Source organism: Anser cygnoides, chromosome Z (assembly GCF_040182565.1).
Source record: "Anser cygnoides isolate HZ-2024a breed goose chromosome Z, Taihu_goose_T2T_genome, whole genome shotgun sequence".
Lineage (NCBI taxonomy): Eukaryota > Metazoa > Chordata > Aves > Anseriformes > Anatidae > Anser > Anser cygnoides.
Genome location: NC_089912.1, coordinates 36,007,831 through 36,296,188, shown reverse-complemented (window position 1 = coordinate 36,296,188; position 288,358 = coordinate 36,007,831). Strand labels below are relative to the sequence as shown.

The window sequence follows — 288,358 nt, the reverse complement described above, 5'->3', positions numbered from 1 at the left end:
ACATGTTCTTTCTATCACTCTTCTAGTCACATGGCCCTATTACTCTCCTACACTCATAAAGTGACATATAACTGACATGCTTAAATATAACGGCAAGTGGCTTTTTTCTTTTTTAACTTGAGTATATATCTCCCCCAAAAGGTTCCAGATATTATTATATTATACGTAGAAATAAAAATAAAATACATCACTTTTTGAAACACTTTTACATCTTCAAGTCAGACAACTGATATTATTAGTCATATTATCTGACCACATTTCATTATATGGTCTTTTTTTGTAATAGAGTTTATGCTGAAGGAATTTTTTTCATTGATCAATATAAGAGGCAACCTGTAGCAAAGGAGAGTAATCCCTTAAATTTTTTACTGTCTTTAGAAGTGTAGAGTTTCACAGCAGAGTCTTCATTTCATTCTTCTGTTTCACCACACTCTTCAGAAGGGTTATGACTACAGCTAGTGCAGATAATACAGCTACTGCATTGTCTGTTTTTATTTCAGGAAACGATGTGTAACTACAGCAGATCTAACAGAAACAAAATTAACCAGAGTAACTCTCAGCAACTGAACTACATTCAGTCAACAGGGGGTTTCTCATAGACTACTACATCCTTTTCAAAGTATTATAAAATATTATATATTATATTACATATTATATATTATATAATAATTATTATTATTATAAAATATTAATTTATTTGGACATATTTTTGCATACTGTTATCTTCAAATAAGAAAGTGATCTGAAAGGACAGACCAACTTCCGAATAACTTTCAATTAACTTCCAAATAACTTCCAATTTGCAAGAGGCTTTTAAAAAAAAAAAAAAAAAACTACTTCCTTCAATAGCGTCAGCTCTTAGAACACCGGAGTGTTAAAACTTCCAAAAGTCTGAAGTACAAAGCAGCCAGAAGTAAAAGAGTCATCTCTCTGCTTCCGTGTGCTTACAGTTACACAAAATTACTCATGGTAAGTTTTATATGGACAGCAATTTATCTTCAGTATTACATATATGTGTACACACACAAACATATGCATACACAAATTTTCATCTATTTCATTTAAAAAATAATAATCCAGCATTGCCACCCTTTTTTGTTACAAGGGCTTTCAGCTGTTCCATCTTCTCCAGTCCAACATTGCTAGAAGGGTGTAAGATGAAGACAGTGTGCTCATACTGCAGAGGATGTGGCCAAACCACCGAACCACTCTAGCCCAGCAGAGAGCTTCAGGACTTTGGCACCAGCTGAGGACAGCCACCATCTCATCTAACAGGTCAGCACAACTGTTATACGTTCAGGGCAGCTAACCTGCCACCAGAGGACAACAGCACAGTGTGAAGGTTTGTAAAGTTTACTGAGGAGAAAATATTACTCAAAGCATGCAGAAATACTGAAAAGTTTACACCGTGGTAAAGAAGTCAAATCACTCATCCGAGCTTAAGAAAGCAATAGCTGAAACTGACAGTGTCCACCTGTGGCATATAATGGCATGAATAACATATAAGCACCTTCAAACAATTTAAGAGTAATACAGCTTTGAAAAACTAAATGCAATTCAATGTGTTCCATGAAAAAGCTTCAAGAATAAACTTTTGGTAATCCCATACCAACTAATTCATGTTTTCTAAAAACATACTGAATACATGCAACTCTTGTTTTCAATAAAATCGCTCTTTTCTGCACTTAAAGGCCTTTTTATTCTTCACTTCAGCCTTCCTATTCTTCACTTCCTCAGACTATTTTTCAAATATACATAAATAAATTAAAGAAACACTGAGAAATTTCCATAAAAAGTCAATCTGACTCATTTAGAGTCAGTTTTCTTGCTCACTCACCCCTCAAATGGCTTGTAAATTTCTGGAATTAAGTTGTAACAGGCTTCAACTTATACAGTGATAAATTCTAAATCATTCTTAATTATGCCTAAAAATTGGTTTCTTGTTAAGGAAAGAAGGAAAGAAGGAAAGAAGGAAAGAAAGAAGGAAAGAAAGAAGGAAAGAAGAAAGAGGGAAAGAAAGAAGGAAGGAAGGAAGGAAGGAAAGAAAAAGAAAGAAAAAGAAAGAAAGAAAGAAAGGAAGGAAGGAAAGAAGGAAGGAAGGAAGGAAGGAAGGAAGGAAGGAAGGAAGGAAGGAAGGAAGGAAGGAAGGAAGGAAGGAAGGAAGGAAGGAAGGAAGGAAGGAAGGAAGGAAGGAAGGAAGGAAGGAAGGAAGGAAGGAAGGAAGGAAGGAAGGAAGGAAGGAAGGAAGGAAGGAAGGAAGGAAGGAAGGAAGGAAGGAAGGAAGGAAGGAAGGAAGGAAGGAAGGAAGGAAGGAAGGAAGGAAGGAAGGAAGGAAGGAAGGAAGGAAGGAAGGAAGGAAGAAATTATTTGGAGACAATTAAAAAAAAAAAAAAAACAACAACAAAACACAGAACTTCAGAGAACCAGAATAGGCATGTTAAGTTTTTCTGCATGAAAAGCCACATATGAACACATTATTTAATGTTCAAAGATTTTGCTCCTGTAATGAGAAAAGTGCATTTCTATCGAACTGTTCATAACATTCTTTTCTGTGTTTTTATCATGCAGTAGATATGACCAGAAATATCTAGGCGTCATTGATTTTTTCAATGAGAGAAGCTATATTAATATTTCCCTCCAAGGAGTAAGCTGCAAAGCTTTAATAAGGTATATATGCTTCCCCTGTGACAGCAACCAAGGAAATACTCTGACAAAAATTGTACACTTGGGATCATACCAAGAGGACTAAAGAATAAAGAGGGGAAAACGACAAAATGAAAGAGGAAACAAAACAAAACACAACAACAACAAAATTGTTGGGATGAAATGTGATTGTATTTCTCATAAAAAAAAGTGTAACATTTGCTGTGCTCCTTTGTAGGCAAGAAAACTGTCCTGGTTTTGGCTAGGATAGAGTTAATTTTCCTCCTACTAGCTGGTAGGATGCTGTGTTTGGGATTTAGGATGAGAATAATGTTGATAACACACTGATGTTTTAATTGTTGCAGAGCAGAGCTTACACTAAGCCAATGACTTTTCAGCTTCTCACACTGCCGTGCCAGCGGGCAGGCTGGGGGTGCAGCAGGGGATGGGAGGGGACAGAGCCAGGACAGCTGACCCAAACTGGCCAAAGGGGTATTCCATACCATATGGCATCATGCTGAACAACTGATATGGGGGTCTGGCCAGGGTGGGGGGATTGCTGTTTGGGGATAGGCTGGGCATCGGTCAGCAGGTGGTGGGCAATTGCATTGTGCATCACTTGTTTTGTACACGTTATTAGTATTGGTACTATTATCATTATTACTTTCCTTTCTTTTCTGTCCTAATAAATTGTCTTTATCTCAACCCACAAGCTTTCATTTTTTTGATTCTCTACCCCACCTCATAGAGGGAGGGGGAAGGGTAAGCAAACGGCTGTGTGGTACGTAGCTGCCAGCCAGGTTAAATAAACCACAACAGATTAAGTTGTTTTAGATTAAGACTTAACTTTGCTATGAAATAAAGGAAGAATATCAATTTCTATTACAAAACTGTAAGTTTGCATTTCTTTCCTGTTTTAAATCCAGCCAAGTCTGCTGGCCCACTTTCTTCCGCTTACCTCAACACTGGTGCAATCAGCAGAAAAGGAAAACCTGCATGTCTTTAAAAAAGAGACAACAGCTATTAGCCTTTTATAAAATCACCAATACTACAGGACCACAACCCCTAACTGCAAATACATACTTACTAACAACTGCCATTACAGAAACAATTTCACTCAGATGTCAACTGTTCATTTTCATTCTTAATACATTTGAGTCTGCTGCATATATATTGACAATTTGTGTTTGCTAATTGTAACATATTTTACAACATACTCCATCCTAATAATCTCATAAACTAAATAAGCTTCCTCCCTGTCCCAGGACACACACACACACAAAAAAAAAAAAGGCTAAAGGAGGGCAGAAAAGTCACCCTAAAAAGGACCCATGACTTAAGGCCAAATAGTTGAAGCAAAGCCCTTGTTCAGCTTCCTAGAGATAGAATGTTGCTGCAATTTGATATTATCAAAATATGCAAGCCAAAGAGTTTGTACAAATGTGTTTTCCTTAGTAAAAATTACCAAAAAATTGAGATACAAAGAAAAAGAGATTGTATTTGAGATACAAGAAATCTTGGTGGAATATTTTGAACTCCTGAAAGGTTCCATAATTCTATTTTATGCCTGCATCAAGTTTACAAACATAAAAATGACAGGGCCAATCAATACAGCCAAACAACACATGCCACTTAAAACTGTAGTCAAAAGTTAGATGTTTTTGTATGGTTTTTATAAGGCTCCACTCTGACTGAAAACAGGATTTAGGCCACTGACATATCATTCTGCCTTTCTCTACCTTAAGTCTTTTTTTTCCTCCACCTTTTTTTTAGCAAAACCTCAATTTTACTGAATATTTTGGGAAATACTACTCCCATAAGTTTATTATCATAAACTGCTAGAAATTCTGTAAACAACCTACTTTTTCCACTATTTTGTTGTCAAGTAAATTTCTGTCAGTCCACAGCTACTTTTTGGAGAGGTAAATGTGCTTCAGGAAACACACATATTACTGAACAGATACTACTACAGCATGGTGTAATAATTAGGAGTCATCCAAACTTACAAAAGATGTGATAGATGTAATGACACATCACCCAAGCAATTCATAACCTGGACTGATCTCCCAAGCACCAGACATCATCCAAGAATAACTATTGGCAAGGGACAGCATCTTATCCTTTTGGTACAGATCAAAATAGTTCCCATACATGCTAATTGTTGTCCTTTCATGATAATTCCCCAAATTCTCTAATTGTAGATCAATACAACATTGAATTAAATATATATATATTGTATTCTTGAGTATTTAATAGAAAAAAATGAAAACATCACAGAGGCAACAACATTCTGCTAAGATGTACGTACTTAACATTACTATTGCCAGCAATGCCTAAAAGAATAGGTAAAAACTTTTATATTCTTTAATACTAATGAATTAAAACTACTGAAACGGGATTACTATTCAGTTGTTCAAATTATACATTCAAAATATTTAATTTGCCTTACTTGAAGGTCTCGTCACATGAAATAAAGCAGAGAAATACACATTATTAGGCCAGTAAGTAATCAAGAAGAGTACATCTTTCCTTTGTCGAGAAATAAAGAGCTGGTATCTAGAGACTGTGAAAACTAACATCAGTGACCTACAATACTTCGTTCCTACTTTTTACTGTTTAAATAATAAATATCAAGCCTGCATTTGTAACCCACAGAACAGACCTTTCTCATCTACTTAATATTTTTCCTATTGAAAAAAGTACATATTTTTGCACACTTTTTCTACACATTACTTAACCTAGAGTACTTCCCTCCAAACAGTATTGCAATCCAAGCTTCCTGAAGTTACTTACTGTTTTGTTGTTCTTCCCATTAATTCAGCTCAGTCACAAAGAGCAAGCCTACTTACACATACAGTCAAAAGCACTTTTCATACTAGATTAATTTACGGTCATAGGGATATACTATGTATACAAGCTGATAACCACAACACAATTTTTTCCATCTTAAACATTCTGCCTCTCTAGGCCACGCAAACCTGAACACCTTCACTGAGTTTCAGTTCCCTGAAGAACCACAGTAGTATTTTACTGGTGTCCAGCGTTATTTATTGGACAAGGAAACTGATAGCGCATTGAATTAGTTACCTTCTGTATATGGACCTAAATTACCATATTGAAAACCAGCAGCCAGATAAATCCACCTTGATTTAGATATTTTTCAGGGACTGTAAATTGTCATTACAAGATCAAAACCATTTTTAGCATAGATTTTAGAATAAATGTGCCTTCTGAAAATACACAAAACTGCATTAAACCATCCTTATTGAATACAAACATTGTAATTTTTATTTAAAGAATGCAAATTCTAACTTATCGTCCTGGTTCCATGTGAATTATATCATCTGCTGTAGCTTGACAGCCCACAAAGAAGTTAAAGTCCAGTGTGTTAATAACATAAAAGCATATTCTAAAAACATTTGCAATTAGTTAGGCAATTCAAAACGTCAAGAACATGTCAAGCATGGCAAAAGATATCAGCTTTGACAGAAGGTTGAAAAATAAAAGAAGAAAACAAAGAATTTTTGGAAATAAAGAGCTACATTAATCAAAATCTCTTTCCACTCCCTTTTCATATTCCCACACCCACTCCTATCCTGATGTTTACTTTGAAACTAACAGTAACTAACATTATTGTAGTACTGAAATTCAGTTAGATAGGTCTTTATTCAAAAATTAGGTATATATATACATATATATATATATTATTTATTTTTTAACAAATGCTGTTCCGTGTGGAAAAAAAGTGAATTGATGCATGGAGACTCCAGTAGGTGTTTGGATTAGTTTCTGTCCTGGTACTACAGATGTTTAATAAAGTTACAATTCTGTTAGAAGCAGCAAATGTATAAAAAAACAGCCTGCAATTTTTAACACATCTCACACATACTTTTCTTCGGGAGCTGACTATCTGAGACACTATACAACCAGAGCTGGTTCAAAGGCTATTACATTCCACTCCATAGCTACCTTAGGAGGGTGATGTAGTACAAACGTGGACCCCAAGTAAACTCACTTAAGTCTCAAGTTGCGTCAGTGGAGCTCTAGCTTGGCTATTACGAATAATTTCTTCACAGAGAGGGTGATCAAGCACTGAAACAGGATGCCCAGGGAAGTGGTGGAGCCCCTGTCCCTGGAAGTATTTAATGGACAATGGACGTGGCACTAAGGGATGTAGTTTAGTGATGGGGCTTGGTAGGTAATGTTGACAGTTGGACTTGATAATCTGGAAGGTCTTTCCTAACTTTGATGACTTTATAATTCTATGACCTCACCAACATCTATGATGCCCTGTTTCTTCCCTGCGCTTTCAAAGCATCCTTTGTTCACATTCATGATTTTCTGCAGGGGCTTAGGGGACCACCCAGCCCAACCTCTGGCTTAAAGTGCATCTTGGAAACCTCCCTCCATGGAGGCTACACAACTCCCTGGGGAACCTGTCCCACAGGTTTCCCCGTCCTCCTTGTGGAAAAGCTTCTAATATCCAACCTGAACATTGCATACCACAGTTTAAAATAGAATAGAATAGTTTGGTTGGAAGGAACCTTCAAAGATCATCTAGTTAACTGCTTGACCACTTCAGGACTAATCAAAAGCTACAGCACGTTACTGAGGATATTACCCAAATGCCTCTTGAAAACTGACAGGCATGGGGCATAAACCACCTCTCTAGGAAGCCGGTTCCAGTAGTTGACAACCCTTACAATAAAAAAAATCTTTTCCTAATAACCAGTCTGGACCTCTTCTCAGTGGTGCAGCTTTGTGCTGTTCCTTCGTATTCTATCATGGGTTATCAGGAAGGACTGGCACCTCCCTCTCTTTCCCTCCTCAGGAAGTTGTAGTAAGCAGTGAAGTCACATTTTCTCCACACTAGACAACCCAAGTATCCTCAGCTCCTCCTCACCGGATGTGCTTTCCAGCCTTGTTACTGGCTTTGTTGCCCTCCTCTGGACACTTTCAAGTACCTTAACATGCTTTTCGTATTGTGGAGCCCAGAACTGCACAGAGAGAGAGACAGAGAGGGAGAATCACCTCTTTGGACTAGCTGGCTAGGTAATGTTTAATGCAACCCAAACTGCTTTGTAATAGCTGTTCTGTTCTTATAGCTGTCTTAGCCGTCTATACCCATTAAGAAGAGCTCACTTCCATCATCTCTGTAATGCCCTTCTAGTATCTGTAGGCTACTCTTAAATTTTCCTTTAAAATTAGTCATAATTCTTCCAGCATGGAATTAAGGGTAATAAATCTTCCCTCAGTCTATTGACCATGCTCTTCCTAATGTACACAAGTATGTGGCTTGTGTAATTAGCAATGGGAGCATACTTTTGGCTGATCTTGGCATCCCATATAAACCTCAAGTCTTTTTCTGTCTCTTCTTCATCCAGTCCCTTCTCAGACTGTACTGATGTAGTACACTATTTTGCTGTCTGTGCAGAAAATTGCGATATTTCTTGCTTAGCTCATGAGGTTTCTGAAGGCCCAGTCTTCATCTGTCTCAAAGCTACTATTACAATTCTTAAAATTGTAGTGTACTGCACGTCACCTCTTTCATCTGTCAGCCCCTCACAGAATCATAATAGAATGGTTCAGGCTGAAAGGGACCTTAAAGACCACCTAATTTTAAACCCCCTGCCATGAGCAGGGACACCTCCCACTGGACAAGGTCCATCAAAGCCCCTTTGAATCAAGCCTTGAACACTTCCAGGGATGGGGCATCCATAGCTTCTCAGGGCAACCTGTTCTGGTGCCTCACCACCCTCTAAGTGAAGAATTTCTTCCTTATATCTAAGCTAAATTGACCCTCTTTTAGTTTAAAGCCATTACCCCTTGTCCTACCACTACACCCCCTGACAAAGAGTCCCTCCCCAGCTTTCCTGTAGGCCCCCTTTAGGTACTGGAAGGCTGCTATAAGGTCTCCCCAGCGCCTTCTCTTCTCCAAGCTGAACAACCCCAACTCCCTCAGCCTGTCTTCATAGGAGAGGGGCTCCTGCCCTTTGATTATCCTCATGGCCCTTCTCTGGACTCACTCCAACAGGTCCATGTCCTTCTTGTGCTGGGGTCCCCAGAGCAGAACGCAGTGCCCAGGTGGGGTCTCACAAGAGCAGAGCACAGGGGGAAAATCACTTCCCTCAACCCACTGTCCACATTTCTTTTGATGCAGCCCAGGATACAGTTGGCTTTCTGGGCTGTAAGCACATGTTGCTGGCTCATGTTGAACTTCTCATCAATCAACACCCTGAAGTCCTTCTCAGAGATGCTCTCAATCCATTCTCTGCCCAGTCTGTATTTGTGCTTGGGATTGCCACGGCTCAGATGCAGGACCTTGCACTTGTCCTAGTTGAACCTCAGGAGGTTTGCACAGGCCCACCTCTCAAGCCTGTCCACATCCCTCTGAATGGCATCCCTTCCCTCCAGAGTGTCAACTGCACCACACAGCTTGGTGTCATTGGCCAACTTGCTGAAGGTGCTCCCAGTCCCACTGTCCAAATTGATGACAGATGTTAAGCAGCACCGGTCCCAATGCCAACCCCTGACGGATGCCACTCATCATTGATCTCCACGTGGACATCGAGCAGTTGACCGCAACTCTTTGAGTCCAATGCAGTGCACTCAAATGAAGAATTCCCTGCTAACTTGTAAAGGGAAACTTTTTTTTTTTCCCAGCAACCAAGTTCTCAGTAAAGATATCAAACAATATCGTATTAGACACCTTGGGTACACCACTTTTCCCCAGACACTAACTAGATGTTGAACTATCACTTAGTATCCATTAAGTCCAGGAATTTTTTCAGGCTACCTACCACCCTGTTCATCAAGCCTATACTTCTTTAGCTTACAAATCAGAATGACTCTGAAGCACCAAGCTGTCTTCTAAAGTGAGAGTATACTCAATCCAGCACTCTCACCTCATCTGCAAAGCCTGTTGTTTCATGAAGGCAATAAGGCTGATCAAGCATTACTTGCATTAAGAAGATCACCTCTTTTTAAAGACCCTCTTCTTCTTTGGATGTTCTCTTCACTATTTATCTCTTGTAGGAAATGTACTGCAGTCATCCCTCAGGGTTCAAGCTGTCTTAGTAGCGTGCAACACCTGCTCATCCCCACACAACTGGAGAACTCCTTCCTGCTCTGCACACCTTGTAAATTCAGTTGTCTCTGGGTTTTCTGTGTTGGTTTTTTTTTCTGTTTTGTTTTGTTTTTGTAGCTTTTATATTTAGCACATCTAAACATAGCACATAAGTAAAGAGACTACTCAAAATCACAAAAAAGCTATTTAAGACTAAAGGAAAGGAAAAAGAATGCCTCCAGGGAAAACATTTCAGGCTGACTTTCAAAAGAGGTAATAACTAGTGCATAAGACAGAGAGTATTACAGATTACTATTCAAATGGTAGTGACAGCTTTCAGAGTTCATACCCATTACAGCATAATTTTCATTAGCAAATACTGATGCTATTTAAATGACACAGGAGTAATAAAATAATAATAATAATAAAAAAACAAACATGAAAACCAAAATATTGACAAAATGGAACTTGCAAAAGGATAAAATTAAGAGAATTACGGAAACCTTTTTTTTTTTAATTAAAAATGCCTTTTTTCAGAACTCCATATAGAAAAGCATTTTTTTTACAATCTGTATTAGGATTGCCTGAAACTATTTCACCGCTGAGAGAAAACATATAATACAGAGATTATCACCGTTACTGTTTTCATCATGCGGTTTTACTGCATTTTCTGCAATAACAAAGAATCATCTAACTTCAAAACAAATATATGAAGTAGTTTTTTTTTTTTGATCTATCCTGCTCTTCTGTCTTAATAATGAACTGAAATAAAACTCACTTTGTATATGTAAATGAATGTAAGATACAATGTTTGTAGCCAAGACTTTAGGAGACATTATAAATAATATGCTTTGAAACTAATTTAAATATTAACTGCCTTTTGGGAACAAAGAGGACTCTTCCACAATCATGGCTGGATTCTGATGTAGACAAAGCAAATTGTTTGCATTTGCAACAACTCTCTGAATATACAGAATACCATCATGAAGGACATTTCCAGCCTTCGTTAGAGATCTTTCAGCTGTTTTTTTTTTTCATTTTTGAAGTTTTCATATATTTCCATCTTCTCCAGTAATAACACAAGAGAACTAAAAATGTATCAAAAGTATATGTATTAAAGCATTCCTTCATTTTAAAAATGCTAGTTGTGAAGTGGTTTTTTTTGCATGGCTATAATGTAGCTAGTAAGAAAAAGCATAGCATACACAACACAAGGGCTTGCAAAGAAAAGAACTATATATGCATTGTATAAGTAAAACTAGCAGAATAGTTTTTTTGTTTTGTTTTGTTTTTTTACCAATCTTTTTAGAGATCACCATCGTAAAACCATCTTTCGAAGAATAGAGGGGGAAAAAGACACATAGGAATTGTTGATTAGAACTGAGTGCACTAGAAACAAACTAATCTAATTTGAATAGCTAAATCACTGCCAGTGAATTTATCTGATTTTTTACGGAAGTCTGTCAGAAACCAAGAGATACCACCACTGAAAGTATAACACTACAGGAAACGTCTATCCAACTCTGCTAGTGTTCAATACAGTTTAGTACCAGTTCATCCTCTGCATACTAGCCAAAAGATTAGATTTATTCTCTGTCCTTCAAAGCTAGAAAAGTGAATCAATTCATCCTTCAACAACTGCATAAGCTAATTATTGCTCTTAGTCCACCAATTTCCACTTATTTTAATCACAAAATGATTTTATCCCTCATTTTTGACCAAGTAAATAAAATCAACATCTGCCCAAATAAAATCTTGATAAATCCTCAAAATACATCTGAGAAAGGGAAACCTGTTAAATCTATTCATTATTGCATAAATTGCTACAATACTAAATTCTAGGCCAATGGTCTACAAATCTCAGGAAGCTGCCGGATAACTACCATATCATTAAGTATAGTGGGAGAACATCGATAATTTAAGCAACAGGAACACTTCCACCAGAAGGAGAAAGCTGCAACACTTTAGCCCAAGGATCAATAGAAATAATTAATAATAATAGTTATTATTAAGCCAGAGCTATGCTGTCATTCCACCATGGTACAACTCATAGAACCTATGACTAGAGCAGTCACTATGAGTACAGCATGCCAGAGCATACTGTTCACAGATGCAATCATCGGAGCACATATTCATAAGTAGTGAACATACATATGTATATATGTTCTTCCTGCCATCTGCATACAAAAAAAAAAAAAAGCTACCATTTCTAGACACAGAAATCCTGCATTTAATAACATTGGTTTACTTATCAAAGAAACACAAATTGTGGTTACTCAAACTCAAGGCTGACATGGTTAAAATTAGTAGGAACTTTAAATAAAAGGGGCAAGTAAAACCTTGCTTCCATGAGTGAAATGGTCTGGCAACATAATCTTGAAGCAAACAAGTGCTCAGAAAACTAAAGTTGGAATCTTAATTTACAATTGACTAAATTATTTCATTTTTTTCTTTCTATGCTTCTTAGTCAGATTAACAAAAAAAAAATAATTAGAGGAAAGAACCATGCATTTTCTATTATTAAAGAAAACTTTGTGAGACAAAAATACTCAAACTTGTTTGTGGAGCTGCAAGGAGTAGCAAGACCATGTTGCGTCACATACATCCCAGGTATTTTAAAATATTCAGAGATTAAAATTTAGAATTAAAAAAATATCCTACTTCTTAAAGGGCTGGCAAATCGCAGTCATGAGACAAATCTTTGGCATGGTGAATATGAGAGAATATAGAAAAATGCTTCCAGTAAAGCCCCTATCTAGCAATCCTCCCCACTCCCTTCACAAAGGGACACATTATTTTCCTCCTATATCACATTGACTGAAGGACCACCTAAACGTGACAATGCTTCCACACATACGCAGGATCCCAGAGGATGACAATAAGCAGGGTGAAGGGAGGAAAAACCTACCAGAGCTGTACCAGTTATATACCAGCATATACCAGTTTCTGGCTAGTTACAGACAAAAAGGTAAAACACGTTCCCACTCCTCTCTGGCTGCAAAAAGGAAGGCTCCTGCATCAAAAGCAGCATGGCCAGCAGGTTGAGGGAGGTGATTCTCCCCATGCTCTGCTCTCATGAGACCCCACCTGGAGCACTGCGTTCAGCTCTGGGGACCCCAGCACAAGAAGGACATGGATGTATTACACTAGTCTAGAGGAGGGCCATGAAGATGATCAAGGGGCTGGAGCACCTCTCTTATGAAGACAGGCTGAGGGAATTGGGGTTGTTCAGCATGGAGAAGACAAGGCTCTGGGGAGACCTTATAGCGGCCTTCCAGTACCTAAAGGGGGCCTACAGGAAAGCTGGGGAGGGACTCTTTGTCAGGGGGTGTAGTGGTAGGACAAGGGGTAATGGCTTTAAATTAAAAGAGGGGGGTTTTATATTAGATATAAGGAAGAAATTCTTCACTCAGAGGGTGGTGAGGCTCAGGTTGCCCAGAGAAGCTGTGGTTGCCCCATCCCTGGAAGTGTTCAAGGCCAATTTGAATGGTGCTTGGGCTACCTGGTCTACTGGGGAGTGTCCCTGCCTATGGAAGGGGGGTTGGAGGTATATGATCTTTAAGATACCTTCCAACCCAAAGCATTCTGTGATTTAATGATTCTACTAAAATCTGAGTTGCTTTTCAGCAAGCTTATTGAAGGTTAAACTGTTGAAAGAAATGAACTGCAAGTGCATATTTTAAACTAAATATATTTTGTGTTAAAAAAGAAGATTATATGCAACATAAGATATACTGGGTTAAATATAATATGTTATGCCTCACCCCCACCCCCAAAAAATTAAGTTAAATTAAAAAATCACACAATCAAAAATTGACTAGAATTTGACAATGCAGCAAAACATTAAAACTGACAGAATAAACAGGAATACATTTTTCAGTCATTTTATTTTTTCTATAGTAATTTTGCATAGAAAGAGAAAAAAACAGCTGAAAATATGTATTCATGCAAGGCAGGACATGTCAGATTAGTAGAGAACAAAAAAATATACATGGATCTGAAAATCTGAAAAATTGTGTTTTTTCTTTTCCTTTAATAACTATTAGAGTGTTCATAAATATCCTAGACAATTCACAAAACATAAAATAAAAGTAGGTCCCAAGAATAATATAATCTAAACTCTTTGCATTAGAAGTTTATTAGAAACTACCATCACTGCAACTCTGTGTGCTTTTTCATGTATTGTCCATTTAGAATGGAACCACACCATGAATTCTTACACAAGGAAAAAATCCAGTCCCTAACAAGGGGCAGTCCTAGTTAAAATGAAACCCTTAGTGACTGGGGAAACAACCAGGTGCTACAACCTGGTGTTTCAAACCAGCACTTGACAAGTGAACAAGATACAGGTGAGCATTCTAAAAGTGAGAAGATAAACAGCATCATCAGCACACCACAAAGATTCTGCCATGATTTATTTTTTTTAATAGTGAAACATTACTCCATTACACTAGGGGAAAAAAAAGAAAAAAAAGAAAACAGCAGTAAAGGCAAGTCACTATAAAACATACCTTCGTTTCATGAATTTAACTTTAAAGTCACAAGTTACTTTCATTCATGGTTCATTGATTTTTTTTGTACAGCTCTATTCATTCTGTGTTGATCTGGGTGGTCTAACACCACTGCTGTTAACAATAAATAAATAAAATATCTGGAAAGCTCTAAAGAAATTACCAATTTGTTTAAAGTTACTTAGGGAGATGATTGTTTTTCTTTTTTAAACTACAATCAACTAAATCCTTCATTCATGTTTCATTTATATTAGGTATAAGCCCTTAATAAATGGGATAATTTAAAGAATAACAGACAGCACATTAGGTTCTTCTGCCAAGCATATGTCATGTCTTAACTACTGAAATGTTAATTTCACTCAGAACATCCCATCACCATTACTATTATGTTTTAAACTGACAGCCGTTTGAAGTTATTAGCATTTAGTCTTTCAGTGTATGATTTTTTCACCTAATTACAAGAACCCCAGCTGGATCTCCTGTGCTGCAAACAAGTCATTCACAGTCACAGAAAGCCTTCCTTTGTTACCAAATCTAACAGCATTTGGTTAGGAGTCTTCTTCAAAGCCCGGATGCAAACCTACAAATTTCATCCTAGATTTGACACCTTTGTTTTTTATCCCTTCCTAGATGACTACATTTTTTCTTTACTGTCTGCTTGTCTCTTTCATGCTCTTACTTTGTTATGTTATGCTCCTCCAACACTGGAGAAGATAGTGATATTCTTGTTGCACAAAGTCCTCCTTTTTGTCTTCTCATCTCAAGAATTCCAAGAAAACTTTTCAAGTGAGCATCTGCCCAAGCATCCTTATTCTGCCCGCTGACAATACCTTACAGTCTTGCCTTCTGTCTCGTCTTCAGCTCTGACTAAGGGGATCACACACACTCCCACAGGGTGCTCTCAACCCCTCCAGCAATTTACTACTGCAGGGCTTTCATAGCACCCAGTCATGGTGTCAGGGCCTTCTCTCCTGGACCCCTGGGAAATGACATCATTCCTTGTATCTTAACTATTATCATTTCTTTTACTTTCAGCAACATTCCTTGCATCTTAACTACTCCATTTTTTTTCAGCACCACAGAAAACTACTACTACTAGCAGTAAATACAAATGCAAAGACAGTTCATGGTGTGAAAAACAGAATTCCTGTACAAGCCCCTAAATCATCCAAATTACAGTGTCTGACCGTTTAATGGCTATTTCTACACCTACAAATATGGTAAAACACATTATGTAACTGTATATTGTATAGATCTTAGCAGAAAAGTTTATTTTAAATATTCTTTTTCTCAAAAAGTTTATTTATGCATGCATACATGCATGTGTGTATCTAAGTATACAACGTATTAACTTGTACGATCTTCACTCAAAGGCAATGAATGGGGTTTCTTCGTGCCTTGAATGTGGCTCTCCTCTTAAAACATCTTTCCTTCAAAATAAAGGTTTAATGTATTCTTTTTTCTACAATTGCTTTCAGGGGCACTTGACAATACTACTACATAAAATCTGCAGCCAGAGTGAATCTAATGGCATGCACTAGCCATTCAGAATCCAAACAACCTGTTTGGCTTTGCATGTCACTCACTATTTAAATTGCTCACCGAGCACACAAATGAAAGAAGTTACATACATGCATGCCATTTGAACACTCAAACATTTTGTAATTACTTGGATGGAAGTCCATGGAGTTCAGCTCCTCTACAGGCCAAAAATTCATCTAGCTAAAAAAATGAAAATTAACAAGCTGTCTAATAACACATGGCAATACTGTAAAATTTCGCAGAGATTTATGTAGGCTGACTATAGAACGACAGAAGTTAGACAAAGGCTGTCATGTAGGTTAACATGGGATTTCTTTGGGTCATTACTTGCCAGGACCACAATTTAGTATCTCTTCTGAAGACAGTCTCTCAACAATCACTACCACAAGTGCTCCACTCTTCAGCATAGTCTGAAGGCATTCACTAAGCGTGGATTCAGGAAACCAAGAACTGTGTAAGTTATTACTAGGATCATTTCTTTCAAACACCCAAGATCTTCCATAAATCTCCCATCCAAATAATGTTGAGAAGTAACAACATTCAACTGATTAAATCTGAAAGATTTGGAACACAGAACACGGCTGCCAGCATTCAAGAAGAAATTCTAAGAAAACATAAATTACCATGCTGAAAGCATTTTTATTGTTGGGTGATTTCATTATCTAGAGAACATTAGGGTAATTAATGCATATGAAATTATTAAACATTAAAAATGCTTTCTAAAAGCTGTTCCTTCAGTTTAGACAAAACCTTCAGATAAGTGCCCCATGATCACATTATTCAAGTTTTGAAAACTCATGACAACAAATGCTACTTATCATGAATATTTAATAGCTGAAGAATTTTTGATAATGAACAGAAAGAAAGGGTGTGTTCAAACTATGTGACCTTATGAATTCAGCAACAATTTATACAATTTTGGGCATCAGAAAAATTGTACTGAAATTAACGATAAGAAGATAATAACGACAGAGGTGCAGAGGTGTACAGGACTCTTAACAAAATTGACTTTATCTTCAGACATGCTCAGTGTCAAAGCAACACTTACACCAATGGCATGTAGCACAGCACACAGAAGTGTTATCCATGGTTTCCAGAGCTTCCCTCTGGAAGAGGGAGCAACAACACCTAAGTATTCTTATGAAAATGTGCATATTGATCAAAAATTTAAAAAAAAGGGCTGGCGGGAGAGTTCAAGTGAAGATTTGATAAAGAGAATGAAGAGAATGTAGCCAGAGAGTGTCTGGGCATGGATTTCTTGACTTAGCAAGCAGAAAAAAAATCCGAGCTGCTTTTCTGGGACTCCAGGAGAAAAAAAAAAAAGAAAAAAAAAGTTCAAAACTGACTAGAAAATTTGTATTTGCTCCTCAATAACCTCCTATTGATGTTTCATGCACTGAAAATGACATCTCTCCTTCCCAGGTATTTTCAAACCACTGAATGGAAGCCTTAACACCTCACAACCTACCGTTCATAAATGTTTGACTTGCATATCTATTTCATTAACTAACACAATTTTTTCTTTTTACAGACAGACTGTAGTTTTTATCAACAGTTTTTCTCCCGCAGTAACATGGGGCAATACTTTATGGCTGTATAGGTTTTCCTGTCACTTCAAAAGAAGAGGTGATTTCATGTCAGAAAATCAGTCACGACATTCAGTAGGTGGCACGCATCTGCATGTAAAACTGAAGAAACTTCCCAAGACAGAGGCTAAAAGCAATCACTTTTCTTTACTCTGAGGGTGGTGAGGCACTGGAATGGGTTGCCCAGAGAAGTTGTGGATGCCCCATCCCTGGAAGTGTCTAAGGCCAGGCTGGATGGGCCTTTGGGCAACCTGGTCTGGGTGAAGGGTTTAAACTAGGTAATCTTTAAGGTCCCTTCCAATCCAAACCATTCTAAGACTCTATCATTAGAAGCAAGAATGGAGACTGCTCCTTCCCTGCGTATGGACCGCACGGGAGGAAATGCACCACAGAAGACAACATTTTTGTGCTACTCAAAAGCAAAACACAAAAAAGCCATTGCTGCCAATGACAAACTCACGGGCTGTACCTGGCCCACAAGCCAAAGACTTGCTACTGCAGCTACAGGAAAAATATATAACAGGATGGGGATTTTGATCACAGCAAAGTGAGCAGGTGGGCTGCTCAGCTCAGACCACTTTTAGTGGATAACAGCATTAACACCTATACATGCGATGGAGACCCAGAGCTTCCCTAGAGTCTTATGACTATTCTCACCACTCTAATACCAAAAGTGCACCACCAATAAAAATTTTCATACCTAAAGATGTAGCAGCATATAACAGAGATCACGGCAAAAAGACACCACAGCCAGCTTTAGGTCTACAACTAAAATTGATTTATTTACTTAGGAAAAGCTGGGTTCTGCAGAAATTAATATTTTTCTTCCAAAAAAGCTCACAAAGTTACCAGAAGCAGACCACTTGTATGCTGTACAGACTGAGTTGTTTGCTGCTTCGTATTAATTTGATGACTGATGCCAACCTCAAGATGAAGGCATGATTTGAGCTACTTAAGAAATATAAGTATACACTAGATTTAATCACATATATTTACTGATTGCTGAAGCTTGAAGGGCAGCTGCCCTGCCCTTGCCTGGTTAAGCTAACCAACCACATTCACTTTATATGGGAAAATTGAATTTTTATCTGATACAGCATCAAGTTTAGGAAAGCAAAGTTTTCCAGTCACAACAGGATTAAACATACGATATTATTATACTAATAAATAAGCATTATAATACTGGCTAATTTTATCGTAAGTAAAATACTATTCTAGTCAGAAGCTCAACGGCTGAAAATGGCTGAAGGTGACACTGACCTAGTGGTACCAACCAAATGCAGAATGACAATGACTGTACAGTGTGATGAAGCCTTATAAATGATAAATTTAAATCTGAGTTGCAGGACTGAAGCTGTTTCCAGTAAAAGAAATATTGTGTGTCATTGTAAAAGTTGATGACTTCTCATATACAGTACTATCTATACCTGATCCTGATCACAAATTAGTAAAAAAAAAGTGACTGAGGCAAATGAAAAGAAGGGTTACTGCAAGAAGAAGAGGAACAAAAAGCATAGATTTGTGCCTCGCCTAATAGAAGGTCTGTAGTATTTACCAGTATGAAGGGATAAGTACAAGGCAAGAAGCAAGAGCTTTCTAAGGTAAATAAATAAATAAACATTGGTACAAGAACATATGGCTGCATATTTGTCATAATGAAGTTGAAAGTGAAAGTAAAGTAGCCACTTATTAAAGCAATCAGATTTTTATAACAGTATTTCACTGGCATAGCGTAAGTAAAAAGGAAAACCCTACTATTTTAGATGGAGTACAATATGTTTATAAAGAGGAATGCTGGGAAGTGATACTTGTACTAAAAGAAGAATGGAAAGTATTCCCAGGAGACTCCTTTCAGTTCCACAAGCGAAGGGCAAGAACACGTCTATAGGTGTAAAAGCTACAAAGCAATCCAACCCAAGAGACATGAAGTAAATCCTGCATCAGCAAATCTGAGAGCTGAAAGGGTTATCTCATTTTGAAAATACGATGGAAAGTTTGTTTGCTTTAATAGAGAATACATATTAAAAATAAATAAATAAATAAATAAAAACATTACTCATTAAATGAGTGTTTTAGCTATAAACAAGACAAATGCACTAAAAAAATACAAATACCTCAATACTGTACTTTAACCACTGACACAGCAGAATTTTAAAGGCTGGATTTTATTCATCGAAGACAGTAAAACCTTTCCTTGGTAAACCTTTCATTTTAATATATCTAAGACAGAGAAGGAGGGAAAATCCCTATAATTTAAATGGAAGGGAAAAAAGAAACACATGAGTTATGGTTTCAAATGGATGATTTTTGATGGTACTTATTTTTTTTCCCTGAAATACTACTTAAGAGTCATTTCTGTGTTAGTTTTGGGTACCCAGGACAGCGAAGAGCTGCTATGTGTATAAACACATTCTATAAACAGTATATGATATATTTAAGCATAATTTTATTTTAAAAAAATTACTCTCAGTCCTCAGCTTATTTTCCAGGGAAGCTGAAAGCATGTAACATCTTACAGCAACAAAATAATTGCACTAGAATAAAAGCTTCGTTTATAATAGAGTTAACTTTAGAAGAAGAAAAAAAAAAAAAGCTACAAAAATGTTTACAAAGGAAGACTTATAAACATGTAGTCTGATCAAATGCTCCAATACACACATTTTAGAGCAATCAACATCAGAACACAGTCCTAGATAATAGTAAATCTAGTCACTAACACCAATGTAAGTTGAACACCCAAATGAAAAATTTGGCTTCTTTCATCAAGTAGCTGAGTTGTCCTTCAGCAACCAATTAGCTCTTAAACAATTAGGAAGCATAAAAAGAAGCACTAGATTCCCTTAAGTATTTCCTCAGAGTGTGTGAGTCAGTGGAAATATCAACCAGTTAAATATGACAGTATTTCTGTTTTCTCATCCGTACTGATAAATAGATGCCAACAAAGCTCTGCTGAAACTCACCTTATAATGTATTTACCTCCAGAGAACAAAGTGTAATAATTATACTATAAAATATATAGAATTTTTCTTGAAACCATTTAAAAGAATAACAGAGCAATGACACATGATTCTGTCCTCATACTTGTCATTAAATCTTCTCTTAACATATAACTAAAATCCCTAATCTAGTAAGTATTTCAGTTACCTACCGGCATGACCATAATGGATGTGATAAGGAAGAAAATAGTTATTTAGTTTGTATAGGGTAGTATCTACTCTGCAGAGAAAGACTATTTTGACCAAGCTGACTAATGTAATTATGGCTAAACATAAACGATTGAATAAAAATAAGAAAGAAAAGTGCAAATCCATTCCTTTCCCCACCTCCCTTTCAAGCATCATCTTTTATTTTCTTTCAAGTTTTGAAGACCACAAACTGTACATACACTGAAGATAAGATGAAAATTAAACCTGGTGAATTATCAAGTATTTTGTTTCCATTGTTCTCTCTACAGACTTAATGCAGGACCTCCAAATAAATATTTTCAAAGGAAAACAGTAGGTCTCAAAATGATGTTTAGCAATGGAAAATAAACAATTAAGTTATTTTACTAAAATTATGAGTTTAATACTAAACTAAACATTCCAATTGTCAATGGCACAGTTATTTTAAACCGTCCTAAAGGGAAGCTCCTGCCCTTCTGGAGTTACCTGCAGAAATACTGAAGTGTATTTGCAAATGCTAAAGTTAAGTACCACAATGATCAGAAATGTGAAAAAATACATATGATTTAAAAATAAATAAATAAATAAATAAATATTCTACTAAGAATAGCATAGAATAGAATATCTAAGAACATTCTTAGATATTTAACATGGTTGTTCTGAGGGCCTCAATTAGATTTTCCCCTTTTGAACTAATGAACTTTTATCAGCATTTTATCAACAGCATCCACAGCTAATGGAAATCCTATTCAGATCAATATGGGAGCATAAGTGCTTTCACATTCCTCAATGAACTAGCAAAACACATTCATGTTATGGAAAAAACAGAATGTTCAACAGAAACAAAACAACTCCATTTTGGATTCCATTGCTAGAATTTCTCACATGGGTGAGGTTCCTATACTCCCAGGTGTTATCTGTATACAACAATTGCTTATCATTAATCCATTAATAATAATCAGTTTCCAGAAACAGCTGGTAACAAAGTAAATGACATAAATCTGATGGTCTATTTGATTAATCAGTGCTCAAAGTGGAGCAAAAAGACAAACAGCAATAAACTGTGGTATTTTTAAAAATACACACATACAAACATACACACAACACACAGAAAACATCATCATGAGATCCCATTTTAAGCCAAAAACTCATGAGAGAAGTCTTATGAGGATGCAACTCCCAGTCATGAAGAGCTGATTCACAGAAGCCGTTTTCTAACACGCCAAACTCCATGAATGCATCTCAGTCTATTATTCCAACCTACCTTCTTCAAAGATGTCCCTCTTCTGCTTCTCCATCATATGCAACTAAAATAATACCATCACTACTGCCGTAAACTTTCTTCCACTGATGAGTTAGGAAGCTTGGGTTGGGACTGCTGATGAGCACACTCTAGATAGACATCCAGCCACTCCGTCCCTTCAGCTCCAGGGAGATGGTATGTCTCCGGGATCTGCCTCCCGTGGCAGATTGTCACCACCATGTATACGTGCCAACAGTACAAAGTGGACAGGAATTAAGAAGAAAATCTGTAGCTAGGCTTAGTACACTAAAAACTAAGGCTAAGAGACTTGGAAGATGGAAGCAAACACCAACTTCTCATGGCCAGGATGCAAGCAGGGATTCTCAATGCCTAGTTTTGGTGAAGAATTCTTTCTTGAAGGTACAAACAACAATCAATTTTTGCAGAGAGGTACAAGACATTCTGCAGCTCTAAGCAAACTTCAAAGCATCGTGGTGCCACAAAAGAAATGTACATACACTTACATGGCCTTCTTGGATATAGTAAAAATACATTTACCAAAATTACTATAGCAAAATGATAAGAAAAAATATTTTTGTGTGTGTTTTACAGTATCTTGCATTCTTGCCCTTTCATTCCAGGCAACTACCTTCAATAGGTGCAACTATTTTCCCCCTAGCACAGGAAGAAAAATATCTTCAACTATAAAAATGTCAAGTACAAGAAAAGGGGAATCCAAAATACTGACACCTGACTTCATCTGTTATAGCAGGATAGATTTATACCTAACACATTATTTTTAAAAAACAATTAAAAACTCAAGAGCATTTAATAAAACTGTTTCATTTGCCAAGTTAGGAACTTTCCTAATCATTTTGTCATCAGCTACTTCAATCCTAGCTAAATCCCCTGGCTACTGGAACTAAGATTCACGCACTCAGCAAATTTTGCCCAAAGTTGATATAAAGTTACAGAAAAAGTCACTGCGCTTTATCATAATCAAAAATAGAAAGCTGTACACTTCCGGTAGGATAAGAACTGGTCTGTAAGAAAGTCCCTTTGGTGATGAAAAGTTATTTGATAGTTGGTGCACTGCAGTCTGTAGCTGGAAAAAAAATCTTTCAAGGGAAATGAAAAGCCGAAAAGCTAAGTTTAATTGAAGCTGGAAGCAAAAATACATATATATAAAGGACAGAAAGGCACTGATGTAACTATGAAGAGAAGTGAAGAACAAATGGAAAGCTAAATTCCTGAGCTTTTACAGAAGCAAAACTGCAATAAATGTGTAGAAACACAGCTTAAAAGCTCTGAAGAAGCTTAACGTACATCCCTTGGGAGTTTGGCTATCAGTCAGGCACAAGTTTTAAATGTATGCGTATGTACATATAAATGTGTATTCCTGCACAAACAGATTTACAACGTAGAGCTCACGTAGTAGTTAAGGCCATGCGTACTTCCTCTGCATTGCAGCCTTGTATAAACATACCTTATTTCTTTAGTACATCTGCTTTCATCCCAGGAGTAGGAAATAAAGGAGCTCATTTACACATGCCATACCCAGAAAGGGCACCATGAACACACTCCTTTCTAACACCAGCAAATGAGTCATCCTTCAGATGTTAACTTGCTCTTGACTAGTTGTTAAATAAATAAATAAAGGCTAGGTTCACAAATGCAATTTAATGCAATCTTGAAAATATGAAATCAGAGTTTCAAATGTAGAAAAAGAAAAAGGAAAAAGGAAGAGGAAGAGGAAGAGGAAAAAGCACCAAAGGCACAAAATGATAATCCTATTTGAAAAATATTAAAATGAATGCTGCAAGTTTCTAAATCATGTTTCACCCCAATCTGAAAATTTAAGAAAAAAGTCTGTTCTGTTTTGTAAGTAAGTGTTTAGTCGTCAATATTCTAACTGCTTAGTTAAACTAGCACATTCCAGAAGAGACTTATTTTAGACTTTTTCTGACTTTTTTTTTTTTTTTTTAACATTCAAAAGGGTTAATGTACCAAACTCCAAGCAATGTGGAAAATGACTGTGGAAAATGTGACTCCAAAGCACTCCGTTAAAATAAATGAAAAGGTAACCTTCACCTTCATAGGTTTGTTTCAAGACTAAATTATACATAAAACAGCACTCACAAAGTCTGTGTCAGTTACCAGGCTTCTTATCCTCCTCCAGAATTTTCTGAAATTATACGTCTAGTTTAAGATGTTCTTTGTTTCCTGAAGTATAGGTATGTTTTAAAAGAATTCTCAAAAGAAGGACAAAAATCTTTTCTAAATGTAATACCTAGAAAGCCAAGAATACTCAGGTGGAACTATACAATTATTTGTTGTCCGGTTTCAAATATGTACTGAAGAGTAACTAACCTGTGGACTAACCCTGAGCTTAAAACATAAGCCAGTACTGGACAGATGAAATAAACTCTTCAAAGCTCAGCAGTTCTAGCTACACTCTAAATTAATACATGCATTTTAAAAATATTTAATGTTACACAAAGAAATAAAATACATAAATAAAAACAAACATATTAGAGCAGCATATAAGAAAATGACTTAAAATATACCTTCTCATAAAAAAAAAATGAAAATAGGTGGAAAACCAGTTTGGTAATGATAACCACAGAATGAATAAACACCTAAAATGATCCAGCTACACTTTATGCCTATTTGTCTACTCGTAGAGAACTCCCAAGAAACATACAAAAATGGAAAAGTGTCTTATAAGCTTATTCTTCTAAAAAAAGACCCATATCCTATTTTTATGTCTAATGAAATACCACAGTAGCTATATTTAATTAGTGCTTATTTCAAATACTTTTTTATGGAAACATTAGGGGATTTTGTTTCTTTGTTTGTTTAGCTCTTCTATTTTACAACTTCCAGCTTCTTTCTTTCTGAGCATTTTCTATTTTAGCAGAATCTTAGTATTCTGAGTTTATCAAAGGATGTAAAGTTGGAATCAACTCATCAACTCTGGGAGAAGGGAGAGAGCAGGAGCAGAGAGACTCTTACTATCATAGCCTGTAAAGACAGGCTTTGCTCACACACACTTTGCTCAACTCCATACTCTTTGCCTGTTAAGTCTGCAACATGCTACTCATCTCCAAAAAGGCTCAAGTAATACAGTCAAACAAAACACTCTGTCAAAGTATGACTAATAAACTTGATCAAACTTGTAAGTGTGGAAGGGAAGTTTATATTTCAGAGCACCAAGGAAGTAACAAGATTTTGAAAACAAAGAAAATTCTAGGAACACATTTAGGAAATGCTGCTTTCCATGTGTTTTGGTTTATTTGATTTTAAGGTAAAAGGTAGAAAATAATTTCAGGGAAAACGTAAACATGTCAGGGTTTCCCAGTGCTTTGTTTCATGGATTCACTTACAGCACTGAATATACTCTTGATCCTAAACCATGCAAGTTCTTCACCTGCAAGCCTGTTTTTAAAAATCATGCTTATTCCTTGCATAATGTGACAGGCACTGTCAAAAGGGTTGATGTGATGGTTTCAAATGAGATGACTGTTACAATAGCTGTGTCACAATTGCATTGTCTCACATTGAACACTATTTTTAAACACACTAAAAGCTAGCCTTCCGCACTAGACTTTTATGGAGATATCACTCCAAATATTCCAATTGCACAGAAGTTTGGAGAACACATTTCCAATAAAACAAGAACAAACATGAGAAAAAGTTGAATATATTTAGGTTTAAATTTCTGTGTAGGGTGAGAGATGATTCACAATACCCATATACACAACTAAAGACAATTTGTAATCATTTTGGAACTTTTCCTCATTTTTTTTCATCGTGTTTGTCTGTGGGATGCTTTGGTAATTCAAAAAGGGTAATTCAAAAAAATTTGAAAAAAAATCAAATTCTTATTCTTTAAGAGGAAAACCTTTAAAATGTACAAACATTCAAAACAGACTAGAAAGCTGTTAGCTAGCCCACATAGTCCTGCATATAAACACCTGCTGGCATCTTAGAGGAAACCATGTTACAAGGAAGGCACCCACAGAGTTTTCACATCATGTACATTAAACCACACAAAGAAGTCCGCTAGCACCTTGGAAACTCAGCACTGGGAGTCAGAAATACACAGGTGTCAACTCAAAAAAAAAGCTGAACAGTATTTCCTATCGGGGCACAGCCAGAAAGACGGGACATCCAATATGCAAACAATCCGGAAACCTATGAACAGCAAACTCTTCACCAGGCTGAGAAGAAGCCCCCTCAGCACTTGGCTCTGTAGCTCACATGACCTCCACCACTGAAGAAGCCACAGCTGTGGCCTTGTTTGTGCCAGCACACACCTCTGTGCTGGCTGTGGGTGACACCATCTGAATCCTTCACAACAGAGATACCAGGATCTCCAATTCTTGCTGTCCTACTGATCCACATGGGTGAACACTGAAGACCCCCAATAAGTTTAAGTACAAGGCACAACTGGTTTCTCATCCTGAACCTTCCCAACTGCCAGCCAAGATGACCCTGCAGAATGATGTGGGGCAACAGAGGAATGACCCAATGTCAGCACTATGATTACTGCAATAGCGTATACATTTAACGACTTTCATATCATTTGGTATCATGTACACACAGCAACTTTGTACGTATGGAACGGTATGGATATGAATAATGAATGATATGGATAATGATATGGAATGGTATGGAAATACAACTCCCTTTTCCAACCAGGTGAGAATCATATTAAAGTTATCAAGTTTGATAACTACCATTAACATTGCTGTAATGAGATAGCTTTTAACAAATAGTTAAGAGAGCAGATACACAATTCTGTATCAGTAATTGGCCATTTATGCAAATAGTTTTGAGGCCTCTGTGATCATCCTGTTCCTCTCCTCATACCCTCAGAGATGCTGCTACAATCTTAATGATCCACTGTTTCATGAATTGTTATTCAAGGATCACTGATATCTCATTCTACACTTTTTCTTAACACGATCATTGCATTTATGTTACTACTAAATGTAGCTGCCCAAAACCAAAGTGCATGTACGGGTACTGCTGCTTCAAGATCGAGCATGCCAGTACCCAAATGGCCAAACACCATCTTATCTCCACCAAAGGCAAATATACCTCTAATGCCTATGTTTGGTGTAGTGTTCAACTCAAAGTTTGGCTGTGAGGTAAAGTACTTTCAGAGGAAGCAGAAGATGGCTTGTAAGGGTTCCAGAACCTCAGGAGACAGTCACAGTGCCAGTTGCACTGTAAAGGGAACCTTTCTGAGCAAGCAATTTGATCTAAATAGACATTTTCACAGGGTAATTGCTGTAAATACTGGGAATCAACAACAAATAGGATATTAAAGAACTGTTTTATTCAAAAAAAATGTCGAACTACTGAGACTATTCTTTCTATGGTTTTCACAGTACTTTGTAGAAAGAAAAAGACCACAGGAAAATGCAAACAGCCATTAATGTGGGCTGCTTGTATGTACAGTCAAAGTAAAATTTTTTTTTTTCAAGTATCAAAGCATGCATTACTGAAAGATTTAAAGTATAAGGGACGTTTTCTATGAATGTAGATTTAATGCATGTTTCTCCTGCAGAAAGGGGAAAAGACTACAAAAAGAAAAGCCTTACAAAATTAGCATTACATTAAGTGTACCAACTATGTTGATGAATGGTCTTTAAATCTGTTTCTGTTGCATTTGTCATTTTTCAGTTTCTGAAAAAAATCCTTCTGCTTTGCTGATAGCCAGAATTTAAACGCTGACAATGTTTGATTTTTGCTAGAATTGTTACAGCCACCTAATTTATGACTTGTATTTTAGTTTGTCCTTTTGTGGAAGTACACTATTTAATCTTTTATACACTTAGGTTACAAATTACAAAACCATCTTTTGAAACCAGAAACGTCATATAAATAAAAAGGAAAGTGGGAGGAAAAAGCAACCAGCCTTTTTTTTTTTTCCCCAAATAACCAAGAGTCAAGGCCCTCCTAAAATGCAAAGCAAGAAACACAATCTCAGGTTTTTAACTATATTTTTGTTTTCCAATGAATAAAACAAGTATGAGTCACTAACACCAAGCTAGCCTCTTCATTCACAGAAAAGCATTTCTAGGCTTCAGAATTAGCGGAGGAGAGATGCTCGATTGAAATATGGACTCTTTAATCTCTATTATTATTGATTTGAGGAAGCAAAAGTTGTTAACACATGAAAAAACAGCACAGAGGCTTTTTAGAGAAGCATTTTACACCCTATTATATTACAACCTATTCGCTAAAGGTGTAATAAACCTTGCATTACCAAAACTGTAGAATCAGTTAAGAAACACAACAAAACAAAGACAGGTTTTGTGCAGAAAGCAGGAGGGAAATGACCTGTGCACAGCACAAAGCCCCCACCAGGCTGTTGGGCACTGCTCTGCAGCTAGGCCTTAGTTGAGCTTTTGCTCTTGGCCAGCTGCATGTAAGCTGCTACCAAGACAGGCACCCTGTTACTGGCCTCCCTGGTCACTCCCCGGCACCACCACCCCTTTGTTCCTCCATCAGGCAGGGGGTTGGGCAGATCACCCCCCGGCCCTGCCCACCACGGGCCCACATAGCAGAGTGGCGCGGAGAAGGATGGCCACTGAGGGCAGCCATCATCCCTCAGGCCCAGCCACTGATAACACTGACTGGGGGCATCTGCTGAATCATAGCCCCAGGGCTGGCTTGTGCCTCCTCCACTCCACACAAGCGCCTGAGAAACCCTGTTATTAGATTAATTTCTGAGCAATCTGATGACTAAAGTGGAAGAGCCTGATCAGTAGAGAGAGCGAGATGGATCACCTCAGCCATAAGATGTGGCACAAGTGAAACCATGCCTCAGCCACAGCTTCCAGATGAGCACAGTGAAGATTAAGCTCTAGAAAATTACTCTCAGAACAAGAGTGGATTTGTGGGTTGCAAGTGTGGGTTTCTACACCTCTTCTTTTCCTGTTCATTCAGATGGAAAAAATATTCTTAAAACAAAACAAAAATAAAGTTGTAGCCCTCTCCTTGTCACCCAGTATAAGCATATAAACTAGCATACGCATACAAGCAAGCACACCATACTTGCTATATCTCTACACAAAAAAAAAGAACTACGCCTGAGAGGCAGCCAGGCTAACCTATACCACCACAGCCACCTGTCAAAGATCAAGCACCTCAGGTTTTCTCAGGAGTTCTTCAATTTCTTTTATCCTCCCCAAAAAGAGATTTTTGGTTTCTTGGGAAAGAAATCTAGTAACAAAATGATGCTACAAAGATTTAACTTTTCTACAATTTTTCTATTTCTGTGAATCTAAATGGAACTGTTTCCAGTTTATATCAGTCTTCATGCAAGACCCAAAACCCTCCTGAAAGCAGTGATGGTCAGAAAAATCTTGCAGTTCAGCAGGTCTCAGTTTAATACTTCAGTACAACAAGAGGACTTCGAGACTAATTTAGAACTGGTTATGCAGAATGCCCAAGCCACAGTCTTTGGTTTTGCACATACACCTATAAAAATAATTCCTCTTCTAGCACCGAAATAGTGTGGATGATCTTAGGCAGTGATGGAAAAGAACAAAGTGAGAGTTTCAATAACCTAGGGAAAAAGTAAAACCCCATCACAGTCTAATTTAACAACTTGCAATTCTGCAATCAGTTCAGACCACACTAAGCAACCAGCTTCACAACACATGGGGATGAAACTATGCCCAAGCATGAACTGAACCTGTGGACCCTTTGGTTTATCAGAATATCCAGAGCTTTCCTGAAACCAAAATATTACATTTGCAGCTCTGCATCAAAGCAAAAATAAAATTTGTTCCGAAAGACTCTTGCAAAATATATGTCTAAAATAACTTGATATTCCAAGTTTTTTATATATGAAGTGTAGATATTTTAAAACAGCAGTCTTAAGTAAATCAGTAAAGTGGCCTGCAATACTTTTGGTCTGTTCCATATCATCTCTAAACTGATACAGACAGGAATCACCCATTTTTCCTGCCTCAAAATAGCTAGGCTTGGGCTGCTCTCTCTCTCCAGCATACCCTACTTCACTCAGATTTAATACTAGGATAGCACTCTAAGCAGCTTTGTGTTAATCATCTGCATCTTCTGGAGGATCTGTTGCACAGGCAACAAGGTTAGAGATTCTTCTAACAGACAAAAATACTAGACAGAAAAGAGAAGCTGCTATTAAAAAGTCTAAAACCTTTGTTTACTTTTGCTTTACCATTCTTCATTATATAGACATAGGGTCCTCAGGAGCAACTGACAGTCAAGACTGGTGTCACTCTACTCCAGATCCCATAAAAACACATGGTCCTGTTCCATTAAGTTTGAACTTTCAGGCTCCAATCTTACCGTGAAAAGCTGAGGTTCCGGGGAGTCCTATAACTCAAGTCTCCAAAAGGGAAAAAAGCAGACTTGTTTTTTTGCTCTGTCTATCACACTTCGTCTCTATCTCACTTACACTCAATTCCCGGAACAAAAATTTCCTAATGTTCAACTTCAAAATAAATTACAACCATGGTGACAATGTTATCTTTTTTGTTTTCTTCCCCAAAATTCCTCCCAAGAAGACAAAACAGGAAAAAATAAACAGAACAAAAAATTTCCGAAATAATCCTGTCATGTAGAATCATATTTCTGCTACTGATACAGATCAGCAGGCATCGAATGCCTGTAAGGATTTTTAAATGACCTTATACAGACAAAGCACAAACATATCAGAATGTAAGATTAAGCTACCAATGTAGCACACTGTTTGAAAGTCTGGTTAAGAACTGCTAGCCCAACATCGATTCCCATCTGCACAATTAATACCTTCCCAGCTCTAATAGTGCAACTGGTGTATTTTTTTTTACATTCTAATTCACAATAGTTGTTGAAGTAGTCTCTAGAAACACCCTTCTATAGTGGAATAAGGGATAAGATTTCCACACCCAAAAACTGCACCAAGTACTAACTATTCAAGATTTATTGTTCATTCACTATTCATGCACTGCAGCCTACCAAACCCATTTTTAAATGGCCACCTTTTCCCAGGCCTTTCAGAAAAAAACCACTAACGCACAAAACCAATTATTTTTCCTGTCTTTTTGTCTTTAATAGCACATAACCTCTTTCAGTGGCCCATTTAAATGATTTTCCTGCTTAATGAGGTAATGCCACAAGGGCAAGCATACATTAATATTAAAGAACCAGTCAAAACAACCAAAATTGTATTCATCATATTAGCTATCACCCTTCACCCTTTCTGTCAGTTGCACACACAGTCTATTTTTATCTACAAAGATAGTCTTGCTATTAACCACAATATTTTCAGTAAAATAAGCCTGAATTTTAGTCATGGCATTGCAAACAAACTTTTCTGGAACTGCAACACATTTTTATTACTTCAGAAAATGCTGCTACTGAATGAAGTCATTTGTTCTAAAAACGACTTCAGCATAGTAAGATTTGTTACACTGTGTGTGTCTGTAATAAATTTAAACACTGTTCCTACAGTAAGTAAAATACTGTTGAAATTATATCATAGACACGGGCAGTGTAACAAATTTTGTATCTGTACAAGAGAAAAAATAGCCACATTTCTGCTTTTGCCCATAAGGAACTCTATTCAAATGCATCTGAATAATTAAGAAAATACAGGCGATTCCTCTTCAAATACCACAACATATTTTACAAACCTGTGGTGCAGAAGAAAAAGATATGCCACATGCTTATACAAAAATAATTTTTAAAGGGCTCCAACCTTTACAGCATACATCTAATATGGCAGCATCCTGCCAAGGATTGTATATAGAAACCCTAAAGGTAGTAATGCTTTAGCAACTTATAGCATAGCAATACTTACAACATGGCTGCTCACAGATACAAGCTACAGTAACTGTCATCAAATGAAAACTGAAAAATACAAGTAGAAATAAATATGTTTGCAGCAACATGCTGTGAATGTTTTCCTATCTTTTTTCCTTGCAGTCTGCAGTTTACATTCTGATGTATGCATTAAAGCATAATTTTGGTGGAAGGAGATGGCAGATAGAGGTACTTAGGTTGCAAGATGCAAAACCCTGTGAACAAACACCACCTTGCAACAAATACTGTTACTTACCTCATATGACCAAACACACTGTGTTCCTCCAAACCTTCGGACACACCTTCCCACCTCCACATCCTCGTGAGTGGTGTACATCTCCCTAAGGCATTCACCTATGTGTGGCACCATCCTCCTGAGGACCTCTCGGCTGAAGATCATTCCTGGCCCTCCCATGCAGAAATTCTCTCCAGGCTCAAGCCCCAGTTTTCCGAGTTCTTCAATGTTACCCAGACCAGTCTGTCCCAAGTACAGAGGTTTACTGCTGTTCAACGAGCGAAGAAACTCCTCCAATTTTTCACCTGAGAAAGATAAAAGATTACTGTTATTTCTGTCTATACTACCAGCCATCTGTTTTCCTCTATCTCAAAATGTTGTTTTTTTTAACGCGAGAGGCACTTCAGACTATCACAGGAAACGACTTCCCATGCAGTATTCCATGCCTAATTGAAAATATCCTTGAACAAGATTACATTTCTCAGACTTTGTTGTTTAAATTAATATCCCAAATTAATATTTCAATGGTATTTTCATTCAGCCTAAAGAGAGAATATGATCAAAACCTTGTCCTGTTCAACCAATACTGATGGAAAACAGTCCCCTGCTTGTTTAAAACTCCCTAAAGCTCAACAATTTGTCAATATAGTTCTAGGTTGAGGAGGACAGTGAGGGGAAGTGTCAGGTTCATTTAATATGATTGATTTTTGTAAAGACAAGAACAAACCTAAATTAAGTAGCATAAGGTTGATACAGAATAATTTCCTGTACTTCCTCTAGGATCCTGGTGAAAATCAGGCACTTTCTGAACTATGCCTAGTGCTACGTTGTTTACACACTTTTCCTTTACACAGCTTACCTATTTTTGCAAGAAACTGTGATTTAATATTTACTTGAAATTCAGAGTTGATGGATTGGTTAGCTTGGAGCCGATTAAAGAGAGGTTTTCTACAACTTGGAAAAGAGCCCCAAGAAAACGGTGACACCTTTTACTTCTTCAACCAAACACATGTACATGTGTGTGTGTAGTTCACAGATGAGTGACAGCTGATGAACAAGCAGACTATTAAATGATTCAGACAAACCAAGAGACAAACAGGCAAGTGTGCAGTTACCTCAAGTTAACTTTCAACAGCTTGTACGATGTCTGTAACCTAGGCTTATGCTTACAGCCTGTTTTTTTGTTGTTTTGTTGTTGTTTTTTTGTTGTTTGTTTTTTAACCTAAGAACAGTACATTTCACAAGTAACAGCGATTTTACTCTTATTACCAGAACGCAACCTTTTTCCTTGCAGCAGCAAACACACACCAAAAGGAAGCTGGTTTCAGAACATCCTTCCTAGCGCTGCTACAGAACCCTGACGGCGTCAGGGCCGACGCTTCGCGGCCGCGAAGCACACCCCCAGCTTTACAAGTCGCCGTTCAGGGGCTGCGCCGGCTCAGCTACGGTGCCAGCGATCCAGCCGAGAACTTTTACGAGCGCTGATTTCCGCGGGGCACCAAACCGGAGCCTTCGGGACGAGCCCGGCTCCCGGCGGCGCCGCGCCGAGGGGACGGGAAAGGACGCGACGCGACGGGACCCACGGCGGAGCATCCCCGAGGATCCCACGCCCGGAGCACCCGGATCCCACGCCCACGGGGGACCGCGCACCGCCTCCCCGGGGCTCCCCCGCCTTCCTCCCTCCCTCCCTGTGTCCCTCCGGCCGTCGGGGCGCCCGCGGTCACCTTTGATGTAGACGTCGTCGTCCGCCCGCATGAACCACTCGTACTTGTCCAGGTAGTGGTCGTGCATGTACTTGATCATCATGAAGGACTTCTTCTGCGGCGGGTACGAGTCGTCCACACCGGGCAGGGCGACGACGGGCAGCGGGGGCAGCCCGGGGGGCGCGGCGGAGCCCTGGCTGGAGAAAAACTCCACGCGGCCCGGCACCGAGGGCGCCCACGTCCTCTGGGCCGCCACCGCCCGGCTGCCCAGGTACTTCTGGGCCGTCATCACCCCCACGTAGAGGAAGTTGCGGGGCTTGGCGCAGCCCCCCGCGCCCCCCCAGTCCCCGCTGCCGTTGTGGCTACCACCGGGCCGGCCGCTCCGCTTCTCGCCGCCTTCCTCCTCCTCCTCCGGTTCCCCTTCCCCGCCGGCGGCGGGGCTGGACACCGTACCCTCCTCCGCCCAGGGGCTGCTCCTCACGCCCGTGCCGCCCAGCACCGCCGCAGCCGCTTGCTGCCCGCCCGCCGCCGCGGCGCCCCCGGCCGCCCCCGGCCCCGCCGAGCGCCCGTAGTAGGAGCAGAGGCTGGCGCCGCGCCTCTTCTTCTCGCTCATCTCGGCCACCCTGGGGGCGATGAGCCAGGAGGCGGCGGTGAAGCCCAGCACCAGCCCCAGCACCACGCTCAGCCAGGGTCTCCGGGACCGCGCTGCCATGGCGCGGCCGGGGCGGCGTCCCCCCGCCGCGTCCCGACGGAGGCGACCCCCGGCCCCGGCCGGCGGCTCCCGGCGCTGCTCCCTTGCCCCGCCGCGGCGGCCCGGGCGGCCGCGCTGCTCCCGAGGCAAACTTCTCCGGGCGGGCGGGCGGAGCACTAGCGGCGGCCCCTCGGCTCCGCTGGCACCTTGTCACCGCCGCGGCTGGTCCCTCCCCGCCCCTCCCACCGCTCTGCCTCCTCCACACGGCGGCGGCGGCGGCGGCCCCGGCCCCCGCTCCTCGCCGCTCCGCCGCCTTCCTCCGCGGCTTCCGAGCGCCTCACCCCGGAGGGCGCCGCCGCCGCCGACGGTCCCCGCGCTGCGCCGCGCCGGGGAAGTCGCGGCCGCCGCCGCCGCTCCGGAAGGAAGCGATTTTTTTTTTTGGATGCCGCTGGCGGCTCACCCGCGCCGACGCCCCGACGCCCGGCTCGGCCCCGCCGGCCCCCGGCGCCCCCCTACGGCCGCGGGGCGCTGGGGGACAGGGGCGGACCCCGAGGGGCGGCGGGGGGACGCTGGGGCTCCTCGGCCGCCCCGCTGCGCCTCGACCGTGGGCGGCCGCGGGACCGTCCCGTCCCGTCCCGTCGCGGTGTGTCACCGGCAGGGTGGTCCCGGCTGGGCAGATGGAGGGGGCCGTCCTCTGCCCCTGCTCCCCGGCACTGAGCAGCTGGTAACTTTGCGGCCAAGGACGGCCGTCTTCCCCGAGCGCATCTTTTTTTTTCCCTTATTGCCGCGGCCCGGGAATGTGATCGCGAACTCCAAGATGCTGGGGCAGATCCGCATCCTGCCGGCCCCCCCGGCCTCGGGGTGACTGCGCTGTCCGCAGGGTGCCAGCCGGGTAGCCTACACAGACAGCAGCAGTTCCGGTCTTTTAAGATCTCTCTCCGATCTCCTGTGTCTATATTCAGCCCTAATGTAATTGTGCGAGATCCATAAAGGTAAATGGTTCCTAGCACCCAAATTGCCATTTCACTGAAATTAATCCAGGTTACTGAAGCATGTGTTTAATCGTTTGCCAGCAAAATCACCCATTTTTGTAGTTCTCTAAGCCTATGGCTGTCTATTACTTAACCTTTTATTAACTCTCACATGTGAATGCCAGGGTGAGAGGAGGGGGATGGATGCTGGTGTTGTGTGGTGCTAGCAAAAGTGATGAAACAGTAGTGAAAGAAAAAGATTTGAGCCTTTTTCCAAATAGACAGAAATTACTTTGTACACGTAACAGAAAAAATGAAGCCCGATGAGCGTAGTCCTTAGCTATGAAGAAGTCACTTACAGAAGTAATTTTCATTTTCTTCCTGGAAAATGCAGTGAATGAACTGTGTGTTCTTTGTGTTTTTGAGATGTGCAAGCATCAGGCGCAGAAAACATACCCTCCAGCTTTCCCAAGGCAGAGCATCCTTTCCAAAGCTGCCCATCGTTCATTTTCTCTCCATGTGTAGGCAGGCTGGAGCATTTACCATGCCAAGCAGCAAGGCTGTGGGTAACAGGCCCACGTATGTGTTCACTCACAGCTGTCACCACTAAAAATGACAGCCCAAGCAACGTGTCCAGGCACAGAAATGCCCCCCGAGCTGTGCTACTTGCAACAAGGTGGCAGATCCTGGGTCTGTCCTACCTGGGCTAGTGACAGGCAGAGAGCTGAGAGAGCAGGCTGCCTGGGTGATCTCTTTTCTCAATGCTCCCTTCCTAGATTTCCCTGTATGTGTTGTATTTTACTTTAATCCACACTTAAAAGCTGAGAAAAGGTGAGGACATTTAACAAATTAAAAGCTGTTAAATGGCAACCAGCCTTGTTGGACTTGGCAATGGTCGTGAATTGATTTCCTGCCTCAGAAAGGCTGTGATAACAGCCGTGAGAGTTGTACTTCATGTACAGCTGTCCTTCAGGAAGCAGTCACCATAGCATTAGAGATTATCAGCATTTCTAGTGTCTCAGCTTTCCATATGAGTCTTCCACTTAAAAATACTATCTCCCACTCCTTTCTACTCCCACACACAACTTTGCTGGGTCCCAGCAAGTCGTACGCAGTACTACTTCCAGCAGTGAGGGCTCCTGTACACCTACACAACCCCATTGCCACAGCCTCCTCAGTTTTCAGACAACTTACTGTTGTGGGCTTGCACAGGTATATGACACTGGGCTACTTCCATTGCTTTCACATATATTGAAATGAATCCTTCAGTCAGTGTCAGCAGTGCTGACTCCTCAGGTCTGACAGCTGGAGAAAGAGAACTTATTTTTGTCAGAAAAAAAAAAAAAAAAGGCTGGCAGACCCGTGGGACCATAAATATTTTAAACACTTCCAAAATGAAACTGAGCTTTAAGGTGTGTGTTTTCAAAACAGGCTATAAAGGAACAGTGTATAAGGGTATTTGGAGCAGAAATATTACAGATGTGTACCTGCACTTATATTTTCAGCTCAATGCTATACCAGTGTTTTAATACACTGCAGGGAAATCTGTTGAAGATTTTTATTTTTCTATATGGACAGACCAAGGCACAGACTGGACTGCTTTTATATGAGCAACTGTGGCATCTAGTGGTTAAAAACAGTCCTGCATCTGTGTACAGGAAAGTAATGAAACCTGAAATGTCTTTCCGATTAAAATAAGTACTGGTTAAAATAATGTGTTAAACCAGATAACATTAATTCATGGCTACGTGTCTTGTTACACTTTATGATACATTTGGTAAGAATGTCATCAACGTCACATTGAATGTCTTCGGAAGCAATAAGATGAGGCTAGGTGATAGCTTCAAAAACTTGAAAGATAGTTTTGCAATAGATATTGGATTGAAAATTAGACAATCTGCCTTCTGTCCACTGTGACATGTACTTCAAATTGTAATCTTGTGGGAGTCTCTCAGCATTTTATTTTTTTTCTCCTGTAAAAAAAGGTAGAAAATGTAATCTCCCATTTCACCCCAGTAGCTTTATAGCCTCTGAATAACTTTTTACACACTTGTCGTTTGTTGAAGGAACTGCAGAAACATGAAGGTGTATTAGTCCTTTGTAATACTTTTAAACTAAGATTATATATATATATATATATAGGAATGAAAGGTCATCAGATACCTCCAGAATCCAGAATTCAATAACACCTTTTTACACTCACTGTATTTTTAAAGTAATTGTGATGACACAGAACCCAGTCATTTTGTCTTCAACAAGTCTGTAGGGATGGTTTACATGTCTGCAGTGTCAAAGAGGAGCGGAGATCGTTGTTCCCAAACCTTCTCTCTCATTCGTTAGTAGGAGTCTTAAGACATGTTCTTCTCAGCTGTAAATATAAAGCCATCAGCAATAGATTTCTAGGAATTACCAGAAGGCTTTAAATTCAAAACTGGGCAGAAAATAAAGGAAGATAAGTCTCAGGAACATTCTTGGAAGTTCTCATTCAACTAGTTTTTTGAGATGTCTGTCATGCTTACACTTGAGCTGTAGTTTATAGATTGTACCTATTGTATAAAAAAGCATCTAAAACAAGATAGCCTTAACTTCATTCACAATCTCCTCTCAGCATTCACAGGTGAAAAGCACTGACTAAAGCTAACTGCACTTTAAGTGAGGCTGGGGTTGTGAAATGGTATCTTTGGGCACAGTCTTTTATCTCACTAGTCCCATATCCTGTGTCAATAATATAAAGAAAGGATGCTATAAAAGTATGGGTTGGTCTGCTGAAACATACATAGCCCAGGAGGAGATTAGAGCTGAACAGGGAAGAGAAAGCATCTGATTTAATTTCCCCATCAGAAAGAAGCTCACTGAACTGAAGTCTGTTCCAGCTTTATTTAACTCACCCCCAGATACCCTACATACACAAATAAGTCCACTAGAACAGCGGGATTTCTTCCCTGCCTTAGAAATTCGTTGTTAAAACATACAGTATGCCAGCTGTAAAAGAAAACCAAAGAGCAATTGGAAGGAAAAATTAATTTTTCCAGATATATCAGAGCTGTTATTTCAAATAGACCTCCTGAAACTTAACTGTGTTAAATTCTGCTCTAAAGAGAGCTTCATGGAATAGCAAGATTAAATATATACATAAGTATATGTATACATCAAGATATACATCAAGATATCAAGTAGCTGTTATGGCATTTGTCAATAAAGCAGTTCAGCGACATACCAGCTAAGAGGCCATTTACTTGGATAATCAGAGTTATGAGCATCTCAGCTCTCCATATGAATTTGTTTTGTTTGTGTGTGTTTGAACCGAATGAAACCATTGTACACAATCACAGTATGCTCTCCCCAAGACAGAATAAAATCTACCTTAGCATATAATAATTTTTTATTGATATTTTGCAATACTAAGGACAGGTTTAGGGAATTTCAGAGTTGGAAAACAATTTTAGATACCTCTTTTGTATTATTATTAAAAGTATCTTGGTGACATAGTGTGAATTCAAAAAAGCAGTCTGAGGGATGACTTAAATTTATATTGTAACAGCCACTAAGGTGAATTCAAAGTCTTCTAAGTTACCAAAGAGTAATGACAATTAATGCCATTTTCAGAACAACAACAAAAAAAAAAGCTAGGGAAAAACAAACAAGCAAACAAACAAAAAACACCACAGCCTAATAAAAATAAGGTGACATACTGATCTGCTTGATGGATGAAACAAGAAACTCATGACTAAAATACTCCTTTTTAAAAGGATTGGATTGACACTAATAATCACTAATCAGACAAGTCTGATAATTTTGCAATAGGATCACAGAGTCTTTGAAGCCAAAACAAAGCTTTTTTGACTGCTTGAAATCAATTTTCCACTTTTGTTTTTTAAAATATCAGGAGGAAACACTGAATGGCTCCCTGGTAGGTATATGAAATTACAGAAGAATCGTAGTGTTTGGCTTTAAGTGAAAGACTATAATATGCCCACCACACAAAATTGTTTACATCAGAGCTAGCACAGCTATCTGCATAAGACAAAGAAATTTCAATGTTCTCATAGAAGACACCTATGAAAACATTAACCTTGAAATTTCCCTTGGGGATTCAGTATTGTTATGGAGTTATATACACATCACTTACAGAGCAGTAGGTGTAATTAGCAGCTTTCCTTTAACATTTTTATAAGCACATATTTATTTATTGATACAACTGGGAAATCATCTACAATAATGGTATATAACCTAAGAAACAGTTTTATTGTCTTTATTTTTATCATATTCTATTATGTTCAGGGTGTTTGTGCTCAACTTGATATTGTTACATGGTACTGTCAACATCGGACTCAGAACCATCTGCATTTCTATGTACCGTTTGTTCTTTAAAAAAGTAATTACAGGTTGGATATTAGGAAAAACAATCTTCTCAGAAAGAGTGGTTAGGCATTGGAACGAGTTGCCCAGGGAGGTGGTGGAGTCACCATCCCTGGGGTTTTTAAGGTAAGGTTGGACGTGGTGCTTAGGGACATGGTTTAATGAGTGATAGTGGTTGGTAGAGGGATGGTTGGACCAGATGATTTTAGAGGTCTTTTTGAACCCTAACAGTTCCGTGATTCAATGATTCTATGATACAGGTCCAATTTGTTAACCCTCACAGTCATCCTCCTAAATTTGATTAAAGTCTTTTCTATTGATTTTACTGGTCACTGGACCCAGCCAAACCTTGCATAAATACAACCCATTCTTTCAAGACAGATCAGCTCCTTATGTATACTCAGGTATATCTACACACTTACTGTCTTTCTAACATTTCCTTGCACAGCAGTGACAGCTAACGGAGCAGGAGTTCAGTTGCAGTGTTGTGCTCCTTCCCTGTTGTCCACAGGGCCATTTCTGAAGCTTCATTTACTCACCCATGTTCGAAACTGAGATCAGTGAAGTGAAACAGGCATTACTGAAAGCAAAGCCTTTATATCTTCTGGAATTATATATGGTTCTGAAAATCCAGCAGAAACTTGAATTTTAGATTCAAGATGGGTTTGCAGCATCAGCTATTACAAAACTCATCTTTCACTTGTGAAGTGAATATACTTGATCTGAAATTTAATGAAGGACAAAGATGGAATTCCATATTACTGTAATTCATTTTTGGACTAAAGCCAAAATTGAAATAATATTAACTATGGGTTTGGTTGTGAAATACATATTTACAGAAACCCTTTCAAATTCAACATTTGTTACATTTATTTATGAAGAACTGTTATGACACTTGAGTTTACTTTGGCAATTTGTACATAAATTTTATTAAACTTGTAGTATCTTGCTCATATTTCAAACTGTTTATTTCTTCTGTATTTTGTAAAGGCTGTTTTGCCTTGCTCTGTCTTGAAACACAAATAAATGAGACCAAACTGCTCTTTCATGAAGAGGAAGCATCCATACACACCTCCCACCTATAAGTGGGATTCATTAAATGGTCCTATATAGTGGAGAGCAGTATTTACTGTCTTCCTCCCCTGTTGCCAGAATAGGTATAGGTGTATATGGAAGACATAGTCTCAAATGGTTTTAAGGGGTTTGGGAGGCTGTGTATCGTTTCTTCCCAAAGTGGCTGACCTCCATAGGAAATACTCGGTGAAGTTAGGAAAGATGCGTCTTTCCCAGCATCACACTTTTGTGTGCCATTGAGCTGATGTTGATGTCTAGCCTGCAATACAGGTATATTTTGTAACACACCACCTCATAGGCTTTGATCCTGACACCAGATCAGACGTGGCTGAAGAACACAGTGTCCACCATCAAACCATCCTCCCCCTTGAAGCCACAGGATGAGAAAGTATAGAATCACAGAATCATCATAGAATCAGGGAATGTTTAGGTTTGGAAGGGACCCTTAGGTATCATCTAATTCCCCCCCGCACCCCCCCCCCATAGGCAGGGACACCTCCCGCTAGACCAGGATGCCCAAAGACCCATCCAACCTGGCCTTGAACACTTCAGGGATGCGGCAACTGCTCTGGGCAACCTGTTCCAGTGCTTCACCAAATTCAAAGTAAAGAATTTCTTCCTAATATCTAATCTAAATCTACTCTGTTAGTTTAGAATTGTTACCCTCTTTCTTATCACTACAAACCCCGCTAAAGAGTCCCTCCCATCTTTCTTGTAGGCCCCCTTTAAGTACTGGAAGGGACCTTACTGCTATAAGGTCTCCCCAGAGCCTTCTCTTTTACATGTTAAGTAACCCCAGCTCTCCCAGGCTCTCTTCATAGAGGTGCTTCAGCCCTCATGGACAACTCATCTGCCAACAGGATTCCCTCACCTGGAAGCAGGTGTGCTCTTTAGAGCCACTGTAGGTGCGCAGTGATAAAGACTGTAGAAGAGTTTTTTCCAAAATCCTTGAAAACCTGGAATTTTCAGGTTTGGAGCTTGTTCTGCAGTCGTGATCCCAAGATTTGTGCTTTGGACTTAACTGAGTGGCTTTGGGCAATGTTCTCAAAAGCATCCCAAGCAGGGGACTCCAGAGAATGTTTCAGGGGAGTTGAAGACCTGTTCATCTCAGTGGATCTACTGGCAGAAGAAATCTGTTTCTTGTAGCTTCTTGCATGTTTCCAATACTAGAGAATGCAGAGATTTTTCCTGTGTTAACGCTTCTGTCACACTTTATGGCCTACTATTCTAGTAGCAGATGTAAGGATTAGGCAGGGTAGACTCTTCCATTCAAAAGAAAGTCAGCAATGTGCTGCTTAGGACAGTTTTGTGCACCAGTCTGGAAAAGAGGTAGCTACGATCATAAACACCACAAGGGAAAAAAATCTCTTTTAAAGACTTTAGCAGAAACATATTGTTCTCAATGTACTCTGAGAACTGACTATAAGTAGAAAGATTAAGATTGAAAGTAAAAATCTTCCTCACTTAGCATAATTTACCTACAATGCTTACAGTAAGAAAAGAATCTATGTAGTTCTCTTAAAAACTTCAAAAAGTGTTCATAAGCCAAAATAGCTCAAAAGCTATTTTACTATAATAACTTCTAACAATTGTTGTAGTAGCAGCACCATTTGATCAACCTGGACATGTGAAGTCTCTTTTTATTCACCTAGGGAAAAAAAAAAAAAAAAAGTAAAATACAAGATTCATGTCTTCTAGAAGTATAGCAGTCATACCCTCTGTACACTGACACCTTGCTGTACAACCGGGAGGCTGAAGCAATCTATGTGAAGGAGATGCACAGCATATAATCTATTGTTGTTGTTGTTGTTTTGGGTTTTTTTTGTGAAAATGGGGACACAACCTGAGATGCAGGTGACAAAAAAACTCTGAAGACTGTTCAAGTCATTTTAAACAAAAAAAAAAAAAAGAAAAACTAAAAATGGCAGAGGAAATTAAAAGAATAATAAAAATTAATAATAACAATAATAATAATAAATAATAATAATAATAATAACTCTAGAATGGAAACAGTAGGGTAGGTACAAAGGTGAGGAGCTATTGCTCCCAGAAGAACTGAATAGTTATCGTCTACTTACACTACAAATTAGCTACAAGAAGAGTGACAAGGTTATATATAAACACATTTAGATAACCTCCTCCAAGAATTTGTTCTGCCAAACCATGTGACATTTTCAAACAAAAAAACTAATCAGTTAACATCTGAATCAAAAAAAAAATTCTCTATTCATTTCTTTAACCCTGCTAGATGCTTATATTATGGTTCCATTGTGTACGGGATAACTTTTAGTTATCCAGAATGCTTCTCTCTGGATGTGTGTGTTATCCATCTTTTACTGCAATAGCCATTATTGAGTTCTGTGTAACTGTGAAGATTCTTCAAATCTGAATGTTGAGAGATAAGGTATGGCTTGCGACTAAAACAGTTCTCACCAAAACAAACCCTTCTCTTCCTCCCAGTATATTTTTTTTTTCAAGTCCAGCTTTCACAGTGATGGGCAGAAAAAGAAAAGAGTTATTCAACCTGTGTAAAATCATTAAGTCCATAAGACAAGTCAGCTGTGTAAATTAGTCCAATTGTATTCAAGGATTAAGGCACCACACGAGAAAGTATGTCCTATCTTCTGCATAATAATATGGAAAAAAAAAAAAAAGACAGATTAGGCTAGTGAACCCATGGCAAGCAGTCTCTATGAAAACTATACAAAATAATGTTGAAAGTTGAAAGCAATAGTTAAGGTTATGTGGTGAAACTTGAATTTCCATTAAAGACACCAGAAAGCTTGTTGATTACAACAAGCCTTGGACTGTGCCTGATGACTAAGTTAGTTTGGTATCTATCTTACCAATGCTTTCTGCGTTTTAATATAAGTAGGCTGTATTACAGCTATGTTGGGAGACTGATTAGACGCTAACTGCTTCATTGGTGGCTGAAGAAAAATACACATGCACAATACAAAGAGTAATTGTGCCACCTTGTGAAGCAGTACCGTGGTTGCAGTCTGATGGTTTCTGGCAGTGTTTCCTTATAATTCAAACCTCCACGTGCCATCATCTTTAGAACAAAGTTATTATTATACGGCTTTATTTTATACATAGTTTACTACAGGGCATTTTCAAATAAGCTATTTTTCTTCTGAAGTACTTCCTGAAAATTCCATTGCAGTTTTGAAAATATTGTATTCTATTTGCTGATTTCCTGCAGTAAGTAGCTGGAGTAAGTAGTGCAAAGAGCGGATCATTCTTGATAGTAGACCTTTTTCTATACTAATTGAATCTTTGGCAATAAATATCAACCAGTTTATATAAAGCACCTTGTCTTGAGAATTTTGAATCCAGAATTCTGAGGGGAAAATAAAATAAATAAATAAATACATACATATTCTACAGACACAGGGTTGTTTTTTGTTTTTGTTTTCCTAAAGGAAAAGTTAAATTGCATACTTAAAGTTTTATAATTAGACTCAAGAAGTTTTATAATTAGACTCAAAATTCTCAAAACAATTTAAGAAACAGTTTTCATATGCTGTTTTTGTGAGTAAAGGTATGTAAGAAACATCAATCATAAACTTAGTTCAGTGAACTTCTATGAGGAAAAAATTGCTCTATTTAAACAATAAATCTTAAAAAATACACAAGGATTTTTACCGTCATTGTTTAATGAAACCTACATTTATCCAAATGAAATCCAACACTTATCCAACAGAGTCATCCAATGTTTCCTTTGTTCCCTTTCATTTGATTAATGAGTAATTTGTTGCACATCTTGGTTATTCAGATACACATGCCAGCCCAAATTCTGCAGAATATATTCTTTTTAGCTAAGAAGTAATCCTAGTGAAACTAGGACATTGGATCCTAAGATCCCAAAAGGAACATCTGCAAAAAGTGCAGATGGTTCATTTTGTGCCTGAAAGTAATAGGATGCTACTAAGTGGTTTTTTTTGTTTGTTTGTTTTGTTTTGTTTTGTTTTTTACAATAGCCATATCATTGGAAAATGTAAGAGGTTCTGCAAGGTAAAAGTGCCAGTGTACATTTAGAAGCACAGATCCCAAACCGCTGGTAAAGGCTTTAAGCCTGTTGTGATTGTGGGAAGAGTATATTTGAAAATATGTCCATTTAAACTTTTTTAAATGGAAAGGTTAATGACTTTCTAAAGCCTAAACAAACTTAATCACAGCTCAGAATACAGTTTATAAATTAATCTTTATACTGAAGAAGTGGTAATAGTAAAGAGAGAAATTATGAAATTCAGTTTTTGTTTTTGTTGTTGTTTTTTCGGATGCATTGATGGCCTCAGAACAGTGGCCACAAGTCTGAGCTCTGGCAAATTTGCATTTAAATATCCAGCTGCTTACAGAGCTACTTATATTTTATGTAAAAATTGCGAGGAATAAATTTGCTTTCTTGGGAAGTTGCCGTTTTCACAACTGTTAAACATCATATAGCAACTCAGAGAGACTATTGAGGATGTAGAATAGTTCAGTTTAGCTTGCAGCCTTGGGTTGAGACGGCATAAAGTTTATGGATTTACCCCAAGTTTCAAAGAGGCATGTCCACATGGACAAGGTCTTAAAACTTCAGTTGATCATCAGGCAAATATGAATAAATACATCTCATGAAAAAATAGGCTTCCATAAGCTCGTATCTTATTTTCTTTTGAACTTTCTTTAACATGGCTGTCTCAAAGAACGGTGGCTCTACAAAACATGAATGAAAAACAAAAGGGCTTTAGACTTCCAAGGTAGTGTAGTCAGTTTTCCTTACCAGTTTCGATGCCTCAATGCCAACAAAAATACTTCCCTCACCCACCCTCCCCAGCCAGCAACAGTTTCAGTTTAAATAAAAGCACAGAACAACACACATGTTTGTTTGTACGTGGAAGTGGGTTAGTCACAAAAGGAAGGAAAACCATGAAGGAAAAATAACATCTGGGTCTTAAAACGTGGGCAGGTGGCCAAACTGGCCTCTTATTTCAAAGGCAGGGAGAGAGCTGCCTGCTTGTCACAGTTAATACAACAAGCCTTATTTTTCCCCTTGCAGGCTGAAACGTTCACAAGCATGCTGAGAAGGAGCAGAGGAGGACCTGCTCCTCACAGGAAGGTGGAAAGACTCCATGGTTGACAGCCACCAGCTTCTTCTGGCTGTCACTGCTCCCACCTGGCACCACGGCTCACCTCGCCCCGCAGCAACCTGCACTGTGCAGGAACACCACCGTACAGGAAAAACAGCTCCTAGCAGACAACTGTAGGCTGCTTTTAATGAATTTTCACTTCATTTCTGCTAAGGAAGTCCCTTGTTCTCCAGGGTATCATGCCCCATAGAGCATTTGGCTCAGCTTTACCCCACTAGCCCTGGTGACAGAGCCTTCAGAACTCCTGCTAAGTGGTATTAAATAGCTCTTAAATCACTCTCTGTGCATTTTTGACTGGCCAGCAACTTGGCACAGAGTAAATCTGAACTGCTTTGCTTCAAGACAGAATGTCGGGGTGTTGTTTTAGACAAAATAGGCAGTGTTTGTGGCCCACAAAGAAAAGAGAGAACTTGCTCTTTATTGTTTTCCTGTTTGCATTTTGATTTTTCAAGTAGGCTAGAAAATTCACATGGCTCCTAATCTTTATGTGTTGTCCTAAGCAAAACTAGCCATTGGCTGAGCAGATGAATTACTTACAGGGCTGTACCAAAAATGTTTTATGTACCAAATATTATATTGTGCCTCACCAGCTCAGCTACAGAAGCTACAGCAGACAGGGGCTGCAAAGGTCTGCTGAGGGGTCTGTGTGCAGGGACAGGAAAGTTCCCCCAGGGCAAGAAGGGTAAATTTATAGTTTTCCTTGATTAACATGACAATCATCTAGAAATAATTCCTCAGAAAAGCTATGCCACCACTTTTATGATGTGAATGTCTTTCCAGACTGTCAAAGGCAGTGAACTGTAGGAGTGATAGTGCAGCCGTAGTCTGGTCACCTGAAAGAAACAGCTGCACAATCCTGCATTAGCAAACGAGCAGCTCATTTTGTCCATGCTGACAACTCTGACTTGGATGCTCATCAAAGTTCACCCTCTGCCATTTTCCTCAATTCTATTGTGTAAAAAGGAAGGGGGGTGGGGGTGGGGGGTGGAGGGAGAGAAGGAGGTCCAGTCAGCGACAACCAACCAAGCCAAACAGCAGAAAAGAATAAGCTTTGTAGGGCTTGTGATACATCTGAGAGCATAACTATGAACTACAGTAAGAAAATATTCAGGGTGGGGAATCCCTTGGATATGGGCAGCAAATAACACTCAATATCATGACCTAAGGAAATTTTTATATAAAACTTAGTGATCTAGTCTATTATTAGTTGTATTTATCTTTATTTCACCGGTAAGAGAAATAAATATAAGCAAGCAAGGAGTATCAGAATTACTTTGCTCTTTTAATATCTATGTTGCTAATCATTATTTCTGCCCTCTTTCATTCAAATAATTGTCACTGTGAATTTCAAAACTGGTCTATATTTATCAGCTAACAATGTTTCTCTTTTAAAAATAATTTAAACAGATTTCAGCAGTTCAGCACCTAGTGCAATCTAAGACAGCATCCAATAAGCCCTGCCCTGTCATTTGTGTCCTTTAGCTGTTGCCACAGTGAGAAAGATAGTACATCTGGTACTTCAATCAGTAAGCACAGCTCACAAATGTTTTTCCTTAGACTAATTGAATATCACATCAAAATCCACACTACTACCCAGAGAGCAGTATTTCTCAAATAGCACAAGGCTTCACAGTCCATTTGCTGGAGAAGAACATTTTCTAGTGGTCAACCTCACTATACTGATGTGAAGGTACTAACTTGAACTCTTCTGCTGCTCTGCTGTGTTTCAGACCATGATTTCCTGAGCACAGGGCAGTGTCACGAACAGATTTTTACACACTTCAATTTAGCAGCAATTTAAGATTTATTGATACTGTCATGGTAAATCACAAGATTAGACTATGATTCTTAACAGCACTCAATCAGCACTTAATCATCAGCCAGTTTAACACAATGATTCAACAGAATTTGCTACAATAGAAACAGTGACTTAGTTAAAGATATGAGAATGACAAGCTTCTCACAAATACGCTTGCTGCACAGTGTTTGGGGTGCATTCTAAACTCAGTCACTCTTGTACTAGATTTTTCCCCCTTTTGGTGAATTACCTTCTCCCTTGTCGGTGTTTGCCTGTACATGAGCTTTGACACTCAAGGAGTCAGCCCTGAGATGCATTCCAGCTCAGGAGAAGATTAAGGGCCACAGCCTGCTACAACCCCTGGACAGCTCAGATAGGCTTTCTCCAGCTGCTGTATGTATAACATGAAGTGATTGGCTTGTAGTCAAACTCAGATTCCTTATCATATTGTTCTTGACCTCCAATGTTATCCATCATTTCCCTATTAAGGATTTCGATGGGTACCTTCTTTAGGGCAGTTCTGTGCTTTGTTCATTGTCATGGCTGTGAGCATCCACCTGGCGCTCTACTGCCGATGAGCTATCCAGTTCACAGAACAGAAACATCAGGGCCTACTGTGGTTCATAAGCCTGAGCAAGACATGTAAAATGAGAGTACTTGCCATACTCTACCCTGTGACTACAATCAATTCACTTTATCTTCACAGAATGGTGTTGCAGTTGCCTCTTGCCTCTGTGGATTAAATATATAGGTTTATGCTTGTATATGGGTGGCTTTAAGAATCATTAGTATGAACTAAAGCACAACAGACAAAGCTTACTCCTTTGTTTTTGCTTGTCCTGTTATATAAACTGAAAAATTAAACAGTGTTGTACACATGAGGGGGGTATTTCAGCAGCACAACTTGTCTAGTCGTCCCCCAAACCCTGATATATAAGGCAATGATTAACAGTAAGCATAATACAATAAGAACTAATAAAATCATGATGGGGCATAGCATCAGCTTCAGCACTCCAGATGCCATAAGAGACCACCAAGCAGGACTTCTCACCATCAATGCCCTCCATCCTTTTTGACTCTCTGCGGTACTTGATGTATTCCTTGACTGTCATGATGGACAGTGGTAAGAGTCTTCTGTCATGCTCTCTGTGCTTGCTGTTGGAGATTCATCAAATCAGGATGATGGAGAAGTCAGTTGCTTCAAGGCAGGTACATACCAATAGGTGTCAGTTGCAGCTCACGATATAACATGTAATCAAAAGACAAATCCTCATGAATAATTATGGATACAGAGAAATTAAAATCACAACCAATGGTCATGGAAAAGTTACACATGCATAGATTAGAGTGATTGGTTATACTATGAACAATATCATCTATTAGCAAATAATCACACAATGTTCACATGCATACACATCTTTTCCTGATATATATGACCATAGTTCTAGGAGTTTTGTTGCTATGTATTTTGAAATGACAGAAAACTTGCTCTGTGCCCAAACAGATATCTTGAATTTTGAGAGTATTACTTTTGCAGATGAAACCTTGTTGTTCCTGCACAATGCACGCATTTGTATCAATTGTCTGCCACTCTTCATTCTTTTGATAGTCCCACATGCTATGCTCTAAGAAATATAGTGTGGTATCATTATGATTTAGTTCTAAGGCAATACTTGGATATATAGTATGTACTGACTGATGCATTACATGTAGTGAGGACAAAGGTAATAATCTTATCACCTTCTAAGCGATAAATAAAAGTCACTAGTTGCCACCACAATTGAAACTCTTTTTCAAACTCTAATGCATTATCCCAAATCACTTCACAAATTTCAGTGGGTAGGGTTCCTCCTTCCCTTTCTCCAATAATGGCTGCTACTATGGACCGTATCCATAACTGCACTTGCATACATCTCAAGGCAAGAGGTATTAGCCATTCTGTGATTTCATACCTTGGTTTGCTCTAAGGACATTTACCATTAATTGATGGTCATTTTCTTCAGTTCATTCCCAATAATACAGAATGTCAGATAGGAGCCATTGGCTTGCTCTTAGGGATAACAAAGATGATTTCAGTGGGTATTCTGACTTGTTTAGGTCAACAGCAGTAGCACTTAATTTGTTCATTACGAATTTAGCACCTATGCTATTCAATACTCCCAGTCCTGTTCCCAGTGCTCCTAGTCCTGTTTCTACTATTCCAGTGGTGTCTCATTGCATATGCTGGGAATGCTCTAAGGATCGTCCATGTAACCATGCTAACCAGTAGGAGTAGGCTACTCCCAAAAAGGCCGAACACTCTGTTCTAATTATTGACACGTTGATGTGCTGTGTTAGCTCTACTCTTTTTAAAAGCCAATGAGGATTAAAGAAAACTTACCGTTGTCCTGTATTTTTAAGTATGTAAGGGCCAGTGTCATAAATGTGAGGAGACAATTTAATAGGAGGCCAAGCTGGGGATGGTGGTTGCTTGATATTGGAGACCTAAGTTGGAGCAGGACTTGGGGTCTACCCAAAGGCACATTACTATCTAATGAGGTATGGTAAATTTATACCAACATTCATGTCCAAAAGACCAGATGTGTGTGTGATCAGGAACATATCCATCTCTATTTCCAGCATATTTTACAGTAATGGATGAAGCTGTTGTACATACAGTATAATTTTCAATCCAGCTTCCTATTAAAATTATGTCCTCTTTAATTCCCTTTAAAGATGGAATACACTAGTCCACTGGTCCAAATCCTCTTTCTCTCTGTTTCTTTTTTTTGTTTGTTTTGTTTTGTTTGTTTGTTTGTTTTAAATCCACTCCCATCTAAAAAGAGTAACATAGTAGTGTAGTGCTACTGCAGATAAATTTAGGGATCTGGTGAGGTAGATGTTAGGTGCAAATTCAACAAAATCCACGTAAGCGTGAGCCCATCATACACAACTCCCACACTTTGCATGTGTCCATTTTGAATATAAATTCTAGCCCTACACCACAGTGAGTCTATTGACAAAAATACCAAAATAGGGTGTATTAAGGTAAAATTGTACCAGTGTACAATTTGCTGTATTATGGAATTTTCTGTCTGCTCTCTCGCAAGTTGAAACTGCATGACATACAGCAGTGTTTGTCGGTTTCTGGTGAATAGATCCATTGATCACCCGGCATCCTATTTTTATATCTTCTCCTGGTGTGTCCCAGAGTTGGCGAACTCGATTAATACCTTCCCTATCCCAACTCCATTAGTTTTTTAAATATGTCTTGGTTCCACGTATGACTACGGTCGATATATTTAAATCTTTTAATTTTTGTTTTAGTCCAAAACTCCCAGTGTATTTTACCAATACATACTCACAAGGATCTTGTGCTTGGGTTGTTGTGAGTATATCCACTCCATTTAACAAGAGAAGGGGTAGGGGCATATAGCTGTTGTCATCATTGCTGTCAAGACTGATCCCAGAAGATTAATGCAATGAGGAGACAAAAGAGTATACTTGACAATATGAAAATGCCAACATCCAGTAAATTAGTCATTCGTATGGTGTTAGTATGATTCATTTTTTACTGTAAAAGAAAGAAAGGAAGACAGGTCTCTGTGGGGAAGGCCGAACAGCTTATCCCCTTTAAGATGCAGGATAAATCCATCTGGCACTGATTTTATGCTTTGCTTTTATCAATGGCATCCCATGCCAGAGATCCTTGTGGCTTAATTAGGGTCATCAGTACTAAATTGGTCTGGTAGAAGGTAATTTTACTGTGATGGGCTGTCTTGGTTTCATTGGAGACTAAGTATGCCAGTTATCAAGAGACTTATCCAAAGGAAATGTTAAGAAGGCATGAGTAACTAGACTTCCAAAGACACCATACCAATTATTCAGCTGGTGCAGAGTTTTTGAAAGACAGCTGTCTCATTGCCCTTCATGTGGCTAAAGATGTTTTTACAGTAACCCATTGGCTCATTTAACCATACTATTGGACTGTGGATATTATGGAATGGTATGTAACACCTATTTTATTCCGTCTTGCTTTGCCTATTCTTGCACCTTTTTACTATTAAAATGCAAGCCGTTATCACTTTGAATGGAGTCAGGGGCGGACAAAATTGAAAATCATGAGGAAAGACCTTGGGTAGTGTTTTGCCAGTTGGATGTTTGGCATTTCATAGCTGTTCAGAGTCCAGACACCACTGCTATGCCTGTCAGAATATACTTGTACCTGGTGGATGATTTTAAAGGTTCAATGTAATCAAGTTGCTAGGTAGACCACAACACTTTTCCCTTCATTAATGTGCAGGTGGTGCTTTATTGGGATGATCAGTCTGTAATCTGAGTCGACATTGAAGGCGCCCAGTAAGAACGGTTTCAAATGCTTTCCCATACAGGGGCCAGCCTTGGGCTTCGTACTGCAAAGGGCATCTTTGCGACTGTGTCCTAACTTGAGATGCAAAATTCTCCTAGCCAGTACTATTCAGGATTTATAGTGATCTTCCTAATTTTAATTGTCATCAACATTCTGATTCCATTTTGTGGCAGGTTGACTATCTTTAGCATAAACTTTTACCCATCCCATCTTTAAAGATGTGTTCCTGGCTATGTCTAAAAACAACTGCCAATCTTTGCTTCTCCAAACTGGGGATCTATTCACATACTATTTCCAGGTTTGCTGTTGACAGAGCCACTATGTGGCACCTGCTCAAACATCATAGGAGTCCATGTATTTAACTTTGGCTCTGTTTTGAGCAGCAAGTACAAAAGCTTTGAGTTGTCTTTTTTGTGCACTACCTTTTCTGTCTTCCACTACCTGCTTGCTGGTGGCGATACAAGGCCCACAGCTATTTCCTTTTAATTCTTTGAGGTGAAACATCTGTGAACCAAATACGCTTAGTCGGCATGTTTTCAGTTCAGGGTAGGACATCTAGAATTGGTGAGGGTTTGAAAGGTTGTTGCAAAGCTAAAGGATCACTATTTGTAACTATATGGGATTCAGAATCTTTGGCGTGTCCTTCGGTTAATTGCATATTGTCAGTGACTCCTGTTAGATAAACATGTATTTTCTCAGCATGAGTTTTTGAACAATTCCTCATGGAGGAGCAGTTCCCTTCAAAATTTCCTCTATTAAATTAGGCATTCCTCTAGTTTTTAAGTGCTGTCCCTGATGTATTTTCTCAACGTTTCACCACTGTAAATAAGGGTAAAACCCCTTTCTCCCATTCAGAAGTTTGTTGTTCTGTCTCTTTAAATGCAGTTGAACTAAACAACAGAGGTTGTTTCAGGTCATTAGGACAGACTTGGAACAAATTACAATAAATCAGATGCTAGGCCCCATTCTACAACAATAGGATCAGAGGGGTGCACTGGCCCAAGGGATTGGTATGTTCACAGTTCATTCAGTGAAGTTTTCATAGCTTCATGATGTTTCTCAGTCCATTCCCATACCTTTCCTTTCCACAGAAAGGAATAAAGGGGTATGACTATAATCCAAAACTCAGGTACATGCTTTCTCCAATATCCTAACATTCCCAATACTTGCTGGAGCTCCTTCTTGGATTGTGGAGGGTGCAAAGCTTCTGTCTTTTCCAAGGTACCAGGAGGAACTGAAGCACTACAAGCAATCCATCAGGCCTCTAGAAATCTTTCTTTTGGGGCAAGTCCGTGTAACTTTTCTAGTGGTACAACTACAGCACTATTCAAGGCTTCCCATACAGAGGCAGCATCTGTTCTTACTGCCTCTTCAGAATCACCCACAATTTGAATGTCATCTACATACAGATAGAAACAGGTTTCTGATGGAACTGATACTTGCTGCAAAAGCTCTGCTTAATGAGCAGTAGTGTTTATAGTAGGTTTATAACCTTGGGGAAGTCTGTTAAAAGTGTACTGCACCCCTTCCCAAGTAAACGCAAACCAGTGTGTCCTGTTCCTGCAAGGGGAGAATAAAGAACATATCCTTTATATATAGAACTCCCATACATTTATGAATGACTGCCTGTAGAGTGGCAGTTACATTTGCTATATTAGGGACTGCTGTTTTTAAGGGTTCAGTATTGGCATTGAGACATGCATAATCAATCATAAGGCGCCATCTACTGTCATATTCACAAACAGGCCATTCTAGAAAAGTGTATGGGGAAATGTGTTCCAAAAATAATTTGCTGAGACTTGTAAAACCACAATAACAGCTGAAATTACATCTTCAGCAGTAGCCAGTGCTAGATATTGGGGAACATTAGTTAGACTAGAGTCAGGGAGTGTAGGTGCCACATGAAGAAGACAGATAATAGCAGTTTTAGTTTCAACTCTGTAACTTCATATCTAAATGACCAGGCACTACCATTTGGTAGCTGCCATCTTGGTACAACTAAAACAACAAATAGTTGCATAGTCATCTTCTACCACAAAGCAAACTGAGGTTATTTACTTTTTGTCCAGAAATCAAATGTTTACTTCAGCGGTGGGGCAGTTTGCTGCCCCCATTAGTGCTGGTTAATTTAACTTTAGGTTGTCCTGATCAAAATACTAACACGACTACTTCAGTTTGTGTAAGTACAGGTATGTGTGCCTCTGTATCTATTACAAATTTAGTTGGTTGCTGGAGGGGACCTATGGGAAGCATAATATAAAGGCCATAATCACTTATCCATTGACAAACATCAACTTTCTGGACAGGCAGGTCTAACAGCCATCTGGGGTCTACCTGTTTTTTGGTTTCTGTTCCTGCAATTCCTCCAATATTTTTCACAGAGGGCAGTAAGGATTAGGAGTTCCTGAAGAAGCTCTTTAGAGTGGAGCAGTAGCAGGTGACAGTGCAGTGTCTTGCCTTTGAGAAGCTTTTATGAATTCTATCACACTTAGAATGACTCCATCTAGTTGTCTATGAATAACAGCTCTGGGAACACCCTATGCCATGACTTGTTTCCATAATTCATTCCTTGCTCCAGGCTTCCACTGTCAAGCAGCGGGCTTGTGTCTAGGATTTTGAGGATCATTTTGGTGTGTTTGTCTAGCCTGACATTTTAACTTGAGTCCTTAGTCCTTGGGATGCATCATCCGATCCCATTTCTCACCCATAATTTATAACATCATGCATCAATTCTGCCCACATGGGGAGATCTCTTTGAAGTGGGTCTTGCTGGTCAACTTCTTCACCAATGATAACCCTTACTGCTAACTGGGCATTAAAATACATGTCCCTCTTGATCTGGTCTCATTTTGCAGTAAGATAAGGTTTGAGCATGGCAGGTGCTCCCCTAATTAATGACTTTAGCCTAGCATGTTCTACAGTTCTCAAAATGGGAACATATGGGAACACTCAGGAACAGCCTGAATACAGGCAGCTTTCATAATAGCAGCAGAGAGATTGCACAGGGATTTAATGTGTGTAATAGACAGTTATTTTCTCTCCAGCAAGTCTATTCCACCAGCCCAAAATGCCTCCCTACTTGTTGCTGAACAGGAGTCATGCAGGTGTCAGGGCCAGCATTCGAAAAGGCACTAGGGCACCCGTATCCATTAGCCTCATTGCCTTTCAGTAAAATATTATCTCCCCTAGTTAGGCAGGCCCTCCATAAGTATTGTTTCAGTTTTCTCCAGTCTCTCACTGTACTTTCTTGTAAACTTGCCATTTGAATTGTTTCTTAGGGGATTGTTTTCCAAGGCATATTACCACATCCACCACCCTGAGGTCAACCAGTTTCTTTGGATTTTATAATGAGTGTAGCTGTAAACTGAGGAGGTTCAGGAGTAACCTCAAATATTACCATGCCATTCCTCAGGAGATACTACAGTTTTCTAATTTGAGCTGTACTGGGGGATCAGAGCTTGTATTAACATAATTTCATTGCGTTCTCCTAACTTTTAGCTGAGCTTCCTTAAGTTCTTTTTGCAGTTGTTCTATTTTTATTGATAACAGCAATTCAGTAGTTTTATGTGCCTCTTTCATCCTGAAAATCTCGCCTTTTACAGGTTGCGTCCTCTCTTTCCCAATATGAAGTTTCTGGGCATATTCCTATCATTTTACATGCAGCATTTATCTTATTTGCAGCATTTAGCTTCTTTTCTACTGCTTCCCAGTCATGTGAATTATCAAGGGCCAATTCTTCTGGGAAGACAAGGTTCAAATTAATACTGTACTTTTAAGTAGTAAGTGACATTGCTTGCCATCCTGCCAACTACACCAATTTGGTGCAAATAGATTTTTACACACTTTGATTTAGCAGCAATTTAAGATTTATTAACACTTTCATGACAAATCACAAAATTAGACTGTATGATTCTTAACAACACTTAATCAGCACTTAATCATCAGCCAGTTTATCACAATGATTCAACAGAATTTGCTATGAGAGAAACAGGGACTTAGTTAAAGATAGAAGAATGACAAGCTTCTCACAAGTACACTTACTTCACTGTATTTGGGAGTTAGCTCTAAATTCAGTCACACTCTTACTATATTTTTCCCCTTTTGGTGAATTTTACTCACCTTCTCCCTCATTGGTGTTTCTCTGCAGATGAGCTTTGATACTTGAGGTGTCAGCCCTACGAGGCATCCGAGCTCAAGGGAAGATCAAGGGTCACAGCTCGCTGTGATCCCTGGAGAGCTCAAATTGGCTTTTTCCAGCCTCTGTATTTATAACATAAAGTGATTGACATGTAGTCAAACTCATGTTTTTTTTGACCTCCAGTGTGATCCGTCATTTCCCCATGAGGAATTTCGATGGGTACCTGCTTTAGGGCTGTACCATGCTTTGTTTGTGGTCATGGCTGTGAGCATCCACCTGGCACTCTACTACTGATGAGCTGTCCAGCTCAAGGACAGGTCACATCAAGGCCAATGGTGGTTCATAAGCATGAGCAAGACTTATGTCAAGTGCAAGAACAGAACATACCTGTGACAGGGAGGCATGGATCACATATCAGACTCCTGCAATGTCAGACAGATGATTATATATTATAGTGAAGGTTTAAGATTTGCCATTCTCCCTATATAGCTTCACTCTTAATCCTGTGACAGGGGCAAGAGTCACATCACCACCTTTAATACACTCAGTGATTCATATTTTCTGTTCTCCAAGTTATACTTGAAAGATTCTTCAAGCATAAGAGTGTTCAGGATGCTGCTTTGTACGTAAGCTGTAAATGACAGGTCCCATGAAAGCAAAACAACTTTCTTCCTGATGAGGATGCTTTTAGCATGGGGGTATTCTTCTTCTGCATAGGAGAGAACCCACCCTTGATACCTGTTTTGACACTACATTGCAGAATTAGTGTGCTTGAGCAAGTTTGGAGTAGTGACAGGCAAAAATCCCATGAGAGGTGAAGGATGCCTGGGGGAAATTTAATGGGCTTCACTGTGTAAATCCTACTATCACGTGTCTATTTTTCTTCATCAATAAAACCCTGAGGAATCTGTTTTCTCATTCCAAGGTCGGATGTGCTTTTAGCTTCATGGCAAATTCTCCTCTCCTTTGGTAGTTTGTTATATATTGTAACTTTAATTTCCACACAAAAATCGCTGCTATAAACCCTAGGTTTTACTCATTTGTTTTCTACTGCCTGGGGATTTGACAACTTGCCAGTTTAATGCATTGGCATCCAGGCTGCAGTAAGTATCTTTACTTCATTTGCTAAGACAGCCCATTGTTTTCTGGTTCTGAGCTTTGCACAACCTTATACTTCAAATCTAGTTACTTCTGATATTTTATATTTTTACCCATATGCACAAAGTCAGAGCTACTGTTGTTTGATCTCTCTTAATTCTGTATGCCTCGTTCGGGATTTATTCTTGTTCTAACTTAGATATCTTCTGTGTCACATTTCAAACAGGGACAAAGTCTAATTTAATGTCATGGCTATCTCTTTATCCTCAGCTTAATCTTAAAAAACTTGCAGATTTTGCCTTTCTTTCCCCCCTTTTTATTTTTTAACAAAAAAAAAAACACAAACAAACAAAAATAAAACACCACTTACCTGATTAAAACACTCTCTCACCTTATATTGCATTGAGAACTGTGCTCTATGACAATTTAATATTGTAGGCATTCCAGAAGATTTTATGGGATGTAAAGAAGATAATATCATTTGTAAGACCTTTACAGCAATGTAAACCATTTCGGAGCAAAAGAGCTTTACGATTCTTGATGTTCATTTGTCTCCACATATCTAACAGGAAAAGTTCTAGAAATGAGTAGAGTTTCTTAAGAAACAGGAAGAGTAGGAAGGAGAAGGAAAAAGAGAAAGAGAAGGCACTATCAGGACAAGAGGGAATGGCCGCAATTTGCACCAGGAGAGGTTCAGGTTGGAAATTAGGAGAAATTTCTTCTCAGAAAGAGGTAGACCAAGGCATTGGAATGGGTTGCCCAAGGAGGTGGTGGAATCGCCATCCCTGGGGGTGTTTAAGGGAACGGATTAGGTACTTAGGGACATCATTTAGTGGGTAGTATTGGTGGTAGGCTGACAGTTGGACCAGATGATCTTGGAGGTCTTTTCCAACCTTAATGATTCCATGAACGGCTCCTCAGTGAGAGACAATTTATTAATACTTGGTTCAGCTCACTTGTCATTGAACTGAGATAGCGTGCATGACAATGCTTGTTATAAAGAAAATGAAGTAATGCAACTTTAAAGATCAAAGGCTCTGTGCTTATTTATATTACCTGCTTTAAAAGGCCTGCAATCTTTTTTTTAACAATTTAATGCTAATTCTCTTATCAATTTAATGCTAACTTAGTGCTAGCCACACACCAAACATTAGTCACCTACAGTTCCTATATTCAGAACTTTAGAAGGTCTTATGCTGTAAGTGCTTTCAAAAAGTTGCTGTGCTTGGAGGTCAGAAAAAGAAAAGAGTGGGTGGGAAAAATGGAAATCAGACAAGAAACAAAAGCAAGCGTCTTCCACAATAAAACCATCCTTTGTCATTATCACTATGGATCTCCATTACCACTTCCTTTTCTGATGAAATGCTGTTACTTAAATGGATAAAAACGGATAGCTGGAGACAAATGTCCAAGGCTGGACATTTACGTCATATGCCTCACACCCACAGGCATTAAAATACAGAAGTCCACCAAATTTGAAGTGAATAAGCATGCTACCCAACAGATAAATGCTGTGTGGTACAACAGCTGAATGCTATAGCACAACTCTCATCCTTACACCTGACCTCCACACTGCTTCCTCCAACAAGGCTAATCTTACAGCAAGTATCAAGAATCTTCCCAGATTAGCCTACTTAGAGCAACAAGAGTTTCAATTTATTGCAGCAGCTGCAGCAAATTGGTTTCAAGCTGGAAGTGGCCTTTTGGAATATACCCAAGAAGAGCACAATCTGTACAAAGGAAATCCCAGAGGGAAACGAGCCCTCTTTGGGAAGAATGCTTCTTATGCTGGATTCTTTGGAGCTGCTTGTTTAGCTAAATATGTGGGTGGGAACAAGAATGAACACCAGCTCAGGATTTACGTGCTCTCCTGAAAATACCATATGTCATAGTATTAACTATCCATTCCCCACTCTCGTAACACAAAAACTGTCAGCCAGCTTGTTTCAGTAATGCATTGAAAATAGGTCTGTGCGCAAGAATTTGTTGTTGGTTTGCCTTAGCTGAACATCATATGTCACAGGAAAGACTGCTCAATGTTTATTTTTCTCAACCAGATTAGTTACCTCAGGTCTGGGGATGTGATTCAGTATGTCCTGATCAGTATTAGAGGAGTATCAAGACTAGTCTGAAGTGTGTCCCACTGCAGAGACTCATGCAGTCAGCCCCTATGACAAGGATGCCGTCAGCATCCATCCTGACAAGTCCTTCTGTGAGGAAAAGCACTGGCTCGGGGAATGGATGCAGCATCGCTGGCCAGACTGGCTGCTTCTGGGCGAAGTCTGCAGAAAAGCAGCTGCAAAAGGGAGGAGTCAGTGTCACACCTTCTCAGGGATCTGGGCAAAAGTTCTTTATCTTAAACCATACATATGCTCAGATTCCACATCAGTTCAAACTTGAGGTATATCTGTACCTCAGCAGAAGTTCGCCTCCTGCATTTTGTTGGGTTTTGAGAAATATACATCAAGGGGCAGCTCTGTGATATTTTCACTTGGGCAGCTGCAAACTTCACCCATGGCTGTTTGCAGCTGGATAAGTCTGGAGAAGCTGAGCACCTGAAAATCAGCTGGTTATTTTCAAGGCATAGCTTAGATTATCATTTGAAGCTAGCTCAATGGATGGGTCACATACTTGTCTGGAGCACCAGGGGTGAGGGGTGGGGGCACTAGAAATTAAAATACTCCCCAAACCATGAATCTTGCAATTTAAATCTTTTGCAAATTCAGATTTGTAGACCACTATTTCATGAATAGATTTCTTTTTCTCTAAGCCATTGTTCTGTTGTTCTTTTTCCAGCCAATAGACTTGAAATGGTCACAGGCCTGTCAAACTTGACTTATGATTCTGGGCTTGCAGTGCTGCCAGGCAGCTGAGAAATGAGCTGTACACTGAGTTTGCATCTACCAGTCACTAGCTCAGTGTCATGAAAAAGAGTAAACACTGGAAAGACTTCTCAAAATCCACTATGAACTGTAGCTGACTGTTACAAGAGACTCTCCTGTACTTATCAATGCATTCCCATACAATGCAAATAGTCAGGTTATGTCTGTGCAGGCAAAGTCATAGCAGACCTCTGAATCAATAGAGATGCTTTGGATTTCTGTCTTTTTGTCCACAAGGTAAAGCTTTCCAGAAGATCATATATATATATACACACATACACAGAGCAAAAAGCAATTGTTTTTCTAAAGGAAACTATATAAGTGGAAAATGTTGTTGTTAAGCCAAAAAGCATAATCTACCTAAAATACTGTGCTTTAAATGTTTTAAAGTTTATGTTGAATGACAAAGAGATATTACACCTGATCTTGCATCTGTTGCTGTTACAGAAGGTAACACTATGGAGAAAATTAGCTGCCACTTCAGGCCTTTTAAGCACAGAAAGATTTTCTAAACAGTAAAATCACATGAGAAAATAGTTGGTGGAAACCTCACGTTTGCTGTGCTGGAAGGCTGTTTTGTTCTTAGTTTCATTAACTAATAAGTTCGTATTTCTGTTAATTAATCCCTTTACAAGAGCATAACCAAGCAGAGCCAGGTTCTTAGGAGCAGATTCTGGAGCCTGGCCCGCTTCAAAACATATCTGAGCTGATCAGAGGGACACTTTCCTTGGTTGGGGGAATTTGTGGGGACCATCCCAATCTTTCAGAGATAGTGAGTGAAATATTTAACATCCACACATGTCCTGCTGTTATGATTCTTATTGTTTAAATAAGTGTAAATTCATCATTCACACACCAGTACATCATAACTGAAGGAGTAACTTCTGCCCTGTCCAGAGGAAACTATAATATATGACATCTCACATAGCTTTTTTTTTTTTTTTTTTTAAATCCTAGCGTGACCAACTTTATCCATTGCAAAATGTCTCTTTACCTCTCCTTTTCCTCTTTTAGAACATGTTTTGTCTTATGAGTGCATGGACAGAAAGAAAAATGTAAGATAGAAAGTGTGAAAACATATACCCTACTAAAGGAACAAGCCACACAAGATCCTTTCTATGAGCCAGTTCTAGGCTTTCCGAAAGAGTGGTAGCCACAGCTACCCAAACATCTCCTGCTGGAGCTCCACAGCCAAACACAAGCCCCTGTCCCACAACTTCACTGGAGAAAAAAAAATATATATATATATAAATAAATAAAATGAAAACTCAGATGCATATTTATTGACTGTTTTAGGGAAGGAAGAATGTAGCAGAGGAAGAGGAAAGCTGTGAATTTCCTTATAGTTTTCCAAGATGCAGTAGAGACTTGAGAGCAGTTGTATTAAAATAAAAAATAAAATAAAACCCTTAGGTAGTTTTGAAAGTTAATCCTTATTTGCTGGAGAGAAGGAAGTAAGTTTTTCTAAAATCACTTGTGAAATATAGTAACTGCCTATGCAATTATAAGTTGGCAGAGCCTGCGTGAACTAGTGCTCCTATTTAGTTCCAGACTGCAGCTGCACATTTTATAAGAACTAATTCCTCCTACTTCTCACTGCAAACACCAGTTTTCCCAATTAAAAGTAGTATTCTGCAGCAGCTACACCCTTGTTCTAGATCGTCAGAATAGGTACTGGTATGATATCAATGTATCAACCTGGTGCTGCATGTTAGAGTTTTTACTGGCTATTAAGTAGGAGACTTTGCTGGCAGTTGAGCTGATTACTGTTGGAATAAAAAATTTAAACACTTGCCAACATTTGTTCCTGTTCTGATCCAAATTTGACTTCTTTACTTTAAGCACCTGCTTAAATCCCATTGAAGTCAAGCAGAGTGTATGCGTAAGCGTTCTCTCAGGCCAGGAACAGAACGATGAATTTAGATCTCAGAGATTACTTACTATGGAAAAAATGCTGTATGTCCCATTTGAATGTCATTACCTAGTAGAGTTGTTTTATTCATCCAGTTTTAAAAGCACTTTTGGAATACACTAAACATTCTGTTTTCCAAACACCAATCCTAATCCTACTTTATAAATGTTACATGAAGACTTTTCTGCTTCATCCCTCATCTCTAAGGAATTAAAAAACAAAATCACACAGCAAAAAAAAGGCAACACAAAGCCATTTTACCAATCCACAAATAAAATCATTCCTGTACAACACATGTAACTTAACACTGCATCAAATGGTTAAAGGGGGGTGTCTCCTTAATTGTTCCTGGACAAATTAATTGCAGGGAGGATTCCCCCCCACTTGTAAGAGAGGTCTTTGTCTTTCAATTTCGTTCTCCCAAAAGCATTCAATTCTTGTTTATTTTCTCAAACGCTAGAATTCAGCTCACATTTAAGCAGACAATGATGGGCTGTCCCCCTGCGAATGCCCTTTCAAGTGTGCAGCAGCAAGCCTCTTCCATAAAGGCAGGGCAGACGCTCCCGCAGAGAACGAGCGGGCCTTTTTCTGTCTCCCACTTTTTAACAGCTCTGCACATCCATAATTGAGAAAACGTGTGAGTGTCGGGGCGGGGGGGCTGCGCGGGGACCCAGCCGTCTGCCAGCAGGTGGCAGCAAAGGAACCCGCACCGGACGGTCGCAGGCGGGAAAGAAAAAAAAAAAAAAAGCCCTTTCTCCTCTTTTCTGACTCTCCACTAGATGACAGCAGCGAAACCGGGCTGAAACAGCCGGTAATGGACTTGCAGAGAAAACGATTTTATCCCTACTGCTAAGCCCTCAGAGAGCAATGCAGTTAAGAAACTCTCATTATTGGCTGTTTTCCTGGAAATTACAGAGCCCTTTGCTTTTAGGCTTCCCGCCTACAGGCCTCAATAATTTAGAAAAATACATTTCTACATTGTATGCAAAGCACTTAAAGGATATGTACTTGGGTTGGAAAAAACAGTTAAGTATTGTTGCTTTAATGTGAATAATTACTTAATAATGTCAGCCATTAGTCTTGTAAAATGCTCCTTAGTTTTTACTTTCATAAGCCGAGGGGCTCTGTTCTTTCAGACAGCAACACCCATCCGCACTAAAACTGCAGCAAGACAGGAGGTTGAGCTTCCCAGTATATCTACTACAATGTTCAGTTTTATAATGCAGGCACTAATTTTATGCCAATCCATTAAAATGCTGCTACACTTTTGCTGTTGGCTGGTCACCAGATTAAATCGCTTAAAAAAGAAAGCACTTTCAGCCTATTGCTGAACAGGTCACTTTGACCCAGTTATGGTACAAACTAGAATAGGGTCCAAGTATTTATGGCACAAACTAGGTTCAGACTTGGACCAGGTGAGGAAGGAAGGAATTAAACACACTTATTTTACTGTCTCACTGTGCTTGAAAATGAATCCATCCTGACCTAAGTTAAGCACTGTAAAGCTGCTGCAAGTAGGACACGTCCTGGAGCTTACAGGGGGCAATACACACCCTTCAACCTTAGTTGTATTCCTGAAGTATTTCAGAGCATTTTTTGTGTGAAGAGAGGTAGATCTGGTGTAAAGCCAGCTTTCTAGCCTTCAGGCATCTGTGAGATTCTCTTGTGTGAGTGAGGGAGATCTCCAGCTCAACAATATTTACAGCCCTTTGCCCTGGTATATAAGTAGAAAGGTTAGCAGCACACAGCATGTTTTTTAGAGAGGAAATAAATAATTTATTTGCTTCTCTCTTTGTTCACTTTCTTTTTATTTTATCAGTTTATCTTGTATTTTCATCCTCTTGAATTATTTTGAGGTGTATGAATCTAGTTGTCTTTTTTTTTTTCTTTTATTTACAAAGACCCTGTTTAACAGTATGGCTGTATAACTTCAATCTTTTTAATGCGTATTCTGATTCATTTATATTTTAGCACTCCACAGATTTAGCTCCAGTTTTCTGATGTGGCAGCTGTTAAAGAAATATTGTCTCTCCATCTTTTGGGGTGACAGAGATGATACATGGTCAAAGATCAGGATTCAGGAGTAAAGAAATGCTGTCACAGATCCCAGAAAATTATTTCAATAGTAATTCAAAGATTTCAAGGTCTTTTTGTTTGTTTTTCTTCTCTGAAAAAGTGCAAGGAAATATTTATGCATTCAGGCTAACATTTTAGAAAGAGCAGCATCATGGCCACAATTCAGTCAGTCAGTAAGTAATGCATAAATTTTTCATTTAGATTTCTTTACAATACTTCAAATGCCACTCTTATCATCCTTTGCTATTACACTCTAATAATAGCTATCATAAAAAGGGTAGGTATTTATTACAATAAATAATCAACTGTTTGACGTTGCATCAAACCAAATCACTGGTCAAAAGAATAAGGCATTATAAGAAGTAGCATGTTTATAATTTTCTTTTTTTAATTCTACCCATAAGGAGACATTCTGCTATGCTCAGGGTATTTGTATCTTTTCAGGATCAATTCCTTATGTGGTACAGGAACATTGTAAAATAGTGATGTCAAACAAATTGTATTTGTGACAAAAATTGGAATTCAAATAAAACAAGGGAGGGGAATAGCTTAATAAAAATATTTATTGAAAAACTCCCATCAACAGCATTTGGCTGTACTAACTAAGTAAAACGCTGAGCGTGACTATGGTAATCAGGATGCAAACAGCTAGTATCATGAGCAGGATGATTCGGCAACATTTGGAATGCTTTTTTTCTCTCTCTTTCTTTTTTAACAGGGTATCGTACCCAGGAGTATATATATCCCCCATCCAGAACTGGAGATCATTAGGATTTTCCTAAAAGAAAAATCAGAAAATGAACTCAGTTCCTCTGTCTTGCACATAAAGTCATTAGAACATAGCTAGAAGTATTTTGGCTTTCATCAGATAGTGATTAATGAATTAAAGCATCAGAACACAAATGCAAGAGACTTTCACTTGAACATAGGTTACACTACTTGCCAGATGCTGCAAATGTTCCACTGGGGAAAATTAAAACCACACTTTTCAGCCAGGAACCAAATGTAGGACACCAGCCACTGAGATTAAAAAAAAAAAAAAAAAAAGGAAGAAGTAGAAACCATGTTGCCCTTCTCAAGAAGAGATGCTGATTTACAAATGCAGATCAGGGTCCCTTTCCAAAACCAGGGGATAGCAAAAACAAACAAATGAACAAACAAATAAAGGAAAAAAAAAAGTAACCCTAAAATTGATTTGTGTCAACTCACATATGGGCAGGATTCTGCCTGGTGTGAATAAGGCTGAGAAAATATACATTATCTGATAACAGAATGATGTTATAAACAGCCATATGAAAAGTTACAAAATTGGCCATCTATTGTTTAAGTACCTGATTTACAGATTTGCCCTATATAGATGGGGAAACTCAGTAACAGGGTGTTGTGGTTCAAGACCTTCTGTAGCTATAGAAGTCTCGTTCTGCTCAACCAAAATTCCTGACATCTAACCAGGTATGTAGACTTCTCTTTTTGATCACACACAGGATAGTGTCATGTCTGTACAGGAAAGCTTGTCCATACTTACTTCTGGAATTCTACCAAAAGAACCAAACACGCTGCATGGTGGTTTGTGTCCACACACAGCTCATAGCAATCCATGTGACTAATGCAGTGCAGCAGTACATTACCTTTATGTGGCTGGACAAGTTAGAATGCAGTGAATGTCTGTCATAGTCCTGAACAGTCCAGGAAGGTGTCCTTTTCTTCTCCTCCCGGTCGTCATCCACCTGGATATCGCTATACAGGGGATTGCTCTTGATTGTGGATTTCAGGGTCATGGGTGTAATGTGTTTCCCAAGGGCTTTGTCTATCATTTCTTGGCTGATGCCATTCAGTTCCAAGCCAGGCAGCTCAGTGATGTTTTTCTTTTCTCTCTGCAATGCACAAGTTAGAGCAGAAGTTGACCTTCTTCTTCACTTACCTATGACACAGGTCCCCTCCCAGAGTTATTTGTAATATAATAGAGTCATTTTTAAAATTACATTTGCAACAATTTTTCTTCTTCTGGCAAAAATGCATTAAGGGAGCCTTACTGTTCACTCTGTGCAGATTTCTTCCTTCTGTGGAAAACATGGGGGTACAATGTGGACATTAAACTTTTCTGCAAATAGAAACTGGCATTATTATACCTGCTGAAAGAAAGCCTGTATTTTAGCAAAATGGTGCCGTGGTGTACAGCAGTGGATCTCGTAGATCTGACAGATACCAAATGAGTAAGATGCAGAAGCAGAGCTGTAAACACAAAACAGATTGACACATACAGTGATGACATGTAACTGACTGGCTTTACTGGAGCTGCACATCTAACAGTGGGTGCAAGTTGCAGCTCTGTTCACGTTATTGCATGTTAGACACATGTGAGGATGTCAGAGGGGCCTGACATGTAACTGAGGGAAAGTCTCAAGTCAGACACTGTCAAAATTCAAATGTAATTGAATACCTAAGCAGTTTCCCTGCACAATATTAATTAAATCAGACGCTTTAGGAGAGGGGGTAGCAAAGGAGGAGGAGCAACAAGCCTGGTGGGATCTGCTTTTTGAAGAACTCAAATGGTGTTCCTTAAAACCTTGCTAAGTGTCTATTTGGGAGCTAGTAAGACTGCAGATGCCTTCTTTTTTGATTTCTAGTTGCATGCAGGAAGGCTATCCAGCTCTACAGTTCAAGCTGTTCAACACTGTCTTTCACCACAACCTTGTCGCCGAGACTTGGAACTAATCTGTTGCTGATGAGTGGTTCCAGCTGCACCTCAGCTTCCTAAGAGAGCTGTTTCTGACAGCCGTGCTCTCACACCAGTATCTGTCCTGTGCTTCAGGATTGCCTTTACAGCACCATCCCACAGCACACAAAGCTCCCCTTGTTAGCAAATGATGCTTCCCCACCAGCACCTCTGTCCTGTCTTGAGACAAGGGTGGTCATGGCCTGGTTTGTTGCCCAGGCAGGCCTGCCAGCAGGAGCATGGGGCTGCCACCTTCTCCTCACACTGCCTCTGGAGCTGCTTGGTTCCCCCATCAGACAGCACCGGTCTCGAAACTGACAGCAAACTGCTTGCTTCCTCTGCTCAAGCAACAGCCTGCCACCTTGGTAAGCTGGTGGATCCACTGTCAGTGGAAGCCAGCTGCTAGAGATCATCACGAGCTCTGTAACTTGGGTCTGTGCAGACACAACAGGACGTGTGGGGCAGGAAGGTGTAGAAGGAAGTGGTGGAGCTGCTTTCCTTTAGAAAGGAAAGGAGAAGATAAAGAAACAGGCTTTGTCTAAGAAACCGTAGTAGAAAGCATCATGCTGGCACTCTTATCACTAAATCATCACAAGTGACTAAGAATATTTCCCATCAATAATTATCATTAGTAGGTGGGCGGATCTTCAGTGCTGTCCCAGTTCCTCCATTAGTTCATAATTTCCATATGTCATTCCTTAGGCTTGACATGTCCCCTGACAGTATTACTCTTTGCATTGCATTTACAGCTGGCACTGAAGCCCTCTGGATTGTATTGGCCAGATTTCAGCTGAGCTGGTGTTTTTAACTGTCATTTCTTTCTGACTACATATTATTTTATTTTGTTTTACTTATTTCTTTTTTAAAATTTGTCAATGACATTAATGATGCCTCCCTCAGGCCTGCTAGATAGCTGAACTTGAAGAACATTTTGCTGAAGAAGGCGAGTTGTCTCACCAGGGGATGTTTGGTCTCCCTAGGCTAAAATATTGTGAAAATAATGCAACTTGACGGCAATTTTTAAAGCTGTTTTAAATAACAAACTCCAAAACTTGCAAAAGATGGCATGATGCAGAATTTGTTCATAAAAAGAGTTCTTTGTGACAAAATTTTATGCCCTTTCCCTCCAGACTAGTTTGCTTTTCATGGGCAGCGATGCATGAGAACAGGAGAATGTGCTGTCCTGAAGTAATGGTAGGGAGGAATACGATGGGAGGAGCAACAGAGATTTACTGTGAGAACTGGACTGGAATTTGTGGTACGACATGTTTTGCGGGAGGTCTGGAGAACAAACACTGAAGTGCGACGTTAATCAGAGAACACTTGAATGCAGTCAAAGGCTTGGTTATGAAACTTCTGGAGTAGATATGACCTAGAAACTACTTAGGGAAACAGAAGGAGAAAAAACTAAGTCACAGACAAAAAGAAAGCATAGGTCAAATAAATAGTACAGATAAGCATGAAGCAGGTTGCAAGAAACGTATGCATTTATAGAAACAGAGAAAATAAGGTTAGAAAATAAAAATATGAATCCAAGCATTAATTCAAGCAAAAGAAATACATTTCTTTTAAGACTCAAACAATCAGCAGTTTTTATGGACTTCTATGTTTTGATTCTTATTCACAAAAACAATGTTCAAAGAAAGATGAAAGTATTGTAAACTTCAGTACTTAAGTGTGTTAAAGAATTAATATTGTATGCACTGTGCTTGAGGAGCCAGCATAAATGGGGGTGGAAGAGATCTAAATCAGAACTGATAGGAGGAAATTTATATTAGAGTTCACTGAAATGAAGAGAACAGCAAATCCTCAAAGCAGCAGTAGTTATAAAAAACTCCAAGAAATTATAGTTGAAATATATTGAAGAAATACTCATTTAACAAGATGAGAAATACTCATCTTTGCATACATATAACTACATCTGATGTACATATAACTCATGAGGAAGAAAGTTCTTGCTGTTTATAACTCATTTCTCACCACAAGCAGTTTATCCCTCTTTGTCAGATCCAGAGAGCTGACATGCATAAGAAGAAGATGCTCTGAAAAGCCTGAGGATCTATAGAGAGTTGAAGCTAGTTCCAACCCTGGATCAAGATGTGCTTTCTCAGTAGGCTTTTCTTGCTGATTATTTCATAACACAAATTATACATATCAGTACTTGACAATATGTATAACTGTAAATTACACAGTAATCTATGTTGTTAAGGAGTATTTTAATCTCATATTTATCTTGACTTTACCCTTCTGTTGCCACTATTGTTGTGATTGTTACCACTGAACCAGAAAGTCAAACATTTCTGTCCTCTGTCTTTGATATGGGATATCAAGCACCAAGGTAATGACCCACCAAAACCAAGATACCAAGAACTAAGGCTAGGCCTTGGTCCAAAGCCAATCTACCTGCAAGAGGAGATCAAAGAAGAGACATCAAAACCAAACAACAACAACATCAACAAAAGATTAAAGAATGTTATGTCGTGCAAGTCAAACTTTTCTTTATTCCCCCACGATGAGAGCTCTCTATGTCCCATGGCAAGCTGTGGTTACTGGCTGCAGACAGGCTGATACTTAATGAAAGCGACAAATGCTGTCTGTGGGCAGCTGTGCCTGACAGCTTTACCTAAGCAGTCTTTCAGAAATCTAGGGCCACCGCAAACTGCAGGAGTTGTTTTGTAACAACGTCCTCAATCCCCATGAAAGTGGGTAGCAGGGCAATTATTATATTTGTAAGTGATTTGTTTAAAATTATAACTCTCTGTTTTGCAGAAGCCACACAGCACACCCTGGAGAGCTCTCCCAGCAACAGGAAGGGCACTTGTCTGATGTAGGGACGAAAGGTCTGGTAGACAGAAAGCTGATAGGTAGTAACCCAAGGATTCCTGTGATAAGGCATTTGGTCAATTAAAGAAAAGGGGGATGATCTTATGAGGGGATCTTATGTGGGATGCTGTGGAAAAATAACCAGGAGAGCAATCAGTAACCATGGCTATGTGAGTACATACAAAAAGCAAAAGGGCAGACAGCACACATTAAGGGTTCCCAAGAATACAAGTTTTCTTTTCGACAGACCTGAAGGGCCACTGACATGCTTGTCAGGGACACGAGGCAGTATTGGGTACTGCAGAGCAAGCTGGGGACCCACCCGACATGGATAGCAGATCAGTAGGTGGCTGTAAAAACTTAAGCTGGCATGAAAGGACCCTGGACAATTTAGAGAAAAGTAGGCATTCATACTGATGCTTTTCATAGTGCAGCAACAAGAGTACTTCTACCCCAGTAATTAATTATTTACTTAAAGGAAGCTGTTTTGTCTGTCGCTGTTAATGGAGGTCTGCAGGGCTGTGAGTACAATGTATAAAAACTGCTGCATGGCGTCCGACCAAAGCTCCTGCCAGCCTTGCAGCTGGTCTCTGATTCCAGCCAGTTGTAGATATCTAGGGAAGAATAGGAGAAAGAGTATGTAATGCAGGTCTGGGCCAAGGGACAGGCTAGTGACTAGCCAAGCACCTAGCTAAGAGGTAAAAATCTCCTCTCCCAGTGCCTCGAGAAGTGTAAAAAGGCAAGACACAGGCATTACACTCAGATGAGAGACCAGGAGGGGTGAGCAGTGCAGTTAGCATGGTAACTGTAATACTTGCAGGCCAAAAGTTATTCAGACTTGTGCAATCCTAAGCAACAGCAGCAATGAGAAGTGACACAGTATTCAAAGACAAAATGCTCTTCCAGAAACAGGGAAAAGGGGAAAGCTCAAGCAGGAAAGGGAAGTCTGAGAAAGGCAGAAAACAAGGGGACAGGCTGGAGGAGAGGGATGAGCTTGCTCCCAGGTGCAGATACAGGCAATCAGTCACCCGCTGTACTATGAGCACCTCGAGGTGTTGTGGGCAGAGCATCCCGCAGGGCTGGGAGTTCTCAGGGCAATCAGAAAGCAGTCAGCAGCTAGCCATTTGTGGAAGAAACAGTCTGTGCTTTTTATGCTGCTTTTCACAAGGAAGGGCCAAGATTCCTGAAGCGCTTTATGGTCTGTTTTATTTGAAGTAGATGATGAAAATATAAACTGAGAAGGGAAGCTGTTCAGTTTGCCTGACACAGAAGAGGAAAGTAAAGAGAAGAAGTGGCAACTTTTTGGTCAGAAATATGAGTTGTTGTTATAAACAGGCTGCTTTTTAAAATGGAAATATATTTTAAAACATAGGTGGGGAAAACACACAAGTAGTTAAGTGCACTTGAATTTGAATGGTCTCACGACAAAGATCTGGAAGAGGCCACAGATACACCACCGAGCAGTCACTTTATGCAAGGAGTCCTGAGCAGCAACAGTTTCTTAAAGAAAATGAATTTCTGCAAGGAATTTCGGCTACTCTCAAGGTTTAATGATTCTGGGAGCCTGTAGGTCACGCACATATGTTCTGAAATGAATTCCCCTCCCTCACCCTCCACCCCCCAACCTCCCCATTTCCGTTTCTGAATTAACTAACCCTTAACCCCATTAGCTCTCTCATCTTAAAGCAAAACATGTTATTCCTGTGCCATTAGTTCTCCTCTGTGCCATCGTGTTTATTCTAACGTCTGGAACTCATCAGTTCTTTTCCCTTTATTTGATTGTCAGCAAAAGGGAAAAAGAGGAGGCGAGTTCATAAGGGAGAGAGAATAAGGCACAATGAATTTTATCTGGACAGTTTGCATTCAATAATGATTGCACTTAAAAACATAGATTGTGCCCTAGGTTCAACATTTATAAACGTACTGTGTTACAAGCTGTGTTTCTGAGAGATGTGGCCAGTACAGGAATTTTGCTGGAAATGCCCACCCTCCACATTTCCTCATCCTCTCACCAAGATCCCCCTTGCTTGTGAAGGGCAGAGCATGAGCAGAAGGCACACGGCTCCCCACATGGTCCAGTCCTCCCACAATGCTGCAGCCCTGGCCCAGCCTCAGTGCCTCCTGTTCAACAACAATAAGGAAAAGCATCCCCGCTGCGGAGGCGGCTCTGTGTGTGGCTGCCTCTGTCCTGCACAAAAGAGGGGCTGCGGAGGGGCGGGGAGCGAGGCCAGCATTGCTCCACAATCCCATTGTTTGGGATCCTGCAGGCTCCTTCCCTTGGCGAAGGCTCCATGCATGGGAGACGGCAGCAACTGTGGGACCCCCCCTGCCTGCCCCCTTCTTCCCCCCAGCTTCCCCCTGTGGGGGTGAGCCAGCAAGGAGCATACAATAGGAGCAGTCTCTGGGAGGGAGGGAAGGGGTCTGGGCAGCTGATGGGGAGAAGAGGCCAAGAAAGAAGAAGCTGAACTGGAAGTTGCTGTGGGAGACCTCAAGGCTCTTCCTCTTCCCCTTCCACACCCATTGGCTTTTTGGTTCCCGTTCCTCATTGCCCTGGGAATCTAGACTGCCACCCCAAGGATGCTCAGGATGCAGACCCTTCTGCAGCCCCCCAGCCACCTTCATGTGTCTCTATCCCTTGACAAGAACCAGACCTTGGAGCTTTTGCTCAGGCTAGGGGTGGAGAAAGGCGAGGGGCTCCCCGGGCAGCAGGAAAAGAGTGCTGTGGTGTGCGTAGCAAGTGGGGCCCAGAGGGGTGTGAGCTGATGCAGCTGTACTGCTTCTGATGCAGATATGAATGTCTCCTCTGCAGGCTCCAGGGCCTCTGCTAGGCAGTGTGCATTTGCATTTTTACCATGAAACTGCTGCTACCTCCACATAATAATAACCTGCATTAACATAGTCATTGCTTTTCATAATTTTCACAGACATCTGTCAGGATGACAGCAAGGTCAAAGAGGAAGGAGTTAAAACAAGGCAACGTAAAGAAGCTACACTGAACTGTGTAGACATATACAAGCTATCAAGACAATAGCAAGAATTTCTATTGCTCCCTCTAATGTGCCTTTTCACTGAATTTTCACTGTGCCTTTTCACTGGTCTGGATTTCAGATTTAAGTCCACTGTTGTTTTGTTGTTGTTGTTTTTCTTTTGTTTGTTTGTTTGTTTGTTTGTTTTTTATCTCCTTTGATATTCTTTTCCCTTCTTTCTCATACTTCTAATTTCTTCAGAGAGGGTGTCCCATTAGCCCCTTAGTACAATTAATCTGTATTTGACTCCAGTAGGCTTCCTGGGAAATGCTATAAAAATGTTACCACAAGCAACATAAAGCCTAATGTACTGAAGTAAATTAGGTGGACTGCCTTACTACTGAAGAGAGCAACTGTCTTTTTGGAGCCTGATCTTCACTGAAGTCAATAGGAAAACTCCTAGGGATATTAGTAGTGCAGATTCAGAGATGTGGGAAGCTGAATCCACAGCTGAAATGCCAAGCTCACATCATTTGCCTCCAGTTCCCCCAAAACAGCATAGAAAAAATCAGGAAAAAATCTGACTCTGTTAGACCTTACCTGTAAATAAACCCTGTTGTGCCACTGCTGCACTCCAGGTAAAGATGCTTCTGGGAATTTTGCCAGGCTGGCTTGTAGATAGGCAGAGTTTTTCACTAAAGACTTCACCTCCAATTGTAGAAATTTATCAGGATGGTTGTTGTTTGGCAAAACGGAGAAGTCCATGTTTCTGTCCTGTAGAGTAGTAATGAAAGCAGCCCAAGCTTCTGCTTCCTGGCTGTGCACGCTCCTTCTATTATTAATGATGTGAAGAAGGATACGACAGTTTCCTGAAACTGTATCTGACCCCTGTTTGGTGTCAGGCTCACTTATATCATCTACCATTGATAAAAGGTTGTTTAGAAGTGGCAGAGCAGACAGGACATGTTTCTTTAAGTGCCTAGCTTAAGTTTTCAAGTTCAAGGTCTATTTTGATAGATACATATGTGCTCATTAAAGCTAACCGAGTACCAGTGAGTAGATGCATGAGACACTTAAATGCATACCAGCACTTCCTCAAGTGACCTGCCAAAAATTTCAAGCTTACAGCACTTCAAAGCAAGTTCTTTTTCATAAAATTAGAAGCAGTTCCCAGTGCAAAGCCAGTCTTCCTCCTCCTCCATGGCAGCACTAACAGGCTTCACCATGCCTTGTGGGTTGGTACCATTCACCACGGCAGCTATGACATGCACTTCTTCATATTCAGGGATTTCTTTGACAGCAAATTATTCCTGACTCTGGGAAATACCAGTTTGTTTCAAGTAATTGATAACAGAAGTTTTCAAGGAATTGACTCTGCTTCTGTTCAAGTGAATGGAAAAACTCTTAGTGACTTGAATGGTGTAGAGTCAGTCCCTTAACTTTCACTATTTTATTTTGAGATTTGGTACTTTCATCAGCATTTTAGGAGTATGAAGCTCTTTTGATTTTCATCTAGTGAAATTCCTCTTCTCATCACGGACATTCCTTAATATGAGCATTTATTGTTACTTTTTTTTTTTTTTCTCAGACTTTTTCTTTTCTGTAAGACATGCTTAATTTTTGATGACAGAGCCACGTAAGATAGTTTTTTGAAAGCTTATTATTTGAAATCCAGGAAAGCCTATTTTGTATCAAATTAAGTGCTGGGAATTAGGGGACCATGACAATTTTAGCTTTGTACTTAAATCATAGAATCAATCTGCTTCCCTGTATTTCTAGCATTTTAAAAGAAAACTTAAAAAGTAGATTTTTTTTGTTACTTACGTGAGGCCCTAATGCAATAAATGACTAATTTGATATACATATGAATTAAAACCTTTCTTATCTGTATAGAAAGTTCATGATTTTTCCTTGCATGCATGTATTAGCAATTATTTAGCAGCATATTCATTTAAAAATGTTAATCCATTGCCTTTCCAGTAGAAACTCCAATTACAGTATTTGCTAACAGCCACAAAAAAGGCAGTAATCACCATGCTTTTAGGTAGATGCTCCTGGGGATGCATGCCTCTGGGAAATGTGCAGTTTAATTTAGACTTTTTTTCCCCTAATGTAATGAAACCCTGGAACACTGTATCACACTTATACAGCATAACCTTAGTGACTACCATGAATTTATGTTTTAGATTTAAATGACATGTAGTCCCCTCTTTCCCTGTGGACATCTAGGACAGCAATAACTAGTGTTCTACAATACCTAACATGTACAACCATGCCTTCTTTTATGAATATATGTACCTTTCCAGCTTCTTGCTGAAGACAGGATTTTTCTGTGATACTGTGATACTGTGATACTCTAGCATACAAGATGGTGAATTTACTGTATGAATTTACTTGCTGATACTACTTAATTTCATTAGATGTGATGTGAGAACATAACAAAAGCATGACTGGGCTAGGGGGATCCCAGCCCAGAATCACTGTGGTTTTAAATGGCAAGAAGAGGTGTTACTTGGGCATAGTGTGTCTACTTGTCAACTTTCTGCAGTCCAGTCTCTTCTACTCTCCCAGAATCCACAGTACTATTTTATTTTATTTTATTTTATTTTATTTTATTTTATTTTATTTTATTTTATTTTATTTTATTTTATTTTATTTTATTTTATTTTATTTTATTTTATTTTATTTATTTATTATTGTATTGTACTAGAGTGTCTTTTCATAGGCATCTTTTTATGGACTTCTTGCCCATTAATTTGTCTAATTGTTTTCAAATCTTCTGAAAAGCAAGATTCAGAACCTCATGACCATCAGTGTGAAGTGCTTGCTTTGATGTGTTTTATGCTAATTTCCCTACCAGTTTTATCAAGGAAGTCATCTTTGTTGTACTGCGGGGTTTTGTGAACAAGAGCTCCACATGAAGCATATCTATCACCTTCAGGATTTTTTAAAACTTGATAACGCTCATCTCAACCTTTCACTCTCCAATCTGAAGTATCAGCTTTTTCCATCCCATAAGCCACCTGGTCCATCTCCTTGATTTTTTTTATTTTTATTTTTGCCTTTTTCTATGTATCACTGACTAATTCTACTACATGGTTACTGAGATGCAGTGACTACAAATGAATGCAGGGTTTGAACTGTGGGTACACCACAGTTCCAAAAATGGGAAAAATGATGCAGTTTCTTATGATGACATACAGTCTTTGGCTTTTTCTCCTGCTTATGTTCAAAAACTGAAGACTACAATAGCTAATGACACTATGATCTTTTTCCAGCTCTGTGACTGTCAGCTCCAAGTTCAGTACCTTGTAGGCATAACTTAGGCTGTTTTCCATAGCTGTACTACCTTGCATTTGCCCACACTAAGTTTATTGGTTAATATTTGCATAATCACTCATGTTTTTTAGTGTCTTGCTAAGTGAGGCAATACTTGGTTGACTAGAAGAGCATAACATCATCTCCAGAAGAGCATAACGTCATCTCCAGAGCTGGTGATCTCAGATTTTACTCTCTTCCTCATGTCACTGGGAAAAGCGTTGAACAAAATTAAACCATTCTTTGGGGAACCATCCTGAAAGATGACCATTAAACTCCATTTTTGCTTCCAATTCTTTCACTGTCTTTCAAGGCATAGAGATTACTCCTGCAGTCCTGTGTAGGTTCCTAAATGTCCTGTAACATGCAACATTGTCAGAAACTTCTTTGTCCACCAGATCCTCTTTGCTCAGGACACCACTGAAGTCACGCTGACTCTCCCGTGCACTCAGGTGTCTTATTATTTATTATAGGCTGTTAATGCACAAGGGAAGGAACACAAGATTCCTTGGCTTGCAGTTCAAAGAATCCCCTAGAGATCCCCTTTTCCGTAGACAGGAATTACACTGCAATTTATCAGTCCTCTGGCAGAGTGGCTGTTTGCAAGAATATCTTACACTCTGTGGCAAACAGTTCCATAACTTCACAATTATGTTCATCCAGGAGTCTCAGTGATTGCCACCTTAGATACCCATTAACATCTAACGTAACAATTTGGTCTTACCTTCTCATGTGTTTCCTTCAGCTTCATCCAACATATAACATCCCTGCTGTAGGCAATGTGCAATGTGTGAGAATCTGTGCAGCATTTCAGCAAGAAAGGCCAATGAAAATACTTCACTGTACTTCACTTTCATGGCTTTATCATCCCTCAGTGACCGTCTCACACTTGTATATCAGATGGTCCTACTGACTCTGTAGTTGGCTTCCTGCTTGTGATGTATTTCAAGTCCTTTTTTTACCACTAGTTTGAGCACCTTTTCTACAGAGCTCTTCAAATGCATTTAGCATGGATTCACCAAGAGGAAATCTTGCTTAACCAATTTGATAGCATACTCTGAGGTAATGACTGCCTCGGTAGAAGAGGGGAAAGCAGTGGGTTTTGTCTACCTTGACTTCAGCAAGGCTGTTGACACTGTTTCCCATAGCATCCTCACAGGCAAGTTCAGGAAGTGTGGGACAGACGAGTAGACAGTGAGGTCAACTGATAACTGAATGGATGGCAGAGTTCAGAGGGTTGAGCTCAGCAGCACAGTCTAGTTGGAGGCCCGTAGCTTGTGGTTTCCCCCCAGACATCAGTATTAGGTCCAGTCTTGTTCAACTTCTATGTCAATGACCCAGATGAAGTAGTAGAGTGCACCCTCAGCAAGTTTGCTGATGATACAAAACTGGGAGGACTGGCAGAAGGATGTGCTGCCATTCAGAAAGACCTGGACAGGTTGGAGAGGACCTTCATTAAGTTCAAGAAAGGCTAGTGCAGTGTCCTGTACCTAGGGAGGAATAACCTCATGCACCAGTACAGCTTGGGTATTGATCTGCTGCAAACCAGCTCTGTGGAGATGGACCTGGGAGTCCTGGTGGACAAGTTAGCCAGCAATGTGCCCTTGTGGCCAAGAAGACCAATGGTATCCTGGGGTGCATTAGGAAGAGCATTGCTAGCAGGTCAAGGGAGGTTATTGTCCCTCTCTCAGCCCTGATAAGGCCACATCTGGAGTTCTGAGCTCCCCAGTGCAACAGAGACATTTGGAGGGCTATGAAGATGATTAAGGAGCTGGAGCATTTCTCTTATGAGGAAAAGCTGAGAGAGATGGGCCTGTTTAGCCTTGAGAAGAGAACACCATGAGGGAATCTTATCAATGTATATGAATATCTTAAGGGAATGCATCAAGAAGATGGGGCCAATCTTTTCAGTGGTGACTAGCAACAGGATAAGACACAACAAGCACAAACTGAAAAACAGAAAGTTCCATCTGAATATATAGAAACACTTCTTTTGGAGCCATGAGGGTGATGGAGCACTGGAGCAGGTTGCCCAGAGAGGTTGTGGAGTCTCCTTCTCTGGAGATATTCAAAGCCTGCCTGGATGCGATCCTATGCAGTGTGCTTTAGAGGACCCTGCTTGAGCAGTGGGTTGGGCTAGATGATCTCCAGAGGTCCCTTCCAACCTCAGTCATTCCGTGATTCTGTGATAAATTCTTCTTGAGAGCTGTTAATTATCTGTTTACATTTGAACTGTGATATTTTAGGGCCTCTGTTGGTCTCCTCATGCAGGCAAGCACTCTGTTTTTAATATGTTTTTAGAACTTCAGAAATGACTGCTTGTCATGAAGATACCAATGGAAACTAAATGAAAACAAAACAAAAAAAAATCAAAACAAAACCCCACAAACAAAACCAACCAAACAATAACACATCCTCCAGAATGAAACTACAAATACTCTCCAGAATAACTGGCTGTTCAATTAGAATTCTGATATTCTTTTTATTTAAGAAAGGTATGTGGAGTGGTAACTACTGTACCACACTTAACGAGCATGTATCTGAGACGAAGTATCCCCACTGCATAGAAGCCTACCACAAGTCCTGTGCACCACTTAAATCACACTTAATCCAACCAAATTGGGTGTAAGTGGGATTTTAGTAACAGAGGCCTACTCTACCCCCTGTGAATCAGAGTGAATTTCACCACTACCTGCCAGCTGACCTTGAGTGATTTGAGATTCATTATTCATCAGGCCAGAAGGAAAACGTATCAATGCAGAGGGATTGTTGCTGAGGGAAAAAAATAATAAAGTAAGCTTGTCCTCTAGCATAGCAGGCTGTTGGTTCCCCAAACACTGCTAGAAAGTGTTGCATGCCGTCACCAGGGCTGTGGCACAGCTCTGCAAGGCAGACAGGTGCACACACAGAGCCTTCTCACAAAACAGACTTTTGATTTTGTGTTTCTTCTCTAAATAATAATCGTGTGTATCAAAGCAACAAAAGTAAAATCAAGTTGCTTTCAAAGTCACATAGAGTCGGAAGCAATAAGCATTTTTACCACATAAACACAGAAATGCTTCAAAATGATTCACACGTATCTAATTAATAGGTTTGTATTACAGATGCCAAAAAATCAGAGCTTGAGCCACCAGGATTATAACACACTGACTTTACTCGTATTTAAAAAGAACATCATTCTGCTGTACAACTTTCGATCCCTGGTTCCCATCCAAAAGTCTTTTCTTGTATGTTCATAGAATCATAGAATCATGAGGGTTGGAAAAGATGTTCAAGATCATCTCGTCCAACCATCACCCTACTACAAATGTCACCTGCTAAACCATGACCCTAAGCACCAGGTCAAACCTTTCCCTAAACATCCCCAGGGACAGCGACTCCACCGCTTCCCTGGGCAACCCATTCCAATGCCTCTTTCTGAGAAGAAGTGTCTCCTAATTCCTAACCTAAACTCCCCCTAGCACAACTTGAGGCCATTCCCTCTAGTCCTATTGCTAGTTATCTGTGAGAAGAGGCCAACTCCCAGCTCCCAGCTTCCTTTCAGGTAGATGTAGAGAGCAATGAGGTCTCCCCTGAGCCTCCTCTTCTCCAGACTAAACAACCCCCGTTCCCTCAGCCGCTCCTCACACGACTTGTGCTCCAGGCCCTTCACCAGCTTTGTAGCCCTTCTCTGGACATGCTCCAGGGCCTCGATGTCCTTCTTGTACTGAGGGGCCCAAAGCTGAACACAGTACTCAAGGTGCGGCCTCACCAGAGCAGAATACAAGGGGACGATCATCTCCCTTGTCCTTCTGGCTACACTATTCCTGATACAAGCTAGGTGACCACCTGGGCACACTGCTGGCTCATGTTCAGGTGAGCATCGACCAACACCCCCGGATCCTTTTCCTCTGCACAGCTTTTGAGCCACTCTCCTCCAAGCCTGTAGCATTGCATGGGGTTGTTGTGACCAAAGTGCATGACCTGGCACTTAGTTATGTTGAACTTCATCCCACTGGCCTCTGCCCATCGACCCATCCTGTCCAGGTCCCTCTGCAGGGCCTTCTTACCCTCCGGCAGATCAACACTTCCCCCCACCTTGGTGTCGTCCGCAAACTTACTGAGGGTGCACTTAATTCCCTCATCTACATCATCGATAAAGATATTAAAGTGGATAGGCCCCAACACCGACCCCCGGGGAACACCACTGGTGACTACTCACTAGCTGGATTTCACTCCATTCACCACCACTCTCTGGGCCTGGCCATCCCGCCAATTTTTAACCCAGCAAGGCATTTATCTGTCCAAGCCATGGGCTGCCAGCTTCTCCAGCAGAGTACTATGGGAGACAGTGTCAAAGGCCTTGCTGAATTCTAGGTAGACTACATCAATTGCCTTTCCCACACTGAGAGGATGATTTAAGCACTATTAACTTGTTTTGTTTAGAGAAAAAAAGGGAAACTTAAAATTTAATTTTGCATTTTGAGATGACATTGACATTCATGTTAATGGAATACTCAGAAACAGCAGAGCATAAGCATATACAGTTGTGTGGATATTATGGTTGTGATTCAAGCAGGTATAGGAAAATTAGCAGGATTGGGTACTCAGTAAGTGTAAAGAAAAAAAATTACTTTTTTTTTTTTCTTGCCAAATTCAGTAATTCTATTAATTAAATTCTAAATTTGTGTCCATGACATTGAGGAGTATGCTCAATAGCAACTAAACACTCTGTGCATTGAAACACACTATGTGTAGTTAATTATACAAAATATAACTTCACATTCCATAATGTCAGAGTTATTTTTCTTTCCTTTTTACTTTTTAAAGCCAAAAGATACATAATTTAAAATGATACATAAGCACATCATTAAAGCTGCAGTTTTTGAATGCACAGCAGTTAAGATGCAGCCTAAGCAGGCTAAGATTTTGTCAGTACAGATATCTGAAAGCACATGCATTGATTTCAGTGGGAGTTTAGAATGTTGCTAAGTATTCACCCTGTACAGAACGACAGTCTTGTTTGAGTGATTGAGTCCATGTGGATATCTACATCACATCTATACCGTAGAATTTTTGGAGAGAATTAAAAGGCACAATCACTCATCTAAAGATGCATTCCCTTTCTGCTTAGAGTAGAAACTGGAATCTGAATCTGGTACATGTGCCTATCAACAAGCAGTTTAATATGATACACAATAGTTACCAAAGAGAGGTCTGATGCTTAGTAATACAGTAATACTCTAATACTGCAGTTACTTCAGTGTGGGGGTGCAAATCTCTCCTTCCTGCAGTCTTGAAGGGAGGCAAGTTCACATTAAATTATTATGATGATTGAAAACTACACCTTACAACTGACAACTACAGCCTTTCAGACTCATTTCCCCAGCTGTCTTGCCTTCAGGGTTTGCTATCTTACGTGTTCAGAATATGACTAATGGCCTGCATTGCGAAATAGAGGTAGAGGACATATCCCTATCCTACAGCTACATTCAGTGGGTGCAGAACTCACCTGAGACAACTAATTTTTCCTCCACTCAATATTACTCTGTTATAACCAGCTTTTCATTTAGCAAGGATCATGCAGTGGAACGTATATCTGCAGCTGCAGAAAAGCGCCTAAACCAGGAGTGGGGAGGCATATGTTGTAGGGATTACTGTAGCTGTACATGCTGTTTTGCAGGGCTCAACAGATTCTGCTACCAGACACGGATGCCCCAAACCGCAAAAATGCAAATAACAAAAGAAGCATTACTTTTTATTGAAAACGTAAAAATCATGTGAATCATGTACAATATTTTCTCATAAGGAAAATTTTAGCTGTTTCATAACGTTTCACAAAACTGTAAAACATTTTATTTTTATAAAGACTTTTTCATAAAACAAAGATAAAACTAAAGTAGTATTACAAAGCTATTTTCTAAATCATTGACAAAGAACTGAAAGTGTTTAACAGACTAATTCATAAAAGTGGCAGGAGGAAGGACTCTTCCTTTTGTAAATCTCCAAGAGGACACACAAAGGTATAGAGGGGCATGGGTTTTTTCTTTCATAACGTTTAAAATCAAGTGACATGTTAAACAGTACAGACGTGGATTCATAGGATGGTACAAATTCTAGGACTGCATTTCTCTACACTACCTCAAACAGTGCAACAGTGATTCAGTGTAAATCTCTACAGTGTTTCATTGATTCAATACTTGTGTTCAAGTATGTGTCCATGAGAATGATCAAAATCCCTACTTAGCTATTTTAATTTTCTTGTTTATAATAGGTTATAAGTTACAGTAGATTATCCCCAACAGTATGTTTCTAAATCATATGAACTGATTTCACAATACATTCTGTAATAACCTGTTCAATAATGTTAGCTTACTCACCTCAACATCTGTTGCAAAATACACAAGATCATTCTGACTCTGAATGCCAAAAATATAATAAAATTAAAAAAGGCTTTATTTCCATATACAACAAAACTATTCAGCTAAATTAAAATAAATTCAAGATAACATGGTGTCTTTTTTTTTTTTTTGGCAACAGAGAGATGACCCTACTGAAAATAAACATTTAAAATACTAGTTACTATTCTTTAAAAAATTCTAATAAATGTATCCAAAATTGTTCATATAAAAATTAATTATGCAAACCTCAGAGGATAAAACAAGTTGGCTGTCTAACCAAAACAATTAAGAATGTCTGGCAGGCAAAAATAAATTAATTTGATTAAATTATATGTAATCTGATAATATTTGGTCTGAAGAAGCGTGCATGTGTGTGTACGTGTACGCGCTTGTGTGTGTGTGTACATCTGTGTGTGTTTATAAATAATAACATCGCAAAGAGCTGAGAGCCAGCCAGCCTGACAGAGGTCAACTCTTTTGTTGCATCTTTTGCGCATAGAAGTCCCTGCATGTCTCACAGCAACGCTGGTACCACCTCATGTCTTGACACAGGTTCTTTTCTCGTATCACCCTGCAGTACACAGGCCACTGGTCTCCCAGGCACTTGAACGTTAAAGCAGCTGTGAAAAAACAAAAATAAAAATAAAAATCCAATACACGTAACTGTTACATTTATTAGGGAAGAATCAGGTAGCAAAATGGACAAGGATATCAGAAGTATATCCAAGGGGGGGAAAGGAGGGTAGATTTACATTTTCAACAAAAACAAAAAGACCAAAAATTCTCTTGCTTTCAATATTTTCAACAGTCGAATTTTTTAGGGCAAGCTTAATGTATCACTTGCATTAAGTCGCGCTGAAACTGATGGGTGCATGTCACGCACCTACATCCTCAAAAGAGAGTTAAGACCACATTTCTGCCCCGTGCAGAGGTGAGCCCAGCTCTGCTGAGGATGGGTCCAAGGCTATGCTGGGGCTGCAGAGCCAGCCCCAGTGAAGCTGCAAGTTGCAGTAGTTCCAGTTGAAGCTGAACTCAGATGGAAGTTGTCACTGGAAAAATTGGAAGTCTCAGCTTGAATAATACCAGAATGTGGTTCTCAGGGACATGAACAAGTGGAAATGCTTCTATCAATGGCAGTCAGGAAAATGCAGGGACATATTGGGTTTACATGGCAAGGGTTTAGTAGCAGGTGCCTGCAGGGGTGGCCTCTGTGAGCAGAGCCCAGCACCGGTCCCATGGTAGATAAGGACCAGTTTTAGACAGGGACCTGCCACTGGCCAGAGCTGAGTCAGGGAGCGACTCTGGTTGGGCCTCTGGAAGAGCTGATTTAAGAAAGAGGGAAAAAAAAAAAAAAAACCTGCTGTGCAGCAGCAGCTGGGAGAGAGGAGTGAGAAGCAGCCCTGCAGCCCCCCAGGTGAGTGCAGCAGGAGGGCAGGAGGTGCTCCAGGCAGGCAGCAGCAGTTCCCCTGCGGCCTGTGCAGGGAGAGGCCCCTGGTGGAGCAGGCTGTCCCCCTGCAGCCCATGGGTCCCACACGGAGCAGATCTCCATGCTGCAGCCCCCCCGTGGAGGAGCCCCCGGTGGAGCAGGTGGATGTGGCCTGGAGGAGGCTGCGGCCCATGGAGAGCCCCCGCAGGAGCAGGCCCCGGGCCGGAGCTGCAGCCCGTGGAGAGGAGCCCACGCAGGAGCAGGGGGTCTGGGGGGAGCTGCCGCCCACCCGTGGGGGACCCGTGCTGGAGCAGTTTGCTCCTGGGGGATGGATGGACCCCGTGGTACGGAGCCGTGTGGGAGCAGGTCTTGAAGAGCTGCTGCCTGTGGGCAGCCCCCGCAGGCTCAGTTCGGGAAAGAAAATCAGTTCAGTAAGTGTGAAGGAGTGGTGGAGACAAAGCATCATGAACTGACCACAGCCCCCATTCCCCGTTCCTCTGTGCCACTTGGAGGAAGGAGGTAGAAGAAAGTGAATGTGGGGAAGGAGTTTTTAATTTGCTGTTAGTTCTCACTGCTCTAGCTTGTTAGTAGTAGGTAATAAATTTCATTATTCTCCCTACACTGAGTATGTTTTGCCTCTGACTATAGCTGTTGAGTGATCTCCTTGTCCTTATCTCAACCCTTGAGCCCTTTTCGTCATACTTTCTACCCCTTTCCCTTTGAGGAGGGGGAGTAAGAGCAGTTGTGGTGGAGCTCAGCTGCCCAGCAGGGTAAAACCACCACAAAGGAATAAAGCATGGACGTTGTTGCTGGTTTCCTCATTCAGCTTTTGCTCAGGAAATCTAGAATTTTTACTATGTTGTCAATGAATGGAGACTGAACAAAACTACATGATGTCATACCTATTCTTTATAAGTGAAACATCTAATAGACCTATTGTATTCTCTGGTTTATTTGTTAAAAGGGGCAAAATGATATTGTCTTCCTACCTTGACTGCTTTGGATACCACACAGAGAGGCACTCTTTTCAGTGTAGAGGGTTGAAGACAGTTAGCAAGTTCCATGCTACATTTAATAATGCAAAGAAATTTTATGTAGAAAAATTAAATTGATAGCATGGAATCAATGAGATTTTATTTACTGGCAAATATACTTGTCCACGCCCAATTATTTCATATTGCACATTTCCTACCTTTCTGAACTTTTTCTCAGCTCTCCACACATTCAAAATGTTTTGTTGTTGTTGTTTTTTTAATTTCCTTCCAATACATTTGTCTGACTGCATAACTGTCTTTTTAATGACTCAATGTGTCTTCCCTTCTCCACGTTGAAGTCAGACTATATTAATCCTTACCTCCACACCTTTCACAGCTTATCCTCACCCATTTATTCAAGTTGCTCTATTGGTATTCTATTACTGCTTTCTGTCTGAATCTTTAAAAGTCAACTTCTTCCTCAGAAACCTTCTAAAATGATAAGGACATCATACAAGCCTGAAAAGCCACTCTCTGGATTATTCTACTGGTGTTGTAACTATACAGCTCTCTCTAGCAATCATTAACATTTAGATGCAGAAGCCTCATTTTTCTTTTGGTTGTACAAAATATGCATATTTTCATGTCTATTGTCATTTTTCATTTGAAGCCATCTTTTACTTCATACACCTGTTTTACTTACCAAGGCCTCTTATACTGCTTGTAATAGAACAATTTTGGATATTTGCACAGTGAGTTATTCAAACTATAGTGCATGTGTGCAATTAGTATGGGAAAACAGGTAAATACAGGGCAGAAGAAACACACACCACCGAAAAATCATCATAACTGAACTGAAAGAAGCCAGTCATTTTAATAGAAGTGAAATTGGAACTGAGAGCATATTCTAAAAGTAATAGAGACAGATGGTGAAATCCACATCACTTTCCACCAGAGCTAAACCCCAGACCCAGGGGTACATGATACAACATGATAGGAAAGGAACTGGAGGCCAAAATATTTAAGTGAAGCATAGTCTTATGAATTTTGAGATGTTATTGTTTCCACTGGACTGGATTCTGACTACAGTTGCATGAGGTTGACCTGTGGATTACTAATAACTGATATAATCCATTCTACAAGGACAACATAGCTCTTTTGTTTTCTTTTCTTTTGTTTAGTGAATTTCACATTAAACCCAATTTTAATCAATGTAAAGATATTTTTTTCTCTGTAAAACTTTGTGGTTCATTTTACTCTGTGACACAAAGCTTCTTATACCTCACCGGATGGAGAATGCCAATGATGCAAAGAAGCCTCTTGCTTCTGTGACATCAGTTGAACAAAGAAAGATAAAGTATGAAGGGCAGCTTTACAACAGTGAAATAGTAAAGGAGAGCTCTGTAAGCAACATCTGTCATCTCATCCAGCAAAATGAAACAATGACCACTACACAGAAATGTTTGAGGGTTAACAACTTCAAAGAGAAATACTCTTTGCTGACTCAAAGGAAGGATTACACACAGCCTGAAATGTTAGACTTGCTTTCCACGCAGGAATAATCCATTTGACAGGAGGGTTTATCTTAACAAGGGCTATGGAAAATCATCTGGAAAGGGTATACTGTCCTACAGCAAGCCCTTGAACAGTGCCCTAGTCATGATCAGGAAGCATGTACATTTTACGGAGTTAATGGCAAGACCATCATCAACACCCCAGCAGGAAATGACAGTTAACAGAATTAACAGTTCACTAGTTATGCATTAAAAATAAATAAATAAATAAATCTTAAGACCAATAGAGAGATGAGTTCTTCCAGGAACAGCAAATCTCTGCATGTTAGCAATTTTCTTTCACATATCCTGCATCAGGCATAGATTATAGACATCTGAGCCAATGACAAGTGGAAAGAAATATTTGTATTGAGAAACTAGGGCCTCTTTAATCTCAAAAATATCATAAGAACATAGTTTGAAGAGCTTTTAAGAGCAAATCAGAGGTTTTTTACTTTAGAAATACTTGACAAAATTGAGTGGATAAAGAAATAAATTATTAGCTCTAATATAAACATATTTTCACTTAGAATGTTTTGTGCCCATAATATGCAGTCTCATAATATGGTCCTTCTTTGGCTAACAAAACTCTTTACTGTCCTGAGGTACAGTCTCTCATGTACAAGCTGGAAAACTGAGGCACAGAGAGAAGTCTCTGAATAGAATTTTTATCTCCCAGGTCCCAGCCATATGCTTTTAATTTGGCATCATCATTGTTCTACAGAGAAAGAACTAAACAGAAATTTCCAATAAGAATGTGTCATTTTGGCTGCTTACCTAACCTGGGTGATGTTATTGTGTTAACATTAATTTTCTCATTGCAGGGATGGAGATGACAGGGTCTGTAGGCTGCAGGCTTTTCTGAGGAAAAACATTCATTGCCATGCCTTCCTGTGATCTTGTGCATGCACTGGATGACTCGGGACTGCATTCCTTTGCCACAGGTAACGGAGCACTGGAACACACAGAAGACAGACATTCACTGGAAAGGTATTTTTGCCTGCAAAACATGAGGTGAAATGCTAGTCCAGCTAAAGTCAATGGCTGTTACATCAGTTATCAACAATCTGAGATTTCTGCCTCCTATTCAATAACCTAGATGAAAGTCAACTCCTATATGAAATAACAGACCAAAAGGAAATACCCCTGAAGGACTGTTTCCAGCATGCTGTGGCTGTCAAGGTCCAATTTGCAGAGCCAGTGACGAAACTGAAATGCAGCAACCAGCATGAAGGGAGCAAGGGCCATTCTCCTGTATTTGTTTTCTAATTTACCTTTATAATGGAAGTGAGAGTGATGGAACAAACAACAATGCTGACACAGAGAAGCATTCTGAAATAAGCCATTACTCCTTCTATCAGTGCAAAAGTGCTGTTTCCACTGAGAAGTTTAGAGTGTTTGCCTCCTCTTCCTGCCTTTGCTTCCTGTCTCTGTGTTTTCATGTGTGTCCAACAAATAAAACACATGCAATAATCTATGAGAGGCTGCTTGGCCTTTAATCAGCCTTCCCATCTTGTTGCCACACGGAATGAAGTGAGAAAACAGCCAAGTACTGCAACAGTCATAATGTCCTACTTTTATCACAGTAACATAACAAATTAGAATGAAAACTTGGGCAATGTTTTACAAATGCATAAAAAAACCAAATTACACCTTTTCCCCTTCACTGACTTTTTATGAACAAAATTTAATGGGGCTTGAAGTGAGATATGTTCCATTGCTTTAACTAAAAATTCATTGAAAAAAAAATATGTTGCAATTTGCTCTTATGTGCTAGTGGTTTTCACTCACACATTGACAAATTTCATTCAGTTTTGGAGAAATTTACAATACAGAACATCTTCAGGTATTCTTCAACCTCTTGCATTGAATGGCATGAGCACTAGCTGAAAATTTATACCGCTACACCCACATAATCCTGATAACATATTTTTTTTCTAAAAAAATCTTAATTTTGTAAATGTTCACAAAACATTTCCTTGGGATGCTTCATGAAGCAGCAGGAAAAAATATTGAAATGAAGGACAAAGACAAGGAGAGGAACAACAACCTATAACAACAAAGGTTTCCCAACCAGCCTCTCTCAAGATGGAGATGTAGAGTTTATCAAGCCTTCAAAGAAAGAAAAAAATTTGAGTATAGGAAGCACTAAAGTGTTTTATACTCTTTCCTTTTGTCATCTATGTGCTTTTGGGTGACATTTTAAGCACTGTTACTAGGAGAAAAGATTTACACATTCCAAATGGGAAATAGGGGGCTCCAGAGGAGTTAGATTCATGTTTCACTCCTAAAGAGGTACAAAAGACTAGGATACATATTTAGAGTGTTTTCAGAAGGGACTAATAACATCCAAAGCATGTTTCAGCTTGTAACCACATGAAATGGCATTCTATAGATGCAGTAAGTGGATTTGATTTTGCTTCTCTTCTCAGTGATGTACATCAGGAGTAGCTCCACTAAGTCAACAAAGTTTCTGTAATTAGTTGCAAAGTTAATCAGATACAATCTGCACAGTTCAAGGCTTGCAAAGACATTCATTTAGGAATACAGTGTTGTCTATTCAATACCAACCATCACTTAATAAATGAACCAATATGCTGATTACAGAACAAAATCCAGCTAGCATTGAAGTCTTCCACATGCAGAAGTCTCTCATCAACTTTGAACTTAGTATACTGCTTTTACACTGCACGAGAAAAAGACTCTTAAAATAATTCCTTTTCCTGAATTCTCTACCTTTTTCCAGTGCGGCTAAAAATACTGTGACTTCCTATAACTGCCAACATTATATACATGACAAACATACATAATTATACATACAGATACCCCAAATTTAATCATCAACAGCAGCCAGAACACTGATTTTTCATCTTGCCAAAATTCCATCCACTTCATGGATTCCTCTCTCCATACTTCAGAGAGGTTTCTCTTTAGAGTATTTCACTAGACTAGCAAGTGAGACAATGGAATAGCAAATTTTAAGGGAGAAAAAAAAAATAAAAATAAGAAAAGCAAACCTAAGAATGAAGGGAAGAAGAAGGTGTATCAACTCTTTAAAAATTATCACAATTATTGCAAAAATTAGAGTAATTTTGCACACAGAATTGTATTCCTTCCCTTTAGTAAAACACTTTCCTGTTTATTAACCAGAGCTAGAATGTGTGTGAAATTTTAGTAAGTATGTATCTTTTATCAGCTATGGTGAAGGAGGACAGGAATGTGGATCTCTTAAAAATAATCTACATGGCCATTATTTTTGGTTATCCTAAAGCGAGCAACAGGAACCTTGCCATGTGGAGTACTAGATGGAAGTGAGAAGGGGATTTGAAAATGCTTCTGGTGACAAACTGGGCTCCAGTGGTTTATCTGCTAATTGATAATGCATAATAATTCACCCTCGTGAAAGTGTCCTTTTGGAGAGCACTCTGGCAGCAGCCACATCTTATTTATATCAAATGAGCACCGACCTGAAAGATTCTACTGATTGCAATGCATCTGAGACAATACTCAACGAGCAGACAGATCTTTCTCAGGTAACCACTGTGTAAACCCTTAATTTCTACACAGAAATTGGCAAGATTTTGCATTAAAATCTTAATTGGCAAATTAACCTCCCTTTAATGACTGTGCTGCTGCTAACCTTTCTGAGATATTTCAAAGAGCTCTATGAAGCATTACAATGTGATTTTTTTTAATTAAAAAATGTATACATCTTTCAAACAATTAATTTTATCTTGCATGACCTACATACTATCATCCATCATTTAGAGGAGGAAAATGATGCTGAAGGATACTAAAATGATACGTTTCAGTTCATATGGGAAGTATGTGGCAAAGCAAGAAATAAGACATTTCCCTTCACCTTCCCTCCCCTTGTATCTACTTTTCTCTTCACAGAAATGTCTAACTTTGTATTTATTCTTATTTTATAAAACCGAGAGCTTTTATTAGGTTTTGAAAGATGTCCAGTGAGAACTGTGACGAGAGAGGGCTGCAATCTAAAACGTTCAAAGCCAGTCCCATCAATTTAGTCTACCCTGTTCACACATCAGAAGAAGCAGTGGTGTCTGACTTCAGAATTAACAATTCTACTCACTGGAAGCCAGAAAAAAATTAGAAAAAAAAAATCTCTTTACCATAGCTGTATTATCTCATGTTCAAAGTAATATGAAATTGAATATCTACTAAAAACACTTACACATGGGACAGATACAAACAGAGAAAAAGAAATATTTTTAGTCATTTTAAAAGCAACTAGAAATAAAATGAAAAATTTCAGACATAACATCTTATTTGCATAAAAGTAGGGAAAACACACTTCAGGTATGGCATTTGCTAGCGACACAGACAAACTGAGATTTTTGCATGTCTCCATGAAGTAGCCTGACATGTTTGTACTACATACATACCAGCCAGCTGCTGAGATAACTGAGAGCACCAAATGAATACTGGAGGATAAAAGGCATCCACAACATTTTTTCTTCATGGCTCTGAAAAGGCATAGAATTGTTCCATCTTCTCCAGAAGACACTTCAATTTCTGCAAACCAGCTAGATGCAATGCAGAGCAACAGCTCTGATCCTCATTATAATACCTTACTGCATAAACATCTTTACTTTCTAGCTCTGTACACTAATGCCTCTTAATTTTGCCTCAGTTTTGGATTTTTCTCACTCAAAATGTTCAACCAGAGGGAAATAGTCTTCAGTGGATGTGCAGATATCACATTTTAGGTAGCACTTCTAGTATGTAGTCAAAGCTACACAGCTTCTGTATACTTGTGCAGTTTCCAAGTTTAAAACCGTAACAAGATTTTCAATTTACAACAGTACTTTCACCTTCACATACTATGCTGTGAATTTAATCATAAACCAGTCCATCTGACAAAACTGATTATATTTTCCACAATTTTAAATTTATATATATATATAATGCAAAGCTTATGTACATAAAATTTGCAGAAAATGGCCACTCCAAACAAATTTGTAGCAACTTGCTAAGGATTCATGAGATCTTCGATTAGTTTCAACCCACAACGTTTTTGACTAGTGAATGGAGAATGTTTTTCTAGAGCTCCTCTCCCCACATCTCCCAAATGTCACACTTGCACATGCTATACTTTATTTTTGCGGTCGTTAATTACAGTTTAATTTTCACTGTTCAGATGACCTACACTTTAAGGCCATGTAACTGATTAGCAAAATTCCCGTAGGACAACTGTGCTTGTAGGTTTAGACTAAATGTTCTAATATGCAGCCGGAGGTTTTTTAGGTGGCTGTTAATCTGTGCATTTTGGACACATTCCTAAAGGTACTGTAAAACCGTTCAAGCAGCAAGACATGTAAAATATTCCTGTTAAAGATTACAAAAAAAAAAATCCTGGATAAATATAGTTAACGGATTTTTATATTATTATTTTTTTTCTCTCAAATAAAATCTACCCACCCTATTTGAATTTTGTCCTACTTTTGAACTTCTTTTAGACATAATTTCAAGGACAGAAATCTAGGCGTTAAATATAACAATCCTTACATTTGGCATGCACACCATTTACCCAAGATTCCTTCTTACTGTTCCCTGCCAAAGATATATATTCTGGAGAGAATACATATTCCCATGGCCAACAGCTGAAGAAGGTGCTGTAATGCCTTAGTTGCTTCCAGCTGGCCTTCGAACGAAGTAGGAATTCCTAAATTAAGGGAAAAATTGTCACTGGCAGACAGTAACGGTCAAAATGCATCCTTCTGCCAAGACAACAGGCAATCGCTGCAGAGGTTGATAGGATCCACAATGAAAAACCGAATCTGTGGCAATATTAACAGAATTGACTTGGACAATTTATTTTCAAGAATAAGTGGATTGTTCAATAAAAGGGTTTTACAAGTCTAAGTAGCATTAAAAGTGGAGAGAGATGTGCTCATAAGGAAACTCAATGATGAGTTCTACTGGAAATTATTAGCAGAGCATTCCTAATCATTTATGTATAGGTTCATCAGTTCCAGCATTCAAGTAGTTTCAACCTTTTCATAAAATGAGTGTGAAACAAGGGTAGCAAGCAATCAGATATTAGCAACAGGACTAGTATTTGCTTTCATGTCTGCAATTTTTTTGTGTACCTTTTGTTTTTATAAAGTTCACTTTTGAAGGCAGGTAGCAGGTAAGGTGGTGCATTTGTTTTCAATAAACGGAGTTTAACAATATTCTTATTTTTAAAGGATACTAGATAAAGTAAGTTATCTGCAGTTTACTTAAGCACTTTTCTTTTTTTTTTTTTTAATAAGATCATTTGTGAATAGCACAACTAATACAAAAATAGGGACTAATAGATCCAAACATAAGATGAAGTCTGAGTTCTCCTATGCATCATTTCCAGGAAGGTCTTTATGCCTCTCTCATTTCTGACACACCCAACACCTCAGTATATGAATGCCAAATTTAAAATTCAGAACTTGTGCTAAGTTTAGCTGAAAAAAATCTGCTGTTGGTCTCTGCTAAGTTTAGCAAGCTTGAGTTGTCCTTACTTCTTTTTATTTTTCTTTTTTCTCTATTTTTTTCTTTCTTTTTTCTATCTTTTTCTTTCAAGCTCTTCTTTCTTGAGTGCCAATTAATACTATGTAAATGTTCAAGAGACATAAGATTTGAAAGGAAGACAGACAGCTGAAGTCCACATTTGATAAGCTGGGCTACAGACAAGATTTATATGTAGGAAGTCTTCATCACCTGGTCTCAAGAACCTGGACCTTTCTTTTCTGTCTCTATTTTCTTAATCATCCACTAGCTTCCAATAGAAATCAATTATATTTTTTCATGGAAAATGAGAAACTGCCTTTGGTAACAAGACAAGAAGCAACTAAAAGTTTACAAGTAAGATTTGATTGTGGAATATGACAAGAATTTGGTTTAACATGAATATTAAGGAAACAACAAAAAATAAATCATTTTTGCTGTGACAGCATATGAAAATTTCTCCCTTGACTAAATTCAGTTCCCCCATTTCTTTTTAGATGAACTAGTTAAACACAGTCACTCACTTCATGACTGAATAAGCTTGAGCATCCCAATGAATCTAGTCTCTTTTGTTAGGACAGTTATACTTACTAGTTTGCTCAGGAAGCCTGCTGAGATTCCTCCTCAAGGTATGCAACATTGGGTTAATTCACAAAATCCTGTATGTAATAGGGAATTTAGACTGGATAACATTAGGGTACAACAAATCCTGTGAGAAAGATGAAAACTAATGGAGGGCTACATGTACATTTCTCTGTAATCATAAATGTGATATACTTGCTAAATCAGCTGAAGACCTTTTTAATTTATAAATATATAGGTCAAACATAAAATTATTTACATGCTTCTGAGTGATATGAAGCATTAGTCTTTATTTTTGCAGTTCTATAAATTTTATTTATCCTTCATGTTTTTTAAAAGCAATAAACATACAAAGATGAAACCAAATTGTATTGGGTGTATTTGGCAAGGGTTTGGTAGCAGGGGGGCTGCAAGGGTGGCCTCTATGAGCAGAGCCCAGCAGCTGCCCCATGTCAGAGCAGAGCCAGCTCCAGCCAGCTCCAACAGCGACCCACCACTGACCAGAGCCACCAGCAATGCTGGGTGGGCCTTCTGGACAGCAGACTGGAGGAAAGGGAAAAAAAAACTGCTGTGCAGCAGCAGGGACAGAGAGGAGTGAGAAAATGGGAGAGAAGCAGCCCTGCAGCCCCCCAGGTGAGTGCAGCAGGAGGGCAGGAGGTGCTCCAGGCAGGCAGCAGCAGTTCCCCTGCGGCCTGTGCAGGGAGAGGCCCCTGGTGGAGCAGGCTGTCCCCCTGCAGCCCATGGGTCCCACACGGAGCAGATCTCCACGCTGCAGCCCCCCCGTGGAGGAGCCCCCGGTGGAGCAGGTGGATGTGGCCTGGAGGAGGCTGCGGCCCATGGAGAGCCCCCGCAGGAGCAGGCCCCGGGCCGGAGCTGCAGCCCGTGGAGAGGAGCCCACGCAGGAGCAGGGGGTCTGGGGGGAGCTGCCGCCCACCCGTGGGGGACCCGTGCTGGAGCAGTTTGCTCCTGGGGGATGGATGGACCCCGTGGTACGGAGCCGTGTGGGAGCAGGTCTTGAAGAGCTGCTGCCTGCGGGCAGCCCCCGCAGGCTCAGCTCGGGAAGGACGGCATCCCGTGGGAGGGACCCCACGGGGAGCAGGGGCAGGGAGGGACTGTGAAGGAGCAGTGGAGACAAAGCATCAGGGACTGACCTCAGCCCCCATTACCTGTTCCCCTGAGCTGCTTGGGGGTAGGAGGCTGAAGAGGGAAGATGTAGCAAAGGGAGATGGGGGGGAAGGTGGTTTTGGTTTGCTTTCAGTTTCTCACTGCTCTAGTCTGCTAGCGATAGGCAACATAATATATTAATCTTAATATACTGAGTCTGTTTTGCCTGTGATGGTAATTGGTGACCAGTCTCCCTGTCCTTACCTCAACCCATGAGCCCTTTTCATCATATTTTCTTCCCCTCTTCCTTTGAGGAAGGGGAGTCAGAGACCAGTGTGGTGGAGTCTAGCTGCCCATAAGGTAAAACCACCACAAATGTTCAACTTAGTTTTTGATAAGATAGATCTGTGATATCTGTGATACTCTTAGATGAGAGAAGTGGAAGCTAACCATATGAGAACCATTTTTTAAGGATCTTTGCTTTTCTGCCAATGAAACAAACAACTCCAGTGAAAAGCACTTTTACAGAACTAGTACATTGTTTTCAATATCTTTATGGATATTTTAACAATTCTGTAGGTACCGTGTATTTGCCTAAGGCCATATGTTATTTTTAAAGGATGTCAGACAAGAAACTGATAAAAGAAAAATAATACAATTATTTGTATGAGACGTGATAAAACAGGTTATACAGATGCTTATTCAAAACTGCTTAAGAGGGCTCACCCTTTGTGCATTAGACTAAATTTTGTATTGCCAACACATGGTAAAACCTAATTTCTGTAGCATATTGTATATATTACTGCTATTAATGTGTAGTGGTAAATAAGACATTATTACATCTCAGACTTTCACGTGAGATAGCACTGAATGGAAGTTTCACAGAAGAAAACCTTCCATTGATTTTAACTATCAAACAACCAAACGAGAATATGACAATATGGAAGCAGTTAGATTTGAAGATCTTGTAGTTATTTATTTTTTTTCTACGAAATTAATTGGACTATTTGTCCAAAACAAATTATTAAAAATCATTGAAATGTTAGCCTTTGAGTTTAAGGCTTTGAGTTTAGGTTTGACAATTTAATATATCGTGAGGCTGTTCTGTAGAAAACCTTCCAGGGAAAATCAAAGCTCACCAGGACAAACCTTTAGTTAAAGGCATTTCATTAGCATTTCTAATGAAAAGATAATTGAAACCATTAAAAACATAAATTAAATGTCATAGGAGAGGAACAAACATTCATGAAACCCCTCTCTTTCCAAAATTTCTACTTTTATATATTTCAGAAATTAAATAAACCTATGTGAAAAGCTGTTTTGTACCACATAAAATTAAGGATTTGACTTTAAATAGCATTATTACATGTAGTGCTTTTGATTTTTTTCCAGTAGAAGTAAAAATGAAAGAGCTCATCCCTAACAATGACTTTATTCCATTCAATTTATCTACTAAATTTTAAGTCACGAAGATCTGAAGTGATATCAAGTTACTAAGTTAAATGGATGTGAATGATATTTAAAAAAAAAAAAGAAGAAAAGAAAAAGCAAACAAACAAACAAACAAACAAAATTCCTCAATTAATGAGGAAACTGAACCTTAAGAGTTTATTGTTTGTTTGTTTGGCTGAAATACCATGATCTCACGTATAGGCCATTAATTTTGAAAAAAAAAATCCTTAAAAGAAAACCAAGGAAAATGAATTAGAATATGACTTACAATTATCAACAAAATTTCTGCTGATTAATTTTATCTTAAAAATATGTAGACACAATAAATGCAAGAAAATGGATCTCCAGAAAATTCTATATTAATAGGAAACTCATACTGAACTGAAAGGGTTTCATTATGTATGATGATGTCACCCAAAGGCATGAATGTCCTGAGAGAACTACCAGAAGGCCAGGAAATAGAAAATGTTAACCAGTCTGAGTTGTTGTGATCCTGTGATAAATTTACCAAAGAACAATCATTACTTTTGGGTGAACTCTGTTTTATGTCAACATTAGTGGAGTTATTTGTGGCAAGATTAGATGAAGGAACTCTGGAGATTAAACATAAATCTTTGAACAACAGCCTGAAACAGCACAGATAAGGCAGAAAAGTAAATCTTTCTTCCAGTATTTAAAAATCTATAATATTCCCTGTAATTCATTAAAACTGGTAAATGAATTTAATTTAAAACAGTAATTTCAAAATTTTTCAAGATTGTTTATATAAATGTATAAAATATAAAATATATATTAAAATGTAAAAATATTTTCAGATAGTATCCAAAAAGAAATCATTAGAAAACAGTAAAAAGTGAGAATCACATAGATTAAGACAAAATAACAAACAAGAAACAACAATATATATTTTTGTGGCAAAATAGAACTTTATATAGGATCAATTTTGTCTCAGGAATGAACACCTGAAGTAGTATTATTTACATTAACTGCGTGAAAGATACGATGAAAAATGCATGAAAGAAAAAAGTTTTCCAGCACACAGAAATCATCTAGATCCCACAAGAGCAAAAGGATTACATAAATTCTAACAGAACCCAAGTCAACAAGCTAAATGAATTACACATTGGCAGATGATACAGGCAGAGACGCTGAAGAAAACTTTTGGAAGGACAGAGAGATGATCTTAGCGATGGAGATACACCAGGCAAAAGAATGCCTATTGGACTGAGTCTCAGCACTGGACTGAGTAACTGGATTTTCCTATACGTATTGACAGCTGTGGAATGACTTGTCAGCTATCAGAGAAAAAGATCTAGGCATCATCATGAACAGACTGATTAAATAATTTGCCCAATGCATATCACTAAGTAAAAACAAGAAACAGAAAACAGAATAATGAACATGCAGCAGAAGTCTACACTGAAAAGATGAAAGAAGTTCGTGGTTCAAAATGTCAGGGAGCTGCTGTTCTCCAGATTTGGGAGTAACCATGTAATACCAGATAAGCTGCAGTGTTTTCAGTTGTGTACTGAGATTATACATACTGCTTTACACCATAGCCTCAAGTATATCATCAGTCATTGTAAAGAGATTGGAGATTCTTACATGGAACGGATTGTATGTATGCAACACTCATTTCAGTTAAATTAAAGTCTAAGAAAATAAAAGAGAAGTTGGTGTTCTTGTTTTTCTTGTATCCCTCCCTGGCCCCCATAGCCCATGTTACTTCTCTGTTCTATTAGCTCCTTTCCTTATTATTTATTTGTGATGTTATCTGATGGTATTTTTTGCACATAAATTCAGCATAGCTCCTTGGGAAACTGAAATTCTGATGGTCACTGTAGTCCCTATCTTACAGAATTTTGTTGAGAATAATCTTTTTTGACCAGGCCTGACTAAGGGAGAATTAGTGTTAGCACAAGGACACTGAAGGGATGCTTGCGGTTAACTCTTCATCATTCAGTAGAGATCTCTGTGATACACATCCTGCTAGTTGGGCTGTGAAGCTCTGCACTGTAATAGTATAAATAAGTGTAAAGTAAAACTTTCACTGGTCAAGCACCATTCATCTCCCTGGTGAATTATGTGTTAGCCTTCCAGAAGCCTGGCTGTGCAAAGATCTGAGGAGACCTTAACAATAATTGGTTGGCATTTCTGGGAGACCACATGTTTAAGTCCTGGATATAGGACATTACTTCTCATCAGTAATTCCTAAGTATGTTATTCTTTATTTAAATCTATGTTTATATGCATACATGTGCATATGTAAGTCCCTTACAGCAGTAATGCCTGGCCTGGCACTGCAAGGCTCACAACCAGAAAGTTTGGGAATTGGTATTTGGTCTGATCTAGTTTGTACTAGAATGGCTTGGAAGACAGTAGGCAGTGGCAAAGGAGGTGATGAAAAGCTGTGCTCTGTGATTTCTGACTCTGTATATCTGCATGACACATCTCCCATCAGGTATAAATCTGTTTCCTTTGCATGGGCTTCTTACCTTCAAGAGATCACGATGTCCAAATGTCAACAGATAGCAATGGGAAAGCCTTAGCACAAGAAAGAGGGTACCTGCTATCCTGTCTGTAGCAGAAACACTTAACCATTACTCAAAGGCATCCTTCTTCTACTTTTAGCTCTAACAGTTATAGTTAAGTTGTTTTGTTTTTTGTTTGTTTGTTTGTTTTTAAACAGGCTCCACACTGATTCCAATCTTATCCTCCCTTGAGGGTAATCCCCAACTCCTTTTCTTAAATAATAAAAAAAAAAAAAGAAGAAAAAAAAGGAAAAAAGAAAAAAAAAGATCCAGTGGCAAAGCTTCATGTTGCAATACAGATGCACATGTATGATCTTTTTCTCTGTGAAGATTTTAAGTAAAGGACATGGTGTTTAACAATTCAATCAAACTTCCTTTCTCAAGTCATACCTTTGTGTCACTCTGTGCAATTTCAAGAAGCCTTTAAAGTACTTGGTCCAAAAAAATCTCTTTACTAGAACTTACCCAATTGACAGTATCTTGTATGACTTGTCATGCAATGCAAACATTTCAGCTTAATTTGGGGGAGCTGAAGTAATTCATTTTTAATTTTAAAGAATGTTTGAAAAATATTCATATCATTCTAGACATTCGCATTTTTACCTTATTGTGTGTAGTTGAATAAGATTCCTAAAATGTTAAAAATATTGTTATAGATTAGCATTTTGGAAATCTGAAGTTCATCCAGTTTCTGGACTATAGATTACTGACTCTGCTCAGCATCGTTGAAAAGAGCCATTAATGTTAACATGGAATAGCAGCCCTTTTCAGAATGCCAGACCCCCACACCGTTACTTTCCAGTGAGACTGTGGGAAGAATAATTTCCTCAGACACAGTCATTTGCATGGTAAGAAATGGGTCAAATCACAAAGATCAGTGGATACTCTGAATTTAGTACACCACTAAAATATCTATCACATCTATCGTATTTGGCAATGCCAGACTCCCAAATCTAGTAATTCAATAAATAACTAGACAAGCTGTCAGTACAGAAGGTAATTACAGAACGTAAAAGGACAGTTAGTTGTCAACAACAGAAAATGGCAAGATAGAGATGATCTATTTGTGTACAGCATGGATATCTAGAGCCTATTCAACTTAAGACGAGTTGGACCACACAGTATAAAACTGAATTTCTTAAAATTCATGTAAACTGACACAGAAATTTCAACTTTTCAACTTCACTGGAAATAAGTTTTCTTTGATTATACAGACACATCTTTTTCTCACCAGTAAGCCTGAGCCCAGTCAGTAATCATTCCTGTCAGACCTGAGGAGTGACAAACAATTGGTAAGGCAAATGGCAGCCAAGCTGCTTCACTTAAAGCAATGGTCTTAGGTTTTAAGAACCACAGAGGATATGGCTGGAAGGACAGCCCAGAACATTTGTAAAGCTGCCCAAAGGTTCAAAGTCCATTACTGCATACTAATACTAGTACTAACAATATTTAATTCTGAAATATTGATGGGTATAAATGGAAGAAAATGTCATTAATTTGTGAAGTTCTCAGTTACCTATTTTAGCAGGATTTTTACCACTTTACTTCTACTACCACAGAGTAAGAAATACCCAGATATATTTCAGATTTCCTTTTCTTGTAGAATTTCCTACACCTCTAACTGCTAATGTTTATGAAGCTATCCTACAAATCAACCTTTTCACTACTGATTTGTGTTTCTTACACGTATTTCAGCATGCCTCCCTGAAAACTGTTTAAAAATCAGCACAGTCCAAAGCAATTCAGTTCCTGAATTCATCAGTGTTAACTTCTTCTTCCTCTGGGAGGTACAGATTTAACAGGCAACAACAATGGCAATGTAAGTGAACCTCCTCTTTCCCCATACAACTCTTTCACATGGCACCATGCAGCATACTGCACATCATGCAATGAGACTGTGACTGCACAGACCCCTTGAGCATGGGACTGGATTTGCCTCTACTAAACGTCGCCATCTTCCAAGCATCCTCTACTGGCTATCAGTTTTTGTTTGTTTGTTTGATTGTTTAGTTTGTTGTCGCTGTTGTTGTTTCTCATTTGTTCACCTTTGTTTTGCATTATACTGCCTCTTGTAGACCCTGAGAAGGTTGCTATGGGCACTCAATTTCTTGAAGGGCATGTTTAAAACAAATGTATAAAGGCTGTACCATCTACTTGAGAACAGAGTAGAAAAAAGGTTACCTGAAATCAGGTGAATTTAAAATGCTTTTCATTCTTTTCTTTCTGATTATCTATTTGAATTCTCTGCCTACCACGTCTCTTGTCAGACAGGATTGCTAGCACCTTTCAGCATGGGCTGTAAGCTCCTTCTATTCTTGTTCTTGGTTTGGTTTTCTACAGGGCCTAGCAAGGATCTAGTCTTAATGAGAATGGCTGACATACCATAACTTTGTATTTTTCTAATATAGCACTGCTTACAGATAAAGCAATTCTAAATACATCGCAACTTCTGCCCATAATCGCCTTTTGATTCCAGTCTGCTATTCCTGAAAACTTTGCTTACCCTAAGGAGGTTTGTAGCAGCAATAACAGAAAATCAGTAAAGATGTCCCAATAGATCTAAGCGTGATACAAATACCAGAATTTCCCATTTATGCTCAGTTTTATGCATGTTCAAAATGGGTAATGTCTACTTTTAAAATCCCTGCCAGTCTCATCAGTGCTTTTACCTTTTATGAAGGGTGGTCTTGATTTGTTTTTCTAGAAACTGACATTATATTTATACTAGGCAAAATACTACAGTACACTGCACTGATCTATGAAAGAAAAAAATATCTGAAAAAAATTATGTTAATATTACAGGATTGGTTGGAAATGAACAAAAACCTCCCCACTCTCATTTCAGTACATTGATATCTTCCATTTGATTTGCTCATACTTCTTTTCTGAAACAGGCATACCTCATTTGCTGGAATCTTACTGTATAATTAAGTCAGTATAAACATTATCAACAAGATGACAGTATTATTTTGACTTCAATTATTTCATCAAAGTCACATATTTCATTTGTCCATAGTCTTATTAATAGTGTCACATTTTGACTTCTCACAGAATCTGAAGAGCTAACATTCTTGGACTGGGATCCAAAGAATAAAACTAAAGCTAATTACCTTGTCAGGAAAACTGCAGCATTAATAACATCCTAAATCTGAATTTTTAATTAAAGGATACCAAATAATTTGAGATTATTTGCTATGGAAATTTAGAGGTTGTTTAAAGTTTGAATACCCCATGTGGTTGAACAGTTGGCAAAACTGAATTTGCTTTTTTCATTTTCCCGATTTTTACATGTTTTTCGATCCAGACAAAAGAGAAGCAATCGTCATCAGCGACAGCTGCTTTTTGTACCACTCAGCTGAGAGATCTCTCTGTGAACTGTTGGTTTCATTCTGTCTCCGTGCAACAGCTGGAGACTTTACTTTCCCCCCCACGCACGATCTACAGGGCACTGCGTATACGATCTTAAAAAAATAATTTGAAATAGGACATGAGTTCTGAGATTTGTTGTTATAAAAATGAAGCAGTTGCTTCAGATGTCCTTTAGACTCACAAAAAAAAAACATAATAATTATATTAGACCAACCTTTGATCCCCCATTTTCTCTTCTTCAGACTACAGACAAAGCTTTCACTTCTTTACTGTGAGGGTAACAGAGCACTGAAACAGGTTGCCAGTAGATGTTGTGGAGTCTTATTCTCTGGAGATATTCAAAACGTGCGTGGATGCCAACCTGTGCAATGTGCTCTAGGTGATCCTGCTTGGCATGGGGGGTTGGACTAGATGATCTTCAGAGGTCCCTTCCAACCTCGGCCATTCTGTGATTGTGTGAAAACAAACTACATTCTAACCATTGGGATCATTATCACAGAAGCTGTATTTGTATCCTCTTCATGTCCAGTCTAACACATAGATACTATTTAGGAACTCTGCTGGTGTTTCCTTTTTAGCTGCTCCTGAGTGCATCTTTTCTCTCCAGCTTCCTTAGCCCAATCTTATTGTAGAACTTATAGTCTGTTATCTTCTCTGGTCTCCTTTATGCTTACACTTTATACTTCACTTCTTACAAATGGCTGCTCCTAAAATCTATTCCCTTGCACATTGTTTTGATCCTATTGTCACTTGCTGAATCCCTCCAAAAGTTTTGGGTACAGTATCAAATAAAAGTTAAGCTTTTTATTATTGTTTTCAAAACCTACACTTCTCTCCACAGTATTTTCCCTCCCCAGATTCATCCTGCTTTTTATATATACTTCATTTATTCTATCAATGTTCTGAATTTTCTGGATAATTGAAAAAAAAAAAAGCTTCCAATATATAAAGTATCCTAAACGTGACCTTATGACCTTTGAGTACCCCATGCTGTTGTCATCTAAGTATTTGTACTTCTTGGAGTACATCAATGATGTGTAGTTCTCTTGTAAGCCAGGTAGACGTGTAAACATGCAGTGCATATGCATTTCATTTCACTTCTCCCCTGCTTACTTGTTTCTCCTTAGATGATGAATTCCCCTGAGGATGACCTAAAACTTGTATAGTCTTGAAATGGGTCGTAAGTGTGCAGCTTAGTAAAGAACGCTGCTGCTGTTAAGAGTGAGCTACAACATGCCCTTTTTGGGCCTATATTAGATGTGGTAAGCTTTCCTCATCTGAAGAGCACATTTACATTGTTCAGCATCATATTCCAAGGACACCATTTACTGGTAAAATGTAATTGCTAATGTTTCTAGGTGGTGGATCCAACCGCTCAGTTTGAGCCTTTATTCTGTACTTTCTCCACACACTCATGAGGGTAGGCAAAGAGTCTAACTGAACAGAAATATTTAGCATATTGAGCCACTTTGCTGACTTAAGAGCTATTGTGGAGTTCAGTGCTCCATACAGTCCAGATTATACAGCATACTTTTAAATTAAGCAAGAGTTTTAGAAGGATTGATGTATTTATTGACTTACTGGAGTCTGCAATTTTTGTCAAATATTCTTTGATCTTGGTATTGTTAAAATGTTGAGTAAAAGCACCATTTGATCTCTATGTGACCGTACCTCTAAAACAAATTAACTCCATTACAGCACTACCATGATTATTAATAATGTTATCTTTTCAGTAACAGTTCAATTTAAGCTTCATTTAAAATTATGCCTTAAGAGTTCAAGGCAAGCGGCAAAGCCAATAAGGATCACATTAAGCCTCTTGTTTCAATGTGTGAGAAGCGTCATTTGGATTTTTCAAGCCAAGTCTTGGCATTAGCTTGGGGGAACTTGGCTCTGCTCAAAGAAACAGCCTTCTGTCAATGTCAAGAATGATCCTAAAGAGTAAAAACAGTGAACACAGAAGGCTGCACTGAACCTCTGAGTTAGAAACAAACAGTGAGCAAAGATTAACATTTATCTGAGCTTTCCATTTGTTTCCCCCATTGCAGACATATTAATATGTATGCCATGACTTCATGTTGCTATGTACTCTAGTAATGGAACAGAATAGTAACAGGGAAAAAAAAGGAAATCCAAGTATATTTTAAATTGAACTCATGTCTCTGTAGAGAAATTAAAGCATCTATTTTTTGGTATAAATCTTGGAAAATCTCAGCTGCATAAGTCACTCTCAGGCTGCATGTTTACTGTTCAAAAGTTTTTGTCAATTCTGTATGAAATATTTCCTCATCTTCTGATTCTGAAGTTTAAAGTACTATTTAGGTGACAGTGTTAGAGCCATGTTAGAGCCTTGACAGAAGTAGGAAAGAACATTTTAGATGTCAGCAAATTTTAAACTGGAAGAAATACGTTCTTGTATGTTCATCTGTGACATGGATTTTTGTGAAACGTATTTTGTGAATTAGAGAATAAAGCCCTTCTTTTCTCCAGAGGGCACTGGGAACACAGTGTAACTGTTTGAGCATCCTCACATAGCCTCAGCAATGCTGATTTGAATGACTGCTTCAAGAAAGCAGATGGTCATTTCTCCACAGTCTACTCCTGCTGGTGCAAGTGCTAAATGATGCAAGTTTTTACTGCAGTTTTGTGGTATGGAGATGCAAATACTAGACTTACTTCCGAACACATCTTCATGTAAAAGTTACCCTACTATTGAAGATTAGTTGCTTCTGGCTGTTGCTTTAAAAATTTATGGCTGTAACACCCTGTGTTTCTGAAGTAGCTAAGATAGGGGGGTTATCCTCTAGTTTCTGTGAGGGTGTTCCAAAATATCAAATATTTTAAATTATCGCTAGTATAAAAACAAGCAAACAAACAAACCCCATCATTTGACACTACCATTTAATCATTTATCCTTCAAATGTGAAAAATAACTCATAAAGACAAGAAAATGGAATAAACAGTAACGTGATAGTAACAATTTGTACCCCATAGTCATAAAATAAGAGCTCCCAAGCAGAACTCTATGAAACACTAGTTGCCCACAGAGTACTTGCAGCTAATTCTTGGAAGACTGGCTAGTCATACTGTGCTGGCTTTAGTCCTTGTTTCCAGCTGTTACATCACATGAAAGACAACTAAAAATACATTAAATACTTCTCCATACAAGCAAGTTAAAAAGCTTCTGCAGTAATTTTGTGCACTGAAAGTAGAAGAGGTGTGTGCAAAAGTTACAAACAGAAGCAAAAAAAAAAGAAAAAAGTTTACAATCTCTCTGAAGTATGGTCTGTGACATGACAAGAAAAAACCTTGACTCTCAAGGGTCAATTTCAGTATTTCAGCATGTTTTGGATATTTTAAGCTGTATCACATGTTCCTAGTCCAAAAACACAGTTGATCACAGACCTAGCCAATATTTTCTGATACCTTTCGGCCTGTGCTTATGTATCTCATTGAAATCAAAGCCCTTATGCCAAGGAAATAGCTTACTGACTGTTACATCAGGTGTTCAGAAAAAAGACAGTATGAGGTGCTTCCTAGATATTAAATGGTCTATGTGGAAATTGAATAGGCTGAAGGTGCTTCCGTATGAGGTTAAAGGATATAACTTATAAGAAACATGGAAGAATAAAATGTGCAAATACAAATTAATGAAATGTGCAAACTATGAGTTTGAATGGACCTACAGTGGAGGATAAGAATTAGAATTTATTACAGTTGGGTAACATCTAAATGACAAACAGTATGTTGCCCTGTTTGCGAAAAAGGCATGGAGGGGTAGCAGGGGATGGGATGGCCAAAGCAAATTGTTCTAAATGTTTAGTAATGGAAATTAAGTTATTTGCCCAGAAATATTTTGTTAAGCAACCCTTGAAACAGATTCCACATTATCATGGGAAATGCATGACAGAATTAGGACAGACAACAGCAACCTTTAGGTTCCTGCCAGCCTATAATGGAAATGGAAGTGACAAAGAAATACAATAGAGCATCTCACCAAAGCATGTACTACATACAGCCAATTGATAGCCTGTATACTATAATCCAGACATATTCAGGAAGCTCTTGCTGTGAGCCAAACACAGTACACAGTGCACATGACACATTCTTTCAGTAAGATATCAAGCCAGAAGCAGACAAGAAAATACGTTAAACTGAAAATAAAGATTACAGACATGATTACTGCTGCTTTGCTTAATCAATTGCTATCAATATTTTCAAACAGGTCTGAAAATGGAGTAATAGGATATGTGTCTTTGAAACACAGATACTGAATGCATCCCATACTCTTTAGTTCCATGATTTTTTTGCCTGCCTACTGGAAACAGTAAATTTATATCACATTTACATAATATGGAAGATGCACCTCAGGCTTTCTTCACATTCCTGATTTTTATTTATACTTGGGCCACAGTGTGACTTTATGCTTCAGTTTTTTTTTCACAGCCTTATTGTTCCCTTAACTGGGAGAGTCCTACACATCTGATAGATACAGTACTTACAGAGAATTCAGCTTACAAAATCTGTTATGCTATGGGAAACTAGTATCAAGGATGACTCACCTTAGACCAGTCTCCCATTCTCCAGATGTAGCATTTGGAATAGTCCTCACAGTCCTCTGCTTCTTTAGGTCTTGTGGACAAAACACATTTCTTGCGGGGATTGGTGCACCTCACAGTCCGATGCCGTACTCCCTTACCACACTTTACAGAGCACTGTTGAAAAAAGATGTTTTGCAGGTTTCTACAAAAGGCATAATTACCCCCTGTTATCTCCTTCTAATGCCCTCTGCCAAGATACCATATCTAATTCAGGACGTCAGTGATTTCCTGATTTCCAATCCTCAATTGCATAGATACACAGTTTGCTAAAAACTAACACATGAACAAAAATTCCTTATGGGGCAGAATGATCATATTTGCATTTTCAGCTGAAAATATATAATTTGATCAAAAATTATTTCCGTAAGGAAAAACTAAGCTTTAAAAATGGTATTTGGATAAGAAAACATTTTAAAAGTTATGATGAAACAAATGCAAAATGTCGCAGTAAAGATGTTATGCAATTTTTGTTCAAAGAATTAAGGGAGATATAATGAAAGACAATCTAAATAATGTTTGTGAGAACAAGACCTGAAGCAATTTCAAATAAATTTCACTAGTAGCTAACAGATCCTTTTAAGAAGAAAAAAGTTAAAATGTAAAAGAAAATGCTCTAAATCTACACAAGAATCCAGACTGAATTCAAATTCACTGCATATACAGCATGTGACAAATCTTCAAGTTGCACAGAAGGTCTTAATCTATGTGTTTTTTTTCCCCACTATTCCCATTTACACTGCCAAAAATTATGCCATTTCCTTCTTAAAACATTATCACTGCTTTTGATCATCCCGCTGCTTGCAGATCAAAATTCTCCTTTGCCAAGCTGATTATAACTGCAGGAAGCAGTAATGGCTAACTTCCAACACAACAGTGATAGTAGGAATTGCCATGGGAAACACCTCACTCTTCAAAATATATTTATTAATTCCAGCAGAAACATGCTTACTAATTTGTCATATCTGAGGTAAAACAAACCAACTAAACAAAGTGGATTTCTTTCTCACACCTGGAAAGTGTGATAATGGAATGGAATAAATGGAAGTGTATACCATTCTTCCCACAGCTAACTTTTGCATTATAAACCTCTGTACCAAACCAGAACTGTGGCTATTTTCTCCTCTTATCTCTGTCTTAACATCTTTCTTTTAACTCTTTGAAAATGTTTCCTATGTCATAGCTCTTTCTCACTTGGAGATCAAGGGGTGCCACTGAGCACAGGAACCCAAACAATGATCTGTACCCACATTCAGAAGCTGTTATTCTTATTTTGAGCCTGATGAGACTCACAGCACAGCTTCTAGTGTGGGAAGCACTTAGAATTGCTGTATTCTTCCAATGGTGGCAGAAGGTCTAAATAAATACTTTCAGCTTGTCCAGATGACAATGATAACAACTCCCTTCTTCCTCCGCAGTCAACTACTTTAAGAAGCTTTTTAGAAGAAAACCAAATGGACACACATATTAAAATATCTTAAGATAATAAAGCTTTTTGAATAGTAACTACATTCAAAAGCTATGCTTCAGAATACAATGGATCCAAAATTGTGTTATCTACAGGTCCTTTTGTTCACTGTTTTTGCTGTTCTTAGAAAAAGAGGTAAGAAGAGAGAGGAATGGAAGGAAATGTCCTTTTTGCAACCAACTGCCTTCATAGCCTCTCTGAATTTCAACAGCAGCAACCTTCTTAATAACATCTCTTGGTACAACAATACCTCACAGATGCTCACACTCTGAACCCAAGTTCTGGTAGCCTATAAGTGACTGCCTTAAATCCATTTACCCCTAGTTACCTACTACCAAGGTCAGGATATACTTGATTATACGTGCTTGAAAAATGTCCAAAAGAAACTGTTCCAGGACATTAACTAGGTAAAATGTAGTAGTTCTACATGGCTTGTTTTCCTAGTCCCTGATCCTTTTGCCAAATCATTGCATGAGGATCCTGAAAATCATTAGGCTGAGCTAAGCCACTTGCTGGTGAAAAAAATCTCATTCTCAGAACATAGTAAGGCATAAATAATCATTGTGGATTATTTATACAATTAAATGCAGCACCTCAGACCAGACTCCTGCCTCCCACACAGTCATGCAGTCCTGGCCTTCACAGCGCTGTGCAGAAGCAGGCTTTGGCCCAAGGCAATCCCTCTCCCTTGCTCTGATCAGGGTCCCATTTCTTAGCTGCTGTGTGCAGGCTACTTGTCTGTTCTGGGTCCCTTTTCCACATGTCCTTGAACATGGAGTCCATTCAGTCATCATCCATCTACAAAGAAATACAGGCAATACAGTAAGAAGAAATCAGGAAGGAAGAAGTCCCATTAGGTCATCCGTTCTCTTGCTTGGCATTACTTGCTTACCCAAGACATACTTACAAATTTTCTCTTTCCTTTTAAGTTAACTGTCTGTAACTGTGTTAACAGACTAATTACTAATCTAGTATAATTTACATTTAAATAATATCTTAATCTTCATATCATTTCATTCCCAGCCCATCATTTCTATGTTTTCAGAGTACTCTCTTGTCATAATTCCAATTAGAAAAGTTCCAAAATACAATCACACACATTTCAAATACGATGGACCACTGATCAGACAGTTTTTTTTTTTTTATTTTCTGTCTATCTATATGACTACCTATTTGTCAAATGCATATGCCCTTCACTTAAGGTCCAATAAGTTTCAATACAGAATCACTCCTGTGTGAAAAGCTTGTTGCTCTGGAAGGAATACAAAAGCTCAGTCTTCTTCATGTTCTTTAGGATCAGGCCTATGTAACTCAGGTTACATAGCTTAAATTACAGCAACAGGGAAGGCTGATGCAGCTTGGCATAGCCCACATACCTGGAAAGTAATCACTCTAGAATATAATTTTCCCCAAATGTTCTGTAGCTCCAGACTATGGCCATATGCCCTTAAAAATCAAAAAGTTCTGCCATTAATGCAGTACACAAGTATACTCCAGGAGACTAGACTTGCAAGGGAGTCTTCGGTCAACCGAAGTTCTATAAATCTGTTCCAACCATCTGTCAGACAATTATTGTAAGAAAACGAAACAATGAACTAAGTTATTTTTTTTATTATTATTAGCAGTCCAGAGACTCAATTTACAAATCACAGCCTGTCAAGATAATGCAATAGACTTTAAGATCTTTCTTCAATTGCCAAAAAACCCACAACTAGTTATGCAAGTATATGTTCTAGCTCTGTTTCTGTTGAAAGCTAACAATATTTGTTTTGTAAGAATCATTAATACTGTGGTAAAATCTGGATCATGATATCTTTCCACCTGTCTCAGCAGATCAGAAAAAGATCAGACTATTCCATTTCTACCTATTCAGTATACAATGTTATTAATATAATAAAATATGAAACTGGCCAATTATGCATATAATCGAATATAAATCTGTCCACTGTGTAATGTCTGTGGAAATCCAAACATCAGTAGTTCAGTCTTGCTTAAAATGTGTAAGTTGCATTTCGTCTATTTTAGTACTTCATCCTATCCAAAATAGCTATGTCTGCTGGTTCATTTTGCATTACTTTCTTTAATAGTATTTGTATTGTATTTACTTTGCATTGTCTTCAGATATTCCATCTACCTTTCCTCCAGATGACTCATGTAGATCCATCCCAGTGCTTACCCCCAGAACTGTTAGCTGACTATCACCTGCTGCTGTCCGTGCCTTTAAAAGTGGCAGACACTTTACCCAAGTCTGCACAATAACTGGGGACTTCCTTAGTTGTCGTTCTTAGCTGCCATTGAAAAAAAAGGACGGTAAACCCTGAAAACAGGCCATCACACCATCCTGGCCAGCCACTCATAGGAACAAGCTGCCAGCTTGGCTGCGGTTATGCCAGACGGGGGGGGGGGGGGGGGGGGGGGCACTCTACAGGGCATATGCTGCAGCTGCCTCATTTGGTGAAATTCAGAGAAAAACAACTCTTTCTGCTTCTTCCATCATTCAACCATCAGAGCCTAGTGTCTGCATATTGATCCACAGACAAGTGATCGAGGGCAGTGGCAGTAGAAGAGTGAGGGGAAGGCTTTCTACACTTCGGGGTTAAATCAGTGTAGATGAACTGATTAACAGATTGTTTATTTATTTATTTATTTAATTACTGCTTTGTGCGCCCAGATCTTTCCAAGTGCATTTAAAGGAGTACAGCCCTGACTAAGCTACAACAACAAAATATAACAATACATCATTAATTATAACCATGTTATTAAATCCATTGTTATATAAACAGCAATTAAATTTCAATTCATAGTACACATCAGCCAGTGAGAACTCCTATCGAGGAAAGTAATGAGCTGCTTTATTGAATGAGAATTGATTTAGACATGTGCTTAAGGACTCTTTCATTAAAACTCAGGAGAACCAGCAGCCAATGTTTCAGTGTTCCGTACATTTCACACTATAACCTTTTGTTCTATGTATGTATTTACTGCACATCCAATGCCAGAGGCACTCATTTCTCTTTGTAGCTCCTGAGATGTTTACTTCTAGTTACGACAGTGTAATTTAACCAAATCAGTATTACCTGGTCTGGCATGGCTGCTCATTACACTTTCGGATCTGTGGTTCAGGTTTTGTTAAATATTTGCACTTCTTGTTGTCCACAAGACTGATATTTTTGTTCATAATCTTTGTGCAGGAGACTGTTGTTTTTCTTTCACCTAGTAAAAAATAAAGCAGGTATGTGGAGAAACCACGAATATGCAACTTTGTTAATAAAGGAAGGACAGTGGTATCCTTATCAGATACAGTTATTTTATGGTCAGTTTGGCAAAAAGAAGGGTAAAACCTACATATATGTAAAATCTGAAGTGAAAAACAAAGGTAGCAGTGAGCCCATATGAGATATTAAAGTTTGTAGGGAACAATGTATTTTCTTATTCCAGTATTTGCACACCACTGTCAAAAGAGTTTTGCTGCTTTATTCCTGCAACAAGTCATATGCCAAAGCCTTAGTCTTACTGGCATTCTTGTTTCCTTCTCAATCACCAAGACCCTAGTGTTAAGAATGGCTTACAGAAAAATTGCACAGTAAGGAGAAGATATGCTTTTCCATTAATATATAAATTAAGAAAAGGAATATCAAGTCCTGCCCTCTGTATTGCTTAAGTTTAGTAGTTCTGCCCAGTTTAGCAGTACATTGGCACATGTGGCCAGCAGTCAGCCAAAGGGATTCAGCTCATGAAGCCTTCAGTAAGGAGCCTGCACCATTCTCCAACTGCACTGTTCTCCGTGGACTAAAGAAAAGAAGACATATAACTGATCTGAGCTGTAGGGTAATCATTTAGGAAGTTGGGTACTGCCTGTGGAGACCTAATGCATGTTCTGTTACACAAACTGTGCTTTGATGGATGGGTTGGGACCTTGTGTCTCTTGAACAGGTAAGAAATCAGAATTTAATGTAATACGTACAACAAGCAGTACCTTGTAATCAGATGGGAGCATAATTTTTAGAAAACTAGCAAGCCTTGCATTAAAGACTTTAGTTAGTAGAAAATAACTTCATAACCGTTTGTTCCTATGGTTACATTATAACACCCTGTTTCTATCTGGAAGTTTACTTACAAACAGGGTGTGTGCAGGAGCAGGGCAGACATAAGAATTCAGTATTTGCTAGTGGTCAGAAATGTGTCTGTGGATTGAGCAGTGAAGCTATAAATATGCATTATGTGTTTGACCACAACTGACATTTTACACAGTATTTGTGTACGTGAGAGCACATGCAACTAATCTATCATGCACAGCATTTGAAATGTTTGACATTTTTTTCTGCATTTACATATACATCTGTGTATTCATATTCCCTCCCACACAAAGAAAGCTTCTCTGCAACACACGAGGTCACAGATCAGTTACATGTATAAACACGTACAAAGCCACATGGCTTCATGACTACTTCTCATCCTGACATACGTTTTAAACATTTAATGAAAACTACTGATAATTGTTATATACTTTAATCAGATTTATCAAAATACTGATGTTAAAAATTCAAACACAAATATTTATACAGGGTACGATCTGCATCATTTTAATTTCATTATTACTTCTTATTAAACCAAAGAACTAAAAGAAGAATTAAAGTTGTTTTGCCTAAAGTACAAAAAATCTTTCCCTTGTATTTCAGAATATTTGCAGTAAAAATACCTTTTATGGAACTTTGCATTAACTCAACTATTTTAAACAATAATAAAACGTGATGGCCAGTTACAACAGAAAAAATATGATAAATAAACATTACAGTAAAACACTTCAATATTTATTTAAGCATTAATGTAGAAAAAAAAATCACTGACATACTGCACTTCAGGACTTTTCCATATGATAGGTAACTTTAGAAATAACTGAGGCAATAATGAGAGATTGTGGTAGCATTCAAATTATTCTAAAAATATTTCAGGAAACTGTAAAAAGCATGAATATTCCAAGTGAATATGAGTGCACTATGAAGAAACAGAGGATGATACTAGGACCACGTACAAAATGCCTTCAGGGAAGAAGCTTTCTTACCAAACCACAAAAGGCATGTTTATGGAAACTACAGTAATCTGTCGTGACACCAGGACTGTTCAGAGAGTCAAAGTAGCTAGAACACAGTGTTCTTTGTGTTGCTGTAAAGAGAAGGTAAAGCATTTCCAGGCTTTCTTATTTGAACTACAAGGTGCATAGCACTTTTCAGGACTGCTGATCACAGAAGCCATGATCATCAATGTTGTAAGCAGGAAAGACAGGTATCAATAATCAATATAGCATTTACTGTGTAAGCCTGACTAATTAATTCACAACATATAAACAGATTTCTATAGCTAGCATTCATAAAAACACTCTTACATGTTTCCCACCGTAATTACCTTTTCTAATGACCAGCTTCTAAACAGTTACCAATTTTAAAGGATTTTGTTACAGTAATATTGCTCATGTTCCAATATTTGTTTTCATATTTTAATTTTGTTCTTCCAAATTCACATTTTTTATGGTTTATAAACATAAACATAGGAAAAGTATTGCATCAGCATACTAATATCTGCTGTTGCAATATTTGTTCCATATGTTTCTGGATCTCAACTCATGTTACTAACGGTACATATTTGATCTGAGATTGGGGTTCAGCTTTTCTGTAGTTTGAAATGTCTTTTACAGATCGTTTTTCTTCAGTAGTTCCAAATACACAGTGGAATGCACATGAACTTTCTATTCTTGTTCTAGCTCTTGCACTTCTATTTCTTCTTGGAAACTGGGTCCCGAATTTACTTTTTTAATCAAGTTTTGGTTCCTTCACTAACATTTTCTTTCTACCTACTTTATTTAGTTTGAATCTTTACGAGAGTTATCAGTATTCTTTTAATATAATCAGGAGGAACATGACAGAAATATGTTCACTGTTCTGTGGAATCACACAAGTTGCAATGAGGATATTACTAATAAATATATTGCACTGATCATCAGTCTGAAATATTAATATATCATTTTTTTTAGTCATCATATATATATATACATTGTAAATATATATATGCATATTGTAGATGCAGTGTGTGTGTGTGTGTGTGTGTGCTTTTTTTAAAAAAAATTTACCTCCTCCACATACAGCATCACAGTCCTCCCAGCCAGAATGAGTCCACATGAAAAGAGGCTCTGGTACTTTAGAGCTTTGATTCTCAGGAGGAGGATCCAGTGGGATGGTGTACTCATAGTGTAGACCATAGCTCTGGTCATGGAATAGCAGCACCTGTAATTATAGAGGAGGAAAACCTTCCTATGTGCGCAGGAACTATTGAAGACAAACTTGGACCTGTGAAGAGATAATCTTGAAGAACATGCCAGAATGACTTAACACACTGTAGCCTTTAGACCCTTCTGATAGATTTTGTAGAAGAAACTAAATAATAGAAGTAACCAACCCAAAACAATGGGGAGAAAAAAAGATTTTATTTAACATAACAGTCACAAAGTTGTCCATGTAAAATTGTAAAAAAAAAGTATTCCCCACAAATCTGGGGAATGATATGTTACATATCCTATGTTTCCAGTGCTCTTAAAAAGAGATATTTCCTAGATACATCAAATTTCAAACTATTTTGGATATACAAGATGATTTCTTACACTTAAAGGATTTTGAATTGTGAAGTACTTCATCATTTCTTCATTTTTCCTTCTGTTCTTGTCTCTTTGGCTATCAACTTTTCCTTCCCTACACTGAAATGTGTCAAAACTCTACTTGTCAATGGAGAATTTGGTGATTACAACCCTAAAATGTCAATGCTGTGCTATAGCATCAGCCAGTGTGCCAATAGGATAGAAAACATCTGATACTAATTTGAATTTCCCTGCTCAAGCTGCACGTCAGCTTTGTATGAAATTTGTAGGAATTCTGAGACCTTCCATCCTGCCTCAATAACATAAAGATTATTATTGGATTTAAAAGCACTTTTTAGAAGTGGGCTGACAGATCAGCAGGTATATCTTGCATAGATTCCATTATCTTCAGAAGCCTGGAAAAAATAGTTCCCACACTATAGGACAGGAATCAGGTTAAAAAAACAAAACAAAACAAAACAAAACAAAACAAAACAAAAACAAAACCCACATTGTCATACCAGTAAATGTAAAGGTGATGTTGTGGGACCTTTGGCAGATATCTTCTCCCAGAGACCTCTTCGAACATAATGGACGGTGGTCCCAGCAATATTGAATGTTCCTGAATGCTCTATCTTCCAGTCACTATTGATTGACTGTTTACCAGCATCTCGAAGAGCTGCCAAAATACATGAAAAAAGGCCAATACAAAAAAAAAAAAAAAAGCTTGGTCAGTAGTGATTCTGGCCTCCTTTTACTTCCTGTTTGGATAATTTAACAGGTAGGTGAAATCACATAACTCTGCAGAGATATTTATGGATGCTACTATATGTGAACTTCAACTGGAACATGTTTCAGAAACATTTTTTGGAAGACATCCTTGGCAAATCCGTGTGTGCTAAGCATTACTTGAAGTTAAAACAGTGTTTTAATGCCTAGAGAGACTGACAGGCTCCAGCACAATTCACTAAGTTAATTTATGACAAAGGCAATGATTCTCTTTTCTTAGGTAGTCACTTCTATGACCCATACAAGACATGGGAAATGCAATTTTCACAAGACACTCTTCAAGATCTGTGGAATTACATTAAAACTTCAACAAATTCTGGTTCAGAATTCTTTCCCTCTAATTAATATATGTACTTTTTCCTCCATCTCAAAATGTGACAATACTACTGTCATACTAACTTAAGCACTTATTTTATGCAGATGTTCACCACCTAATTTAATGATTCTAACAAACAGAAAAAGCTTGTTCTTTTTGGATGAATCATTGTTTTCTTGGCCTAATTAATATTCAAATGCATCATCAAGTCAAGAAAGATATTCAGACATTGAGAACAGAGTATTTTACAGTATTTTTCTATAGTACATTCAGAATAGCCCCTTCTGTGAAGAATCTTTAATTTTATTTTGTTTTATTTTATTTGTAATCAGGTCTGTAATATTCATGTGAAGTAAAATACGCTTGAAGTCACCTTCTGGACAAGAAGTTCTATGCATTCCTCTTCATTGAAATTGCATGTTTGGCATCAGACTGTTTTAAGAGAACTTCAACAGTTTAAATCTTGTCCAAAATTTCTTATTTAATGTTGTAAGTTAATGTGAGTCATTCCTGCAATCATCCTCTCTCCTATTCATATTTATACTGTTATGTTTTGTTTCTATGGGAAACAATGGCAATAGGTCTATGGACTGGCAGCAATACAATTGCATAAGACACCACTGATGCGTACCACTACAGCACAGTGTAATAAATGTTAAGACTATAAACTCCATTAACGCCGTAGAATAGCCTTGTGCTAAAAATAACCAGTGATTTTACAAGATTTAAAAATCGGTATTTCAGGTTTAAACATTCTATTATTAATGGTAATTAACTCCCATTTTGTTTTAAAACTTTATGGGTCAATCCTTTTCCCAGTGGAGAAACAAAACAAATGTACTTGAAAGTGCCAAGGTCCAGTCGGGTCATGCTGCTCACATGGAGCAGCGTATTCTCCCTGGAGAGCAGTGGACCTTGCATCGTCTTCTCTGTCTTTAAAAGGAGTGTTATGCACCACAGCATACAGATATGTGCAGGGGACTGGAATCCCAGACCCAGAATACAGAAATATGTTAGCTCTTGCACTTTCTGCTCTCAGGTTCCTCATCTGGGAGCCCCTGTATTGGATGAAGGAAGAATGGGTGCTCCCAGTCCTAAAATACAGGCTTGGATTCAGGCAGTCCAAGCCTGCTCCTGATTCTGTCACATCCCATATTGCAAGCAAGTTCACTGAGTTTTATTCCACATCACACATATACTCCCTACTCTGCATAGTTTTTGATAAAGGAGGATTTCCTGTACAAAGTAATGCAATGCAGGAGGAAAATTCAGCACACAAGTGTATCTTATGGGCTATAAAACAAATGGAGCAATACATCTACAACTAAAAAGATGAACAAGCAAAAAACTCTGATGAGGAAAACCTACCAAGAAAAGAGGCATTTGTATCAAAATAAGAGGGAAGTAGACAACTTTGAGCTGTGAATTTGGTCTTTTGTTCTGTGCAAAATTTAATAATTCTCTCCAGGAGAGTACTAAAACTATGTCATTTTGGCCAAACCCTATTTTTCCAAGAAAATTGGCAAATATAAAAAATATTTGAAATTCATTTTTAAATCAGAATACTTTCACTGATATCTTTTCTCAGTGAAGTCACTGTTTCGCTCCCATTAAGGTTATCATGTGATCCCTTCAAATCATCTTAAGAATATTAATACTCAAGGTTTGAAAAACTTTTTCAAAATTTCAACTTGTCGTCTCATGAAGGACACAATTCCATCTTTATCTTATTAGATAAAGATTCTATCTTTATCTTATGAAATTAGAGTTACATACAACTTGGCATAATGCCTTACTGTTTCTGTTTAAACTACTTAAATTACTTTACATTAACGCATTTCTTTCCAATGTTATTGAATAAGAAGGTACCTAGAAATGCTGAAAGCAACTATGCTTTCACTGTGTAGTACCATACAAGACACATTATTGTTCAATGAGTTGTGTATCTTTTCATAGGAAGAAACTTGCCACTTTTTTTTCTATCAGGTCACATTTTAAGATTGATAATTGCTTAACTGCTGCTTTCTCCAAAGTAAATAAAGATGAGAATATTATCTTCTGCAGCAAACTTTCCATTAGTTGCTGCTGCTTCAGTCTTTTCCACATCACTGTTTTGATTTTAATGAAACTAAAGAGAAGACAAACCAAATAGAAATGCTATCAAGTGAGTATGTAACAGATTGTCAAATGTCAGCACAGAAATATCTTCTTTTTAAATTTCAAAATAAAAGTATTTTAAGATACATTCCCGGAATTAAACATTTATTTAAAAACCAATCACAGCTATAAGTAAGGCACTGAACAGTTATTACTAATAAATCCAGGTTAGAGTGGAAGAATCTAATACAGAAAAACATTCATTTACAAATTTCATAGTTCATGGTGAATTGTTCTGCATACATATTTTTGTTGTGTTATATTTCTACTATTCACTTAAAAGATTGTTATACATGATCAATATTTACTAACTGCGAAATGGTGGTTTTTTGTTTGTTTGTTTGTTTTCTGGAATAACAAATCTGATGTAAACATTTCTCTTGTATTCAAGTGTGAATTTAATTCAAATGATAAAGCAGAAAAAGCTCACAGGTGGTATTCTGTTTTATAAGCAATAACCATCAAATTATAGGCCACATCCAAATGTCTACATATTGCTAGAAACACTTGATAGCATTTGACCATCACCTCAAGTAATTAACTCCAACTGTTCATTAGTATCCCGGAAATCCTTGTGTTAAGGTCATTACTGCTAATATAATGAGAAGCTGAGAACAGGAAAAACAACATGCATGTTTTGCTATGATAGGGCAACAAATGCAATTCATAGTTAAAAAATAAAAAGACCAAAAAAAAAAGACACTTTGTATTTTCTCACAATAACTCTCGAAAATAGAAAGGAATAATCAATCTGACCTGCTTAATTCTTGTGATTTGTAGCAAACAATCCTTGCTAAACAGTAATAAAGGCACCAATTTACAAGTACCCCACCTAAAGGATTATGAAATCTAATGAAAATTATTACTAATTAAAATTAGTAAGTGTTACTTTTATTCCCTGTGCTGCAATGTTCACACATACAATGAACTTATTTCCAAAATTAGTTTTAACTTAGAAACCAATTCCTGTTTTATCTGCCTATTTCCTTAGTTACATGTTTTTATCATAGCTTTGCTGACCTATTTGCACTTTCTTTATCACTTTTATTTCACAGAAGTACAACACATATTCTCATGATATTAGATACAATTGCACAGGAATATTTAATTAGGGTGTATATATTATTTCTGTTGCATAATTCTACATAGACAAGGAATACCTTTTCTAGAATGAAATCTGAGCTATGTCAAAATGTGTACATGCAAAAATACACTACTAGCATTTGTATGTATAGCTAACTTATTTGCGTGTGCTGAGCAGAAAACAGAAAGCATGATTCCATGTCGGTGCCAGTCTTCACTCTCATTTTTGGTCAGACTTTAAGGTAATTCTTTTTGTGGTGCATAGCACTTTGAATTTCAGTTTTATTGACTGTGAAGGAAGAGCTGATTCATATCACTTTTCATTTTGTCTTCTGCATCGGCAATGTGAGACCTCCACAAAAATTTTAGACTTGGGCACAAATTGAACAAAATAAGCATTTGTTTCTTCATTCTGGATGTTTTCTGAAATGCTCAGTTATTGAAAGTTGTATGGCTGCGTACACACACAGAAAATGATGCTTATGTGCCTAAATTCAAACTGACTTTTAGTCTCCCAATTGTTTTGTCAACAAGAAAAATAAGGAGTTGGAAAGACTTTGTTAATACAGTGACAGAACAACAGTAACAAATGTGCACACTCTTATCTGGAAAATAATTTAAACTCATTTTCATGAACTCCTCTGCATAGTTTATATTGCTATAAACTACACTTTGCCAAAAGCTTTGCTGATAGCTTTCACAAATGTTTTCTTATCACAAATGTTAAAGAATAGGTATTGGTTTCATCTTGATGTAAAAAGGTTTTAAAATGTTTTAGTTACTAACCATTTTCTATGGCCTTGTATAGATGAAAGGAAAACACAGGGGACTCTGGTCACTGCTATATGATCAGGTCCTCAGCTGGTTTCTAAGTTATTTTAAAACTATGAACATTGTCAGAAATGAGGAATTCAAAATTTTGTATTATTTGTCAGACCCCATCTGCTTTCTTGCACGCTTCTGTCTCTGCCACCCTTCCCCTCTCTCATCTTCCGCACCCACTCCACCCCAAACATGGTACAACGTGCTTCTTTCTTAACTAGGAAACATATTTGATAAAGGAAATTTGACAAGAACATTGCACACCTCTCAACTTGACACCTATAACAGAACTGGAAATTACAATGTAATGCAGTGTTAAATACAGGTGTCCAAAGGGTTTACATCCCTGAAGCAGATTGATTATATTTGTCAAAATTATTATACAGCTGACTGAACGATTGAGGTTGGAAGGGACCTTTGGAGGTCATCTCCTGCAACTCACCGGCTCAAGCCACTTAGCCACTTAGAGCTAATCCATTTCTGTATTTCAGTTAGAAACAAATAATTTCTCTCATTTCCAATAAACACTGAGAATTTTCAGTTTTTAGATCACAAGTCATCTGTCTGTATCTGTAACTAATCTTATTAATTCATAATAGTGCTGGACTTGACATCTTGACATGCCATTATACAAGTGTCACATAAATAACCATTCTAATCTCAAAGCCTGGTATATCTCTTATAAAAAAATACTTTAAACTTCTGAACTTCCTTTCTGGATTCTACTTTAAGAACTGTAAAAACAACAACAACAACAAACCAAATCTGCCAAATATTAAGGAAAATGTAGCAGCAGACAAGGCATAATCTTAGACCATAGGAATCCTGATAACGTTTGATACGTTTTTACAGGTATTCTTATGATAAGGTTTTTTAAGTAACTGATAATGAATCAACACTCATGCCAGCACCATTTTAAGCTGACAGGGTTACCACTGCAAGTTCATTCCTTAACATTAAATCTCAAATTTCTTTCCTAAAGACCCTAATTCCAAAATTAATAAGTATGGTTTAGGAAATATTCTTGAATCAAATAAACACTTGTTTTCCTTTCTTTACCATTACAAATAATTTCTATTCCTGAATACTCTGCTGAGGAAAGAAAAATCACAATCTCGTATGTATTTCCTCATATAACTTAAGTAAGAAGGAATACCTGTTAATTTGGATTCATCACTATAAAATATAAAATATAAAATAATAATAATAATAATAACAATAATAACAATAATAACAACAAAAGAGTATGTAATTCTTTCAAAACTGTAAAGAAAACCTCACTGGAAGGGGATCTGTGGGTCATCACTGCTTCTACCTCCCCATAGGGGAGAAAAGAGAGGACAGACCTTGACAGTGTCATCAGTTCAGTAAATACAGTTGCAAGTTATACTTTATCTTTTCTTCTAGGATGCCAGAGCTCCTGTTACTGTGGTAAATGTTGATATACCTCAGATAAAGGTATCTGAGGTGTTCAGAAAGAATTCCTCTGAAGATTTACTTCCATCAAATGATGCTACTGATATGGGCTGTGGTTTTACTGATCAGTTTAGCATCATCATGGAAGCTTCCAGATTGCAGTGACACTGTTTTCAGATCACCTAGTAAATCCAGAGAACGGCATTTCACTTTGATTGTCTCTGTATTTGACCTGTGCTGCACAACTGGGATCAAATTTTCCAGCAGTTTAAATTAGCTTCTACTTTGTAAGCCACAGCTCTTTGCGTATGCTGGGTTACAGTATGTTTACAGCTATATCTTCAGCTATAAAATTATTAATTATTAGAGCTATACTATTAAAAAAAAAAAAAAGATATTAAGAAAATTAGCCAAACAGAAATACTGTTGGCCTATATTGACTTGTTTCAAGTTCAAAAACCCAGAGAGCAAAGTGCTATGAGATGTAAAATTAACATACAGAACTGTAACATAGAAAAAAATCAGAAACAGAGAATTTAATTTGCATTATATTTCACATTTTTATTCAGTTTTCTGAAAAATATTGTTTCTAAGGTGAAATGTTTATACCTTCTTCACTAAACTTGCAATGTTACTACTCCTAGTCAAAAATGCTACCATTAAAATTGTTACTCCAATTCCACTTTTTTACATTTTCAGAATAAATCTGCTAAAATTGAAGAAAGTTTAAATACCTTTTTTTAATAAAAGTAAGAAAAAAGTGCAAAAACCTAGGTTTTAATCAAAAATAAGAGATCTTTTCCTGCTTCCTCATAAAGTCTTAACAAATCTCAATGAAATACTGGCTGATAATGATTCAGACTGACATTAGCTACATTAAGAAAAGTAAAATTAAAGTGACAATCAATGAAAAGCTGATTAAGTGCTAATTAGCACCTTTCAAAAACAAGCAGCACATCTGATATGATTTCATGGGCATAAAAAGAATTATAATTTTTTTTGCCTCCCTGGTACGGGAGGAAAGCTTGCTATTTATGAAAAGGAACTAATTTCCTTAAATACAACTCCAGCTTTTACTTATTTTTACATTATTTAAAAAATAAAAACTAAGCAGTACGTCACTTGCCTGCATATGATAACACAGCAGATATATAGGATGAAAAAAACAACAACTTGGAAAGCTAAGAAAATGTATCAATGAAACTTCCGTTATCGATTTGGCACTCTCAGACCTCCATCTCATGCTCCATTGGTGCACAGTGAAACAATCCAGAACTCTAAATCTCCTATGATATTTTAACAGGATAGGCACAGCCCTCATGACAAACCAACAGTCACATGTTAATAACATCAGCTGTCATAACTAAGACTTGACATTTTTGATGTTCTCTTACTTAAAGCACTGGGTAAAAAGTTCCTCAAAATGTAAATATTACTTATGAACAGACCTAAGAACAGGGGACAAATCGGGGAAGTTTTCATTTCATTGTCCTATTTCTTGTACTAAGTTTCTCTCAATTTAAGCTACAAGCAGTTCACTAAATATTTATGGTATTTCAGTTATACCACAACAACATTAACCGTTAACAACAGTTACAAATTATACACTTCCTAGACAACAGCTCTACAACTTATTAAAAGCAAAAACCAGATTTTTCATGAAAAGTAATTTCATAAAATAGTAAAAACTACAAAAAAAAATGTGATTAAATTTGTCCATGAAAACATTTAGATGATTTGAAATCATCCAAATAAATATTTTTGTGCATTCTTAGTTTAATTTTAGAACTTTCATTTGACTTTTTTGGTAATTGCCTGTGTATTGATTGGTCAGTGCGTTTTTTTGTTGGCTGAGCAGAATTATTCCATGTTACAGCAGAAAACTTTTCCTTTCACTAGTTTCAATGTGAAGTGTTTTCATTTGTGTTCTCGACATAAAACATTGAAAATCCTGCAACATAAAGTACAGGGAATTTTTCTTATATCATCTAAATTAATTCTTTGAATATTTCTGTAAACGAGATGAAAGTTCAAACAAAGAAAAAAAATGTGCAATAGCCAAATGTTACGTCATTTCTACAAAATTTCTTTAAAGGTTCCTTTCAATGATTTCTTTTTCTACACACAGTTTTGTTCAATTACACAAGCATGTTTATCTAGCTCTCTTCAGTGCTGATCCAAACAGGACATGAACACTAAGCCATATTTACCTAAATAACTGTGAGCTGGTTTTTCTTCCACAACTTTGATTCTTCTTGCTCCTGCAGGTATCACTAAAGCTTCCACATAACCTAGACATGAGACCATATGTACTATGTTAAATACAAAAGTATAGAAAAGTACATCTTGTATGCCTTTTTTATTTCTTGTTTACTTTCTCTTTTAAATGTAACAAATTATAATTTATATAACTATGGCTTGAGAGTCTTTGAAAAATGTTACAATTGTTAACAAAAATGAAACTGTATTATGTGTAATATACATATACTCTGATGTAATATTAAGAGGGTAGAAAAGTAAAACATAACCAGAATTAGTGACACTGGAGCAGACTGGAGCTGAGGCAGATAAAGTTGTCTCCAGCCAAGTAGAATAGTGTCATTATCACTACCAGACCAGACAAATTCCAATTTCATTCAGCATGGAAAGCATATGGCACCAGAAAGTAAACATCATCTAACTGTTTATTTTGGTAAATGTTTTGTACTCCAGATTTATTGCTGGAACATTCAACCCCTATTATGAATGACTTTGAGGTATATTTATTAGTTAATTGTATTGCATTAAAATTGTTTCCTTACTGTGTGGGATTAAGACATGCTGTTGAGCCATTTTCTCTGAGTAAAAAGGGGTGAAAAGGCAATGCAGGTGGAAAACACTGTGCAACAAGGAATGTTATAAATAACAAAATCATATTATAGATTATTTAAGTGAACTTCAAAAAGTAGATAGTAAAACAAATATTTATCCTGTGTAGCTATGCAAAGTTTTATAAGCAAATACTGAGCACTTATAACATTTTTTCAACATTTTAGTGCTGAAACATGAAAATTAGATAGCTGCAAAGCAGCATAATTTAATTCTCTTAAGAGCTAATAACTCTCTCTACGTATTGCTGATATTGCAGCTTTTTGAGAAGGAAAACAACACAGCTATGTTTAGATGGCAATGCTGTAATAATGTAGATTGACATAGAATCCTGAAAAATCTTTAAAAGTGTTTGGATATTCGCATTAGCTATAGGAGAGAGCTGACATATTGTTATTTATTAGCAGTCACCTTCTCCATAGTTTTTGATCTTGTAGACCTCAAGACTCAGCAATGGTTTGGGATCCCTGTTCTGTATTACCTTAAGACATGGCCAGACATAACTATCTGACAAATAAACCTTTCTTATTTATTTTTTTTAAGTATGCATTTAAGTAAATGCATTGTTCAAAGATATAGTCTGCTTCTAATTACAGTATTTTATGATGTGATTTACTTACTGACTTGAAATTCTGCACATTTTCTATACAAGAAACTGAAAGTGTAATGGCAAACAAATGCTGAAAACAGTTGGTCAATCGCTGTTTGAAAGGAAAAACTTTTCTTGAAGAGAAGGTATAAATGGTGCACAGGGAACTCTATTAGGATTTCAATCCTCTACTCTGTAAACACTACTGTGCAGTAGCCAGTCAATTCACCTCAATCAAAGAACAGATCGCAGGACTGTTTGAAAATCTAATATTCATTCTGCATCAGAAAATCTATTTACTTTTTAAAACATGTTGATACTAGCATAAAATAATGAAAAGGATATAAGACTTCTCCACACATTTGATTCTCCAACTGCTTGGTTTAATGACATTACTCTAGGTAACAGATCATAATTTGGGTATTTATTTTGAAGAACACTAAACTGATCTAAACAACGTAATAATTTATTGTTTATTTACTTAATAAACACCAAGAAAAATTTGCAAATTTTTAGCAATCATGTTTTCCTATGAAATAATGTGTTTAATGGCATATAAATCATATAATTCCATAATTTTGTATATAACTAAAACAATGTTATTTTGCAGCAATTTAATAATAATAATTTGCTTTTATCTTAAACATTGAACATATGATCAGGGTAGGATTAGTTTCAAAAATCTCCTTTGTAGATCTGAAATAGTGAGAAACTGCATCAGTTTGAAAAGCATAACCTAGTTTGCAATGCTCACAGCAATCAAAACTGTTAATGCTTTTCTGAGTCTACAAAGTAGATGGACTTACCAGCTCCTCTGGTATGGTTAAAATCACCTTTAATAACTTTGCATGACTTTCCATTACCATTGCAGACACCACAATGATCTTCACGAGCCAGAGATCCTAATATCCCATCACAGCCAAATTTCTACAGGAGAAGAAAATAAAGGTATTGAGAGACAGGCCACGTTTTTCACGAGGCTGCACTTATGAGCGGGCATCTCATCCTTTTTCAAGATGACCTAATCATTGTGACCCAGCATTGATGTTAGGCCTCCTCAGATTGCTGCACTCACTCTTCTTATATGGTTGACCAACAATATCAACTGCTTTCTAAGAGGAACACACATGTGCTCCCACCTTCCCCTGGCATCTCCTGGTGCTGATGGATGGGCTACTGTGCAAAGCACTGAGTAGGCCTTACTGCCCAGTGATTGCAGCTTGTGTAGCTTTTGATTCAAAATACAGCAGATTCTTTGCCAACCCCATAATGGTAAAGTGCCACCTAATGAAAGCTAATGTTTAACTCTGAATACCATTTGAACACATCTAGAACATGTAAATATACAATTTATATGTGTTTTATGGAAAAGTTTTTGGTTTGAAACAAATAGTGTTTACTCAAGCACTTTCACATTACTATCTTTGATGTATTTCTATGATTAAAAATCACTGCTAGCCTGACAATAGAAATAGAGCTAATTTCATATGTTGGCCTGATATGAAATAAAAACTTTTTAGAGACTAGAGAAGACATCAGAAGGTAATCTTGTGCACTGCATAAATGCACCTGATAAAACCAATAAAACTTAAACACTGTTTGATAAATGATGAAGATAAAAGCTAGGCTAAAAAGGAAATAAAGAATTCCCGTAACAACAGAAACTGTAGTCTATTAAAGATCAGCTCATTTCCAAGCACATGAAGATTGTTACTTCACTCTGTGCATACAGTTCTTATTAGAGTGATTCTACCTAAAAATATATATATATAGAATTTAAAATATGTTTTATGGCATAAGTGTTCAAAGACCTGTGTATCTAAAATGGTATATCTGCACGATTTAAATATTTAACTCTACAGCTGTAGACCAGAAGTCCCTCCTCATCTGTTTGATTGGACAAGCTAAAATGTGAAAGATCTTATAAATTAAACATTCAAATTTGATTAGCACATATTTCTCTGCCTCTTGATATGCCAAAAGACCAGTTCAGTGGTTTATTTTTTTTGTCTTTATTAGCCAGACAGATGCAAAAGGTGGATAATAAAAGACTTTTTTTTTCAAGAAAAAAAGGTGGGTTATACATCATCTTTGTGATTAAACCTCTAATTTTTATCTCATGAGCAAAAACTTCAGTTCAATGAAGTACTTAAGTGCGTACATGTTGCATGTGCTCAGTCACTCAAGACTTATTAAACATATACATGCATTTGTATGCATATATAAATGCATGCATGCATCTACAAGTATTTAATTAAGTTATTACAGTATCTAGCAAAATCATTTCTGTGTTAAAGTTTACTTTTTCTACTGAATTCAAGGTTTGCAATGGTAAGTGGACCAAGAAAATAAACAGCTCTGTGGAATTTTCATACGAAAGAGTTTCCATGTAAGGCACTATAAAAGAGTCAAAAGAACTTCTATGAACCAAATGAATTCTCAGGACCATGAACAGCGGAAGCACTCTACTTTAGTTATCTGTAATTCAGTTTCTTTGGTTTATTTAGCTGTAAAATTTTGTACTGTTGACAGAACTAAGCACACATATCCACACCCCATAGCAAAATTTCCCAGCCTGTTGAAAGCTGAGACATCCTTAGCTTTAGAAGTTGAAATCAGTAACACTAATGCTCCAATCTGCTGCAGTTTCTTGTAATCAGCCATATCAGAGATACACATTCCCGAAGCTAAACCTTCAGTTACTTCAGGTACTGTGTTGCAAGTGAAAAGAGTTTAAAATATTTTAGTATGGTACATAAAGAGACATTCAGTCTTGGTCATGCATATTGCAACATTCCATCAAAGAAATAGCACATATGCATAACAAATGTATGCACCTGCATCCATGTGCATATGTATCCAGTTTCTAAAGGAGTAACTCATACCTGGCATCTACCATCTGCACAGATATCTAACCCGTGCTGGCCACAAGAAGTCCCATCCATCACCTTTTCTGTTAGAAGAATGGGCTGATCTTTTCCAGCTGGTGAACAGAATAAGGCACAGGGTTTTTCTGCAGTAGCAATTGATGGAAACAATAAATAAATAAATAAATAAATAAATAAATAAATGAGTTCACAAAAGGTCAATTAACAAATAGAAAATTATTATCAACAGTATTTTAAAACTAATATATGCTTATCTTTGCAGTATGGATCTATGTTAGCATTAAAAGTTATCTTAGATACAGTGAAAAAAAAACAAAACAGTTTTGATCCTTTTCTCATCTGTTTGAAGAACTCAAGTTCTTTTTCCTGCTAGAATATACTTGTGCTATAAACTTGGCATACATCGTACTCATGTCATGTTCATTGTTATAATTAAGAATATGCACATTACAGCTGTTGGAATATTTTGGTTGTAATCTATACTTTTATTCTACCATACTTCTGGCAGATCATAAATATTGGTTAAAAAAGAAACTTAACACTTTCCAGATTTTCTAACTATGCAGGTCAAAGAGAAAAAAATTAAGTAACTGAAACACCCTGGGAAGAAAAATATATGGATTTACAAAATACACGTTAAAAAAAAACAAAAAAAAACAAACAAAAAAAAAACACACTAAATACTGAACACATTCTTTCTAACATCTTCACCAAGGTCAGGCAAATTTTCTACTACATTTCTACAGCATTCTGAAAATCATTTCTACAGCATTCTGCAAATCATTTCTCATTTTGAAAAGAATAAAAAAGTAATCATATCCTATGTATCCATGTATTCCTCAGGGTCATCATTCATAAATAATGAAGTTTGCTTCACCACTGCCAAAATAACAACAAATAAAATAAAACAGAGTCTCCTGTCAGTGGTCAACCGAGTACAAAATTATATGACTTTTTTATATCTTTAATCACAAATGTACTAACTCAGAACTTCTTCCCAATCTTTTGCAGATTTTTGAAAGGATAATGTCAATCCTGAACTTGAAACTGATTTCACTTGGACACAATCTACACGACTCTGACTTCATGCTGACTTTTAGATTCCTGGAGTGCATTTTTATTAGTAAATTAAACAGTTCCAGGAAACATTTAAGGGCACTGGAACTCTACTGTCTATACAGTTAAACTGCAAAACACTCCATGGCACATTTTTCACCCGTGCCAACTAGCATTAGCTGGGTCTAGACTGGAAATTGCCACCTGCAAAGGGCCATTTCCAAAAAGCTGTTTGGATGTCATCATCCTTTTCAGAGTGCCAAAGAGTTGAAAAGTGTGGACACACGCTTTCTCTACCAGCTCACTTACACACCAGAGAGTGGTCTGGGCACATTTAATTCACTAAAATTGACACAACTTCTGAGTATCTCCAGGGGAAAAGTACAAAAAGATGTGATCTCTTTTGCCAGCATGTGAAGCCTGTCAGACACAGCCATCTCCAGTTCAGAAGCATTAGCCTCAGCCTGAGTCTGTGCATGCTGCATTCCTGTTATACTGCTTAAAATGTAATTTGAATGTCACCTGGTAGCTTTAAGAACAGCATGTATCAGCATTTTTCAAAGGAACACCTTATCAAGATTTACAACCTAAAAATTTTGTAAGGACACTAAAATCAAAGAGACAAAAAATTGCAGAAATCACAGCAATATCGCTACCCTGGACTTTGGCAGAGCAGACTTTACTCTCTTCAGTGCTTGGTAGAGTACCATGGGACAAAGCCCTGGAGGGAAGAGTGAAAAGAAAACCAAGAAAGATGGTTAATATTTTAAGGATCACCTCCTCCAATCTCAGGAGCGATGCATCCCAACAAAGAGGAAGTCACGCAAAAACCCCAGGAAGCCTGCATGGATGAGCAAAAAGCTCCTGGTCAAACTTGAACAGAAAAAGGAGGCCTACAGAGGGTAGAAGCAGGGACGTATAGCCTGGGAAGAATACAGAGAAATTGTCTGAGCAGCCAGGGATCAGGTTAGGGAAGCTAAAGCCCTACTAGAATTAAATTTGGCAAGGGACATCATGGGCAATAAGAAAGGCTTCTATAGGTAGGTACATCAAAAACAAAAGACCAGGGAAATTGTGGTCCCTCTCTGGAACAGGAGATCTGGTTACTTGGGGATATGAAGAAAGCTGGGGTATTCAATGACTCTTGTGCCTCTATCTTCACCAGAAAAAACTCCAGCCACATAGCCCAGGCCCCAGAAGGCAAAGCCAGGGATTTGGAGAATGAAGAACTTCACAGTGCAGGAGAAGATCAGGTTCAAGACCAGCTAAAGAACTTTAAGGTGCACAAGTTCTGAAGGTGCCAATGAGACCTGATGAGATGCATCCAAGGGTCCTGAGGGAACTGGTGAATGAAGTTGCTAAACCCATTACATTTGGGAAGTTGTGGCAGTCCAGTGAAATTCCCACTGACTGGAAAAGGCAGAACATAATCCCCATTTTTAAAAAGGAACCTGGGGAACTACAGGCCAGTCCATCTCACCTCTGTTCCTGGCAAGATCATGGAGCAGATCCTCCTGTAAACTATGCTATGGCACATGGAAAATAGGGAGGTGACTGGTGACAGCCAGCATGGCTTCACTAAGGGCAGATTGTGCCTGACAAATCTGGTGGCCACCTCCAATGGGGTTACAGCATTGGTGGATAGGGGAAGAGCAACTGATGTCATCTACCTGGACTTGTGGATGCCCCCTCCCTTGAAGTGCTCAAGGCCAGACTAGATGTGGCTTTGGGAAACTTAATCTAGTAGGAGGTGTGGCAGGGGGGTTGTAACTAGGTTATCTTTCAGGTGTCTTCCAACACAAAGCATTCTATGATTCTATGACTCTCTCATGGCCCCGTTGAACTTCATGAGAGTCGCACAGGCTCACCTCTCACGCCTGTCCATGTCCTGGCATTTCTTCCCTCTAGTGTATCAGCTGCACCACACAGATTGGTGTCATTGGCAAATGTGCTGAGGGTGCGCCTGATCCTACTGTCCATGTCACCAACAAAGATGTTAAACAGTGCCAGTCCCCATACTGATCCATGAAGTCCAACACTCATCACTGATTTCCACTTGGAATTTGAGCTGTTGACTGCAACTCTTTAAGTGCTGCCATCCTGCCATTTCCTTACCCACCAAGTGGTCCATCCATCAAATACATATCTCTCCAGGTTAGAGGCAAGGATATCATGAGGGGCAGTTTCAAATGCTTTGCACAAGTCCAGGTAGATGACATCAGTTGCTCTTCCCCTATCCACCAATGCTGTAACCCTGGTATAGAAGACTAGGCACAATTTGTCAGACACAATCTGCCCTTAGTGAAGCCATGCTGGCTGTCACCAGTCACCTTCCTATTTTCCATGTGCCATAGCATAGTTTCCAGGAGGATCTGCTCTATGATCTTGCCAGGAACAGAGGTGAGACAGACTGGCCTGTAGTTCCCCAGGTCTTCCTTTTTTTTGCCTTTTTAAAAATGAGGGTTATGTTCTTTTCCAGTCAGTGGGAACTTCACTGGACTGCCACAACTTCTCAAATATGAACCAGTACTGGCTCAGCAACTGCATACACCAGTTCCCTTAGGACCGTCTCATCAATCAACAAAACTAGATAACTTCAACATACTATAGGTGACCTTACTCAAATACAGCAAATACTTTGGATATGGTGTACAATTGGGCTCCAGTAAATGTCAATAGGACAAATAACTGTGAATTTGGGAGCAATGGATTTCTGTAGCACTGGAATTCTTTGGCTGGTCTCTAGTTTTGTGTCTCCTGGAGGACAGCTTAGGACTACAAGGTTTCTAAGAACAAACTTAGATGAAAACAACCATCCATAATCCTCAACAGGAAATAGAAGACTGTAAAGATTTTTCATCAGATGACTGAGTTATTTTAAGTCAGGCTGAAAACTCTTTATCCTTTAGGATATAAATCATGTGTTTCTTTACTAAAATGAAATTTAGTAAAACAAAGCCAAATTGATTCACTCGATAAGTACCTATCAAATACATGGAGAGAGTTCCCCTTACTCTGAATATGAGATAACATACAAGCCTAATGAAAACTGTCTGACAAGTTTTCATTGTGTCACCTTCAGAAGATTAGTACCCCAAAAATCTTTTTTTTAGCTATATATATACTAAAATAAGTTTGTGATAATAAACTCATATTTTTCAGGATTCAGCCAAATCTGTGCTTTGTAATGTTTTCTGATAATTTACTTCAAGAGTAAAATATAACTGGCAATAAAGAACTACTTAAAATGTGGTAACACATACTTACAGTAATTCTGTGTCATTCCAGGAACTTCTTTATTACCAGTTCTTACAATTCTGCTAATGTCTCAAAATAACCATTTTCAGACCTTAATTATTTGTGTGTGTGTTATTGTTTGATTATTTATTATTATTGTTGTTGTTGTTGTTTATTAAATAAAATATATCATAACAATTTGGGAAATGTCGGGAATGGCCTACACTTACCATCATCGATCACAGCCTGCCACTGGTGCACATGCTTCTGATATGAAGATCTGACACTGAAAGCCTGGCACTGCCAGTCTCTGAAGGCAGGCACACCAGCAGGACAAGAAGGATTTTCGCATATTCTATACTGCATCATGGGACCGTGACACTCTCCTTCAACGCCTAGACTACAAAAGATGGCATAAATATCATGCTTTATTGTTTGTAATGTTTTGTCAAACTTACAGCATAATTTACTTAGGTCATACACAAATTCAGTTTAAATAGCAGAATTTTGCTGCTATACAATATTAAGAAATCACTCAAAAAAATCAGTCACAGAACAAAACATATTTGACTTCTGTTTGGACCTGTTACATTACAGATAATGAGTCATGTTAATGAGTCAAGTTATGATAATAAATCATAACTTACACTTGGCCCCAAAGAAGTACTAGGGTTAGTTGGTGTGTCCCGTTAGCAGAACATCAGCTGCAGTTTTGATACAGTTCAAATGATTTTTCTCTTGATGGACTGAGAGGAAGGTGCCAGTGAAAGGACATAATATCTGCATCATTTCAGATTTGCTACCTCTCTTTTTTTTAATTAAGTGTTACAAAGCTCATACAATACACTGTTATTTTCTGGTTGCACAAATTGTTTTTGCAGGTGTTAATGAAAAAGGCAAAAGAATAGTGAATTCTGAAAACTGGATTAATTATTGGGAATCTTATGTAGAAAAATGAACTAAAGTGAAATTAAGATGTTACTGAATTCTACAAACAGATTTTAGACATGATTCTGGAAGTGGCATTTAGATGGGAGGAAACAGCATTTTGCTTATCAAAGGTTTCTGTTAAAATACTACTCTTTTGTACAGCCATATATACATTTTCTTCATGTTTCATTATGCAAACTTCTTGCTTTTAATTCATTATTTTTGTCATTTTTTTCCCCAAATCTGTTATATTGTCTTTCACCCTTCATTTTCTTTTTTGTTCTGTATTTTCCTAAATGACCTATTCTGCTCTGCTCTGCTCTGCTCTACTCTACTCTGCTCTATTCTACTCTGCACTTCATTACCTACTGTACCCTGTACCCACTTCTCTGCCCATTTTTCCATTTTTTCTTGTTGTATAAGTGACCCATAGAAGAAGAATGTGGCACTCAGTAATTAAAAGGAAAGCATAGTTTATCTGGCTACTGAGATATGGTTATACACCATTCAAGTCAGTGGTAAAAATCTCTTTATCCCCAATGGGACAAGGTTTTCATTTTCAGAAGATAAGAAGTTTCTATACCTTGTTTCTATAGATATTCTAGATATCTATATTAGATATTCTATCTAACTGTCTGCAAAACTGGCAAAAAAGGTGTCTTTGTAAAAGCTGCAATTCCTTGGCTCTCCAAATGATACAGAAGACAATTTTCTCCACCACCAATAAACAAACAAATAAATAAATAAAAAGTAAAGACAAGAATTATGTACTGACTCTGCAAGTCACAAACTATGGATTTAATTTTTTGTTTCTTCTCCAGGTTAAGCTTAAAACAAAAATTGTATTCTCCCATAACCTAAGCTTTTGAGAAAAGCAGAAAAATGGAAAAATAGTGTTACCATGCAATAAAAAAAATCAAATACTTATTCTCCTATGTCTTTTTGAGTATTCATAAAAAATTACTTGCTTGTGTCTAGAATAACTATATATGAATGGGTTTCTCTAACATAAAGATTTACATTCTGTTCAGAAATACAGATGAACAGCAATGGAAGCCTGAACTGATTTTTACCCAGGACATTTGCGTTGTCGACTGCTGATTCCAGTGTTGCAAGTACGACTGCAAGTGCTCCACGTGCTCCACTCCCCCTCCATATGCTCCGTAAAAGAGGTCCGATTGATGCATTCTCCAGCCTTACACCACTAGATGAAAATTCAGCTCTTAGGTAAATAAATCATGACGTATGTAAAAAAAAAAAAAATTTGTTTGCTCCACAAGCATGTGGGAAGCACAACAAAAACACATTGTTAAATACACAGTTTTCATATAAATCAGCAGTATCTTTTCCTACTGTTCTATATAGCTTTCTTTTCTGTACTAATAAATATAACAGCTAATGTCCTTTTTCTAGCTCAGTGGCTAAGTAGTATGTACAACTTTTGTCCACAACTTCAAGATCAAGTTCATTCCCAACACAGGGTGCCTCCTGGAACAGGTTTTTCGTTTCCAGACCATGCGGCCCCCTTTGTTTGAGCTAGCATATTGCCTAGGAAACTATTTTTAGGTCCAGCCAAAACCCACTGCAGGGATCATCCACCAGCTGAACTGTAAGGATAATCACAGCACAGTGTTCAGGGCTGTTCACTGGACTAGTTTGGTTCACTAGCATCAATACAACCAGTGGGAACTGCTTTATCACTCATTATCCAGTGACAATTGTAATATGCTATAACTATACTGTAAGTTATAATTATGTTGTATAACAGGTTATATAATTGTACATATATATTATATATATGTGTATAATTATATAATTGTGTAAGTTGTATAATTAAGTTGCATAGTAATATAATTGTAAGTTGTAACTATACTATAAGAGAGAAAATGAGATTTTATTCACAACTTGTGTTCAGAGACAGAGGAATTAAAGCCTCTATAAACTAGTGCTGAGAAATTTAACTGAATTTCTGACATTTAAAGAACTTTAGAATATCACCTCAATAATTGTATACGTATGTATCATTTCCCAAGATAATAGCAATTTCTCCCTCAAAAACTATCCAACTATCCAATGTTATGTTCCGTAGCCTATGTCCATATCATGTATAAATGCTCATATTTTTTAGAGATATTCCTTCAGATACAGTAGGCAAAATGGACTTTTCTCCAGCGAGAGCATCCTCCTGATGTAGGGTCTGAGGGGTGCTCACAAATTCTTGACTTACAAAGTAACAGAGCTGGAATAAGCTTGAAACCAGACAAAGTAAATCACTTCCTAAGATCCTAAGAGAGGAATACAAGATAAGAATACTCCATCTCTACAGTCAAAGAAACTAAAACAAATGACTTCTGTAATCTGAAGCTCATCTTGGACAGACATCAAGTAAACAAGAAGAATCCCTTCTAATCCTCTGAGATGTTTCAGTGATCTCTGCTTAATTTTCTACTGCTAGATAAAAAAAAGGTTTCCCTGCAGCCTGGAACAGAACTCATCAATCCTAATTAGTACTTTTTCTAACACTTATTAGTTATTTAATCCTTACAAGAGAATGGTGTTACCTTCCTCACAGACTTTCTAGGACTCATGTTACTACCATACCATAATGCTCTCACAATTATGACCATAACCTTTAAGAATGAGTCCTGTGCAATTAGGTGCTATTATCACCTTTTGCAAGTGAATTAATAACGCACAGACAATAATATACAGAATGCACGCTAATTTTGGGTGTCCAGTTTGAGATGGCAATGGTTTTACAATGGAAAATTTTGGGTTTTAACGAGTAACACTGCTTTCTTATTCCCTACCATAGACACACCAGCATCGGCAAAAAGAACATAACTCTAAACAAAAGGTATGTCTATGAGTTTCGAAGTGCTGACTCAAGACAAATATATCAGCTATATAAATTTACAAGAATGAAGAAATCAGAGCAAGTGTAAGACTTTTAGAGATATGAAAATGAATAAAGCCTGTTTTTTCCTCAGTATATAAAATGATACCACATGAAAATTTACCTTACTAGATTGATTTGTTCACTTTTGGAGGGGGATGATGACAGTCCTTGGTGAATATAATATGACTAAAAGAGGAAATCACTCCTGTGGGAGACTACTGTCAGCACAATATCATGAAAATCCCAAGATATATGCATACTCCTGCTCTGTTATCTATTTGACTTTATTTATCTTCATTTACAGTTACATACACACCTGACAGCGATTGTTCAAATATGAAAGCTCTCGAATGACAACATTTAATTTAAGTCTGACTTCAGGTGATCATTTAATTTCTCTTTGATGTCATACTTCTAATGACATTTATCACTCTTAGATGTACGGACATTGTAAGAACGTCTTTACAAAGCTTATCCTAAAAAGTTACATTGCAAGTCTGTATTGATTCCTTCAGTGACACTATTCCTACTAAATCTGAAATCTTAGCCAAGATCTTTATATCTCTGAAAGCTTATGTTTCTGTTTGCAATAAGCAATGAAACAATGGCATTCCATTCATAAACAGAATATGAAAACAAAACAAGTTTGAAATAAAACAGTGTAAGGATTAAAACATCTGTGGCTTCGACTTTTTTTAAACATGTAAGTGCTTGCAGGGAAACGTACTTTTTTTGTACCATGTCTATACTTTCTAATATAAGACATATAGTTTTACTATGCATGTATAATTTCCATGACAATTGAGGTAAGCAGTAACTTTAAACAAATGCAAAGATTTATCCTGCTTTTTCCTTAAATGTCAGGTGTTCAGTATAATTTATACTGCTTTACCACTTCTGCAGGAAAAACCAGAAAAATACCTTTCCAGTGTCACAGTCTGTTCCATCCATGGGTGGATCCAGTTTAGTTTTGCATTCCTTTTCACTTTCCACCTTGCACCACAACCCAGTGCATATGACATGCTGAAAGCCAAATACACAGGTAAGTACATAATCTGTCTTATGCAAAATTACTTTCTACATGTAATCCAGTAATTTTATAATAAAGTTACCAATTTTATAATACTGAAGTATGCTTAAGGGTAGGTTAAACATGCACAGAAATCAAAGTGTGCAAATTCTGCTTTGACTTCTACTAATCACTGGCTAATGTAAAAAGTCAAGCTAGAGTGTTGACAGATAGGGGGATGTACTCCTTAAGTCTAACCCTAGAGGTCATAGTCTTTGCGTACTCCAGATCTGACAAAGCATATCAGAAAAACTTTACCCTGTGTTGTCAAGATGCCACTGTGCAGATGCACTCCACCAAGGACTGGAAGAGGTGTGATAGTGCCAAGTCTAAGAAGCGGATTCTGCTTCTATTTGTTAGAACACAAGTCAGGAAACAGAGCGGTATGCCTGGATAAAAATGAGCTCCTTAGCACCATTTTAAAAACAGGTAAGTAAAAGGGATGTAATTCTTTATTAAACACATTTGGAGATTTCTGAGAACTATTTTTTAAAATAAATTCGTGTTTTCACTCCTTTTATTTAGTGTTCATTCATTTTATCTTAAAGGGAGAAAACAGCACTGTCACTAGCATTAACACGCAAGGTTTTAAAATGAATTAATTTATAAATATAAGGTCTAATTAGTCTTTGTGCAGCTATATAGACCTATGATCACTGGAGGATTGCAGGAATGTGTTTGTAAGAAACTTGGAGGTTTCTTTAGGATGTCCAAATCCCCCTTGTTCATACAACCACAGTGACTGCTCCTACCTTATGCTCTTCCAATGATTCATAATTTTCGTTACACTGGAAATATCTCAAAAGTAAATCAAGCCTGACATCCACAAAGAAGATACAAAGTGAGGTGACAAATCAGGCTGAAATATTTTTGTGGGGAAGGAGAAGGCAGATGAGAAGAACGCTAGTCAGTAGTTAATTTTAGAGGTGGAAAGAAAAGCTGCTTATTCTGTCAGCCTTGAGCATCAGAACAACATAGTTTTACCTTCTTCAAAAGTAAGTATAGCCTTGCAGTATGTTGGCACATATTTTCCCAGATTTCCTTGGCAACTTACCCCACTTTCCTCTAAAAAGCTCTCCTTCTCCCATGACTCTGTCATGGCTTCTCTTTGTTTTGTTACACCCTTATCTGGAAACTGTGTGGACATGAAGAAAGGCCACTTGGGTATGGTTCAAGGCCTGAATGTACAGATTGATTCCCCTCTCAGATATGCACAGTAACCCTCAAAGAGGAGAAGAAAGGATCCAGCAGAGGTGGGAGGGAGGAGGGTCACAGGGAGCATAAAAGTTAAAGATCAGCAGATTTTTTTTGAACCCTGGGCTGCCAGAAGATGTTCTTTTTATGACTGAAATGATTTATTACATTGGTAAACCTTCTAGGAGTCTCTGTTCATTTTACATTATGCATGAAAATTGTGTGATAAATCTTATGCTACCTTGAAAAAAGTCTTACTGCACAGGAAACATAATTCAATAAAAGATTGTGTCTGAACCAAGGAAACAGGACAGTTCCAGTGGGAGTCTAGCATATAAAAATGTCTGTAACATCAGCTTTTAAAAAGTTTTAAGATTCCAGAGGACTGAAGCATTGAACAGAAAAAGTCAGGATGGCAGCAGTCAGACTCACTCCTGATTCATTTTGCAACAGTTTTGTGCAGAAGCTGAACTGAGAAGAAAACAGCCTATGCAAATCGTAAAATATAACTACAGAAGATATACCCTGCACCTGGAAAAATTCTAAAAAAGTATTTTTCAAATATTAAACTGTAATTTCTACCCTTGTTCATTGGAGAAAGAGCATTTATGTTTCTAAAGTGGTTTTTAAACACACTTTAAGATAGAACTTGAGATCTGAGAACTAAAACTTAGCAATTGGATTTCTGGGCCAGTTTCAGAAGATGGTACAGACTAGACAGTATCAGATGTTCAGGACTAATTGCTTCCACATCAACTGTGAAATGATTGACTACACTTTTGCCACAACTCAACCTCACTGAGACAAAGACATGCTAATTTAATTTTCCTAATTCAAAAGGAAAATAATGTAAAATAAAATAAATCCTATTCCCATGTCTTCATTCACTAATGACCAATAACTACATCTGAAGAAAACTCATACAGATCAAAAAATAACATTAAAATTTTACTTTATGTTATCTATTAAAGCTTTTTTTTTTTTTTTTTAAATCTTGTGTTAAACTGCTGCTGCAAATCTTCTTCTCCTCTTAAGCTCTTCTCCTCTTAAGATGTGAAGTCAGATTTACAAGGATTTGGGTGCCTAAGCACACAGATGCACTTGAGCTTTGCAAAGTCAATCAAATCAAAATGCTTGACTTGCTAATGTGCTCTGTATACATCTGCATGTCTCTGCAAATACTTTTATACCACCTCTTTATGAACCATGAATCTAACTCCCCCAGCTAGAAACATCTCTGAGCTTTGAATGAACTGTATTCTAAAAACACTCACTTCTCTTCACTAGTTTGTTAAATAAGCATTCAATACTACTATAACAGTTCACCCTAGACTTTGAGATTCCCCAAACCCAAGAAAATGGAGACATGGAATTACTAAAATTGGAGCATGACTCATATTTTCTTCTGGGCTTTCCATTTTAGTCAAATGCCAGATACACTCCTTAGTTACTCCTCAACTTGTGCTGCTGCTGCAGAAGCAAGAGATCTAAACATTACTGTTACCATTTAACTTTTGTCAGCTGGGGATTTCTACATGTAATTGGACAAAAACTATGATGCACACTTTTAACATCTTCACTAGAAATCTGCAGTGCTGCTGACTGGAAAACCAGTAGATGCCATTATCAATATTACAGTCACACCAAAATCAGAGCACAAACTTCTAAATCAGAAATTTACTCCTCTGGGAAAAAATGTTTCATCCACTCAAAAACTGTATTGTTACATTCACAGAGGTTCATTAGGTATTTATCAGAAGCACAGTACAACATCTGTTGTAAAGTCACAATGTAAAACGTAACAATTTTTTTTCAGGGGCTCTTTAAATTAAAGGACTGAAGGAGATCTGTGTGCATGATAGGGATGCTTTTCCAATCATATAAGCATCTGGAAAAAGGTCCAGTTGAAAGGAAGGACTGGAGACAAAACGAGCATTTCAGAACTGTATTTGTGCAAAGTCAAGATTGTTTAAAATGTGGTGTTGGATATGAGGATGGATATTTCACCAGGGCTATAATATTTCCATGACTTTCATTCTTTTCACTGTGATCTTTCCCTGAAATACCTTAAAAATCACCATGAAATATAACCAGTCTCCTACTACTTTGCAAAGATCACAGCTGTGTTATAACAGGAATTGTTTTAGTGGAACTGACTAGATAGCATTCACATCCTGTACTTTAATCTTAAAAGCCAGCATTTAATAGTTCAACAATTATATTCAATTGTCAAGTTCTACAATCTCATTTAATCATCAAGAACTACTTCTGGGCCATGATCTCACTATCTGTTATGTGAAACAATGTTAGGGTCTAATTGATTCTTTTGTGAGACATCATGGGCATAAAAGCAAACTTGGCTCCCTTACAAAATAAGCATGGTGACATGGTATAAATCTTGTACCCTGAGAACCACTCACAGTTTTCTCAGGCTCTATAAATTTTGCTTAGGGTATGAAAAAGAAGTCTTTGAAATAAAGATGAAAAGAAAAAAAAAAGTCTGGATACGATTCATAAAAGGCGGGGGAGTGGGGGGGTTGGGGAGGAGAAAAGAGGCTCACGTAGGAAAAGAAAGGAGTAGGCCCTTAATGGTGCCTTCAGTCCTTTGCTTTAGCCATTATACCATAAAAAAGAATTCTTGATAGCAAGGGATAATCATTGTCATCTGCAGTGTTTCTCAGAGGTTGCTGTGTAAGGTGATGGTAAATTACCTTGACGTGCTGTTGTATAATAAAATTTACAGAAAATTATATCTCAGCAGAAATGCAACATTGATTGTACCACTGATATTGGTAGATTATTTTTAAATTGTAAAGAAAATTATTTTCATCATTACTCAATTGTTTTGTTAGTTGAATAGCTGTTACATACAAAATGTACCCATTTAATGAGAAAGGCTACATGGAAGTCCAGTCATCAAACCATCTCACAGTCCGAAAAAATGTAAGACTGACGAAGTTCATGATTTATCTTTTACATAGAAGTGCACAAACCCTTCAGCAAATAGAACTTGTCCAAGAAAACTTGGGCTATAAACTATTGGATTTACTTAAGTTTAAATTAACTTTCAAGGAGTACATTTCTCTCTTGTTTCCTGGCTTCTGGACAACAACTGTAACCACAGTAAATTGCCAGTTACCAGCAGAGTAGAAGCGAGTATGCAGTGATAAAAGCAAGTAGTTTGGACTACATGGAAAATTCAGTGTTCTCCAATGCACAATAAAATAATTATTGCAACAAATTAATACTGCTCCTACTAAGGAGTTTTAGATGTAACTTTTAGATGTAAGTAGAATGTGTTTAGATGTACTAATAAGGTTTTAGATGTAGAAGAGTCTCCTACATGTTGACTTCTTTAATGGCACCCAGAATAATCTGCACAGTCAACACAGTGAACTTTGCATCATCTTTATAACACGTTAAATGTAATTATTTGGTAGGTTAAATTCAACATATTTATTATTTCCATGTAACATACTCATATTTCAGAGGGAGATGATAAAAAATAGCTACTAATATCAATTTGCACTTAGAAAGTGATGTCAGTGTTTTGTAGTCAATTCATAGCCAATGGCTTACTACAGCCCATGGAGGATTCTGGGAAGTTTATATAGCTTAGTCTAAGCCCAATTTAAAAGGAAACCTTTTTTTTTTTCTCTCTCTTTTTTTTTTTCTTTTCTCTTTTTTTTTTTTTCTGTTCATATGCCAGGGAAACATGTAAGAGAAAGATGGCTTTGGGCTGTGTTCTGTCCATTGTTCTGAGATCCCACTTCACCACAGAAATCTTATTTAATTGTACTAGGATATCGGTATGTAAATTTCCCAAATAGAAGAGCTAAATGTAAGACTCACAACAGGGAACAAAAGAAGGAGATTTGAATACAGTGCCTAAACTTGCTATACCTTGCTCTTTTAGGTCTACAGCCTGAGGATCAGAGATGTATTCTTTTTTGTTGTTGTTGCTGTTGAGGGGCAAGGAGAGAGTGTAAATTTTGCTTCCAGAGGAAGATGCAGAGGGAAAACAGCAGGGTGGCTTTACAGAGATCATCAGTAGACCTTTGTGTAAGGTCTCTCCTGCCTTTTTCAGATTTTCTGAATTCTGCCCTTTTCTTCATTTTAATGTAATTTCTAGTAGGCCCAAGGCCCTTGAAGATGCATTGCAGTCATACTGTAGTTTAGTATTTGCTTATATGATTTCCAGGTCAGGGCTATCAGTCTTGCAGAGGATTTTGGCAAAACTTCAGAAGGGTTTTCCCCTTGCCTACTTCTCAGAAATTGCTATGAAGTTCTCACTTTCTGTTTATGAAGCAACAGACTTGGTTTATGAAAAAGACTAAGAATTAACCTACAGTTGGTCAGAAGAAAGGAACTGTTCAAAATACCTTTCGTATGGTCTTGCAACATTATCAGATTCTTTCTTCAAAACAAGCCTACATATCTTTGGATTTAAGTTACAATAGCATGTTAACACTAACACTTCATAGCAATTTTCCTAAATTAACAATTTTAATATTATAATCCAACAAGTTGAGAAAAAAAAGAAAAAAAAGATAAGCGTATTAGTTGTAGTGTTAATTCTTACATACAAAATGCTATAAGAGGAAAAAAAATGAAGATAATGATTAGAAATGAGCAATTAGATACCAACACCCAGAGTTTAAGTACTCTCTGTGCAAACAATTGCAGCAGTGCCAGGGTAATATTCTGAATTTAACTTCCTAACACTTCTAAAATAATAATGAAAAACCAAAGAAACCCTAGAGTCAGTATCCTGACAGAAGTATATTTACTGTATCTGCGAATGAAACACAACAGGTATGGGACCAACAGGGTACCTGGATTTACATACCTGAATTAAAGCTAAACATAAGCTAAACACAAAGAAGCAAAGTGCCCAGAGCAATGAAAAGCATATAGAGGTATTATACAACAGCAAGTCTCCAGGTTTGAGTATCATTTAGTTTTGAAATTCTTTTACCTGCTAAGGAGCACCTTAAAAAGAAATAGTGGCTAAAGCAGTACCATTTTCTTGCTCTGAATAGGGCTATGGAGAATGACAAATTGAAATTGCATCTTTTAATTTCAAAGTTTCAAAAAACCAGAAACAGATTGGAAGTTTCTTGAAACAAGAAACTTGCTTGGAAGTAACTAAGAACATTTATAGGACCATTTTATTGAGTTCTACTGCTCATCTCTCAGAGCAAAAATGTTTTCAATAAGATAGTAAAAATAATAACCAGAAACTTAAAGCTCTTTTTTCTCAGCTACACTGTCTCAGCTTGTCATAGTCACACATGTATTGCAGTGTTTCCTTTGAGAAACTTGAGGATAAAGATCAGTCACACTGAAACTGGCTAAAGAAAGAGTACTACATCCAAGTTGAAAATATAAAGACTAAAGAACTAAAGGAGTAAGGAATTATACTTTTCATTTTAAATACCCCTGACCTTTCTAGACTCTCTGTCACTCTAACTCTGCTGAAATTTTATTTCACAGTTCCTCCTAGCCCTCATTCTGTCAGATCATACTCCACACTCTCTGAGGCTTTATACATTTCCTGTCCCATTTTGTATTTGCTACCTTCTCAAGGGCATCCAACATGTCTAATATCTGACCAGTATACGTTACAGATGGACAATTTTTCTGTGTTGAAACCATCTTTAAAATGCTTTTTCAATGAGATGTTACTAGTATTAAGCCATAAGATATTGTTAATCTGTCTTCTTGAGATTAATATATAGTGACACTGTTTAATGCAACGGCATCTCAGCAAATTCACTTCATTACTGGAAATCCTATTGCACCGCACGGTTCTGTCTGGGCTCACAAGGGGCAATGCTGGGGGTCAGAGTATATTCAGTTGTACAGAGATCTCAGCGAACACCACTGTTCTCACTCTGAGCTAGCACAGGCACTGAAGGTTACTGAAGGTTAAACATGGAGGTTGAATACCCAAAGCATAATGAAACTGAACCTACATATGAAACCTGGTCCCACTGGAATATATCGCAACTATTCCATTCACTGCAGTGAGGGGACTTCACACTATGACAACTTCTATTTCTAAAGCACACGGAGCATATCAGTGATATGGTATAACATGACTCAGCATGTCTGGAGATCCAGAGCAAGCGTTACAAGATAAAAAAATGAAAATGTTTACATTGACTTCAGAAAGCACAATGTAAAATTAGTTTTGAAGGTGCTATCTTCTCTTTCCCTCAAACACATGCACAAAAATATCTTTCACGAAAAAACAAGTTGGCAGATGCATTTTCTGAAGTATACACCCATACTTACCTGCATTTCTTGGCAAAAAGAAGCAGTTGGTCCAAAAAGAATCTGGCACTGTTCATCTGCAGTGTATGTCATTCCTGGGAGCTTGGAGGGAATAATCACAGAATTGAGGCTCTGAGGATTCGTCTGTAGCAGACAGTTACTGGCCTTTGACCTGGCAACATGCAGAGATTGATATGCTAAGCAATCAGTCCTAAAGAGTCTGACTGTCACGCTGACTTACATGTGCATTAGACATTAGAAGAATGTAGACTCAAGATTTTTTATTTTATTCATCAGCATTAGGATGCCATTCAGACAAATGACTCCATGCAAATTAACGTCTGCTTTCTTGATAGAAGTTAATGGCATGTTCTGATGTTGCACATTTGCAGAAGGACAATATAAATAATCAGCAGTACTAGGAATTTCAGGAAAACTCTGGACAACATTTTATTGTCAATATTACATAACTGATTATGGTTTGGATAAAGATTAAAACAACTATATATAAGTAGACTATTGCTAACGACCTGACAAACATGTAGCTTGTTTTTCACACCCAGTAGGATTTAAAATAAACATTTTCAGATATTCTCTATACACATTTAAAAATACATATGTTTCTGAGCTGGTAGCCAAAAATCTAACTTCTCTCTCGACAACTGAAGGTTTGAAAATGCTTAAGTTTATTTAATGCACCATGTTATGAAGATTTTATTTCTGCCTAGATTCAGTATAAATGTGTCAGACTGCAAATCTAACTTCTATTAACTATGTCAGTATTAAAAGGAGATTTGGGGACTGCTTTACTGTCGTAAGTAAATTCTCAACAGATATATTTATGAATTCAAAATCCTATTTGGAGATAAAGCGTGAAAAATAATGTTTTCATTTGGTTTCTAGGCATACTATTTCATATAAGATATCTCATAGTAAATTAAAAGAATTAATGTAACATAATTAAACTGAATAGTTAAATATTGAATGGCACAGCATAGATCACAGAATTCATATAATGTATAGAGGTCATTTTCTGTCTGGCATTCTACAATACATACTATATTAATGTATTTTAAAATATAAACATATTTACTATATAATTATATATGTTAATACAAGAACATATAAAAGTATGAATAATTGGTGAAAAAAGCTAAATATTAATTTGCCAAATAATATCTAGTTCATGATGAAAATTATTTTGATGGGCTATATAAACAGGACTTCCCTTTTAATCTCCCACAAAAGGGGTAAAAAGCATTGAAAACTTATTTCAGGATACTTACTGCAACTATTTGTAAAAGACACATAATAAGAGTTGTTTTTCTTGAATGATATACCTGAGAAATCTTTCCAGATCTTCCCTGCTGCACCGGGACCATGAAACATCACCAAGATTCTGTCCTTTAATCCACTCTCCAGACATGATATGGAGACCATCTGCACAGGATGGGTGGTCATTGTCGTGGTTTATTCCCATGCTGAATTTTCAAGTTATTAGAAGTAAAACAAAGCACAACAAAATAACAAGTTGGTTTCAAAATGTTTATAAGTTAAATTCTTGCAAGATGCTAAAATATCACAGGGCTTATGTATATCACATGTATGATTTTTTTTTTTCTCCATGATACCTTTCATAGAAGTACACATAACCATGTCTGAAGGACAAGACTACCATCTGAAAGATAAAAGTGAAGCTTCATTCATTTGATGAGAAATACTAAATTCTAATCAGGTGTTCATTGTATATTTTGGACAACTTTTTGAATATTCAGAACTGCACAACTATTGCACAATTGGACTTTTCTTGCTAATGGGCAACAAAAGCATTGGAAACTTACTTTTTAAGATCGGGGAATCATTCTACATTTTGGCAGTGATTCTGTCTTAATTCCACATGGAACTGGTTGACTGAAATTTTATAGAATAGTAAAATGCTTACTAGTTCAATTTATCACAACTAAAGAAAAATTGCCTGATTGTGTTTATCAATGTCTACTGTTAGAAATAACATTGATGAAACAATTTATGTTGTATTTTATTTTATTTTATTTTATTTTATTTTATTTTATTTTATTTTATTTTAAGACCCAGCATCCATATGCACCCAGGTGAGTTCTCAGATAGGGCACCGCAAGGCAATGAAAAATTCTAGTACAAATCTACTTCAAACTGCTGCTTTAACTAAAGTGAAGACTCATTATCATCTTCACTGTTAACACATAAAGAGAGGAAAAATATTTAATTTAAAAAAAAAACAACAACACCTTTTTAAAGTGCTCAGGAGCTAACTGCAAGCATGCTCCACTAGCATTAGGAGAAACAAATAAAATGCTCTCAGCTGTTTCTAAAAATAAGCATGTGACTACTCTCCAGAACAGTAAATTCAAAGTGGTGCTCAAATTTTGCATCCCATCTGCCCTGCAGAAAAGCAAAACCTTCTACTGAATAAAACTCTAAACCTTGTATTGATGACCTCAGTCAAAGAACAGTCAGATGGCTTGGAGACTGCAAAGTTGGGAGAAGTTTGCTATTTCTGTAGAAAAACTGGAGTGAATCATGCTTTTTCATATTTTACCACAATGTAGTGGCCAAAGGGCAAATAAGGCCTGCCACCCATCACTGAACACACAAGCTCATTTTTTTCCTTCACTCTATACCCAAATCCAATAATGACTAGATCAAAACTTTACATCAAGTTTTGCAAGCTGCATAATATTGTGTTTAAAACAAAATGAATTTAAATCCCTTGTAGGGGCTTTTTGTGTCAAGACTTTTTATTTATTTATATTTTTTATCAAAGTACATGCTACACTTTCGAGCACAGGAACACCTGCTTCTGCTTTAATGGGATAGTTTTCTGAGTTGCAAAGAGTTTAACCACAGTAAGCTAAACTCTTTTACTCACAGTTTCTCTTTTCCTAAATTTTCTGGAGGGAGAAAACATCTACATAAAAACACATTTACATTTTCCATACATTCTTCCTACACGTGACTATATCTTTTTATATATGATGCCTTATATACCAAACTTGAGATGTCCATAACTACAGACGTCTTAGTCTAACAACAGTCCCTGGAAAAGTTACAGAGAAGATTGTGCTGGGTGCTACTGAGAGGCATTGAAAGAACAAGATTTTAATAAGGCCTTTGATACAGTCTCTCACAGCACCCTTCTGGACAAGTTATCCAAATGTGAGATGTAAAGGACTGTGCTATGCTGGCTGATGAACTGGCTGAAGGGCAGCACTCAAAGAGTAGTAGTGAATGGGACTACATCTGGCTGGTGACCAGTCACGAGCAGTAGTATCTCCCAGGGCTCAATTCTAGGGCCAGTTCTGTTCAACATTGTTATCAGAGATCTGGATGCAGGGGTTGAAGGCATCCCTAGCAAGTTTGCTGACGATACTGATGTGGCTCTCTGGAGGGACAAGAGGCTTGCAGAGGGATCTAGGTAGATGGGAGCATTGGGCAAACATCAACAGCATGGACTTCCACAAAGGCAAAGGTTCTGCCAGGTTCTGCACCTGGGGCAGAGTGAGTAATGCCAGACACAGGCACAGACTGGAAGAGGAGTGGCTGGAGGGAGAGCAGCTCAGCAGAAAGGGACCTGGGGGTGCTGGTGACAGCAGGCTCAGCACGAGCCAGCAGTGTGCCCTGCCAGCCAAGCATTTGGCAGCAAACTGCATTTTGGGGTGCATTAACCACAGCATAGCCAGCCAGTCTGAAGAGATGATTCGATTGCTCTATTTAGCACTGGCGCAGTTCTGGGCTCCACAACGTGGAAAGGATGTTGAGATACTTGAAAGCATCCAGCGGAGAGCAACAAAGCTGGTAAAAGGGCTGGAAGGAAGGTCCTGTGAGGAGAGGCTTGTCTTGGGTTGTCCAGCCTGGAGAAGAGGAGGCCAAGAGGCAGCCTCATGGTTCTCAGCAACTCCTCGAGGACGACAAGTGCAGAGGGAGGTGCCGCTCTCTGCTCCCTAGGAACTGATGACAGGACACATGGGAATGGCACGAAGCTGTGCCACAGGAGGTTTCAAATGGACAGTAAGAAAAATGTAATTTCTGTGAGGATAGAAAGTCACTGGAACAGGCTTTCTAGAGAAGGTGGAAGCTTTGGAAACTTACTAGGTGATTTATGCGTCATGCCTGTCAGTGTTCAAGAGGCACTGGGATAATTCACTTAATAATATACTTTAACTTTGGTTAGCTCTGAAGTACTGAGGCAATGATTTTTTTTTATATCCCTTTTAGCTGAACCCAACCCTTCCCTTCCCTTCCCTTCCCTTCCCTTCCCTTCCCTTCCCTTCCCTTCCCTTCCCTTCCCTTCCCTTCCCTTCCCTTCCCTTCCCTTCCCTTCCCTTCCCTTCCCTTCCCTTCCCTTCCCTTCCCTTCCCTTCCCTTCCCTTCCCTTCCCTTCCCTTCCCTTCCCTTCCCTTCCCTTCCCTTCCCTTCCCTTCCCTTCCCTTCCCTTCCCTTCCCTTCCCTTCCCTTCCCTCTTCTCTGTTCCCTTCTGTCCTGTCCTGTCCTGTCCCTCCAGAGTTTTATGTTAGAATAATAGAAACATGAAATCATTTAAATATGAAAAGATCATTAATATAAAATCCAACATTTAACCAGGCACTGACAAGTCCACCATTGTCATTAAGCTCTACATCTACACATTTTTTGAAGACCTCTAGGGATGGTGACTTAACTACTTCCCTGGGCAGCCTGTTCCAATACTTCACAACCTTTTCAGTGAATAATTTTTTCCTAATGTGCAACCTAAACCTCTACTTTCACAACTTAAGGTCATTTCCCTTTGTCCTATCACTTGTTGCTTGGGAGAAGAGCCCACTCCCTGCCTCAATATAGCCTACTTTAAGGTAATTGTAAACCACAATAAGGAGCTTTGAGCCTCCTCTTCTCCAGGCTAAACAACCTCAGCCGCTCCTCATAAGACTTATTCTCTAGATCCTTAGACCCTTCACCAACTTCATTGCCCTTCTTTAGACAGGCTCCAGCACCCTGATGTTCTTCTTGTAGTGAGGGGCCAAGAATATCCATGCTAACTAGAATATCCATAAGAACTATGAAAAAAAACATTTAGAAACTCTAACAACACTTTGTTTTGCTGACTGCAGAAGAAATATATGTGGCTTACAGTTTTTCTATTTATATACTTTCCTATTTTGAAAGGACATTTATCAGTATCATATATGCACTGTGATTTACAATAAATTATTCACAACATACAAGTTCTCAAAACTTTGTTGAAGTCATTAATCACAGAACAGACGTCTCCCATTTTTCAGTGTGGGAATTATCATATTTACATGTTAATTGAAAAATTAAAAAAAATTAAAAATCGATTAAAATTTATTTCTGATAACAATTATTTTTCATCTGGTCTGAAAAGCAGTTCTTAGATTCAGACTTTATTAGAGTGTAAAATCATTAAGAGAAATCCACACTGAACTGAATCAAGATCTTAATTGTTTCAAAAAACAGTTACACCAGCCACCATTACATAAATGTACCAGTGCAACCCTGTTTTTTAATGTACCATCACAGAATCATTCTGTGCATTCTATCAGTACAAGATTTCTGAAAAAAAAAAAAAAAAAAGTGTCTTTTAAGGTGAAAAGTGGTAAAATCTTTTCAATTTATAGCAATTGTGTATATGTGTAACATGAACACTATTAAAAAAGCTAACTCCAATCCTCTCCCGATATTTTAGTTCCCATACTTGTAAAGCTTCTATTTGACTTTAAATTTCAAGTACACTCCAAAAATGTCTGCACGAATACATCAATACTCATTCATCAATACATTCCCATTTACAAATTAAACACACTTAGCAAAATGTTCAGCAAGTGGTGAAAACCACTTGTCCAAAGCCTCTGTCCATCAGAGAACACTGACTTCAAACGGGATGTATAGGTCATTATGTTAATATCAACTAATGAGATCATTAGAGAGTATGCAAGAAGTTTGCTAAAAGACCAACAGAACCTGCTATGGAAAATTCTCAGAAATCAGTAATACGTACTGTTGATTTCCTCTACAGCATGGTAATAACTGCATGTTTTTATCTGACCTAGGATCAATTACATGATTGTATAAAGGCAGATAAACAGTAGACTTGACTTCCTGTTTCACCACATATATATGCATTTATTTATGCAAAAAACAAGCTGAACAGTCAGTGCCACTTTTCTATCCAGCAAGAAAGTAACATAAGCATATATATATGTTTCTCATTTGAAAATCAAGGATATAAAAATATTCTAATGCTTACACTGATAATCATGGTATTTTCCTTAATGTACTGTCCATGTGAAAGAGACAACTGCATACTTTCACTAAAAGAAAGGCAACACAGAAACTGCCTGTGTAAGGTGCTGTTCTGTCTTTTCCTATAGAATTTAATATGCTAGCATTGGGCATATTGCCCTCTCTGTGCATAGGCTCCTGTCTCCAACAGCTGTGATCATTCAACCTCATGCCAGAGTAAAGCAACAACATGTGTATGTGGGAGAAAGACAAGTGAGTTTATGGTAAGAGGATAACTTCATAACATTCTGAAAAAAACATAATTAACAAAGAAGTCAGTGCTGTACTTTAACAAGTAGTACATCATATCTACATGGAAACAAATCAATTAGTTTTAAGAACAGAAGCATTATTTTTACACCAATACATAAGACCATTCAGTTCATTCTGGACAGAGAATATATGCATGTCACATAATATGAAAGTAGGGAGCATCTTATCGAAAGCATTCCCTAACTGCAATAAGTTCAATATTAGCAATATTTGAACTCACACTATGCAACTAGACTACATTAAAAAAAAAAAAAAAAAAGTTTAAAAGTATTTTGACAAAGAGCAAAGAGCCTTGGCCAAATAAACTCCGCTAACATTATACATGGTTGTCAAGTCAACTGAAAAAATATTTTTATCTTATAAAACCTCTCTTACTTGTTTAAAAAACATTGCCAGATTTTTTTATTTTTTATTTTTATTACTTGTGTGTGTGTGTGTGTTTGTAATATCATGCAGAAAGCTGGAACAGTCTATGCTAAATTTTGAAGATGATCCCTGATGATGTTTAATGCGCACCATGAACAGTCCAAAGAAAAGACCTAATTTCTCTGTGCTTAGAAGTCAGAATTAAAACACGGGCCACTGAAAGTAGGAGACAAATGTTGGCTCCATTTTTCAGTGAAAAATTAATTTTTTTACACTTCACTACCCCTGCAATGTGTACAACTGGATTCGAGATAGATAGACAGCATCTCTCTTACCATCAAGGGAAGTTTATATTCTTGCAGGCACAAAATGCATTCCAGTGTCAACCCACATACTGAAATAGTACCAAGCACCACACTTCAATTTGATTTGATTATAGCTGACCATTAAGAAATACAAGCTCTGTTATATCTCAAGAAATGGGCCTCATTCATTATTTGGCATTTAAATAAGTTAAATAAGGCTATTGCACACACTAGAATTAAGAAAGAATTAAGTCTGCATTATAAAGTGCTGTTTTGTATTTCTTACTATAAGTCTCAAAAATTGTCCAACATGTGCTACATTCATGTCATCAAATTTGCTCTGCAAGCCCACATACTTCCAGATGAAAAGCTTTTAATTTTTTATTATTCATTATTTTATTTGTGCTTTATAAATAGTAGATGATGACCTAGTTATCACCACCACATTCCACCTAAATGCATGGTCGTTCAGCTGAACAATAATGATGCTATTAAACTAGAAACAGGTAATGAAGGCACAAAGGCAAAACGGTATTAAATAGTATAATTTACGAGAAAATAGTTGGGAGAGTTCAGATAGCTGCAGAGAATTACTTTAGGTCTATCTCTTAATAAAACTGAATTTAAAAGATCATAGAGAATAGTAGCTCTTGTTCAGAGTTTTATAGAGTTGCTACCATAAAACAGATTAGAGAAGAGAAAGATTAGAAAAAACACAAGACCCTAAAGGAAAATCCAGCTACCCAAGGAACCAGGGGTACCTTGCTGAATATTCAGTACCGTAAATAGATTTTCAAATCCTAAAAGTTAATAGTTCAGCCCAAGAGAAACAAGCAGCAGAGGGATGGTGAGGATAAACTGCAGATCTAGGATAATAGCATTAGTTTAAACCTATGGCAGAATTAAAAGTATTGAAAAAAAAATAATAATTCCCTTTATGAAGGCAATAGTAAGACTCTGAATGCTGCTATTAGTTTGTACTTCTGATCTGGGTGGAATCAGTTTGACAACTGACTTTTTTCCTAATTAATATGTTATAAATGTTATATATTTTTACAAACGGCTACATACAATTTTTAAATTTACTCAAGCAATTTTTCAAAAATATTTATCCTGTAGAATTTTTCCATTCTGGAAAATAAAGTACAAGCATATAATGGATTGTATCCTTCTGAAAATAGGAATAACTTTTAATTATAAAGCATTACTAATTACAAAGTGTTATTCTCTGTATTATTTCCACTCTTCTCTTTTTTGCTGTTGTGTGCAGGATTATCTTAGAATGATAAAAACCAGTTTTTTACTATGTTTAAGATTTGAAAACTACAAGGTTTAAAAACTTACATGACATTTACTAGTTCAATGATTACTTCTAACAATTTGTGTAATCTGAAATTTTGCGTATCGCATTATCAAAAGGACATATTTTATAAATGAAAATAACACCACTTACGCTACCACAGACATATTACATGGAAGCTGCACTGCTTTATTAGTACTTGTGTTGCACCTTTAAGATAAAAATCTAAAGTGTTATGACATTATTATCTTCATAGTGAAAATGATGTTGTACAGACAGGTTTCTATAAGTTATTTTCTATATAGCTATGTTCTGTAAAGTTATTTTAAACAATTAATGCAAAAAGTAGGTATTGCATGTTAGTTGTCTTGTGTTTTTTAATTCCATTTTGATTTTTTCAATTCCAGTTAATGAAAAATAATTCTCGGATTAATATTTTATAAGTGTTTTTAAACATATGAGTGTTTCACAGATCACTGCATAAACAGGATAAGACTCATGAGTTATTGACGCTGAAGTGAATTGAAAGGCCAGCTACAGAAAAACTAAGATGGTAAAAGGTAAAAGACAATTTCTTTAAAAAAAAACAACTTTGTCTTTAATGGAAGAATCTGAAGGAAGAGGAAACTTCAGTCCTCTTATTAACAATCAGATGTTTAAAATAAATAAAAATAATACAAAATAATAATAAAAAAAAGAAATATGTTTACCCAATGAATATTTCTCTTTTGTCAATCATTGCTAGGACCTAAGACACCCATAACTTAGATTACATTTTCAATCCTGAAACCATTGGGTAAAAAATACAACTTGTATATTAATATACTTCTGTTAACATATACTGTATGTTGATTTCCACCTGAGTTTTCATCTTTTGCTAAAGAGCTGCCTTCCTCTCTATCACTAGCATTTCTAGCATCAAGCTTCAAGAGACTGGATCTAGACACAGGATGGTGTCCTTCTCCTTTGGCTTAAGTATATAAATAATGTAAAGCTTTGATGTGACAGTTGTATTTAGCATACATACACCCCCCACTAGATTTTTTTTTAACAGAAAGTATACAATACAAAAGAATTATTCACCTCTGGCAAATACGATACCCCTGCCATATACTGCAATCTGCACTACTTCAACATAAACAGTTATGTCTACAGTTTGTATCTTTAAGCCTATGCTAAGAAAAACATTGACATATAATGTTTTCAAGAAAATTTGTAATTAGAAAAAAAAGAAAATCCTTTGAGCTATTGTGTATTCAGTGAATAGCTAAAAAGATACTAAGCCTCTTTATTAACAAAAACATTGACACGCTATTACAATACTTTGAACATTTTCACAGTTATTTTAAATGTATCAGAATATCAGTTCAAGTTATGCATTCTGTAGGCTGTTGTTCATCTCCTAACAGTTCACTTTAGAAATGTAATTAAAAGGAATGTTAACTACAAATCCACCTTGGAATTCTACAGTCTGGCAGAAATAGAAGACTTGCTATCTTGCTAGAGAAAGACTTGACTAATCTTCTAAATTTCAAGTGTAAAATTATGCAAACTTACTAAAAATGTTGATGCAGTACTACTTCACTGTCTCATTTCTTCACTGCTTCATTTCTTTCTGAGGTCTTTCTTTCTTCAGCTGTCTAGCTGGGCACTGTTGTGATGTGTGATAAAATAAGGTCTTTCTTCAGCCCCCATCCTTAGAACTGGACTAAGCAGAACTTTTTTCTTTTTTCTTTCTTTTAATGATTTTGAAAAAAACATATGCATTTTCAAAGTAAGAGTTAAGTGAAAATGCAAAGTGTGTAATAAGCTGCATCCTCTTCTGTCATCTCTATTTCTGTGTTGGAAAATGTCCAGACCATGAGGAAGTTTTGTATGCTATACCCATCTGCCCAGTAAGATCATAGGCTGATTTAAATAATGTCTGTGAATCACAGTTACTTACTTTAATAGGTATGCAGAAAGATCAGAGGCTACTGCTTTTGAAATAACTTACTGACTAAACAATGCAAACTGAATGTCAGAATACAACGTGATCTCAACAACATTGTGATTGTTTTTGTGGGAAAACATTTTTTGCCATTGCTTTCTATTTACTATTATTGGAGAGTACCAACCATCCTTCCCATAGGGATAAATGTCAAATACTTTGAACTTCACTATTAGTTAAAAAGGAAAAAAAAAAAAAGACTAAAGTCAGTGCACGATGGGGTTTTTATTGCAATACTTTCAAACAGTATGGATTCTCTTCTTAATATGATAGGAAAAAAAAGGGCAGTATTTGAGATGAAAATATGGGGTGATTCCCACAAAAATTGTGTGTGAAATCAAAAATATGTAATGCTGAAATGCAAAGTAAAAATCCTCTATTAACTTTTATTAAAAGAAAAAAAAAAAAAGAAAAGGGAAAGAATCTTTCTTGACAAGAGACAAGAGAAAATGCAACAAAATTAGTTTCTTGATTAAACAAGTACTATGCTTTATAGGAAATAAAAAATCCTTCAATGTGAACATTTTTGAACAAACACTGCAGGAAATGCTACCACAGATGTTAAAATAATGCCAAAAATGGTATAAAAACATGTATGTGTTATATGCATCTAACCACCAGCTGCAGAGAAGTATACTGATTTGACTGTAAATTCATCAATGACATAAATATGTTTAGAAGAAAGCTAATTTCTTTTAGTTTGTTGTGCATGTATTTTAGAAATTGTAAAGCCCAACTTTGCAAACTGCAGCACCTGTATTTTTCAATATGTATTTCTCCAAGTTATATTCTCCTGTTTACTCTTCATAAGACAGTTAACAGTAATATTATTTTGAACAACAACAAAAAAAATCAGTAATGATGAAAATCAGTCAAAATAGTTAAAGCTCAACATCTCAAAGTCAGGCTGCTTCTATATCAGACTGCCTAAAGCAATGGATATTTATACATCTAAAGACAGAGTAATATCTGTATCTACCTATCTACACTTGGGCTGAAAAACCTACCTTTGGACACTGTTGGCCAAAAAAAAAAAGAAAAAAAAAATAATGCAGTTGGGAGGCTACAATATCAGGCAGGCACTTCCCCACCACCTTCCATCCAGTCCCTGTAGACCATGGGACCAGGACTTTATGAGAGTGAGAAGGAAGAAAGTAGATTATTTTGGGACAGGTTACCAGACATGATCCCAAGAGATACAAAAGTTCTCCAGCAGCATCTTTCTTACTTAGATGTCATTATCATAGGAAGGAAAAACATTGACCCCAAAGTAACCTGAGTCGGGATGCTTGGAAGTAAATGCCCTGATAAAGAACAACCCCAAAGTGATAGTGTGGACATTATCAAATAAAGGATTAGATTAATTATTAGCAAATATAGTACCTATCTTAACACACCAGTTCAATATACCCTTGGTTAAATAACCTACATTTTGCAAACACCCTTTAAGTCAATAATTTATAAATAAATCAGAGATGGCTAAATATATTATATGAAGTAGAGTTATTCTTAAAGGATGTTAGCATTTAAAAGATAGGTATATTTTGAGATATTAATAGACTTCCAAAAAAATCATTCACTTAATGTGTATAATGAAGCAATTTTCTCACATTTGAACGTTCCACTGCTTGGAACAATAGGGCCCCAAATTTTAATTAGACTGTCTCCTTCCTGCTACTATACAAATTATACAAACAATAAGAAAAAACATCCAAAATTTTAAGATATTTGAATTTAGGCATATGTCTTTCTGCATAGGAATTACAAACAAACAAACAAAAACAAAAAGGTAATACAATGGCCATAGTTTCATATCAATGACAGGGAAATAGGAACCCATAAAACAGAAAAAATAAGTACACAAACTAACACTAAAGTGGTATTTTAAAGCAAAAATAAAGAAAAAACGTTTATAGGAGCCAAGAAATTAAGTTCTCGGCCTCCTAGATTCAGAAATCCTACTCACTTTTAACTTACTAATTAATACTAAGTAATTTATAATTCACTGTTAGCAAATAAATAAGTAAATGAAACACAAAAGCAGAGTATTAAAAGTTTTAATATTTCAGAAGAGAAGGTTTGGAGCTGGAAAAAAAAATAGTACCATTTAAGCCATTAATAAAATAAAATATAGCCATATTGATCTCAATAGTTTCATAGTTTTACTTTCACTTGAATCAAAAGCATGAGTAAGGGATTGCAGGACAAATGTGCAAAATGCACTCCACTAATTAAGTCAAATGCAAAGAAACTGCAATCGTACTGAAACAGTGTTGCAATTGAGAAACCTCAAAAGACTACCACCTATACCATAAGCTCCATTACTTTCACTAGTTTTCTTTCAAAAATATTCCTCAGTTTACCACATCTGCACTTATTTCTGCAGGGTTTTTATCTTCAACAATTGCTTATGTCATCATTTCATACTATGGTGCAGTATTTATGATTCATTTATGATTCATTTCCTAATGAACTAAAACATGTTCTGAGCATTAAAAGAAATTAATTTGGCTGCCTTCTCTGAACACAAAAAACATACAGGGAGGTTTTTCCTTCCTTTGTGGTTAAATAGCATTAAAGTGTAACTTTTTAACTTTCTAATTCATTCCAAAAGATACTTATCCTATATTCTGGAATGTAAAAGAAATGTAAGTAAAAAAGTACCCAAATAAGAATATTATCTGCTGTGTATCTAAAAGAAAACTATTTCATGTAAGAAGAGAAAGGTGCTATTGAAGCTGGCAATTTCAAATCATGGATTGCTCCTTTAAATTCTATTTTCAGCATGGAAAATTGTATGTTGATAAGATAGGTAACACAACTACAATCCTAATAATAATTTTGTTTAGAAAGATGAACACCAACTGCTTGGTATATTTCAAGTAAGAAATGTAAAGTTTTAATTATCTAACACATTCTTTGGCAGACTGTCTAAAACTTGCCTGCACCTCCTTTTTGTCTAGTGTGATAATACAACAGCAAGAGTGTTCTTGTAGCCAAAAGAGTTAGAAATAAGGTACTCAGTATCGCTATTCTGCAGACCTAATATTTAATGTTGACTATAAAGAGCATAATGTGTACATAATAGAGATTTTTATTCAACAGTCAAAGAACCATCATAACCCTTTCAAGAACAAGGTACTTTTCAAGACTTATTTTTGCGTTTCTTTTGCAAAACTGAAAGCCAAACCAGTTTTTCCCAACAACTTTTAGTTTCTCTGCTGCCCAGATAGGCTGCAATGATACCTGTGATTCCCTTTGAATTGCCTTATTCTGATGAAATAATGTCAACTTTAAAATATGGTGTCATAAAATAGAAGGAAGACAGACAGATAACATTTGACTAGTGTGTTTAGAAAGGATCAGGGAGGCTTGATATAAAGAGTATGTATGAATTAAGACAGAAATTATTTTAGGGACTCTTCTGGCAAAATAATCTCATTGACAGTTATAAATTAGCACTATTACTTCAGAGATATACATACCAGAACATATTTTCCTCTGTGGGAAAAAAAAAAAAAATTAAAAATTAAAAAAATCAGAATCATTCAGTTGGAAGGGATCTACTTAAATTATCGAGTCCAGTTGCCTGAACACTTCAGGGCTAACTAGAAGTTAAAACATATTATTAAGGGTTCCTTAATGGTGTGATCCTAATGAACACCAGCAGGCATGGGGCATCAACCACCTCTCCAGGAAGCCTGTTCCAGTGACTTTCTATCCTCACAGAAATTACATTTTTCTTACTGTCCATTTGAAACCTCCTGTGGCACAGCTTTGTGCCATTCCCATGTGTCCTGTCATCAGTTCCTAGGGAGCAGAGAGCGGCACCTCCCTCTGCACTTGTCGTCCTCGAGGAGTTGCTGAGAACCATGAGGCTGCCTCTTGGCCTCCTCTTCTCCAGGCTGGACAACCCAAGACAAGCCTCTCCTCACAGGACCTTCCTTCCAGCCCTTTTACCAGCTTTGTTGCTCTCCGCTGGATGCTTTCAAGTATCTCAACATCCTTTCCACGTTGTGGAGCCCAGAACTGCGCCAGTGCTAAATAGAGCAATCGAATCATCTCTTCAGACTGGCTGGCTATGCTGTGGTTAATGCACCCCAAAATGCAGTTTGCTGCCAAATGCTTGGCTGGCAGGGCACACTGCTGGCTTGTGCTGAGCCTGCTGTCACCAGCACCCCCAGGTCCCTTTCTGCTGAGCTGCTCTCCCTCCAGCCACTCCTCTTCCAGTCTGTGCCTGTGTCTGGCATTACTCACTCTGCCCCAGGTGCAGAACCTGGCAGAACCTTGCCTTTGTGGAATTCCATGCTGTTGATGTTTGCCCAATGCTCCCATCTACCTAGATCCCTCTGCAAGCCTCTTGTCCCTCCAGAGAGCCACATCAGTATCGTCAGCAAACTTGCTAGGGATGCCTTCAACTCCTGCATCCAGATCTCTGATAACAATGTTGAACAGAACTGGCCCTAGAATTGAGCCCTGGGAGATACTACTGCTCGTGACTGGTCACCAGCCAGATGTAGTCCCATTCACTACTACTCTTTGAGTGCTGCCCTTCAGCCAGTTCATCAGCCAGCATAGCACAGTCCTTTACATCTCACATTTGGATAACTTGTCCAGAAGGATGCTGTGAGAGACTGTATCAAAGGCCTTATTAAAATCCAGAAAGATTGCATTCACAACTTTATATCATCCACCTAGTGGGTGACCTTATCATAGAAGGAGTTCAGATTACTAAAGTCAGACTTCCCCTTGTTGACTATGCCTTATAACAGCTTTTTTCTTCCAATGCCTCTCAGTAACACCCAACACAATCCTCTATGTAACTTTTCCGGGGCCTAAGGTTAGAATAACACGTCTGTATTTTCCTGGGTCTTCTCTCATGCCCTTTTTGTAGATGGGTATAATGTTGGGCTAGCTTCCAGTCAGCAGGTATTTCCCCAGACTACCATTACCTTCCCCAGACTACCACTACCTCTGGTAAATTGCTGAGAGGGGTCCAGCTATAACATCCATGAATTCTCTCAGCATTCTGGGGTGAGTTTTACTCCTTAAAACAAAATTTTAACTTTCATAATCACTGTGGCCATGACAGATACTTGCTGTCAGCTCTCCCACAAGACTAGATCTTCCTTGTCCTCAAACAACAAGTCTAGGAGGGTACCTTTCCTAGTTGATTTTGTAAGTGCTTGTTACAGGAAATTATCTTCAACACACTTTAGGAATTTCTCAGACTTGCTCGTTGCAGCAGTATGATATTCCCTGTTTATGTCTGGGAAATTGAAATCTTGCAAAAAGATGAGGGCAACCAATCCCAAGACTACCATTAATTGCCTACAGAATACTTCATCCATACCATCATGCTCTGTGTGGTTGATAGGAGACACCTATGATGCCATCTGCTTTGCTATCCATCCCCTTAATCCTCACCCAGAGGCTCTCTACCATGTCATCCCTAATGGCAAGGAATGTACAACCTAATCTCTCCCTTACTTACAGCACAACACCTCTACCTCACCTGCCCTGTTTATCCATCCTGAACAGCCAATAATCCTCCAACTTGGAAATCCAGCCATGGGACTTGTCCCTCCCAGTCTCATTAATACCAATGATATCAGAGCTCTGGAAAAGGCACAAAGCTTCCAGTTTGTCCCACTTGTTCTTCATACTGCATGTGTTCGTATACAAGCACTTCAGCTGTGCTCTTGATTTTGCAGTGCTCCCTGAAGCAGATGCTCCCATTAGCCTTGTCATCCTCAGATGGTGCTGGACCATCCCTTGGCTTAAACTCAGTGTTTCTGATGGTACACCATTCCCTGGTGATACTAGTTTAAAACCCTCCCAGTCAGCCTCATCAGGTTACAGGCAAAGAAATATTTATCCCATTGAGATGGACCCCGTCAGGCCCTTTCTATGGTTATAAAACACAAAATTCTAGCAGAGGCACCACCAGTCTTGGAGCCAGGCATTGATCACCTGAGCTCACTTTCTTCTTTCTCTGTCTCTCCTCTTTACTGAGAGGATTGAGAAAAACACTGTTTGTGCTTCTGAGCTCTTTAGTTTTCTCCACAGGGCCCTGAAATCTCTTGTGGTAGACCTCAGGCTTCCTGTAGCTAAATCATTGGTATCATCTTGAAAGAGGAAGAGAGGATAATAGTCTGAAGGCTGTATTGTCCTTGAAAGCTCACTGGAAACATCCCTGATCCGAGCACCATGGAGGCAGCAAACTTCTCTGTGAAGAACATCTGGTCCGAAGATGGGATCCTCTGTGCCCTTCAGGAGTGAAGACAGGTAATTTTCTTCCTAGTACCTGATACAGTGCCGTGTTTTGGGTTTAGGATGAAAATACTGTTGATAACACAACAGTGTTTTAGTTGTTGCTGAGCACAGAGCCAAGGACTTTTCAGCTTCTCACACTGCCCTGCCAGCAAGGAGGCTGGGGGTGCACAAGAAGGTGGGAGGTGACACAGCCAGAACTTAGCCCAACTGGCCAAAGGGATGTCCCATGCCATGTAGTGTCATGCTCAGCAATAAAACTTGTGGGAGGTGTCTAGGGAGGGCTGCCATTACTCAGGGACTGGCTGGGCATTGGTCAGAGGGTGTTGATCAACTGTGTTGTTATTGTTTCCTTTTTTATTAAATTGCCCTTAACCCAACGCACAAGTTCTTGCACTTTTAGCTTCTTTAATTCTTCCCCCATCCCACTTGGGGGGAGTGAGTGAACAGCTGTGTAATGCTGAGCTGCCTGCCAATTTAAACCACAACATCTATGCCTATCTTGAGTTAGTAGGAGCTATAAACTCTTCTGTTTTGCTCTGTCCTAAAAAGAGAAAGGCACGAGAAGGGTATGGCTTCTCTCATTATTCATAAGAAAGGCTGCTGTTCCTGACTAAGTACACATAGAGGTTTATTCTTCTATATTTTTCCAGAAGAATCTGCCAAACGTTTTCCTGGTGAAGTTAAACTTGGAGAAAGTTGCTGGACTAACAATTAGGAAATTTAAAAATTCTTAGTTTACCCCACAGACACATATTTTGGAAAGAGAAAAACACTACCAATGTAGTTATGCCACTATCTCAGCAAACCTCTCTCTGTTTCTTTCTTAAAATAGAAAAGTCATTAAATTGTAAGTAGCAGGTGGACTGTATGCATATCGACCCAGGCACCAAGAAAGGCTTCACTCTTTCTCTCACAGCTAATCTGTAAGAGGAGATCAAAACAAAGAATAAACAAATACTTTGTCTAAATATGAGACAAAATGCTACAAGTCAAATGCCTTAATTTAGTGACTGTTACTAATATGAACTCTAGTGTGCACAGTTCTACCAGTCAAACTGACCACTACAGCACCTGAAGTTTCTCATTACATTTGTGATTAGATGATTTTCAAGATATGTGAAGGACTTCTATAAAACCTAATTTACTGCTTTAGCTTTCCATGTGCTAATCTTGCGCCTTGTTAAACACAAATTTAATTGTAAAATTCTACTCTAACCCTATAAATATCAAGATAGTATTTTTTTCAGTTACTTTAATGAGATTCCCTACTCCACATTAGTAACATACACTAAGATTGGTGGACAATGGTGACTTTAGAATTAGCTTTTATTATTCTTATTGATTTTGTTGAGTTCTGTTTTTGCATTTTGGAATGCAATCACAAAATAAAACAACAACCAACCAAACAAAAGAACACGGAGTAACTCCATTAGCAATTATTAATTTCACATTTAAAACTATTTTAATGTCCATTGTATTTCATATGATTGTTTAATATCACCACAAGAAAAAATTATATTCGCTCATGAGTTATGAAGTCAACAAAATTCCACAGGCTTCTTGTTTGGAACTACAAAACACCTGTTAGGTTATCCAAAATGTTAAAGACAACTACATTTCATATTAAAAAAAAAAAAAAAGCTTACCAGCAAAAGAATGCTGATGTGTATAAAATTGATTCTAAGAAACTCCACCAGTACCTCTTTCAGCTACTTAGACCAACTTTTAAAGTCCACTTTAAACACACATTAAATGTTAATCGATATATTTTGAGATACTGCTGTTTATATCTACCTTTTAATTCCTCATACTTAAAAAGCAGTCATACTCCATAATACCAATGAATATATCTAAGTTATTTGATAATAGAAATGCTAGCATCGTCTCTCTTTTCATAGTTTTCCATGTGGAGACTATGTATTTTATTCCATTGTCGTTCATTTCATTTCTGTAATATGACTTCATTACGTAATTACCGAGTTGTGCATTAGATTTATTGAAATATATAGACTTGATTATTCAAAACAAAACCACTAGTGTGTTACAACTTGTAACCTCTGATAACACAGACTGGCTCCTAGTATTTTGAGATGAAACTAAAACGTAAATTGTTGATTTAAAACATTACTTCTTTATGTCTTAAAAAGAGAATCTGCTTTCAGACATACATGTCTAGAACAAAGGCACTTTATTATTGCTAAGTAAAGTTTAGTTTTCCAGTGTATTTCATTCAGAATATTTCTTTTCTAGTTCTTTGTCAGAGGCAACTCTAGCTGCAGTTCAATAATTAACATGCCTGTTCATTTTCTAAGTATTCTTACCTTTTCTCTTGGTTCTCAGTTGGTGCTGATCAGATACATATGCCAATATTTTTTTTTTCTTTAAATCAAATGTCTGATAATATGTCTATTTTTCTTATCAAAGTTTCACAGAAATATTAATCAATTCATTGGAAATGGAGTTCATATATAAATGCGGACTAACAAAGCTGTAATCAGACTTACTTACATTTTCATTAATCTTTTTGTTATGGACTTACTGGGAAAACTGAGAAAACCACAACACAATGCCTAAATACATCAAAAAATGACAGGAAGATCATGCTACCTACTTTCTCTCCCAGCTCCACAGAAATGCAATGACAAAAAATATTTCAAGTTGAGGACCAAATGCAACAAAATTCAGAGCACAGCTTGTGCAGCAGTCTTGAAAGAACTACTAGCACTGTTGACAAGCGTAACAGTGGGCCTCTATGTCTGCTTGATAGGTCTGACTTGTTTGCTGCAAGACAAATCTGTTTTATGAGATTAGTATCCTGCATTCTCATATTTGCTACTGCAGAACAAACAAATCTCTCATAACTTCACAAAAGTGTTATACCTTCTTTCTGTTTTCCACATTTAGGATTTTGCACATCACCACTTCTCAAGAAGCATAAGGTGTTATGTTTTTTGTTGATAAGATGCCTCTTTTTCCAAGTCCAGTAACTCCATTGCTAAAGTTTTTGTTATCTAAAGGTATTTTTGTTGTGCGGGGCATAAAGCAGTATTTATTTTTCTCTAAATTATCTGGCATTATCATACCTGTCTTAAAAAAATTCTAATTTACTCCATCAGTGAATTTATCTGCAGATCATATTCAGTCATTGTTTGTGTCCTCTTATCCTTAGTTTACTGTCAAATGAACAAGTGTACAGGAAATGAGTCTTCCTCTACCCTCTCTTCTAATATTAGCAAACACTATAGTAAAAAAAAAGAAAGAGGTCAGCATGAAGCTACAAAACACAAACAAATCTTTGTCTTGAAGTCTCTCCTTTATAATACCTATCACTCAGGCTGGCTTCTATGAACCTGGAATTGTTTTCTGCAGTTATGAAAATCCAAAAAGAAAAACAAAAACAAACAAAAAAAACCAACAAAAAAAAAACAGGAAAAGTTTAATTTCATGTAACATGTAATACTCATGTCACCCTTTCACTTCGAGTTATACAATTGCTTTGAATTTGCTTAGTTTCCATACAGTAGAAATTCTGAATAGAAATATCCAATTTCCAACTCTTTTGTAATCAGTTGCATTTTGCAAGATTTTATGTTATGACCTCTACCCCCAGCTCAGGCAGCTTTGACCAAATTTAAACAAAATCAGTTTTAATTTGAAGTTTTTGTCCTAAGGTGCCCGACCTCAACTTTCAGAGGGTCTGAAATCATTCCACTCCATCGTCCACTTGCAGCTCCACTCAGAAGCTGCTTTTCTAAACATGTACATACACATACCTATATCAGACACTACAGGTAAAAATAGCAGAGCTTCCTTTTTTTAGGAAGAACTCTCATACTTATTTTTCTATATCAAGTACTTAAGCCAAGAAGCATATACCACTTTCATTAACTAACTTGATTATGGCATGGCAACATACGAATTTCTCAATTTATTTCAAAGTATTTTTCACTTAAAGAGTAAACACACCCAATCAATTGTGTGAGGATAGTTATCTTCACCTTCTCTTTGTCATCCTTTTCTATTAAGGTGGCAGGGAGAACAATATTAATATTACAAAGACCAATGACCATTATATGCTTTAATGGGATCTGTCCTGAGAATGCCAAATTCAATAAGGGCTCTTCCAACTCGTGATCTCATTAAAATGCTGGTTGGCAACAATATGCAGAGCTGGATCTGATACAAAATACCACAGTCCCCCCGCCCCCCCAAAAAAAGAAAAAAAACATCTTGGGGCACCTGCTTTTCCTCTCGACTATGTCAGTCCTTCCAGCCAACTTCATTATTGTGAAGCTATAAGGATTCCTGTATTACTCAAAGCTGTAAATATTTTCTTAATTCATATATTTTTTTATTGAATTCTAAATTATGTATATTGATACATGCCACTATTGTTATTATTAACAAAAACATTATTTTCCAAAGTTTTCATCAAAATTAAAAGCCTTTCCAATAGGGAAAAAAAAAAAAGAAAAACTGAAGTACACGATCAATTTAAAAATAAATCATACTGACACCACATGCAAAAAAACATTGGGTTTGCTGTCCATGTACTTACTTGTGACCCATCTCATGGGCAATGGTAAAAGCGAGATTCAGACCATTGTCCTCTGCAATAATACATTTTCGTTTTTCACTGCACATTCCACTCAGATATGCTATACCTAGGAAACATAACCACCACATTCAATTATTTTTATTATTACTAAATGTACATACTGTGGCTCTACTGACCCCAAACAGGTCTGAAAACTTACAGTCATCAAAACAATCCAAATATATAAGCAGGTACCACACAAAAATTTACGCATTCATAAGTTACAACTAACTTTAGCACAAAAGTGGATAAAAAGTATAAGAGAAATCACAAGCAATGGCAATATTAGATGAAAGCAATATTACCTGATTACACAGACTGCAATGTGCAGAAAATGTATTCTTTACAAGCATTATAGGTACCTTAATAAGATATGATGGAACACAAATACAGGTAGTGATATGAAATGAAAATGTAAATGAAAATAGATGTGTACAATAATAGGAAACAAATACAAACTGATATTTTCTCTAACAGACATAGAGTGCAAAACATAGAGCACCACACCTAAATCATTGCTATTAAGTACTGATATAGTTCAGTGTGTCCATTTAAAATTGTGTAGAAGAATCAGAACTAGTAAAATTCTTAGAAGGCTGCACTTTGTTTATTGTAGCAGCTGTAATACCACTACTATCAAATACCTAGGTTTTCAAAAATTAGAAGCCTAAGAGATAGGCTTCTGAGGTCATGCTGTATTTCAAAAAAGTAGAAAGGCCACAATTTTAAAAGCTTGAGCCATATGCTGCTTAATTTGGGTAATGGTCATCTTTTTTCAGGCCATAAATACATCTAGTGGGGACTCACGGTCGTCATTCATTGTTTGAAATTTCAGAGTAAGCAATCAAAACCCTGTTTCAAGTGTTTGGCGTATTTCCCAGGAACATCCTTTCAATGGAATGGTGCCCTCTGGATCAACATGTTTGCTGGATGTTTGCATATAAAGGTCAAATTTGAAATGTTTGACAGAGTTTGAAATTTAGTCATAATTAGCATTCTAAGTTAACAATATAAAAGTCATTCTTCTTATAATCCAACTATTTGTTAGTCTGTAAACACAACCCCTCATCCACAATGTGAAATTCAAGTAGTAACTCCAACATAAATCTGGCAGTGGTCTTCTCAGTAGAGCTAGTTGAAGGTTTTTGGACACAGGGCTCATGTGACAAAAAAATGTTGTTCAGGATTGAAAAAAACAATCACAAATTAGATTTGAATGTAACCGAACATTTCAGCTTTTACTATTTTTTTCCAAAGAAACGAGAAAAAGTGAAGTAGGCGACAAAAGAAATCTGGGCTGCAAAAAAAGGCAAAACATGTTCAAAGCAAAAAAATAAAAGTCCAATGACACCTCATTCTAAGTGTAGATATCATTTATATTATCTTTACTGAAAATAAGAGGAGAAGTAAGAAATGCTCTGAATTGTAATATACTATTTTGAAAGTTATACTCCAGCAGCTGAGGTAAAAAGAAAAATCATTCCAAGACCCTTCTGTTCCTCGTAGTTCTACAATTATGTCCATTTTCCTTCAAATTTTAAGTAGAGCTGATAACAATACCAGAAGTAGCACACAGCAGGGCTCTGACTCGAGACAACAACGATGAACTTACAAAGTGCTAAAACAAAATAGAAAAATTACCCTCACCATAGAAAAAAACCCAGTGCTGCATTTCAGAGTTGTGGCCATTCCCATTATTACAATGCATCCTGTTGAGAAATACATTTCTTTCTTAATGGCTATGTGGCTGTGATAAAACTTATTTGCTGCAATGTATGGAAAGAAAATTCCCAAATCCCTCTCTTTCTGTTAATGTTGAATAATAATCAAAAATTATCTGATGCTGTCTAGTTTCTTCCCTAGCCTTCTTTTGACCTGTAAAGGGCCAGGGTCAAGTATATTATCAATATATCTCCACACAACAACACAAATATTCTCAGTTGCTATGTACTATCATGACTGCCTCAAAAGCATAATTTATTCCCAAATAACTATGTAGATTGCAAGCTTCATACCTATTTTGCAGAAGAAGCACTAAGTTCTAGTAGGCGTTTTCAACAATACTCAATATACATGACTAAAACTGTTTGTATACATGACAGTCTTTGAAGGGAATTCATTATGCTTGATCTTTTAAAGTGTAACATATGAAACAAAAGAGACATATTTCATTTAGATTAAATTAGATTTTGGATTCTAGAAATGTCCAAAAATATCAAATGCAATGTATGTTTTATGTCTTTGTCCTTATTAAGCAATATCAACTTTATGTGTGAAAGCCACATAAAAGAGCAGCTACTGGATGCAAATCAGCCAGCTACTAGCTGTGAACTAGTTTCATGTCTTGCCCTTGGTTATTAATTTCATGTGTAGAAAAAAAGAAACTGACTTCAATAAGCAACTGCTCTTGCTTAGTTATGTCAGCTCTAGGTAAAAGATGGAAATTCTTCTTAAAATATATGTATGCTCACTGTAGCTTCATGTGGCTTATTAACACAGCTGGAACTGCTCCAAGGTTAAATCCACAAGAAAAAAAAAAAAAAAAAAGAATTACTGCTCCCTTGTAATGATTAAGGTATTTCCAATGAACTCCACAGGCTCAAAGAACAGCTTCAGACTAAAACATTCAGATGTAAAAAGTGCTGGCTAAAAAACAATAACATAATCTCACTCATAATTTTACAAAGGAACTTGTTTTCTACCCACAAAAGAAAGCTATGCTGTGAAATAAAAAAGTATTGCATGGATACACACTGCATACAAAACATTTAAATTACCTCACTGTAGGTAAGTATTTCTCATGTTAATTCTGAGGAAAATATGCACAATATTTATTAATAAAACAAAGCTTTATAGTCATGCCCTAGAAGAACCATGTGAATATATATTCTTATCAAACATGTAAATATCTAAATGAAATAGGTATTTTCTTTTGCTTCAGAAAAGTAGAACTTTTGCTGAAGCTGTAGCAGTGGTTTATTTCTACTACCACTACTGCTTCCAGTGGAGAATACATTTCATGTGGAGGACTACATTTCAGTGGAGGTTTACATTTCATACTATGATATGGTACGATAGATTTTCTTTAAGATTTCCCAGTTTCTTAATGAACATCCTCATCATTTCATCATAACTATTTATTCTTTCAAAGCACACACACCTTTACAACTTCTGTGCTGAAAAGCTGTGGTTCAGCTCGCAGAGATGTTACATAAAACTCATTACCAACTAAAGTATCCAAACAAATTCATCAACTTCATATGCTCATTCACAGCTTGCTGTCCATAACATAAATCCACTACCTATAACAGAAGGCCACAGGAATGAAAACAGCACAGTAAAAAAATATAATCACTTTAAGAAATATGCAGACATATACAAACATTGTTCTTTCTTACAGCGACCTCACAACATACAAACATGATTTGTAGTGAAGCATTTTAAAAGGCTAGGGAATGGTTATTATTTTTCCCTTTATAGTAATTCAATTAAATTACTATTATGAAAGTGTTACTGACACAAATTCATTACCTAGCACATTTGAATTTCTTATCAATATATATCTCAAATTTCAATTCTGAACTTTCTTGGTTTCACAATACATTCAAGCTTGGGTTGTCTTTCAATTGGCTATATGCTCCTTCTGAATCCCTTTCCTTATAACTGCTCCAAAATGTCACTGATTTTAGATGCTGTTAAAAGAGAAAGATACCCTTCCAGAGTTTACTCCAGTTTACTCCATTGATATCACCTGTAAACATTCCTGCACTATTTCACAGCTCTTCTGTTCTGGGACCAGTAATCTTCTGCCCATTAGATTATTTGTTGTTGTTGTTGTTGTTGTGTTGTTTTTTTGTTGTTGTTGTTCTGTTTTGTTTTTCCTCATATTTTAAGGCAATAATGAATAGTAAAAAATACAGACCAAAACTCATGTAACAAATCCTCTGAATTCAGGGACAGAGACTCACCCAGGTATTCCTTCTACTACTGATCAAGTTCAGAGTCTACCTGAATCTACAGTCTATATGAAATCAAAAATTCATAAAAAACAAACTGAAACTCCTTTTCAGGAGTTTCAATGCTGAAAAAAAAATACGTAAAGAGCATGTGTTTGTATATCACAATATATATAAAAAAAAAAAAAGGCATTTCAATTTTGAAGTATTTTATAATGAATGAGCATGACATATTCTCGGGAATCTAGGGATAGTATGTTCTTTCTCATGCTATCTATCCACCAGCCAAAATCATCCATTTTGACCAAGATGAAATCAGTAAAACAGAATAGATTCACAGCATCTACTGCACTCCCTGTCATCTTGGTAAAATAATGAAGCACTCAATTATTATTGAATGACTATTATATATAATTTCAAGCATACAGAAACTGTTCCTGAACTTCACAAATGATGGATCTATTTTTATAAAATTAATGTACATACAACTGATACTGTTTTAGCACATGCTATGAATAAAAATATTTATATATGGAGTTTGTTCTAGAGTTTCTACACCAAGCTTTGGAAACAGCAGTATAAAACACTGTTGGGATATAGGTAAGCAAGTACTGGACAGAAAACATGCAGAAAAAAACTTACTCTTCTGGAAGTGTCATGCAGCAATACGCTACAGATGGCATGACCTTAGAATTACTGATGATGTAAAAGCATAGTAAGCCAGGACAACAGAAACATAATTTCATGCCCTAATACATTTGGCTTTTGATTCAAACATAAACATTTCACACTTGAATTGGCAAATCAATTGATCTGTGAGCATAAATAACAGCAGTTATCTGGACTTGATTACTTCTAACAAATGATTTTTTAACAGTTCAGATGCTTTTCTTAAGAAATGGAAGAAAAAAAAAAACTTTATAGAGCTGACACTTAAAAGTCTAATTAGCACAGGCTGCTCTGAACAGAGTTCCAGATATTGAGAATTTCCAGGAAAAAAACACTCTTGTCACTCATCAGTGAATCAGCAGCCTTTAAACAAGGCAGCAATCAAACCAACACACTTAACAAACAAGAATTTCAAGTGCAAACAGAAAACCCTAGAAATGTACTTTTTTCTCTTTACAGCAAGAGCCAGTGATGATAACTATACCTACGTGTTTATATATACAAATGTGTATATACATATATATATACAAATATATATACATACTGATGAAAGATACTAGAAGAAACAATAGGATAAAAATGAATGAACTTCTGCATTTTATGCAAACATAAATCCAGTCTTTATCACCTATTTTGTTAGTTTATGATCTATGTAAATCTTAGAAAAAGCAAAACATCTAGAAAAACTTTATCAACAGCTAATAAGTATGTGATTTTATGCTCCATAACACTAAGCCCACTTTTCTCCCTTTAAACAAACTCTTGCAGTTTAATCTTTACAGTGGGAAAAAAGAATAAAAATGGGGAGGGCATACAAATACATGCCAAACGGCCATAAATAAATACTAATGCATACAGTTTTAAGGGCTTAGTTATTGCATCTTATTAACAGTCCATAGGTGGTTAATATGTTATTAGATGGATGGTAGAACTGCTGGAAGTTGCTTGGTTTCTTTTAAAATGCAGCTCATATGGAAGGCATTTCTTTCTTAAGATGAATGCTAACTTAAGATGAGAACTAACATACTGTCATTGCCCAGATGTCTACTTGTACTAATTCTGTCCTCTACAGCGGTCAATAGCAAATACAGAGATAATAGACAAACGAGACAATGAGTGAGCTTTCCTCACATGTCTACTCCCAGCCTTTGCTAGAAGTGTAATATGGGCTCCCTAAGCTAAAGGCTGTATCCATACTGTGATCTTTAACAGCTACCAAAGCATTTACTCTCGGAATTTGGTTGTTCCCTCTTAACCTGTTTCAGAGATTTGGTCCATAACGTGTCGTGGCAAATAGTTCCAGAGTATAACTACGTAAAACAGTACATTTTTCTCTTTTTATAAATACTGCATCAGGCATATTCTATCTCACATACAATGGCATCTATGCCTTCACAGATCTCCGCCAGCTTTCTCAATGACAAATTGGCAATTTTTAGAATATTTAGCCCTTCCACAAGCAGAGGCCAAACACATCTTTTCGTCTCCTTGTATCCCTCTGCATGCCTTGCCTTCTCTTGATTTATTATATTCTTTTTCATGAAAATGGCCATAGTCAAAAGGTTATTATGCTTTCCTATAGCACCTTAGCCATAAGAAAGCTCTCTATTCTTTCCTACTCAATCCTAACAGTCATTTTAGTCAGCTGATCAGTGAACTGACATTTTCAGAGAACTGTCCACTATCATTCTCTGCTCTCTTTCCTGAGTGGTTCCAAAGCATCCATATGCAGTCCAGATAGTATCTCTAGCAAAGTCTGCTGCCTACCAGGAGCTCACACTCATGATGTTACTGAGAGGCTGCCAAGACTGGTGAAGCCAGGTGCATGGAATCAGGCAAGGAAGGCAGGGGAGCAGCACAGCTGTGTAAACATCTCCTGGCTGAACTGAAAAGCAAGAAGCAAATTCACAGGCAGTGAATTCCAGTGAAATTCACGGTCACCCATTTGGGGAACAATATAAAAACGCTGCCTGGACATGTAGGGATGGGATTAGGAAAGCCGATGTAGAGGTGGAACTGAACCTGGCAACAGATGTAAACAGAAAAAAAAAATGCAAACAACAAACAAACAAACACCAACCAACCAAAACCAACCAAACAAACAAAACAAAAAAACAGGAAGAATGTGTTTAGGTATGCTGGTTGGAAAAGGAAATCCAAAGAAAATGAACCCTCCTGCAACACAAGTCAGGAGATCTATTGATAACTGTTTAAAAGTTTAATTTTTTTACATAGAAGTAGAAAAATCTACTTTTAGAACTTATGCAATAAAGATTTTCAGTCGTTAAATTACATGGGTAAATTATAAGAGTGCCTTGTGAAAGCTTCATGGAACTCTGTTATATAAAATTATATAACATTTGAAAATGAGACACCTCCCTCTTTGGCAACAAAACTGAATGGGACTTTCCAAAGTACATGAGAAGCTTGCTTCTTGGTAAACCAGAAACAGGTTGCAACACTGAGCATCAGCCATTTCAGAAGAGTTCTCACAAAATACATTCATAAATAAATTTATGTTGAGGATATGATTTTCATTGATCTATCAGACAAAAACAAACAAGCAAACAAACAAACAAACAAAACCAGATACATGGTTTACTTTGAATCATGTATCACGTGCCTCAGGTTAAGAGTTGGTGCCCACTTCTTGCCATACAAGTCAGTTCTATAAGCTGACAAAACCCTTGTCACTATACAGAAGGATGGGGAGATGATGACAGTGAATACTGTGGTACTCCACTGGAAGTGTTTTTGACAGCTCAGAATTGCTTTCTATGTTATAGAGCTTGTTCTAGGCAGTGTTTTAATGTTGTTTTGCTGTCCTTTAGGCTATTTGTGTAGCTTTCTCTATGAGTCCCTTCTGGGGCTTACGTTTTTTCCTGGGTGTTGTGGTTTAATCCTGGTAGACAGCTAAGCACCACACATCCACTTGCTTGCTCCCCCTCAGTGGGATGTGGAAGAAAATTGGAAAGGTAAAAGTAAGAAAACTCACAGGTTGAGATGAAGACAGTTTACCAGGTAAATGACCCTGGTCACCCTGGTCAATTTGGGTCAGCTGTTCTGGTTCTGTCCACTCCCAATTTCCTGCACCCCCAACCTCCATTCTGGTGGGGCAGCAGGAGAAGCAGAACAGTCCTTGGCTTTGTGGAAGCACTGCTCTGCAGCAGCTGAAAGAGTGGTGCATTATCACCAGTGTCTTCATCAAAAATCCAAAACATACACCACGCCAGCTGCTATGAAGAAAGTTAATTCTATCCCAGTTAAAACCAGGACACCGGGGAAAAAGAAACAGGGAAAGATATTTGTGTGAACTAGCCATTTTCTGTCCCCATGATATCTAAACATGGCACTCCTGATCTTGAGTTTAGTTGTAGAGAAACAGGAATAAGAATTTCCCTCTACTGAGAAAAGCTTTTATTATTGTTCACTACTTTCTGTAATGTAAATATACAGAGCATTAGAAAGAACTATCTTTTGTAACATTACACCAGATGGGAAAAAGGAGAGCTTGAATTCTACTTTTCTTTGATAGAAAGAAGCCTACAATAGAAACTAAGAAAAGACTGCTCTCAACAGATCATCATAAAGACTAGAAGATATGTAAACACAATCACACAATTTTTCTTTTACTTACCTACAGTTGCATAAAGCGTTACAAGGGGGTATGTGTGTGCATGGTACAAAGGCTGTGTCAGTTCCTTTGACTAATTGCCTCTACATTTCTATGTACATGTACATTATTTCCCCTATTCTGATCTTTATTTAGTCCACCTTTAGTTTTTCTATTCCACATTTGATTTACTTTGAGCTACCTGTTTATTAAAAATTAAAAAAAAAAAAAAGTTTTCGTCTTTGTGTCTGATTAATAAACCCCTAAAATAGAAGGCTCAGAGGAGATTGGCAAAGTCAGTGTGCTCCTGAAGCTAAAAGAGGAATGTAGGGTGTGACATATTACAGCTGTGGCAAAGAAAGCTGAACAAAAGGGACCAAAGGATGGCCTTTGTTTGAGATAAATTCATGTATCCGTTCAGTGGATTAACTGGTTGTGTAAATGTTTTTCTCAGAGTTAATCAAAAGGGAGTGTCTGTCTTCTTGAATTAGAACAGTTATTCCAATTATATAAGCTGAATTAATAAAACAGGTGTCCTTTGCACACAAACCTTGGCTAACATGGAGTATTCATTATTTTTGAAGAATAAAGATACAAACAAACATCTTATAGATTATCATGAGTTGGAAGGGACCCACAAGAATCACTGAGTCCAGCTTCTGGCTCCCCACAGGATCACCCAAAAATCAGACCATATGTCTGAGTGTTGTCCAAATGCTTCTTGAACACCAGCAGGCTCAGTGGCATTACCACTGCCCTGGGGAGCCTGTTACAGTGCCTGTAGGTTCATTGGTGAAGAACCTTTTCCTAACATCCCACCTGAACCTCCCCTGATGCATTCCCCCTTTCAAAATCATTGTGACCACGTAAACTACAATTAGACCCTGATAGTAAGAGGGTGACCACAGTTAAAATGGACTTTCTCAATTTTAGAATGTTAAAAGGGAAGGCAAATAAGACTATTTATATGAAAGTCAGCTTATAGAAGCAAGCAAGCAGATTACTGTGGTAAGCCTCAAAACTCCAAATCTGCTCAGGTCAATATGTGCTCAGGAAAACAATATACAGTATACAACCCTGTGTGCCTGAACCCTAAATGTATTCAGATCTGATTTAATAGCAATTTAAATCAATGATAGTGTTGTAATCACACATACTGTGTTGCGTTATACAAACAATATTCTGTTTTTATGGTGTGTAGAAAGATATACTGCCTGTATTTTTATGTTATGAAATTAATTCATTGAAAAAATCAGTAAACTGAGCTGGAGAAAATGATTATCTGTCCTCCATATTTCCTTCTAAAACATTTTTAGAGAAATATAACATCTGATATACGGGAACAAATATCTTGGGTGATTAAACAACCTGGTGACTACTAAATGACTTGTATCTGGTATTGGTCTATTTAAAAAAAATGAATGGATGGCATAGATTTAATTATGGCTTTACACTGTATAAAGTACTTAAAAACAGTTACCTTTCACAGAATGCAAAACTTCTTAGAGGTCTGCGAACTGAAGCTTCTGGTGCGGTATGACTTAAAAAGGAAAATTAGGGATCACAGACTCAAGACCAAATTCTAAGGGAGGTATCTTTGGCATCTTTGCCAAAAAGGCAAGTGAAATTTTAGTTTCCCACAATACCAAAGTAGGATTTATAGCACAAGAATTTACCATGTGACTACTTGCTAACATTAAGAAACACAAATTGACATAATTTTATGACGATAATCTTTTTCTAATAATTTGCTTTGCTACTGCATACTTTCTTGCTACTGCCAACTGTTTAAACTATTTTTCTAGCACAAGCACAAATTTAAACATACCTTTACAAAAAGAACACAAAGAAAAGCTCAGTTGATTTAAAAATACATAGCTGGAATATATCAAAAAACATTTTATTTTAAAGTATGTATTTAAAAATAATAAAAAAAAAAGCCTCATAGGGCTCTGCTCCAAGGAAATAGGAAACACTGTGTAAAAGAGTATGTTTATGAAAGAGGTGACGTACAGGTGCATTTCAGACTTCCAAGGGAGCTATGTACGGTATTCATATTTTAAAAGTTCCCGTTTTTCAAAATGGTAGTATGCATTTTCTAAATAGAAATTTTCTATAACGTCTTAAAACTTTAGAAAAAAAAAAGTGCTCACCTTAAAACTTGAGCTATATGTCATTTCAAGATCTTTTCTGTAACTTGCCTAAAAAGCAGAGAATAATTATTGCATGTCTATTTTAATGAAAATATGCTATATTTTTAAACTATCTTTTTCTCTTACTCTGCTTCTAAGAAAATCTCTTTGCCCACAAGAAATGATCATGAATTGATGTTATCCTGCAAAGTAAGATAATCCAGTAAATTACCAAATCTGCCTCCCTTGCCGATTTCTGAAGTGTGACTTCAGAACTTTTAAAATACTATAGACCTACACCTCTGTACACCATAGTCAAAATACATTAGCATCAAAGAGCAAAATATGTAATAGAGGTAATTAAGAATTATGCCACTCAATCCAAGTAGTGAAAATATTCCTCCAGGTGCTTATCTCTCTTCTTGCCTCCCTGACATCTAGGTTTCAGTTCTCACATTCATAAAATGTACAGCTGCTAAAGCTCATGTTCTGTACATCTGTGAACACTGCAACACCTTTGATTTCATCTCTTGTCTCATTCCATTCCATCAAATCATTTTTTTTCTGAACATGCTTCTAAGCCTTGTGTAACATTGATGACCCTTCCCTATTTGATCTAGTCATAATATATTACCAATGCTTTTCCTGTTCTTACAAAGATTCCAGCCTTGATACCCTATTAATCTGATTTTCCTGTAATTTAATTTCTGGTGAGTTCTTCCCTTTGCCTTGTTACCATTCTCCGTTCAAGAAGCAGATGCAAAATTGTTCTTGAGATGTATAGTTTTTATTTTCTGTTTTTATTTCTTTAATAATATATGAGCAAACAAGAATTTCTTGCTGTCTTTTGTATTTTTTTTTTATATCGGCACTACAGAAATGACACTGTGTGGTAGTGACATAAAACTATTCCTTGATAAACAGTACTTCAGCACAATAATACATTTCCACATTTTTTCTGTAGTCTGGGTGACTACTGCAACACATTTCTCATGTTTCCATGAGATAACCAAGAAACATGAAGTTTATTTTATGGTTGCTGAGAACCCACTTGAAGAAAACGTTTAGAATTTTTTACTTTTTTTTATTTTTTTAAATCCTGGTGTAACCTGCATTCTCTTTTGTGTGAGATAAGGAGCAGGTAAGGGGATTGAATCAGGGGGGAAAAAAAGGTAAAATTCATGGGTTGAGATAATGACAGTTTAATAGGACAGAAAAGGAAGGGAAAAATAATAATAGTAATGATAAGAATAATAATAAGAGAAGCTGTGGATGCCCCCTCCCTTGAAGTGTTCAAGGCCAGATTGGATGGGGCTTGAGCAACTTGGTCTAGTGGAAGGTGTCCCAGCCCATGGCAGGGGTGTTGGAACTAGATGATCTTTAAGGTCGCTTGCAGTCCAAACCATTCTATGATTCTATGACTAGTGATTTGTTGCTTTTGTTTGTTTGTTTGTTTGTTTGTTTATTCTGTGTGTCTTCGATTGATTTTTAGACAATCTATTACTCTACAGTCAATTTTTTTACGTTTGTGACCTTTAATTTTTGCATGGGAAGAAATTTAATTTTGTTTCATTTTAAGAGAGAGGAATGACTGATCTTGAGACTAGTTATAGCAGATACCAGTAGCACACCTTATTAGAAAGGTGAATCAACTAATGCCTGTCTGATATATGAGAACAAAGGCAGAGGTATCTCAAGAAGAATCTTCCATTAAACTAATATATTTTATGTATTTTTATATATACATTAAACTAATATATTTTATATTTTATATTTTATATAATATTTTCAGATAAAATTACTTGATTTAAAAATACAACCATTATTTCATCTCCAGATATCCATCCTGTATTCCATCTTAATCAGTGCCATCTAAGCAAATATTATTCTATATTAGCACATGAAGGTGGTTTTGCTGCCCTAAGAGTCAGTGCCAATTGATCAGTAGACCAACTTGCACTTGCCCTGATGAGTTTCTTCAAGACCATCTCTCAGTGTTCTTGCAAACTGTTTCAAAGTCAAAAATTTGTTGAGTTTGTTGGGATGGTTTTCAAAACACTTGAACTTTATGAAAGCAAGCTGAAAAGGCTGGGTGTCAGGTCTTTCCTCTTCCAGAAAATCCACTACCCAAACTACCTGTGCAAAATCTGCAAGACGAACGATAAATGAGAACTAAAGGAGGTTGCCTTATCTCACATTTTCAGCAATAGATCCTGACCAGTCCCTGATTGAGCAAGCTGAGTAAATGATGACTTACTTGATGAGAAACTCATGTTCCATTCACGTTGGGGTACCATCATCCTGAGAACATAAAACCTTCAGTACAGACTGAAAACTGAAAAACAAATGAACTTGTTGCCATTTATGTGTCCCTTATAAAAGGGAGCTATGGGGTAGATTACAATAGAAAATCTGCACAATGCAAGGCATTTATATGAAGAGTGAGTTTTGGTGTTCTATTTGCATGGCAGACTTTTCACTGTTTGATGTGGTTGTATGGATCATCTACAGTTCTCTCTACAAATACCTCTCAAATACCAAAAATCTCTCTTTCCTTTCCACCTCAATTAAAGATCCCATGTATTATCATCTACCCATCCTATTCTTCAAACTCCAAAGAAAAATATGCTGTTAGATAAACCACCTAATGAATGCATTATACTGATGCTTTTTTTCAGTCAATACTATAGTAGGAGGGCTACTCTGTTTAAATATTACTTTGCAAACATTTTTTAAAGGGATAAAAATACTAGACACCAGTATATCTATCAAGAGCTCAGCACACGACTCATTAGAGAAATGGCTAGCTAGTTAGAAAACAGGTTTATTTTACAGCCATATATTTTATTATATTGTATGCATGGTACATGAAATGAAACACAATTCTTTATACAAAGTAATATAAAGCATGCATCAGTATTATACTGTATACAGAGAATAATTAATTATTGATGCATGATTACCTACAGTTGCTAAAACATGCAGATTTATTATTAATTTACACAGTATTTCATCTAAATGTTATCCACATAAAAACAAGTTATTAAAAAAAAACGCTGACGTGGTAAAGCCCAGGAGTCCATGAAAGATATTTTTAAAAGATTACAGCTCCTTGGTCTGCTTCAGTTTTTCAGACTTGAGGTTAGAAAAGTCATGCCCACATTTATCCCCTAGCTGTGTCTTACTGCCCTCCTTTTGCCTTGACGTGAGGATGGCCTCTTCTCACAGATAACTAGCAATAAGACTAGAGGACATGGCCTCAAATTGAGCCCATGAAGGTTCAAGTTGGAAATTAGGAAAAATTTCTCAGAAAGAGTGGTAAGGCATTGGAACAGATTGCCCAGGGATATGGTGGAGTCACCATCACTGGGAATGTTTAAGGAAAGCTTGGATGTGCTTGGATGTGGTACTTAGGGACATGTTTCATTGGGTAATACTGGTGGATAGGTAATGGTCGTATCAGATGATCTTGGAGGTCTTTTCCAACCTTAACGATTCTGTGATTCTGTATCTTACATACCATGGCCTATTGCCCTGATGTTTCATAGGTATTTCATAACTTTTCAATCTGGAATATTAAAAGGGTTCCTACATAAAGTTAAAACATATACACTATAAGACAAATTACTGTGATAATTAGCTTGTGATTTCCTTTTGTTTTGTTTTGTTTTTTCCCCAACACAAAATAAATACACACTGATTCTTTTGTACTTATTTGGGAATGCCTTTTTCTGATGGACATAGGAGTTTTGCCTGTAATAAATGAAAGCTGTATCTCAAAGCACACATGTTCTAAATGTTACTAAATACAGTGTTAAAATTATTTGTAGTAAATCCCTCTAGATTTTAAAGTCCCTTTAAGACAGAATCTTAAATACCTCATGTAAGTTGAGACTAAATACAGAAAATAATATAAAATCAGTACAAAAATTTAACTAGAGATGAAGCAGTATAATCTGCAGAAAATTACGTTTTTAAAGAAGGGATACAGTTACACAATAAATTCCCCAAAACTATGGGTGGTATTGTGGCATATTACAGGACCACTTACTGAGGTCGAGACAAATTCAGCAGCTAAGCATGTACTTGACACTGCTGGGATATCAACATATGTTAAGAACAATCACAGCATGTGTCCTACATAAGAAAGAGCACAACTGAATGCATCTGAACTGGAATGTGCAACAAGAATTATACATGGCTCTGAATAGATGTAATAATTAATATTAAAATGTTAAAAAATCACTAACCTCAGTGTTATTTTACACTAGCTACACTATCTGAAAATGCTGATTTATTAACTGAGCTATGATTACATCTTTAATACTATCTCAAATATCCTGCACTCATTTTTAATTTTTAACTATTAAAGACAACTACAAATACCAACACTATCAACAAATACACAAAATTATCCTGAATATCAAATGAGTAACATGTTAAGAGTGTTTCATTTTCAAAAATTGTTATTCCTATCTAAAATTTACAAATAGATTTAACTGAAGACTTTCAAAGCTGGAGATGAATATAAAAATAAAACTTCTAGTCTATCAAAACATTCAAAACCCTACTACTTCCTAGTCACAGATCACTAAGACATAATTAGCAAGAAAGCCCTAAATGATTTCTGCAGCATAATCTGAAAAACAAAAAGCTGATCTTCCAATCCCCCCATGACAGAGGGGCTTGAACTAGATGGTCTTTAAGGTCCCTTTCAGCCCAAATCATTCTATCGTTCTATGAAACAAAACAGAAAAGATTTTTTTTCTTCACTTTTGACTCTCTAAATGCATTGGCTAACTACTTCAAATTAAAATAAAATACCATAAGGAAGAAGGAATTGCCTGAAGCGATTAGTCCTTGATCAATTGTTTAAGGAAGAAAAGACTTGTTTTTTAAGAATTCTCAGTGGTTAGTAATTAAAAGTAAGTTTTGTGATTATGAAATTGCCATCAAGAGTCCATTCAGAGAGATTTATTCTGTGTTACCCTACTACTGTTCAGATTAATTAAGCTTTAAACACTTAGAATAAAACACTGGAAAATAAAACAGTCTAATGCGTTGTAACTGAGTTATTTTGTGTCTGAGTTACAACACCGTTTGAAAACAGATTCAGCTGTCTTGGTGTGAAAACCTAGGCCTCGTCTCACAGGAGTGATGCCATTTAGTCCAACTCAGTAAAACAAAATGCATGGTAAGGCAGGATTGCATCTTTGAACTTTGATGGAAGCAAGAAACGTAATCAATTTTAAGACTTTTATTATAATTAGAAGAGAAATAAAATTGTTTGCAATAGCAAAAGTATGGATTTGATGACATAGCAAATGTATTGTCCTACATTCTTCTGCTCTCCCAAAAAACTGTGCTGATAATGCAATAATTCATTTGATGTTTTATGACACATGAGGCAGACAAATCTGGGGAAAGGGCAGGAGGAATTGTACTTTTTTTCCCCCCACTTTTATGAGGAACTACCATCTAATTAGCTTCTGCTTTGTTGCACTTTAAGATATATAACTCTCACCGAACCAGAGTTTTATTCTGAAGACTGCAGAATTCAAAGTTTCTCTGATCATTTAAAAAAAACTCTTGCATTTGTAAACCAGACATACTGTATTACCATATAGAAATCGCTTCCTAGGAAACTTTCGCACTTCTGTATTTCTACATAGTTCAAACTATACTAAATAAAACATTGTAGAAGTATCATAGGAAAAATCATTGTTCAAAAGCCACATGTAAACACTGTAGTTACTCAGGCAGCTACTGGGCACACATCTGAGTGGTAGAAACAAAAGATCACAAAGTGAGATTAGGTGAGGTCTTTTCTATAACTAGCTTCTCCGCAAAAGTACTCGTTTTCCTGCTCTCACTATATGAAGTGTTGCTTTATATACAGGTCAGTGAACATATGATCTTGCTGTAAAGAAGAATGTTGTATGAATGTAAAATAGTATGTATTGTAAAGGTTGTATCAATGGCCTTACACAGATGAAATTGCCATAGGAAGTTTCTTGTAAATTAGATGGTGCACTGAGTTCTTTGAATGCCAACAATCCTACTGACAAAAATTATGTTTCATATACATAGGATATGTTTAGAGGATCGTCTGCTCAAGATGGCTTTTGTATTTTAGGGTAAACCAACCAACACACAGGGCAAAAACTCAAAGTTTAAAGAACTTCTGTTTTTGCAATAACATAAGGATACACGCATCTTACAAGCTTACCTTTTGAACCTCCAGCTGATTTCATTTCTTCATTCTCTGTGCAAGACAGACAGGACCCTCCTGCCATCCCACTACTATTTTTTGGGCAGGACCTACACATAGGAAATACACTTTGTCCTTTGGAGATTCTACTCTGCTCCCAGCTACTCTGTTACTTTAACCTTTATCAGTCTTGCGGAGAAACCCAAAAATGCACATCAAAGTTACAATATACTGTAAACAACAGGCCTCAAGGCTTATAGATTACTCTTCGGCATTGATGAACCAGAAATTTCCCTTGCCTCCTGCAAGTGTAAGCAACTGAACAACCTATTCTGTAGATCTGCAACTACCTTAAATACCTTTCTTGATTATGATGATTTTTTTTTTTGATGATGATTACATGATTAAGTCTAAAAAAAAAAAAAGAAGAAAAAAAAAAGCCACCTTTCTAGTGAAAACAAACTATTGTTAGCATCTTCTAGAAAACCAGACACAGGCTGTAGGATCTAGTTCTGACTGTGGAGAGAATACAGGAGAGGGGGAACAGACATTCTGTTGTTTCTTTATCCCAGTTAAACCAAATGCAGTCACTGAAAACAAGGTGGTAATATCTCTTCCCTCCTTTCCTTTTCTCTTCCTCCAGAGGACTACAGAGTCTACTAATCCCAAATGCAAGTCATAGACCCAACTACACAGGGTTTCAGAGAGACAAAAAGATCGTCTCTGCCTAAACAGCTCAAGTGGTAAGGGTTCCTGTTCTGCAGAATGCAGAGACTTGAATTAGCTTTAAATTAGCAGCATCGAGTACCCACAGTAATCCATCCACGGTGGCATATGTATGGCTCAGCATGAAAGAACTCTTGATTCTCGGCAAACTGCTACCACTTCCCCAGCTAATTAGATTAAAGGTAGCTATGCAAGGTTACACAAACTGATTTTTTGGCTAAAACACGAGACGACAGATGGATAAGAATGAGGAAGCACAGGAAAACAGACTCTTAAAATATACTTTTACAGTGCTGCTGCCCATATTCTGCAATGCTTCTCTGGCTGCTTGTTTGGTGGTAATGGGCCCTAAGCAGTCAACTTCAATCTATTCAGCATTAGCCTCCACTGGACAATGATAGCCCACCTAATTCCCTATTTCTGTTGTATCTCTTAATGCACAGGGCTGGACTAAGTGTTTGTCCCTGGGGACAAATACTGGAGAAAAAGCCCAAATACTTTGTATTAAAGATCTACAGCTTTCACATTACAAAAGGAAAGTAAATAAATCTATCTTTGGCATTTTGCTAAGTTGGATGGAAGACATATTCTTTCACTTCATTTTGTTTTGTGGTCTTTATTGTGTAGATGTTTGTCTGATTCCTTACCAGTCATTATTTGTATCCATTCTATTTAGAACCTTTATGACAGAATGGAGACCCGATGGCGCCTACATTTTCTGCTATTGTTTTTATCTCTGCAACACTAGATGCTACCGAAGTTAGAAATTTATAATATAGTGTAGTTGTACCATCCCCTTCAAACAATCAGAAAAGAGTTTTAAGGGAGTTCTGTTTAGAGATTGCAATATCAGCATTTTATTAGAAAATCCTTTCTAGTAAAATTTTAAGATTGAAATACATTTTGGGGAAACAATATTCTTATAGCTGATGTTTTAACTGAAAATGATATCTGAAAATACAGGATCAAATGGTACACAATCAGGTTTTTAAAATAAAACTTTTTTTTTTTTAGCAAACCCTGCTCTTTTATGATATCATAAAATAAAATTAAAAAAAAAAAGTCTCTAAACAGTACTTAACTACCCTCTCCTCAGAAAACCACAATCTATCAGAACATTGCACTTACTCTCCTCTGAGATCAAAGAAATGCTGTAAACTCTATCTTTCATAAAGCATCAGAAAAGTTCCATTTACTATTCCTGAGACATCCTATTACTTAGGAATTTCAAAAAGGACTAAGATTATAAGCAAATTGTATCAATTTCAAAGGAAGCTTGTTTGTTCAAAACTATATAGATGTGTCAACTGGAGATGTATTTTTTTTTTTTTAAAAAAAAGAAGCCTCACCCTGTTGCATTAAGAATATAATATTGGAACAATCAACTGATGTCACTCTACTCAAGGCAAAAGCTGTCTCTAAAATGATTAATATTTCTGACATAGTAAGTAAAATGGAACTCAACTTAAACATGCTGAGAAAATTACTGACCTTCCCTTCACTGAGGCTTTTTTTTTTTTAACTGAGTGTAGTAAAAGGCTTAGGCTAACTAAATCTGGAAATACTATTTTTTGTTATTGATGTTGTTTTCCATTTTGTTGCAATCAGCGTTACTAGGAAATTTTACTAGCTATCATAAATCTTTCAAAACATTAACTATGGTCACAACATTTTACACAGCACATGTGCAGTACACCTGTGGACTTTTGACAAGGGATAAAAGAAGACATTACTGAAAAATCAGATAGCATACTGCCTGGGAAAAATATAAGGATTCAGGTGCTTAGTGTCTGATAGCTGGAATGGTATATCTTCAACAAAGACTCAGGAAAAAAAACAGCCAAAACATCAATTAATATTCACTATATGATAATACTACTAAAGCAATGGCTTTAGTAATGGTAAATAGTAAAGCAAGTAGTGGAATAGAAGAATTTATAGTAAATAGAAGAATAAATAGTAAATAATAGAATAGAAGAATATAGTAAATAGTAAAGCGAATAATAGGATAGAAGAATTTTTGTCTACAAATTATTTTCAAGTTCTCCACATTCTTTGAGGTTAGATTTACTTTGAGCATTACAACTTGGAGTGATATGGTTGTACATCAATGTTTGGTACTTTCTTAAAAGCTGCACCATAGGCACTACAGACAATGCAATGAACATGAAGGCCATTCTGGGTTCTCATTCTGATTCTCTCACCAGGTAACTCATTACCTTGTGCAGGTCATTCAGCCTGTCAGTATTGCCAGCTATAGCAATTACACTCATTCCTAGCCTTTTGAAAACCACTTCGTGATGACACTGTTAAGAGAACAGTGTTACCCATCCCTGAACATTTCCAAGGCATGAGCAAGCTCTTATGCACCCCACTAGACCCTATCCAACAATCTAAACCTACAGCTTTGATGCAAATGCAGAGCTGCATGGAAGCGCCAAACAAAACTTTGCAGCTAGTTAAGTACACTAACACAATTTCAATGGAACAAAATTGTGTGTTTGTGCTAACATGTGCTGACTCATTTTGCTGGCACAAGGAAAGACTGGAAAAGGAAGCAGCAGGATGCTATACCAAGGCAGTGAGCAGCCTCCTGGGCAAGCCCAGGAAGAAGACAGACTCCTTTAGAAACAATCATTTTTGCAGTTCTTACCACTTAACAAAACTCCAAGTTGATGACAACAGAAGACAAGCATCATTTTACAATCTGTCCTTGCCTGCAACATTTCACTGTTATATCTAGCTCACTGTTTCTACACAAGACATTAGCTAACAGCAAACAACAAATATAGTGCAAACAATGTCTAAGAGACTCAAAATCTTAACTGCTGGAGTAGAAAGGTAGATAAAAGAAGAGAAATTCAAATGTGAATGCACTTGCTTCAACAAATAGTCCTCTTGTATTTGTTTGTTGGCCTAATCCTTGAAGGGAGTGAGAAAAGATATGTTGATTTCCATCTGCTGGTACTGAGATTTTTGCAATGATCCACTAACAAACCGCCTTCTGAATCATTGCTCATTTCAATTAGTTAAATGTGATAATACCAGAAGATGCATGCGCAAGAACAATACAGCATGTACTAGCCCCCAGTTTACACTTTGTGCTGATTCTTGCTGATTCTTAATTTCTTGAAAGCTGACAACTTAATGAATTTCTGAAAAACATAAAAATAATTGAGCCATCTAAACTCAGAATTTTACCTATCTGCAGTAAAAGAAATTTAAAAATTTGAAAGAGTAAGGAAATTAGAAGACTCCAAGTCAAACTTAAAAGATAGCTCCCTCTGACTAACAGCCTATTTGGAGGACAGTGATGCCATGATCCCCTAAACAAGCTGTCTTTTGGAGACAGAGAATCTTTGCCACTTTTAGGTTTAAATTATTTTTCCCATTAGCTATTGTAAATTTAATTTGTATACAAATATCTTCATATCCGTCCCATCATCCCCTTGCACTACCCCCCTGTCATCCCCGCCCCAAGAAATTAATAAATAAATAAAAACCCCATGTTTATTTTAGTCCTAGTCCCTAAAGACTGAACAGTAAAGCAGGATCTGAAACCTCTCTTTAAGTTATGAAGAGCTGTGAGAATCAGTGGTGGAATAACAGGATCTCCTTTCTGTGGAAGCATTGGAGACAGGGAGTGCACACACGAACAGAACAGCAGGGAACAAAAAAAAAAACCAACCAACCAACCAACCAACAAAAAAAAAAGAGTGCTGCAGCCAAAGAACCACGGGAAGCTCAAAAACATTTTGGTCTAGTCCATTTTGATGCCAAAGCGATTGCCTTGTGATTCTCCACCCAGAAGGAATTTCACAGAAGCTGTGACAATTGACAATGATGAAATTGGAATAGCTCGTCTGAAATCAGTGGTCCTGTGTTGACTGATAATGTACTACATGAGAATCTAGCTTATTGTTTTATAGAAATAAGAGGTTAGTCAAGGAAGAAAGGAATTGGAGTTATTCTGGATTTACAGTGTAAGCTAGCCCCAAAACTCCCCTGGCCACAGTACAGTTTTCCTAACACTTCTAGCAATAGCACAATACTTAATAAAACTCTGAAAAAGTATAAAATAAAAAATATTCTAATTTTGAAACTTCAATATATTTTGGGAAATTGAATAAAATTCTGACCTACTTCTCATATTTCTGTTTTATATTTCTGTCTATTTTTCAAAACTATCAAAGTGTTAATATATTTTGTGTTTAACCCCCAAGATAGCCACAACTTTGCCCGCTGATTAAGAATGTAAAATCTTACAAACATTCCAAAACACATTTTCTAACGTTATGGGAAAAAAAAATCTTGGTATTTTTCCACCTGAGATAGCTTTCTGCAGGAATATTTGGAAGATTGGCACCATGGATTTTGTTTCCAAATAAAGAATAATATTATATGTTTCAAGTTTGTGACACATTTTTGATTTTTTTTTCTGGTCAACAGAGTTCTTGGTTAATGTTAACTATAAGACATTAAGTCACTGTTATTCTAATAAGCAACGAAAAAGTATTAACTGAAGAGTTCTGAAGCTCTGAACTTTGAGTACAGTGAGACAGAAAGCACAAATGTATTTGTCACCTAAAAACATTATAAACTTGTCTATATAATAGAATATTGGCACTCACTCTGTCTGGCTTAAGTGGATACTCATATCCACACTGAAAAATGTGTCTTGGAATTTACTGAATAAACAATAAATCCAGTATTTTTTTGTTTAGTATCCATCGATGGGAATAACTACAACAACCCTTTTCAGTAATGACATCTGTCCTGTAATGTTCCTTTCTCCTGAATTTCACTTCGGATTGGGTAATGTGCTACAAGGAATACCTTGAGTGCCTCATGTACGTTCACAGTTATGCTAACATTCCAACAGAATTGCCTTACTATTCTTTTTATGGTAGACAGGAGTTTGTATTTTGGTGTATGCTTTTGTTTATTTTCTTTCTCTTTCTTCCTTTCTTTCTCTGGCAAGCTCTGGAAAGCTAGGAATTGTATGGTTGATTAGCATTTTTTGTCTACTTCCTTTGGCAAGTTCTGTAATTTACAGCATGTTAAACATCCCTGGAATTTGATATCCCCTTTTGCCTATAAAGATGTTATATGAAGATCTATAGTAAGATCAAACAGCTCTTGCTTACCTTTCAATTAACTTTTACTGATGATCTAATCTCAGACTAAAACTCTACGTCTGAGTTTTTAGAAGTTAGTGAAAGCAAAAGCAAAATATGTCAAACTGAAACCACAGTCTACATGTACTCTTAATGGTTTTACATGGTTACATGGGACGGGGCAACCCTGGCTGCACGTACAGACTGGGCGACAAGATGCTGGAGAGCAGCCCTGCAGAGAGGGATCTGGTGGTTGTGGTTGATAGCCAACTGAATATGAGCCAGCAGTGTGCCCTGGCAGCCAGGAGGGCCAACCGTACCCTGGGGTGCATCAAGCACAGCACTGCTAGTCGGTCAAGGGAAGCGATTGTCCCACTCTACTCTGCGCTGCTGTGGCCTCACCTCGAGTACTGTGTGTTCTGGGCATCACAGTACAAAAAGGATGTAAAACTATTGGAGAGTGTCCAGAGGAGGGCGACGAAGATGGTGAAGGGCCTAGAGGGGAAGACGTATCAGGAACGGCTGAGGTCACTGGGCCTGTTCAGCCTGGAAAAGAGGAGGCTGAGGGGAGACCTCATCGCAGTCTACAGCTTCCTCGCGAGGGGGAGTGGAGGGGCAGGCGCCAATCTATTCTCTTTAGACACCAGTGATAGGACCCGTGGGAATGGTGTTAAGCTGAGGCAGGGGAGGTATAGGCTAGACATCAGGAAGAGGTTCTTCACTGAGAGGGTTGTCACACACTGGAACAGGCTCCCCAGTGAAGTAGTCACTGCACCAAGCCTGTTGGAGTTTAAGAAGTGTTTGGACTGTGCACTTAGTCACATGGTCTGAATTTTTGGGTAGACCTGTGTGGTGCCAGGAGTTGGACTCAATGATCCTTATGGGTCCCTTCCAACTCGGGAGATTCTATGATTCTATGATTCTATACATATAAAGCAGCAATACTAAAAATATTGATGTAAAAAAAATATATATGTATATATATACATATATATGTGTGTATATATATATACATATACACACATATATATATGTATATAATATATATATATATATGTAGAGAGAGAGTAAAACAACTTAAATCTTGTCTTCAAGAGAAACACACGATGTTCTCCCTAGGTTTTGAACACTTTTCCTTAGATCATGTCATGGCTGATGTGAGTTTCAAAAAGACATCGTTTTAAAAATAAGCATGAACCCACAGTACTGTAAATGTCCATGGAAGAAATGATAACATTTAATTTATGGAAAGGTGGCATTTCAAAACAGTATTTTCACTAATGGAAAACTTATGGTTATTTATGCAATAACTGTTTCAATAAATGAAGGACCTTAGCTGTTGCTGCGCTACTGAAGTTACACAGGAAGAACTACACATATGTAGTTACACATGAAGAACTACACATACTTCAATGCCAGAAAACTCCAAACACCATCCACAGTAGTTAAGTCCAGAACAGCCATCCATTAAGTGCTACATAAAATAGCCAAGGTCTCCAATCCATTTTGCTTATCACTATATTAAGACTATGAACTCTTAACTTTCTGTATACTGATGTACAGCCTCACTTGTAAGGTCTTCCAAGCTTCTTCATCACAGAAATGTGAACCATTGATACTTCAGTCTGTTCACGTTAATCTGTTCTACAATTTTGGGAACAAATGGTCATTCTATTCCCTTCAAGGTTCAACTAAAGAGGAAATATTTTTCAACAAAAATCCTTTGAATGCATTCACTTAATCTGACTTACATACAATACAACTACTCCAGATTTGATCTGCAACTTATATAAGCACAAGATGCTGAAGACTTTTTTTGTCAGATCATTTCTCTCAGACAGATAAAAACTTTTTTCCACTTCCAAGACAAAAAGAAGTGACCTGTGTGCACCAAACACACATAAAAAAATCACCTAAGACAAAGGCATCAATATGTGGAAGAACACTATCCATTTTTGATCACTAACATTCCATTCTTCATTTAGATTTTTTTTTTTTTAATTGATAGCCACCTCACAGATACCCTTGCATAGACTTGGAATGATACAATAATAGAAAAAAAAAATACCAAGAACTATGGTTCATGTGAATCCTCTAACAATTTTTGTTACTGATATAAACCAGGCCAAAAATAAATGAATAAATAAAAATCTGCTTCTCCCTTACCTGTGATGAACCACAAGCATGAAAATAGTTAAGAGTCCATTACTGCTGTCCATAACATTCTGATCTTACCAAAACAATTTAGGTTCTGAATACCTGTATTTATATATGGAACTGTTACAGGCTCCTATTAGCCAAAAGAAATTCTAGGGTCAGAAACATGCCATGACACCTTTCATTTAGTGTTTTTACCCAGAACTAAGTCTGAACTGAGCAACTATTGCCTTTTCCAACAGACCTTCATACTGAAGAACCCCAAAAGGGTGTGAGGGGGAATGAATTTTCACAGAAAACCTCAGCGTAGCTAGCACTCACTTTAACTGTAGATACCAGAAGATGACTTGCACAACAGTACACATCCTGTAAGTTTCTGAACACTTATATGCTTCATAAACACTGTATTACTCTATTATATTATCTTCTTACAGTAAAAAAAAAAGACATATTCTTATCGAAGATAAATCCACAGCAGTAAAAAAAACAATATACCTGCTTTAACTTGCTATTCTTAATTAAGAATACTAAAACAATTTGTTATTAAACTGTCAATGAGATTTTTTTTAAAAAAAGAAATAAAGAGTATATTAAAGAAATGAGATAGAAATATTATACAACAAAGTATTGTATATCTAAGTATCTAGATACCTGTATATATCTAACAAAGTATTATTGGTATTTTAGACATCTGTATTTTAGCTAGTTACAGCTACCCATTGCAGATGCTGCTGTCACATTGTAGTTTCACATATCTATTTATGTAACACTCACTTTATGAAGTGGTCTATACACACAGCCTCTTACGTTTATTTACTTACCAACAGTATCACATGGTTCGTCTTTATGTACACAGAAATCCTTCCTAGAATTGGGGGTGGAAAAAAGAAAAGTGTTAAGCAAGCCAAGCTGTCAGACTCACAATGACTGTGTGACCTATTTACAAATACTTTATGTGGCTCAAAGAATAAATACAGAACATCATTATCTCAACAAAGAGCATGGGGAAGCAAAGGCCACGATTACCCAAAACTTCCGGATATTCTCAGAAGAGATTTAAGAGTAGTCAGGTGACAAAACAATGTACCATATATTTATATTGCATTGTACATAATTTTGCCTTTTCTTAACCATTTCAACCTTTTGAAATGTAACAAGTCTAAAGTTAGTCTTCAGAAATTTGCAGAAGTTATCTTTCATTTGAAATAAAAATATTTGTGATACTTAACACCATATCCAAAAGCAGCATTGTAATCCAGCATTTGGATCAAAAAATAGAGTAAAATTGTGCTCCAAAGTCAATGGTTAACAAGACTAAAAGAAAACATGGTGTAAGTGCATGTTGGACAAGTATTTCTGGTGGGGCATCCATTCTAACAGTGCTCGATTTCAAATTAACTCACTGGGAAATGACTATCACCAACACAACTTTCAGTCTAGCCACAGCTCTATAAATGAGACCACTTAATTGCATTAAGTGGAGTAAATACTTGTACTGGGTGTGACTGGGATGGAGTTAACTTTCCCTGCAGCAGCCCATACAGTGCTGTGCTCTGCACTTGTAGCTAGAACAGCAGTGGTATCACACCAGTGTTGTGTCTATTGCTGAGCAATACTGGCACTGCATCAGGACTCCCTCTAACCCTCCCAGAGCCAGCGGGCTGGGGGTGGGCAATAGGTGAGGAAGAAACATCACCAGGGCAGCTGACCTAAACCAACCAAAGGGATATTCCATACCATATGATGTCACACTCTGCAATAAACAGTGGAAAAAGGAAGGAAAGGGAAGGGGTGGGCTCTTGTTCTTAAAATGTCTGTCCTTCCAAACAACAGCTATGTGTGTGTAGTGGGTTTACATGGCAACGTTTTGGTAGCAGGGAGCCACAGGGGTGGCTTCTGTGAGAAGAATCTAGAAGCTGCCCCATGTTCGATAAGGGCTCCACTGCTGACCAGAGCCGAGCCAATAAGCGATGTTGTTTGCGCCTCTGTGAGAGCATATTTAAGAAAGGGAAAACAAAAAACCTGCTGCCACACAGCAGCTGGGAGAGAGAGAGGAGTGAGAAACAGCCCTGCAGGCACCAAGGTCAGTGAAGGAGGGGGAGAGGTGCTCCAGACACTGGAGCAGAAGTCCCCTGCAGCCTGTGGTGAGGACCATGGTGAAGCAGGCTGTCCCGCTGCAGCCCACAGAGAACCACGGTGGTGCAGGGTTCCATGCTGCAGCCTGTGGAGGAGACCACTGTGGAGCGGGTGGACCTTCACTGATGGAGGCTGCAGCCTATGGACCCGCCAGAGCAGATTCTGGGCTGGAGCTGTAGCCTGTGGAGAGGAGACCACGCAGGAGCAGGTGACCTGGCAAGAACTGCTGCCCATGGGAGATCCAGGTTGGAGCAGTTTGCTCCTGATGGATGGACCCCGTGGTACGGACCCATATCTGCAGGATCAGTTTGGCAAGGACTGCATCCCGTGGGAGGGACCCCACGGCACAGGGGATGAGAGTGACCGTGAAGGAGCAGTGGACACAAAGTGCTACAGACTGACCACAACCCCCCATTCCTCCATTCCCCTGTGCCGCTCGGGGGGAAGAGGTGGAACAGGGTGGATGGGGGGGAAGGCGTTTTTGGTTTCTTTCCTTTGTTTCTCACTTCTCTAGCTTGTTAATAATAGGCAATAAATCTTACTCTGAGTCTGTTTTGCCCATCACAATAATTACTGTGCGATCTCCCCATCCTTATCTCAACCCTCGAGCCCTTTGGATCGTATTTTCTCCCCTTTCCTGTTTGAGAAGGCGGATTGAGAGAGTGGCTGTGGTGGAACTCGTCTTCCCGCCTGAGTAAAACCACCACAGCGTGTTGAGGCCCAGCTTCAAGGATGTAGTCAAGCACTGCTTGTTGGTGGGAAGTAGAGAGTAATTTCTTTCCTCTGCACTTCCACATGGCCTTTGCTTGGTTTTATTGTTTTTTTTGTTGTTGTTTGTTTTGTTTTGTTTTTTTCCCTTTCCCTTTTTCCCCTTTCACTTTTCCCTTTAGATAATTTTTTTAATTATTAATAATTCTCCCTTAATAATTATTTTTCCTTTAATTAAATTATCCTTATCTCAAGCCATGAGTTGTTTCTTTCCTTTTCTTCATCACCTCCTTTTCTGAGGAGCTGGAGTGAGAGAATGGTTGTGGTGGAGTTCAGCTGCCTAGCAAGATAAAACCACCACAATACTTTACCCCTGCTTTAAACAACATCTGCCTGGAAATCATTTTCACACTTATTTTACCTGTTCTCAGAGACAAATAACAAAATTATCAAAAAAGCAAAAGCAGAGTTTCTTTTTAATGGAATTTGAGGTATACATGAGAAAAAAAAACACACACAACACATATAACATCTAAGAAAAATATTGCCTACTTACCTGAACTTTATTGACATGTACTCAAACAAAGAACATTCTGTCCTTATGCTGTACCACAGAGTAATGGTCTCAATTTTTACATAGGCCATGTGGGCCAGAGATACCTCATTTCATATTCTGTCTATGAAGCTACAAAGATACAGATGTACATATAGACAGACATAAAGATATATATAAACACACATATGCACTTACAGACATATCTATGTATTTATTATTAGTGGCCATATCTATCAGTGGAAATTAACTGATACCTGAGATATACTGGAAAGAAGTAACCAACATAGAAATTTTCTGTTTCCAATAATGCTCAAGTTATTAAATAGTTTTGCATGAATAATCATATTTGCTTTTTTATACCTAGAAAGCTCCAAGTGTGCATTTCATGCATATATACTGCCTATAGTATAGTCAGATAACACATTGTTAAGTGGATATATTACATCTTTTAATAAATGCAGCTGTTAAAGGCTCTAAAAGAAAAAAGTTGGAAGTTAGTTAAGTAATCACTTTAATATGGATTAGACTCAACCCCAAATTCTACTTTTTTTATAGAACAAGATCTAATAATGAAAGATAGTTCTCTTTCAAAAATGTCTGACATTCAAAAATGTGTGTTTATTTTCTAGTAACTAAACGTTTGTTAGCATTGCTTGCTAGGAATTATTTGGTGCTTGAGATGAGAGAGTAGCCTAGTGATACTTATCAGTTTTACAAATGCAACTATTCAAAGAGCTTTTTGTTTGTTTGTTTCCCACAGATTATTCCCACATAGTGATTTAGGCTGAAAAGCAATCTCAAGAGGCTGGCAGATTTCTGACACTTGTTAAAGGCCACACAGCCAGAGACATGGGGTTATAGCTGTTGATTCTCCAGTCACCATTGCCAGATAATTACTAAGTAGTAAAGCAAAACAACACTGCTAGAAACAAATCTTCTGACTAAAGTGATAAAGTAACTCCGGGAATCCATTTAGATGAGCTTTGGAAATCCAGCCAAAAGTGGTGAACAAAAAACTATAACCAGATACAGAAGGAAGTTCTTTAGTTTTTCAAACCTGCAACAAGTTGCATTAATGCACTGGGTTGTAACACAATTCTTTGTTTTGTGCTATGTGACGCAAGGGACTTATTGTATTGTTAAGCAACATGACAGAATGATTAGAAATATGGTACTTGCTGTTAAGCAAGAGAACGTGTATAAACACAATCTAAGACATACATGGTATTCCACGCATAGCCATACAACTACCATAAATATTAACTGATGTAATAACAAGTTTTTTTTTTTAATAAAAAAAAAAAAGAGCATACCTTCAAATTTAACAGAAGATTATTGCCAATATTCAAGAGGTTTTTGCTTATGTAATAGCTTTGTTCTCAGATACTTACTGAGCTGTTTTTGTTTTGTTTTTCCATCTTGGCTGACTATGGTTAAGCTATGCATCCAGAGTTTCATTATGGGACTTGGGGGAAACAGTTCTGCTATGATTTGGCAAGAGGGAAGTACAATAAATGCTTCTTAGTTCCTTTTTTACACTGAAAGAATGCAATACCTCCTTTTATTTCCAAGTACATGAATGTATTACACACACTTAAGACTGGGTTCCTTAGCAAAGATTTAGGGCTCTAGCTATACCTACAAATGACTCTTACAGAGATTGTTCTCTAATTCCTCAAAGGTAATTTACATATTCCATCACATTCCATCAACTACCTTCCAGTATGTATACATTTAGCATACACGTATATATATGTGTATATATATATATACGTATATATACACACACCTTTATATTTTATATATATGCAATTGGCATACTGAAACCATACAACACAAAAGAGGATATGGACTCTTGGATATGGATGAGGTAGTACAAAAAAGAGCAATATAGCACAATAAAGCTCCCAGGAAAGCCATTGAGATTATTTGTTTGTTCTTTTCCTTTCTTCTCAGCAAAATAGGGCTAAGATAATAGCATTGTCATTAATGTATACAGAAGGTTTTGGAGCACAAGTCCCTAAGTCTAACAGTGAAAGCAAAAAATTGGTTAAAGCACACTGAAATCCACTCCTAGTAAGTATCCAGCACACAACCGCCATTATTCTAAATGGCTACTTTGTGTTCACATGGAAGGGAATACAGGTCTTATTCAAGAGAGAGTAAAGAGGAGTTTTCTTGAGATTATGACTGATTTTCAAGTTTGATGAAGTTGGCTAATACTAGAAAAAATTCTAAGCAAGAACGGTTATCTACTCTAAAACATTATTTCAAGAATTTACATTTAGTTAGTGCATTCTTAACTACTTACAGAATTTAAAAAGGTCTTCAGAGAAGGTAAGGACTAATTATCCACTTTCCAAATATAAAGTATCTGTTTTTTAAAATAAACCTTGATGTGTAGATGGGAAAAACAACAGAAGACGCAAAGAAGGAAGGATAGAAAGCAGCAGAGGAAATTAGTGTTAAACAACGATTTGGAACAAAATAAAAGAGTACTGCTGGTAAAGTTTGAAAATGAAATGAGATCTGGTAGAACACAAATAGGAATGAAGACAAATCAATTTTTATATATCAGTCATCTGAATAGCTTTTTAACGGATATAACTTTTTAACGGATATAAATTGAACCACAGGAGGTTGCGTTGCCATATGAGGAAGAACTTCTTTACAGTTTGGGTGACAGAGCACTGGAACAGGCTGCCCAAAGAGTTTGTCAAGTCTCCTTCTTTGGAGATATTCTAAATCTGCCTGGATGTGATCCTGTGTAACACGCTCTAGGTGATACTGCTTGAGCAGAGGGGTTGGACTAGATGATCTCTGAAGGTCCCTTACAACCTCAACCATTCTGTGATTCTGTGTAATGTAGCCAAAACTGGATCCCAAAACTTGAATAGGTATGGTGATAACAAAAGGACAACATGAGAAGGAGAAGGACAACATGAGAAGGATAACATTTGAAAACAGGCAGTAAGAGTTTTCTTCAAGAGAATGCTGTGTCAAATTTCAGTGCTTACAATTTGAAAAATATGAAAAGGTCTGGAAAGAGCTAAGAGAATGATTACATGTCTGGGAAACAAGCTTAAAAAACTCTCTTAGTTAATCTAAGAGAAAGATGAGTTGTGACTTGATCACAGCCTACAAGTATTTATACAGGGAGGAGCTTTCAAACAGCTCTTTAGTTACAAATGGTAGAAAGAGAACCCTGTTTGAAAGCTGAAGTGACACAGACGAGAAATTGTTCACAATTGTTCATTCTAAAAGTAAGTAACTAAGGCAATGGTCTATTTCATAACACAGCTAATGTTCCTTTATTTTATATCTTTGTTTCAAGACTGGTTAGCTTTCTTGCTCACTCCAAAAATCAAATGTAAAAATAACTGGCTGAATTTAATCCTAGGGACTTACACTAAATAATCTTAGTTTTAAAACTGAGTTTAGCTTCATGCAAGGGTACGTAACACAAGGGTGCGTAAGGATGAAAGACATTACTGAATGGAACATACGTTGCATGAATACTACAGCCCTAAAGAACATGTTGACAGAAACAGATAAATTTATGCAGATTTTTCTCACATGTAATATTACAGGCTTCATCAACTTTACAGACTCAAAAATCTTGAACTTATTAAAAAAAGAAAATAACAGCACGTGATAACTTAAAATTAGGTAGATTTTAAGAATACACAAGACCAAAATTTCTAAGTTTTAAAATCAATGCGATAAATACAGGAGAGCTTTTTGCTTTGCTTTTTGTTTTGTTTGTTTTCTTTGTTGTGTTTTTTTTTTAAAAAAAAAAAAGCTTTGATTCTAAGATGTGCTCTTTTCATGTTTCCATGTTTCTGCCTGCACCCAGAATCCTATTAAAAATAAATAATAGTAAGGATATTTGTAGTTCTCATGAACTCCGTTGATAACTGTTGCGGATGTCAAAAGAAAACACTAGACACTGTAAAAGTTTGCAAAGAAACCAGGAGAGCTTGCAGTAATGAAATTACAGTGATGGAAAAAATAACTACGAAGACAAAATTATTTTCTATCTCACTGTGCACTTGCAAGAACTCAGTTTTACAAAGTTGTATTTCACTGTAGTGAAACTTAATAACAAATCTCTATCCCTTTACATTTCAACAGTTTTTGACTGCCAGACCCTGCAACCTTCTGGGGTGACCTTCTCATATAAGTTTTCAGTATTACACATATATTCAAAGGAACTGTACTTCCTCTGTGTGTTGTAACTACAACAATGCTTAAAAAAATCTTGTTCTAGGTTTAGGGAGACCTAAGTCTTCTGTCTTAGTATTCTGCAAATAATTGAAAATGCAACAGTACTTAGTAAATCTAAGTACTGTTTATGCCATTTGCAACTTCTATAGAATGAATCACTTCTTACAGTGAAAATGCCTCAAGCATTGTTTCAATTATATATCATTCAGAGTGCAGAGACTACAGATACTGCAGACAAATACGAATAAATGGATGATGTTGTACTGGGTCTGGCTGGAATGGAGTTGGCTGTCCCCACAGCAGCCTACATACTGCTGTGCTTTGCACTTGTACGTAGAATGCGGGTGATGTTTCACCAATGTTTTGGCTATTGCTGAGCAGCACTGGAACAGCATCAAGGCTGTTTAAGATTATCTCCAGCCCTGCCTCACCAAAGGCCAGTAGGCTGGGCATGGGCAAGAGGCGGGGAGCAGACATAGCCAGGGCAGATGAGCTAGACTGACCAAGGCGATATCCCACGCCATATGACATCATGTTCAGCAACAAAAGCTGTGGGGGGAGAAAGAGAAACTTCTCGGACATAAACTGCAATATCATGCAGGGATATCATAATGATGCAAGAAACAAGTCTGAGAAATTCCTAAAGCATGGTGAAGATAATTTTCTGTCACATTAACTTATGAAAGCAACTATGAAAGGTGCCCCTCCTAGACCTGTTGTTTGAGAAGAAATGTGAGATGTAAAGGACTGTGCTATGCTGGCTGATGAACTGGCTGAAGGGCAGCACTCAAAGAGTAGTAGTGAATGGGACTACATCTGGCTGGTGACCAGTCACGAGCAGTAGTATCTCCCAGGGCTCAATTCTAGGGCCAGTTCTGTTCAACATTGTTATCAGAGATCTGGATGCAGGAGTTGAAGGCATCCCTAGCAAGTTTGCTGACGATACTGATGTGGCTCTCTGGAGGGACAAGAGGCTTGCAGAGGGATCTAGGTAGATGGGAGCATTGGGCAAACATCAACAGCATGGACTTCCACAAAGGCAAGGTTCTGCCAGGTTCTGCACCTGGGGCAGAGTGAGTAATGCCAGACACAGGCACAGACTGGAAGAGGAGTGGCTGGAGGGAGAGCAGCTCAGCAGAAAAGGATCTGGGGGTGCTGGTGACAGCAGGCTCAGCACGAGCCAGCAGTGTGCCCTGCCAGCCAAGCATTTGGCAGCAAACTGCATTTTGGGGTGCATTAACCACAGCATAGCCAGCCAGTCTGAAGAGATGATTCGATTGCTCTATTTAGCACTGGCGCAGTTCTGGGCTCCACAACGTGGAAAGGATGTTGAGATACTTGAAAGCATCCAGCGGAGAGCAACAAAGCTGGTAAAAGGGCTGGAAGGAAGGTCCTGTGAGGAGAGGCTTGTCTTGGGTTGTCCAGCCTGGAGAAGAGGAGGCCAAGAGGCAGCCTCATGGTTCTCAGCAACTCCTCGAGGACGACAAGTGCAGAGGGAGGTGCCGCTCTCTGCTCCCTAGGAACTGATGACAGGACACATGGGAATGGCACAAAGCTGTGCCACAGGAGGTTTCAAATGGACAGTAAGAAAAATGTAATTTCTGTGAGGATAGAAAGTCACTGGAACAGGCTTCCTGGAGAGGTGGTTGATGCCCCATGCCTGCTGGTGTTCATTAGGATCACACCATTAAGGAACCCTTAATAATATGTTTTAACTTCTAGTTAGCCCTGAAGTGTTCAGGCAACTGGACTCGATAATTTAAGTAGATCCCTTCCAACTGAATGATTCTGATTTTTTAATTTTTAATTTTTTTTTTTTCCCACAGAGGAAAATATGTTCTGGTATGTATATCTCTGAAGTAATAGTGCTAATTTATAACTGTCAATGAGATTATTTTGCCAGAAGAGTCCCTAAAATAATTTCTGTCTTAATTCATACATACTCTTTATATCAAGCCTCCCTGATCCTTTCTAAACACACTAGTCAAATGTTATCTGTCTGTCTTCCGTCTATTTTATGACACCATATTTTAAAGTTGACATTATTTCATCAGAATAAGGCAATTCAAAGGGAATCACAGGTATCATTGCAGCCTATCTGGGCTGCAAAAGTTGTTGGGAAAAACTGGTTTGGCTTTCAGTTTTGCAAAAGAAACGCAAAAATAAGTCTTGAAAAGTACCTTGTTCTTGAAAGGGTTATGATGGTTCTTTGACTGTTGAATAAAAATCTCTATTATGTACACATTATGCTCTTTATAGTCAACATTAAATATTAGGTCTGCAGAATAGCGATACTGAGTACCTTATTTCTAACTCTTTTGGCTACAAGAACACTCTTGCTGTTGTATTATCACACTAGACAAAAAGGAGGTGCAGGCAAGTTTTAGACAGTCTGCCAAAGAATGTGTTAGATAATTAAAACTTTACATTTCTTACTTGAAATATACCAAGCAGTTGGTGTTCATCTTTCTAAACAAAATTATTTCTCTCAATAAAGCAGGTCCGCTGTCCAAAGCTGTTATTAAGTTATGACAAAGGAGCCTGTTCTGTGTTTGTAAAACAGAATAAGACTCTGTGAATTAACAAAACACAAAAGTGTAGCCACACATGGGGTTAGCTATACCATAAACCTGATGATGTGCAGAGGGAGCCTGGATTAGCAAAACATTCCCACAGTCAGCAAACCGCATTGGTATGATTTATTAGCAGCTAAAGTAGCTCTGAGATGGGAGGCAGTATAGTCCAGAGAATAATACCACTGAAAAAATAAAAACTTCAGAACAGATCTTTAAATCCTGGCTCCAGCACTGACTTACTAACTGACCTCCAACCAATCACCTCCCTGCTCTTTGTTTCAATTTCCTTAACACTAATCAGAGATTCACTTCAAAAAACATATTAAAACTGACAGAGAAAAAGTTTAAGGCAATGCAAATCAGAGTATCATTACTAAAAAGTACATCAGATAAGTGTGTCTTGAAGTATGAGTAGACTTTCCAAAAGTTAGAAGCTTTTTTAATATTTAGAAATGCTGCCTGAAATTTAAAAAAACATCTGTGGTCAAACACACTGTTTGCTAAAGACATCTACCAGGCTACTGCATCTTGACTGCTTTAAGTAACACCTCATTTGCATCAATTCAGAACTCTTCTATCTCTTCCCACGAAGGCTGATTAAGGTAAAGATGGAAAAATGAGAGGAAAGACATGTTAAATTCTTTATTTCATAATACGTTGCTGTTGAGATACAACTCCTATGCTAAGTAGTGCAGCCTAGACAGATTGAAAACATGTCTAATGTTCTGCATTTGCCCATTAAGCTGAGACAACAGATTGGAAGATCAGATGTGGGAGAACAGCCAACTTTGTCAATGTATGGCATAGTAATTTTTACTCTCCTGGCAGTGCCAGAGGTGTAGGCTTGAAGGATTCGATGCTTCTCTAAGTTGCTGTTGAAGATTCAGGTACTGCAACTTATCAGAGTAAGGAGACAGATAAGAGGTCACTCAGCAACCCCGTGCTTACAGCAATCAAACAGTATGCAACTGATCTATTATCTTTCAACAATCACAGCATATATTGAGATTCAAGAACCTCTGCTTCCCTTTAGCACTGTTTATCAGCCTGCTGCCATGTAGGATACTTGTCCATTCCTCATGCCATAGCAAGCTCACTCTTTCCTACCACTCACACTTTTCTATCTCCATCTAGACTTTCCCCACCAACTTATCACTGCTGTTAAAATCAGTCTGGGTCTTAATCTGATAAATTCCCTTCCAGTCTGCCATCCCAAAGATGTTTGCTGATAAGCTAATAAGCTTTTCTTATTTCTTGTGTTTTACATAGTAGTTCACAGGAATGTGAGTGAAGGACTACCACTTAGCTAATACACAAATGTTTAACAAAAACTCATCTGGCTCCTCAAAGAAATAACAATCCATAAAGCAGACAGAACACAATAAATAGTAGATGAAAGTTAACAAGAAAAGGGTGTGGGCTTTTTTAAGGAAAGGTAAGCAATCAAACAGCAAAAGTAGCAATAAAACAGTTATCACAGAAAACAGCTGGACTTCAGCATCCCCTGCTTCCAGCACGTGACTTGCTTTCCAAAGCAGGGAAATTTAGGGGAGCATTTTTTTTGTTCAGAAAATTGAAGTTTAGATATTGGTGTACTTAGAACGTAGCCTAATTTTACAAAATGCATATAACTCCCAGTGAGATTGCCCTGAATAAATAGTATAGGATACTATTTTAGGATACCACGTAACCAGCTAGCATGGTATATAGCACAATAGTATTCTAACGTTTATTTGGAAGGGCCATCTGAAGATCATCCAGTCCAACCTCCACTGCAAAAATGGGACTAAGCCCAACTCTAGACCAGTTAGAACATCATTCTATCCTTCTCTTTGGAAAATGGCTGTGGAGTGTCTGATCATCAAGATGCATCTCCTTGGATTTAGAACCTAAATCCACTGCTTTGGAGGAAACAGGTAAGTTGAAGGCGTATTTCCTTCTGAATGTGTGAACTGCCTGGTAGAGTTATAATGAACTGCAGATCTGAGCTCACAGCCCTGTGGCTACAAAGAATGTACTGTGTACACTATGTACCTTGAGCACACAGTGAGACATACTGGTTCTACATCCATTACAGGGAAGTATAATACAGTAATGTGATTAACGCCATGCTGATCTAGCCCCAAAAGGTCTAAATATGCTTCTGTTTTTTGAATGAAAGTATCTGCAGGCCTGTGTATGCTGTCTCTCTTAAATGAATGCAGGTGGAAAGAAGCATCTCTCCTATAAACAAAGAAACACGAGAATGGCCTAAGTTCAGATATTTACCAGCTGGAACTAATGCTTTCTAAACGATCTTTACCACCCCTTTAGTACCTTCCTGTTCTAACATTTCGGCCTCTAAAAAGACCTTCAATTAATGTCAATTGTTTTAATTCTGGAAAGAAGCCTCAAGATGCATTCTTTCTCATTCAATACCAAAGTCTTACTGTATTGATCATCTGTCAACTCATTTGATCTATTCTTGATCCATAATATTCTTATTATGCCTCTCCCCATTTTTCAGTGCTCATCCTTCTGTATTTTACCTTGTGATAAGTATAGCTGCATCAACTGAAGACATGTCTTCTCCCCAGCTTGTTGACATCTCTAAGTGTATATCATTTTTCTTGCCAAACTCTTCATGTTGCCATTTACAAAAGCTTTCCAGCATTTTTTCTCCATGATGCCCAATATACATATCTGCCTGGAAATAATAATAAAAATATATTTTGTTAAAACTGTGATTCTGTAAATACAATTAAGGACATTCTTTGACTGAAATAGCAAAAATATTCTTCTTTTCATGGCACAGTGTGCACACAGAAGAAAGATGGTTTCTGCTTCTGAATTTAAAACCATCCTTTCACATTAAAGTTGCACATGAAGACACTGCACTGAGATGCAGATCTGTTCACCTAATGTCTTGTCCCCTTTAATTAATGATTTTTCACTACCCAAAGAGAAGAAAAGATTAATGATGTGAAGAAGAACATGAAGAAGATTTGAACATGAAATGAGACTTCTACACTTGCTGTGAGGACAATGAAGAAAGAAACACTTATTCACCAGAATTTATTTTTTTTTTAATTTGAAACGTGGATAAGGGGTTCCTTTTTTCTTATGAACTAACTGAAATATGAACGGATTCCCTTAATACTTTGTAGAAATGAAGAGAGATCAAGTTGATATTTTCCTGAAACATGATATAAAACCACAGGTTCCCAAAAAGTGTCAATCAAGACATCAGCTAGCTTGTCTTTATCCAGAAAGAAAGAACAGGTTTTGAGATGATGTCTGAAAGGTGCAATGAAAGAACAGTGCTATACCATAGCAACTTTAATTTGTCTAGTGACTGGCTGACAAAGAACAACAATTCTCCTATTGTCTACCAGGTTTAAAGTTTTTTTTTTTTGCATTGAATTATATGAATTTACAAAAAGCAGAACATAAACAGATTTTGTAAAGATATAGCCAATGTCCATACGATTATTTTTTTTTTTCCTGACTTTCAGCTGCAAGCACAGAAAAGTCTTAGTACACACAGCACATAGATTAGGAAAAATGTGATCTTTACTGGGGCTGCCCAGCACTGTAAATAATTACATAAATAAAAATGTAAAAGCAAACTAAAAAAATCTGTCAGCCATTGAAGTGAGTGAATATTGCTAGCCTTCACAGAGCAAAAAGTTAAAGTAGCATTACCCTCTACAGACTGACACAAAGATAATGCGTACTTACCGGAGTTTCATGAAGGAGGACAAGCTTAGTAACCCGAAGATTCACTTGCAGTCCAAGGCTCTTGTGCTGGAAAAGGTTAAAAACCTAAGATAAAAAACAGTAAATAAAACTAGGTGCTTGTATTGCACACAACACACTTTAGTTTAAAAATATCAGAACTCAAACTGTAAAATTCTAATATTTTAGTGTGACTGCTCTAATTTTCTGTAATGTCTTCAAAGCATTAATGTATTGCGTGTTGGTCTTTTGAAAGAAAAATAGAGCTTAGGTGGTATTTCTTCTGGGAACACAGAAAAGACTTTTCCCAAAAAAGGTCATAACCCCTTTTTAAAGTTTAGCCAGTTTCTCTAAACACTTAAGCATGAGATTCAACATGCCTAAGTGCAGTGTCCTGCACTTTGGTCACAACAACCCCATGCAACGCTACAGGCTTGGGGCAGAGTGGCTCGAAAGCTGTGCAGAGGAAAAGGATCTGGGGGTGCCTGAACATGAGCCGGCAGTGTGCACAGGTGGCCAAGAAGGCCAACGGCATCCTGGCTTGTATCAGGAACAGTGTAGCCATCCCCCTGTACTCTGCTCTGGTGATGCCACACCTCGAGTATGTGTTCAGTTTTGGGCCTCTCAGTACAAGAAGGACATCGAGGCCCTGAAGCATGTCCAAAGGGGCTACGAAGCTGGTGAAGGGCCTGGAACACAAGTCCTATGAGGAGCGGCTGAGGGAACTGGGGTTGTTTAGTCTGGAGAAGAGGAGGCTCAGGGGAGACCTCATTGCTCTCTCTATACAGCTCTCTCTCTCTCTACAGCTACCTGAATGGAAGTTGTGGGGAGCTGAGGGTCAGCCTCTTCTCGCAGATAACTAGTGATAGGACTAGAAGGAATGGCCTCAAGTTGCACCAGGGGAGGTTTAGGTTGGAAATTAGGAGAAATTTCTCAGAAAGAGCAGTCAGGCATTGGAAAGGGCTGCCCAGGGAGGTGGTAGAGTCACCATCCCTGGGGGTATTTCAGGAAAGCTTGGATGTGGTACTTAGGGACATGGTTTAGTGGGTAATATTGGTGGTAGTGGGATGGTTGGACCAGATAATCTTGGAGCTTTTTTCCAACCTTAATGATTCCATGATTCTAAGAGTATATTGTTCATAGGAAAATTCCTATTCTGTTAAATGTAGGATCATGGCAATAAGACTTCTCTTCAGGGAAAATAGTTGAAGTTTTTATCTCCTTCTTCAGGATAATCTTTCCTTGTGCATTACAGATGCTAGTTTTCACTGCTTTAAGCACCAAATGAGTGCAATGAAGTTATAGCTGGGAGTGGATGTAACACATTACCCTTCTCTTTTTTTCTTTTTTTTTTTTTTCATGCACTGTTTCATTCACAAAATCCTAAATGTTGTTTTTTCATAGCAAGCATAGATCATGAGAAATCATTCGATACACCAACTTTCCCAATAATACAGTGTGCTTCTAACCAAAAAATCACCTTGGTCAGTTCCCATTTTCTGGCTGCAATGATGATGATATAAAACTACATGGTACAGACAAGTCTGAAGCATCATGGTTTTGTACTGCAAAACACATGGATTAAATCTTGACAGCCAGCTGATGGTCATGTACTGACTACCCCTTTATAGGTGCTCAGTCAGAATAATTAAAAGGAGCAATGAAATCAGCCCACTATGTATGCATTAGCGTATGCACAGTGCATATGCACTATGCATGTATGTATGTTTGGGAAAACACCAGAATGAATTTTAAACTTCCTACCATGTTTAAGATGGTTAGAATAAACCTTCTGGCAGCATCTGTTCCATGATATGAAACCATAGCTGGATCTGCCACCACAACAGTTTCTATGTTGTACTCCTGAGGTAATTTGTAAGAGTATCGTTTTCCTCTTCCACTTTCTGACACTTTCTGATTCTTGGATTTTCTTTTATCTGCAACATAAAAACATTTCTTGATGAATTCACCCTTCAAAGTACCCCTACGGTACTTCTGGACTTGCTACCTGTGATTAGGACATCACTCTGACTGTGTGGAATGTAATACCTATGATCAGTAATACACGCTTATTTAGCACTGCTAATGCAATTAGGCTCAGATTGAAGGCCTGATCTACATATGATATTAGTTCACACCAGAGAAACAGGATTGTTATCAAGCTGCTCAAATAAAATCAGGCAGATTCTTTGCATCCTTTCACCTAACACATTTATAAAATAGTAAGCGCCTTCTAGACGGTTTGTGAGAGAAAGCTACATTAATATTAGGTTTAACAGAAAAGTAGTCTCACTGAGACTGCAGAATTACTATCTGCTCATCTCCATAAATCAGAGACAATATTTTGATGCAATTAACGTATCTTACCGTAATAGATGACAAATACAGATTTGCTACAAAAATAGTATCAAGAAAATATACATTTCACTGCTTTGTAAAGACGAAAGAACTTTCTAGTGAATCATATAAAGAATATGTAGGCTGCAAGTTTTTCAGAAAAAAAAGTGAAATTTTATTTAAAGGATTAATGTACTAATACAAAGTCAATGTTGTCATTATAAACAGCTAACAAAATAACAAAATAAAATCCAGGTTTCTTCTAAACCTGCAGAAATCTCCAAATCTTAAACACAGTACATTTATAGTAAGATAGAGGTTGCTGCTTTTGTTAATTTTAAGTTTTATCTCAAAAAAAAAAAAAAAGACAAAAAGACAACATCCCCATTATTAATTCAGTACCTATGGAAAAAGTAAAACTATTTACTCAGAAACATTTTGAACCAGAAAGTGGTCTGATATGCATACAACAGTTAACAATGCTATTGAAATTAATTTCATCCAAAACAAAATATAAAATGAAAACCCTTGTGGTAACAGTCAAAATCTGGTAGATCCTCTCAGAAGACATAAAACTTTGGGGACTGATCTTATTGAAGTCACTGAAATTAAATGAAATTTTTTCCAGCTTCTACAATGGAATATTGGTCTCTCTGTTTACAAGAAAAGTGATGCTCAAGATGACAATTGTAAACACATGTTCTGGAAACAATCAAATATGCAGAAATTCTAAGGAAATGTTTTGCAATTAATCAGTCTCATCTTTAATAGGAAAGTTCCTTCAGTTCACTTTATAACACAAGAATATTCTCAAAAAACAAGTCACGTTTCAGGAAAGTGCTGAAAAAATACCTGAAAAATCACTTAAAGTACAAACTGACTTTAAAATATAAAATATCTGTGTAAGAAGGACCCGTGATTTAACATAAACATATATGTATAGCATAGACTAAATTTAAATATAACATATATATACTTTTATGTGTAAATAGTATACTATAAGTACTGTAGTACTTATACTGTATGTACTAAGAATCAATGCTTCAAAAAATCATCTTCTGTAGTCAATCATTGAGAGTTATGTATGAGTGATTTAGACCTGCCCACTACATTTTAGAAAGACTGTTTCCTGTACAACTAGTGAAAATGTAAGATTTGCAAACACAGATAAGCATATAATATTATTTTTTATATGAAAATATCATATAATCTCCAGAAATAAATAAAAGATTTGGTGTTTGATTTCCTAAGTAGAAACAGCAGATGCATTCATAAATTAACTAATAGTAATTTTAGCCTCTCTCATTTTGATACTTCAAACATTTGTTTAACCTTATATGTACAGCTAGCCTCAAACTTTTCTTATGTTTGATAACTGGATCTGTAGCCTAGTTCATAAAACATTACACATGTTTTTGTCACTCTTTGGAGAATCGTTTTTAATGAAACTACAGTGTCAGGATTTGCGCCAAGAAAACACACCTTATAAGCTATATAACCAACCTACCATGCAAACCTTTAATGCTGCAGGAGTAGGCTATAGCTCTATATTTAAACAGTAAACTCATTTGGGTTAGAAAAGACCTCTTTTGAGCCATCTGGTCAATCCTGACTTCCTCCTAGGAGCAGTGATTGATTCCTGTACAGTTTCCAACCACATAGTTTATTCATTGTTCACTTCTTGCTCACTAACAGCAGCTATTGGTTGAAAAGTTTTAATATCAACATGGCTGTTCTGAGAAGTTCGCTAACATACTTTTCTAAAGTTTTAGCTAGAGATCTACTTCTTGTTCAGAACTGACAGTAAGCAGCCCACTATTTAATACACCATTGTGCTAAACACTAAGATCAACACAGTCCCGGAAACTGTTGAATCCTCTTCAGGATTGTAGTGGATGAGAAGACTGTTCAGCTCCACAGACAAGCTGGCTGAAAGGGGCAGTGCCCCTCATTTGTCTCAGATATTTGCCAGGTTAACAAACCAAAGGACAATCTGTTCTTGGCCAGTCAACCTTTTCCAAATTGCTGGCAGAATTCCCAATCATGTGAGATCTCATTTATCTGAAAATTTCAGCTCTTCCCCCAGACCTTTAAATAAATATAATTGGTAATTTTGGCAGCAGTAGCATTCAAACGACTACTGTGATTACTGCCACATGCCAGGCAAAACAGGCATTAGGCAAAACCACTTGATTTTTCATACATTCATAAACAAGTAAAAATTGCAAAGAATTGCTCATTATTGAAGGTATAGTACATAAGAAACAATAACGCCTCTAAAAATACCTATATCAATAATGCCTGTACCAACAAAATAAAAGACTAACTGAACAAAAATGCTTCTTCAAATTAAAGATGTAAAATTCAGCTCAAAACTTACTTACACTGGCAAAATAAAATAATTTTCAGAAATTCTACAGGAATGTCCTGTGCATTAAGACTTTGATTTTTGGTACAACAATAAAAAACATGAAGATTTCATATCAATGCATTACTTAAACTCACTATCTGTGACTGAAAGAAATCTAGAAATACTCCAGTACTAGTGCTCTAGCAAGAAAGCTAGAAATATTTGCAAGTATATTTGATATTCAATAGGCTATAAACCAAAAATAACAAGCATTAACAAAGCTAAAAAATTCCTCCTTCCCCACCCCCCCCAAAAAAAATAACAGAAAGGACTGAATATTGAGCCACTGTAGCACCAGGTTGTCTAAAGTATCTGAGCCAACATCATGAAGAAGCTAGGATTACAAGACTCCTGGACATTTGCCAGCCTTCAGGCCCAGGAGCTTTCTCTGTGTACATCCACTTCTTACCCAGACCAGAGAGCCCACCACCATCCCTCCCTAGGCTTTGTATTCCCCAGGAAAAGAAGATGAGTACACTAGCCATATAGAAATTGCAGTATGGTGAATAGCACTCTGGCTGAATATCAAAGAGCTTGTGAAGCCACGCACACAGCTGACCATAACTCTGCTTCAGTTTCAATATGGATTTAGAAGTCTTAATGCAGAAAGACAACTTGCTTCTGACCCAAGGAATGAGAACGAACACCTCAGGCAGCACCACTCTCTTCTAGTGCAATCTCAAAACTCTAGACCTACGATCAAGATTATTTATGCATAATTTCATGATTATCAGATAAAAACTGCATTTAGAGTAAGAACTAACAAAGCTCTCCCAGCTAACAGCCCAGTCTTCATCCCACAAAGTCAAACTTCTGCCTTTGATCCAGTTTGAACTTGCTTTTCTTTTTTTTTTCTGCAAAAATAGCATCGGTCTAAGAGCACAATCTGCTCATAACTCAGAACAGCATATTGCTGATTGTCAGAGAAGTAAAAGAAGCAGCTTCCAGTCTCTCAAACACAGAAAAGATACAATATTCAATATTCGATGCCAGCACTCTCATTCATTAGCCTGTGTGAAAAGGAATGAACATTTTAGAAGATTATCTCTTCCCTCCACCCCACAACCCTCAGTGCCTCACGCATGTGCCACGACCTCAGTAAACTCTACGATCAACTTCAGGCTGGAACAAGTGCTTCATATTAAGCAGAAGGAAAAGAGCTTAGTTTTTCAATGTAGACCTTTGGTCTAATAGTAACTGCTTCTTTCCTGATTTCTCTGTAACAGACTTCTGATCTGGTTTGATTTCAAATGTTTCATGGGCCATGTGCTACAGAAGGTGTGGAGTGTCAGGTCTGTGTATATGCAACTGGCTCACATACGTAAGTAAATCACACACGCATGCAATGAAAGGATATTCAAACACATTCCCACAAATCCAGAAAGCATATGTTTCCATCAGCATGATTCTCTCCCTCCCCCAATTAGTAAGAAAAAACCCACCCCATTCACAAAAACAAGTTCTTTGTTCTCCCCAAACAAGTTTCCCTATGCAGCATCTTGCAATCCAGCCCACAACAGTTACAGACAACAAACAATACCTTCTTTGATTGCCTCCTCTAGTTCTGCATGAAAAGCCATTATATCCAATAGTTATCTTTCAACACCTCCAGTACCGACATTCATTCCTTTTAATAATTACAATTCATCATTGGCAATATATATTTGCTTGATATGTAGCCAGTCTTTGAGATCAATTTGACTCAAAACCAGCAGCAGAAATACCTGTTCCAGGACACCTATTCTGACACAAGTACTGTAGAAGCAGGAGATCCTGCTGTCAGACACATCCATACTGCTGAGAAGTTGCCAGACTGCCAAGAAAACAGACTGTGTCACACAGCTACAACTCTACACAGGACAGCTGCATGAAACCTAAGCATATCAGTGTGCCCAGTATTTCAGCTGTTTTATCTTTGTCTTATTAACCTACTTAGTTTAGGATTTGACTTAAATTTCTCTAATATTGCTGTAAAAGCTCTTTTTTTTTTTTTTTTTTTTTTTGCTAGGATTCACCTTTAAGGCTGTGCCCATAGCATGAATTTTCTGGTGATATTAGCTAAGGAATATCAGACCACCAAGCTGCTCCTGGCATAGACAGCACTTTTATCAATGTAACTTACTGCAGCTCCAATAAGTAAAATAGTCTGTAATAGCACAGTGAGAGACTAATACTGCTAGTGCAACAGAACCAGATAGAAACTGCAGACATTTCAAACCCTCTAGCAAAAAGGTTACGCCAGCAGATGCTAATCAGTTATGCACAGCTTAAGTTATTTTGAAATTACATGCTAGTAATAAAGATAATGAAACTTACTTCAAAAAAATATTTGAATCTCTGTTGACAGACTATTTGCACCAAGTCAGAGCCTTGGGCATAAGATTATCAGAACAGAGTAAGCTGACTTTTCCATTTTAGAGCACAAGAGAAAGTGAAAGGATGACTGGTAATGAACATGACAGAAAAATAATTTCCTTACAGAAGAGTCTGCATCTTTATTAATTTCCATACATATCGCGGATTTCTGTTTCTGAGATGCCTCTCTCCCCTTCCCTACCTGCATGTGCACACACATGCATACTTTTCATTTTCTTTGTTTCTCACCCCCAAACACATGCAGACACACATGCTCTAACTCACTTAGCACTAACAATGATCATAAGAATAGCATAAGAATAACCAGCTTTACATTATGTAGTGACAACTTTTGTTAATATAGAAAACTTTGCTTTTAGATAAGCAGTGGTAATGTAATACAATGTCAATAAGAGAAATATAGAGCCTGGTGAAGTAAGTTACATGGCATTTACTTAGTTCTTCTTAATAACAACAAAAAGAGCCTTGCTTTGCCAATTCATTTTTATTTCAACCTTTGGATGGAAGCCAGTAATTCCAGAAGGTAAAAAAAAAAAAAAAAAAAAAAAGTCAAGTCTGCTCTGTAACCATATAAAACAGACAGTGTGCTAGAAGTGTTCACGAGGAACCACACAGCCAAAGAATAGTTTAGGCTGGAAGGGACATCCAGAGGTCAGCTAGGTTAACCCCCAGCTCCAAGGTCTCTTGTGAGCCACTTCCAGCAACATTTTATAAATCACTGAGGATGCAGACTCCACAGACTCTTAGGGCATTGCCTGCCATCCCTGATAAGGATTTTCTTCCTATGTGTCCAACTGAAATTGCCCAGAATGGTACTTAGAACTGTTGTCTTTCATTCTGTCATAGCACACCTCTAAGGAAAGTCTGGCTCTATATTCTCTCTACAGCCACTATCAGCACCAGAAGACTGCACTTGCATCCACCCTTCTTTCTTCACCAGGTTGGAAGAACAAGTTTGAAGGGAAGAAATTTCCTACTACCTCACCCCAAAAGGCAGATTCCAGCTCTCTAGCCATATCAGGTTCCTTTGCTATTTCTCTACAGTTTCTCAATATTTCTCTTTACAAGGTTAGGATACATGAAGAGGAAAAAAAAAAAAAACTGATTTCATACAACAGCATTAAAAATATCCTCAGCTCATGCTGAGGGTATCTAAAAGAAAAGAAACTGATGATGAAACAAGAATAACAGAGTATCATCTTTCACAAAAGCCTTTTTTTCCTCTCCAGTGAACATAACTAAGTGATCCCTATGCACCAAACTTGGTTGAAACCCTTCTACTTGAAAAACTGTTTCTACCCTCCATTAAGGTTGTATCACACAGTTATTTTAAGTGGCAATCATAAAACAAGAACGCTGTTATAAAGATCATTTACATTCAGTGTCAAACTTATTTGGAAGTTCAAAACATTAACAACTGAAACTGGAATGAACTTTGCTCATGTTTTAAAATTGAAAATTGAGTACAAGCACTGCACATAGCAAGCAAACCAGCAACCACCAAGACAATAGAGAGGACAAAGAAATAGGTTGTAACTGAAATTAAAAATGGCCAAAATGTTTCTACTTTCAAATACAATTGGTCATTTAAGAAGGAGCGTGATTCTTCAACTGACAGTTCCCTCTTCTGACAGGTGAAACTTCATCCTTAGCATGCCATCCTGAAGTTCACCATAAGTTACTACTACAGGAATAATCAGATATGCTTTTGTTGGTTTTGTTGCCTTTAACTATTACCTACATATCTTAAAAATATGTCCACTACATTAAGTCTGTTCAGTGAGATTTGTATATTACCTGTAACAACACCACAGTACTGATTCTGAGAAGCTGGCTTTTCAGTTATTTTCTCCTCTATGGACCTTTTCCGTCTGTACACCCTGTGTGCATGACCTGTCACAGCCAAAGTGCGATTGAGTGGCTCAATAAATATGAAGTCCTCATTAATCTGTATAAACCCCATCTGCAAAGGAAAACAAAAGGAACACGTAAGATAAGAATTAAATAAACTATATAATTGTGCACACAGTTCTGCAGAAGAAGGAAAAAAAACACACACGCACCCCAAAAACACAAACACACACAAAAAAAAAGCGCCATTTAAGAAAACCCTTTGTTTTAGTAACCTTACTAGCAAGGTGACTACCTTCATATTTTACAAGTCCTTTTACTTCAGTGGAATAAATTTCATTTATTTCAACAAAATGTGTGGGTGGGTGGCTACATGCCAGTAGCAGATGCTCAGTAAAAGATCTGGAATGTTAAAAGCTTGCTTTGGGAGACCCACGGGGTCATTTAAATATGTACAGCATGTACAGAAAAGTCTATACATGAGCTCTATAACTCAGTGTATTGTCAAATTTTTTGATAATTATATTTAATGAAAAAGCAGGAATAATTTAGGCAGTAAGAACACATCCTGAACAATTATGAAGCTTGAAAAAACTTATGACTCCTTTTGCACATTTTCAACTTAAGTAAGTAAGTAAATAAATAAATAAACAGACAGCAATCCCTCCCAGGTTGCCATCAGCTAAAACAGAAAATCTTACGTTTATTGCCATTTAAATGGTTAGCTTTTTTTTCCCTGCCATGTTTACGCACAGAAACATACATAAAAATCCAACATACCACATGCATACCTAATATGACAAGAGTTTGGTCAAAGTTAAAATAAACAAACAAACAAAAACTTATTTATATAAATACCATGCAACTCTAACTCAGCTTAAACTACTAAACTCCCAAAACACACAGGTTCCTATCAGAGTCACTAATGCTTGGTGCTTGTCTTTTCTTTGTCCTCTTGAATACGTCATCAGCAAGACTGACAGTGGAATTTATCATTCTCTAAACCAAAAAATGTATTAAACAGTTTTACTACAAAAGGAAAACGCTGTATATCTGGCTAAAAGAATCAAAGAACTCTTCTGTACATTTCCATGTAGTACAAATAGACAGAAATAGAAAATAATTTTGTCTCGTCTGGAATTATGTAGACACCATTATCACGTTGGATATTCTGCCTGACATACAGATAAATCAAAAAGAAATTCTGATCAAAGCAAGAAAATAAAATGAAATTTTATAGGTGTTACAAAGTATGACTTCCTTCAAACCAGTGTTTACTTTAAGAACAAACACAAGAACAACAACAACAACAAAAAATCTCTCTTCACTTTCACATTAAATAAAAGTGAGTACATGTATTTAATTTTTCAGTCAGACAAACGAGCTGTAGAATCCTGAACAGCTGTTGGAAGTTCATCATTAACATTGTACAGAAACTTAAAAGTAGCTGAGTTTGTTTGTTTTGTTTTCTTCTTGCATGTACTTTTTACCTCAGTTTACCTTCACCATGAGCTTTGGATGTCACGCAGAAGGTCAGCTATGTTCATACTATCAGGTACTTTCTGTACACCTACCAGATGGCACTCCTCTGTTATGTGGAGCATAATGTTACCTCTATAAGTTTACCCTGATGTAACAATTAATCAAAATTAAATTAAGCTAATATTTAATTATAAATAGTAAAGTTAAATGAAGTATCATTTAAAAGTATAATTCTCAAATATATGTAAAATGCATAAAACACTTTCCTTTGATTTTTATGTCTAACCCTGAATTTTACTCAGGCATCTTTTGTTTGTTTGTTTGTTTAAGTCATTATTTATGCTGGTAAGATTTGAAATATGCTGATAAATTCTGGATTTAGAACAGATACGTATATTTGACTCATGCACCTACACAAAAGGCCTTAGCCCTCTAATCTTCAACAAAGATTGAATCATAAGACATCCAGCATATTTCTTCTGTCTTCGTTCCTTTTGCTGTGAAATGAAAATACAGCTTTTAAGATGCTGTTCTTTGGATTGCCATCTAGACATATTGAGAAGCTGTGTCGAGATCACTGACATTTTACATTGGTTTTCAGCTCCTTATATAAACTGAACATTAATCCATCAGTACAGAACTCCGAAAATTATACTCAGTGTCCTCGACCATAAGTTAAAGAACTGAAAACTGATGTAAAGTTTATTGAATAAAACTAACTTCAGTTATATATATTCAAATAGGTAGTTGTCAGATAAATCTGGGTAACCAAATATGTTTGTGATCATTGTGACTACTTTCAAAAACACATCACTATTTCTCCACCTCTTGAACAATTTCACATGTAATAAAGAGAAGTTGAATCCCTATCCTTGTAATCATGCTCCTAATTTTTCATGATCATTACTAGTGGAGTTAAGAGTATCTTCTACTATAAATCTGAACACAGAAAGTAGAGAAATGCAAAACCAGGCATTCAAGCACCACACTTTGAAAGTTTTTTCAGATATCGGATGCCAATTGGATGCAAGGACTAAATACAGACTTCAGTCAAAATAGCAAAACCCCTATGTCATGAAAATGCATAATGAAGCAAAGACTAAAAAATGCATGAAATAATGTGCAACTGGGCTAGCACCAGGTAGCTTTTGTTAAGTGAGTTCTGAGGAACTGATCCATTTCACCAATATCAACTGAATAGCTAACAGTGCTCGTAGCTGCAACTGAAAATCTTACTAGGATGGTGGACTTACCTCATGCAAAAATAACACATCATATACTTTTTTTCCCACTGCATTCATTTATGTCTGCATTTTCAAGTTTCTAACCTGAGTAAGACGAAACTTAAATACATCTCAGTGGAGTTCATGCCCAGGACAACATCATTTGGCAAAAAATTCTTCAAATCTCCTACGAAAGAATGAACGAAGTACTTGTCCTGCATCTTAACCAATCTACACAACATAGTGAGAGCTTAAAACTATAGGGCAGACTTCATCAAATGAGCATGCAGAGTATTAAACGGAACTAAGTATGCACAGTCTGAAATGGACACACATCCACCACATGTATTTTAGAGTGGACATTTGCCCTCATAAGTTAAAGTTTTTTACAACATACATTCACATATCAAGACTATTCACTTTCTTAAAATAAACCAATGCAAAAAGCCAATTGAAAACAGTAGTCCTGAAAGAAGACCAAATGTTTGCTTTTATCTAAAATAAGAAGAGTTGATATCTAAAACATGTCAATACTCACAAAAACAGTACGTGGGTTAGATTTCTTAAGTAAGAAAACTTATTTTATTACATCCAACTGGATCACACAGATCAGAGATGAAAAAAGAAAAAATCTGAATATTCTGGGCAACTCCAACTGGTGAAAGACATCATAACAGAAACTATTCTGGCACATTACTTCAAATATCTATGTTATAACACTCATGCTACCCTTTTCTTTCCAGCATTCCTTTTCTAAAACTACGGCCTATTATTTTTTCCTGTTTGGAGTATACATAAGGATATGACTTTCTGTCAAGTACCTATGAAAACCTGAAGTAATATTACCGTTTCTAATAAAATTATATTGCCATGAAAAGATACACAAACATAGAATTTAAATTAATCTGTGAAGACCACCTATGCATATAGTCATCAGATACTGGGCATAAGCCAAGAAATTTCTTGATTAGCAAGTAACTTTTTTAATTCCTACATTTTAATTCCTTCCTTGCAAACCAATTCAGAGTAGCAGCTTATTATCACTCAAAGTTGAAACAACTCAGATTTTGAATACAATGATGTTTCTTGCAGAATTTACACAACTAAGCAGTGAAGGAAAGTAATAAAAATGAATATGCTTTCCTAAGAACTGCAAAGTAAGATAAAGAGATTTTTTTTTCTTTGCTACCACTATCACAAAAAATGGGGTAGCAGAAAAATATTCATGAACATGTACTACACCCAGAGATTAAGTGGTTTCCATTTTAATATCCTAGGATATTTTAACATCCCAAAGAAGAGTTAGGGCACAGATAATACTGTCAAAAAGAAGACTTTAAATACCAGAAAATATTTATGAAATAGCATCTTGCCAACATGTTGTATTTTCTTCACAGAGGTTCAGTGAAATGCAATAATAAATGAAGACATCATGACAGACTTCAAAGAAACGGCAGAAACATCAGAATGTTTTTTTAAAGAAAGCAGTTTGCAGGCTCTGAAGGATGAGTTCTCAGTGGTCTACAATTTAGCATTAGTCACTTAAGTAGTAGTAATTTTTAACCGAGTTGCTTGGCATATCAAAGGAAAATGCTTTACTCTCCAAGAAACTCCCCAGGTGGGCTGACCTTAGCCACCTGCCAGACACCCACCTAGCTGCTCTCTCTCCCTTGGATAGTAAGAAACGAAGACTAATTAAAACACCACCTCCCCTTCACACCCCAAGTGGGGCAGGGGAGGATGAGGAGTATGGTCAGCATGCTCTCTGCTGCTCCCTCTTCCTCAGACTTTACCCCTGGTTCGGTGTGGGTTGTCCCCATGGGCTGCAGACCCTCAGGAGCTCCTGCAGGGGCTCTCCAGAGGTTGCAGTCTCCTTCTGGGCACATCCACCTGTTGTGGCCTAGGGACCTCCACAGGCAGCAGTTTGGATATCTGCTCCAGCATGGTCCTCTCCATGGGCAGCAGGGAGATCTCTGCTCCAGTACCTGGAGAACCTCCTCCTCCTCCCCTTCCTTCTCTGGACTTGCTCTCTTCATGGATGTTTCTCACATTTTTTCCTTCCCTCCTCACACGTTTTACTCCTTCTTACATACATTGTCACAGAGGTGATAGCCCCCTGTTGCCAGCACCTGGGTACCTGCACCCAGTACAGCCATTAAAATAATGATTAAAAAAAAAATCTATGGAACCAGAACAGGACTTGAAATAAGCCTGCCACACTGCTCATACTGACAATGCATGAAGCAGTCAGACTTATGTATCTGCCTACCTCCTGCGGGTTATTACTATCAGCTGTATGCTTGCATTTACACATATGTATCTAATAATGGTATGTTCCTCAAAACAAGCAGTAGATTCAAAATTTCCTAATTCTCATATGAAATAAGACTCCCACTGTGTTACACCTTTCCTGTTTTTTTTTTTTTTTTTGTCTCTTTATTGATTCCACAAGCATCTCAAACTAGGTATCCATAAAAAGTGGGCATAACATTGCCTTGTCATGACCTCAACAGAAATCTTCCCTGCAGTTCACTCTCTGCTGTCTTGTGAAGCAGACGCAAGTCACGTGCAAAGACCAACTGTTCAAAGCTGCACTTCACAGCCTTACCATGCTGCCTAAGGAACAGAGCAAGACTGAGGAAAAATTCATTCATATCAGATGGAGAAAGTCTTCAATATTGAAACCATCAGCACCCAAATACTCATGTGAGAGATGGATCAGTTCCTCAGAACTCAATTTATGTCATCTATAGTATAAAAATGAAAATTTCTTCAATGTACATTGGAAAAGATTATTCTTACTTACTATTTCAATACTTGCCAATTTTAAAACACACTGTGGTAATTTAAGGCTTTGTACTCTGAGGAAAATATCTCAGAATTTAAGATTTTAGTACTGAGGCAAAATCTTTAATTTACATATTGGTGTCCTGTCTGAAGGAGGTTTTCCTCCGTGATTTTAAAACTCAAGACTAGTATCAGTATCATGATTCCAACAGTGCTACCAGGACTTGACTATAGCTGAAACGCAGCACAAACAAAAGCCTCTAACTCTCAGTAAAGCACACAACAGAGCAAGCTCAAACAGCTTTTCAAACTGCAAATAACAGGGTAAGCACTTCGCATGTTCTTGCTATTCAAACAAGCTACAGCTTTCTGTCTTTAAGTACCTTCATTGCTGAAGGCTGAGGAAACAATTCATAAGTGCCAGCAACTTCTGTCTCCAATTAACTGCATTTCCGGGCTTTGCACAGTATACACATTGTACTTTTCCTAGACGTCTTCTCTGTTTACCTGCTTCTTCCAAACTGCTGCACAGAATTAGGAGCAGTAAGACCAGGGGGAGGGGCAGCATTATCTCTATTGACAGGCTTTCAGTGCTGAACTGAGACTTAAACCAACCCTTTCTGTCCTTTTAGTGCTAGGATTGGGCACTATGTAAGTATATATACTTATGCATAATGTCATAACTTATAGCCCTGATAGAGGGAAAACAGTCAGACTGTTATGCAGACACTATTAAGATCAAAGCGTGCCTTCAGTACTGGCCCCAAAATTTAAGATCTGTAGAAATAATCTTTTTCATATTTTTTTTTTTAACTCTTGCAAATAAGACAGCAAGCAGAGGACTTTAAGTAGACATTACCCTGAATCTTTGGTAAAATCACTCCCTGCAGGATTCCATTCTCATTATATTTAAGATGATGACTACTTTTATCGACACAAGCTGATACTGCACATGTGAAATAATTTCTTCATTTCTGATAGGTATGAATGAAGTTGTGGAATAGTGAAGCATGCAAAATTGAGATGGGTTAGCACCCCCATTTCAATGGGTGCTATTATTCACATAACTTTGCTGAGCAAGAATCTCTCAAGCAGAAAGTGGAGAGTGAAGTGTAAATTGCTCTCAGAAATGCCACCAATCTAACAGAATCTCATTTGTTGAAAAGAAAATGAAGTAAAGGAGACCAATGGATAAAGAAACTATAGATGCCAGGTCCGCCCAGACAGAGTTTGTGGTTGTTCCCCCTAAACCTTCCATTTCCCCATTAATTCACTGCCAGCCAAACCCTAAGATGTTTGGCATTTCCGCCAGATTCCAAATTTCATGTTTCTGAGCCAGAAATAAAATATTTCCTTTTTTAGACCTAAGTCTCCCTCTGTAAACACACTATTAGAAATTACTTTTGTATTCAGTACAAGTGCTGCCTTAAATTCACAGTATTCTAATATTTGCAATGATTTTTAAACTGTCCTCACAATGCAGGATGATATCCAAACAAAGTACAGTCCAGTTAAGAAGTAACTACAAACAGTCATTGACTACGTCCACAATAAAAATGTTTTAGTAAGGCTGTGCAAGTGCAATAAATTATTTTGTAACTCATTTGAGATCTGTCACGTTATATTTCAGGTGTTAGCTTTACTGAATGTAAATATCTAAAGTAGATTTTAGCACTTGTCCCTTTCTTTACTGTCTGAAGACAACAATTGAAATATTTTCAAATATTACAAGACTTTTTTTACAGGGCTATCTTTCAACAAAAATACATAAAGTGCATCATTTCTCAGAATTTCCCTTCTCAAATCTTGATATCCCATTTCTCTGGGAAATCTTTCATCTAGCAAAGCTGTTCTTACCCTACTTTGCCAGGCTGGCTGATCACTTACACCACTGAAAAAATTGCTGACTGACGATATTAAGAACATCTATATTAAGCACATATGAACCACTGGACTAGGCCAGAATAAAGGTCCATACTGTAAAGTATCATCTCTCTGACAATGCAGAACAGTAGATAACAAGAAAGAATATAAGAACAGAGCAAACGTCTGTTATGCACTCATAGCCTCCACAAACTCCAGTAGCTACTAGTTCCAGTAGCTTTTCAGTACGCATAAACTTTAGGTGGAGTAGAAAAAAACAGATCAATTCCTCATCCTCACATGTGTTCATTTCCAAGATTACAAGTACAAAAGTACTATTAAAGACTCATTTGCCACACATGAAGGATTCAAGTTCTTGAGTATGAGGAAGGATGACTAGATAATAAAGGAAAACTAGTTAGCTTTCTTCTTCCAACCACAGTAAATAAGATCTCAAAAACAAATCAAGAACATTAGTAAAAATTACACTAAGAAAAAGCTGCAAAATGATCTACTAAGATCCTTAACTACTGAAGGTCATTTAACTTTCAATGACTTACAGAACCCACTTTATTTTGACATTTATTTTAGAAAGTATCCTTTCCCCCACCTTATAATGAGTAACACATCCATACAAATGCTTTTCTTGTGATCCCTGCATTGCAAGTGCTTACAGACATAGTTGGTCAAGCCCACTGCTGTCCTTAAGTGAACCAGAACTTGAAGAAACTAACAGATTTGTAGCTTTGGAAATGAGTCAATGCTGTCAAATATTTAATAGTGATCTTGCAATTCATTGAACTTAATAGTTTCTTAAACATCACTTGATAGTTGTGACAACTGTAACATACCTTGGAAACCAGGCATTTGAGGCAGTATGATATATGGTCACAACTATGAAACTGACAGGGATATGAAATACCTGTTGTTTTTTATTCAGGTTTTTCAGATGTTCAGTGGGACCTTAAAACAGTCTGCTTTGATACAGTGACAGTTTCCCCATTACACTAAAAAATAACTTGTATCTTGCAGTCTGAAATCCCTTTGTACATCTGGAGTCTGCTCTCCCACCCGACAAACACCTTTCTTTATCAACATACACCACATCACACCTCCTCAAAACAAAACATCTACCCCTAGGATCTCCTATGCTTCCACCAGCAATACTTTGCTGCCCTACCTCCACAGCCAAAGTGTGCCTCTTCCCTTATAGCCTACTGGACTGCCCATATTTCCTGCAGGTGATGTGAAGCACAAAAAAACTGATTTCTTTACACAAGGTACTGTCATTCAGCTACTTGATGGTATCTTGCCTCTGTGCTATGTAGAATTCCCTAATTCTTCAGCTATCATTATAAGACAACAGATATTGGAGGATGCAAATTATGTCACCTGTAGTTTTATCAGATGTTCTCTAAAATGATGTTAACAATGAATATCCACTATATAGTAGCCACTCCTGTGACTTTTTTTTAGTATCTTCAGAATATTTTTTAATGGTCACATACATAATACATCTCACATTTACAAAACCCATCTGGAAATGCAAGAAATATCATTTGATCTTCAAAATCAGTTCATATAGCTGTACACTCTGAAGATTACTAGGGAATATTCAGTAATAAAATTCCAAGACATGACAGATTATATAAGGTGAATTGTACCAAGATACAGGCAGAATTAATTTTTCATTTCCCTTTCCTTTTCCGTAAAAAATGCTTTGGCAATCTAATGATTCTATCTAACTTTTCCCTTTTCTTTCTGAACTGTGCTTATACATGAAAAGTTCCAACTCAAGGTTAAATCAGCAACACCAGAAACACATGTATACTGTATTGTATGTGCTGTTAAGCCATAACAAAAAAAATAATAAAAATAAAAATAAAAATAAAAATAAAAATAAAAATAAAAATAAAAATAAAAATAAAAATAAAAATAAAAATAAAAATAAAAATAAAAATAAAAATAAAAATAAAAATAAAAATAAAAATAAAAATAAAATAAAAATAAAAATAAAAATAAAAATAAAAATAAAAATAAAAATAAAAATAAAAATAAAAATAAAAATAAAAATAAAAAAAATCCAGGATACCAAATACTGTAGCACTGTCAAAATAAAGTTCCAACAGCAACATTGACTTTTGCCCAAAGTGAAATTCTATGATTTTTTATTTTTTCTAGCTCTGCAACAGGAATGCTACATTACTTTCCTTTAAAAGCTTTACTTCAGATAACAGTTTTTAATGTGAAAACTAAATGCATCTTATCATTTTGGATGAGGATGATGAACCTCTTCCTGTCAGAAGAAAGGAAAACTTTTTATTAGGCCTGTACAAGGCTCTATACCTTTTAGCTTTCTACTTGCTGAAGAGCAGTAGAGAAGTAGCAAACTTACTTTGTGATTAGAATATCTCAGCAGGAACATACTGCTTCATAACCATGCACCAGATTCAATGCCTTAAGGCTTCCCATTAGTTTCGAGTTCTGAATCTTAGTTATTCAGTTCTCAGTGACATGCAACCTATCTTCTTAAAAGACTTGGATTCTAATGGCATTTTGCTAATATGCAGCTAAGCTAAGAAAAGGCATCTAAATTTCAGCAGGGAAGCCAGTGACAATCTGTAGTCTGTGAGAATCGCACAGCTATGCAAAAAACCTACTCTCACAACTAGTCCCAAATAGCACTAATTTGTGGAATAAGCAGTTCACATTACTTTTCCCCCCAAAACATTGTAAAATCTGAGATTAGAAAATAGACCTCTCAGATCAGAGTGTGCAGATAAGTACTCAGACCTCCAGGATAAAGGCTCAAAATCTGGGATTTTTGTAGAGTGTGTTGGGAAATTTCTATCTCACATCTGAGAAAATTAACCTTAGGCTGTAACCAGTCTGCACAGCTGCAGTACAACGTCCTTAAAGCTAAAGGATGTATCTTGCACACCTATGCTAAGGTGTGTTGTTTTTTTTTTGGTGTGTTTTTTTGTCTATTAGTGAAACACCAAAAACAGATACTGTAAAATTAACATAAGTGTAGATAATCCAAACTGATTTTCCAAGCATTTCAAGCCAGCTCTTCAATGTTAACAGGCAAACTTCTCCATAATACTACTAAGTTATAATGCATTTCAATTAATTCTGGCTTTAAAGTAAAGAAAGAAAAAGCAGTAAAGGCACATGTATCAACACAGGTGTATGTCAAAAAACTACCTGTATCACTGGAATATATATAATCCTTATAATCTACTTATCCATCTTTAACACATTTGTTTTTGTTGTGTTTTTTTTTGTTGTTGTTGTTTTGTTTTTTTATTTGTTTGTTTGTTTTTGGTTCAGCACTGTCACTTTTATCGTATGTTCTATGGTATCTGGGTTTACCATAAAGGTTCTCACCATTTTTGCTTTCTTCTTTTGCATGAAGTTTTCTAAATCCACAAAAGTTCATCCTAAAGATGAAAAGCTGAAATATTCCCCATGATAGAATACATGACTGTTGTAATAAATGTGTAGTAATAATATCATATTCATGGACTTTCTTCAAAATGGGGTTTACCCTATATGATGCATGTTTAATATTTTTTTTAATCAAGATAAGGGGATGTGTTGTGAATTGGTACACAAGCCCTTTTTTTGCTAAAGACAAATTTTAAAGTAAGAATTCCCCATTTTCCAGCACAGAAATTTTTGAAGAGTAACCTTAAAATTCTAAAGTAGTTACAACCCTTGATTCTCTTGCCATTTTATAGGGTTTAAAAATGACTACACATAGACAGAAACACACACTCCTTATTCTCTGAAAAATTCACATAAATGCAGAACAATCAAATTATTACTCAGCAGCATTCACTACACAACTCTCTAGTAATCACAGAATCATAGAATAGCCTACGTTGAAAAGGACCTTAAAGATCATCTAGTTTCAACCCCCCTGCTCTGGACAGGGTTGCCAACCACTAGAGCAAGCTCCCCAGAGCTGCATCCAGCCTGGCCTTGAATGCCTCCAGGGATGGGACATCCACAACCTCTCTGGGCAACCTGTTCCAGTGCCTCACCACCCTCTGAATTAAAAACTTCCTCTTAATTTCCAATCTAAATCTCCCCCGTCTTAGTTTAAAACCATTCCCCCTTGTCCTATCACTATCAACACATGAAACAGGCATTTCCCCTCCTGTTTACACACTCCCTTCAAGTACTGGAAGGCCGCAGTGAGGTCTCCCCGAAGCCTTCTCTTCTCCAAACTAAACAAGCCCAGTTCCCTCAACCTTTCTGCATAGGAGAGGTGCTCCAGCCCTCTGATCATCTTGGTGGCCCTCCTCTGAACCCGTTCCAAGAGCTCCACATCCTTCTGGTGCTGGGGTCCCCAGGCCTGCACGCAGTATTCCAGGTGGGGCCTCACAAGAGCAGAGTAGAGGTGGACAATCACCTCCATCTCCCTGCTGGCCATCCGTTTTCTGATGCAGCCCAAGATGCAGTTAGCCTGGGCTGCAAGTGCGCACTGCTGGCTCATGTCCAGCTTCTCATCCAGCAGAACCCCCAAGTCCTTCTCCCAGTCTATATAAATAACCTGGGACTGACCCAGCCCAAGTGCTAGTAAATAGGCATTCACTGCACAATTGCAATGAAATTGCAAATAAAATAGAGAAAAATTATAAATTCTGATCTCTCTATTTTAACTGCATTTTTTTGGCAAAAGCAGAACGTGTGGTTCCTAAACTGTTTGTGTTGTTTTAAAATCAGGTGTCCACTCACTGCAATCAGCAGTGAAACACAGGAGCCTGACACAAGTCCCTCTAAGTGCCACAATTTTCTGTGCAGCGTTATATGCTGGGCATCAGTTTCACGTGACTACCTCTTCACAAACCAGCTTAAATCAATCAACCTGATATTTCACATTATTAGAAATATCACCTGATTGTAGACACAACAACTCATGGAGTCCATCTGTTTAGCTCATGTCACTATCTCCAGGAAAGTCAACATATTTTGATTACCGTATACTTGCCCTTTGATCTCCAGAAGAATTCAGTAAAACTCCTAAACCAATCGTCAAAAACTGAAATTATGTTGCACCCCCCCCCCTCCCATTTTTCCCCCCAGGAAGCTCTTGCCCAGGTTCTGATTGATTAAGCTGTGGCTATAAGGAACCAAAAAACTATTTAAGCACCACCTGTGATAAAGGAAAATGCACTAAAATGCATTCTGGAAAAAGCAGGAAAACCCAGCAGGAAAAGACCACTGGCTACCAACTGAATTGTCTGGACTCCACCAGTGCTGAGTGGATCACTTGGTATTAAAACATGCTGTGCATATTTTTCTGAGCAAATTACAACATCCGGAAGGAAAACCCAGAAGAGAGAATGCTTGGCTGATGCCTCTAGTGACTGACCCAGAACAGTGGATTTTGAGATGTTTTATTAACATCTCCAAGTCATAAAAGGCCAGTTAGTATTTTTCTTGTAACCAGGGAAGCAAACAAAGAGAATTATATATCACTCATGAAATTGCAGGTTTGCTTACAAATTTAACTTCAATATCATAGCCAGATTCAGCTAAACTCATCTTGATAAATCAAATCCTATTTCCTACGTCAAGCACAGCATGCATTTTATAATTCTCATTATACTACCTTAATTCTCACTGCAAAGACAGGAAGTGTTGGGAAAGTCCGTAAAGCATGAGAAATAGTAGTGAGAGTACAAATTCCCTTTGTATTTTACATGTGGTAGCTCTGCAGATCAAGTCCATCCCCCTATGCATTCAAGAGTTTGTAAAATACAGACTTTCTCACAATTACCTTGGTAATACAGACCCTTTACCAGCCTAAATTCCTTTTAAATGTATTTCCTTGTTCTTATTGTTAATTAAAGTAGTTTCAGTATAACTGCTGCTGATTCTTATTTGAAAATTGGTTCAATTTTTTCTCTTCTAATAGTTGGAAATCTTTGCAGTTTTTTAACCTGAGTTTATTCACAGCCATTATTTTAGACCCATCTGCTCATGAGTCTGCATTGTTTTACCTCTTGGCCAGCTTTCCAGCTCCTTGATATTCACTCTATTGTTTTTATAAAAAGCAATCATACTCTATCGCAGTTTCTGCTATGTGAAGATAAACACACTCACTTTTGATCATTGCTTGATGAAACAGGCTTTACTACTATAATTATCTTTGTAGCCACCACTGAACTCTTCTCTCTGAACATCAGCAAGCCATACTGAAGCTCTCATTTTACCATAGCTGTGTGAAATTTGACTAATTAGAGGTTTCTTTCATACCCACATCATGCTTGATAGCTCATAATGATCCTGCAATCAGCAAACACACAATCGTTTCCTCCTCCTGTCACTGCCAGCTAAGTCATTAGGATACTAGAGGAAATCTGTAAATGTAATAAGTCACACTGGAAGCTATCTACACCTGCCTTTAGTCTGTGTAATTCTCCTGTGCCTGCTAGCTCAGAATTTACTGCTACAGCATGGTCAAATCCACAAGTGCTGCCTACGATTATTTTCTCCAGTTCAAAATAAGGTTCCTCCTGACTAGGATTAGCCAGGAGCTTCCAGCAAACCTTTACTCACCTCACCTCACCCCACCCCCATCCTCCTTTGGAAAACACTAAATAAAATAAAAAAAAAAAAAAGTTCTTTATGATCTAAAACATTACCTTCTGCTCATATCCATATGAACACAAGTCACACTGAAAAACAAACATCTATTGGAATCTCATCTCTTGCCCTGCCAGCTAAATTTGTGAGAGTAGGACTTAACATTCATACTAATTTAAACCAAAGGCGCCCAGCTTCACATGGAAAATTAAGTCTCCGATAAGTGGGAAGGCACAGAACAATGGGCAAATATAGGATCATCAGGATCAATACAGGATTATCATAACAAGATTCATACCATTTATTATTTTGCATTTGTTGTTTTAAGGTCGTTACATCTAACATTCTATTTTTTTCAGAAGTACCCTTTTTTACGCCCCCCCCCCCCCCCCCCCAATTTCCTAGGTATAGCTAGTTTTGTCTGTTAGTCTTTAATACTACTTTCTTTTCCTGTGTTGTAAAGCATTCAATACATGTTACTAGCTACAGTGGTGAAAATTAAGTTTCTCCTAAGTAATGTGCCATCAGGTTCTACACAAGACCATAAGCCTCAAAACATTCCTAAAAAAAAAAAAAAATTAAGAAGAGGTTTACTGAAATTAAACACATGTTATTCTTTTCACAGATTTATTGCTTCAACAGCACATTGTAAATGGACTCCGCTGTACGCTCTTTTTTTTTTGGCAGCAATTACCCAGAAGTACAGTTGAATTGCAGTTTGCTTTAGTCAAATTAGTTGTGTCAAAACACTGGAAGAGGCTCAATGCTTTAAAACTCAGAACTCATCCCAAACCCTTTTAAGTCTTGCACCTAGAAGGCATAGCATAGTTTAAACATACATAAAAAATTGCAAAATCACTAGTGAACCATAACTCAAATTTCAAAATATTAAATGTTAAAAGGAGGTAAATAGGACACTCATGTCAAGCGAAACCTTATAGTTCTTAAGATGACTCTTTCTGGAACAAGTACAGAAACCTTTATAAACAATTGCTACCCTACACAGACTATCCCTTGTACAGGATGACTGTATGCTGTTCTTTCTCTCCATACAGACAAGTCCAAATCTGTTCCAGTTTGAAGTAACTGAAGTATCTTTAATAATAACTCATTGAAAACTACTACCATAAGGCAATTTTAAGTGTCATTTTCAGATGTGTCAAATGACAATAAATGAATAATAATGAACATTAATTATAAGCTTCTAAGGCTAAATGTGCCATTCCTGCTACGTAGTCTATTTCTCCAAAAACTGGATGGCAATCAAACCGTGTCTAACTGCAGATAACATAATCCCAGAGTGTCCCATGAAGATAATTCAGTTGCCTAATGACTTGCACTACTAGTCACTGCAGATAAATTATTATTGTTGTTGTTGTTGTTGTTGAAGTATGACTAGACAAAGAATGTCGTTTATTAGACAGATGAAAGTACAAGGAGGAGGGTCAACAGGAGCCCTGGCACTATACTGAAACCACAGAAGGGTCTATCTTGGTTTTGGCTGGGACAGAGTTAATTTTCTTCATCGAAAGAAGAAAAGGTATGGTACTACATTTTGGATTTTTGATGAAAACTTTGTTGATAGCACAACGTTTTAGTTGTCGCAGAGCAGTGCTTACACAGAGTCAAGGTCTCTTCCGCTTCTTATGCTGTCCTGCCAGTGAGGAGGCTGAAGACGCACAAGAAGTTGGGAGGGGACACAGCCAGGACAGCTGACCCCAACTGATGAGAGGCGTATCCTGTACTGTATGATGTCTTGCTCAGCAATAAAAGCTGGGGGAAAAGACGGTGGGGAGGGCATCATTCTGAGTTATGGCATTCGTCTTCCCAAGGAACTGTTATGCATGATTTCTGATTCTCTCCCCTATTCCACTGGAGCAACTGCGCAAGCAGTTGTGTGGTGCTTAGCTGCCTACTGGAGTTAAACCACAATGGAGATACTGATAATTCATATGACCTCATTTTAAGTGCTATGTAACATATACATTTAAAATATATGTATGAATAGTTATCAGCAGGTATCTCGTGAAATTCAGCATGGATGAATGCCAGTTCCATCCCTTGGGACAGATTTGACCTTATTCTAGCAATAAGAGACAATCACTGCCTACATCAACCTGGAAGGGACATGTAATGGGCTGTGGTGCTGTACTAAGTTGATACTGTCCTGATCTCCAAATTCTAGTCCAGTTCTGTTATTTACTTTTTCTTCTGCCTTTGTTTGAAGTTTTGAATTCTAATCTTCTTCTGTCGCTGACTTGAAATATAAATTTGGCCAAGAGATTTATGCTCATGTATTCTTAAGTAGCATTCAGTTCAGGGAGTGTATATGTGTATGATGAATAACAACCTTGGACTTTCAAAACTAGTGGCTGTATTTTAAGTTTTTGACATAACCCACAATTTAAAGCCTAGCTTTCAATTGCAACATCTACAAAACAACCAATTGCAGTTACATGCAAATATATATACATGAAAAATGTTTGACAGAAGCATAAATACTGCTTTTTTTCCCCTGTAACCATATTACACAGCTAAAATTAGTGTGTAAATAAACCTTTTTTTTTTTTTAACTAAATTCCAAATTGCAGCGACCCTGATTTGGCATACACTGAATGTGTTTCCCCACAGCTATGTATCTACTTATCTACCAAATGTTTATATTCTATATCCTTTATATAAAGGGAAAAAATGAGGTGGGGAAAAACAGGGAAGAGAGAGAAGCACTGTACAATATAGAGATGATCTGGACTTTAAGCTCATAGTACATGAAATTCCATTTTCTTTCAAATACACAGTTTCATATACACTCAGGAGAATAATTCCATAGATACATCATTAAAACTGTAAATTCAAAATTATTAATAACTAAAGGCTCATACATACAAACTATAAATTAAGAAATGTGGACTTACCACTGGCATATGCTCTTATTTCTTTTTGTTATGCACCACTCAAAGTTCATGAGGCACCAAAAGCATACTGCTCTTAGCAAGAGTGACTTAATTTTATAAAATTTTAAAATTTAGCTAGTATTTCTAATCCATTGTTAGAACAGAAAGTCACTTTTTACATTACGTACGTGATAGTCAGTTTAACACCTGTTTTCAAGATGCACTAGGTTCACAGACTCACAGAATGGTCTGAGCTGGAAGGGACTTTAAAGACTGTCTAGTTCCTTCACCCCTGCCATGGGTTGGGGCACCTTCTATTAGACCAGGTTGCCCGAAGCCCCATCCCAGCTGACCTTGAACACTTCTAGGGATGGAGCATCCAAAACTTCTCTGAGCAACTGTTGTGGTTTAACCCGGCCGGCAGCTAAACACCACACAGCCGTTCGCTCACCCTCCCCCCTCCCTCTCTGGGATGGGGGAGAGAAACGGGAAAGTGAAGCCTGTGAGTTGAGATAAAGACAGTTTATTAAGACAGGAAAATAATAATAACAATAATAATAATAATAGTGATAATGGTAATAGTATTAACAATAATAATGTGTAAGAAAACAAGTGATGCACAATGCAATTGCTCACCACCCGCTGACCGATGCCCAGCCTATTCCCGAGCAGCCGGCCCCCCCACCCCAGCCAGCCACCCCTATATATTGTTTAGCATGACGTCAGATGGTATGGAATACCCCTTTGGCCAGTTTGGGTCAGCTGTCCTGGGTCTGTCCCCTCCCAGCTCCTGCTGCACCCCCAGCCTGCTCGCTGGCAGGACAGAGCAAGAAGCCGAAAAGTCCTTGGCCTGGTGTAAACACTGCTCTGCAACAATTAAAACATCAGCATGTTATCAGCGCTCTTCTCATCCTAATCCAAAACATAGCACCCTACCAGCTACTATGAGCTACTTAACTCTGTCCTAACTGGAACCAGGACAGCAACCTATTCCAGTGCCTCACTACCTTCACAGTGAAGATTTTCTTCCTAGTATCTAATCTAAACCTACCTTCTTTTGATTTAAAATCATTACCTCTTGATCTATCACTACACATCCTGGTAAAGATTCTCTTCCCATCTTTCTAGTAGACCATCTTTATGTTCTCCACTGTCAATTCTCCCTGGAGTCTTCTCCTCTCTAGGCCAAAGAATTCCAACCCTTTCAGCTTCTCTTCATAGGAGAAGTGCTCCATCCCTCTCACCATCCTTGTGGCCTGGACTTGCTCCACCAGTTCATGTCCTTCTTATGTTGGGAGCCCCAGAGCTGAACGCAGTACTGCAGGTGCGGTCTCATGAGAGAGGAGTAGAAGGGGAGAATAACATCTCTTGACCTGCTGGCCACGCTTCTTTTGATGCAGCCCAGGATACAGTTGGCTTTCTGGACTGCAAGCAAACATTGACAGCTCATATTGAGCTTTTCATCCACCAATGGCTTCAAGTACTTCTCCTCAGGGCTGCTTTCAATCCACTCATCACTGAGTCTGTACTGATGTTTGGGATTGCCCTGACCCAGGTGCAGGACTTGGCCTTGTTGGACTACATGAGGTTCACATGGGCCTACCTCTCAAGCCTGTAACATTCCTCTGGATGACATCCCTTCCCTCTGAAGTATGAACTGTACCAGTCAGCTTGGTGTAATCTGCAAACTTGCTTCAATCCCACTGTCCACGTCACCACTGAAGACATTAAACACCACCAGTCTCAGTACGAGCCCCTGAGGATCACCACTCATCATTGGTCTCCACCTGAACATTGAGCCATTGACCACAACTCTTCAGATGCAGCCATCCAGCTAATTCCTTACCCACTGAGTGATCCATCCACCAGATCCATGTCTCTCCAGTTTAGAGACAAGGATGTTGTGTGGGATCATATCACAAATCCAGGTAGATGACATCCATTGCTCTTTCCTTGTCTACCAATGCCATTACTCTGTCATAGAAAAGAAACTGAATAAAATAGATTTTTAAACTAACCTAAATTCAAAATTATGTATTTGCTCAAGATAACTATGCAAGGGTTGACTAACACTAAGAATATAGAGACAGCCATTGTCAAGCCAGACTTCATCAGTGGTGCAGCTATTAAATATGCATAATATCCACAGCTGCACATAAGATATACTCTGCAATCCTAAATAAAACAAGTATGATACTTACAACCTCAAATGCCTAACACAATACAGATTTTATGGGAACCATGACCATGTCACAAAAGAAAACATCACCTATTCTGCCAGCTCACCAAATAATAAAATCCTGGTCTGTCTCTAACCATTTCTCTCTTCATTCTGTAGCTCCTACTCTATTATCTCAGATTTCACAACTGATTACTACAGCTATTTAGATTCTGAAGTTATTCTTACCACCTAAACAGTTTTATTTTGATCACAGAAGAAACAGAAGCTCGGAAGAAAGGCTAGAAAGACTTAAAGGCTTTCTATTAAGCTGAATTGATAAAACAGTTCTCTTTTGCTCACAAACCTTGCCTAACATGGAGTATTTATTGTTTGTAAAGAATAAAGATACAAAAGAACATCCTATGTCTCACTCAAAGCCATTGTGCTCATGCCAACTACAATTAAGCCATGATAGAACAGCAAGAGGGTAACCATATTATAGGTAAGATCAGAGTAGACTTTCTCAATTTTAGAAAGTTAAAAGGAAAGACAAATGAGATTACTGTTACAGATAAGCCATTTTATGGATGCAAGTGATCAACTACTGTGGTAACTCTCAAAACTCAGTCTGCTCTGGTCGATAGATGCTCAATAAAGCAAGATACGAAACAGTATACCCTCTCTGCCTGAACTCTAAGGATCCAGATCTGATTTCATACTAATTTATATCAATGCCAATGCTGTGAGAATATATATATATATATATATATATAAAATGAGACATTATATAATCAAGATTCTGCTTTTATGGGGTATAGAAAGATACACTGCCTATATCTTTAGGTTGCAAAATCAATTGTTACCCCCCCCCCAAAAAAAAAAATATATATATGTATATACATATACATATATATATATATAACGAATAAATGGAGCTGGAGCTAGTAAAAAGAAAGCAATCTAGAAAGCAATGTCTGTGCAAAAGTCATGAAACGGCCACCTAGTTTTATTCCTCTGTAGATATTTCACTTGCATGAAAAATTTACTATTAAGCAGAAATCAATTTAATTAAACTAGAATTTATAATTCTATTAAGAGAACATAGAAAACTTATGTAGTGGCAGTTCTAAACGTTCAACTGCAATCTGAACTTTATTTTTTTTTTTTAAAAAAGAAGTTTTTATCAATGTTCTTCCAGCATTTCAGCCTTCAGGTTTCATATTTTTAAGTTTTTATCAATCCTTAGGTGGGCTACAGAATTACTTTTTTCATTTTTATCAGCTTCCATTTTCATGTAGTCCTATGATTCAAAAAGCTGAAAGACACAATAGTATGGCAACTCACTAGGGCCAATGCCTTCAGTTTGGTTTATCAGTAATATATGCATACATGTTAAGTTAAAAATTATTTGCAATGAACTGGTTTAGTGATATTCCAGATCATTTATTATCTAATGACATTTCAGAAATTACTAATATTGTACAAGAAAGTCCTTTTGCATAGGTAAGTATGTCTAGTCCTAGAGAAAGCAATACCTATGGAAATCTATCACATTTGGAAAAATGCTTGCAATTAAAGACTAAGTGCTTGTAGAGACTCGATGCTTGTTTCTTTAGAGCATTTTGGTGTAATATAAGTAACTTCAGCACTTCTTGAGGTAAAACTAAAAACCACTTTTCTGAAGTATGAATCAAATTGCTGTACATTTAGCTAATGAGACAGAATTAAACTTATTTCTTTACTGCAAGCCTGGATACAACCCCATCAGATGCTACAATGATATTTTAACCAGGTAAAAATGTAATTGTAAATGAAGGATGAGTACAAAACATTCCACACTGAGCATCATGCAGGAGATGTAAATGGGAAGTATCAGCAACTGTGTAACTAAGCTACATTAGATACTACACCTAGCCTAGTACCACAAAGACCAAAGCATGGGATCCATATTTAAATTGACTTATGGGTGTGAAACATTCAGATAGTGCATACTGATGAACTACCATTGTTCAAACCCATGTGCTTTCATTGTAGCCACAGAGGGATGTGGCACATCTATTTTGGTTTTGTTACGGGAGCAGGACTGAACTGCACTCAAAGACTACTTAGTTCAAGGCAACACTCCACAAAGCTCATTTTCATTCAAATCTACAATCTGCCAAAACTACTAAGTGTGGAAAACAGAAATTCAAGACAGGAAAATATACTTACGGGCACAGAACTATAATTCAACAAATCAATTTACTCCATCTATAAAATAAAATCGTGCTTAGACTTTTATATCTCTCTGCAGAGTTACATGAATCCAGAAGTGGTGGCTTAAAGAGAAATAAATAAGACTCTCAGAATTTCTTATCATTAATTAAAACTGCTTAACAAAGTTAAAAATATGTAGAAGACATAACTCTATGACTCCTACCCAACCGAAATTTGTACCTTTTTTTTTTCCCCAAACTTTGAGTAGTCTTTCGTTTTATACTTCTAAGCTTTGATTCTCCTTCCCTATCCTGGGGTGGAAAAATATTTAATTTCTAGTACCCCCATGAAAGGAAGAACAGTAATGATTTTGCAAAACCTATTATTTTAAAAAAAAAGGAAAAAATGCGTTTTGGAAGAAGAACTTTTTTTTAAAAAAAGTTAGAGAGCTTGATCTTACATGCAGAAGAATACAAATGTTGAGTAGAATGGAGTTTTGATATCAGCATATTAAACCAAGTAGCATTAGTGTGAATGGTCACTTTTAAACAAATTTATCTATATGGAACAAAGCAAAAGATTTGTCACCTGAAATTGATAATTTAAGGAATTGATAATTCCTTAAATAAGAAGGAATAATTTTCTTCCATTACTTCTAATGCAAAGAGTTTTGTGTTAGAAACCAAACCGAACCAAGAGACACAAAAAAATTTGTTCTTATGCTTCTTTAGGTAGGTTGCTATAGAACAAAATGGATGGTAAGACAAAAAAAATCAGGAAACACACTAGGACTATCTTCCAGTAATTGAAAAACTTAGTATGTATGTGCATAATTGTATCCATTTTAACCTATAAACCCTCTTCTACTTCTAACACCCTAATGTGCATTAGTTAATGCAAGTAAGCTCATTAGGTAAAGAGCAAATTAAGCAAGACCACAACTAAACATTGTCCTTAAAAGTATTTGTACAAAACTGGCTGTATGCTCCCTGCACATGCCAAGAGTAAGAACTCAGCCTCCACCCACTGCTGTACCTCAGAATAACAGGCATTCAGCTTTTTCCTGTACCTTACCATGTCCCTTTTTTTCCTCTGTCCCTCATTTTCAAAAGACAAGTGAAGCACTTCATAGGAGATGCCTTGAAGCAGAGATATACCTGAGTTTCCAAGGTTATAATTTGATTGCCAGGCTAATCAGTGCTCACATGATGAAAAGAGCACTGAGGAGCTTAAGCAGATCTGAAGAAGAGCTTAGTATTTTATTTAAAAGATGGCACTTGCTCTAGCCATTAGAATACTTGAACACTACAAGCCAGCACCCTCTTAAGCCCAGAGGACATAACAGGATATTCATATGGTACTGAATCACAAAAGAGTTGTTCTCAGCTGAGTTAACAACATCACATGCAGTAATATCCATATTTTCTTTAATACACTGCTATCTAAATAAGCTTGACCTGACTTGACCCAGTTAAACTTCTGACATCTAATGAGAACTTAAGGTAGCACAGCTGAGATCATAAAACACGCATATGCAATTGTTGGAGAATAATCACACAGAAACTAAATCACTTCACAAGTCAGTTTTGGGCACATTTCTACATTTTTGGATGCAAAACTCATTCAGAAAATAATTCTGAACAATGTACTCACAGACCCAAGAAAAACATTCACAGCACGGTCTTCCAACAGATTTTACTTGTATTCACTTACGTGCAGATACACGTATTATTAGTAACTAATGTCACAATATTGATTTATCATATGTATACATGGTTCTACAATTAACACTAAAAAAAAAAAATTAGTACTTCTTTGCTTTTCTATGCCGTAACTAGAAGTGATAGAAATAACTGAGAAAACCAGATTGTCCAGGCAATGACAGTTTAACAATAAAAGGTTAACTGAACTGCTAATACAACCCAGATGTATATGTGATTTTAAATCTAATATAGACATTTTGTGCTATTGATTTATAAAAGTTTGACCAACTGCTGTCTGGATATGCAATATAACTCACATATGAGCATGCTAAGCATATTTCACACTATTTCCATTACATTCCTGCTTCTGCTAAACAAGGAGCAACCAACCACCCCTCACATGTCCCTAAAGTCATCAGTGAGAGACCTGAATAAAGCAGGGAAAGGCACACACTCTACAGAAGAACTTTTACAAACATCCCACTCTCCCCCAAAATTTAATTGGCTTTCACTCATCCCTTTCTTCTGTCTTTATCCCACAGCAAAGAGAGGTGTGCATCACTCCTGTGCTACCTCCACAGTTCCACAAACTTGTCCTCACATATCATCAGCTACCAGCAACACCACAAAGACCTCTCTTACACTCTCTCACACCAGATACTTTCTATTGTTTCCCTTTTATTTCCTAGCTCCTCCACTTTTAATGGTATTACATCTTGGAAATCATGGATGCTTCTGTTTTTTTCCCATCACAACCTATCATTAACTACCAAAATTAATTTCCGTTCTTGCAGGTCTGAGGAATTCTTTTTTAAAGGAAAGACAAAAAACTGTTCTTAAAAAATAAAAAATAAAAAAATGCAAGTGTTGCAACATAGAGAACGTATGCTCACTTTAAAAATCCTGACTCATTTGCTATAGAATATGCAACCGGTGCACATAATGAGATATGGATAAAAGTCAGTAAAGGACTTAGAGAAAATACCAGTATCACCAGCCTTAACAGACACAGCTGAGAGAGGCTCAGTGCTCTGCTACTCTGCCTCTTCCTTTCAAAGCAGCTACATTCAAATTATAGAGTGAAAACTTTACTCATTTATTTAATGGACTTACCCATTTTTGTGATGTAACATCTCCCTTCGACGTCTTGCCAACTAACCTTTATAATTTTATATTTATTAATTAGAAGGGGTAGAGATCTTGAGTGACTCATAAAAAATCTCTTTTTTTTCTTTTTAAATAAAGCTACACTGGAGATAGCATATTTCTCACTTCTAATTATGTCTTGGAAATATATTACAAAGAATGTGTTTGTATGGAAACTAAGCAACTTAAGAGAACAGAGGGCTATTATGAGCAGGATTGGATCACAAATCAAACCTGTCTCAGGATGGAGTGATTACATGATTACAGAAGAGCTCTTAGAAGGAGAAATGAATCATAACCACATGGTCTGTGGCATCTTGGCCCAACATCTCACATACCATGTCACAGCATTTAACATTAAAGGAAACAAAGATCTTTATAGTTCAAATATAGTCTTGGCCCAAATCAAAACTGATTTTCTAAACCTTGCTTCTCTGTATTAACACTACTATTCCTATGTTTAAAAGATTTATCCTTATTATCAATTAAGGGTTCTCAGATACACAAAACAAAAATCCACCCAAATGCTGTTTCATCCAGAAAGGTAAATATCAATAGCAGAAGACTGCGGTCTCAGAACTCAAGAAGGAAAATAAAAAATTTTTAGTCCTTTATCTTTACATAGATCTTTGTTGGTTTGTATTTCTTAATGATGCTAATCAAACATTTAAAGTGATGCCATCTGCAGTTCTCATTTTCTTTATGGAAAAATAAAAATGAACAATATTTAGTAGCTCTGTTTGTAATTAACTTGCTGCTCAGGTAGTGTAAAGCAACGTTATAAATAGCGCTTTGATTGTACCTATATGCCAGTTATTCCAGCTGGTCATAGCCACAGTCTTGGTTTTAGTTTTCTATGGCTTCTCTACTTTTTTTTTTTTTCATTTATTTTTCATTAGATGTTCAAGGTGAGATTATGTTGATGAGATTTTAATATAACAGAGACGTTAAACATAACAGGTACGGTTGTGCTGGAGGAAGGCAGATCACTGCCTAACCATGCCGAAGTGGTCTCACATGAACAACCCTTTTGAACTGCCATGTTGGACCAGACTTCTGAGTGGCCTAGCTGCCCTCATCTCCTCTTTCCCATGGTCATGCTGCCACATACCTCCACGAGGAGCAAACCTGACTTAGATTCAACCTGTGTGTTGAAAGAAAGGGCAATCTTCCAGAAGCATCACCATCCTTCATCTGTTCTTCTACCACATGCAGAAGTGCAAAACCCAAATTTTGGTCTAACATTTTATTTTTCCAGGTTTGTTTCTGTTTTTCTGCAAAGAAACCTACTTTTGAAACAGATCAAAGCTGTTTTCCATTCAGGGCTGACATTACCACACATGCCTTACCTAGTCCATCTATATCTACTGATAACAAGTTTGATATTGCTTATTTAATGAGGTTTAAAACACAAATAAAACATAGCAAGTTAAAGTCAACTAAGCAAAGCTGTGGGAACCTGTGACCTCTCCATAACAGATAATTACAGAGTACCCTCATTCACAATGCAATACTAGGCAGACTGTGTAAGTAATATTTTAGCATTTTAGATAGGTAACTGAAAAATTAAAAAAAAAAAATCTAGTGATTTCCCACATCCTTTTGTCCTGAATTAGCCCTATTTTCTTTTTATAAAGAGGGGATCTAAACATATAATTTATTGCATATCTGTGTTATCTCTTTCATTTAAGGATCCCAAGAAGCTGGATGTCTAGGGTGCAGTGTATTCTTTATTTTATCCTGGCAGCTTTCGGTACAATCTCATTTAATTTTATATATCCTTCTTTTGCAATGTCAAACTTTAGCCCTTATTATATCAAATGGACCATGAATATTGCTAATGATCTTTCTCTTTCCCTTTCTCTAAAAAATTATTAGCAATCTCTGTGCTCAAAAGGGAACGTGCAGAATTTTAGGACAACAGACATTTTCTTTATTTCATTGCTATCATTCCAGTACAATTTCATTTTGCTTGTTCTGAGACAATTTGCAAAGTCAGACTATTCTCAGTGGTTCAGCTTTGTAGAGACTCTATTAAGTGTCCTGAACTTACGAGCCTCGTGGGTTTAGAGTATCTTAAAACATCTATACCCATCTATGCATCTTCATGTGTCATTCTCCTGGTTTAAGTTAATACTACTCATCTTCAAAACACTATTTTTGTCAGAAGTAAAAATCTGATACATTTCATGTAATGGTGCTTCAGATTTGTTCAGAATCCTATAAGTACCAAATAAGCATTCCATAAGCTAAAGATGTCGCATAGGTTTTTGTTTTGTTTTGTTTTCATACCCTAATTTGTTTCAGTTTTATTGTAAAATAGGGCATTATCATCAAAACATCTTTGTTAACATGTCATCATGCAATGATAGTTGGCATGTCTCTTCATGATGCAGAACTACTGATACCCACTCTTTTGCAGTCACTGGCACTATTGCTACGGACAGCACAGCTATAGTAAATCTGTGATTACTTGTCTATAATCTACTGACCAGATTTTGAGATATATGGTTTTGAAAGGCAATGAGGACTTAAAAAAAAAAAAAAAAAAAAAAAAAAGATTGATAAGCACCATACACTTTCTACAATGGGCCCTTTCTTGGATTGGATTGGAGATATGGCATGACTCGATCCCACTCAACTCACTGGGAAAATGCACATTACATTCCATTGTAAACAGTATTTGACATTAACTTTTCAAAAGGGATTTAGATTACCATAAATATACCCATGTACATTTTGCATTCTTATCCAGTGAAATTATTGAACCACACAAATGAATTTCAAAGCTTCTCCCTTATAAATTAACCCAATGTAGTTTAGTAGCTGTCTGTTTAAATAGATCTCCATGCAGGTTCTGTTAGACAACCAGCTAAGCACTGCAGTGAACAGCATAGCTGTATGGAGCTGCATTCTCCTGTCCCTCCTCTGTGTAATGTTTGCTCCTGTTTGCATTTCCTAACAGTCTAAACATTGCTTTAAGTATGACAGAGAAAAAAAAAAATTAAAATTCTTTCTCTACATAACTGTTCTCTATTTCTTGCAGACTGCTTCAGTTAAAGGAACAGGAAGAAGAAAAGGAAAAGGGAAAAGAAGGGAAAGGGAAAAGGAAAAAAAGACACTGGTGAAATCTCTGTTCATCACCTCCTAGTTACAGAGTACTATGTAAGCAATTCAGTGCTAAGAAACAATGGTATTAAATGTCTCTCTGAAATGAAAGAAGTAGGTGATAAAGAACACATTTGTGGTGTTTACAGCTGTCTTCTGGGAAGTGTAGTGAGACTACTTCAACTTCCATGCTAGGAGCAAAGCAGATTGCTGGCAGAACCAGTAGCCAAATTTCTTAATTCTATGCCCACAGAAAGCTTCTGCTACAACATGCTCTAAAAGAACCACCAGTTGTAAGTTGATTTATATTACCAGTTAAAAATAAAACTGTTCAACAACATATTTTTTTTTTCTTATTTCAGATATTATGGCAAAACACAAGCAAGCAGTAGAAACAACTATTTAAATAATTAATGGTCTCGTTCTGCAGTTCATCTCTTTCACAACAGCAGTCTCACTGGCATCAGCAGGGCTGCTTGCATCCTGGTATTCGCCTAATGATGAACAACAAGCAGGCAGTCAGCATACAGACGGAGAATTCTTGGAAACTTCTCCTTATTAATCTTCCCACAGCACCAGTATAGAAGCCCAAAACATACTCAGCAAATCCCATTGAGCTACAAAAGGATGTAAAAACCCCAAAGTGTTTTACCAAGGAGTTGAAAAGGGCTGTCAGCATTGATCATGTGAGCTCTGAGATTACACTGAGGTTACAGAATCAGAATCACAGAATGGTTTAGGTTGGAAGGGACCTTAAATACTATCCAGTTCCAACCTCCCTGCCATGGGCTGGGACAACTTCCACTACACGAGGTTGCTCAATGCCCCATCCCGCCTAGCCTTTGTTGTTGTTGTTGTTGTTTTTCGTTTGTTTGGTGTTTTATTGTTGTTATTTATTGTTGTTGTTGCTGTTTTTTAGTTTGAATGTTATCAAGTGATGGAGTTTCTTTACACTTCATATGCATATCGTCTTTAGTTTGATTAGAAAATATCCATCGTTTTATGTTTCCTTCATTTCACAAGATAGGTTGTCAGATGAAGCCAGTGTTGACAGACAGAATTTGATTTGCAGTTATCTTGGGGTACAACTCTCATTTTCACTATAATAATATTGATAATAATATGTGAATAATCATATTCACGATTAACATATGTTACAATCCCCATTATTATGATCCCTCCACACTGCCTTTGACAAATAGCTCAAGAAAAAAAAAAAAAACATATCACTGAAGCTTTCAAGAACTGTTAAGTAAGAAATATGGGGAGGCTTTAATGTTGTGCTGTACCTTACATACTCCACCCAACTGCAACCAGTGAACTACTCAAAATACATCTAAATCCCACTCCAAGGGGAGAAGGTGCCTAAAATATCTGTAAGAGTATTCCTCTGTCTTTCTGCCTAGAAATTAGAGGTCCATACAGACCTTTTTTATATTTCCTCAATGTCACCGGCATGTCAGGCCTCTCCATGCCTTACCCATGAAGCTGGAACCACCACCAAGATCCTAACTTGGATGGCACCACAATTTTATCCAAGTGTTTTTTTGTTGGTTTTTTTTTTTTCCTTTTACTGAAAATGCTGTACCTTTTCAAAAAACTAGCCCTACAGCAAAATTTCCCATCAGCTATGCATTTGCATTGCCATGTATTGTATCATGCCAAACCTTTTCTATTGGCCTTTACCATTCTTCAGCCTTCCTCCTGTGTATCACAGTCACTGTTGTCTGTCAGTCTACAGTTAGTTTGCTTGCTAAATAAATAGATTCACTAAAAGGCTACTAGCTTCAATGCAGAAAAAAAGAAAGCTTGAAGTTTTGTTGTTAGAGACTGTATTTTACACTGAAAAGAAAAATTGATGAGTGGAATCTAAACGGTATAATGTGTCTTATTGCTCGCTTCTTTGGTTTTGCAAAGTGTATGCAGTCTTGCAACCCTAGTTCAAAGTTTGCAAGCTTTTGAAATGAGCATCCATGTAAGACATTCATACTATGTTTTCTCTGAAATTTCATTATATTTAAAATGGAATTTAAATCGTAATGGAGGTAACTACAATAAAATACTTGTAGGGTCAAGTTTCAATGGATTTTTATATCTTAAAACAAAAAATGTAGTCTGAACTATTGCTTGGCTTTTCTTGCAGGGAAAGGGCTAAAGGAAGCAGGATGGAATATGCAATGTATGTATGATGTTTTTTCAAGACTCTTGGAAACAGAGCAACTTACATATGTAATAGAGCCCATGCAATGACTGAATAAAGAATGACAAATAACTTAAGATTTGTTATGACAACTTTTACATAATAGCACTGTGCAAATTTTTAACTATGTGCCTGATGAAGCAACACTCTCGAGAAGAACAGCTGCTTAACCATTTCACTGCAAACAAGACTAGGCAGTTGACGATCATGACAACACTGGTCAACATTAGCAACAGTTTTCAATTTTATTTGAGATACATAGAATAGCATTTGTATTTCGGCTGCAGCTTTCTGAATGGGGAACATGATCTGAGCATGTGCATGCTTAGATTGCTGGTAGGCTGAAAGTAATCTGGTACTCCTAGGAAAAATCTGACTGATTCAAAAATCACTAACAGGACTCCTAGGGCACTGGGGTCTACTTAAACAATGAGTATCAGTTTATAAATCAAGTCAAGGGAGTTACAGATACACAACGATGTACATCATTTTTGAGCAGACATTTGTGATAATTATTTCTTACTACCAATTTATTTGCAAAGATTTTCTCCAACCAAATTTTACCCACATATAATGTAGAAGAAAGTAAAATTCTAACCAGGAGTACAGAAGTGAAATGCTTTTGCACAATATAAAAAGCCTTTATCTGATTGCTTCCAAACCACCCTCAGTTGACTTTCAATATTTTTCTCCACAATTAATTCTGCTACCATGATTTGGAAAATTTGACAAAACGTCAATAATTAGATGCCAACCACTTAGAGTTGTGTGAAACTTGGCGGTTTCACTTTGCAGGAGTGCAGGCAAATATTTTATTTGGTGTCAATCCATATATGTTCCCTCTCCACCACTTTCAGTTTGGGTTTTGAATAAGTCCAAACAGGCAAATGAATAGGCAGTCAAAATTTCCACATTTTACCTGGTCTCACTTCACAACCATGCAAATAAAAACCAGGCAGGCATATCTTCATGAATTAACAATGGAACAAGTTAGAAGTTAAAGTTTGGAAAGAAATACAAGAAATTATCTACCATGTGATTGTGGAGATTTACACGCAACCACCACCAAAAAAAAGAAATACAAGCAAGGTCGTGACGACGTTAACCCTCCCTAGCACCATTACTCTTTGTATTCTATATTCTGTAAAGTGCTGCAGGCGTGTGTATTTATGATGCTATATAAAGGCCCAAAATGAGAATAATAGTAATAATAATTGTTTTTGTTTTAAATCCTGCCAGCATTTTACATCATCCCAGCTGTTCTCTACTCCTTCCATCCACCCCCGAGTATCATGGGATTGCAGCTCACTGGATCACCACTGCTGTTGTCGGTGTGCCCAATTCTGGTCTTTATCTGGTAAAAATCAGGAGTGATCTAACAGAAATTACAGCAGGTGAAATTTTCTTTCAAATAGGTGAGGTAAAGCCAAATGTTCCTGAAGGAAAAACTATACAAAAGGTCTGACTCTACTGACGTTTCTGTTGATAACATATTCATTGTGCACTTCAATTGAGAAAAAGGAAGGAAAGGAGGGTATGGAGTCCCAAATCCAAGTAACTATGGGTACTACATGTGGGGAGAAGTTGTGGGGTACTGCAAAAAGGACAAAGGGATGAGAGAATTGAAAGAAAAGAAAGAATGAAGATGAGAAGGCAGACATAAGATATTGGTAGAAATAGGAAAGACAGAAAAGCCTGAAATCTGAGATGTAGAAGATAAGGAGGGGGACAAAAATTAGAATGGTAACTTCAATATGGGATGAAAATGAGGAAAAAGAGTTTTATATATATACTGGAGAAGAAATGATAATACTGGGAAAAAGGAAGGTGAGTGAACATGGCGGGTAATTACAGGTACATGCTGAGGACCAAAATATAATTAGGGATATAGATGAGAAAAGTTGAAGGATGAGTAGCATTGGAATAAAAAAGAGATAAAAGGAAAAAAGGCATGGAACTGAGAGACAAAAGTTCATCTGGAAATGCAACAAAGAATGTCAAAACTTTACAGGCTAAAGGCAGAAAGGTTTGAGAAAAAATTATGAATGGGTTAAAAAAATTACAAATAGCAAAATGGTTAAAAATAAGGATGAGTAGAGGTATGACCCAAGAGGATATGAAAGAGCTCAGGAAGGAGTTGTGAGTGAAAAACAGCAGATGAAGATGACACTGGGATGGAGACCTTGGTCCTGCCCCTGAGTGCAAGGTCATCTTACCAATCCACCACAGGTGCTGAAGGAAGCGAAGGAGCCCGGGTAGCGAAGAACAGCACCGCTGTAGTAACAAGCTCTCTCAGGCTGCAGTTGTGCAGCACCAGGTGGGCTTTTGCCATCTCCCCCAAGCCGTTCCTCCACAGCAAAGCCAGGAGCCAGGAAACGGCTGTCCCTCTTGAGCAGCAGGTAGAGCTCCCGAGCAAAGGCTGGGATCCTCAGCAGCACTTCATCTCCATCCTCGGCTGGAGGTGGTGGCGGGGGGGACGGTGCTGGTGGTAACTGAGAGGCGGCACCGGACCCCTGGGGCAGGGGGGACCAGTGGTAAAACTCCTGAGACTCATACTCATCCTCAGTGTCCTCTTCTTCTGCTGCCTCCCCCGCAGCCTGCCCCTGCCCCTCCACCGAGGAGGAGACGGAGCGCACTTCCCGAGAGCTGCCCGCCACCAGGCTGGGTGTGATGGGGGCGCTGGGGGTGCTGCTCCGATTCCCACAGCTGGGGTCGGCGCTGCAGCCGCCCCCTCCACCACTGCCGCCCGCTGGCTCCTGCTGGCCCCTGCTCCAGAGCGCAGGGAAGACAATCTCCCACTCCTCAGAGTCTTCCGAAGCATGGAGACCTGCGGGAAGGCCAGCAGAGGCTTTAAATGAGCAGGGCACCCAACAGCACGCAGTGCCAGCCAGAAACCTGCGCTATGCCTCCCATGACACACTCCTTTGGGCTCCCAGCCTACCAAGCACACCACCCAAAACACAATGGGCTCTGTTTGGCCCTTCCATCCTGACCTTAGATAGAGCAGACGGGCTAGATGCTAGATGTCCCTGTGCCTGTTCAGGGGGGTCTGGGACAGAGCACTGTCCTGGTTAACACAGAGAGAGAGATGGCGCTCAAACTGGGCAGAAGGTGTGTTTGTGCCAGCAGCTGGGTATGTTCTTTGTGGCCATCACCTCCATGCAGTAAGTTGCACAAAACATTCTTCATTTAGACAGAAAAGTGGCAACTCTTCCATAGAGTTCATATATATATATATATATATATATATATATAAAAGCAGGGAAAAGCTGAGCCAAAAAAAAAAAATTTTTGAAAATTTCAACCTTGCTCTCAGCACGTTCCGCAAAACCCGCCGATTTCAAAAATGTAGCCAAATGCACTCGCTCTCCACAGCTACACGCTTGCGAGTGCACGTACAAGTGGCAGACGCGTGCACAGGCTGCATCACCAGCACTGTAACCAAACTCAGCTACCACTAATGATGCCTGTGCACTATGCGTACCATTATCACAATTTAACCAAAACTCGCGGCGTACTTTTATTATATAAGAGCGCACACAGCCCCACCGGCCTGAGACACCGGGCGGCTTTACGCGCATCCCCAGGCGCTCGGCAAGCCGCACGGCGATGACAGGGCTGCTGCTGGAAACCCGCGTCTCCCGCGCAGTGGGTGACCGCCGCTCGCACGGGACGGGCGCTGCCGCTCGGGCGCCCAGCAGCGGGCAGGCACCGGGGGCTACTGGCACCGGGGGCTACCGGCGGCTGGCCCGGGGCTCGTCCCCGCAACGCGGAAGGTGCGCACTTACCTGCGGCCAGCCCGCTTGACAGCACGCACAGCTGGTAGAAAACGCAGCAGACGCGGCTCAGGCGCATCCTCCCGCCCGTCCCCATCGGCCCCGCTGCCGGCGGGGCGCCGCGGGCCGGGCCGGGCCGGGCCGGGCCGGGCCGGGCCGGGCCGGGCCGGGCAAGGCAGGGCAGGGCAGGGCCGGGGAGCGAGCGCGGAGCCCCGCGGAGCCGCGGCCAGCTGGGCGCCGCGGCACGGGCAGCGCAGGATGCGGAGCGCCCGCGGCGCGTCCGCGCCTGTGCCTGCGCGCGCGCGCCCGTGTGCGCGCGTCCGCGCGCGAGGGAGCGATGCAGCGAGGCAGGGAGGCAGCGAGTGCAGGCAGCGCGGCCCCTGCGCGCACACAGCGCCCGGCGGCGGGCGGGCAGCTGCGCCCCGGCGGCGGCGGCGGCGACCGCGCTGCCCCCGCCTGCCGCTCGCCCCCACGGGGCGGGACGCGACAGGACCCGGCCCGCACCGCCCCGGCACGGCCCCGCCCCGCCCCGCCCGGGCGGGCACCCGGCGCCGACCCCCCCAGGCGGGAGGCTCCGCGGGCACCGGGACGGGGGCGAGACCCCGGAGCCTCCCGCAGCCCCGGCGGGTGCAGGATGCCCGCCTCCCGGCTGGGCGCTTCGCACCCAGCCCGCCTGCAGGCGGTGCCTCCGCTCGGGAATGGCGGGGAACCGCCGTTCCTGACCATTGTATTTTATTTATTTTATTTTTATTTTATTTTATTTTTATTTTATTTTATTTTTATTTTATTTTATTTTTATTTTATTTTATTTTTATTTTATTTTATTTTTATTTTATTTTATTTTTATTTTATTTTATTTTTATTTTATATTATTTTATTTTATTTTTATTTATTTTATATTATTTGTTTTATTGTTTCATTTTATTTCACTTTATTTACATCACATTATTTTATATTATTTTTATATATGTATATATATATATATGTTTTCATACTTCTCTTCTAAGCTCCTTTTGCCCGCACCACGTAGCCATTCAGGGAAGCCCAGCCCTTCCCACCCCACCCTTCCCACCCCAACCCCAGTCAGCAGAGGAGTGATTAAGTGAGGAGGCGAGCAAAACCTTTAAACACACATCTAACATCAGCATGAGCTGCAGAAGCAACAGCTAAACAGCTCCCTTTATAAGCCGGATCTCTTATCATAACTTCTACTGCTTTACCTACTGTTGGTGGTGTCTAAGGTGACTAATATGCCTTAGGGGAAAGCAGAGCACTCTACAGTGGAGAGGAAAGCCATCTGTGCTGTTAAGGGCAAGCTATGAAGTTGCAAGAATTCCTCCTAAAAGTTAGATGTTTAAAATGAGAAGGAAAACAAACAAAAATCACATGTTTGGGCTCCAAATAAAAAACACATTTAGACTCCACAGAAGCCAAATGCATCTGGGGTTTGCACTCTGCTGTCTTCAATAGCTGCTTGAAACCTATACAGCATGGGTATGTATTTTCGGCTACCTCCAAACACTATTTTTGATTAGCTGTTTGATTTTATGGGAAACAAGTTACCACAAAATGGTCCTTTTATGGCAACTGAGCCAACTTACAATGAACAAAATCAGAAAAGCTTTGGAAAAAAAAAAAAAAAAAGTGACATTTACCTCAACCGTTTAAGAAGAGAGGAGTTTTTCAGAGTCTGCAAACCAGTATTTGTCAGATAATTAGATTAACTTTAAAATCCATTTTAACTGATGCTTTGTTTCCCAAGTAAATAACCATGCTAATTTACATTGTAATTAGTTAATAGGCCCAATACTGCAAATTTTCCACATCCCAAACCCTCTTTACAACTGTTTAGTAAATACTGTAAGATACAGCTTATAAACTCCTATAAAAATACTACTTCTAATTGTGTTTAAAAAAAAATGAATAAATACAGAAGATAAAGAAATACACTGAGAAAATATTTACTTAAAGTGCATACAGTTATGTCACAAAAGATTTTAAAGGAAAACCACCAGGAATAGGGAAAAAAGATATGTGTGTGCACATTTTTAAATTGTGAATTGTAGTAACTGTTTTCAGTCTGCTGAAGTTTGTCCCTTTGGACCAAATTCTGCTTCTCTTATTCACATATACAGTCTTGCTAAAAAGATGAACTACTTTTGTCAGTAAGGTAGGCAGAATTTGGCCCTTTCAACACAAGCGGCAGGGGGTAAAGAGACTGTAAGAAGCCAATTGAGAAAGACTTTAATATATTTGACTTTATCACCAGTCAAAAAAAAAAAAAAAAAAAAAAGGAACTTTTCAAATCAGGCTCTAAATATGAATACAAGGCAAGCTAAAGTCAACGTTTAGAGCTGCAACAAATTTCTGTAGCTCCTTTTATGTCTACTTTTTATCGTTTCAATAGTTAAAGTAAAAATATAGGGGGAAGTTCCCTATGTTTAACTTTGGGGAAAGTGCACTATAAAACAGAGCCCCTACTGGTGTTCATTAGTTCTAACAAAGAGTCTGGTCATAGGTTAATACTGGTAGACGGTATTGTAGCCCAACACATGCTAACTGTCGTCACTGTGAAACCAGTGCAGAGAAGTCTGAAAGAACAAGAATTAAAAGAATAAAACAATGATTTCATACTGCACTTACGTTGCAGAGAATAATATTGTATCCACATGTACCATACAAAAGACATTTTATTTTGTTAATCAAAAAGCTACCAAAACTCTTTGCAAAATAGTTTTTTGTTTTACAGAATATATTACATGCTGGCTAGAATTAACTCTGCATTTGTAAAATTAGACAAAATACTACCTTCAAACTCAGTACAGAACAATTCGAAAAGATACATTTAGTTTCCTCCAGCAGATCCCTAAAACTCCACTTCGTATCTGAAAGATCCAGGCGTGCTGGCATTCTGAGAGACCCATGGAGGATCGCAAATACATTAAATAGAGAATGTGTTGATTTGTAAAGTAGAACAATGATCCAGACCATCTCACTAACATGAGAAAAAAAATTGCAGAAAATGAGGTAAAGCATATGTACTCGTAAGTCCTTCCTTATTAAGATAAATCAGCCTAATTCTGTTGAAATCAATGAAGATTTGGCAATTTCCTCTCTTTCAGTCCTCCATGGCAGTAAACTTGCAGAATTGCACTGTCAGTCTCTTTGGGACTGGCAGGGCAACAGCCCCCTCAGGCCCCACCAGAGGCTGAGGAGTCCTTTCCTCAGTGTGCCACAATCATTCATGATAGGAACCCAACCACTGGTGACATCACGTAGGCACCTCGAGCCAACTTTTGGAAACACGAGTATTTTTCTTCATCTTTCACACAGTGGCTTTATTTGAATCTGTGCTGTAGTTACTCTCTTACCTTTATCTGAATCATGTTAGCAAGGGCAGAATTTTCCCCCAGCTCGTACTGAATCTGTTTCAGTGATTTAATTCTAGGGATTAAGATAAGTATGGGCAAATCATACTTGAAATGTCAGCTCCTAGAAGTACTGACACCACCATCAGTCAGAGACTTTCTTTGGTTTGTTTTGTTTCTTTATTTAATCATCTAACTGTAAAAGCTATCAAGCTTATACATACAAAAGTGATTTAAAATTACCTCAGCTTTACAATAAATACAGGATTGCCTCAAGTAATTGTTACCAAAAAATCCCCAAACCTTTAATCCTCTTCACAGGGAAATAGTTGTTAATTATTTGTGCATATGCTTTATATATATGTGATTGATGATATCATTGATTTTTTTTTTAAATCTTGGAGTACATTTGTTTCAAATTTTTGCAACTTAACAAAATATGCTAGATCAATGGGAAAAAAAAAAACTATTCTGTTTTGAATGGTGCTTACTACCTTAAGGCCACATATCGTATGACCATTCAGATTAGAAACAGAAACTCACATCTTCCTGTTTCTAGGGTGCTTTTCAAGTGTTATCTCAGTATAAATAAACTTATGACAAATGCAGATTGAACTAATTTTTTTATTTATTTTTTTTTAGCTGCAGGAGTTATGTGAATCAATGCAATTTTTCTCCACTTAAGCGTAAATGAAATGTGTTTTGTTTTGTTTTGTTTTTTTCTTTTCCATTTTAGAAAATATTGTACTGTGTATCCCTTGAACTGAACAGTGGATTTCCATTGCCTGTTAGCTCATGGACTCTGAATGTTTAGCTTGTAATTCTATACTGCTATTTACATGCTCAAAATGAAGGGTTTATTTAAAATGTATGTATTTAAAACCACTTCAAATAACTTCTCTTCAGCAGATCTTCCTTCAGAGCAAATCTCACAGTTGTATCTCAACTCAATGCTATGATCAGACGACCTATGGAGTAAGACGTGTGTTGAACTATTGTGAGCTTAATACCTTTTCCAGTTTAGAGCGCAAAAACTTTGAAAGTGCAAAGCTAAGCTCATAGCAGTTCACTGCTATTATGTTGCTCCACCAATTCATATGATCCTACTGAGTTTAGGTAATTCAGCAAAATTTACTCTAAGTCACAGTCATTACGCTGTGAGTTATTTCAAAAAGTCATATTGTAAAATTGATCCAGATCTTTGTGGGTGGTACATATGAGTTAAAAATACACTTACAACTCACTATTTGTATAGAATGTTTGGCAGAGTTGTCATTCAACCAGAATAGACTTTCACAACTCCTTATATTGTCTCCTTTCCCTTCGTTTTTTTTTTTTTCTCAGAAAAGCTGTTGCTTGGCACTGACATTTTGATGGATAGCTCAGTCTGCAGTGAGAAGGGTGCCAAAGTATTCAAGTTGAAACCACTTTAAAAAGAAAGAAAAAAAAACTTTAAAAAATATACCAAGGCACTTTCTATGAACCTGAGTCCCATACAACTTCCACAGCTAAAATGTCCCACAAAGAGCATCCATGAATCTCTAAACTGGGAATCATCTGTCATGCAAATATATTACTTGATCAGTAATGGGGCTAATTTAGAGTGATCAACAAATAGTTCCCATTTTTGGAACATCTTAAAAGAATAGGGCTTCAAATTTGAAAGCTTCAGGTCAACAGTTGGAGAAAACTATTACTGAACTATTACTATACTATTAATTTGGGAAGAAGCTTTTCTATAGGAGGCTGAAATCAGACCTCTCCCTCCTGAACATTAAAAAAAAAAATAAGCCAATACAAGAAATAACAACATATTACGGTATTAATATTTAATATCTTTAAATATGTTAAGAAAAAAAAGAATACAGATTACCTCCTCCAAATTTAAACCTATGCTTGTGAGTACTGAACAATTTAGTAAAGTTTCTTTTGTACATAAAAGATGTCAAAGCTCTGCTTGATTTATTTCAATATAAAAAGGAAATCCATCAACTTTCTGAGCTTTTCTTCAAATTCAAACAACTTATGAAGAAAATGTTTTTGCAGAATTTTCAAGATCGTGAAAAGAACGTTCTTGTGAGTTTCTTCCTGATTAAAAAGATAGCAAGGGACAGCTTAATTTGCATTTAAGTAGATAGCTGAGAATTGTGAACAAATAAACAGTCAAAGATATATCTCTCATCAGAGAGTAGGTGAAAATAGCCATTCAGGACCTTGTGTGGCTTTGGGAATCTCATAAAAACCATTTCCCTTGTCAGTAAAAGCACACTTAGTTTGATTCTGAAACAATTTTTTTGTTTTAAAGAGTTAGGTGGAAGATGATAGAAAATGCAACATGGGCATAATAATAAAAAAAAATAGAAGCAGTAACAGTTTAATTTATCTATCCTTTATACCTCCGTCCTTCATAATTTCCAAACTCAAAATCATTCTAAGGGTATATTTGATACGGACGCTAGTTTTTAAGAGCTCTCGAGGTTGCCTTTTGAATCAGATCTTCAGTAAGAATTAAGGTTCCAACACTTCCATGATTTTTATGCATGCCTGAATTTAAATGAAAATTACTTTCAAGGCCAGTGCCTGGAAGCTTAAAGTTGTTGTATTATAGGTGCTCTTGCAGTCTTGTTCCAGTCTTTATAAAACGCTGCCTGTATTCAACACCATGTACAATTTACCATTGAAAGCAGGGTATTGCTTTCACTAACATAGTGCATAAAAGAAATGCAATAGCACAGACTACTTATGGAGAATATGTTCACAGGAGTCATTAACACTCTGCATGGTTCTTCTTGACAAATACATTTAAATATAATACAAGAAGGGTATCTTAAAATAAGCAAGTATAAAATACTGTTTACAGTTTTAGCATTATTTGTTAATGCATATAATACCTGGAAATATTAGCTAATAGGACAGAGTAGATTAATTGCATTATCATTTATTTATAAAGAGAAAAATTCTTAGCTCTTCTTTAGTTCTTCCTGTTCTGCCAGAGCAGTAAAAATAGAGAATAGCTTGAGAGCCATTCATTCTCATAGTGGAAGGAAGTCTCTCTTTGAAATAAATGTTGAAACTGAAAACTCTGCCAAGCTGTAAGAGCAAGTTAGAACATCAAAGAAATTTTGAATGATCAAAAATGGCAGAAAATCTGCTTCCTGCAGGAAAATTATCCCATAAGGGACCATAGTGTTCATTTTTAAAGAATTTGTAGCCCCTCCTAATTTATGTCAGAAACAAAGGAACTTGACTAGGCTACTTCATCCTCTCCCTACCTGCATGTCCCACATAAAAAGGAGGTGGGAGCTGCTGAATACAAACTGTACAATGAAGGAAAGTGTATGGCAGGATCTATAGACATCTGCAGCTGAGTTTCAAATTCTGTGGCAAGAATGGGAATGTTAATATACAAGAGAAGAATATGAAAAGCAGCATAGGCAAACCCTGTATAATATGAAATATGGCTCCAAGAAAAGTTTAAAAAACTGAATGTGTTTTAGATACTCTGGGAATTAAATTGCTCTGTGGTCTTCAGCATATCACTGTAGAAGAATTACTATTTTTATTATGTAACAAAACATTTTACGGTATTAACTCTAGCAGAGAAAAAGAAGACAACAGTCAGGGGAATTGATCCAGGATGAGGAGAAGCCAGTATAGAGGTGATTGAAAGCTGACTAAGATAACAGAGTCAAAGAAAACAGAAGTGGGTAAAGAGAAGATAATGAGATGCTGCTTCAAAAGCTGCAAGTAAATCAAAGGAAGTGCTCCATACAACGTTTCAACTCCTTACTGTTTTGCAAGGTGAGACATATAAATAGCCTTGTTTTCTGAAAGCTGTGTTTCTTCTGTATAGATTTAAAGCAAGCATGCAATAGCATAGATGAACAAAGATAATCACTGATTTCTAGACGTCCTTCTTCAACGTGCCACCTAGCTGCAAGCACTGAAGAGATCATGAAGCTTATAGAAATTAAGTTAACTAGCCTCCAGGCCATTATTCATTTAAGTGACATTGCAGATATCCTATTTGCACTTTCCCCTGCCACAGGAGAGAAAGACTTCATTATATATACCAGATAAAAAACAAACATTGTAGAAATTATTTATTTTTTCCTATCTAAAGGATTTATTCATAAGAACTGCTATGTGGTAGCCTGCTGAACAGGCTGCCTTGCTCTTTTAGCCTCTGTAACTGGGAAACCCATTAAGACCACATGAGTTGTCAAAGCATATGGTATGTTACATACTGTATGAGTACTGTCCACAGGCACTTGCTTTGAAGGCAGGCCAATGGCAAACAGTGGCACCAGGAGACTAGCTAAAGTATAGAGAAATCATGGTGACAGAACATAAAACACAAGTTGTGCAGGACCCCTGTTAAACAGGTAAAAACCCAAGGGTACATGGCTAAAGGGTTTCCAAGCTACTCTCTAGTGGGGTTTTGCTTGTATTGAAGTGGGGGAAAAAATTGACATAATAAGAGATGTTCTTAGTTTTACTCATCAGCTCCTATCTGCTCCTCCCTCTCCGTCTTACTACACTGGGACAGATAAGAATAAAAGCAAAGAAGCTGATGTACTTCAATGAGGTTGGTCAGTAGAAATAAACAAATTGTCAAGCTGCAAAACGCTCATCATGAGCCAAAGCCAGGAAGCATCAGTCAACAAAGAGCTCAAAGATTTCCATTGTAGAGGGTCATTAGTTCCTGTTTGCAGAGCACCCTGAAGATGAGAAGTGCATTATGTCACCATTACCTGAAAGGCTGTGTTGCCTGGTAAAAACTAAACTGCATTGTAGTTAGCAAGGCTGGTGTCAATGTGACTTTGTCAGAGATAACGTCTTAACCCCAGAATGTATATTTTTCTTTATATTTATTTCTGGTTTTCATTTCATTGCTGCTCATTGTTGCATTACGTCTGGGTTTGGATTCTCAGTTGCATATCACTGACAACTTCTCAACTGATCCAGCTGCACACTTTTTCAATGAAATATTGTCATCCCTATGTGCAGATGTTTAGGGTCCAGCTTTCCCTTCATGAGGGATGTCCCCCAGGACAGCTCTTCCTCCATGGAAGACTTTTTGTGAGCATCCATGAAGTGAAAATAAGTTTATTCCTACAGCAACGATAATTCTGACCCACAGAGAGACCTAATTTTCATACAGTATTTCCGTGCTTTGTTTCCTTACCGTAAGGCTTCCTACACAAGAAACAGTCATAACGCCAGTGTCTATCTGACAGTTGCTTATCTAATCAATCAGGAGATATGAAACCTCAGTTATGGAAAACACGTGCTCTCCAAGTGATTAGTTCCAGCGTTAAACTATCATAACTGTTACAAAGCCTATTTTTTCCTTAGGTCTGATATTATTTTTTTAAACTATTACTTCATTAGTTTAAGACAAGAAGAAAATTTGTTTCCTTTTTTTCTTTTCAACAGCAGCCTGTCAGGCACTGCTCTTCAAGGTTTTGTGTGCTTTAGACCCAACACATTTTTTCAGTCTTTTCCCACTGGACATGTTTCTAGACTCATGTTTTCTAGACTTCTGCTTGCCATTGTTGCTCTTCCCCGGACTCTCTCAAACTGGCCCACATTTTTCTGGAAATACAATTAGCCAAAACAGCTTCTAGCTGGAGCCCTTCCATTTCTCAGTAAGTGAGAACAAATATTACTCAGTGGATTTTGAAAGCGTTAGTCTAGTCTGTAATGCCTCTAGGGATGTTTTGGACTCCCCTTCATGTCTGAAATCAGAATATGAGTTTTCTGTTTGTAGAGTAAGTACTAATGAAGTCTTGGGATTACAGACAAATTAGGTTGTTTTTTTGTTTGTTTGTTTGTTTTTGTCTTTTTTTCGTTTTGTTTGGTTTGCAACAAGATGCTAACTCACTTAGGTATCTTACCATCAGAAGCAGAGATATAGAAATAAAAATTAGACAGAACTACAGCTGCTGATTGAAAAACACAGGACCCTTGCAAGTGCAGGTGTGAAGTGTGACTTGAAACCTGTTTAACCTGTTGTACAAAGTTGTTCATAAATAGGATATTGCTTTAAATGGAGAGTAATATTTTTTAAATATAACTGTTGTGCCTGTGCTCTTTTTTTTTAGATATGCATTATAATTTGTCTTCCTGCAGTTACCTAGAAAAGCTGGCTATTTATACAATACAGGTGAGATAATGCTGTTTTCTTTTTGCCTCAGGCAAACTGTGTTTGATATCTGCACATTGGTGACAAAGCAGCACCTCTAGTTTTCTTCATAATGTAGTGAGATTTCTTTGTACATTACTTATGTTTTTAACCCTCATTCATCAGTCTGCAGATACTGGCAGAAATACTTTCTTTGATTTTTACAAATAAAGATATCTCTTCTGGAAAAGTTTTCCAAATGTTACAATGGGCCAGATAAATCACTTTTTGCAAAGCAATGAAGAATCTGGGAGAGGGTGATCAGGGAGTGTCTATAATACAACCTATGAGTTAACAAAATTCAATTTACTGAAGACTGGAGTTGAGTGCATTGCTGAGGAAGTTTGGTTAGATAGCTTCCTTCTTTGTAGCCAAGTGTACCTGCATAAATGGCCTCTTACACCTTCAACTACAGCTATGGGGGTTGTGAACACAACAAGTTACATGGGTAGGACTCTTACCATTTAATCAAAATCTTAAATTCATTTTTAAACCAAAGCTTCGTTAGGAAAATAAAATAAAATAAATAAAATAAAATAAAACAACAACAACAACAACAACAAAACAAGTTCAGGCTTAGTTTAGTGCTAGCAAATAGAAGGGAAATATGGTTGTTTATGGTTCATATGCAACCAAGTAGCTATCACTGATGTTTCACAGTCTATCTAAAGGCTTAATTGATAACTCTTTTCCACTTTATATTTATACAAGGCTAGATTGATTTTTTTTTCCTTTTTTTACCTCAAGCCATGAAGTTTAGATCCTGTATGCTTCAACAACCAAGAAACATGCATGTCCTTATATTCTAGGAGGATCATATAGTTTATATACTCCTTTAGACTTCTGTGCATGAGAAACAAAAAACAAACAAAAAAAAAACAACAAGAGATGAAGGCACAGCAAAAGCAAACAGGGATATGGTTTGATTGCAGGAAATTATGTGGAAATTGGCCAAATAAGCAAGCTCTTCCTCTAACTGTCCCTCCTGACCTATGAAATGGCCATCTCAGTAGTGGAAATACGCCAAATGAGCAAGTTGTTCCTCCTGTTCTCCCTTTTGGCCTATGAAAAAAAACTAGTGAGAAGGACCATTGCCTCTTAAAAAAAAAAATTCTTAGAGGGCAAAGTCTTCCTCCCCTTTTCTGCACTGCAAACAATTTTGTTGCAAACTGTTCAGTCCCTAGCACATAGGAGAGCAGCTGCATTTGTTGAACCAGCATGAATGTGCAGTTCAGATCTGGCTGGCAGTGGAGTGTCATTTTGCCCATATTAACACATCATAATTTTTCCCTACTAACTTTTCTTCAGTTTTTTCTTCTTTGCCAGTATGCAAAATCAAATGTCTCTTCTGTTAAGAACTGTGATTCATAAATACAAGCAAAGCTAATGAATGAATGAGGAGACAACTTAAAATGGAGAGAGAGAGAGAGAGAGAGAGAGAGAGGGCATCATTTTCCCTTTAATGGTTTGAAAATTGTAAGGCCACCAAAGTGGCCTTGAATCCCACCAAAGTTTTGATCCTGGTCTCAGAAACTATAAAGCATGCAATTTTAAGGTAGTTAAGGTATCATGTCAAACTTCTGCAAACTGTCTTCTAAAGCAGAGTTTCATTTAAAGGAGAAACACCCATTAAATGATTGATCATTCCACATGAATCCCTCTTTCATCTTTTAAATGACTGATTTAAAATCCATAGCATATATCAGTAGCTTGCATAATTTGACTTCCTAACATCCATCAGTAGTTTATATTGTTTAAGAACAAATGCTGTCATTGTTTTAGACAAATAAATTTGGCAATCGTAGTACTCCAGCAACAGATATTAAAGCTCTAGGGATTTGGGGGCTTTATCTTAAATCAAGATGATGATGATTTTGATAATAATAATAAAAATTCTGTTTTTCTGAGTATTCAAACATGAGTTGTCTGCTTTAATAGTTCACTGGACAGTCATATTTTAATGAAACTGCTCAATTTCTGTTCCTCAGAACTTTAGGTTGAAGTTGAACAAAGGTGATCATGATACCTTTATTACCCTTTCATTTTCTGTTTGATCTCTTCAATAGATTTTTTTACAAATCTATTTAATTAAGAGAATGAATGTATTTCTATAGTTTCAGAAATAAAGAAGCAAGCAAACGGTGATTGTAAGAAAAAACCTGCTACATTATATCAAATATTTTAATCAATGCAAATCATAGAGGATATATATAATGAAGATCAGAAAAAATATTAAAGAAGCAAACTGCTGTCACTTTAAAAAAGGTTGCTACATTCAAGTTTCATGGAGAGATTAATGCATTTTCAACTTAGTAAAAAAAAATAAAGTTTTATTTAAAAGTGCTTATATTATATATAAACAGGTTTCATAGAAAAACTTGAACTCACTTTTTTTCTAATTTTATGCACACTGAAAATTAATTGTTTATCCTTTTTTAGTGGTTAGGTAGTTGCTATGTTTTTTAAGCAGGATTGTTACATTCAGAAAAATGTACAGCTGAAACTTTTAGACATCTTTTCACATCTTTTTAAGATGAAAGTATTTTGCTCTCCTCTTTTAAGTTTGTGATGAAAATAATATTCCTGCACTGCATAGATCTTTTTTTAAAGAGGTTTGATACCTAGAATATATAGCTTTAACTGCCGAAAAAAAGCATCTATATGAAGCAATATTTTAATAATACAATCAGAAAAGCAGTATTATAGTCAATTCAGAGGACACAGTGGATAAAATGACTGGGAATTGTTAAACTCTGCTAGAGGGAGCTCTACAGCTACATATTTGCTCAGACAAGTGAACATTACAAGAATTTCTCAATCTACCTACACAAAATTACAATATAATAACACAAACTAGGGAACTGCATATGTATGTCCTCCCAAGCACAACATCTAGGTTACTGATATTCTGTAAAACATTAGTTTTTTGCTTTGAACATTATTTTTGTAATCAAACTAGAGCAATATCTTAAAATGGTAGTTCTGTTATGGATGCAAGAGCATAAATACGATTATACAATGAGGAATAAACTTTATTTTGAAACCTAAACGTAGGTAAAGAACATGCTCTTGTGCCAGAAAGGTAGTGAAAAGTCTGAACCTGTGTTAGGAATTAACATCCAGTATGTTTAGAACACAGCCAGACAAAACATATAAGCTGTGGAGAAGTTGCAATTTCTACCCATGTGCTTTAAGCTGATCAGCAGTTCCACTCCTTTTCTCAGTTAGGCCCATACAGTCAATTTACCTCACTTCACTTGATCTGCTCATTCCTCAGTAGCTATGTCTACTTTATAATCCACTGTTGGATTTACTGCCTCCATATGCTCCCATGAATGCAGCTCATGTAGACCTCTCAAGAGTCAGCTTTACATTAGCTTGTTCTGGAATTGGTAGTAGTCAAGACAGCACAAAATTCCCTTTTCTGAAATGGTGCAAGTGCAAAAGGTGTGTGGAGCAAGAAAATACTCTGGCATTTTACCTGTGCAAAATTTTCTAGCTACAGCTATGTTGCTAACAGAACTGAAACCTACTAGTTTAGGGCAGTCTCAGAGACTACACTGAAACACTATATACAGAGATGGCCTCTAAATGAAGGAAAGTTAAAAGTTAATAATTGTGCGGTAAGAATTTTTTTTTAATTATTATTATTAATGGTTTGCTTTAATAAAATAAAATATTTATTAGATATTGCAGAGACAGAGTCTATCTCATTGCTGTCTTTTAGCTGTATGTCCCTTGAGAATACATCTTACTGAGCAGAAGACAGAGTACAATGTTAAAAGACAGGGAAGAAAAAACTGGCTGTTAGGAGATATTAACAACATACTTCAATTTACTATGCTATGCTTACAAGAAAGCTTTAGCATTAAGACTTTGTAAAATACAATGTAGCAAATGGTTCTGGGAGCTTATTGCCATGAATAAAATAGCATATAAGCAGTTTTAAAGTAAATAAAGGTACGGTATGATTGAAATCTCCCCTCTTTGCCTAAAATGGGGGAATAAAGGAAATAAAGATATTCGGTCTTGAGTTTGTTTAAAGAGAGTATTTTTGCAAATAATTTGTTGTTAAAAATCACAGAAAGAGATCAAAATAACCAACTAGAACAATGGCCTCTTGATTTTAAGCATCTTAACAGATGGTTTCCATTAAACTTCTATTGCTTCTTCAAGAAGAATTGCTTTAAAGTCTATTACAGTTTTATTATTATTATTATTTTGAGAACGTACCTACAGTATTTTAGATGTATAATATAAGGATAAAACTATGCCAAAAATCTGACAGAAGCATTTCTAACAGGCTTAAATTCTACTCTTTTTCTTTTTTTTTTTAGCTTCTGATTCAGGTCACATTTTCATTTACTTTCTGCTGCTGTTGGAATTGATGAACAATTCTGTTCAACAGGAGATTCTTTCACCACAGTTTGGTTTCTTCTCAGTATTTCCTCATGCTTTTCTTCATCAGCAGCACATTTGAAGAAAAAGTACTTAAAAATATTTTGTTTCCTTGGCTTTAAAAAAGTACAGCTATTTAGGACTTGTATGAAGGCATTCAGCAATCCCTATGGAAATTTGTTGACATAGAATTTGGTACTAATCCCAGAGAAGAAAAGTCTCATGACTTTAAAACTTTTGTAAGCATAGGAGCTAACTGTGCAATACACTTATCTTGTGTTATTTCAGAGAAAATACATTCCAAAATGACTAAGTGATAAAGGTCAGTATTGGTGCATTGTTTTCCAGGAAATATACCTTTTTTTTTTTTTTTTCCTAGAATAAACATTATGCAAATGAAGAGATACACAGACATTTGATAGATTTTGGTTTTCCCCATTTTGCTATGAGAGTGAAAGAATGATAACGAGGGCTTCCTAGTATCTCCTGAGTGAGATATATTCTATGAATTAGCTGGAATAAACTATGTATAAAATTCCTCAAGATATATTTAATAGCATGTTCTCTGCCTTCCTATGATTTTTCTTATCTTTCATGTTCACCATTAGTATACATTATGGTGATTTGTTATTCTCCTCAAGAGATTTTGTAGTCATAAGCCAATGAGTTATGCCTATCCACTTGGGCATTTTATTAACATATGACAGCTGTTGTGTTTTTTCAATTGCTCATAGAATTGCTAGGTACAATCTTTTTAGTACACCTCCTTCTCAGTTTGATAGCCAAAAAACAACCAGAAATAACTTCTAAAATTCCACCTTATGAGGCAGTAAACTATCAGTTTTAAATAAACAAACAGAACATAGTTCCACAGAGAACAAAATATTTACTACCCAAATAAATAAATAAATAAAAATAATTCACCTGACTTAACCCACATAGCCCACGTCGCAAAGGCAGGGACTGGGATAATGATGAACCACCCACTGTAGAAGAAGATTACGTTTGAGACCATCTAAGGAACCTGAAGGTGCACAGGTCCATGGGACCTGATAAGATGCATCCACAGATCCTGAGGGAACTGGTAGGTGTAGTTGCTAAGCCACCATCCATCACAGTTGAGAAGTTGTGGCAGTGCGGTGAATTTCCTAGTGACTGGAAGAGGGGAAACATAACCTCCATTAAAAAAAAGAAAACAAAAGGAAGACTGAGGGAGCTGCAGGCCAGTCAGCCTCACCTCTGTTCCTGGCAAGATCATGGAGCAGATCCTCCTGGAAACTAGGCTAAGTGATATGGAAAATAAGGAGGCGATTGGTGACAGACAACCTGGCTTTGCTAAGGGCAAATTGTGCCTGACAAATCTGGTGGCCTTCTATGACAGGGTTACAGCATTGTTGGATAGGGGGAGAGAAACTGACATAATCTACCTGGACTTGTGCAAAGCACTTGTCACTGTCCCCAGTGACATCTTTGTCTCTAAATCGGAGAGACATGAATTTGATGGATGGACCACTCAGTGTGTTAGGAGTTGGCTGAATGGTTGCACTTAAAGAGTCGCAGTCAATAGCTCGATGTCCAAGTGGAGATCATTAATGAGTGGTGTTGGTACTGGGAATGGCACTATTTAACATCTTTATCAGTGACATGGTCAGTGAAATTGATTGCACCTGCAGCAAGTTTCCTGATGACACCAATCAGCATTGTGCGATCGACATGCTGGAGGGAAGGGATGCCATCCAGAGGGACCTTGACTGGCTTGAGAGGTGGGCCTGTGTGAACCTCATAAAGTTCAACAAGGCCAAGTACAAGGTCTTGTATCAGGTCAATTCTAAGCACAAGTAGAGTCTGGTCAGAGAATGGACTGAGAGCAACCCTGAGGAGAAGGACCTGGGAGTATTGGTTGATGAGCTCAACGTGAGCTGGAAATGTGTGCTTGCAGCCCAGAAAGTCACCCATATCCTGGGCTGCATCAAAAGAAGCATGGCCAGCAGGTCGAGGGAGGTGATTCTCCCCCTCTGCTCTGCGCTCGTGAAACCCCACCTGGAGTACTGCATTCAGCTCTGGAGCCCCGAGCACAAGAAGGACACGGATGTATTAGAATAAGTCCAGAGAAGGGTCACAAAGATGGTCAAAGGGCTGGAGCAGATGGCCGACCAAGTTGGGGTTGTTCAGCCTGGAAAGAGAAGGCTTCAGGGAGACCTTAGAGTGTCTTTGCAGTATCTAAAGGGAGGCTACAGGAAAGCTGGGGAGGGAGCGTAGGGATAGGACAAGCAGTACTGTCTTTAAACTAAAAAAGGATAGATTTAGATTAGATGTTAGGAAGCTATTCTTCACTACGAGGGTGAAGATGGAACAGGTTGCCCAGAGAAGCTGTGGATGCCCTATTTCTAAAGTGTTTCAGTCCAGTCTGGGTGGGACATTGAGCAATCTAGTCTAGTTGGCCCATGGCAGGGGTGTTTAAATTAGGTGATTTTTAAGGTCCCTTCAAATGAAAAAAATTAAAAAAAAAAAATAAAATCATTCCATGATTCTATGATGGGTCTGTGGGCTTGTCTACATGCTTGTGTAGCATTCCAAGATTCCTAGGTGAGCAAGAGGAATGCAGAGAAAGACTCTTCACTCTTGGTAATCTCTCTGTATCTGCATTTCAAGACTATGGCCTGGACTGTCTTTGATCTCCCTGCCTTCGCATCATTAATGTATGGGTCCTTGTGACCTTTAGAAATTCCCCTACTCACTCACAGATGAAGATCCCATTCCTTTCTCTGAACTGAATGGTAGTATGCTATTTTTGTGATTTTGTGGATCTGTCTGGTCTAAATACCTTTCACAATTACTTACTAAAAGCTACAGAAAGTATTGTGTTTGGGGGTGTGTCATGGTGAAAGTATTCATAAATTCATTGTATTTTAAACTGTTCCTGGTATTCTTGTTTTGGCTGAACATGATCTAACATACGCTTCAAATATATGTCCAGAACAAAACTGGACATTTTGTTCACTCTGTCTTTCATGGCACAGATACAATAATTTGTTATCACTGAATCGGAAAATGGCAATTCACACAAGTATCTTTCTGTGTAATTAAGACATAAGCAACTAAGCAATATTGTTCCTGTCCCAGTTGGAATCCTTAGTTTGCACTCACAAAGATATAGACTTTGTGTGCCTCTCCTCAGACTGTGAACAAACACATGGTGTTCACTGCTGGATCTATATTGTTGATTAAATGAAAACATTTTAAAAAATCAACACCAGTCTACATCACCTCAAGATGAAAAATATTAGCATTCATTGTCATCAAACGAAAAGCAAAACTACTATATAACCCAGACCAACTTCAGTAAGATAAATTAAGATAATAAATTTCTAAGGTATATAAGGTAATAACTTAATTTCTAATTTAAGAATTCATTTTGAAACAAATGTGTAAAAAAGGCAAAATGCCCAAACCACATTTCTTTTACATAAGTTGACTTGGAAGGGACACTACAAGTGCCAGAATTCATGTATACATTAACATACGAAAGTGTCTGATCTAGGAGCATATTATAGGACAACTGTCCTTGTCATTTTCTGTTGAGATAACTGTGGTAAAATATGACTCAATATTAGTTCCCATCTGCTAACAGTGAATGGAAAGAATGATACGCTCATGGGAAGGTAGATACAAGACCTTCCAGAAATGGAATTTAGTTAATTGGATACTGAAGTATAGTATAGTCTATTTGACCCTAGTAAAATAAATACATAGATAAATAAAATGCTCAGAGGCCAACAGATATGCTCATAAACTTACTAGATGTCCAGGTATTTAGAATTATGGAACTGAGATGTGGGCATACAAATAATCTTGCTCATAGTCACATTCTTGAGCATTTGTATGTATTTGGTTTGGTAAAACTATTTTGGCTCTTTCTTTTAATAGTACCTCCTAATTTTTCTCACATGGATTTCCTAGGCCTTTGGAAAATCAGTGCTGGATCCAATAGCTCTTGAAGCTAATGAAATATTCTGCCATCTGCATGGCTATATATAAGTAAAATAATTTTACTGCTAGAGGGCTAATAACAGTTTTCATGGTGTTCAATTTACCTCCTATTTTTATTTCTAGCCATTACCAATCTGTTTTCCTAATTTAGTTCTTTGACTTCCTGATTCTTATATTAGTTTTGTTGTTGTTGTTGTTTCAACTAACGTTATAACATTTAAACCTTATTTTAGACTTGATAGCTCCATAATTTTTCTTCTTTTTTTTCATATCCTTCCTTCCTTCCTTTTTCTTTCTTTCTCTTTCTTTTTCTTTCTTTCTTTTTCTTTCTTTCTTTCTTTCTTTCTTTCTTTCTTTCTTTCTTTCTTTCTTTCTTTCTTTCTTTCTTTCTTTCTTTCTTTCTTTCTTTCTTTCTTTCTTTCTTTCTTTCTTTCTTTTTTTCTTTCTTTCTTTCTTTCTTTCTTTCTTTCTTTCTTTCTTTCTTTCTTTCTTTCTTTCTCTTTCTTTCTTTCTTTCTTTTTCTTTTTCTTTCTTTCTTTTCCTTCCTTCCTTCCTTCCTTCCTTTCTTTCTTTTTCTTCCTTTCTTCCTTTCTTCCTTCCTTCCTTCCTTCCTTCCTTCCTTCCTTCCTTTCTTTCTTTTTCTTTCTTTCTTTCTTTCTTTCTTTCTTTCTTTCTTTCTTTCTTTCTTTCTTTCTTTCTTTCTTTCTTTCTTTCTTTCTTTCTTTCTTTCTTTCTTTTTCTTTCTTACTTTTTTCTTTTTTTCTTTCTTTTTTTTCTTTCTTTCTTTTTCTTCCTTTCTTTTCTTTCTTTCTTTTTCTTTCTTTTCTTCCTTCCTTCCTTCCTTCCTTCCTTCCTTTCTTTTTCTTTCTTTCTTTCTTTCTTTCTTTCTTTCTTTCTTTCTTTCTTTCTTTCTTTCTTTCTTTCTTTCTTTCTTTCTTTCTTTCTTTCTTTCTTTCTTTCTTTCTTTCTTTCTTTTTCTCTTTCTTTCTCTCTCTCTCTCTCTCTTTCTCTCTTTCTCTTCCTTCCTTCCTTCCTTCCTTCCTTCCTTCCTTCCTTCCTTCCTTCCTTCCTTCCTTCCTTCCTTCCTTCCCCCTTTCTGCCTTTCTCCCTTTCTTTTTCTTTTATTTCTTTATGCTTAAGGTTGTACATTTTTCATGTGCATTATGCAAAATTCTGACATTTTCAAGAAGCACTCAGACGAGCTGAGTGACCCTAACTACTGAATGTAATACCACATAGTGGTGTTTTTAGTCCTGTTTTTTAAGTACCCCCTTATAGCACAAAATTATTTTTGTTGTTGTCATCGTTGTTGTTATCATTATTACTATTATTACTATAATACCTTTTTTCTCCAGACTGTATTGTGGAGACTCAGTGATAATGTGTGATCTGTAACAGGCTCCCCATGGAAATGGTCATGGCACTGAGCCTGCCAGAGTTCAAGAAGTGTTTGGACAATGCTCTCAAATATACAGTTTGATTTTTGGGTGGTCCTGTCTGGAGCCAGGAGTTGGACTCAATGATTTTTGTGGTTCCCTTCCAACTCAGGATATTCTATGATTCTATAAGCTATCATGATACCATTCATTGCTGTAATCCCACCCTAACCAATCACCTCTTTAAAAAAAAAAAAATGTATTACAGCTGAATGTAATTCAACTTACTGAGACATATCTCTCCAGAAAAAAAAAAGTAAGTCCTCTCCAAATGCCATGTGCTCCAACATTTTATTTTCACATATACTTGTAAGATTGCATCTGCAGCTAGGTTTTCACACAGACCTTACACAATTGCTGTTTCGTATTGAATACATGCTTATCTATGTGTGATGTAAGCAGAGAGTGTATTACCCATGATAAAGAACGGTAAACATTTTGCAGTAATTCTGTTTCAAATGCTATTTTAATTGTTATGGTGCAATGTGCAATGGAGAGCAGAAGGTTGTTCTGACTACTTTCTAGGGAGTGCAAAGGAGAATGATGACGTGGCTCAGCAGTCTTACTAAGATGCAGCTGAGGCATCCCTAGCAGTAGTAGGGGAACAGAAATAGAAGGCTAGAAATACATGGCGGAAAACATAATTGCAGAGGAAGACAAAAAGATGATGACAAGGAGAAGGTTTATAACTACTGTTACAGAGAGAGATGACCTGACTTCTCCAGCAAATACCTCACTTCTCAACAGAGGTTGGCTCATGAAAATAAATTCATATTATTTCTTCTCTGCTCTTGGTTATGTAACCCTGAGGTTGGGGAAACCAAAAAAGAGTTTCCAATTAAATTTAATGGGGGTTCAATTTACACGAACATCATGTAGTATTTCCAAAGAAGGTAACATAACGTAGTCTTAACAATGGTGGGTTTGGAGGCAGACATTTAGTGAGATTATTATATATGCTTTCAATAAAATGAGATTAGGTGAGATTATAGAATCATAGAATGGTTTGTGTTGGAAGGGACCTTAAAGACCATCTAATTTCAATCCCCCTGCCATGGGCAGGGACACCTCCCACCAGACCAGGTTGCTCAATGTCCCACCCAGACTGGACTGAAACACTTTAGGAATAGGGCATCCACAGCTTCTCTGGACAACCTGTTTCATCTTCACCCTCGTAGTGAAGAATAGCTTCCTAACATCTAATCTAAATCTATCCTTTTTTAGTTTAAAGACAGTACTGCTTGTCCTATCCCTACGCTCCCTCCCCAGCTTTCCTGTAGCCTCCCTTTAGATACCGGAAAGACACTCTAAGGTCTCCCTGAAGCCTTCTCTTTCCAGGCTGAACAACCCCAACTTGGTCGGCCATCTGCTCCAGCCCTTTGACCATCTTTGTGACCCTTCTCTGGACTTATTCTAATACATCCGTGTCCTTCTTGTGCTCGGGGCTCCAGAGCTGAATGCAGTACTCCAGGTGGGGTTTCACGAGAGCAGAGCAGAGGGGGAGAATCACCTCCCTCGACCTGCTGGCCATGCTTCTTTTGATGCAGCCCAGGATATGGGTGACTTTCTGGGCTGCAAGCACACATTTCCAGCTCACGTTGAGCTCATCAACCAATACTCCCAGGTCCTTCTCCTCAGGGTTGCTCTCAGTCCATTCTCTGACCAGACTCTACTTGTGCTTAGAATTGACCTGATACAAGACCTTGTACTTGGCCTTGTTGAACTTTATGAGGTTCACACAGGCCCACCTCTCAAGCCAGTCAAGGTCCCTCTGGATGGCATCCCTTCCCTCTGAAGTGTCAACTACACCACTCAGCTTGGTGTCATCTGCAAACCTGTCTAGGGTGCACTCCATTCCACTGTTCAGTCACCAACAAAAATGTTAAACAGTGCTGGTCCTGGTATGTACCCGTGAGGAGCAATGCTCATCACTGGTCAGAAAAGTCAGTGTCCGTACTGCATGTGGATACACCTGCACACAAATGCAATGTCTGGTTCCTCTCCCTCAACTGATGAATGCATTGTTTAATTAAAAATAATGAGGATGTCTTGAGGTTTCCAGGAACAAAGGCCGGGAGAATATCAGGCAAGAAATTAAAACAGAACGCTGTAAGAAAGAAGAGTCACATGGAGATTTATCTTCTTTGGCAAAGGGTAGAGGGCTCCCTAGGCAGCATGAGGAAGGAATAAGGAAGAGAGGAAAACAAAAACAAACAAACAAAAAAAAAAACAGTCCTTGTAGAAAAAATTAGAGAAAATGTGTAATAACGACTGGGACAGGCAGACATAGAAGATGCCAAATAAATGAAAGGCAAGTACAACACACAGGAACCAGGATACACTCCAAAAGGAGAAAGGCACAACAACAAAGAAAGAAGATGGAAAACATGCTTAGTGGAAACCATCTTATGCAAGAGTAGAAATGCATGCAACCCTAGCTAATCCCATATGGAGAGGATTGGAGAATCCCTTAGTTTTGTACAAGAAAAGTTGTGTCAAAATACTGGGCCCTATTATCTCATTGTAGGCGTAGCAAAGATAGGACACTGATAATTTGTAACACAAATAAGAGACACATCAGGGATCAGAGGGCAAGGACTATATCTGTATTCTTTGTCAAGCCTGCCAGAATTTTCTTTGTAATGATAAAAATTTATGATAGTTGAATTGGATTTCCTTTTGTGAAAAACAAAATTTTTTAAAGCATTTCAGCTATACTGATTAGCATCTTAACAAAACACTGCAAGAACCCCACCTGGGGTTTTAAATTACGAAAACCCGTTCATAATTGCAGAAGTTTTCTTTCTGTGAAACTTTTTCTAACAGCCACTGTAATCCTCTCAGCTGAAAGCTCTAGGGCACAGTCCCCATTTGCAAGCAGGCCTAATTACAGGCAGGACAACTCTGCTAGCTCTTCTGATGAATTTTTAAAAGGGTAACTTTTATTCTGCTTATTCTCATTCCCAGTGAACTTGCCTGTGTACATGCCCTGAACAAAAGAGATGAGACAACTACTGCTATCCTACCCAGTAAACTATAATGTGAAGCTGAGGAATGGACACAAACACTACTATTCTTTCACCATCACAAATTGTCTTACAAACTGGAGTAGAAGAGCCAGAAGATTATTCTATGTAGATAAACAAATAAATTAAAAGATTACTTCAAGATTGTTTCAAGATGGATTTGTCTCTATCATGATGTTATAACTGGTTTTGTTCAATCAGCATTAATGGCTAGAGTTTTCACATGATTCTCATATATTTTTAGGTAGTGAATAAACATTAAACATTCATGCCATATAACGTAAAACATGAGACTAACAAGGACTTAGGGATTTTTGTCACCGTTGTTGTTTGTTTTCATTTTCGTTTTTGTTTTTGTTTCTTTTCTCTTTCAGATTATGTGCTGTCATAGAAGAAATGTTTGGTAGCTAATTGGTTATTACAGAATTTATCCATGCAAAAAGAAATATAATCTTAAGCAAGTTTTCACCAGTTTTAACTACAAATAAAGTGGTATCTTGCTTTCTACCAGTAATTTCATTGATCAAAAGCAACTTGTGTGTTTGACGTATTTATCAGTTTGAAACTCCCCTGGTGCTTCTAGAGTCTCACCAAGAGACACTGTTGACCAAAACTCAAGCCAAGAAAATATTTGTCCTTTCTGAAGCCAGCCTTTTTCTTTACAAGCCAAAAGTCAAGTTTGAGTTTTAGTGAGTTTATCCAAGTATAACAAAAATTCCTCATCACGAAACACTCAACCAACCCCAAGAGTAGACAATTACTTGGAACTAGTCACTGACTGAGATGTTACAGATGTCATGGAAAAGAGAGCTTGTGTATTTTTTCTTGAACAGTAATGGCATAAGAAAGTCTTTACCAGAGTCTTTGTCACTGACACTCTAGTTATCTCCTGTGATACTTTAAGACATAGCTATGCTAAGTCTTGAAAAAGATGATTAGGTAGCATTGCACCTATAGCTGTGAGCACATCAGTTTAACAATGAATTAATAGGCAGAAAAACAGTTCTTCAGAACTCTTTATAGCCAACATGGACTAGAAAATGGTCAAAATTATAACAAAGAACCCCTTACTCATAGTTAATTAGGGTGATTTCTAATCAGAGTTCATATAGAATATAGATTCTGTACACTGAACTTTTGCTGTCTCCAGTCCTGAATTAAAAGCAAGATCCAGAGAATGACACACTAAATATGCAGGTTCCATAATGACCTTATTTAGCCCTTTGATTACTACTTATTAAAAACATAAAGTTTTGATCTTGTTCTGAGGAGCTGGTATTCATATTGGTACTGAAGTTGTGCAGGGCAGTAAGTTTCTTCACACTTCATCAGCTTAGGGATTTCTGCTCAAGTAGAAGAACTTCATTCAGATAAATGCCTAAATTATTTAAATATTTAATTTAAAATAAAATAATCCTACGTATTTAAATAGGAAATTAAAAATCTCCAAAATAAATACCTTCAGTAACCTACTGGAGCAAGAGATGTTCACCAGCCATTTCATTTGGCCAGGATTCCACCTAAGCCATGCAACCACATTTGTGAACCTAAGCAGTTCTACAACTGACACCATATATTAACACTCAAATGCTATGGATGTATGGTGGCAATTCAGAAAAAAAAAAAAGAAAAAGAAAAAGAAAAAAGGGAAAAAAAAAGAAAAAAAGAGGATATCTGGTTAATAATGTAGGTAAAGTATGCAACTGGAGCAGTGGAATTAGTACACTTAAAATGTACAGTAATTACTACTGGTTAACAAGTGATGTCTGTGTTTAAAATTGATGTGAATGTTAATGTTCAAAAAATGTTCCTGAAACTTTGGGGTTATATTAAACTACTGGACCTCTACTGACAACTAACCAAACACCGTAATAAGATGAGATACAGTGCATGTAGAGAGGAAACAGAATTAATAGATTTTCCTGGGCTTAGCATTTTAGGCTTGGCATCAGGATTGTTTGAGTAGCCCAGCAGGAAAAGATGGAGCAGCAGCAGCTCAAAAAGTGGCAGAGATTGTAAATGCAAACTGCTTGTGACAGATTGTCATGCAGTCAGCATAATAACCAAGAGAGTGATTCAGCTGGATATTAACATGTTCAAAATTTAATTTTATTGTTGCAAGAGAGTAACTGAGGTATATTACTTTACAAAAAGAATCAAAAAACAAAAAATAAAAATCACAGTGTAACAACCAGACAGCATCCACAACTTCTCTTGAATCATTTTTTCAAGCTTATATAAATTCACTAAAAATGCACGACTCAAGAAATAAACTCATCATTCAACAAAGAAGATGAGAGTTTCTTACCATACTATAAAAGTTTATTAGGTTTATATATAAGCAATACACACATGGATTATGAAAGTACTTTAGACTTCAATAGCAATTGCCCATGGGGTCTACCTGAAGGGTTAGAGCCTCAGAACATGAAAGGGAAATGCTAAGGTTGTATGGGGCATTGAAAAACCTGGTCTTGTGGAAGGTGTTCCTGCCTGTGGAAGGTGCCCCTTCCAATCCAAACCATTCTATGATTCTATAATTCTAAGGCATTTGTGGCTACTTTTTTTCTTTTAGATGGAAGCCATCCCAAAATGGGTGAACATGGCAGTACCTCTATTTTTTTACACTTTGACTGTTATATTTTAAGAGGAAAATATTTTTAATAAATTTTGCAAGTACGACAGAAGTTGTGGACACACCCAGAAAAGATACAAACACCTTAAGGTATTCTTAAATCTCCTGTTTATGTAGATAGGCTAGCTTCAGTAGCTTCTGAGATTGCCAACACTCTAAAACCAGTATCTTTACCATTTTGTCCTTCTTTAACACATTTTCCAAAAACTCTGCAAATTATAGATGTCTTCCTACATCACTGGAAGTGTTCCTAAGTTTTTCCATTCAGATGCTAAAATATTATGGACTTTAACACAATGATTTCTAGATCCATATTCTAATGCCTTCTAGTCATGCTGCCTTGGCCCTTCAATTCAACTTTGGCATCTTTCTGAAGAGGAAAAATATTAATTTAATTTTGAGTTGTGCTTCTCTTTCAATCTGTCTTCACTGCATAGTGGCATCGCCTTTTTTTTATACTCTTTTTATTTACACGACTGAAAAAAAAAATTATATTTCGACTGAAAATTTTGTGCAAGATCTTCCAATTCTATTTTTGGTTCCAAATACATTTTTAAATTGACTATGGTGTGCATGAAACCACTTTTTGTTCAGAAAACTTGATAGGGGATTTCAAGTGAATACTTGCCTATATTTTTACTTCTCATATTTTATAAAAATTTTTAAAGTGTTGAAGAATGACTTTTTATTATTATTTTTTATTTATTTTGGATATAGACACATGCTGAAAGATGCTGAATACTTTTCTGAAGGGTAAATATTTTATTTTTTTTTTCACGAGTGGAATATGAGAGATGAGGTTGCTCAGTCTACAAACAATATACTTGACTATCATTGTTGAGTAGACACATAAAAGAGCCAAGGGTTTTGTTCATGGTGATGCAGAGCTGACAAGGAACTGGGCCTAAATCTGAACACAATCTTGTCCCTATCCTGAAAGGAACAGGACAAAAATCAGCACCAAGGAAAATGTGACTGAAACCTGGTAAGGAAATCTCTATCATCTTTTCTTCCTGCTGTTGACAAGAGTGATCTTGTTCCTTTAGTGCTCACCACTGAAGTCCTCTTAGTATCAACCAATTGCCATTGTACGTCAAAAAACAAACAGCTGCTGACATATTTGCTAGCTATAGGTAATTTTCACAATGAGGATGAGACCATATATACAAAAAAAAACCATTCCATGCTTGTGCATGGAGAAAGTCACACAGGAGAAAGTCTGTGCATTTAAATCAAACAACCTCATGAATAGCAGTTGAAGTAAAAGAAAGATTGTGTTAATGGTCTTCTGTACTGCACTGTATAAATTTTACTTTAAAATGCCATTTTTTTTTGCAGAGAGCAAAGTAGAGACTGAACACCTAAGGCAGCCACAAGACAGAAGATACAGAGATGACAGTGGCAGAAATTTGAATCATAAGGTTACTGTGGCCTTGTTCTTGGAGCACCAATAGTTATGGTAACTATGACCATTTCATATCTCAAAAAAAAAAAAAAAAGTTATATTCACTGACCAGTTCTACTGATACATGAAAAAAATATTTACCCTTGTAGAGTTTACAGATCATTATGAATATTTCAGTATTAATTCCTTAGATTGAATAAATCATCTATATATAGATATATAGATCTATCTACCTACCTATCTATCTAACTCCAAACAACTCAGGTGTTGTAAGTACTATATAGCATAGATTATAAAAGTTGAATGTATATTCAAATACATTCTCAGTCATCCATGAAGTCTTTTAAAAACCATTTGCAAATGTGATTTATTTCATTTAGCAGTACAATCTAATTATATGTGTGTTGATAGGATTTATGGAAGGATTTGGATTTACAAGTCTAGAAATTATAATTTATTTGACAGTTTTTCCAAGTTCTCATGCATACATTTAAGATGAAAATCATTCCACATAAGCTTAACTCTGATTCATTATATGTGGTATTGTTCATCACAAAACCATTATTTCAAGTGGATGAAACCAATAAAACTGATCTCCCATAAATAAATATCTTTTCTCACTTTTTTTTTTTTTTTGATATGTGCTATTTACCATCAGGCTCTTTCTCCAGTGCGTAAGCTGTTTTGTGTTCTAATGTGTCTCTTTAGAATCCCCTCTAGAGGTTCAGTCTGGAGACAAGACTACTAAAAGGATGTGACTGCCTTCTGGGAAAAGACACATACTATTCTTCCTGGTGATTTCTTGAACAACTCCTCTTAACCATAATAGCAATTTATATCAATTAAGAATCATTATTTTTGACCTGATGTACCTTGCTAGTTGCCTTTTTCTTTTTTTATACTGAAGTGGAAAACTGAGAGTGAGACAGGTAACTGGAGTTTTGCACCTACTGCATATGCTACATTTCTGTGCGTGGGATAGGATTTTCAAGGAGTAGTGGTGTGTGCCTTGTTCAAGCAAGATACTCTCTTGGCCAAACTTGAAGAAAAGGTAAATATTCAAATAACGGAAAAGCTGACAACAGGGATGGTCTAATAGAGGAGTCCATCCGGGAAGCTCAGGCAGTTCTTTTCTAAACCAACACCCTTTTTCAGTTTGGACACAAGCACTAATGGATATCTTCTAAATTAATGCAAGCATCTTAAGCTGTGTGGGCTAAAGTACAGCTCACAAGTTTTGTCAAAGCCAAGGTCAGCAGAGGCTCCCAAAAATACTAAATGAAATTTTGTTTTCAAGTCCCAATAGATTTACAAGATTAGAAAGGTTTTTTGTTTTGCCTTATTTTCTTAAAAGCTAATGAGCTCTTCAAAGACAGAAATCTGTTTATTCCCATTGGCAGCTAATAACCCCAATGAAATAGATATGTGTTTTCCGTTGGGGTTTATATCATTTGCTCTAGAATTTATATTATTGGCTTGTACAAAGGAAAGAAATAGTAGCTTGAGTTCATAATATATTGGGCAAAATATCAAGAAGATTAGGCCACATGGTAGAGCATAGTCTGATGGAAAACATACATTTACTGCAAAGAAATAGTTATGCCAGAAATCTAAGTAATTCTGCTGCAAAACAGTGTCTGCCTTGTATCGTGCTCTCTTACTCCCTCTCCCTCTGTATGAATTTCTTAGCAGGAAACAGGGCCTTAACAAAAAAGGGTCTGAATAGCAGATTACTTCAAAAAGATTAAGGGAGGCAGTGTAGGAACAGAGAAGTGGAAATATGGAAACAGAGGAAAGCTAGACAAATTTTTATTAGCAAAATATTTATCCTTTTCTGTTACATAAAATTATGGCTGCCACAAATACTAAGCAAATTACAGATGTTAAAGGAGATCATCAAATGTATTTTACAATGTTTATAATATTTATTATTATGACCTCATTTGAGATGGAGTCTTATGGTAATTATGCTCTGCAGCTGCTAGTCCACTGTCGGCTTCCCTCAGTTCCACAGGGAATAAGGAAAATGCTCCCACTCCATCAAGTCCATGAAAAACAAGCTACATGTTAGACAAACTGTTCCTTCTCACATTGCAAGGCTGCCGACTTTCTCTGCCCTGCTCAGCAAATAGTCAAATCCCAAGACACAGCTGCTGTTTACCCAACTGAGCAGCCCAGCCTCTGACCCTTTCATCTAGCCACATCAACAGCACCCCTCTTTTTTCAGCCATCACCCCAGGGAGCATGCGGCAGGGGTAGCCGAGCTCATGGCATGTGTGGTGGTGCAGGATGCAGCCCTCTCCTTCCGCACTTGCTGAGACAGCTTAAGCACCACAGAGCTTGAACTCATCGGCACTGCTCCTCTCTCAACACCACCTTCCTCTACACACTGAGTAACATCCCATTTCCTACTGAGACAGACAGGCACTTGGGAAAGTTAAGCATATCCCAAAACCTTAACCCCAACTACCGAAATGTTAACATTTTAACACTGCCCAAGGAAATGTCAGTACTCTCGTGTCACCTCCTGAGTTCTTCCAACATTCTTCTGGCTTTTACTTTACCTAACAGCAATATTTTCCCTTCTCCATACCACCACGCTGCAGGACTGCTATATACCTTTCAGCTTCCCTTCACCCAAGAATCACCCCCTTGCAGCCATTTTCTCCACCCAGTTTGTGGTTTGTGTCCTATCCCATGGCCTGTCCTCACCCCCATGTCTTCCTCAGCTCCCTTGTCCTTTTTACTTGTTCTCAACTGTAATAGGGTGGAACTGGAAGAGGGAGGCTGTGGCAAAGAAATAGCATGGAGGGTAAAATACACAGTGTGTATATTGAAATGATCCTTACAGGCACAGATATTTGTATGAAAGAGTTCAGTAGGGTTGTGCTCTTTCATACTTGCTGAAAAAAGAGTTTCATCATTCTTAACAGCCAAGTAGACCATAGAAGTATGAAGAGATCCTTAAAATAAACAAACAAACAAACAAACAAAAAAAAATATATATAAATAAACAAATAAATGAAAAATAGAGAGAGAGAGAATTGTGCTGCTAAACTTCTTGTTTTTTTTCTCCCTTTCTCCTTTTGGAAAAAAAAAAATGTAAAACTTGCTGCTTTGAAATCAAAGAAATGGATGCAAGGTTAATTTTAAACACACATAAACTTTTTACAAGATGTGTGTATAACATGGAAGTGATTAATCACAGACATTTTATTACTTTATTGTTAGGTAAGATTTACCAGACAAGCTAATCTAACTTTTCTGACATAAACAAAATAAACACTAGCATAGGGTAGTACATTCATTTGAACATTTTATTTCTGCTTTATTCAAAATAGAATTGTCTTAAATGCTAATGACTTAAAATGCTAGGCATCGTACCACAAATTAATTTTCTTTTTATTAAATCTGCACTTTTTTATGTTTCTTTTAGAAAATTCATGGAATAAATCCTGTTTTATCAGCTGTTTTCATTATGCTGAATGTTGTAAGTAAGAACAGGAATTGATGTTTGTTTAGGTTAAAGAAACTGTAAACTTCAATTATTCATAGCTGCAACACATCAGAGAGCAGAATGGAAAATGTCAAGAGTACAGAGCTTTGTAATGAGCCTGAAGACTTTCAAGACTGCATAAGCAAGTAGATATCTGTCAGGCTGAAATTCAAAAAGGGCTAGCTTCTAATAGCAGTAAATGGGTTTATTTGTGGGACCATTCTCAAGTCCACTGAAGGTAACAGATTGCTTAGTTTACTTTTGTTCTGTCTTCATGTTGATTTTATCTCTTTGTACATTTTCAACTGTACAAGTATTGACTGATTAAGCTTCACATTATCTGCAGGAGGTGCATTCTACCAAGGACACCTCTTTTACAGTAGTATCAGATTCAATCTGTTTACACTTACATTTGTGCTTTCAGGTCCCACGGTGGCCCCAACAATCTCAAAGCTTCTAGTCCTGCCACCTTGAAATCCTACTTTCGCCTGTGAAAGGTGACTTCATGGACCTTCCCAGAAGAACAGCTTGCCAGTCAGCTACCTGTTCTTGGTGCCACCAGAAGGAAATGGAGGCTGCTTAGCTCCATCCCTGTGCTAGGGTGGATAAGAATCTGGCATGACTTCGCTCACATACCTCATTCATCATATTATCTTCTGTTGCCTTTCTGTGCATAAGCCTGCTCTGCTCTGCTTTACCATGCTTCCCTTACCTGCTTATCTGTCAGCTTTTCAGAGACGTTTTAAAAATCCTGACCCATCTTATATCCAATCTCATCTGTTAAGAAGAGCTCTTATCCTATACATGCTTTAGCTGTAAAATTAGAGCTAGGGCTCTCTGTGAGATGTATAGATTTAAAAATAAATTAGTGCTAACCATGCTTATGGTTCTTTATTTCAGCATGATGTGTGGAATAGCCTGGTGTTTAGCAGCATGAGGAGCCTATTACAAACAGCCCTCTGCTGACGCTTATGGAACACAAATTTTAAACAGACTGCAGCACAAGCCTACCATGGAGGAGACAGCACATGTAACTCTTTAGTGTCAATAGCTGTGGGTTGGACAGACATTTACAGACCAGTAAATTCAAAACATTTGGTATATTTTAAATGGCATGGGACACTCATTCAGGAAAGAGACAGACTTCCCACATCCCTGGCAGAAAAGCAATTAAATAAAACAGACAAAGAGGTGGCCATATTGTTCATGAGCAGGACAACACATACATATGTTTCCCTTTTATGCAAGTCTGGCTAGAGAAATTATCTTTAAATTGAATTAAATATGACAGTAGCTGCATTTTATTTTTAGGTATGATGCTGCAGGCAAAGCCTGCATGATTCTGAACAAAACTATTCTAATCATGAATAGTTGTTCCCTGTTTTTAAAATTCCTGAATTTTATCTTCTTAAGAAATTCAACTCTCTTGATGAGTGTTCGATTTTTATTCCCAAATTGCAGGATTAATGTTCACTCAGCTTCAGAGCAGCAACTCCAAGCGATACAGGAAAAGCAAGAACAGTCAAAGCTTATACCTCATGTTTTCAAATATTCAATTACTCCTAAGAAAATAAAATAGACCTATTACACAAATCTAAATGTAACCTGAAAATGTGACAGTGTGGTTAGTATATTCCAAAAATCTTTATGTGTATAGATATAATAACCACCTTATATAAAAAAGACATTCATTCGCTATGTTATGCCTTGAAAAAAATTACTTGGTCTTTGATAGCAATCTATTTATCTCACAAGAATTTTGTCAAAATTTTTATTTTTTCAGTAAAAGTTTCCACAGAGTTGTCAAGGGGAACATACAACGTAGATGCTTATCACTAGTGCAACAAGTAAAAATGTCATTACAGCAATATTTATAAGTTGATTACATCTCAGAAAAGAGTCATATAGAGTGGAAACAACTTAGAAGACAACTGGTAACTGGGAATCAAAGGAAGGCTTCTTAAGAGGCTCTCACTCTGGGAATAACCCCATCTCACCAGGAAGAGGCATGAGCACATATTGTGGTTCCTCATCTGTCAGGGAAGATAAATACAGAAGCAGAACAAACCAATTCAGTCCAGACTGTCTGAGACAGAACAATACCAAAAAGCAGTAGTAGTACAATTTAATTTTTTAGATTTTTAATGAGGTACAATACTGCTGATAGTTGCATGAAAGCTACTCTGAGTAGCACTGTTTATGAAGGTTATTATGGACACAGCTCTGCTGGTGGTACTCTGTTAACACAGTACGTTTTCAGACTCAGATAAATGTAAATAACATAGCACATTATGTGTACTATAGCACATTATGTGTAATATGTATATGCATTTTGTGTAAGACAAGGTGTTTGAATGTGGAGACCTACATAAAGCATATAAAATACTTCAAATGTATCTGTCATGTCTCTGTGGCTTGGATTCCTTCTCAGAGACATACAGTATTTATGCTACAGATCTTCAAGGGACCTCTTTGCTCTGGCATGGGCATTCATTCATTAGTCTTAATTTGATATCACTGTTATCCAATAACTTCTTGTGCAAATTAGCAGGTTCCTAATGCCCCGATCTCTGTTCTTACAGGATGCTAACTGCTGGGTCCTACATTGGCCACAACAACCCCATGCAACACTACAGGCTTGGGGCAGAGTGGCTCAAAAGCTGTGCAGAGGAAAACGTTCTGGGGGTGTTGGTCAGTGCTCACCTGAACATGAGCTGGCAGTGTGCCCAGGTGGCCAAGAAGGACGATGGCATCCTGGCTTGTATCAGGAACAGCGTAGCCAGCAGGACCAGGGAGGTGATCGTCCCCCTGTACTCTGCTCTGGTGAGGCCACACCTTGAATACTGTGTGCAGTTTTCGGCCCGTCACTACAAGAAGGACATCAAGGCCCTGGAACGTGTCCAGAGAAGGGCTATGAAGCTGGTGAAGGGCCCGTAACACAAGTCCTTTGAGGAGCGGCTGAGGGAACTGGGGTTGTTTAGTCTGGAGAAGAGGAGGCTCATGGGAGACCTTATTGCTCTCTGCAACTACCTGAAAGGAAGTTGTGGGGAGCTGGAGGTTGGCCTCTTCTTGCAGATAACTAGTGATAGGACTAGAGGGAATGGCCTCAAGTTTCACCAGGTTAGGTTTAGGTCAGAAATTAGGAGACATTTCTTCTCAGAAAGAGTGGCCAGGCATTGGAACGGGTTGCCCAGGGAAGTGGTAGAGTGACTGTCCCTGGGGGTGTTCAAGGAAAGGCTGGATGGCTTAGGGACATGGTTTAGTGGGTGACATTGGTAGTAGAGTGATGGTTGGACCAGACGATCCTGAAGGTCTTTTCCAACCTTAATGATTCTATGCTGGGATGGTAGGACCTACCTCTCCTCAGTTTTCATGGTCTGAACTTTTGGGTAGACCTGTGCGGTATCAAGAGTTGGACTTGATGATCCTTAAGGGTCCCTTCCAACTCAGGATATTCTATGATTCTATGATTCTATGATTCAGTTTCTGTCTGTTGAATTTTGGGGATCCCACTGTCATTACTGTTGTTTTCCCCCATAGGATATTTACCACCTTTCTCTGTGTGGGAAAGACCTTCAGGTCTTGTACTATATTGATTATTCCATTTGGTCTGTTTTGTTTCTTTATACTTTTGCAAATCCTTGTTTCCTCGGCATTAGTTTTAAGTATTACAGGCTCACGTCTCCCAGTTTTCTATTAAATATGGCAGTTGTATTTTGTTGATGCCAAAATATAATTTGATGGGACTAAGTATGAATGACTTTACATGGTTTTCCTAATATAGCAGCAGTGTATAACACACTGATAAGTGAGTGTGAGTTCAGCTACTGAAGACTGGATTTCAGTGTACAACCACTCATAACAATCCAATGGGAAAACTGTCTCAGAGTAGTAAAGCGCTTTTAAAAATCGTGAAAAAATCATCTGTTTTCTAGTAAACTTATCTTGGGGAAATAAGATTTATGGCTTTTAGGGAAAGTTCTAGGAACTGTGGGTTTACTTTGGGTGTGGGCTGCAGATTTTCTTTGGGTATGGCTCCCACCTACCCCAAGACAATGTACCAGCTTTTGGTACACTTTTTGACCCGGGCCAAAACTACAGTCTGTAACTGATTTGCGTGTGCGGAATCAGATTCTTCATAATTTTACTTGCCTTTTGTATTTTTACACACATCTTCGTTTTCTACAGAAGGCAGCATTAGCCTATAATGTAAGCATCTGCTCACATCTTCCAGTATCACTGCAGAACTACTATGCACAATCAATGTTTTAGTGCAAAAGAGTTTAAGAATTAAAACCACTTTCTGAAAATCTGAGTTTCTACTGGTACACATTTATTTCTAAGTACAGAATGAGGTAATTCCCAGCAATCTGATTTTGCTGTATTCTGTATCTTAGTTCCAGTGGCCTTGCATTGACATATGTTAAGTCTCCAGAGAAAGTAATATTGGCCTCCAAAGGTGAAAAGTCTGAACAATATAATAGCAATTTCTCTGAGCAGAGAATGTATTTTTTAAGAACATGCATATATTTAGCCATTATTTGCAAATCATTCTTAATTTAAAATATGTATTTTAGCAAAGTAACATGTACAGTAACTTTGGAGGTAGTCTCAATTATTCAAAAGAGGGAAAATATTAGATAAACTTTTTTTGCAGTCTCACTTCCCCCCAGTTTCCAACATCATATTAACTATAGATAAAAAGTAATCTAATATTGAAGACTACCATTGAAGAAATTAGGTTAGTTCTAATTTGTAGCAGATGCTGTGCCTTCTGTACCGAAACAAGGCAATAACATCCTGTTATTAGATGGCACACTGGTGGTACTTTTAGAAAACATTCATTTTATAGACACATAACTAAATTGCCTGAGCAGCCTAAGCTCTGTGCTGTAATTTTGATTGTGTTTACATGAGTTTTAGCTAGCAAACAATCTTGTTCTTTTGCACTCTCAACCAGTACAAGCCATGCCACATTAGCATGGCATCATTCCTAAAATAATATACACTGCTTCACAGCAGGGCTAATTAGTTTGGGCTCTGTGATATACTAATGGCAGTTAAATGGCCATTAGTTGGCTCAGGCTCTGGAAGAGTTTGCTCATGTCTTTTGTAGCATACCATTTAGTAATACCTCATGTAGTAAACATATTAATTAACGTAACTGACTGCATGGGAGGTCTTCTTGTTTTATTTTTTGACATGAGAAATAGAGCAGAACAACAGGTAACAGGGTGTTTTGCCTGTTCTCTAACCTGAATTCTGAGTCTAACCTGGACTGTTAGCATTTTTTTAAAGATAATTGAATATCTTGACTTTTGTTCATGTTGAAACTAATCCTTAAGTCTTTTGTTTGTGCCTCTGCACAATAATTCTTTTCTGTTCCAAAATCATCTCTCTAGTACTGTGTGTATCATTGCAATTGCAGTTTTTATCCCCAAAAGCTCCTTACTGTTGTTGCCTCTCAGATTGTCTTCCTTGGCAGTGCAAGCTGAAATGGTCCAAGGAAGCCAATATCTTTAACTCTGCACTGAAAGATCACCTATAAAATCAGTTAATTTTTTGTATTCTTGTAGATGGAAATCTTCAAACACAGCTCAGAAGTTGCTCTTAAGCTAGTCCATAAACTTCATTAAACCAATGGTTCCTGAGGCTTCACAGGAAGTACTGTCACTACATTCAGAAGTATCTTTCATGTAATTTCTTAGGTAAATTTACCCACTCTCTCTTTTAATTTTCCAATTTATCATTCTTATCTGTCTTTCTTATTAAAAAATTCTCCTTGTTACCATATTTGGAAACATGCCTTCAATCTATACGGCTTTATCTAGAAATTGTGGCAGTTTTTTTTATCAAGTGAGAGGGGAAAATTGTCTCCAAATCATGCCAAGTTTCATGCCAAACAATTACACAATACTAATTTCTAGTATTTTTTTCTACTTTTTGTGGAAAGCTTTCTGCTTTCAGGAGAGTCTAATGAAAGAAAGAAGGAAGGAAGGAAGGAAGGAAGGAAGGAAGGAAGGAAGGAAGGAAGGAAGGAAGGAAGGAAGGAAGGAAGGAAGGAAGGAAGGAAGGAAGGAAGGAAGGAAGGAAGGAAGGAAGGAAGGAAAAAAAAGAAAGAAAAAAGAAAAAAAAAAGAAAGAAAGAAAAAAAAAAGAAAGAAAGAAAAGAAAAGGAAAGAGAAAGAAAGAAAGAAAGAAAGAAAGAAAGAAAGAAAGAAAGAAAGAAAGAAAGAAAGAAAGAAAAGAAAGAAAGAAAGAAAGAAAAAGAAATGAAGGAAATGAAGGAAAGAAAGGAAAAGAAAGAGAAAGAAAAAGGAAGGAAGGAGGGAGGGAAGAAAGAAAAAGAAAGGAAGGAAGGAGGGAAGGAAGCTGGGAAGGAAGGAGGGAAGGAGGGAAGGAGGGAAGGAAGGAGGGAAGGAAGGAAGGAAGGAAGGAAGGAAGGAAGGAAGGAAGGAAGGAAGGAAGGAAGGAAGGAAGGAAGGAAGGAAGGAAGGAAGGAAGGAAGGAAGGAAGGAAGGAAGTTGGGAAGGAAGGAAGGAAAAGAAAGAAAGAAAAAGAAAGAAAGAAAGAAAGAAAGAAAGAAAGAAAGAAAGAAAGAAAGAGAAAGAAAGAAAGAAAGAAAGAAAGAAAGAAAGAAAGAAAGAAAGAAAGAAAGAAAGAAAGAAAGAAAGAAAGAAAGAAAGAAAGAAAGAAAGAAAGAAAGAAAGAAAAGAAAGAAAGAGAAAGAAGAAAGAAGGAAAGAAGGAAAGAAGGAAAGAAAGAAAGAAAGAAAGAAAGAAAGAAAGAAAGAAAGAAAGAAGAAGAAAGAAAGAAAGAAAGAAAGAAAGAAAGAAAGAAAGAAAGAAAGAAAGAAAGAAAGAAAGAAAGAAAGAAAGAGAAAGAAAGAGAAAGAAAGAATGGAAGGAAGTTGGGAAGGAATTTGGGAAGGAAGTTGGGAAGGATGTTGGGAAGGAGGGAAGGAGGGAAGGAGGGAAGGAAGGAAGGAAGCAAGGAAGGAAGGAAGGAAGGAAGTTGGGAAGGAAGGAAGGAAGGAAGGAGGGAAGGAAGGAAGGAGGGAAGGAAGAAAGAATGAGAGGAAGGAGGGAAGGAGGGAAGGAAGTTGGGAAGGAAGGAGGGAAGGAAGGAGGGAAGGAAGGAAGGAAGTTGGGAAGTTGGGAAGTTGGGAAGGAAGGAAGGAAGGAAGGAAGGAAGGAAGGAAGGAAGGAAGGAAGGAAGGAAGGAAGGAAGGAAGGAAGGAAGGAAGGAAGGAAGGAAGGAAGGAAGGAAGGAAGGAAGGAAGGAAGGAAGGAAGGAAGGAAGGAAGGAAGGAAGGAAGGAAGGAAGGAAGGAAGGAAGGAAGAAAAGAAAGAAAGAAAGAAAAAAAGAAAGAAAGAAAGAAAGAAAGAAAGAAAGAAAGAAAGAAAGAAAGAAAGAAAGAGAAAGAAAAAGAAAGAAAGAAAGAAAGAAAGAGAGAAAGAAAGAGAGAAAAGAGAGAAAGAAAGAGAGAAAGAAAGAGAGAAAGAGAGAAAGAGAGAAAGAAAGGAGGGAAGGGAGAAAGAATGAAAGGAAGGAGGGAAGGGAGAAAGAATGAAAGAAAGGAGGGAAGGAAGGAAGGAAGTTGGGAAGTTGGGAAGGAAGGAAGGAAGGAAGGAAAGAGAAAGAAAAGAAAGAAAGAAAGAAAGAAAGAAAGAAAGAAAGAAAGAAAGAAAGAAAGAAAGAAAGAAAGAAAGAAAGAAAGAAAGAAAGAAAGAAAGAAAGAAAGAAAGAAAGAAAGAAAGAGAGAAGGAAAGAAAGAAAGGAAAAGAAAATAGTGAACAGCCAACTACTCCCAGTGTGCTGTGTTACAATTTGAACATGAGGAGTTATGGTGACCTTGCCATTATATGAAAACAATACACCAAGTTATTTAAGCTGTCAGCGTAGCTGTACTTGAAGAGTGTCCACCAGATACTCAGGATTCATATTCTAATTATAAAATAAGCTTCCAGGAATCTATTCCTTCATACCTCTATCACACTCATCTGTCATTTGCTAACTCTCTGAAATATTCCAGACTTGACCTTGTCCCTGTTTTCTGTTTCTGTTTCTCTCTATTACTTTTCTACTGGCAGCTTTCATATATCACGTGACATTTTCTACCTCATTGAAAAGTCAGGGTGTTTCATAAGTATAGTTTCCTGGATTGTAGCATCCTTATTACTTTAAATTAGACTTTACAGAGCTGCTCTTCAAGTTAAGTCATGCAGTAATTCATAAACAGAGTTTGCTAAAAATATATATATATATATATCCTTTCATTTAGTCTTGTAAAAAGAAGGATCTTCCAGTAAAAATACACACAATCAGGGCAATAAAACTGGAAAGTGCCTATAGTGTTATAGCTTCTTGCTATTTCAGTTGCAAGTCAGTGTTACAAAATGAAAGAAAGAAATGAAAGAAAAGAGAATTCACATTATAAATTAGCCTCTTTGTGACACAGATGAGAGTTCATCAAAAAGAATATCCATACTTGAGCTCTTGTACTTTTTACATAGTTTTCAAAATGTGGCTGGTAGAAAAAAATGAAATAAAATCTTTCAAAGGATAAATCAAAGCAGAAATATCCCTTTCCATTTAATAATAGAAAGGAAGCTTCCCAGTATAAATTTGCCTACAAGTGTATTCTGGAATTAATTTAAGGCTTGACATCAGTAGGAGGTGGTTTTTACTGTCTCAAGCCTGTTTTTTCACACTGTCCTAAAATGTCGCATTCTCATTTCCTTATAATGGTTTGTAGCTTTTATGAACAGAAAAGCAGTCATTTACTTAACTTGGAGGGGAATTAGTCAAAAAATCCTTTGTATTAGGAAATGTAATAACATTAAGATTAAGAATTATTATTTAATTTCTTTCATTGAATTTATTTATACTTCTATAAAACATTTCTCACAACTTGTTTCATGCTTCATACCAGAAATTTTTAATTAAAAAAAATCATATATTGACCTATAGATTCTAAAACTTTCTTTCTATAGTTACAAATATATACATACTTCTTGCTCATATACTTCTTTCTTCTATTCTTTTGTCTAAGATTCATAAAATAAGTGCAGTAGATACATTTAAATTATATAGGTATTGGTATATAACATCAAAAATCTTCAAATTTTTCATGCATGTGTAGATTTTATACTTTCAAATACATAATTTTAATTTACCCTCCCTGTTCATTTTGGGGGATTAAAAAGAACAAATACTGTGTACCATTTGGGGGACACTCATGTAAACAGCTATACTAAATCAGATGTGTCAGCTTTAGTCATCTATTAGAAAATAAAAGAAACTATTGAATTATACAGGATTACCTTCCTGTTTTAGACTGTGGCCTCATATTGGCAAATTCTGAAATTTATCTCATTATAAAGTAATATCACAGAAGGATTTGTACAAAATCAAACAACCGATGCTAAAATAAATAAATAAATAAATAAATAAATAAATAAATAAATAAAATGAAATTAATTAAATTAATGAATTAATTAAAATTGGTCACTGAAAGATGGCCAAGACAGAGTCTACTTTGGCTCAAATGAGACCTTATTAGTCAGCTCTAATTATGGAGCAGAGACAAAGAAGACAGAAAGATGAAGACACAAAAATGGAAGAGAATAGTGAGTTAGCATACATTTACGAAACATCTTGAAAAAACCTCTTTGAAGTTGATTAGAAGGTCAGTCTAAGTAGAAAGCTGGGGAATGGTCTGGAAGATGAAGTTGATGCAATGATATTTATTGGACAGAGAGAACTATCTGGCTACAATACCTCGGTCCCCCTGAAGTTGAGATAATAAGGATTTATGAAGACTATAAGGAAAGAATAGCAATAGTCAAGATAAGAAGTGATTAATAGATGACTGAGGATTTCAACAACAGAAAGGTCAATATGAGGTCAAATGCAGGCAGTGTTCCATAGGTGGGAAATTTACAGAATAAAAGAACATTACAAAGTTTCTTTCAGGACCAAGATTTTCACAAAATTTCCTTCTATATTAATATAAAATCTAAGGAGACAGAAGACAGTCACATATGTTAAGACTGTTGTTTTAAGCAGGGCAGCTTGAAACAAAATCATTATGAAATACTCAAGCTTTCTTGAATGACAGAGCTACTTTTCTCTGCTTTTACACTTATATTAAATGCTTATTAAATTTTCCCTGAAAACCACCATTTCTGGTTGTTTAGAAAGAAAGACTACAGAGTGAGAAAAGAATAGTTTCTACACAACTACTGTTCTCTTAGTGAGTAACTTTTGTTTAAAGGACAGAATATGTAATATATGTATAATACTTTATATATGTAAATACTGGTAAGCAGGTTGTACAGTTGTGCAGAAACTCTGAATCTTCGACCTCTTAGTGAAAAATATAAGGTACAACTCCTACAGAGCTAAATAAAATTTAGTTTTACATTTTATTATAAATTGCAATAAAATATTTTGCCAGGGTAATACATACCTGTGTAACAGAGTATTGAAGAACAAACAACATTATTTAGGCCAAATTCCACTTATAGAAATACACTGGACTTCCCTGAAATTGTACAAAAATGACAGGAATGATTTAAAAAGGCTGAAGTGCTATGCAATTGCAATTTTGATGAATAAATATATTTTATCAGGCCTACTTAGTCCATACAGCAGCAACAACAACCAACCAAACAAAAAACAGTAACATAATGAAAATTGTATAAGTTGGAACAGTAAAGATGAATAGCCACCCACTGACTTGGTATAAGTTTTATCTCTAGTATTTTATAAAACAATATAATTGTCTCTGGAGGGAAAAGTAAGGCAAGAGGTAATATTGGGAAAACGTACAAATAATATAATGCAATACTGCTTAGCTAGTTGAAATAAGTAGTCACAATACTACTTGGAAACGCTTGTTTTATTAGACAGGCATAAAAATCTGTAAACTGATGTGCATCATCATGTGTTCACCAGTCAGTTTATATGGACTTTTTAAATAGATACCAGTATTATATTCCTCCCTGAAGCAATGTCAAGGCACATGCAAGACAAGGATATGATCCAAGACAGCCTTCATGACTTCACCAAGGGCAAATCGTGCCTGACCAATCTGGTGGCTTTCTACAATAGAGTGGCTGCATCAGTTGACAAAGGAAGACCAACTAATGTCATTTAACTGGACTTCTGTAAAGCTTTTGACATGGTCCCACATGACATTCTGATCTCCAAATAGGAAAGATATGTATTTGAAGGGTGGACCATTCAGTAGATAAGAAATTGGCTTTAAGGCCACACCCGGAAATTGGTGGTCAATGGCTCTATGTCCAGCTGGGAGCTGATGATGAGTGGTGTCCCTCAGGGATCTGTCCTGGGACCAGTACTGTTTCATAGCTTTATCACTGACGTAAACAATGGGATTGAGTGCACCCTCAGCAAGCTTGCAGATGACACCAAGTCTGAGTGGTGCAGTCCTTACAAGAGAAGGAAGAGATGCCATCCAAAAGGAACTGGACAGAATGGAGAAGTGGGTCCACATGAATCTAATGAGGTTCAACAAGTCCAAGTGCAAGGTTGCCTGGGTTGGGGCAAGCCCAGACAATGAGGACAGACTGGGTGAAGAACTCATTGAGAGCAGCCCTGCAGAGAAGGACTTGGGGGTTCTGGGGTATAAGAATCTCAACATGAGCCAGCGGTACACACTTGCTTCCCAGAAGGCCACCTGCATCCTGGGCTGCATCAACAGAGGAGTGACCAGCAGGTCAAGGGAGGTGATTTTGTCCCCATCTACTCTGCCCTCATGAGGACCCGCCTGGAGCACTGCATCTAGGACTGGGACTCCCAGCACAAGAAGAATGTTGATCTGTTAGAGTGGGTCCATGGGAGGGCCACAAAGATGATCAAGGGGCAGGAGCACCTCTCCTGTGAGGAAAGGCTGAGAGTGCTGAGGCTGTTCAACCTGAAGAAAAGAAAGCTCTGGGGAGACCTCACTGCAGCTTTTAAATATTTAAAGGGGGCTTATGAAAAAAAAAAATGTAGAACAACTTTTTCCTCAGGAGATGATAATAGGAAAAGGACGAATGGTTTTAAACTAAAAGAGGGGAGATTTAGATTAGATGTTAGGAGGAAATTCTTCACTCAGAGGGTGATGAAGCACTGGAGCAGGTTGCCCAGAGAAGTTGTGAATACCCAGTCCCTGGAGCTGTTCAAGACCAGCTTGCAAACTGATCTAGTGGGTGGCATCCCTGCCCATGGTAGGGGGTTGGAACTAGGTGATCTTTAAGGTCCCTTCCAGCCTAAGCTGTTCTGTGATTCTATGACAATTCTATACTAGCTTGTACACAAAATTGCATCCCTCATTCAATGTAATAGAATTACCTTTGATATAG

At 37.5% G+C, this 288,358-nt stretch overlaps 3 protein-coding genes across 3 annotated transcripts in view; all 3 read right to left on the bottom strand.

The window, feature by feature from the left end:
* The window catches only part of CHSY3 (chondroitin sulfate synthase 3), a 180,818-nt gene extending 146,318 nt beyond the window's left edge, over positions 1-34,500 (bottom strand). The window contains exons 1-2 of the mRNA XM_013195645.3: positions 33,561-34,500; positions 31,858-32,141 (exon numbers count right to left, since the gene is read on the bottom strand). Coding sequence (XP_013051099.2) covers positions 31,858-32,141; positions 33,561-34,251 — 975 coding nt within the window. The 5' untranslated portion in view covers positions 34,252-34,500. The remainder of the gene's footprint in view (positions 1-31,857; positions 32,142-33,560) is intronic.
* A 30,067-nt stretch (positions 34,501-64,567) lies between these two features.
* Positions 64,568-73,306, bottom strand: MINAR2 (membrane integral NOTCH2 associated receptor 2). The gene is made up of 3 exons (XM_013195636.3): positions 73,127-73,306; positions 65,650-65,895; positions 64,568-64,799 (listed from the first exon to the last, which is right to left on the bottom strand). The coding sequence occupies exons 1-3, from the start codon at positions 73,289-73,291 to the stop codon at positions 64,620-64,622; spliced, it is 591 nt and encodes a 196-aa protein (XP_013051090.1). The 5' UTR covers positions 73,292-73,306; the 3' UTR covers positions 64,568-64,619.
* An 8,259-nt stretch (positions 73,307-81,565) lies between these two features.
* ADAMTS19 (ADAM metallopeptidase with thrombospondin type 1 motif 19) lies at positions 81,566-246,525 on the bottom strand. Its single transcript, XM_048053285.2, has 23 exons — positions 246,057-246,525; positions 244,485-245,095; positions 212,852-213,017; positions 205,696-205,868; positions 203,935-204,018; positions 202,743-202,900; positions 190,833-190,876; positions 165,392-165,497; positions 145,346-145,486; positions 144,027-144,177; positions 136,385-136,486; positions 133,638-133,768; positions 131,865-132,034; positions 127,339-127,466; positions 125,260-125,380; positions 123,207-123,287; positions 114,935-115,092; positions 113,913-114,066; positions 110,866-111,001; positions 108,382-108,586; positions 106,285-106,437; positions 86,955-87,132; positions 81,566-82,844 (listed from the first exon to the last, which is right to left on the bottom strand). The coding sequence occupies exons 1-23, from the start codon at positions 246,139-246,141 to the stop codon at positions 82,693-82,695; spliced, it is 3,588 nt and encodes a 1,195-aa protein (XP_047909242.1). The 5' UTR covers positions 246,142-246,525; the 3' UTR covers positions 81,566-82,692.
* Between the last annotated feature and the right edge of the window lie 41,833 nt (positions 246,526-288,358).

Coding starts and splice junctions, on each gene's coding strand:
- MINAR2 (XM_013195636.3), bottom strand. CDS start 73,291: ATGGACTTCTCCGTTTTGCCAAACAACAACCATCCTGATAAATTTCTA. Junction 65,896..73,126: donor ACAACAGGGTTTATTTACAG/GTAAGGTCTAAC, acceptor TGTGCATTGCAG/AGAGAAAAGAAAAACATCAC. Junction 64,800..65,649: donor ACTTGTCCAGCCACATAAAG/GTAATGTACTGC, acceptor TTTTTCTTTTAG/GAAAATCCTAATGATCTCCA.
- ADAMTS19 (XM_048053285.2), bottom strand. CDS start 246,141: ATGGGGACGGGCGGGAGGATGCGCCTGAGCCGCGTCTGCTGCGTTTTC. Junction 245,096..246,056: donor GTCAAGCGGGCTGGCCGCAG/GTAAGTGCGCAC, acceptor GCCTTCCCGCAG/GTCTCCATGCTTCGGAAGAC. Junction 114,067..114,934: donor CATCACCTTTACATTTACTG/GTATGACAATGT, acceptor CTATAATTACAG/GTGCTGCTATTCCATGACCA.